Here is a 288,358-nt window from a genome sequence, read left to right on the forward strand (position 1 = left end):
CGTGCACATCAGTAAACCTGACAAATGGACAGGAAGAGTCCATGGCAGGTCCAAATTCACAGCCATTAGACCTGCTGTTCAATATGGCCAAACAGCCTTGCTCAAAAGGAAGGAAAAATAAATGCTTGCTGGACTTGTGTAAGAGCGATGAACCACCAGGTGATATATATGACAGGGTTCATCGTCACAGCTCGTTACATCTGTGTATGTACGGGTTGCCCAAGACACACAAAAGTCACGTTCCTTTCTCCCTATCTTATCCATGGTTGGTTCTGTACTACATCAATTGGCCAAATAGTTGGATGAATTGTTACAACGAGTTTTGACCAAGTTTTCCACATACATGGTGAAGGACTCCTTCACATTTGCGAAGGCCATTCGGGACTTGCATATCGATAGCAATGCTGTGTCCATGTGCTCATTGCTAGCCTATTCACCAATGTTCCACTTAAGGAAGCCATAGGTATTTGCTCTGCAGCACGACATCATGACAATCTAGACCCGCCACCATTGCGTGAATCAGTATTCATTGAACTTATGAACTCGGCAACTCGTGCAGTTGGGTTCAGTTTTAATGACACCACATATGCCCAAATAGATGGTGTTGCCATGGGGTCCCCTCCAGGCCCAGCTGCCACAAACATCTTATTGGGTTCTATGAGAAGTGTGTCTTCGATGGAATGACACCGAACCTCCTACCTCTCGCATATTTCCCATATGTGGGTGATAGATTTCCTGTACTTAAATCCACAGCTGCATGTAGCAATTCCTTTATATGCCTTAATGGGCATCCTGCAGGATATTGGCTAGCCTGATCAGATCATTTTGCACTGTATATCATGCAAACTCATGAACTGGCCTAAGGCCATCACTTTCGGCCCTGAAAAATGCCCAATCTACCTCAGATTACCCTGGCAGGGCAAGGTATCTCAAAAATTTGAGAAACAGGTGAAGTTAGCTGTGCCACACTGCACTATGCAGTAGCAACACGAGTTGTATTCGCCACTAGCAAGATGCTGCCCTCAAGCCAAAAATACATTCTGCCTATCACACAAATTAGTTTGAGTAATATGGTATATGAATTTCAGTGCCAGAATGATACTCGGTACGTAGGCCATACACCCCAAAAACTGGCAGATCGTATCAAACAGCATGTCCCAGCCTCTGTTCGCATTGGGCAGGTTACAGACCAACCAGCCCGCGCTTGCAAAATTCAAAACACAGTGCCCAATATTAGATGTAATTCCGTGATTGGGCAATATTTGCTAAATAATCCTCACTGTGCTAATTACATTGATAACCATTTTAAGATCGTCAGTCAGGCTGGCAGTGCGGCATATTTACATGTACTAGAAGCTACATAAATTAACACACAAAACATGTGCACACATTGCACCCGTTTCAACTAACAAAATAAGTAACAACCATTGGCTGACTCATTCCTCAGGGCAATGCCTTGACAAATCAGGGTCAAGCTGCCTGGTTTAAATTTCAAACAATGCTTGGCAGCTGTCAGTCACCATCAACTGGTGCATTCTCCATAGCAACACACTTTCCAATTAGCACACTCTTCACATACAGTATAAATTGCTGTTTTCCCCTTATATTGGTATTCTTGAAGTGCCCTGATGAGTGCAAGACAAAAAGCATAGACATGTCCCTTTCTTCAGCCATTCTCAAAAATTCTTACCTTATATTATCTGAAAAACAGCTAAAAGAGGGTGAACATCCTGAACTTTAATTATTGTAAGATTTTCAGCTCATAGGCCAAACAAAATTATGGAAAAGATACTTTGGGAGAAGAGCATGGATTGCAATGTGACTTAGAAGCATGGAAAAATTATGGTGCAGAAAGAGGCCATTCATCTCATTGTGTCTGCGCTGGTCAAAAAAAACAGAAAAAAATTTGAAGCCACGAACATGTTTTTTAAACATAGGAATGATTTACATGCACAAAAGTGATTGAAAATAATTTAATGTTCCTATAATATGTTGGATGACAGCCAAACAGTTTATATGTGGCACACAAACTGGACACTGAGCTGAAATATTTAGCCAGGTGAGCAAGTGTCAAGTTGCTCAATTTAATTTTTAACTTCTTGTTCAGCAAACTTTTAATTACAATTTTTACACCTTAATTTTCAAAGTGCATAAACATGGTGACCCAGAGAAGGAATTACAGAAAGAGCGCCCAACCATCACTCATTCTAAGACGGTGTTATCAATATGGAAGAACTTGTTTTGCCTGCATAAAATAATTTCTGGGGAGGAGAGAGAAACTCACCACTTAAAATTATTTCCAGGGTAATAGTTGAAATTAGGCATAGATTAAGATGCCAGTATAAAGTATCAAAATCACTCAAATGTTCCAAATTAAACTGAAAACTTTACAGCTTGGCTTCTTGAAGAAAAATGTAATGCTTTTCAACTCTACATGAAATGTGAATTTATAGTAATTAAAGCCCCAGAAAAATATCACAAAAAGGGACTACACTCTGCTGTGACTAGCTGATCTTCTGCAGTATATATTCGCCCTTTATCACAACAGCAAGCACTGCGGTATTAGTTGTCATGTTATAAAAATTATAATTTTCTTGCTTTAAAAAATATTAATGATTAGGTAGTCATTTTCAAGCTGGCATAACAAGAAAACTAAATGGAAATGCATTCCTATATATTGCCCAAAACTGTACGATCATTTTTAAATATATATATAGCACTTGTAGATTTCAAGGCAGTTACAGTTACTCTGATGGACTCTTGGCCAGGATCAGAGGATAAGTTTAAACATTAAATGGAAAACTGATCATGCAGTTATGCAATTCATGATGGATTGGTAGACAGGTTGCTAACTGACAATTCCAGCATGCAACACAGAGCAAAATTTATATAATGGCAACAGCCTCAGGAGCAGCACATCACTCTTACACATAATTACTTTCAATTGTCGCCAAATTGATAAAATAACCACAGCTTTGAACTTTTTACAGAAACTTTCAAAAAAGCAAACTATAGCTACTACATTTGCTTTGTAATAACTATTTACTACAGCACTTTCACAAACATTAACTGGCAAATAAGTGACAGTAACCCCAAAAACAGTATGAACTTTTCACTTAATTGATCAAATATTCTAATCATTATCTATGGACCAACGTTGCAATGTTATCAGCACATGGGAATATTTAAGCAATCCAGCAATTTTGTTCACAGGTAGTTTCTTTTAAAGGATCTATGTATATAGCTTTCTGTCAATGCAGCTCTTAGTTAACATCATTCTAATTAACTTCCTTATCCCAGGCTTGTGAGCAATCCATCAGAAATAAAAACCTGTATTGCTATAGCTGGAAAATGTTTACCTTTCAAGCAACAAATATACCTGTCAAAACAATTTGCAACAAGACTCGTCCTCATTTGTCCTTTGCTTAAAGGCTTTTAAGATGTGTTAATAGTTCCTAGACTTTTAAAGCTATTCAACAATTGTCAAAGAATACAATTTGGATCCACTCTCCAAAGTTCGTCTCCAAAGAACAGGGTCCCACAGGGTCGATCATCAATTTCCATCATGTCATACTAATCTCTGAGGTGATCCATCAGGCAACAGATGGTCCAACACTTTTAAATGTTTATGATGCACTATGTGCTTGCTCAGGCCTGCACTGATATTGCCAATGGGAGTAAGCTCCTGATTAACTGTTAGACGAGGGACTATACAGTGTATACTAATCCTGATGTGTGGAATCCCTTTTTCCACAAGAATACTGAAATAGAACAAAAATTCTCTTAAGAAAACTAACTTACTCATTAAACCACTTGTCCCAATGCTTTCAGGACTGGTGTCAACATTTGTACTTGGAGAAAAGAATTGACATTAACCCAAGAAGAACACCATTCTCTTTTGTTTAACAATAGGCCAAAAGGTTTTGGCGAGTGCCATGTCACAACTGTTGAATTCTCTGATTATGACACAGATGTCAAGATACCACAAGAAAGAAGTTGCATTTATACAGCTTCTTTCACAACTTCAGGCTATCTTAAAGCACTTTACAGTCTATGGAGTTCCTTTAAATTGAAAGTGGCAATGGATTTGTGAACAGCAATATCCCCAAAAAGATTAATGAGATAAATAACCAGATAACTTCTTTTAGTGATGATGTCTGAAGGGTCAATGTTGGCCAGAAAAATCAGAAGAAATTCCTATTTCTCAGAATAGAGCCACAGAATACTTTATATCCACTGAAAAGAACAGACAGGACTCTGGTTTATTGTTTGATCTAAAACAAAGGCTGGGCAAGGGTCATCGCCCCACCCTCTTCTCTATCTTAGCTACTGTAAGAAGTTATTTTACATTCAATCACAAATGCACAGGGCTCTTAACGTTTCTGGAGTGTTCTATTTATTATTTTTGAATGACACAAGCACTGCAACTCAACTCCTGAAAACCACCTACTGGGAACAAGGCTTGCTGGATTCAGTCAATTAGGTGTTGGCTGAAAAACATCGGCAAACTATTTCTGTTTATTCTACACACTGAACACAAACTCATTCGCCACCCATAATGCTCCTAATTACTAGGCTCTGATGATCTTATCACATACAAACTGACCATAGCATTATTTTAAATCCCTTTCCTAAAAAATAACGTCCTATGTAAAGGACTGCCAGCCAACCAGTGGGCTTCGCATTGATAGAACTAAATCCCAAACACGAACATGTTGATCTCTAACTCAAATCTGTGACTAACTAGTTCTAAGTCAGATATGGTCAACTGTCTTAGCTTTTCGGCTATGAGCATGCAATGCTATTTTCTATTACCAATGCTGCCGTGTGCTCATACGAAAGCAAAATAGTGACTCAAACTCTGAAATAAAAACAGAAAATGCTAGAGATGCTCAACAGGTCAGGCAACATCTGTGGAAAGAGAAAAACAGAGTAACGTAATACTTCAGGTTGATGACCTTTCATTAGAATTTTCTGCTTTTACATCTCATAGTCAACTTTATAAGCCTTCACAGAGGCATAAAAATAGATGGAGATATAAAAATGCGGATAGAAACTAGGGTAACTAAAAGCTGGATCAACTATGGCGAGAGATTGCAAGACTCTTATGGTATCTAAGGTTCCTGGTACATGAATCGTAAATAGTGTGCAGGTGCAGAAAGTAATTAGGAAGGCAAATGGGATGTTGTCGTTTATTGCAAGGAGAATGGAATATAAAAGTAGGGAAGTTTTGCTATTGTTACACAGGGTTGGTGAGACCATATCTGGAGTAGTATACAAAATTTTGGTCTCCTTACTTAAGAAAAGATGAAATTGCATAAGCAGTTCAGAAAAGGTTTACTTGACTGTTTCTGGGGTGAAGGGGTGAAGAAATACAGTAACTCATTTGGTATATGGACAGAGCTACACAAAATCTTACACTGGAGCGCTCATATGGCACCAGCTTCAAATACACATTTGACTATACAAGACAATTGCATGCACAGTTCAGAGAACCCCTTCTCATCAACCCAGTCTCAGAAAACAAGCAGCTGATTTACTGCTGTGCAATCTTAACATGCATACGTAACTGCAATGGGCAATTTTATAAAACTGGTTTCATACTGTAGTCTACCAAAACACATTGAGTATCAATCAGCTGGAGTATGGCCATTTGTACTTCAGGTTTGTAATTAAAGAAAAGTGTGCTGTAATACAGTATAAGCTAAAACTATTCAACGGATAAGGATTTATAACATGTTCTGTTTGTACAGACCTAAAATGCTCCTAGTAACTTAATACCGAAGTTTCTATTTTGGTTAAGTACACTAATTGTGCATTTATACTGCAGTTATTGATTCTATTAAGACAGTGGCTCATTTATACTGCCTGCTGCAAACAACAAAACCCGTGGCCAAAAGAAAGCTCAGGATGTGTTTGCCCAGCTGGTGCAATTTACATGTTTAGACAGCACAGATCCAAGTGTCTGCACTCTCTAAACATTTAAGTCAACTACGGAACAGTTTTAAAAAGGTACCAGCTGCACTTGTTCTAATTCAGATCTGACACTGCACTGACATTATATGCTAGAAATGTCAACCAGTTCAAGGCTGTCCCCCCTAGAATCCAGAGTGGTGTTGGATCACAACTCTGGAATCATACTACAACTTCAATGTCATTGCAAAACAGTACATGCTTTGCAGTAATGCTGAAGTGACAGCATAAATGCATCAGTCACACTATGATCTCATTGACGAAAACTGTTCCTACCACGCTGTGCAACACTAGTGGTTTATTTCACAGTAAACTGACACTCCTGGTCATTTATCCCCACCATGTTGATGGTACATTATATTTAAATAGTACAAACTGGTAAGATGCAAGTTGAGCACTGAACAGAAAGCACTTCTTCATACAACAACATATTTATTGCTCCTTTAATGTAATGAAGCAACACAAGGTGCTTCACAGCAGCGTTATAAAGCCAAGTCTCAAGAGGAAGTATTAGATATAAAAACAAAAAGTGCTAGAAATACTCAGGTCTGGCAACATTTGTGGAGAGAGAAACAAACATTTTAAGTCGAATATGACTTCTTCTGAACCAAAGGTGCACCAGAACTGCTGAGTATTTCTAGCACCTTCTGTTTATATTTCAGATTTGCAACATCCACAGTATTTTGCTTCTATAGAAGGAAATATTAGGTCAGATGACCAAAAGCTTGGTCTAAGAGGTAGGTTTTAAAAAGTGTCTTAAAGGAAAGCGAAATAGAGAGGTGTGGGGAGGGAATTCCAGAGCTGGGACACAGGCAACTGAAGGCACAGCTACCAGTAGTGGAGAAATTATAACTGGGAATGCACAAGAAGCCAGAATTAGAGGAGCATAGATATCTCGGAGGGTTGTGGGGGTGGATGAGGTTACAAAGATAGAGAGGGGCAAAGCAATAGAGGGATTTGAAGACAAGGATGAGAATTTTAAAATTAAGATGCTGCTTGGCCAGGAGCCAATTAAGTTCAGCAAGAACAGGGGTGATCAAGGTATGGAACACGCTGCACGTTAAGATTAGACAGCTGGGTTTTGGATGACCTCAAGTTTGCCAGGTGGGAGGGCAAGAATGTGGGAGCCCATCCAGGAGTGTGTTGGAATAGTCAAGCTTAGAGATTACGAAGACATGGATGAAGGTTTCAACAGCAGATGAGCTGAGACAGAGGCGAAGTCGAGCAATGTCATGGAAGTGGAAAAAGGCAATCTTAGAGATGGCACAAATACTAGGATGAAAGCTCATCTCAGGATCAAATGTGACACTTAGTTTGCAAACAAACTGGCTTAGTCTCAGGCTGTTGCCAGGGAGAGGGGTGGAATTGACAGTTAGAGAATGGAGTTTGGAGCAAAGATTGAAAACAACGGCTTCAGTCTTCCCAATATTTAACTGGAGGAAATTTATGATCATCCGGTACTGGATGTTGGATAAGCAGTCTGATAATTTGGCAATAGCGGTGCAGCTGGGTGTGAAAACAAATGCCTTCAGATGATGTTACCAAGGGGCAGCATGCAGATGAGAAATAGGAAGCAAAATAGCCCTGTGGACACCAATGGTAACTGAACTCCTCTTGCTAATGACCAGCAAAGAGATTGCATCTTAATGTGTAACAATACCAATTGACATCTGAGATTAATCTGAAGTTACTTGGCAGCAGAACTGATTTGTAGTCACAGAAGGCATCCTTTGGTTTGGGAGGGCAAAAGTGACTTCAGCACCCCAATGTTAGAGAAAGAGAAAATGGCCTCAGCACTCCACGGCAAGGAAAAGGAAAACAATCAGCCATCCTTCCAGCCAGCAGCTGTTAGCAGTGAGTGCAAGTGTCAATGTCGATGGAGAACCGTTAGCTATGATCTCAATCTTTGACTCGGTGGTAGCACTTGAGTCGCAAAGTTATGGTTTAAAAATCCATTTAAACGATTTGAAAGTATTTTCCAGGTTGACACTTCAATTCAGTTGCACTGAAGAAGTGCTGCGCAGTTAAAGGTGCAAGAATATATTTTCCTCTATTCTAGGGACTAAGATCAATGATGTTTGGAGTGTGCTCCCAAGTTCTGGTAATTCAGCATACACCAGGGCCTGAACCCATGACTCCTTGTCTGTATGGCTCAGTACTATGCTACACACTGAATTTATTGGGTCACTGAGGGAATATGAACTCTACATTCCTTTACAGTGCAATGAGACATGTTTGAGCTGTGGAAAATGCCCTTACAGATGGAACTCAAAAAGGATTTAAATTTAGGAAGTACAAGTAACCCTCAACTGTCTATCTTTGTTTATCGTACCAACCATTTTCCAGATAACCCTGTTGCTTTGCAAGACCACTGTTGGACTCTGTGATCTCTATCTCTACTTCCAGCGATGTGGATGCCAGAAGCTTCCAAAAAGAAAAAAACTCTGGTCAAGGAATTCAGACGATCACATGTCTTTGTAAGCTGGTTGCCGGTATCTCAGTTCTCGGTCACTTATTCAGAAATCATACTTTGGTATTTTGAAATACATGGCATGTATGGGTCATACACCGGTCGATACATGACAGCGTAGAACTAAAGATATGTAATAACTAGCTCTTTGTCAATTCTTGCTGCCCTACAGTTGATACATTTTTTTAAACAGCTGCTTCAATACATCACAAAATTACCAACTGTGCAACTTTCCAAACTTGAAATTGGGAGAAAAAAATGAACATAATTTAAAAGCAGCCCCCTCCCCAATTCACATAAGCAATGCCAGTTAATAAATGTAGTGAAATATCCTTGTATGAGCTGCCATTGTTGAATTGCTGCTGACAGATCCTTTGAAAAATCCAACAACGTCTCTTTCTTCCCACTCCCTCAATCTAATTTTCAGCTCTCAAGCTGCTGATACACAGATGCAAAGTTCAACAAACACTGTTTTTTTTGGGGGGGGGGATATTCATCTTGTGCATTTGGGTGATAACCAAAAAGCTGATCAACTATCTGCCCTTATATAAAAAAAATGATTTTTATTTCCATTGAAAGCAATGACTCCAGTATATTATTCAAGTCACCATGCTTTATATGTCAACATAAGAGTGTTTGCAGACTAATCAACTGTGGAAAACATCACTGCCAAGCTCAATCCTGCCCTCCCCTACATTCATGTGCAGACTTTCTGCAGGGCCACTGAACAAAATCAGAAGAACAAAGTCTGATTTTTCTTTTTCCCAGCCCAGGGTTACTGGATATACAAGCATAAACAAATCATAAGGTCATTTTGTAGGATTACTTTTTAACATCTATACTTAAAAACTGGTATATTTAGTTTCTCAAACAAATCTTCTGTACAATTTTAAAATGACAGGAATACCTTTAATACTATGTTTTTTTTTTTAAAAGCTGAAGCTCCGGTGCATCATAAACTGTATCACCTCAAATCGAATTCCGAAAGTGAGGCGAGAGCAACTGCCTTTACACCAAAACAGCGTTTGACTGTGGCATAAAGGAGGCCTTGGAAAATGAAGTCAATGGAATTTGGGGAATAACTCTCTTGGCTGAAGTCATACTTCACAGAAAGAAAAATGGCTGTAGTTGTTCGGGCCAATCATCTCACCCCATGACATCACTGCAGGAGTTCCTTGGGGTACTGTCCTAGGCCAACTACCTTCAGATGATTCATCAATGACCATCCCTCCTTCATAAGGTCAGAAGTGGACACGTTTGGTGATCATTGCACAGCATTCATTTCCATTTGCAATTCCTCAAATAATGACACAGTCTCCTGCGTGGAACAAGACCTGGACAACATTCAAGTTTGGGCTAAGTGGCAAGTAAATTCATGCTAAACAAGTGCCAGTTAATGACCATCTCCAAAAGAGGGGGTCGGACCACCTCTGCTTGACATTCTGCGACATTACCATGATTAAATCTCCAACCATCAAAATCCTGGGGATCACCATTGACCAGAAACTTCACTGGATCCGCCACAAATACTGTGGCCAGAAGAACAGGTCAGAAGTTGGGTATTCTGCATTAAGTGATGCACCTCCAGGCTCCCCAGAACCTGTCCACCATCTAAAAGGCACATGTAGAAATGTGAGGGAATACTCTCCCCTTGCCTCGATGAGAGCAGCTCGAACACAAGAAACTTGTCACTGCCGAGGATAAACAACCCCATCCACCAACACCTCTCCACCAACCACACACTAACTGCAGTGTGCAACATCTGCAAGTGGCCCTGCAGCAATTCGCAAAGGCTTCTTCGACAGTGCTTTCTAAGCCTGCGACCTCTATTACCTAGAAGGACACGGAAAGCAGGTGCACGGAAACACACCCATCTTTGAGCTCCCCTCCAAGTCACACACCATCATGACTTGGAAATATATAATCATTCCTTCACTGTCGCTGGGTCAAAATCCTGGAAATCCCTCCATCACCACCCAGAGCAGTGTCATTCAAGAAGGCAGCTCGCCACCATCTTCTATAGGTTAAATCAGGATGAGCAAAGTAAATGCTGGCTCACAGTAAGGCTCACATCCCATGAATGAACGAAAAAATCTTACTCAAGTCCACAGTAATACTTAGCAAAATCTTATCTACTTTCTGATATTTAATGACAAAAACAGATGCCCTTTGAAAATGTGGGTTTATATTCATGATACAAGCTTGCATTGTGATTAAGCGAAATTGCTCACTTTCTGAATTTTTTTTCCAGTGTTAGTGTGCACCCTGAATTGATCACAATAAAAAAAGGCCCTTTTCATTGCAACTTCAGCTATTTTATTTGTCAGAACAGGGAAGCTCAAATAAAAATTAAAGCAACCGCTAAAATGAATTTACTTTTATAAAATTAAATGCGTTGCATTTATATAGATTTTTCAACTGTGATTTTCTATAGATGATTCAGCAGCTTCTATACACTGCCTGATTTTATTACATAAGTGCATCAATTCGAAACTGTTTCTAAACACATAATTACACCAACAATCCACAGAAAATGTAGACGATTCCTTTTGCTTCATAGAAGGCAAGGTTTCTGAGCTGTGATGAAACAGGGGTGAACACTGATTGCCTGAAGTGACTGATTCAGAAACACAAGATGGGCATCCCATAGGATTGTGAAAATATCATAAATATATTACTTGAACAAATCAGTTTTCATTAAGACAAAAATTTTTACATATACTTTATTGGATGTGATTAAAGGACATGGTTGTAATACTAAAGCTTGTTTCAAAAAAAGCTTCCCTATGGCCATGTAGGCAACTGCAACAGAAAAGGCGAAAAGAAATAAACCAGGAGAGACCACCAAGCATTGACCAAGGCGCAAGCAATGACAGCAGCACATCATGTTCAATCGACCCTGCAAAGTCCTCCTTACTAACATATGGGGTCTGGACCAAAACTGGACCAGCCGTATAAATAATGCGGCTACAAGAGCAGGACAGAGACTGGGAATTCTGCTGCAAGTAACTCACCTCCTGACTCTTCAAAGCTTGTTCACCATCTACAAGGCACAAGTCAGGAATGTAACAGAATACTCTCCACTTGCCTGGACGGGTGCAGCTCCCACAATACTCAAAGCACAACATCATCCAGGACAAAGCTGTCCGCACCTCATTCACCATTTTAAACATTCATTCCCCCCACCACTGATGCACAATGGCATCAGTGTGTGCCATTTACAAGATGCACTGCAGCAATTCGCCAAGGATCCTTTGACAGCACTTTCCAAACCTGCAACCTCTAACTCCTAGGAGAACAAGGTAGATGCATGTGAACACCACCACCTGCAAGTTCCCCTCCAAGACATGCACCATCCTGACTTGGAACTATATCATCATTCCTTCACTGTTGCTGGGTTATTTTTCGCAAGGGCAATTGGGAATGGGAAACAAATACTGGCCTTACCAGTTACACACACATCCCATGAAAGAATACTATAATGTAGACACTGAAAATTCAAAAATAAATTTCCACCCATTCAGCTGCATTCATTGATTTCAGCTAGGTGAATGGTGGGATTCCACACAGGCCCATTTCCCCGAGCGAACACAGTATCAACAAAACAAAAATCATTCAGGGCTCACGTTCCAGCTTGCTATCCATGGTGGAAAGAGTGCAATGTATGGGCATTGAGGGCAGTATCCATCTTGGTCGTGATGTTCCAGCATTTGAGTAACAAATAAATGTGCACTTTCTAGGCCAACAATACACTATTCGGATCCCAGCAAGTGTGAAACTGTACCACAGTATAAATTAGATGCAGAGTATTCCAGAAAGAGGTGAGGGTGAGCAGGGGGAAGAAAGGTCAAACACAGCGATTAGCACCTTAAACTTTTGAGAGGGTAACAGCACTGCATTTGGTCTCACTAAACCGTTCAGACTTGAAAGGTCTCAGGTCCGACTGCTAGTCTGTGCTGCGTTAGCTGATTCTAGTTTAGACAGAGTAGTTAGAACTGGCTTCCAAGGCTCCAAGCCAAGTTATTATTAAAAATAGAGAGGTCACTCGACTGTCATACAGTAAATCTTGCTCAAAAAAACACATGCATGGACATTGGTTAAAGAGCAGAAAAAACTGGGCTGAGTTGCGATACATCCCACATGATTGATCCAGGAGGGCTTTCAGAACCAATATTCAAATATGACTGCTGATGATGCCCGAGGGCTGCTAACACCCATGTAAACACATCAGAACAAGAGGAAGCTTTCAGGAAAGGAGGGAATTCAGTAAATTTCAGTGTAATATATGTTGAAACTAATAACAGACCAAGGCCACAAAGTTAGTAGAAAACGAGCGTAGGAAATTCTACCCGAATTCTCCCCTTCTTCTGTCAAAAACAAAAATTTAAGTTTATAATTAATAGTTAGTATCAGCTGTCACTCAATTGTCAGAACTCTTACCTCTGAGTTAGAAGGCTGTGGGTTCAAGTCCCACCCTAGGACCTGAGCTCAAAAATTAAGGCTGACACTTCAGTGCAAGAATTGAGGGAGTGCTGCCCTGTTGGAAGCTACTAAGTGCATCCTTTGACATGATTAACCACATCTTCCTTCTCTAACACTTCTTTCCTGTCGTCCAGCTGGGCAGGACTGCTCTCACTTGCTTCCATGTAATTATAATCAGAGTATCACATGGAATGGCTTTTTATCCTGCTCCTGCACCATCACCTCTAGTGGCCCCGAAGGATCTATCCTTGGCATCCACTTATTTTTCATCTACATGCTGGTCATCGGCAACATCATCCAAAATCATAGCATTAGTTTGCATACGTATACTGACAACACTCAGCTCTTTCTCGCAACCACCTCTCTCAACTCCTCCACTGTTGCTAAATTATGAGACTGCTTATCCGACATCAAGTCCTGGATATGCAGAAATTTGCTCCAATTAAATAGAGAAAATTGAAACCGCTTTTTTCACTCCAAACTCTGTTCCCTAGGTACCGATTCCATCCCTCACCCTGAAAGTAGTTTGAGATTAAGCCAGTCTGTTCACAACCTTGGTGTCATATTTGACCCAGAAAAGCTCTGGCGATCACTTATTCACACCAGCACTAAGACGACCAATTTCCACCTCCGTAACATCGCTGAATTTGACCCATCTCAGCTCATCTGCTGCTGAAACCCTCATCCATGGCTTTGTTACTTCAAGACTTGACTATTTCAACACACTCCTAGTGTTCTCCCACATTATACCCTTCGTAAACTTGAAATCATCAAAACTCTGCTGCCTATGTCTTAACTCGTACCAAGCCCTGTTCACCAATCATCCTATGCTCACTGGCCTACAATTGGTACTGGTCAAACAACAACTTGATTTTAAAATTCGCATCCTTGTTTTTCAAATCCCCCTCCATGGGCTTTCCCCTCATATATTTGTAATCTCCTCCAGCTCCACAATTCTCCAAGATGTCTGCGCTCATCTAATGCTGGTCCCTTGAGCATCTCGATTTTAATCGCTACACCAATGGTGGACATGCCTTCAGTTACCTAGGCCTTAAATCTGGAATACCCTACCTACACCTCTCTAGCTCACTTTCTTCCTTTAAGACACTCCTTAAAACTTTCTTCTATCACCAAGTTTATGTTCATCTGACCTAATATTGCCTTGTGAGGCTTGCCGTCATACTTCGTCTTATAATTCTCCTGTGAAGCATCTTTGGGCATTTCATTACTTTAAAATTACTATATAATTACAAGTCGTTGCTGTTGTTCCCGTGTCTAAACTTTACTACTTCTCTACAGTCTAGTTGCACCTACTCTTTTTCTCTAACAAACCGTCCAACTCAATCTTGTTACATGCTCCTTTTTTTGGGCTTCAAAATCACCATCATGGTTATCAAGGAGGAAAATAACTTAAAATTTAATCTTCAGTAAATATCAAAGTCAAACTTCAAGTAGTATTTGTGCGACAAATCTTTGATTTTTTTGGGGGGGGGAGGGGTGTGACAGTATTGAATTGGGAAAATTAGTTCACCCTCATTCTTTCAATGTGATATTTCATTCGCAAACTATAATCTATACCTTAAATTGAACTCAGCAACTGCATTCCTCCTCAGCTAAAGCAGATACCACAACTACTCAAAACATAACACTTGCTTATTTATTCATCAATCTGCGCTGAATCACAAACTTCTCCAAATATCTATACTGAGTGTTGATACCCTGATCAAGTACTAAAAATATCCTCATCCCTACTTACTATCTTGACAATTCTACATATGCTGAACAAGTCAATCAGTTCAAGCTTTGCAGCACTGGACACACAGTGGCTCCAATGATATCTTGACAGCAATGCAGAACAAAGCCCAAAAGACAAGGCCCCAGGCTTGAATTCTGCTCTGTTCTGAGTTAACTGATCTCAGTCCAGGCAAATGTGTTACAGCTGGTATCAATGCCTCTGGGGTCAAGAGAGGGAAAAGGTCAGTCAGTCTCATTGGAATGGAACTCGAGGTACACACGCCTCACCTTTCAATTAGGCATTTTACAGCCTTCTGGACTCAACATCCAGTTCAACAATTTCATATCATAACTAGTGCTCTCTTCTTCAGACACCATTATCCAATTTGTCATTTAAATTACTCCTGCCTTCCATCCTATCACAGGCCTTTCCTCCTGTTCTTTCCTTCCTTCTGCTCCACCCTTTGCCTGTCCTCTGTACTTGCTATAAACCTCATTGCTTATTTTTTACCCCAGTTATGATGAAATGCCACAGATCTGAAATGTTAACTCTTTCTCTCTCGATGGGTGCAGCCAGACCTGAACATTTCCAGCAATTTTTGTTCGTTTCAGATTTCTAGCAGCCACAGAATTTCACCTTGAAATTAGAGCTAAGCTGATTGAGTGGTCAGGAAGAAATTCTTCAATCAAAAGATAATGAAAAGCTGGAACTCTCTCTCTCAAAAGGCTATGGAAGCTAGGTGAATTGAAAACAAAAATCTCAAGCTCAGTTTTGAATTCGTGTAAGGGTACTAAGGGATATGAAACCAAGCAAGCAAATGGAGTTACCATACAAATGAGCCATGACCTATAAAAATGGTGGAGCAGGCTCAAGAGGCTGAATGGTCGACTCCTTTTCTTTTGCTCTTCAGCTATGCTTTCAGTTGAAGAGAGGAGGGCAGAAAAGCAGGAGAAAAAGTTCTACAGCGTATCTTACTGTACTTAGATAATGTACTACACTGTATCATCATGTCATCTACAATGGTGCTTTTCATTTGTTCAGCAGGACATCATGATTGTTATTACCAGATGATTTCAGCATAAACAATACTGCAGGGAATACCACCAGCTGGGAACAGGTGTTGCCTGTGAGCTTTCTTTGGTCTCACTGGACAGGTAAGAGCCTACAACAGCTTTGTATTTGTACTAGTCATTTGTATTTAGTTATTTGCTTGTTACTATCATTAAACTCCACAGCTGACAAAAATTTGGAATGAAGAATTTGAAAAATATCAATCCCCTTTTGTCAGTCGCAAGAAAAAACAGCAAACATGGCTCACATTTCTGCCTCTCAATGCGTTAGAAATAGTAATAATCCACACAAGCTTTATCAGTTGAAGATAAATGGAAATAAATATGTGCACACTATGTTGATCAATAACAAAGCATTAGCACATACTTCCATCACAGCTCTAAATATTTCTGCAATGCTATTACAATGAAAGCTGTTTACAGAAAAAATAAAACAAAAGCTGTCATGATAATTACATCACAAGACTTCCAACAATTAGGTCGATGTCTTCCCACATTACAATGATCCTGGAGGAGGGTACATCACGTTCAGACCAAATCTAAATTAAGCTGCTCTCATCAGTTCACATGCTACAGTTAAATTTAGATCTGTGATTAGTTCAGAGCAGATCCATATTAATCGTTTAAACAGATTGTGGGGAATAGTGGCTGTGTACACGAGTAATTCTGACCAATGTTAAATAAACATACATTTCCAGACTGAGACCAGTTGACCAGATATATCACAAATCATTAAGCAATTTGGCATGAAGCCACAGAACACAATCACTCAAATGGAGACTTGAAAGAGCTTTGACAAGATACTGAGGTTGCCGACACCAGTATGATGCCAACAGAATGGAAACAAAATTTAACAGAATGGAGTTTAAAAAAAACGGACATGCAACAGGGTTGGCAAGACACTCAACCAAATCTACAACGAGCCATTTCTGTCAAAATCAAAACTGCCCTCACAAACTGTATGTTTAGCAAAAGGCATACAAGAAGTTGCCTACATTTTCTTCGTCCCCACCCCCTCAACCCTACAGCATGACCTTGCTCCATCCAACTTGTTACTTTCTCCATCTCTATACCAGAAGCTTAAACCCTCAATCCTTTCAGTATTTGTTTACTTTGTATCTATTTCCTTTCCTGCTCCAACAGTGCCAGTGTGTCTACTCAACGTACCTTAAAAAGCAGAATTCTCCGTTAAGACGCTCCACTTTTCTACATCTCTCCAACTCTAAAAGCCTTGGCAAAATCAACTTTGACCACGTCACCTGTTATCTCAAGCAACTCTTCTTCAAACTTTTGCAATGTCCAGTTCCATGTCAGTCACCATAAAACATGCAAGTTGTTCTTCTATAGTTCTAACTCCAGTGCAGGTTTTAAAGGGCGACCGTGGTTTAAAAAATACATTTGTTTATAACTGAGTTCTAGCACACAAAATTATTAATTTTCTCTTCAAGGAACTGAGGCCTGCTTCTCTTCTGCCAATTGTGTATTTTAAAAAAAGGTAAAAACTTTTAAACAACATTAATTGGTTATAATAAAAGCACTTGCATCTTTGGAAATTTCTCAAAAAATGTTACTGCCTATACTGCAATTCAAGGATCATTCGGGTAGTCACTCTGTTAAAATGTTTTACCCACAGAAACCTAAACTAATCTCATCCTATCATTTCATGAGTCAGTCCAAACAAGATACACATTGTTGCATGCACTCTAATTTAATCATTTATGCCCTGTTTCTACAGAAGACTGACATTATTGTGATAACAGGACAGACAATGGAATCTAATTTTCAGCTGGGCAACGGACATTATTGGCTGAGAAATTTAATCCGATAGCTGGGGTTCACTTGTACCACTTCCTGTTCAACTGCGAGTTCAGCTTCTTTCAGAATAATATGCTGTCGTCATTTTGAATGAGCACTGGCTTGGACTCTTGGTAACCATTCCAATGTTCAATTAGAATGTCTCACTGCAAAACTAAACTGCTTCACATACCCTATGTATCATTTTACCTAAATACGTATGACAATTTGGATTCTTTAGAACAAAATTAAGTATTGAAATAACTATTCTTTTTTAAACAATGGTTTTATACAAAAGCAACAGTTGAACATTAAGTGTTTGAAAAATTGCAGTATATGCAGCATAGGTCAATATTTATGATAAATTATGCAATTTCGCCATAACACAAATAGCTACAATTTCACTGTATTAACACACTGACCACAACAAAGTACAATTCACTGTATTAACAGTCATTCTGCTGATATTCAAAAAGACATGCCATCTTTATAAACTGTGCATGCAACAGTTACAAACAATTTTGGACGCAATGTTAGTTTACACACATGAACTTGAACAGCAGGCTCTAACCAAGGACTGGAATTTACACAAACTAACTACACGAGGGTGTTACCACAGCACAAATTGTTGTGATGACCTGGACCAGAAGTCCACTATTTAAATCCCTGAGAGGATATTTCAGTTATAAACTACAACGAAGATAGCTGTCGTCAACAGGATGCTCGTTTGCAAGCTAAAATGTAGAACAACTGAATTTGTTTAAAAGCTCTGGTGGCTTTCGTTTCATTCAAAGAACAATGTACTGAGAATAAACACGTCCAGATACACGAAGATGAAAGCAGCCACGTATTTGTTTTTATGAGTAAATTGTGGAATAGTGAATGTCTGGATGAAAACGCACACGCGACAAAAGTCGAAGTTGGAAAAATAATTTACATAGGATCAGAAGCTTACTCCCGACAGCGTTATTTTAAACCATTTTAGTAAATAGCAAATAACATTTAAAAGTGTAAAAGTCAAAACTCCCTGCGAACGTCAACAGTTTATCCAAAGCTTGGAACAAAAACACAAAAAAAATTCAGCCAATTTATATTCCTCGACTTACGTTCCAACATTTTTGCTTTACAAAAATAAAGACAAATCGCCGATTAACAAGAAGCCGAGTTGCAGGACTTCCCACGAAATCTACCAGATTAGGCATAAACAGGGTGTGGCTAAAATTGCAGGGTGATTTATGGGGATCTGTTTACTGTGAATATTTTTTTTTGAAAACCGAAATCATCCTTGAGCACAAAACGTCAAAAGGGGTGGCAAATCTATGGAGTTTTTAAAAAAGTGCTAAGAAGCGACTTCTGCCGGCAAAGATCATTAAAAGTGAAATGAAGCCCCTTAAACTTAATAATGTCTCCCCCCCCCTCCACCGCTAAGAGTGTTTACAACAGTGTCACATGGACCCGGACATGACTACAGCCATTCTTACTCGCTAAGAGGATTATTTAAACCCTTTTAAAACACAAAATAAAACTCAGTAAGAACAATATAAAGCGTTTTACTTGACTAAGTCAGGGGAGGGGAGGAGGGGGGGGTGCTACTTTGGCCGAGATCGCGAAAAAGAAGAACGAGCAGCTTTTATTTTCTCTTATTTCCGATAAGGAAGTGATTCTACAGAGAGAGAAAAAAAAATGTTGGTCCAAAAAAGATCGTCGTCGGCAATAAAAGCAGAGAGTCCGCTCCCCTTTCCTTATTTAAAAAAAAAACCACAGGTGGGGATGGAGAAGGGGGGGAGGGGGGGGGAGGGGGGGGGGGAGCCGAGGCGTTTTGCCAAAAAAAAAGATTTAAAAAATTTTTTTTTTTTTTTAAAAATAAAAATAAAAAAAAGTGGCGCCAAAAAGTCTTACTTTCTCCAGCGCTGTCGCCAAAGCCGAATATTGTTTCACCCCCCCCCCCCCCAGTTTAAAAAAAAGAAAAAGCGACTCTTCGACATTTTGAGTGTGTGTGTGTGTGTGGAGGAGTTTTTTCCTCTCGCTTGTTTGTAAATTGGGTGGGAGCCGGGAGTTGGGACGGGAGGAGGCCGAGAGGTTGGAACACTTTAATCAGCCTGGGGGGGACACGGGGAGGAGGAGGAGGAGGGGGTCAAAAGAGAGAGAGAGGGAGAATTTTCTCTCTTCTTCTCTCGATCTTTCTAACTAGGCCCGAATTGCGAATTTTAAAAACAAACCCGGGCCCCGGGCCCCGGGCCCCGGCCTCCATTTTGCTGAAATCTCTCTCCCACAAACAGGCCCTCGGAAAAAAAACACACACACCACCCAGGGGAGAAACACACCAACACCCCCCCCCCCCTTACAAAATACACATACCGCAACTTTACCCCCTCCCTCCCTCCCTCTTCCAGAACATTCTTCACGTTTTGCCCCCCGAGAGAAAAAAAAATCTCTTCCTTACCTTTTTTTTATATATAAATTATTTTTTTGCCCTCTCTCCACAACTGTTGTATTCCGGTTTTTCCCCCTCCCCCTCTCGATATTTTATTAATATCCACGGTTCGGGAAGCTGAGGCTGATTTTCTTTTTTTTCCAAATTTTTTTTTTCCCCCCCCCTCCCCCTTCTCTCACTCACTCACTCACTCACAAGCCCTCACCGGATAAAGTGCTTGGTTTTTTTTTTATTTTTAATTTTTTTTTCTCTCTCTCTGGCAAACGGCAGTTTATGTCGTTGCGCTCACTCCGACTGAAGGTGAAGCTGCCATCTGGCGGACAAAGGGCAAGCGGAGTGGGGGGAGGGGGAGGGGGGAGGCGCTGCGCCCTCTATCGGGCAACGCCGGGCCTTCCGGCTAGCGGGCTCCCCCTGTCGGCCGGCGGCTGCCGGTGGCGCCGCGTGTTCTCTCCTCACCCGGTATCCGCACCCCCCTCCCCCCTCAATCGACAGCCCACCCCGTCACAACCAATCCAGCGCTCCCCTCCCCCCCACCCCACCCCAACAACCCCCCTGCCGGTCGGAGGTCGCCACTGCTCCCGTCGACACAATTCCTTCTCGGCATCGAACTGCGCGACGACAACTGCGCAGAGAGACCCGGAAACAGGCTCCATCTGCAGAAAGAACGTGTATTGTTTCGTACGTCCTCACCATTGTGTCGGTGTTGCTCCATGTCAGTGTTGCTTCACGTGTTTTCGTAATGTGTCAACTAGCGTCAGCTTCAGTTGTAATTTTGCTAAAAGTATTATGCATTCACTAAAGAAATATACGTACGCATATTAAATAATTTGATAACGTTGCATTGAAAAGCCTAATCCCATCCGTAATAAGGTGCCCAGGGACATCTTCTGTTGGGAATTAACGGGGGGGGGGGGAAAAAAACACTGCAGTGAAATGACGCTTAAAAATTGTTAAATTTCCCAACTTCTTCCAGTTATTACGAAAGATCTGGGTTTTTTTCTCCCCACGGCTGCTACATAACGTGTTGGGTATTTCCAGCATTTTCTGTTTATCATTGACAATGAACTCCAGGAGGAGCTTGCAAACAGTTCAAGTTAACGAATAACACTCAGTCCACCCTCCACAACACGGAATGATATGGCTGATTTATTTTTCCAAATTACTGGAATAGTAATACCAAAGAAGATATTTCTAGAACTTGGCAGAAAAAGAAAGCTCATGACAGTCACAAAACGTTTGATACTGTAGAAAGCCTAGAGGAGTGTAGAAAGTACAGGGGTGAAATAAAAATGGAAATTAGGAAAGCAAAGAGAGGATACGAAAAAATATCGGAAGGTAAAATCAAAGAAAATCCTAAGATGTTTTACCAGTACATTAAGAGCAAGAGAATAACTAAGGAAAAGATAGGGCTAGGGTTAACTAAGGAAAAGGTAGGGCCTATCAGAGATGTACATGGTAACTTGTAGATTGATGCAGAAGATGTGGGCAGGGTTCTCAATGAGTACTTTGTCCCTGTCTTCACTAAGGAGATGGATAATGCAGACATTCTAGTTGAGGAGGAGTGTGAAATATTAGATACAATAAGCATAGTGAGAGAGGAAGTACTGAGGTACTGGCATCCTTGAAGGTGGACAAATCACCAGGGCCAAATGGATTGTATCCCAGGCTGTTGAAGGAAGCCAGGGAGGAGATAGCGGATGCTCTGAGGATCATTTTCCAATCCTCACTAGATACAGGCAAAGTCCCAAAGATTTGGAGGTCTGCGAATTTTACACCATTATTTAAAAAGGGTGTGAGGGGGATAGGTCAGAAAATTGTAGGCCGGTCAGTCTGACTTCGGTGATGGGCAAATTATTGGAATCAATTCAGATATGCTGGCATTTAGAAAGGCTCGGATTGATCAGGGATGGTCAGCATGGTTTTGTTAGGGGAAGATTGTGTCTTATTAATCTAATAGAATTGTTTGAGGAAGTAACAAGGAGGATTGATGAGGGTAGTGTAGTGGATGTTGTCTACATGGATTTCAGTAAGGCATTTGAGAAGATCCCACATAGCAGACTGGTCAGACAGTGAGACCCCATGGGATACAGAGGAAGGTGGCAGTTTGGATCCAAAATTGGCTCAGTGACAGGAAACAAAGGGTAATGGTCGTTGGGTGTTGCTGCCAATGGAAAACGGTTTCCAGTGGTGTCCTACAGGGCTCCGTGTTAAATGTGGGAGGCATGATTGGGAAATTTGCAGATGACGCAAAAATTGGCCGTGTAGTTAGTAGTGAAGAGGATAGCTGTCAACTCCAGAATGATATCAATGGTTTGGTTGAGTGGGCGGAGAAGTGGCAAATAGAAGTCAACCTAGAGGTAATGCATTTTCAGAGGGCAAACAAAGCAAGGGAATGCTCAATAAATGGGAAGCTATTGAAAGGGGTTGAGGAAGTGAGAGAACTTGGAGTGCAAGTCCACACTTGAAGGAGGCAGGACAGGTGGACAAGGTGATCAAGAAAGCATATGCAATGCTTTGCCTTATTGGGTGAGGTATAGAATACAAAAGCAGGGTTGTAATGATAGAACTGTATAAATGCTGGTTAGGCCACAGCTGGAATTTTGTGCACTGTTCTGGTCACCACATTACAGGAAGGACATAATTGCTCTGGAGAGAGTTCAGAGATTTACAAGAATACTGTCAGGTCTTGAAAATTGCAGCTATAAGGAGAGATTGGATAGGCTAGGGGTTGTTTTCCTTAGAACAGAGGATGCTAAGGGGTGACCTAATTGAGGTGTACAAAATTATGAGGGGCCTAAATAGGGTAGACAGGAAATACTTGTTTCCCCTAGCTGAGGGGTCAATTACCAGGAGGCATAGATTTAAGGTGATTGGTAGAAGGATTAGAGGGGACATGAGGAAAAACGTTTTCACCAAGAGAGTGGTGAGCGTCTGGAATTCACTGCCTAAGTTAACGGTTGAGGTTGAAATGCTCAACTCATTTACAAGGTACCTGGATCTACATCTGAAGTGCTGTAACCTGCAAGCTATGAACCAGGCATTGGAAAGTGGGATTAAAATGAGTTGATAGTTTCTTTTTTCCCTTTTTGGCCAGTGGAGACATGATGGGCTGAATGGCCTCTTTCTGCACTGTAACTTTTCTATGGTTCTATAGTGTCATCTGCAAACTTAGAAATTGTGTTTATCATTCCAAAGTCTAAATTGTTAATATAAATCCCCATGGTATTACCATCACTAAATTCCCCACCATCAACAACTGAGCTAGCACAATTGACCAGAAACAATTGGACCAGCTGTCTAAATACTTTGGCTGCAAGAGCAGATCAGAAGCTGGGAATTCTGCAGCTAGTATTCTCACCTTCTCACTTCCCAAAGCCTGTCAGACATCTACAAGACACATGTTAGGAATGTGATGAGATATTTCCCACTTGCCTGGATCAGTGTAATGCCAACAACACTTAAGAATGTCGACACCAACCAGGGCAAAGCAGCCCACTTGATTGGCAGCCCATCCATTATCTCAAGCTTTTTAGTCCCTCCACTACTGGTGTCCTGTATCTTCAGTGTGTACCGTTCTCCATATACACTGCACCAACTCGCCAAGGCTTCTTTGACTGCAGCTTCCAAACCTGTGACTCCTACCTCTGGAAGAACAAAGGCAGTAAGTGCTTCGGAACACCAAGACCGACAAGTTCCCCTCCATCCTGGTTTGTAACTATATAATTGTTCCTTTATGGTTGCTGGGTCAAAATCCTGGAACTCTCCGCCTAACAGCATTGTGGGAGTATCATCACCAAGTGGACTGCAGCAGTTTAAGAAGGTAGCTAATCACTTCAAGGGCAATTAGGGATGGACAATAAATGCTGGCCTTGTCAACAACACCCAATGAATTTTTTAAATTGTGAACAACAGTGATCCCTGCACTTCTCCTTGTGGATCCCATTTCCGATCTTCTGTCACTCTGAATAACTATCCAAACTCTTTGCTTTGTGTCTTTTCAGCCAACAAACTATTCATTTTTACACTTGTCCTCTTACTCTGCATGCTCTGACTGTATACATTTATCTATTAGGTGATGAGTTTGCAAAGGCCTTTTGAAAAACTAAATATATTACATCTACGACATTACTCTTACCTACTCCCTCTGTTACTTCTTCAAAGAATTCAATGAGGTTTGTCAAGAAAGACTTTTCCTTTTGAAATCCAAATTGTCTATTCACTATAATATTTTTGGTGCTAGATTATTTTTATTTTCTCCTTTATTAAGGATTCCATTATTTTTCCTACTACTGATGTCAAGCTGACTAACCTTAGCGTGAAGAATCCGTTTTTGAAAAATCTGAAGGACATTGAATTTTGGACATTCTCCCTCCTGAGTTATTTTTAAAAGTCTGCGAGATTAATTCGGTGCTGTGAAAATGCAATTCTTCAAGAAATCATAGGTCAAGATAGATGTCCAGTGGGGAACTCCTGGAGAGGAAAGAGATACTTTGTATATTTACGTTTACAAAACTGCTGTTGCCAAGCTAAAGACTCTTGCTGATTGGTTAAAAACACCTGGCCTAAGAGAAGTATTCTTTGAACATTTTAGACTTTCAGTCAGAGATGCAGGCTACAAGAAAAAGACTCTTTCCCTCTCTCTGCCCCACCTTTGTGTTCAACCTTCGTCAGAAATATCTCATCTGTTTTATTTTGAAAGTCTGCAAAGTTGTGATAAGTAAGAGTCATCAAGGACCGTTTCACCAAAAAAGCTGCCTGAAAGAACTTCCAGATCTATTGTGACAAGAATTCTGTTAGATCAACAGCATCGAGATCTCTTCGAATTTTACCTTTTTAAAAGAAATGTTCCCATACTCCAGTCTCTTCAGGGGACTGTGTTTGTTTTGTCCTGTTTTGTCTTTGTGTGTGAGTGTATGGGGGTTTGAATATCTTTTTTAAAAGGGGAAAATCGTTACACATCTCACCTACAACTTGTATGTTAACCAGTTTATTAGCTTGGTTTTTTAAAAAGTAGTCAACAAAGGATGCTACCCTGATTGCCTTTGAATGTCCCCATCTGGAAACTGATGAAAAAGCTATATTGTTCAGATTAGTTTGACTGTGATATCTTCCGTAGTCAAATAGCCTAGAGGCTTTGTCTTTGTTACAATCTTTGTTACAAACTTTTCTTGTTACATTTTCACTTGTATTTTCTTCTGTTTATTCACAGGGAGCCAAGAGACAAAATACATGTCATATTATCTGAAAATAGTGTATCCAGCCTCTGTGACGTGTACCAGTACAGCTCAGCAATTTTACTTATGGCTCAGCTGATAAAGCTGGTAATAATGTGAGGCAATCGGACAACATGTTATGTTAAATGCAATTTTTGTGTTGATTTACTGGTCTTAGCTGGTTGGCAGCAGGGATGCTACAATTGGTCTCTATCCTGGACTGGGCAGAATATAAGCCACGTAAAGAATGCACACTTCAGTGAAGTATCAAAGGTTGTTAGTGTGCATGGAATCATATTTAAGCAGGCGCCGACACCAACATTAAGCTGAGAAAATTGGCAAAACTCATTTTCCATCTGGGGAGAGGAGGTGATATTTGCCTATAGAAACTCCCTTTATGCTGTTAGCTTGCACACAGGAGTGTTTGAAGAATCCCAAATAGTGACAGAACTGTAATGCTTTCATTATTATCTCACAAGGGACACTTGAAGCAGAGTGGAGCGAGACGCAGCTACTCTATTGCAGCTGGATTCCACACCCCAGGTAGAATGTAATACAATACATTAATGCACTTTAACCTCTTTCTACAAGATACCTGGAAGAGGAGTAACAGTTACTTCATTGCATATCATTTCCGCAATTAATAGAAAAATTAAACATTTCACAGAAGTCTACTCAGAAATTTGAGAAAAAAACTTCTTTAAAGTAACTATAGCCAAAAGGAAGTTCAGACTTTTCTACCTCAGTTGCATTCCAAGAATAAAAAATCAGAATGAATGCTACTTCTTTAAAGACGTATTCAACATAAATAGGACAGGGAATGATGTCATGGCATTGTTTATGTGTTTTCCTATTGTCCGTGATCAAAGTAATTTTATGCATGAGGTTAGCGTGTATTCTTAGCCTCTGATTGCTGTGTCCCAATTTAAATATTTTCCAGCAGCAAGCTTTTGTGAATTAAAAAAAGAGGATTATTTATTATCACATACTTGCCCCGGAGATTTAAACGTGACGTCTCACACACTCTATCATACACGCAAAGATTAGATACAGATGAAGAAAAAAAAATACAGTTACTATCTGGTACAATTTCAATCTCTAATGTAGCTGATCCATAATTTATTAGATGAATTGATGCTTTAGCTGGACCGGTGGTATTGTAAAGCAAAGAATCCTCAGTAAGCTGCAAGGACCTTGTAGTTGAATTGCCAGGAGGTTTGCTCTTAGCTAAACTTGAAGGTGGAACAGGTTAGAGAAGAATTCTTCTTCCATTTTCAAGATACAGTGTTTTACCTTGGCTGCATAGGTGGCTAGCAGCTGGTTCAATGGCTTTTCAGATGGTGTCTCTCATGGTGTTTCCGATCTGAACAGTTTTTTTAATTCTTTCACGGGATGTGGCCATTGCTGGCTAGGCCAGCATTTATTGCCGATCCCTAATTGCTCTTGAGAAGGCTACCTTCTTGAACCGCCACAGTCCATGTGATGTAGGTACACCCATAGTGCTATTAGGGAGGGAGTTCCAGGATTTTGACCCAGCGACAGTGAAGGGACAGCGATATAGTTCCATGTCAGGATGGTGCGTGGCTTGGAGGGAACTTGCAGGTGGTCATGTTCCCATGCATCTGCTGCCCTTGCCCTTCCCGGTGGTAGAGGTTGCAGGTTTGGAAGGTGCTGTCAAAGGAACCTTGGTGAGATGTTGTTATTTTTGAAAGAACATGTAGCCAGCCTAGCTGTCTTAATCACGTGACCAGTTATGAATCCAAAATCCTTCTTCCAGTAAAGGTAGTGGGTTGGGCTGATACACATTCTGTATTGCAGCCTTTCACACGTTAAGAGTTTTGAGACAGCCATGGTTTTGTAATTGAATGACCCATTCAATTTATATTACCCTTTTGAATGTCCTCTGGAAAAATACATTCAGTCAACAACAGTCTGGACAGTCCCTATGTCCTCTGGAGACAGGGGAGTGTTTCAGTCCACAAGACAATCAGGTGATTCTCAGGTGACCGCTTTTTTGCAGCCTTGTGTTTAATGTCTTTTTAAGATATAATTTTAAAATTTCGTAATATCCTCATGCCTGTACTGGGGATGACAGTGAGAATGTGGCTCGGAGTGCAACAGAGGATGTTAACTGATTTGTTAAACTTTACAAGAAGAAACATACCCGCAAAATTAGTTTTTAGACAGGGTCACATTATGAAATTCATATGCTGAGCATTTAAAGCCTTCTTACACATGGTTAATTTTATTTTGCAACTTTTCTTCTACTGAAGCAATCACACTTGCTTGGGTACAACTTCATGAGCACCATGTGGAACCTCTCTAAAGTGGCCACCTATAATACATGAATGTGATGAGTGAGTAATGACAGGTTAAACAAAATGTAGACCATCGGTGCTCAGCATAACCTGGTTCTCACCAGATGCTGATGCACACACATTTTCTCCTCTCTCAGCCATAGTTACTGCCTGAGCCTTTTTAATGTATGGCTCAGTAGGTCATCAGGTGATGTGTTTAACCATTTAGCCAATTGGGCAATTCCATATTTGCCATCCTAGGACACTGTTGCATTCTGAGATCTCCTTTTTATAAAAACAAATGAACAGCTGTTGGCACAATTGTTCTCAGCACCCTTCCTTACAAAAGAGAGAGGGGAAATTTCCATGTTTCCTGCATCGTGATCATTGTCCACTGGCACTCACTGAAAATGCAAATTTGTGGATGTGAGACAGCATAGGATTCAACTACACTGTACACAATGGATGTATGCAGAACGAAACTAAGAGCATAGCCTTTTTTTTCTCAATATAGCAATAAAACTGTCAACATTTTAGAAAATTGGATGAAGAATCTGCATCAGTGTATCCAGGATAATGTTGAAAATATGAAAATCCAAGATAAAACAATCATACACAGGTACATACAGATAGATATCTTTGTAAAATGAATCTTCAACATGACACTACCAATTATCAATACAAGGATATTTTAAAATCATTCAGAAAATTGAATAGCAGAGCAGGCTCGAGGGACCGAATAACCTACTCCTGCTCCTTGTTCGTATGTTTAGGATAACCCAATGATGCAGTGAGCTTATCCAGTGAGAAACTGGTCTGTTCGAGTTAGCTGTTCTCAGTGAGTTACAGTAGGGATCTGAAGATGGCCACAGTGCCCTTGGTTAGAGAGTTCCACTGCTTGATTACCATCCTGTAATTTCTGTTGGAAAGCACCCCTGTTGGATGTAGGATGAAAACATGATTGGGCTCAATTATAATACCCTACAGATAAGAATAGCTGTTCAGCAACCACTTTCGAGCCCACAGATGAATAGCAACTTGTTCAGTGTCCCAGAGAGTAACCAGCCAGTCAAGAGAGGGAGGGAGGGAAGAACTTGGCCGACATACATAAAATTAGCACAGCTATTTGTAGTTTACATTCTTTTAAAGGTTTAAGACTTATAATTCTTCATATGAGGTCAGTCAATAATGAAATTTACTTTTTAATGTTAATGACTTTTAAAAATACCATATGAAAAAATGACACTTTAACAGTTCTACATGACAGCCAAAAAAACTCTTTTTGCAATAAAAAGGTTAAGTTGGTGTTGCTTATGGTTTCTAGGTGCCAGAATATTCATGCATTTAACGGTTATGAATGGTTGCTTCCTTGCAGTTGAACCAGACAGTATAGACAGACTCCTTACCTGTTTGAGAAGGCTACATTATAAATTATTGACAAGGAAAGCATATGACAAGGCAGGGGTCAGCATTGTTGTAGAATGAATCAGAGTTCATGATTAATAGCCTAGCGTTCTTATACAGAATGCATTTTGGAAGGAAGAATAAGAAATATATGCTAAATGGTAAGACTTCAAAATGAGGAGAAAAGCAAAGAGATTTGAGGATTACAGATGAACAAATCTTTAAGTGGAAGGACACGTTGATAAAGCTATTAAACGTATGGAATCATCAGTTTTATAGACAAGAACGTAAGAATACAAAGCAGAAATAATTCTAAACCTATAGAAATCATTAGTTATGTCACATTTAGAGTGTTGTGTTTAACTTTGAATGCCAACTTTAGAAAGAATGCGAAGACTACCGACAAGTAGAGATTGCAGAAGATATTTGCTAAGATGATAACAGGGGTTAATGGCTTTACTTGTGAGGAAAGACTCGAAAAGCTTGGGCTGAATTTTGCACATTACAAATAAGAGGAAACCTGATAGAGATGTTCAAAATTATGAGGGTTTTAGATTGTATAAACAGAGAATATCTATTTTCACGAGTCAGTGAGTCAGTAACAGAGGGTTTAAAGGTAAGATGATTAAAGGGATTTTTTTTTTAAACAGAGGGTAGTCAGGATGTGTCGTGCCCCTTCTGAAACAGTGAAAGCAGAAACCATATGCCTTGCAAAAGGAAAATGGAGAAATGTTTAGAAAAAAATTAAAAGAGGATGGAAAAGGACAGGGGCATGGAATGAAGTGGACAGCTGTTTCATAGAACCAGCGAAGTTATGACGCGCCAAAAAGCATCCAACTGTGCTGTAAAATCTTATGATAAAAGTAAGAAAAAATGTGATGAAAATACATGTAAACATTTAAACTCTAATGGAAGCGCTTCTAAAGAGGGGACTTCAAATTTGCTTTAAAACAATAAAACTAACACCAGGTGTTCATTGCTTCAGCAATTCTGTTGCGGTTGAAGTGATCCTAATAGAGTTTTCTGCTTCATTGCAGCTTCAGCAACTTAACGTTTTGTGTAACTTGAACTCTTGGGTACGTGTATGTTTATCAAAGCTGTTCAAAGTCCCAAGTGACATTTCAGCATGTTTTGACATGCAGACACATACACAGTACACAGTCACTGATTGTCAAAAACTGACTGGCAACATGAAGTTACTCAATTCAGAAGAAATCACTGATATCGGAGCAAGATTAACAGAGTAAAAATAAACTTCAACTCATTGTCTTCACTATCATGAGAACAGAGTGGTGCCTCCAAAGACAAGAGATAAATTCATCAGATTCAAGCTTGCGCCAAGAGATGTTCAGTATAATTCAGCTGCATCTTGTCACCGGTCACAGAGTGATACAAAGTAAAATTTATAATTAATATTCATTTGGGGCTGGGGTTATAATTGAACAAAATGAAATCAAACAGCAAAAATTCTGACAGTGCCCTCAATAACACTCAATTCAAATATTCAAAATCTTTCATTGCACCTTAATTGTATTGCCCTGGTTTCACTTCAAACGTGCAGACCTCATGGTATTGTTCATGATAGGCTGAGGATATGCATTTTTACAATAAAAGGGCATTATCAGAGATATGCGGTGTAAAGGGACATAGAAAACTCTTTAGAAACATGTTATAAGATATTACATAACACATTTTAAAACATCTATTTTGCACTGTCTTTATGTTGGGGGGCTGGTTAGCTCAGCTGGCTATCTGGTTAGAATGTGATGCGGATTAACGCCAACTGTTTTTTTTTGTAAAAATATACTTTATTCATAAAATATCTTCAATCACATTCAAAACCATTTCAAAAACAACATTACAAGGGTACAATCCAGGTTAAACTTTTACAAAATGTATCACCAGGTGCATCAGTACAAACAATATTACAATCATTTACAGCCTTTCATTTTGATCTGTACAGCCCGAGGGGCTCTTAAACAGTTCCCAGTCTCTCGGTGCGCTGTGGTAGAAAGGTCTTAGACAGCGACCCTTCCCCATTGCGCCCTTGCAGCAGCTGCCCCAAGCTTTAGTGCGTCCCTCAGCACGTAGTCCTGGACTTTGGATTGTGCCAGTCCGCAACAATCGGTCGGGGACAACTCTTTGCGCTGGAAGACCAACAAGTTTCGGGCAGACCAAAGCGCGTCTTTCACCGAGTTGATGATCCTCCAGCTGCAGTTGATGTTTGTCTCGGTGTGTGTCCCTGGGAACAGCCCGTAGAGCACAGAGTCCTGTGTCACAGAACTGCTCGGGATGAACCTCGACAGCAACCACTGCATCTCTCTCCAGACTTTCTTTGCAAAGGCACAATCCACAAGGAGGTGAACAACGGTCTCTTCCCCACCACAGCCACCTCGAGGGCAACGTGCAGAGGGGGTGAGCCTCCTGGCGTGTAGGAAGGATCTGACGGGGAGGGCCTTTCTCACCACCAGCCAAGCTACGTCTTGGTGCTTGTTGGAAAGTTCTGGCGATGAGGCATTCTGCCAAATGACTTTGACAGTCTGCTCGGGGAACCATCCCACAGGGTCCACCCTCTCCTTTTCCCTCAGGGCCTCTAGGACGTTACGTGCTGACCACTGCCTGATGGACTTGTGGTCAAAGGTGTTTTTCCGCATAAATTTTTCCACCAGGGACAGGTGGTACGGCACGGTCCAACTACTTGGAGCGTTCCGCGGCAGCGTGGCCAGACCCATCCTTCGCAACACCGGGGACAGGTAGAACCTCAGCACGTAGTGACACTTGGTGTTTGCGTACTGAGGGTCTACGCACCGCTTGATGCAGCCACACACAAAGGTGGCCATCAGTATGAGGGCGACGTTGGGCACGTTTTTTCCCCCTTTATCTAGAGGCTTGTACATCGCGTCCCTGCGGACACGATCCATTTTCGACCTCCAGATAAAGCGGAAGATGGCTCGAGTGATCGCCATCGCGCAGGAGTCTGGAATGGGCCAGACCTGCGCCACGTACAGCAACAGCGAGAGTACCTCACACCTGATGACCAGGTTCTTACCCACAATGGAGAGGGAGCGTCGCTCCCACATGCCCAGTTTCCTTTTCACCATAGCCACTCGCTCCTTCCAGTTTCTAACGCATGCCCCGGTCCCTCCGAACCATATCCCCAGCACCTTCAGGCCGTCAGCCCTGACAGTGAAGGGGACAAAGGATCAGTCAGCCCAGTTCCCAAAGAACATGGCCTCGCTCTTCCCACGATTTACCTTGGCTCCCGAGGCCAGTTCGAACTGGTCGCAGATGTGCATCAGTCTGCGCACCGACAGCGGATCCGAGCAGAAGACGGCGACGTCGTCCATGTACAGGGAGGCTTTTACCTGAGTGCCTCCACTGCCTGGGATCGTCACTCCTCTTATGCCCGGATCCTTCCTGATGGACTCGGCAAAGGGTTCTATGCAGCACACGAAAAGGACAGGCAAGAGAGGACAGCCCTGCCTGACTCCAGATTTAATCGGAAAGCTATCTGTTTCCCACCCATTGATTGAGACTGCGCTACTGATGTTAGTGTAGAGCAGTTGGATCCAATTTCGAATTCCCTCCCCAAACCCCGCTTTCAATCCCCATAACAACTATGGTAATTCATGGAGGCTCTGCTTCCTCATTTTGCCCCATGCTGCGGAGTGGCGCACCTCAAGCTACAAGTAGCCAAAATACCTCTCAAATGGAGAGAGATGTCTATGGTCCCTTGGGACTATGGCTAGATACATGTTGGTGCATGCCTCTTTTATTTTTCCTATACTTGCCGTTCTCTTCTTTTTTCCTATTGTTTTCCTTGTGTATGGCATGTTTTCCTTTGCATTTTATCCAAGCCTGTGTATTTTCCAATTGGCTTGCTAATGGTGTCCCTTGTTCCCTGGTCAGCATCTTTCTGTTGGAAATTCTTGCGTTTTGAGTTGGACCAATTTGATTTCAGTTGATTTGCCATGTTGGAGTCATACACTATTCCGATTATTCTCTTCTTCCTTTCTCCATCCTTTCCTTGTCTTTCTCTATGCCAACCTTTGCCTGCTGTTTGATGTTGATGCTGACTTGTTCCCATCCACGTTCCCTCAGGGTTTCATCTCATATCCTCACTTGTTTGCTTCCCCAAACCTCTTGCATTTCACTGTTCCTTTGTGTTCTTACTCTGTACTTTTAATTTCATTATTTTCATTCCTGCTTCCTCATAATATTTATGTGGCTGTGTAAGCGATGCACTATTTGTTCCTCATTTACAGAAATTAGTTGATTGATGTATAGATGAAGAACATTAATTGCCTGATTTTCAAGTTTAAAAAAGAAGTTTCAATGCAACACAGGTATGGGCAAACCTATTCATTTACTGCCCATAAATATTTGGCCTGGTTCTCATTCTAAAGATTTTTGTGGGATTCCAAACTTATTAATCTACGTAGAAATCTAAAGTGCTTACAAATCCCTTCCTGGCAGGTCATGGTCTTAAGATTTTCTTAAATGGTTGAAGTACAAAGTAGATTGACGCACAGCCAGGGACAATTCTGTTTTAAAACAGTATCTTTCATGAATGACTTCTGCGTTCTTTTGGATCAGGCATTCAGGTTATAAAATACCCAATGGCACTTTCAGAGCTAAGAGCTTCCTCAAACATACTGAACTCTACCAGCACCAAGAATAATCATCCAGTCATTTGCTGTTTGTAGGTTATTGCTGTGAACATTACTGTAGGTTGTTGCTGTGAACATTTCTGCCATTTTCATCAAAATTACTATTTTTATATCAAATGTAGTTATTTATTGATTCTAAAACACTTTTGGTGGAGTAAGAATAAGTTGGTAATCCTGGGATCTGGATTGCACAAAGAATAAAACCAGACAGGCCACCCAGCATTGGTTTAGGCACGAGTATGAGAAAGGCACACCCTCCAAAGTCCTCTCACGAACATCTAGGCACCTGTGCCAAAATTGGGAGTTACCCCACAGACTAGTCAAGCAACTGCCTGACATTGTCATACTCACAAAATCATACCTTACAGCCAATGTCTGTTCTAGACTCTTCCATCATCACCTCTGACAATGTCCTGTGCCACCAGTGGAACAGATGCACCAGAAAGTGGGGTGGGGGGGGGGGGGGGGGGGGCGCGGGTGGGTGGTGCACAGTGATAAACAGTCAGGAGGGAGTAGCTCTGGGAGTCCTCAATATTGGCTCGAGATCCCATGCAGTCTCAAGACATCATGCCAAACATGGGCAAGAAAACGTGCTGCTGATTTAACACTTACAGCCCTCCCTCAGCTGATAAACATAAGAAATAGGAGCAGTAGACCATTCAACCCCTTGAGCCTGCACCGCCATTCATTAAGATCATGGCTGATTTGTTTTTGTTTTGAATTCCACATACCCGTCTACCTCCAATAACCTTTGATTCCCTTGCCTAAAAAGAATCTATCGACCTCCATCTTAAAAATATTCAATGATCCCACATCCACCGCCTTCGGAGGCAGAGTGTTCGAAAGTTGCACAAACCTCAAAAAAGTTTCTAATTTCTGTCCTATAAAGATGACCCCTAATTTTAAAAAAGTGCTCCATAGTTTTGGACTCACCCACAACAGGAACCATCCTTTCAACGTCCAACTTGTCAAGGTCGTTCAGGATCTTGTATACTTCAATCAAATCACCCCTCACTCTTCTAACTCCAGTGGAAACAAGGCCAGTCTGTTCAACCTTTCCTCATAAGACAACCTGCTCATTCCAGGTATCAATCTAGCAAACCTCCTCTAAACCACCTCCAATGCATTTACATCCTTCCTTAAATAAGAAGTCCAAAACTGCACACACTATTTGAGATGTGGTCTCACCAATACTCTGTATAACTGAAACATAACATCCTTATTCTCATGTTCAATTCCTCTTGTAATAAAGGATAGCATTCCAATAGCCTTAATTACTTGCTGTACCTGCCTCCTAACTTTTTGTGACTCATGCACTTGAACATCTGGATTCCTCTGCACCTCGGAATTCTGGAGGTGTTCTCCATTTAAGTAATGCTCTGCTCTTTCATTCTTCCTGCCAAAGTGAACAACTTTACATTTTCCCACATTATACTCCATCTGCCAGATTTTTGCCCACTCACCCAACCTATGTATCCATCTGCAACCTCATGTCCTCTTCACAACATACTTTCCTACCTATCTTTGTCTCATCTACAAATTTAGCTATCATGCCTTCACTCCCCTTCTACCTCATCTCTACTATCTGGTCCAATCCCCATATTCCTTGATTCTCTGAGATCACAAATTGATCTCATTCTTGAATATATTGAATGATGGAACATCCACAACCCTCTGGGGGTAGACAATTCCAAAGATTCACAACCCTCTGGCAGAAAGTATTTCTCCTCATTTCAGTGCTAAATGATTGACCCCTTATCCTGTATTCTAGATGCCCCTATCATGGAAAATGATTTCTCACTGTCTATCCTGTCAAGCCCCTTCATAATTTTTTTTTTATTCGTTCACGGGATGTGGGCTTTGCTGGCTGGGCCAGCATTTATTGCCCACCTCTAGTTGCCCTTGAGAAGGTGGCAGTGGGCTGCCTTCTTGAACCACTGCAGTCCATGTGGTGTAGGTACACCGACAGTGCTGTTAGGAAGGGATTTTGACCCGGAGACAGTAAAGGGCTGGCGATATATTTCCAAGTCAGGATGGTGAGTGACTTGGAGGGGAACTTCCAGGTGGTAATGCTTCCATCTATCTGCTGCCCTTCTCTTTTTAGATGGTAGTAGTCATAGGTTTGGAAGGTGCTGTTGAAGGAGGCTTGGTGAATTCCTGCAGTGCACCTTGTAGATGGTACACATTACTGCTACTATGTGTTGACAGTGGAGGGAGAGAATATTTGTGGATGTGGTGCCAATCAAGCAGGCTGCTTTGTCCTGGATGGTGTCAAGCTTCTTCAGTGTTGTGAGAGCTGCACTCATCCAGGCAAGTGGGGAGAATTCCATCACACTCCTGCTCTGTGCCTTACAGTTGGTGGATAGGCTTTGGGAAATCAGGAGTTAAGTTACACGTCGCACCATTCCAAGCCTCTGACCTGTTTTTGTAGCCACCATATTTATATGGATAGTCCAGTTCAGTTTCTGGTCAATGGTAACCCGCAGGGTGTTGATAGTGAGGAATTCAGTGGTGGTAATGCCATTGAAGATCAAGGGGTTAGATTCTCTCTTATTGGAGATGGTGATTGCCTGGCACTCATGTGGCACAAATGTTACTTGCCACTTGGCAGCCCAAGCCTGGATATTGTCCAGGTTCTGCTGCATTTGGACATGGACTGCTTCAGTATCTGAAAAGCCATGAATGGTGCTGAACATTGTGCAATCATCAGTGAACATCCGCACTTCTGACTTTATAATGGAAGGAATGTCATGGATGAAACAGGTGAAGATGGTTGGGCTGAGGATAACGTATATATATATCAATGAGATCTTTGTTATTCTAAATCCAGATATTAACATTACAATTTACTCAGCCTCTCATCATGGGTTCGTGGGATGAGAGTGTTGTCTTATCTAGCAAACTCTCGCTCAGGTACTGACAAGGCAAGTATGTATTCATTTAGATGTGGAGACTAAAACTGCACAGTACTCCAGGTATGACCGCAGTGAAGCCATCCACAATTGTAACAAGGCCTTCTTATTCTTCTACTACAATCCCCCTGCCTTCCCAATTGCTTGCTGCACCTGCATATGAAGAAATGTGTTCCTTGCATGTGGACACCCAAACCTCTCTGAACATTAACATGTAACAGTATTACACATTTTTTAAAAAATGGCTATTCTTACTATCAAGACTATTATTACTAGACTCTGTTCACTATATTGTATACTACCTTATTACCCAGTTAACCTGTCTATATTTCTTGACAGTCTTTGTGTCCTCCTCATAGCTTACATTCCCACCTAACTTGGTACTGTCAGTAAACTTAGATACAATATTCTTGGTCTCTTCACCTAAATCATTTACATAGATTCTAAATAGCTATTACTCCAGCACTGATCCTGTGGCAATCCACTAGTTACAGCCTGGCAACTTAAATATGCCCAATTTTTTTCCTATTCTCTGCTTAATGTGTCACCAATCCTCCATCCATGAAAATCTATCAACCCGAACTCCAAGAGCACTTATCTTGCATATGACCCTTTTGTATAGCACCTTATTGAATGCCTTTTGGAAATCCAAGTATACTACATCTACTGGTTCCCTTTTGTTTACCCTAGTTACTTTCTCAAAAAAATTTGTCAGACACCATTTCATTTTGTTAAACGTGTTGCTAGGATTTTCCAAGTGCATTATTAAGACTTGCGCAATTATAACTTCGAGCATTTTCCTAAAAACTTATGTCAAATTAACTGGCTTCTAGCTCCTGGTTTTCTCTCTCCCTTCGTTTTGAAATAGTGGAGTTAAATTTGCTAATTTCCAATCCACTAGCACCAGTCTAGAATCTGATTATTTTGAAAGAACAAAACCAGCGTAGTCCCTAACTCTGCAGTGACTTCTTTTCGATCCCTTGGATGTAAGGCATCGGATCCTGGACATTTGCCAGCATTTGGTCCCTTAAGTTTATACAATACTCTCTGCACTGAAATGGATTACCTTCAGTTCCTTACTTATTAGCTCCTTGGTCACCCTGTATTTCTAGGATATAATTTGTCTTCCACAACGAATGTAGAAAATATTTTCCCAAAGTCTCTGCCACTTCATTATAATTTCTCTTCTCTCTGCTTCTCAGGGACCGACCTATAATCTAGCTTCTCTCCTTTTTATATACACTTGTAAAAGCTCTTACAATCTGATTTTATATTCCTGGCTAGTTTACTTACATTTCTTCCCTTGTCAACTTTTTGATGGCCCTTTGCTGGTTTTTGAAACACTCCCAATCTTCAGGCTTAGCAAGAACATAAGAAATAAGAGTACACCATCTGACCAGGTGCACCTGCTCTGCCATTCATTAAGATCATGGCCAATCTGATTGTGACCTCAATATAGAAGGAGAATAAAACTTTATCTCTATCTTCAGTGGAAGACCCCTTATTCTGAAACAGTGTCCCTAATTCGAGATTTCCTCATGAAGGAAACATCCTCTCAGCATGTAACCTGTCAAGCCCGTTCAGAATTTTTTGACTTTCGATAGGGTCATCTCTCATTCTTCTGAACTCCAATGATTATAGACTGAAATAAAAGCAAAAAACTGCGTGGCAGCATCTGTGGAGAGGAACAGTTAACGTTTCGAGTCCGTATGACTCTTCAACAGAACTAAATTTCACCTCTTTTCTATTTTTACTTAGTTCTGTTGAAGAGTCATATGGACTCGAAACGTTAACTGTGTTCCTCTCTGCAGATGCTGCCAGACCTGCTGAGTTTTTCCAGGTATTTTTATTATAGACTGAACCTGCTCAACCTTTCCTCAAAAGACAACCCCATCGTCCCAAGAATTAACCCAGTGAACCTGCTCTGAACTGCCCCAATAAAAGTATATCCTTCCCTAACTACTAAAACCAAAAGCATAGGTGGTACTCCAGCTGCGGTCTCACCGTGCCCTGTACATTTCTAACATGATTCCTCATACTAAATTTTTGAGATTCATTTATAGCAGACCCATATTCCTCTAATGCAGCATTTTTAGTCTTTCTCCATTCAAGCAATATTCCTCTTTTCTATTCTTCATACCAAAGTGGACAACCTCACATTTCCCCACACCCTCTATCTGCAAAATTTTGCAAACTTACTTAACTGTATCTCTTTGCAAGCTCTTTGTCTCTCCTCACAATGCTTTCCTACCTATCTTTGTATTGTCAGCACATTTGGCCACCATACCCTCTGTCCCTTCATCCAAGTCATTGACTTAAATTGTAACTAACAGACTACAAAACTAATTCTGGCACTCCACTAGTTCTAGTTTGCCAAACTGAAAATGACCCTATTTATGCTTGGTTTCCTGTTGGTTTGCCAATCTTCAATCCATGGTCGTATATTACCCCAATAACATAAGCTTTTATGTTGTGTAGTAAACTTTTGTGGCACCTCATAATTTGGAAATTAAATACATTACATCCACTCCTTCCCCCTTATTGACCCTACATGTTATACCTTCCAAGTTGTCAAAGCATGTTGACGCTCCTAGGTTTTATGATGATTTTCTAGGTCCTGCTACTACTTCCTTAATAATGGATTCTAGCATTATTTCTAATCAAAGATGTTAGGCTAACTGGCTTATTTCCTATTGCTCATCTCCCTCCTTTCTTGGATAGTGGAATTACACTTATAGTTTTCCAATCTGCTGGGACCTTTCCAGAACCCAGGCAATTTTGGAAGATTACAACCAATGCATCCACTCTCTGCAGCTACTTCTTTTAAGACTCAAGAATGCGTGCCATCAGGTAAAGGGGACTTGGCAGCCTTTAGTTATAATAGTTTTAGTAAAGTTAGCCAGTCTTATTGCAAAGCATGTTCATGGGAAAGCTTTAGAAGCATCCATGTTACCTTCAGATATACAATCTGGTGATAATGAAAACTGCTCTATCAGTGCATAGGAGTCAGGGCCAGAAACTGACAGGCAAAAGTTTAGAAATTTAAAGAATAGACAGAACCAGACTAATACCGATACCATGGAACTGAGGAAGGATTAGTGTTCTTGAACATAAAGTAATGCTGAAGCACTCACTCAAAAATAATTGGAAATGGTTTGTGCTGAGTGGGAAGATGAGAAACAAAAAGTAAAATGACAAAAACGATATCCTGACTGATCAATGTGATCTTAACTAAGTTCTTAAAGTTGCTAAATAGCTGGTGTAAAACCTGCATCACCAGGATAACTGAAAATTTAAATCAAGGCAACAAACTTAAAGTTGAAAATAATCCTGCATTTAAACAAGAGGATGACAATTCAGCTGTACGGCTAGTCAAGGCTCTTTACAGATTTGGACCTTAAAAGACCTGCAGCCAAGAGGAGTTCAGGAGTTTGTGTCTTTGAACTTCCTGTTCAGGTTGTGTTAAAAGGTCAGCACCCTCATGACTTTGCAGTGTATGGTGTTAACGAAGAGTAAAGGAACTGTTGAACTCCAGAAGGAGTGTCAAGAATCAATGTTTTTCTTGAAAAAGTTGACCAGGCCAAATCAAGTGTACAATTTTCTAATTCCGTACACAGAAATGCTGTAAAACCTACTAAAAGAGAAAGGAGTTTTGCCACGATGAATGAGGGAAAGTGAAGCCGCAACAAGTAAAATGAACTCTGTTCAGAATAAAATTGGAAGCCAAGAACTCATGAATTGAACGAAGTCCTAAATGTTACAGGAGATTTGTAACATTATTAGGCTTAATCCATCACACCCAAACACAAACCATTTAATGGTGTCTTCAGCTGCTTCATCAATGACCTTCCCTCCATCATCAATGACCTTCCCTCCATCAGATGATCAGAATTGGGAATGTTCACCGATGATAGCACAATATTCAGCACCATTCACAACTCCTCAGATCCTGAAGCAGTCCATGTCCATATGCAGCAAGATCTGGACAACATTCATGCTTCAGCTAATTGGGTGACGTAAATGTTAGTTGCCAAGTGCTAAGCAATGACCATGTCCAACAAGAGATAATCTAACCATCTCTCCTTGATATTCAATGGCACTACCAGCACTGAAGCCCCCACTGTCAACATTCTGGGGTTACTACTGACCAGAAACTTGAACTGGACCAGACATATGAATACTGTGGCTACAAAAGCAGGTCAAAGGCTGGTAATTCTGCACAGTAACTCACCTCTTGACTCCTCAAAGCCTGTCCATTTACAAGGCACAAGTCAGCAGTGTGATGGAATACTTTCCACTTACCTGGATGAGTACAGCTCCAACACTGAAGAAGCTTGATACCATCTCGGTCAAAGCAGCCCGCTTGATTGGCACCTCATTGAACCCCAACATTCACTCCCTCCACCACCACCAAACAGTGGCAGCAGTGTGTACCGTCAACAAGATGCACTTCAGAGAAGGAAACTGCGGTGCTGAGCTGGTTTGTCTACATGGGACTCCAGAGCAATGTGGTTGACATTTAATAGTCCTTGAAAATGGCCAAGTTGTGTCAAATTGCAAATTCAAAATTAATAAAACCAGCTGAACCACAGTATGGACCAAGGCATCAGAACCTAAGTCAATCCTGCAAAGTCTTCCTCATTTAAATTTGGGGATTTGCACCAAAATTGGGAGCTGTCCCACAGGCTATTATAACAACGTTCTGATTGCCATACTCACCAAATCTTACCTTACAGCCAACATCCCCGACTCCTCAATCATCATCCCTGGGGATGTCCTGCTCTATAAAAAGGGAGGGAGTGAAGTCTCATGGCATGGATAAAGTATGGCTAAGGAAACCTCCTGTCGATTACCATCTATTACCCGTCCTCAGCTGATAAATCAGTGCTCCTCCATGTTGAACACTACCTTCAGTGCTTCTTCCAAATAACATGGGCACAGAACGTATTCTGGGTGGGGGACTAAAATGTCCATCACCAAGTTGGATCAGCAGCATCACTCCTGACTAAACCCCAAAAGAGATATCTGCCAGACTGGGCCTGTGGCAAGTAGCAAGGGAACCAACCAGCGGCAAAAAATCTACCTGATTTAATCTTCTCCAATCTCCCAGTCACAGGTGCATCTGACCATGACAGTATTGATAGGAACAACCTCTGTCCTTGTGGAAACCAAGGACACCCTCCATTATGTTGTGTGGTACTGCCACCATGGTGATTCAGATCAGATCAAGCAGGTCAAAACTAAGCATCCTCGAGGTGATGTGGGCCAAAAGCAACAGAATCATACTTAACCACAACCTGTAATCTCATTTCCCATGTATCTCTTAGTCTACCACGACCAACAGGTCAGGCAATCAACCCCTGGTTCAAATCAAGAATGTAGGAGAGCATACCAGGAGCAGTATCTGGTGTAACGAAAAATGAGGTTCCAATATTTTGAAGCTACTACATAAAACTACAAAAACAGCAAAAGCATCATGTGATAAACAGAGGGAAGTGATCAGACAACCAACAGATCAGATGAAAATTAATTTTTATTACAAATTATTCCTCAGCCTTGCAAAATTATAAATAAAAGCATAGATTCAAGCTATTTTACTCTCCAACTGAAAAATTGAATCAAGATCCAAGTGATATTTAAAAAGGTAAAGGGTTAAAGTACATGTTAAGAATAGTTGTATTCATTTGGTCCTGTATGAGCACATTTTCAAAGTTTCAGATAAATACTACAAGTACACAACTGACCTAGAATATGTTGAATCCATGTACATGATCTAGCAGCTAGTCACAGGTTTCACTTTTAAATCTGGTGAACTTCCAACTAAAAGGAAGTTTCTACATGTTCGTTTGTTTTGCGCATGTCAGTCAACAATTAAAAACTATCCGTCAGCTTAAAACAAATTAAGAAATAATGCATTCCACGATGATTCCCTTAAAGGCCGAATATTGTGAGCAGTCTGCTCATCTATGGTGGATCATAGTTTACCAGATTACTGGTGAAACTCAGATCACAGCAGTGCAGCCATCATTTTGAAGTACATGATCTTGAGTCAGAATAGATACTTGGTTATACAATCCAATGTTAAAACTCAACATTCAATCTTCACATGATGTTACGATAGGCCACCAGTTGACCAGTGCATGGCTTCTTTCATTTGTTAACCTTTTAATTTAAATCCTCGGTGTATACTTAATTGGGACTTCCAACTACAATTTACTCAAGCAGCACATTTTAATCCTGCATTATCATAAATCAAAAATTGCAAGTACAGTACCTTTTTTTTTAAACTCCATGATTCCTTTGCCATCTGCTTCCTACAATACAGCCTCTTTTGGTTGTGCAAATGAGACCATTTTGAAAAGTAGACTAATCCACAACCAGAGTTATATTTATTTGACAGATTTCCAAATTCAACGCCATACTATACCAGTTTTCTACCCCACCCTCCTGGAAATAGAGTATGCAATCATCTGACAATATACCCAAAAAAGGATTGAAAATTCACCAAAAAAAAAATCAACACTAACCACAATTTCAATCCTGCCAGTTTCTTAAAGTGCCATACTAAAATGCTGTGAATTCAATGCAATTCATTATATTAGGAGTCTGAAATTATCACTTTATACCATAAGTTAGAAATTAAAATTGAACGCTTCAACTGAAACAGTCCTCCATGTTCGAGGATGCTGTTACAAAAGTTGCCCAAGAGACAGTGGGTACTCTGTTCAGTAGCATTAAGACCTTGCGTTTTAAGGCAATTTAAGATTTGTAAAAGATTACACAAAAATCCTGCCAAATGATCAACAGGTTCTGTTGAAACATAATGGCCTTATCAAATAGTTTATCATAATTCATTTTAATTTGTACACTACATTGCTTAGTTCATTAAGTGTTCAGTGTTGCTAGTTAATTGGCACACTATTAAAGTTACTACACAATTATTTGAAAAAGTCACTGCACAATAAAGTTTAAACAGGAAACAAGTTGCAATCATATTCATTTAATTCACAATACAAGTTAATAAAATCTTTATTTACTGCAAAACTGAGGCAACAAATTCTGATGAATTTTACTTCAGTAATTAAGACATGTATATTCTAACTCTCTCATGAATTTGGGAACAGCATATAGGACATTTCTGCACAGCAGAACATTCTTTACATGTGGCTATATGACCACAGGGTACAAAGGCAATGCAAACATCTCGATCCCAGCAAATTTTGCAACACTTCTCTTCCTTGAGTTTTTTCAACTGCTCTTCCAGGTTTGTATCTATGAAGAGATAGATTTATTTAAAGGGAGACTGTCGAAACAGGTTTCGAAGTTAAACTTAACATATATATGTTTCTAACAACAAACGATTTAACAAGTCAAATTTGCAACTTGAATGCCAACACTATATTCAAAGAGTAAGGAATTCTTGGTTTAAAAACACACTGAAACAAGCTTATTGTACAACAGTTAAATAGCCATAATATATTTCTATTTAAAGGTCATCAAACATTGCAGATTATGGCAATAGACAAGACTGCCCATGAAACATCTAAAAATGCTTCACTCATTTGAATCATGGAGCTGATGTGCTACATTAAGGAAAAAGGAAATCCCAAACTTAAAGTTGTGAATTTTGTGCTCATCTTAATCAAGGGGCATGGCTACTAGGGAATGCAATTCATTCCAGGCATTTAGCAACAGCAAATAATCTTACTCCAGATCATGTGTTGTAGGTAATAAAACAGAAAATGCTGGAAATGCTCATCAGGTCAGGCAGTACCTGTGGAGAGAATTAACAACACTGATAAAGGGTCATCGACCTGAAACATTAACTGTCTTTCCACAGATGCTGCCTAACCGAGTATTTCCAGCACTTTTGTTTTGCAATTCCAGCATCTGCAGTGTGCTGGAAAAGGTCAGCAGGTCTGGCAGCATCTGTGGAGAGAGAAACAGAGTTAACATTGAGCCCAATATGACTTCTTTGGAACTCAAGTAGTCATATTGAGTTGAAACGTAAACTCTGTTTCTCTCTCCACAGATGCTGCCAGATGTGCTGACTTTATCCAGCACTTTGTTTCTTCAATATTTTGCTATTGTATTTATGTACCATAGGGATGTCCATGTTTTCCCTTATTGGGCTGAGAGGGTATTCTGGGATTACAAGTAGTTAAAATCCATCTTCCTATTGAACACACGTCTCAGTTATTAACAGTTATGATCTTGGATGTTACAATTTAAGATTAAGACCAATGAAGCAACAGTACAAAAGGCATTTTCAAACCTCAGAGCAACAAAATTCACAGCAGAACAAAATTAGTGAATAAGCCCAAATAAAATACCACTTCGTCTAATCAGGGTTAGACTGTCAGAGCTCAGGAACCTTGCAGACTATTGTCCGCACATTGGACACAGCTGATATCTAGCATGGTCAGATGCGAGGAACTCATGCTCTATTCTTCAACAATCTACCAGGGAATAAATATCTCCCACTCCACTGATAACTTAGTTATATTCCAGTCATGTAGCATACGAGCAAAGTTGAATGCAAGATAGTTTGAGACTAAGAATTCAAATTTGAATTTGAATTTGAATTGAGACTGCTCAAAACACAAGGCAAACAGAAAGTGTACATTGAGAAAGAGAAAATTTCAGTCACATCAGTTTGCAGCCAGTTTTGGAGATGTCCTGAATACAAGAACAATCTTAATCTACTACATTACCCAGTCCCTGCAAGCATATCTATTTTACAATTTTCAGCATTAAGAGAAAGGAATAGGTTATGCTGATAGGGTTAGAAGAGTGGAAGAAACCTGCTATGGAGCACGAACGCCACATGTCCCAGTTGAAATGAACAGCCCTTTTCTCTGCTGTACATTATCTTTAGTTCATGTAGGTTCAAAGAAATAGTATTTCCTGTTAAAGTAATGGAACACTTGCTAGAACTTTGATGTGAGAGGAGAGGCAAGGGATAGCACTGGTACAATTACCTTCCTTCTGGTCCTCATGTTCCTGATCCTGTGTTTCTCTCTCAGCCGCCAGAAGATCCGTAACCAGCATTTCAACAGAGCTGTAGGTATCATGTGCCGAATTGAGTTTCTTTTTCACTAGTTCCATTATTAGCAAGCTGTCAAATCCCATCTCAAGAGCACCCTGAACTACTGGGGTTTGCATAAGTGAGCTTTCTGAAAATATCAATATATAAGACATGAAGAGAGTGATGAAATATCAATCACAATCAGGAGAAAAGGAATTAAACATTAACAGGATAATCATGTTACACAAAGATGATGGTAAAAAATCAATGCTAATACATAATGGTTCAATGGATGGTCAATACCTGCACGACATTTCACAAAACTTTAATGTTAGCAAAAGACTAACCAGAGTCTGATAGATGTGCAGAAAGACCATTTTGAGGGAAGGCTTCAGTCTGAAACAAAATATATTGTGGATAAACAGTTCACAAGGTTAATTTTCAAACTCAAAATAGTTACTTATGCATTCAAACATCAGAACTTTTAACATTCGGTGGTAAGCACCAAGCATGTTGATGCCCTCGTTAGAAATCAAACAAAAAGAACATGCTACCCATGGCAAAAAGTGTCCTGCCAATTTTCAGCCCTCTTAACACAAATGAAACTGTAAGTTAAAGGTTAAACACACACAAATATCTAAACTCCCAGTGTTCCTATCAACTCAAGCTGGAACCTGCCAAAAATCTAATCAGGCAAAGTTCTGCAATACTGCTTTGGACAGAAATTCTCTACAATATTGACACGTATAACACATTGGGAATTGGCAAGTAACTGTCAGATTTCCACTGAAATAAAAACCTGGAAAATATATCTGCACAGTGATTTAGCTGAGTGGCATCTCACAAAGTGACATACGTGGTTAAGTTTGTCACATTGTTCGTGTCTATTTAAGACCAACTTCCTTAATTTAACATTCCATTCAGTTAAATGTTTTTGAGAAGTTCCAAATGATGTTCAAAGAAAGCTAGAGGTTAAGAAAAAGTTACATTTAAGAGTCTTGTATTCATAGAGCACTTTGACTGTAGGACATCTCAAAGCACTTTATACTTCACAAGTACTTAATTAACAGTAGTCACTGTTTTCTTGTAGGAAACAGAAGCCAATTTGCACACAGCAAAATCCTGCAGTCATGCGATCATGACCAGAATCTGTTTTTTTGGTATTGGTTAAAGGATAAATATTGGCCTTAATGCCAAAGGTAGCCCCTCTACTCTTTCTTCAAAGAGTGCCATACGTTTTTTTAAAATATGAACATCCACTGGAGGCAGAAGGGGCCACAGTTTAACACCATCTGAAAAAATGGTACCTTAGAACTGGTCTGAACTGTCAGCCTAGATTATGTGCTTAAGTCTTTGGGGCAGGACTTCAACCCACGATCTTGTGGCTCAACTGGTTATAAACAGTTGCCTCCAAGTTGGTTAGGTCCAAGCAGTATATTACAAAAAAGGCGATTAATACCATAAGCTTAAAAAGTAAAGCATTAATAAAAGAAAGAAGAGCAATGGCAGTCCCTTCAGCCTGCTTCACCATTCCTTGAGATCCTGGCTGATCTTTGCCCTCAATTCCACTTTTCCACCCAATCCTCATACCCGTTGATTCCTCTTAAGTCCAAAAATCCATCAATATCAGGCTTGGAAGCTCTCAATGACAAAGTATCTAGAATGCTCTGGAGAAGAGTGTTTCAAAGATCCACCACACTCGAGGGAAGAAATTTCTCATCTCTGTTCTAAAATGATCAACCCCTTATCCTGATAATGTGCTCTCACTACAGATTCCCCAGCCAAGAGAAACAACCTTTCACCATCTACCCCATCAAGCCCCTTTAGAATCTTGTCTGTTTCAATTAGATCACCTCTCATTCTTCCAAACTCAAGAGTTTAGGCCCAATCAACTGAACTGCTCATCACAGGACAAGCTTCTCATCCCAGAAATCATGCTAGTGAACCTTGCCTATACCACCTTGAAGGCAACTATATCCTTCCTCCAACAAGGAAACCAACACTCTGCTCAACATTCCAAACATGGTCTCGCCAAAATGCTGTACAATTGGAGCAAGACTTCCTTACTCTTGTACTCCAGCTGCCTTATGATAAAGGCAAGCACGCTATTTGACTTATTAATGCTTGCTGTACCTACATATTGTGCTTTTTGTACCAGGACACCAAAACTTCTCTGAATAGCAACATTTAAAAGTTTGACCGTTCAAAAAAAAATGTTTTTTTCTTTCCAAAGTAAATAATCTCCTAGCTCTCCACATTATACTCCAACTGCCACTTTAGTGCCCATTCACTTAAACTGTCCAAAGTCCTTTGCAGCCTGCATTCTTCTCTCAGCTTACTGTCCCACCTAGTTTTGTACCGTCAGCAAACTTAGATACATTCTGTCAATACCTTCATCTAAGTCACAAAATGGACAGTTTCTCTGAAAATCCACTAGTGGTGTGCTGAATATAGTTATAGCCAAGACATTATAATATACTTAAATTAATGATAGGCATATGACTTAAAATGCTCTTTACTGACATTGTTTTGGAGTTGATGCCCAATCAAAGCTTCACTGCCTCAATTAGTGCTATAACATGGAAAATGGTGTAGGCCTCAAGCTTGTTCTGCCATTCAATTAGCCATGGCTGATCTCTATGTTAACTCCATTTAACCACTTTGGTTTCATATCCCTCAATACCTTTTCTGAACACAAGTCCAGAAGATAGCCTCAAGTTTAATTACTGGCTCGAAAAACCTCAGCTACTCAGACTCAAGGAACACAATCTACTTACTTTAGAGCAGCAAAGACCTGATAGAAGTCTATAAAATATTTCAAGGGCTGGTTAGCATTCCTATTGATTATTCTGGTTCAACAGATCAGAGAGGACCAGAGGTTGAATTACACAAAATCGGGAACAAACTAGATGTTAGGTAGTGATTCTTTTCCCAGAGAGTAGGGAGCCCCTAGAAACAAACATTGTCAGCTGTTGTGGTGGGCGGTGACTTTCTAAAGGTTTTCAAGAGGGAGCTGAGCTGGTTCTTGACTGGGTCAGAGATCACATCAAATAGAAGGCAAGCGCCTTTACAGATGAAATTTGATCCATTTTATAGTTTCGGCTGGCTTTCATCATCTTAAGGAGTTGGTGAGAACTCTTCCAACAGTATTTTGCCCTTCCAGATTACATAGCTGCAAGGGGAGCAAAGAAGTATTTATTCATGATGATCCAGTCATCATGATGTGGGGTAGACTGGGGGGACCAGCTGTTTTCCTGTCAGTCAGTTTCATATGGTCATCTCCAACTAAGGCAACAGATTGGTTGGAGTTTGTAGCCAGCGGCGAGGCAAAGGCACTAGCCGCCGATCTCAGATTAAGCCTCAATGAGAGATGTAGTGACTTCTCTGGTGAGAATTTAATCTCTATCTGACTGCAGCATCCTTTACTGGCATTTCCAATATGGAGTTGGAATGATGTCACCAAGCTGTTGAAATAGCCAATCACATTAAAGGATTCTCACCGACAACCAGGAAACTAAAAAGTAGTAAAATGCATAACCACTTTTTTTTCTTTTACATGGAGCAAATTAAAAATTGGGACATACACACAAGGTAAAGGTGAAGGATAAATATTGTGAAAAAATATTTAAGCTTATTTTAAAAAGCCATCAGTTAACACCATTCCATGACAAGAAATTATTTTTTCAGGGCCAGTTTGGTTCAAATTATATTAATCACCATCATCAAAAATCCAACACCACCAGATTGAACAAGGTGCAACTTTTTAAAAGGGTGTTTTACAACAAGGTGGGAGTGGGTAAATTGAAATTCTCGCTGATTTCAACGACTGTCGGCTCTGCGAGTTGGGGAGATCACAGCGCAGGCTATGGTGGAGCACAGTGTTAAACCACAAATTCAGGGTTTCCATGTTAATCTGCCCACGCCCGACACCCTGACAATTTCAGCTTGCAGAGGTGTAATGGAGAACATTGAACTAACCACTCCAGAGCCTCAGCAAAATCCAAACCATTAATTCATTCATGCTGAGTTTTCAGTTATATTGGTCATTACCAGAGGACAAGTGATGGAGAGCGTTTCATCTATGTTCTTCCAACCCATAATATGGTTTGCCATGTAACACAGCAATTAATCTGGTCAAGATCTTGCAGAAGTAGCCCATTATGTACATGGCTGATTCATATATCCTGAGACCTGCATGGTGATTATACGTTCAATATTTGAATAATTACAATAAACAAACTAAGAATTTTACTAAATCACTAGATTCCAGTGACACCTTGTTTCACTTGAGTAAAACAAAAACATTTCAAAAGTAGAACTTACAGTAGAACTGGATTGTAATTTCCTCAACTGAACATCACTGACAAAGTCATGGCCTCTCTGTTGATTCAGGAACCCACACCTATTTGGACACAGCAGTTATTTTGAAGGCATTTCAGCAACGCATTTATGTTTCAACTGAATTCAGAAGAGTTAGATTGGAAGCATCAAATCATCTTCAGTTTTTTTTTGAAGCTGAAATAATGGCCCAAATCTTCCCATCGGGATTGAAACCCCTATTTCCAACCCTGATCAGATCCCACCTCCAAAAAGAAACCCACTCACCTTCCTCAGATTTTTCTGGGCAATCTTCCGATGGAGGATCCTTCCAAGCTGACTCAGTGCAAGAAATCTTGAAGACACCAGCGAAGGGAGCCTACACATAAGTCACGCTCCCTTTTCACGGAACTAGCTACCGTATTACGGCAAGTAGAGTTTAAAATGTCCAAAGCTTCTTTGAAAAGCCATGGAGAGAAAGTATGGGTAAGAGTGAGTAGGTACGGTAAGTAGATAGGGTCAGGTCAGGGGGTGCTGAAGGGGTCAGCTGTATAGTTATGCAGGAGGTAGACTAGGACTTTTCGGTCTAGCATTCCCTGGGTAGCTATCCAGGTAAGCAATTTGGAACCCTAAGGCTCCAACTCACTCAAGAGCTGGAGACTTTTTTTTTGAGGGTCCTGGAGAGCAGAGGGAATTGCCCATTAGAAGTTCAAACTTCCCAGGCAATTTCCATGGAGTTACTGTATTGGGACTTCTGAGGGTCCCATAATGCATCTGGGAAATACATCTGGTCTCTGATGACAAGACCGGAAGATCTGAGCCAATGTCCCTTTAGGCCGAGAAATTGTACCCTGACTGCAAACTCAAATAGATGTGACTAACTCACTGAGAACGTTGTGTACAATTTTCTGCTCTTGACAAAGTGCCACAAGAGGGAAAACAATTTCCATCCAAAGAAATTTGCACACAAAGTGCAAATTTCCACTTCAAATCTGGTGGGACTGCAGACCACTTGCCTCATGGCTGCACATTATCTGGTTTGCAAAGCCAAAGGGCTAAGACAATAGTAAAAAAATAGGAACAGGAGTAGGTAACTAATCCCCATGAACACTAAACCAATCGAAAACGGCAAAAATTCAGTCGCATATCACTTATGCAGATAGTTGAAAATATTGATATTTTACCCTGGAAACCATTTTGCATGCTGCTCCCAGGCTTCATCACTCGATTCCCAATTTCTCAGGCCTCCATCACAGTGAAAACACTTTACGTTGTCTTCATCACCTGAAATTTTAAGTCAAATGTAGCATTTTTCATATTCACTGAAACAACCAGTATATGTTGCACAATATAAGTCCTCTGAATATAAAAGGCTTTTATAAAACTCAATGTTTTTTCATACCATGCATTTCTCATGAATGCAATTGAGGCACACTCCTCTGGAGCAAGTACACAAGGTTTGTGTTATTTGGCCATACAGACCAGCATGAGACAAGTTTACTGCTCGATCTGTAGGCCACATGATCAACTGACCACAAGTACTGCACTGGAGGGTTGCTGATAGCCCGGGAATTGAAAAAAACAGTAACTGCCTTGATAAAAACGAGTTGTGCAAGTCAAAAAAAAAACCTCTCACCTTTGAAGCAGTGGGAGGAAGGGAAATTTTCCTGCAAACTAATCTAATCATTAAGCAGAGTCAAATTTATCCAAATGTGGGAACGAGAGAAGTCAATGACATTGTAGGTTTTCCCCTCAAGCAAAATTTCAGAAGAGTACACGCTATCACTTGACAGAATCTTGACTGATACTCTAAACTTGGGCAATTGTAGGAGCAATTCAATTAAGTTATAAACAAAAAAAAAATCATTTGTCTTTATTACCTCCTTAGCTTATTCATACCAATATTCAGCCCAGTTAACAGTCAAGATAAAAAAGTGTAACCACAAGCTATTGATGGACACTGTCCAAATTCAATCTTTCAAACAAGGACTAGCGATCTGTTTCACGAGCTTTGGATATTCCCTCATGATTCTTGATGATAGACAAAATACTCTGCTTTTAAACACCATCTAATCATTTTGCATAAGGAAATCTTGAATAAGAAATTGGCTGAGTGACAGGAAACAGGACAGATAGTAGTGACAAATGGTTTTTCCCCCAGATTGGAGGATGGTTTGTAGTGGAGTTCCCCAGGGGTCAGGTTAGGACCCTTGCTCTTCCTGATATATATTCATGACCTAGACTGTGGTGATCAAGGTGACATGATTCATTTTGGCAGGAAGAATATGAAGAGAGTATAAAATAATGGGAGAAACTCTCAAGGAGGTGCAGAAACAAAGGGTCCTCAGTGTATATGTACATAAGTCATTGAAGATGGCAGGACATGTTGAGAGAACAGTTAATAAAGCACATAGTATCTTAGACTTTATTAATAAGGGCATTGAGTACAAGAGTAAGGAGATCATGTTGAACTTGTATAAGAGACGAATTAGGCTTCATCTGGAGTACTACATCCAGTTCTAGGCGCCAGACTAGAGGAAGGATGTGAAGGCATTGGAGACAGTATAGAGGAGATTCACAAGACTGATTACAGGAATGAAGAGCTGTAGCTATGAGGAAAGATTGGAGAGGTTGGGACTAGTTTCCTTGGAGAAATGAAGGCCGAGAGGAGACATGATAAGAGGTATTCAAGATCCTGAGGGGTATGGACAGGGTAAATAGTGAGAAACTGTTCCCACTCAAGGGAGCATCAAGAGCTAGAGGGCACAGATTCAAGATGATTGGCGAAAAGAGTAACGGTAATTTTTCCCCAAGGGGGTGGTGGAGACAGGTTTCATCGAGGTATTGAAAAGAGAATTGGATTGCTATCTGAAAAAGAATGTGCAAGGTTACAGGGATAAGGCAGGGGAATGGGACTAGGTAGAATTCTCTTTCAGAGAGCAAATGCAGACTCAATAGGCCGAATGGCCTCCTCCTGCACTGTAAAGATGCTGCGATTGCAAATACTTGGCAATTAGCTGCATGCAGTTTGTAAAAATGAACAATTGTAGGGGTAATGCATTCACGTGCTTCATTCAGGATCATCTGTAGACAATATTTGAAAAGGGTATTGGAGGTAATTTGGCAGAAGGCAAAGATGACACTTCAGTGAATGGGCAACAAGGTGGCAGATGCAGTTTAAGTGGGGGGAAAGTGTGAAGTTATTCACATTGGTTGTAAGAACAGAAAAGCAGAATTTTTTTTATTAAAAAGACATGAAACTTGTAGATGTTGATTTCAGAGTATTCATACCTGGAACACAAAAGTTAGCATGCAAGTACAGCAGGCAATTAAGTAGGCAAGTGGCATGTCGGCCTTCATTGCAAGGGCTTGGAGTATAATCAAGAAGTGTTGCTACAATCGAACAGCACTTTGATGAGACCACACGTGGAGTACCGTGAACAGATTTGGTCTACATGTTTAAGGGAGCATCTACGTTTATTGAAGGCAGTACAGCAAAGGTTCACTAGATTGGTCCCTGGGATGAGGGGGTTGTCTTAGGATGATAGGCTTCGTAAATTGGGTCTATATTCTAATGTTTAGAAAAAATGAGAAGGTGATCTCATTGAAACATATAAGTTTATGAAGAAACTTGACAGGGTAGATACTGAGATGTTGTTGCCCCTGGCTAGAGAATTAGAACACAGGGGTATAGTCTCAGGATAAGGGGCATATTATTTAGGACTGAGTGAAGAAATTTCTCATAGCCTCAAAGGGTTGTGAACCTTTGGAATTCTCTATCCCAGAGGGTTGTCTCTCTCAGCAAATCAAAGGGATATGGTGAGCGGACAGGAAAGTGGAGTTAAGGCTGATGATCACCCATGATCATATTGAACGGTGGAGCAAGCTTAAAGGGCTTTATGGTCTACTCCTGTTATTTCTCATGTTCTAACAAAACAAATGTTTACCTCTTAAATTTATCTTGCCAAGTTTGCAAACTGAAACCCGTGATGGCCAACTAAATGCACAGCAACACAGGCTCCAGATAGTAAACTATGATTGGATTAAATCAACTGCTAGCTGGGCATCTACAATTTATCTTGGCATCTCTGACCTCAGGAAGAACTTTATCAAAAGCCAAGGTTTCCACTCAATGACCCAACTGTTTCATTTACATAACTCAAAAGTAGGAAATCTGCCATTCATAACCAACCTGGCCTCCATGTGCCAATGAGGTGGGGGTGAGAGGGTGATGCAGTTTCTTTCCATAATAGTTAGCCATAATATTGGACCAAATCTTCCAGTTGTACCCTGGAGGAAGATGCCCTGGGGGACCCCTCTGAAGTCCCAGTGCAAGCATTTTGATGGAATTGCCAAAGTTTCAACTTCCGTTGGGCAATTATCCTGCTTCTGGAACCCTCAAACTCCGATTTCAAGTCTGAGATTTCGGGTGGTTCTGACTTATTAGCAGAATAGTTACTCAGGAAAAGTTAGAAAGATTAAAACTAATTCAAACTCCTAGGTAGCTATACCCCTGACCTCCACCCTACCCCCCCACCATCCAACCCCCTCACCCACTTAGCTTCTCTCTACAACTTGACAAAGTGGCTTTAGGACAATTACCGGTATGCAGCAGCTAGTGCTGTAAAAAAGAAAAAAGGGGCGTTGCTTGGTTTCCCTCAACTGTCCTACACTACGAAGGAAGGACTCTAGGAGCAGGTATCTTCCACTTTTCTCAGAGGGCCTGGTTCAGATGTCTGGGTGAGAAATGTGGAGCTCCAGTGCAAGCTAAGTAAATAGGAGTTAAGTCCCAATCCGACATTGACTGCCACTCCTCTGAAGATTCGGCCCACTATTTATTTACATTTGAATATTTTTAATGTAATTAGCATTTTTGTAACAAATAATTTTGTTCAGTAATTATTTTCCTTTATTCATTAAGGAAAATACCTATTTACATCACTGTATATCTATTTATGTAGAATGGTGATCTACTTCAAAAGAATTTTAAAAGCTTAAACTCAAACAGATTCAAATTTCTCCAAATATGCTTGAGAATTTTGAAACATGAATAGACCATGGAATGAGATCATGGCTGACTTTGCTCCATAATCTGTCAATATCTTTTGTTAATAAAAAGCATCAATTCCAGATTTAAAATTAATAGCTGGCCTAGCATCAACATATGTCCATGGTGGAGTGTTACAAACTTCTACTACCCTTTACGTGTAGAACTATTCTTAATTTCATTCCAGAGGGACCTGGCTCTCTTGCTTTAAGTCTATGCCCCGCCCCGGTCTTGGTACCACGAACCAGCAAAAATAGTTTCTATTTATCCCATCATTTTGCCTTCACATTTTAAAACTTGGATAAAATCTTATTACATTCTAAATTCCAAGCAATGCAACTCTAATTTGTGTAATTTCTCCTTGTAATTTAACATCAACTCCAGGTATCATTCCAGGGAATCTACAGTGCTCCCTCCAAGGCCAATATATTCTTCCGAAGGGTTGGTATTCAGAGCTGCTCACAGTATAGTAGTAAGATGCATTCTTATAAGAGCTTTGTATAGCTGTAGCATAAATTTCTAGCCCTTTGTCTTATAGTCCACTAGGTATAAAGGCCAACACTGCATTAGTCTTATTGATGATTTTCTATACCCGTTCATGACGGCAACACCAATTAAAGAGACAGTGGAAACCCCAGGCAACTGAGATTGAAAAGGGGGTGGCAGCAGTTTACACCAGACAGAGAAACTCAGTCAGCATAGAGCTAGTAGCAGAATCAGAGCTTAATAATTTACCTATGCACCATGAGCATAGTATCCTTTATATTGTAAATGTGTTTGTTTACCCAAGGGCAAAGCCAAGAGCAGCATGGGGAAAAAAATTGCAAACTGACATTAGAGTACAAAGGGCAACGGGGTAAGTTTCAGGTTAACATTTAATCTACCTATAACAAAATATATCAACCAGAAATCCGTACTGATGAAACAAAGATTTCAATTAAATAAATGAAACAAGGTTAGATATGGACGGTAGCGCTGGCAGTGCGTTGCAATTGCAGCATTCGGAGTTTGCAAGAGTACTGTGATCCAAGACAAACATCTGTAATAAACGTCTGCATCTGAGCAAGTTCAGTTCAGAGTTGTTGAGCTGGAGACAAAGGTGCAGGTATTTCTAGGCATCAAGACAGGGAAGGAGTTACCTGGACGATTTGATCCAGGAGGCAGTCCCATCCCTTGGGTTAGAAATCGTAAATGTCATGTTATGATCCCCGTAGAGACTGATAACTTTAAAAATGTATATGAGCTCCCAGTGACCAACTTAAAAGGAATCATAAAAGTCTCAGAACTTAAAATCTTGTATGGGGAGGCGGTGGTATAGTGGTCTTGTCACCGGACTAGTAATCCAGAGGACCCAGGGTGATGCACAGGTTTGAATCCCACCACAGCAGATGGTGAAATTTAAATCCAATAAAAATCTGGAATTAAAAGTCTGATAATGACCACAAAACCATTGCCGATTGTCATAATATCTGCCGTCCATGTGGCTCTAGACCCACATCAATCCAGCTGACTTCTAAAAATGCCCTCTGAATGAGGACAATAAACACCCATAAATGAATAAGCAAAATTAAAAGACTAAAATCAACATTGACTAAACATTAGTCAACAATTAACACCAAATACAAAAGAAGAACATCTCCGCACACTTGAAAACCCCATGCCACATTTAAACTTTGCACCACACTCTCCGCAGAACTGCGATCTTTACAGGAAACAATCCAAGGTTACTCCCAGCTTTCAACGGGCTCACCACAACTCAACAAAACGGGGAGAAGTGTCCAGTGGCCATCTTTGAGAAATTCCGAACTTCTCCCCCGCCAGGATTAATCCACAGATTCTGTCTCTTGGACCAGAGAACGTCTTCACACCTACAATCCCTCTGGAAGCCAACCAAGAAAAAAAAACAACCTTCTTCCCTCTGCACGGCTGCTGTCCTCATCTCTCTCTCTACAGGACACACTTTCTCCCCATCTGTCTGTGTCCAGGGTTTTGAAAATCAGACCACCTGGGAGTCTCCAAGTACGCATAAAGCAAGAACAGCTGCCTCCCACTGTGTGTTCAGGTGTGAAATGTGGCATGCGTGTTTCATTAAGTCTCAACCTGGGCTCCCAGTGCCCATAACAACCATCTGTTTTACCATTTATTAAAAGAGACAGTCCAAAATATAACCATCTTATAAAACTTCACATTCATAACAGTCTGATTAGTGATCAGGGACAAGAGGATGTGACTGCAGGTGAGGCACACAAGGGGATCCAGGTACAGCACGGGCAGTGTCTCATCCAACATGTTTGAGGTTTTGCTATCTGTGTGGATGAGGATAAAGTCTACACATTGGCTCAGCAAACTATCCAAAACACCTTGGTACAAAAGGTTGGAGATTGGTGGGGGTGGTCAGGTGGCAGGAAGTAAAAAGCAATACAGTAGTAGTAGGAGGCAATACAGTCAGAGGGACAGGTACAGTTGCAATGCGATGATTCCGAAGTTTGCATTGCTTGTCAGGGTTCAGGACATCACATGACTGCAAAGAACTGAGGAGGATCCAGCTATTATAGTCCACATTGGGATCAAAAACATTGGGAAGAACAAGCTCACCTGAACTGAGATGGAATCAGGGTCCTAGCAGCAATAATGAGAGGAGCAGCCACAAGGACCCAAAAGCTGGTATGGGGAGTGGTTCAGTGCAAATTGTTTAGATAATGATTTGAAAACAAATGAAAGGGAAGTATGTGGACAAACCAGAGATTGCGCTTTAGGTAACAGTACAGGTAAAAAGGGAAAACAAAAAGATGCGAAGTAATTAAACCAGGAGAGAAAAATAAGAAAAGCATGTAAAGTATTGGAGCAGAAGCAGAGATTAATGTGTGGCCCAAATAAGCATTCTTTTATAAATGCACACAGTATAAAGGAAAAAACTGAATGAATTGCAGGTGTAAATTCAACAGAGGATATGACATAGCAGCCATTACTGAGACACAGCTGCAAGGCTGCCAAAATTGGGAATTAAATATACCAGGTGAGAAGGTCTACAAGAAAGGTACAGAAAATGATAGAGGGGAGGAGTAGCCTTCGTGCTTAAGAACAAATTCAATTCAACATTAAGTGGATACGAGAGACAAGCAGACAGCGGATACACTTGATGGATAGAATGAAGAAACTGAAAAAGATTTAAGACTGTAGCACAGGTTGTGTATCTGCGCCTTGGTAATAGCTATAAATGGTAGATTGTATACATGCAGCAATTAGACAAGCATGCAGCAAAGACAGAGATTTTAACGGGGTGAGCAGACAAGCCTGTCAGAAAGCTGAAATTCTTCACTATGTCTGGGATAGTTTTCTGCAGCATTATGTCCGAGAACCAATGAGGGGACTGCCATAGAATTATTAATGATTAATGATCAAATTTCGTTAAATGTTCACACAGTTAAGCTGTTAACTAATTGCAATCATAATACCAAGGCTCCAACACTGATCCCTGTGGGATCCCACTAGGTCACATCCTGTCAATTAGAGTACCTGTCCATTCTCCCCACTCCATTTCCGACAGCTCAGCTTATTTCTGAAGTAGGCCAATAACTTGTCTTCATTCCATGAGCCTCAACATGAGCTAACAGTTTCTTATGTTGAACTCTATCAAGTGCCTTCTGGAAGTCCATATAAATAGCATCCATAGACATTTCCCTGGCTTCAGTCATCTCCTCAAAATGAAAAAAAATCAGGTTCACCAATCTACCCCGACTCTCCCTGATCACTTGAAAATAAGGTATTATCACCCTATCCTTAACTATAAATTGCAGAAATATCCCGTTAACAAATGTTAGACTAACAAGTCTATAATTCCCTGGTTCCCATCTCTCACCTTGCTTCAATAGCAGAGTGACATGTGCAATTTTCCAATTTAAGCAATGGTTCCTGAATCAAGAGAACTTTGGAACATTATAGTTACGGCATCTACTACTTCCTTCAAAGCTCTGGAATGGAAAACATCTTGTCCTGGAGATTTATCATTCCAGTCCCATTATTTTCTTCATTACTGTTATTTTGCTAACTTAGGCGAAACGCCATTTCCAATTCAATATTAGTTTCCTTGGGATGCTTGGCCTGTTAACCTCTTCCTCAATGACAAACATTAACACGAAAGTTATTATTCAACATGTTTTCCATTTCTACACTTTCACTGATGAAGTGCAATGGCTATTTTTAACTGCAAGAAACAGAATCAAAATAATTGTTTTATTCAGCTCATGCATCCGAACTATACTTACTACTTTGAATTTTCAAGAAATTTACAATACCTGTGCTGTAAAACCCAGCTCCTGCTAGGTCAGCAGTATTCAATGGAAAACGTTCTGGGCATTTGAAGGTCTGAAGCCGTGATTCAAATGTTTGCTTGTCTGGGTGTTTGGGTAGATCAAAAAGGTTTGCTTTTGGTTCACCATTTAATGGCTGGTTAACATATTTTCTGCTGCAATTTGGATCAATTGGTATATTTCCAACAGAGTGTCCCGAAACAAAAGCACACATAGGAAAATGCCTCTTGTGCTCAGACATTGCTCGATCTCCAGGTTCCCAATTTTTCATTAACCCAGCACAACAAAAGCACTGTACATGATCATCTTTGCATAAATAATAAAGCCCTGCTTTAGCAAGCTCTCTTGGTGTTACAATGCCATAACTAGGCCAGGTAGTGAAGGTTTTGAGTCTGGCTTCTTCACCACACATCGCAGGATTCTTGGGTCGTAGATGGGACATGTCTTCAATACTTCTACTTTTCACAGGATCGCTAAGAAGTTGGTTATGATATTGGCAATCACCATTCAAGTCACTGCAAGGGCCATTTTCTGAAGGGTGATGATTAGCTGCTTCCTCAGAGTTTGAGGGGTCATGAAACATGACTGGAAAGCTAGAGTTCATTTGTTCATTCATGCATGTACGGTTAATAAATGGACAAGCTGGGAATAGCTGCCTGTGTTTTCTTATAGCAGAATCTCCATGCTGCCAGTTTTCTACTACGCCACCACAGCTAAAACATCTAACTTGGTCTTTGATACCAGTATAAAAGAAACCTGCTCTGGCCAATGTTGCGTCAGACACTGGGACATCAGATGGAAAGTCGATAAATGTTCCAAGTCTATAGAGTTCATTTGAGAGATCTTGTTTACAATCGGTTGTAATATCCATATTGGAGGAGAACAAAATATCCTGATTGTGCGTTTATGGAGCTACAGATTCTTGGTTCTTAATCTTCTCTTGGGATTCAGATGTCTTTCCAATATAATGATATGAACAGCCAACTTCTTTTTGTTGAAATTCCACTGTGTGCACCTATCAAAGAACAAGGTGTTCATCATTACTAATCATTTCTTCCTGATTCAGTCTGATGCAACTTCAGAACAAAACTCATTAAAATGGGCATCAGCATTAATTTCAATCAATAAATATACATGTTGCAGTCAGTTAAAAATACTGTCCAATGACGAGATATTTGTAGGAAACATTTTGAAAAAAAATCACCAATTTCTCCCAATGCTCACTTCAGAATGATTTAATTATATCCCTTTTACACACAAACTATAAAATAAACAGCAACTGAAAGGTACAAACAAATAACAAATCCAACGTGTAAAAGGGGAAGTCACAAAAAAATTTGACGGGTTAGAATGGGGAATTCCCTTCCTCAAAGGGTTGATGGAGAATTGAAAACAGAACTGGAAAGCTGCTTCAATGATAAATTATTCAAGTGTAGGAAAAGAAAGTAGCAGTGTGGGTGATTCAAATGGGGAAAAGACTGGCATAAACTTGATGGGCTGAAGTTTTTAAAAAATTTCAGAAGAAATTTTATTGGTCATCTTTACCTTTGTAGATAAAAAGCATCTCTGATGCCCATCTTGTAACTGCTGTAAATCTCCATGCAACAGCTACCTACCAGAGAATATCTGGCCTGGACAATGTTTGGCCTTTCACTTCAATCGTGCACATTGTTTCTAAAGCCAGCAGAATTATACTGAGTTCCTCAATTGCGGGCCTGCAAATTGCATTTATATGGGGTACTTAATACTCATACACAAGGAGTTGAATCACATACAGTACATAGCTACGAGTTACTTTCAACAGGACAAAGTATTTTCATTCAATTGTCAACCATTTCACTAAATCATTGTAAAGAAAGTCGAGCAGGGCTTCCCAAACAGTGGATCACGATACAACATTTTGGGCTCATAAGCTCAGAGGCAGCAGGCTGCCACAGAGCTCAGGCTGATTTCTGATAGCCGCGAGTCCCCTTTAAATGCTTGCCTTTTTTTTTGTTGGTGGGCATGGCCCAATGGACTGCTCTGAGGCCCGACTGGTGCTGCGAAGAAAGCTAGTGAAAAGGTAGATGTTCACTGATATTTGAATTGGATGAACATTTGGAGAAGGAATTTACAATTTTTGAAGCTGCCCTCAGGAATTGCAAGGAGTATCTGCCAAAAAGACAATCACCGACTACGTGCCATCTTTCGCCTGAAACCTTGATATAAACACTGAGCCTGAAGATTTTTTCTGAGGGAAGGCAATAGTGTACAATATTTGCAAACTAACCAGATATTACTGAAGATAAAAACTAGGCAATCTGACGAGAAGGAGCACATCTTGCCCAGTGCCATACCATTGTGGGAAAGTAGTGAGCTCTCAATATCCTGGGTGTTCTTTCTTTTATTTGGAAAAAACGTGAGCTGTGTTTTATCTCTAAGCCGACAGCAGTGCTGAAGAAAAGATTTGGCAGCAATTGACTGCTGGTTACATTCTGGACTAAAACAGAATTGGCACAAGAACTGAAAGCAATTTTTTAAAATTCAGATTGGTGGAAATGACATCAAATGATGGATTACAGCCCACAAGGTTTCGGGACTTTTTCCACTACAGCCGAGATGGCTGATGATGATGACCAAGGTCTTCCACATTCAGGGCCACAGTGGCATAAATCATTTGCTCCTCTGATCAATGAGTCAGTTGCAGGCGGGCAGAAACTTATTAAAAAGGGGAAGTCACAAAAAAATTTGACGGGTTAGAATGGGGAATTCCCTTCCTCAAAGGGTTGATGGAGAATTGAAAACAGAACTGAAATAATTTATCATTGAAGCAGCTTTCAAGTGTAGGAAAAGAAAGTAGCAGCGTGGGTGATTCAAATGGGGAAAAGACTGGCATAAACTTGATGGGCTAAAAAGCAGAACGAGGCATTTACATAGACTGTAACAGCACAACAGTCCCAAGTTACTTGAGGTTAGCATGTGGGAAACAGACAGCCAAGAAAGACTAGAAGATGGGGCACAACAAAGTTAAGCAATGAGATTTTTTTTTTTTTGCAGGTTTTTACTGAAGGCAACGGTGCAAGGCTTAGAGAAGCAAGCTCCTTCTACTGTGCAAGGAGTGGAAAGCCTGAAAGCCAAAAACTTAAGGAAGCAGTTGAGCGTAGAAAATAAAAAGGAGCCTTAGCCCACTCGGTGATCCAAAGAATAGAAGCCCAGAATAGAAGAGGCCCAGAGCTGGATATGGTGAAACCAAACAATGTTAGATCAGCTGGTTGTGCACCAAGTAAACAATTGCACCCACTGGAGCTGAGGTTGTGAAATTCGGGGCTATCCTCAGCAAATGACAGAGCTAGAGATCAATTATCCTTCTCAGCTAACAAAACAAGGGTATTAAAATTAGGCGGGATGGAGAGATTAAGCTGTCAGACACATGGCACAAGAGGGGTCAGTAACCAGGGATTTGAGAAATGAGATGGCAGTATGTGATTACTGAATATAACATTTCTCTACTTCTGCCCTCATCACAGTCACATTACTTAATTTTCTTTTTTTTTGTGAGATTCACCATTCTTGGTACAGTTAAAAAAAAAGGATGGGACTTGTAATGATGACATCTACTAGAATTTAAAAGCACAACACAAATACAAAAACCAATTAAAAGTGCAGGAAACTTAGATTGCCCTTCACTGTTATCATAATTTTTCCATTGTTTTTTCTCTATCCAAATGGTCACTTGGTAAAAAGTGCACTCAGGAGGTATTTGACAGTTTCTTACAAGAAGCTCCATCGGAAAAATTCAAGAGCATGGTATGAAAAATTGCAACAGTAGGTTCGCAGGTAAGATACAGAAATCAGATAACAGGATGTTGGTCACCTGCAAGAGGTGGGTGCCATACCAAGGGTTAAGTATTACGTCCAATTTGACTCCAATATATATGTGGACTTAACATAAACCTACTTTTGTCTTGAGCAAATATTGGTTATTAACAGGGAGAGACTGTAAAATACTCCAAGACAGACAAGTTAGCAAAATGGCATAAGTATGTGAAGAGTAAATTAATACATTTTGGGAGAATTGAAAAAAAAACAGGAGCAATCACTGAAAGTGCAAATGCAAGTAGATAAAGCCAAACAAACGCAATAGAATTTTGACTTTAAGAACAAGAGAAATAAATGAACTCATTCAAAACATTGCACACTATTTTAACTGACATAATTAGTTTTGGAATGCAAAAATTTTGAAATGATATGAAAAACACAGAGCATTCAGCATACATACACTGATATCATACACTGATACATAGATACAAAAGCAAAATACTGCAGATGAAAATGTCCTTGTCCTAAAACTAACTCTGTTGCTCTTCACAGATACTGCTCGTCCTGCTGCATTTTTGCAGAATTTTGTTTTTATTTCACTAGGACGCCAGGCATAGGAAGCTACAGTTATCAGAAGCTTGTGGAAGATATAATTTTCATGTTATTGGAGTTTATTGAAGAGTAATAGTGGGGTGTGTGGGGGGGCGGTGGGAATTTAATTGAAGGCAGCTGGTCTGAAGGCTTTGATGTAACAGAAAATAAGCTAGGTTTGAAATGTTAAGTAGGTAAACATAGGTGTAAAGGGAACATTTGCTTTTTGAATAAACCAGACTAGCTTGAATTCAAAGGAGGGGGTGAAATGTTAGGGAGAAGTTAAGAAACAGTGTGTTTATTTTTCCCAAAGATTACTGGTAAAATTGGTACCATGATAGATTATCAGAAAAATAAAGTCCAGAAAGATAAAATCCAAAAACATAGGGAATTTGCACTCAAAGGGGAAAATGTGTATAAAGGAGCAAAGGTTGTGTGATCGGCAGGCATTCTAAGATCTAACAAGTGTGAAAAGCCTCCAGCATTTAAGCCTCGAGTGGCTGTCTACGAGGAACTGAAGCTGAGAAAAACTCACTTTCAATTCAACTGATCAGGGTATTGTGTTATTTAGTGTTATTAAAAACCTATATCTCTCACTGTTGCCTTAACAGAGGTGTAACTGGGGTTTCGACATAGTATATAGATCTACAAATTACTACTAAGTAGAAATTGCAAATTGTTGTGGCAGCTCCTTCAAGTTTCCCTCTGGGATTTGGGCAGCTCGGCATTTACCATCCACCTACCATAACACGAAGTACCAGAATTTTTCACTTTACAATAGAAAATGCCAAAATGATATTTCATTACAGTCAATTGAAATTGTGAAGCATTTTGATAGCGGATTTGTTCTGGTTAGTCAATAATGATAAAAATAGAGTGCTGGAAAAATGATTCACGATGGATCATCTATTCGCTATCACTGAATAAGGAGAAGGGTTGGATGAAGCTTCTTCACAACAGTGGTATGGAATACTTCACAGGAAATCTGAGGTAGGGGCCTTCTTCAAAATTATATCAGGTGAATACTGGAAGCAGAAGCAATTTCAAGATATCATGGCAGTGGTGATTCGTTTTCAACTACCTGCATTGGAAAACTCTAATAAGTAACGCTTCTGAACCTCAGCAATAACAAATTAAATTAAGTGTAATCTATACATACACGTTCATCAAATTGTAAGACCGCAAAGTCTTCAGAAGAAGAAATTCCCACCAAAAATGAATAAGAAGTTCACAAAGATAAAAAAAAATCCAACTAAATATCCATCTTTCATCATCTACAACAAATATTGATCAGATTCTGGAAAGCTGCAACTTTGATGTCAAAGTGACATTTTAGTTACAATGTGACAACAGCAACATGCACCCATTTACCTTGGCATGGCTGGTCAATAAACGGGAGGGGCGGAAAAAAAAACTGGGAAATAAAATGACCTCAAAACAGGTTTGGTCGGAAAATGAACCATGTACTGTTGATAATACCTGAAGCGCAAGTTGGACATTCCTTTGCAGCGCCTAACTGCCCCGTTTAACAATCCTGCAACAATCTCAAATCACCAAAAGTAACAAAGTACATACAACGTTGCCTAACCCATTCACCATTCTAGTCAGGAACGTCCTCCTTCCATCACTTTAAGTGTGGAAATATTTAAGTGAGGCGTGACGCGCTCGGTCCAATCCTGATTTCGAGGAGTTTCTGTCTGTAATCGGGTAAATCCGACCCCAGTGACGATATAATATCCGAGGAATTACCAACGTCATTGGAGAAAAAGAGTTTTACCTCAACCTTAACCTTTCTGTGCATTAAAATCAGGAACTCACAGCTGGTGCCGGGAAGGGCCCACAAGACCCAGACCCCGTGGGCTCAAACTCAACAGAAGCGAACCGGCTTGACCAGTTCTCCACGCCCAGAGCTCGGCAACTTGCGACTGCGTCACACATCAACGGAACGAGAAAAAAAAACCTCAATGGCCGCCCCCCCAAAAAAACCCCCTTGTCAATCATCGGGAGGAGGGCAGGGATTGGCTGCGCGCAGGGTTGTCGCCCTTTGGATTGGTTGAACTGGAGCCGAACGCGCGCGTTCCCAGCTCATGATGCTGCGTTCCTGGGGCTGGCGCATGCGTCCTCCGCAGTTTTTCAGAATGGATACCCGTACTTGGCTTTGGTGCTGGGGTGAAAGGAGATTGCATTTTGATACGGCGTCCTTTCACCTTTCTCGGGATGTTTCAATGCCCTTCATACCATATGAATTACCCTTGAAGAGCAGTTATTGGCACAAAATCGAATCAATAAATAACAATGATTGAAAGATTAATTTTATCCAGGACTCATTTGCAGCCCCGTTCTAATATAAGACTAAAGCTGATAACTCAAAAACTCAGCGGATCTGGCAGACTCCCCTGAGAGAAAAACAGAGTTAAAGTTTTAGGTTTATGACCAGGCATCTCAGAGTCCTGGCCAAAATTAATCTTTCAATCAACAGCAACCAAAATAGGTCAATCAGCTGGTTGCTATTTGCGGATTCAATGATGTGCCTTTGCTTCTAATACTAGACTGGAACCTTTAACCTTCCACTGAACTACCATAAGAGAGCAAAAGCAAAATCCAGCAAATGCTGGAAATCTGAAAATGTTATGGGTTTGATTTTCCAGGCAGGGTTCTCTTTAGAAACATCGAACTTTATTTACAGGCTGTGGCAGCAATTACATGCTTCTATTGAGCTCCACAACTTGAAATAGAACTCCCACTCACAGGTTCCCCGTACTTAGAGCTGATTCCCATTCACACTGTCACGTGATATTATACAACACCATAAGTCTTAAAGCTACTGTCACTACATTCCTTAAAGCTACAATTACTACATTCATCCTCCTTTAAATTTTTTGTACAGTTTGTATTTACAAGGACATCTGCCTTCATGACTTTACAAATATACACACAGGTTATGGAATTATAAGTTCAGTCTCTCAGGTGGTTTCCTGATCTAGGTGGAACGTTGTAATAAACAGATATAATGATAATCCCCTTCACTTGGATAGCTTCGCCAGTGTAAGTTTTCAATTTGACTGAAGTCTGCTCCAAATTCAATTGTTGAGTGCCCTTGTTTAAATATTTGAAGGTGTGCTCTCCCAGTACAGTGGTTGAAGCACCAGTGTCCACTTCCATCATTTACCTGCAGAGTAACAGTGATTTGCTCTGACTTCCCTACTTTTACATTAAATAGGGAGTAAATATCAGAATTGCTGGTTTCTGGTTCTTCCACATTATGTACTTCGATTAACTTAGTTTGCTGCCTGGGAGTCTGTCTCAATCTTGCTTTACAATGCTTCAGTATGTGCCCTCTTTTATAGCAAAAACAGCACTTCATCTTTTTAAAATGGCATGTTTCAGGAATGTGATTGATTCCACATCAATAACAATTCATTTTCAGATTTGCTGCTGAGCTGTTTCCTGTATTTATTTTAAATTTTCGGGTAGTGGGGACTGTCTCCCACTTCGCGGCGGAATCCCGACTTTTCGCACCACACCCAGCTGTCCATTCCCACCTCAACTGGAAAACGGTGCCATTTTGTGCACCTTGTATAGCCTGCGCGTCCTGTTCAGCACTTTCCATCATGAGCACTAATTCCAATGCTTTTTTAAAATCAAGGTTTACTTCAGCTGATAATCGTTGTTGAATGACGTCATTTTGCACCGCAGACTAAACAATCGCTGATCATATCACTTAGGGTCTCCCTGAAATCACAGTGTTCAGTCAGTTGTTTCAATTTTGCCACATATGTAGCAATGGTGTCCTACAGAGTTCTAATTCTCGAATTAAACCTGAACCTCTGCGTGGTGATTGAGGGTTGGGTTGAAAGTGCCCCTTATCGAGGTCTACCAATTCACTGAAGGTCTTCGAATCAGGGTGTTCGGGGCTGTCAAACTTCAGATTCAATTATAGGTTTTACTCCCACAAACACTTAGGAGAATTGCTCACCTCTTTTCCTTCCCCGTTATTTGGTTTGCCTGAAAATAGAACCCGAGGCATTCTATATATTGACACCAATCCTCTGTGGATGGTTTGAAGGGGTCAATCCTGCCAAAATGCGACATATCTGGTGAGTATATCTTCCTTTTCTTCTGTTTAAACAAGATACTCACAGTCGCTAGGTGAGGGACAACGCCAGACCCGATTTATCCTCATTGCCAGTTTGTTATGGACTTGATTTTCCAGACAGGTTTCTCATTAGAAACATCGAACTTTATTTACAGACTGCAGCAGCAGTTACATGCTTCCATCGAGTTCCACAACTTGAAGTAGAACTCCCACTCAAAGGTTCCCCATACTGAGAGGTGATTCTTTCACACGGTCAAGTGATATTATACAACACAATAAGTCTTAAAGCTACAATTACTACATTCATCCTCCTTTAAGTTTTTTGTACAGTTTGTATTTACAAGAACATCTGCCTTCATGACATTACAAATATGTACACGGGTCATGGAATTATAAGTTCAGTCTCTCAGGTGGTTTCCTGATCTGGGTAGAATGTCGTAACTCCACGTCTTTCAAATCTCTTACAGGATCCACGTTATCTGGAACCGCAGCAACATCAGGTACCTCTTTAGGCACAGGCAGTTCAGTGTTATCTACACTGACAGAGAGATGAAAAAAGAACAGAAAGGAAGGTCTTTCATAGGGTGGAAGACGGCAGAGGTTAAATGACAAAAGAGTTGGTGGTGTAAGACCAAAGGGATTGATAATGGGACAAGTAAAGAAACAAGAGGTGTGTTTCGAGGAAGTGTTAATGGCTATGTGAGGAACAGCTACCATCCAAAAGCAAAAGGGAAAAACGAGGCAAAAAAAAATGGAAACAATGATGGGGGTGGGGGGTGGAGGGTGGAGTGGGGGGTGTGGGGTGGCAGGGGCAGGGCAGAAAAGTACAGGCTGATATTGTTGGACTCAATGTTGACTCCAGAAGACTGTAGAGCAGGGGTTCCCAAACTGTCGGGTGTGTCAGGGGGTGTACTCCATGGGTTCCCACTGGGGTCGCAGGACAAGCAATTTGGGTTGAGAGCACCAAGGCAGCATTGGTGTCTGTGGAGTTGAGACACTGGTGAGACAGTCCTGGGAGCAGCTCCATGGCCTTTTGATACGCGCCCGCAAGTTTATATTTCTATCCGCGATTCGAATTGCGCTTCCTAAGAGAATTTTCTTTGAAGCCCCATCTATGCCTGCAAAACGATCGTTGAAAAAGCCATCGCTGTCTAGCTAAGCTCCTGCTCTGACAGCTATCCCTCCTTTCTGCTCTGACAGCTCTCCACACTGCTCTCCCCCACCCAATTCCAGGGTCACAGCAATTTTCAAGGGTAAAAATTAGGTCACACTGCAAAACATTTGGGAAGCACTGCTCGAGAGTGCCGAATTGAAAGATGAGGTTCTGTCCCTTGAGCATACGTTGAGCTTCACTGGAACACTGCAGGAGACCAAGGGCAGTGTAGCCAATATGAGAGAAAGGTGGAGAATTAAAATGGCAGGCAATCGGAAACTTGGAACTGGAGGTTTTCCAGAATGCTGATACCCAATCTCCAATCTAGTGCAGACCGCATTGTGAGCACCAAATACAGTAAAGTAGATTGAAAGAAGTACAAGCAAATCGCTGTTTGGACTGCAAGGAGGAATTAGGGCCTTGGACAGTCAGGTCAGAGGAGGTAAATGGGCAGGTGTTTCATCTCCTGCACTTGCATTGAAAGGTACCATGGGAAGGGTTTTGGGGGTGACTGAGGAGTGGACCAGGATATCACTGAGTGAACTTTGGAATGTTGAAAGGAAACCTGTTTGGTGGTGGTGTCACATTGGAAGTGACAGAAATGATGGAGGATGATCCATTGAACATGGAGGCTGGTGGGTGGAAGATGAGGACGACAAGGGGATCCCCATAATAGTTCTGTTAGGAAAGGAAGGAATGAAAGCAGATGGGCAGGAAATAGCAGACACTGCAGAGGGCCCTGTCGTCTATGGTGGGGGGAATCCTCAGTTGTGGAAAAAGAAGACATATTGAAATCTTTGGTATGGAAGGTTGCACTATCAGAATAGGTGTGATGAAGCTGGAGAAGTTGGAAGAATGGAATCGAGTCCTTATAGGAAGCAGGGTTTGCACGAGTGTAATTAAGTTAGTTTTGGGAATCAGTGGGCTTATAATGAATATTGGTTGATTGTTTATCCCAAAAATGGAGACAGAGAAGTTGAAGTAGGGAAGGGAAGAGCTCGTGATGGACTATGTGAAGGTGAAACAAGGGTGGAAATTGGAAGGAAGGTTGATGAAATTTTCCAGTTCAGTGTGAAAGCAGGAAACAGCACCGATAAAGTCATCATTGTACCGGTAAAAGAGGTGATGGAGGAAGATTGTGTGGGACTGGAACAAGAAATGTTCCACATATCCCACAAAAAAGGCAGGATTAACTCAGACCCATGTGGGTACCTATATCAACACCTTTTATTTGGAGGAAGTGAATGGATTTAAAAGAGAAGTTAGTCAATGTGAGAACAAGTTCCAGCCAGTTCGCTGCTCCCAATGCGGTTTCCTCTACGTTGGAGAGACCAAACGCAGACTGGATGACCGCTTTGTGGAACACCTTCGGTCTGTCCGCAAGCATGACCCAGACCTCCCTGTCACTTGCCATTTCAACACTCCACCCTGCTCTCATGCCCACATGTCCGTCCTTGGCCTGCTGCAATGTTCCAGTGAAGCTCAACTCAAACTGGAGGAACAGCACCTCATCTTCCGACTAGGCACTTTACAGCCTTCCAGACTGAATATTGAGTTCAACAATTTTAGATCATGAAATCTCTCCTCCATCCCCACCCCCTTTCCGATCCCCCTTTTTTCCAATAATTTAGATATATTTTTCTTTTCCCACCTATTTCCATTATTTTTAAATGTATTTCCATCCATTGTTTTATCTCTACCTTTTAGCCTATTTCGATCCCTTCTCCCCACCCCACCCCCACTAGGGCTATCTGTACCTTGCTCGTCCTGCTTTCTACCCTTAATGTCACCTATTAGCACATTCCTTAGATAATATCATCACCTTCAACACCTCTTTGTCCTTTTGTCTATGACATCTTTTGGTTATCTCCACCTATCACTGGCCCTCTATCCAGCTCTACCTGTCCCACCCCCGCCCCCCCCTTAAACCGGCTTATATTTCACCTCTTTTCTATTTTTCCTTAGTTCTGTTGAAGAGTCATACGGACTCGAAACGTTAACTGTGCTCCTATCCGCAGATGCTGCCAGACCTGCAGAGTTTTTCCAGGTATTTTTATTTTTGTTGTAGTGGAAGGGGATGGTTGTGCTTCTATTCAGGGAAAAAGAGAAGAGCCCTCAGACTGTCCAGGTGGAAGAGGGAGGTACAGAGAGATTGAACGTCCATGGCGGAGAGGGACAGGAAATTGGAAACTGCCATAGCGATGGAGGACATTGAAAGTGTCACAGATGTAGGTGGGACGAGACTGGACAAGCAGAGAAAAATAGAGTCAAGATAGGAAGAAATCAGTTCAGTGGGACAGATCAAATGTGTTGGTACTGTTCAAAAGAGAGGTTGAAAGTGGGCAATTTGATGACTGAGGAATGACCAGAGATTTATGACAAAGTTAATTGCTCAAAGCTTCCAGTCTCTGGATTGTTGGAGACCAGACGTATGGCCCAAGATGCACATCAGGACACCACGGACGTCCTGATGCACTGACTTTCAAGACAATTACCTGGGGTGTTTGAACTTCTGATGGGGCAATTACCCTGCTTCCTGGGACTTTCGCTGAGTTACATTCGGAGACTTCAGACAGTTCCGAGATAACTACTTGGACAGTTATCCAAAAAATGTAAGACAGAAAAATCCTAGTCTAACTCCTAGGGAGCTACAGAGTGACCCCCCCAGTCACTCACACTGACCCTTCCAACTCCTCCCTTGACCCCTGACTACCACCCCCGACCCACTGATTACACCCTCTGACCCCCATGACTACTACCTCCTAAACTGACTACACTCTGACCTGACCCGACTATCCCATCCGACCAGAGCTGAATACTCATTGATCCCCTGACCACCACCCCGACCCCCAATCAAACCCCTGAGCCGAACTGATTGCCACTCCTGACTTGATTGCCCTCCTGACTAGACCTGACTAATCTCCAACACCTGACTACCCTGCACCTGACCTGACCAGCCCAAAATAAGCCATTTGGCCCAAAAGATCTACGTCAGTGTTCATGCTTGACATGATCCTCCTCCCACACTTTTGGGCAGAAGAGCATGACATGGTCAAGTAATGTTAGGCATTTGTTTTACAGATGTCTTGGGGAAAACCCAACTGGAAAGACAGGTCCGCATCTTCCATGAAGCGGCAATCACCAATGGATTGCCACTCCGACCGTACTTTTCTGTGCCTTTACGTAGCTACGCATTTGTGGTTGGGTCTCCAGAGCCCAGATTCTCCAGAAATGTGGAGCGAATAGTCCACTGGAGAATTCTATTGCAGCAGAATAGCGTTGGGGGGAAGACTGGAAATGCCTCCTTTTTACAGCATTAGTTACCTAGATGAATGAGTGAATGGGTAGGGTGGTAGGGTGGACAGGGTGGACTGGGTAGCATGGCAGGTGAGTAGGTGTGTGAGGTAGGTAGGTGGGTCGGAGGGTAATCGGGTTGAGTTGGGAGGGGTAGTCAGGTCGGGGGAGAGTGAGGTCTGGTCAGGAGTAGTCAGGTGGTGGGGGGGCGTTAACCTGGTCGGAGGGGTAGTCAGATCGGGTTGGGCACTCAGGTGGTCGTCAGGGGGTCAGGTGGGGGTAGGCAGGGCGGGTCGGTCAGGGGGATAGTTGGGGGATCAGCGAGGGTTGTCGGGAGGTCAGTGTGAGCGATCGGGAGGTCAGTGTGAGCGATTGGGAGGTCAGTTCAGTAGTTACCCAGGGGTTAGACTAGGATTTTTCTGTCTAACATTTCCTGGATAACTATCTAGGTAAGTACATCAGAACTGTCCGAAGTCTCTGACTCTAACTTAGAGTCAGAGACATTCGCAGGTCACGAAGAGCAGGGGAATTGCCCATTGGACGTTTAAATTTCCCAGGTAATTGCCTCAGAGGTCAGTGCGCTGGGACTTCTGCAAGGTCCTGACACACATTTGGGTCATAATACATTTTTTAACAATCTGGAGACTGGAACATCTGGGCCACAGTGTCCACATTTCACTCAGCTTTGCTAAGAGTGAAAAACAATTATTAACAGATCAAGTACCCAAATCATGACCTCAAAAATTTCTACTTACATGACAAACAGGGAGGCAGCAGCGTAGTGGTAATATCATTACATTAGCAATTTAGAGGCCCAGGCTAAAGTTCCTGCCACCAAGGTAGCTGGTGGAATTTAAATTCAATAATAAGTGTGGAATCAGTAATAGTGACCAATAAACAATTGTCATAAAAACCCACCTGGTTCACTAGAGTGAAGAAAATCTTCTGTCCCTACCTGGTCTGGCCTACATGTGACTCCAGACCCCAGACCAACAACAATGTGGTTGATTCTTAACTGGTCTCTAAAATGGCTTTGCATGCCATTCAGTTGTATCAGACTGATACATCAAAGTTGTTAAGGAATGATCCTGGAGGGATCACCCAGCATTGACCTAGGCATTGGAAACAACAATGGCACCTTCAGCCCAGTTGATCCACGAAGTCCTCCTTATTAGCTTGTGGGAGCCTGTGCCAAAATTGGGAAATCTGTCCCTGTCATGATCTGCTGATATTACTACCAAACAAGTCAGATCCCTGGGTGGAACCTGGCTTGACAGATCCTAACTTATATTTTTTTTTGTTTAGAAACGTGGAGGGCGGCTACTGAACAGAGTCACAGGAGTCTGCTGATGAACTTTTATCAAAAGAATAAAACATTTATTAAACAAGAAAAAGATTAACTATATCACACTACTCCTTCACCTGTAGCCACACCTTTACAAATATCTACAGATTCATAAGGGTAACACTACTTATAATATCTACCTTATACGCTAATGTTCACATTAGAGTCCATGTAAACCAAAAGGCAAACTGTGGTCGGATACACCACACTCCAAGATCAAGTGACAGATGCCACCTGAAGCAGATGCTATGGATCACTCATCAACTCCCCAGACGCTTGTCACACTGTGAGCTAACTGGTCTCACGGAAACTCTGTCTTTTACATGAGGGTTTCCAAACTCCACTCTTGAAGAAGTCGCCTTGGAATGTTCTCCCAAATGACACTTTCTCTTGGGTGTCTTCAATAAGGAACCACCTCCAAGGTTTTGATCTCTCCTTGCGATGTTCCTCTCCCCTGGATTGCCATGTGTATTCAAGCTGTGCCAACAGAACACCACTGCTTCACAGGCTCATAGCAAGGAGCCACTAACCTTTGACTGTCTCCTCAAAGCTTCTGGCTTCTCGAAAGCCCACTTTGTTCCAATTCTGTTCCCTGCAGCTCTGTCTCTTTAATTCAGAGCCATTTCCTCTGCTCCTCACTCTTAACTTCACTTAACAGGACCTTTTCCAGATTCCTGTTCTTTTCCTTTGACTAGAAGGACCCCCTTTCTGTTCCACTCCCTGGTTTTGGGACCTTTCTTCTTTGTTCTGACACCTTTCTGCCTTAATCCTGGGGCATCCACATACCAACTGAACTAAAACTGCTTTCTGCTTCTCCCTGTCTCTCTGTGGGTCTCTCTCCCTGGATCCCTGTTGCTAGGCAACAGCACAGTTTTTTTGCTATCATGCATTTGTTTAACTTCCCTAAACTACTAATTCCCTTGGTAACACAGCTCTTCACTTCAAGAGTTGTAAAACCTAATTAAAAATGCAGGTATACAAACAGGGCCTCAGACTTGCCAGCTCCAACTCACAAAGAAAAACTCGAAATGAAACTAGACCCAGGGTTCACCTTTTTGATACACAAAAATTTTACAAAATAAACTTCAAGCTATAGCTTTTCCAAACACTCATAAATACAAATTTAAATGACTTAAAACTATCGCTAGTTCCTGACAGTCCCACAGACTAGTCAATCAACAGCCTGACATAATCATGCTCACCGAAACATACCTTACAGTGTCCCAGACCCCTCCATCACCATCACCACCAAAGGTGGTTGTACAGTGGTATACAATTGGGAGGGAGTTGCTTTTGGAGTCCTTGACATCGACTCCAGGCTCATGGCATCAGGTCAAACATGGGCAAGGAAAACTCCTGCTGATTCCCTCCACTAGCACCCTGCTCAGCTGATGAATTGGTACTCCTCCATGTTGACCACCAATTGGAAAAGCCCAGATGGTGACAAGAACACGGAATGTACCCAGGGTGGGAGACTTCAATATCCATCACCAAGAGTGGCTCGGTAGCACTATTTCTGATGGAGTTAGCCGAGTCCTAAAGGACATAGCTGTAAGACTAGATCTGCGGCAGGTGGTAAGGGAACCAACAAGAGGGAAAAACATACTTGACCTCGTCTCACCAATCTACGTATCTCAGATGCATCTGCTCATGACAGTATCAGGAGTGACCACTGCACAGTCTTTGTGGAGACGAAGTTGCGTCTTCACTTTGAGGACGCCAACAGAACACCATCGTGTTGTGTGGCACTATCACTGTACTAAATGGGATAGATTTAGAACAGATCTAGTAACTCAAAACTGGGCACCCATGAAACTCTGTGGTCATCACCAGCATCAGGTTGTATTCAACTACAACCTGTAACCTCATGGCAGGGCATATCCCCCACTCTACAATTACCATCAAGTCGGGGGAATCAACCCTGGTTCAATGAAGAGTGCGGGTGGGTGTGCCAGGAGCAGCGCCAGGCATACCTGAAAATGAGGTGTCAACCTGGTGAAGCGACAATATAGGACTACTTGCATACCAAACAGCATGTGATAGACAGTGCTTAGCAATCCCGCAACCAATAGATCAGATCAAAGCTCTACAGTCCTGCCGCATCCAGTCAGGAATGGTGGCGGACAATTAAAAAACTAACAGGAGCAAGAGGCTCGACAAACAACCCCATCCTAAATGATGGGGGAGCCCACGACATCTGTGCAAAAGAGAAGGCTGAAGCATTTTCAACCATCTTCAGCCAGAAGTGCCTTATAGATGATCTATCTCAGCCTCCTCGTAAGGTCACCAGCCTCTGCCAGTCTTCAGCCAATTCGATTCACTCCATGTGATATCAAGAAATGGCTGAAGGCACTGGATATTGTAAAGGCCCTGACAACATCCCATCAATAGTACTGAAGACTTGTGCTCCAAAACTAGCCGCACCTCTAGCCAAGCTGTTCCAGTACAGCTACAACATGGTCATCTACTCAGCAACGTGGACAATTGCCCATGTATGTTCTGTCCACAAAAAGCAGGACAAATCCACTCCTGGCCAATTACCGTCCCATCAGTCTACTCTCGATCATCAGCAAAATGACGGAAGGTGTCGTCAATAGTGCCATCAAGCAGCACTTATTTAGCAATAGCCTGCTCACTGATGCTCAGTTTGGGTTCCACCAGGACCACTCAGCTCCTGACATCATTACAGTCTTGGTCCAAACATGGACAAAAGAGCTGAACTCAAAAGTTGAGGTGTGAGTGACTGTCCTTGACATCAAGGTAACATTTGACTGAGTGTGGCATCAAGGATCACTTGCATTTTTTGTTTTCATTTCACCTTTAAAAGACCTTGATAACCTCATCTCTTACCGATAACAGGAGTTGGGGAAATAAAGTAACTTCCTTGAGCAATTAGCCTGATTCACATTAGAATGTGCCTACTTAATTCTTTCCCCACAGAGATTGCCCTTGAAATGGTATTAAAAGTGCAGTTAAATATGGATTCATTTTCTCAGCCTTGCAGGATTCCAAAAGGCTCTCCTCTCAGCAAAACCAGGAGAAATGGAAAAGATACTGTAGTCTTGCTGCTGTCTGAGGTTGCAGCTGTAATTAAGTATATTCCTGTTTCTTCATCACATGACTTGCTCCCACACTCCAGCCATCAGTTGGCCAACACATCCCATCCTTGTCTTCCTACGCCAACTGGAACGCAACAAGACTCAATACCCAATTGGATGATACTTGACTGTCAGGCAGCCAGCCTTTTTTGCTCATTTTCAATATTTTTATACTTGGCAAAGAGAAATGTTCAAAGAAAATGACCAAAAAAACCCAATCTTTTTTAATGTTCCGATGATGTTTCCCCAGGGTTGCACACAGCAGTGTCCTGGAGATTTATCTTCAATTCCCGAAGACTCCAGGCCAATCCTGGAGGGTTGGCAACCCTGTTGCAGGCCTGTGTAAAGCCAGTGGACAGGAACATCCAAAACTCAAAACACTGTCAACTCCTCCACCAACAATTGGCTTGCCCTCAGCCTCCCAGCATGCAGCGGCAGCATTGACCTGTGACCCCGCTGCTCACCGGGCGATACATCCGGGCTATTAGTGCAGAATGGTGTGCAGCTAAGATGGCGGTGATGGTGTTCCATGGCGACTGGTTGAAGAATTGGGAGAAAGGGGGCAAATCTGAATTGTAAGTTGGGCGCATAAAAAAAACTCCCCGAGCCCGCACTCGGTGTCGAATATTTCTGTTTTAGAGCAGACAGAGTGTAGAAGCCGATCGGGCCGCGAAAGCAAACCGCGGAGCTCCCTGTGTGTGAGCTTTGTGTAATTTTACATAATGTAAAAACGTGGTGGCGTTTAGTTCGGCGGCGGCCTAATTTTTTAATCTAGAAAAGGCTTCACAACAAACTTGACCTTTTCTTGTCCCAAATGCGAGAATATTGTGGCCCTGTATAACAGCTTGATCATAAGCTGTTTCTTTTTTTGCTTGAAAAGTAACCAGACAACTGTATGCTTTTAGATAGTAAATAGGCTTCTAATCTCAAGATTTATTTCACTTAAAATGTTAATTATGTTTTTTTTTGTCAGTCACAGCTAAGTAATGGAGTCTAAATAAAAGTAACAAGACTATGTCTTCTATAATTCACCTCATGACCAACTCATCAAGGAAAAGTAATGATTACTGTTAAATTATTTTGCAGCAGATCCCATATAATACAAAGTAATATTGTGGCTATATTAAAGGTTTTGTTTCTGATCTTTAAAGGATTATTCAGGTTAATTTGGAAACTAAGGATGGAGAGATGAAACAATGCACTGGCCTAACCTGTTTTATTGTGCTGTGGACTTCTTGATCAAAATTATTAGTTAAGTTAATTTTAAACCTAAAGGTGCACTTATGCTAAAATTTAGTATCATGCAAAGTGATTTTGGCTTCATCCAATCCTACATAATGTAAATGGGGTAGTGGAGCCCAAACTGACTTCAAAGTAATGCGGAGCAAGACTTCTTCCTCCAGAAAGTTGTGATCTGTTTTTGCTGGGTTTTCCAGCATTTTATGTTTTTAGATCTGTTTTGCTGCATTGTCAGGCTGGGCCTGACTTGGAATTCTGTTTGTGATTACACTAACTGCACTATTGTAGCAAAGCAACAGCCCATTTATATCCAAATCCTGGTTATAGTGTAAATGGTATACTTTCAAGCATCTCAATCTGTCTATTTTGTAGTTGAACAATTATGATTGGTCTTATTTATAAAATCTCTGATTAGAAATATTAAAATACTGTACTTTGTCAAATGATAAACTGAAGCACATGTATTGTGAAATTTCAAAGAAAATGCCATAGAAGAGAGTCTTTGAACTAATTGTTATCAAAAGTTAGTGTTTCAACTTAATCTGATGACAAGTATAAAGTTTACAATATAGTATTAGTAGCATCTTTATAACCTTGTAAGTTTCTGTATAAGTATTATTGAAAACCTCAAGTTTGGAATGGTATAAAATCGAATTCTATTATGACCATTTTCTCTGCACAATAAAGAATCAAAATACACTAAGTTTTCCACAAGAAAGCTGATGCTTTGGTTTCAGTAACAACACCACCAGCTTATGTCATGCCTTTAATGTAACGAAAAGTTCCAAGGTGTTTCACAAGAGCGTTATGAAACAGTATGACAGAGCCACATAAGGCGATATTAGGTCAGAAGACCAAAAGCTTAGTCAAACAGGTAGGTTTTAAGAGCAGTTTAAAGGGTACAAACTGTCCAGCTCGAGAATGCGCAAGACGTCAGAATTAGTGGAGTTCCTTCATAATCTTCATGTTTCATTGAGATCACTTCTCTCTTCTAAACTTCAGAGAATATAGACCCAATTTACGTAGCCTGTCAGTTTTTTTTTGTTTGTTCATGGGATGTGGGCGGCGTCGCTGGCTAGGCCAGCATTTATTGCCCACCGGTGCAGGGAGGGAATTCCAGATGTTGGAGCTTAGACAACTGAAGGCACAGCCACCAATGGTGGAACAATTATAATTGGGAATGTTCAAGTGTTATGACCAAGCAGTTGGTAAAGCTGAATTATTTAAAAAATCCGAGGGAAACTTTAAACAACTGTCATAACCTGTAATTTTAAGTGTTATGTTTGAGATGCAACTGAATTCAGGAATCAGACCGCCAGTTCTCAAGAGGTTTTATATTAAGCTAAATGAAATGTTTTATTAATTTACACAAGTTAAATATATACACTAAGATAAAAGCAAAATACTGCGGATGCTGGAAATCTGAAACAAAAACAAAAATTGCTGGAAAAACTCAGCAGGTCTGACAGCATCTGTGGAGAGGAAGACAGAGTTAACACTTTGAGTACGTATGACTCTTCATCAGAACTGGTGAAGTTCTGATGAAGAGTCATACGGACTCGAAACGTTAACTCTGTCTTCTTCTCCACAGATGCTGTCAGACCTGCTGAGCTTTTCCAGCAATTTTTGTTTTTGTGTTAAATATATACACAGCTACAAATTACTACGATCATAACTTTTGACAAAGTCCCAAACTAATCTCCATTAAGGCAATAGCAACCCATAGACTTAACCAGACACCAGGCAAAGCATTTTAACCGTACAAATTCAAAATGAGGTTCTTTCCACTTTTGTTTCTGTGTAGACAATTGGAGGCTTACAGCTGCTTTTGATCTCACATTGCCTCTGCTCTGCACACAAAATGGTTGTCTTGTTGTGCCTAGCACAACAATGTAAATGTAAATTCTCATTATATCACCAGCCACTTTGAACTCCACCTTAAAACCCCTTTCACAGTACCAATTTTATTAGTAATATAAACATATTGCTTGGCCTCTGCTAGCTAGGTGCTAGAATTCACTCCACTTCTTGAATGCTCAATTCAAAAAATGCAAATGCACTCTACCTCTCTGTTTACATCTCAAAACTGGTACACATCAAAGCACTCAGATTAGCTGGCTTTAATCCAATTAAGACACACCCACAGACTAAACCTCTATTTTAAAAGAAAAATATTTTCCAATAATATATACATTAATAACTTAATGACAGCAAGACACCAGAATTAGAGGAGTGCAGATATCTCGCAGTGTTGTCAGGTTGGAGGAGATTACACTGATAGGGAGGAGTAAGGCCATGGAGGGTTTTGAAGGCAAAGTTGACAGTTTTAAATCAAAATGTTGCTTGACCTAGGGGAATGGGATTTGCAGCGCGTTAAGCAGAGCTTTGGATGACCTCAAGTTTATGGAGTGTAGAATGTGGGAGACCAGCCAGGAGTGTGTTGGGATAGTTAAGTTTAGAGATAATAAAGTCATGGATGAAGGTTTCAGCAAAGACGAGCTGAGACAGGGCGAAGTCAAGTGATGTAATAGGTAGAAATAGATGGTCAGAGAGATGGCATGAATACAAGGTTGGAAACTCATCTCAGGATCAAATGTGACATTGCATTTGGTTCTTGGAAAGATGGGAATGGATTTGGGAGGTGACAGCATGTTCAAGCACTTTGGACAGGAAAGAAAGGTTGGAGATGGGATGGTAGTTTGCAAGGGCGGAGGGGTCGAGGTATGGTTTTTTTTTTGAGGGAAGGGTGATGACAGCAGATTTAAAGCAGGCTTAGGCACCACCTGAAGAGTGAGGACCATTCACAATATCGGCTAACACAGGGACCTGAAAGGGAGGTTGGGTAATCAGCTTAGTGGGAATAGGATCAAGGGAGCAGGAGGTGGGTCTCATGGACAAGAAGAGTTCAGAGAGGGCATGAGGGGAGTTAGGAGAGAAATTAGAATGAGATGAGAGTTCAGGACAACGGCGAGGAGGAGCATTAAAGGACGTTTGGCCATGATTGAGAGCACTGTTAAGAATATAAGATTTTGGCCTTTTCCAAAATAAGGCTGTCATGATATATATACTTGCTATCAATTGCAATTTCCTGTAGTAGTTATTTTGATTATGTAACAAGGAAAGAACCTTTTTCATTGTTAGATATACCTTTATACAATCATAAAATTTAACAATACAGGAGGAGGTCATTGAGTCTGCTATACCTTCTCTTTGAACGAGCAGTCCAATTTAGTCTCTCACCCCAGCTTTTCTCCATAACCCTGCAAGTTAGTGCTTTTCAACTATACAGGGGGTATGTCCAAATTTTAAAGCTCTTATGGAATCCACTTCCTCCACTCTTTCAGGTCGTGCATTCCAAGTCATAACAACCCTCCATGTGGGGGGAAAAAAATCTTCTAATTTCCCTTCTAGTTCTGTTGCCAATTATTTTAAATCTGTGACCTTTGGTTACCAAGTCACTTGGCAGAGAAAACAGTTTCTTGCTATGTACTCTTTCAAAAACTCATTCCCATTAGGCCCCTGTTAACATTCTCTGTTTCAAGACTATGTAGTAGAGTGGTTATGTTACTGGAGTAGTAATTTAAGTGCCTGGACTGATTCAAATACCACCATGGTAGCTGGACAGTTTATAGTCAATTAATTAAATAAATCTAGAATTAAAAAGCAAATATCAAGAAGGGTGACTATAAAACTAGTGGTGGTTATATAAAAAACACCTGGTTCACTAATGTTATTTAGGGAAGAAAATCTGCTGTCTTTACCTGGCCTGACCTATGCATGCTTTCAGACCCACAGCAATGTAGTTGATTCTGAAATAAGAAATTAGGAACATAAGAAATCGGAACAGGAATAGACTGCACAGCCCATTGAACCTGCTCCCCTATTGAGTATGATCATGGCTGAAATTTGGCTTCCACTTCTCTTTCCTGCCCACTCTTCATATCCCTTGATTCCCTGTGAGACCAAAAATCTGTCTATATTCAACAATGGAGCATCCACAGCCTTCTGAATTGCAAAGATTTGCAGCCTTTTCAGTGAAGAAATTTCTCCTCTTCTCAGACCTCCAGTATCTACCCTGTCAAGGAAGTTATGAAGTTCCTTCATAATCTTGCATGTTTCATTTGAGATCATTTCTCATTCTTCTAAACTTGAGAGAATATAGACGCAATTTCAGCCTTTCAGTTTTTTTTATTTGTTCATGGGATGTAAGCATCACTGGCTAAGCCGGCATTTATTGCCCATCCCTAATTGCCCTTATTCAGAGTCAATCACATTGCTGTGGTTCTGGAGTCACATGTAGGCCAGACCAGGTCAGGTAAGGACTGCAGATTTCCTTCCCTAAAGGACATTAGTGAGCCAGATGGGTTTTGATGACAATCGGCAATGGTTTCGTGGTCATCATCAGACTTTTAATTCCAGATTTTTATTGAATTCAAATTTCACCATCTGCCATGGTGAAATTTGAACCAGGTCCCCAGAGCATTACCCTGGGTCTCTGGAATACCAGCCCAGTGACAATACCACTCTGCCACCACCTCCCCATGTCATCATAAGACAATCCTCTCATCTCAGGGACTAATCTAGTGAACGTTTGCTGTACTGCCTCCAATGCAATGTCGTCTTGCCAAAGTCCATAATTGTAGCTTGGCCAGCTATTTGTTTGTACTCAATAGTTGGCTCATGACCACCTTCTCAGTCAGTTTTGGATGGGCAATTGATGCTCCCCTAGCCAGAGGCACTCTCATCCTATGAATGAATAAATAAAAAATATTCCAGTTTCTCCAATCTCTCCACATGACTGACGCCCCTCATTCCTGGGAAGTTTTCTTTGTACCCTCTGTCGTCTAAATGCTGAAATGAGTAAACTCAGTTAATTGGATGATTTCTTATAAACAGGCATAAGAGTTTTAAATTTGATTAATCATATTTTCATTCAATGTATTAAAGTTGTCAAATCTAGTTGGGTAAATATTTGTGCTTCACTGGACTGATTTCTATGTTGGAGTTGATTGTACATTTTAGCTGGAAAAACAGCAAATCCTTTAAGTACTTTCCCTTCTTCACAGTGCAGACATTAAGGGAGTCTGATTAACCAATTTTCCAAGAGTAGGATTACAATTAACACTGCATGAGAATATGTGTACTTGTTTTTAAAAATATCACCAAGATTTAAATATTTCTGTTTGATGCTGAGCTTTAATAATGGAGAGTCCTTTGCTTGAGCGCTTTAATTCAGAACATAACATTTGTGAGACTATTGAAGTACTGGAGCCATCAGTTAGTTATCAATTTTGCAGGTTCTTCATATCTGCATTTAATTACAAATTAGCATGGTTTATGTTATCGATGGATTATCAACTAATCCAAATCTTGATGATTGTCTGTGTATGGCTTAATTTCAATTCAAGTATCAGCTTGCCTTATGGTACCAAAATTATTACAAGAAGTAGTTGTCCTCTGTTGGATTTGCTACAGCTTTTTGGTGATACTTTTGAGTAACGTGAGGAAACAGAAATGATGTCCCTTAAAGGGGGAAGCAAATGCAATGTGTTGAGTACTTTTTACCCCAGGTGCTCATTTTTCAAAATAGGGAACAAAATAGTTTCTTTTTCAATTTAGCCCCAGTGAAACCACACTTTCTGCTGGGTACTTTTGAGTCCTGAGCCTATTATCTGTTTTCTGAGACGCTGCTGATCAGTGCAGCAGCTTTGGGATATATGACGTGAAGGGAGGCCTGGTTTTGCGTGCTATATTAAGTCAATTAATATAACAAAAATTGGTTACAGCTTTATCTTACTGAAATATATGAGTAGTGTGTGTGAGAAATAATCTTTTATGCAAGTGTAATTTTTTTCCTCGATTTGTCAACCCCCCCCCCCCACCACCACCACCACCACCACCACCACCAAACCAGAACATGAATGATTGAATACTGACCACCCTGTACTTGCGTCCACATTTAAAAGTCATTTTTGTTACCTTATGTTACTCAAAAGTGCAACAGAGAAACTGGCAAATTCAATAGAAGAGAACTTGTTCATTTAATTCTTGTTCCATAAGGCAAGCTGATACTTGAATTGAAATTGATTCCTCTCAGCCTGAAAAGATTCAATCTGCTTCCAGTCAGCAAGATTAGGATTGGAGGATAATCCATTGATATTATACATGTTGCTTTTTGTTTTTCTTTTTAAAAAAAACCTTAATATATTCTCCAGGATTGAATTGCTTTACTGGTTTATTTAGTGGCAGCAATCAGCCAGGATGTGATGTTTAGCCTGCTGGAAACAGTCTTACAAAGAATGCCAGAAAAATAACTTGAAACTTCCATGACCTTTGGTACAATTTATTAAAATAAACAATTGCTCAGTCCTCACCTGAAATTCATATTGTGCTACTACTACTGTGATAGCAAATTTTCATTCTCAACCTTGAGAAGCTCTATCTCCTTAAGTTTGCATTTTCCTCTAATTATTCAGCAGTAATAGATTTCTGGCCAAAATCCGAAAGAAAATAGAAACAGGGAGTACCGATATGTGATGAGACATAGTGTAGGAGGGAGAGCTTCAGATTCTTGGGGTGTTGGGACCAGATCTGGGGCTGATGGCAACCATTTGAAAGGGACAGATTGTACCTGAACAAGGTTGGAGTGTCCTTGCAGGGAGTTTTGGAGGGTTTTAACTAAGTTGATAGGGGGATGGGCACCAGCATGTACAAGTAGGAAAAAGGAATAAGGTACATAAAATGAGAGTGTTGGACAGGACTAGGAAAGGGAGTAGTTCCATATTAGATAGGAGCGGGCGAAGATGACTGCAAGCAAGACAGGTTTATAATGCATCAGTGTAAATGCACAATATGTCATGATTAAGGTTGGTGAGCTACAAGTACAAATAGCCATGTGGGAATATGATGTTGTGGCAAGAATGGAAATATTGCTTAAAAATGCTGAGGACTGAGCACTTAATATCCAAGGATGTAAAGTGTTCAGAAAAGAAAGGAAAAAGGGATTTGGGGTGACAGTGCTGATCAGAGAAGACATTGTAGTGTTTGAAAGAGGAAATGTCCTGGCAAGGACCGAATCCATTTGTTTGGATTTCAGAGGCAAAAAAAGTGTGATCACACTACTGAGGGTACTCTGTGGCCCCCAAATTGTGTGAGAGAGAGAGATTGGTAAAGAAGCAAATCTGCAGGGAAATCAAACAGATGTGGAAGAACTGTAGAATGGTGATATTGATATGATTACCCAAATATTGATTGGGATAGTGTTTAAGAGTAAGGGGGAGGGAGGAATTTCTGAAATGTGTTCAGGACAACTTCTTTGATCAGTATATTCTTGGTCCAACTAGAAAACAGGCATTGTGGGATATAGTACTGGGGAATGAGGTGGGCCAAATGCACCAAGTGTTCGTGGGGAAGCACTTGGGTGAGATTGAGCATCACATCATAAGGTTTACACTAGTAATGCAGAAGGGCAAGGAACAATCTAAAATAGAATGTCTAAATTGGAAGGGGGCTTATATCAATAAGATGAGAAGGGATCTAGCCAAGGTAAAATGGAACCAAAGATTGACAGGAAAAACAATAACAGAACAATGGGTGATCTTTAAGGAGAAGGTGCTTCAGATACAGCCTATGTACATTCCAACAAGGGCGAAAGGTAGGGGAACCAAAACCAGAGTTTCTTGAGCAATAAGGGTGTTAGAGAATATGATGAAACAAAAAGAGGTGCATGTCACGTGAATTCTTCAAGTGAGTATTAGGTCAAATACAGAAGGTTGAGAGGGGAAGTGAAGAGGAAAATAGGACTGACAAAGACAGAATATGAGAATAGAATAGCAGTTGACAGAAAAGGGATCCCAAAAGTCAGGTACCGGCATGTAGTTGGAAGTGGATTGGGCCTTATGAGGGACAAAAAGTTTGATATATGCCTTGAGTCACCAGACAAGGCTAGGATACTTAATGTGTACTTTGTATCAGTGTTTCCTGAGGAATCTGACAAAATATTAGTCGAAGTGGAGATGGTAGAGGTCATGGATGGGGTGAAAATTAAGGGGTAGGGGGTTAGCTATGCTTAAAGTGGACAAATCTCTCGGCCTAGATGGCTTGCACCCCAGGTGGCTTAAGGAAATGAGGGTGGAGATGGAGGAAGGGCTTGGCATAACCTACAAAACTTCCCTCGATATTGCTGGGTTTGAGGTGGTGGGGTGGTGCCAGAAGATTGGTGACTGGCAAATTACACCTTTATTCAAAGAAGGGTGTAAGTGCAGCCCAGGCAACTATAGCGTAGTTAGTTTAACATCAGTGGTGAATAAGGTTTTAGAACCAATAATCCTGACTTGGAGAGGTTTAAACTATTAAAAATAGTCAGCAGGATTTGTAAAAGGCAGATTGTACTTGATTAATTTAATTGAATTGTTGATGAAGCAACAGAATGTTGATGAATGTTGTCTATATGGATTTAAAGAAAGTGTCTGACAAAGTACCACTTAGAAGGCTAGTTATCAAAATTGTATCTCATGGAATAGCAGGGTCAATATCAACTTTGATTTAAAAAAAATTGTTTAAGGACAGCGAGCTGTCATAGTAAATGGTTGTTTTTCAGACTGGAGGATGGTATACAGTTGTGCTCCCAAGGGTCTGCTCAGACCACTGCTTTTTTGACATAAATGCCTTGGACCGGATTTTGAAATGCAGAGTAAAATTTCAAAATTCTCCAATGGTAACAAACTTGGAGGAGTGGCAAACAGGATGATGCTAATCAATTGCAACAGGACAAAGGCAAGTAGAATGGGCAAACAAGTGGCAGATGGAATTTAGTCCAGAGAAACGTGAGGTGCTGTATTTTAGCGCGTGGGATAGGGAAAGGCAAAATAGATTTAATGACGCAGCCCTATAGAATGTGCAGGCACAGAGGGACATTGGGATGCAATTGCAGTGAGATCTTTGAAGGTGGCAGGACATATTGAGAGAGTAGTTGGCAATGTATATGGGATCTTGGGCTTCATAAATAGAGGTTTTGAGTACAAAAGGAGGGAAGTTATACTGAACCTTGAAAAACTCGAGGACACAGCTAGAGTCTTGTGTCCAGTTCTGATCACCACACTTTAGGAAGGAAGGGCCCTTAAGAGGATGCAAAAGAGGTTTACCAGAATGGTTCCAGAAATGAGGGATTTTAGCTATCAGGTTAATTTGAATAAGCTGGTGGTGTTCTCTTGGAAATTGAGGGGAAAGTTGATAGGTTTAGATAAGGTGGACAAGGAAAAACTTCCCATTAGCTGATGGTACAAGGACTAGGAGACACAGATTTAAGATTTTGGGCAAGAGGTGCAGGGGGAATGTGAGGAATAACTTTTTTATGCAGCGAGTGGTCATGACCTAGAACTTGCTGCCCAGGAGGATGATGGAAGCGGAGATAGTCAATGATTTCAAATGGAAAGTGGATGGGTACTTGAAGGAAATAAACTTGCAGGCCTATGGGAATAGATTAGGAGAATGGGACTGACTGCTTTGCTCCATGGAGAGTGAGCATAGATTTGATTGGCTGAATGGCCTCCTGTGTCATAGATGACTATATATATATGTATATATATTTCTGTATATAATATTAACTGTGCACTCGATGATATTATCTTAAAGTTAAAATTGTTTTAGATATTATTTGAAATAGAGATGAACAAAATAGAAGCAAAGATAACTTTTTCAAATCTTGAAATTTGAAGCCATGTGTTTCTTGTTCTTGCATTGAAGCCTTGAATCTAAAAACTTGCCACTCTACAGTTTAAGCCTGATATTGTAGCTAAATATTACCGCTAAGCCTGTAAAACCAATCTTTTACAAAGTTACATGATTGACTATCCTCACTTAAGTGTTGTCCATATTGTCCTTTAGGTCGTCGTTATCTGGTAGATTTAATATTGATTGCTGTTAGTTTGCAATTTGCGTGAAGAACTGGGTGGGCACCTTAGCTGTTGTATAATTGTACAACACGCATATCAAGTTAACCCCAAGCTATCTAGTCAACTGCAAAACTTTGATTGTTTTGATACACCACCCATGATATGGCAGAGTGCTCAATGTATAACTGCTGGATTTTGTTTTCATAATTGGACAGAGGCAGTGCTTGGGTAGGGAGTATGGGCACTTGGGCAAGTGGTGAAATCAACATTTTCATTGGAAAATCTGTACCTTGACTCGATCACTTCACTAATTTTGAACGAATATGTGAGGTGGACTAATTGAACCATTTCATCTGTCGAAAGAAATAAACTCCATTGCCTTTCCAACTGCTAACATGCGTCTCACTTTCTCTTGTCAGGTTTAAATCTTGTCAAAACAATCATCTTCCTATAGCTAGCAAAAGTATTCATTACCACAGCTACTGGATGCACGTATAAAAGCTGAGGGTTTGCAACATCAAATATCTAGCTGAGTTTACACTTTTTCAGAATTTAACATTTTATGTGAGAGATACATTTGAGAAGATCTCAGGTAAAAGCTGGGTACAATATGAAAACCTTGGCTTTTGGACACAATTGCTATTGTTTCATCAACAATTTGGAATGTAAATACCACTTTAAGAGGACGTAAATACCTGTTTCTCCATTTTTTCAGTGCAATGCAGTTTTCCGTTTGATAAATGGCTTGCAATAGAGATTTACTCAAATTACTTAGTTGGGTGTTGGAGTTTGCTCAAAACTTTGTGCTTTGAGGCTGAGTTCTTCAACTGCGTGCCTACTTTTGATTCTTTTAAATATGCCTTCAAAGATTATTCCTGTAGGTATCAAACACTTCCAATTTTTTATTCCGAGCAAACAATGGAGCATTGACAGCTAGATTTACAAACGTTCTCTTTCCTCTTTTCAACTATGCAAGACTGATGGGACACAGACCCACAGTGGAAGTAACTGCAGGATAAATGTTCTTGCACAGGCTGACTTTACTTTCCTCAGAGAGAGAGAGTCATTTGATGGGCTGAAGCTCATGACAGATGACCCAGTGGATGTACCTTTCCTATGCAAAATGATGGCTTGTGTTATCATATCTGAAAACAAATTATGATTATTTTAAAAAATCATCTGTTGCTGTCATCTGTTTTTTTTAAGATGGGTGAGAGTTTTGTCATGTTAATCAGTGTGTTGCTTTCAACTTGATATTCTGTTGAAGTCAGTTTTGCTTTCTTTCCAGGATTGTATGTAACCATAAGCTCAATAACAATTGATTAAGTTTAGCAATTGAAAAGCACATTAGTTCTCATTGGTTCTCCAATGTGTTGATCTAAATGCCTTTTCCTAGTGCTTTGGCATTTGCAGTGGTTTAGTACAGTCTACACTCTGCCTATTACAAACAATGGAAAGAACATGCTGTTTGATTTGATTAGCCAATTGTTGGGATGTATAACCTATGAACCTGGCATCTCTCTGGCACTGAAATTCATATGCCATGTTGCTCAATTGTGTGGTAGGAAGAGCGTATTTTTGGACTGATAGCAGCATCATGCTGGCGGAAAATGCTGCTGGTGGAAAATGCTACTCGTGTGGCCACTGCATTGTAGCAGCGTGAAATACCTTGCTTAACCCGTTGTTCAAATTTTTGAAATACAGTGGGATCTTTGGACCTTTGACCAATTTGCGAGTTTGTGCAATACACATCGCACAATGATCTGATCAAAATAGCCATTGTCCCACAAAATAGCTTTGATGCACTATATCTGCATCAAGCTTGCAAGGTGAGCAAATGGCTATGGCCCGACATACAAGATTGCTGATAAGGCCAATCTCATAGCACATGGAACTATATGAACCCCAACATGTATAATGACCAGTGAAGGTGGCTCATTCATGCTTGTTAGAAGTGACATCCATTCATACGTGGAGACGACTTCTCTACAAACAAAAGGAATGTGTTCAAGCCATGCACCTTTTCTGAATTACCTGGGAGCTTGGGGAACTTCTTGTTCCCCATTGCTTTCTCCATGGCAATGCTTTGGCCAATCAGCACCCTTTGATCTTATAGTATAAATTGTTGCGATTGTTTGAAATTTGGCATTCTTGCGTGTGTCCTAATGAGTGCAAGAAGAAATGCTTTGGCAACGTGTCTTTTCAGCAATATTCAAGTTCTGCACGACAAAGCGACTGCTAATCACTTCGGTTGGATTCTACCCAATGTTTTTATAGTCTGCGGATCTAAGTCACTTCTTTGAGTCCTGATGCTAGATATTTTCTCAAGTTCAGTTTTATTGGCCACTCCCGTTAACAGAACTTGCATCCACCATGATCTGAAGTGTATGGTTATGGACCAGTACTTAATGGGAATTTGAGATTTTGAATTTATAAAAAGGAAATCTGGAAATAAAAATCTGGTACCAGTCTTGGTGACCATGGATTGGTGTAAAAACCTAATTGCTTCATTAATGGCCCTTTTTAGGATAGGAAACCTGTTAGCATATATGTGACTCCAGTCCTACATCACCGTAGTTGAGGTTTCAACATCAAGTAAGCCACTTAGTTGTATCAAACTTCAAGAAGTCGCATGACACCAGGTCAAACATGGACAAGGAAACTTCCTGCTTATGACCATGCACTGTCCCCCCCCCCCCCCAAGCTGATGAATCAGTACTCCTCCATGTTGAACACCACTTGGAGGAAGCACTGAAGGTGGCAAGGGCACAGAATATACTCTGGATGGGATACTTCAGTGTCCATCACCAGGAGTGCTTCTGCACTACCACAGACCGAGCTGGCCGATCTCTAAAAGACATAGCTGCTAGACTGGTTCTGCAGCAGGTGGTGAGGGAGCCAACAAGAGGCAAAAAGATACTTGACCTCATCCTCACCAATCTGCCTGCTGCAGACACATCTGTCCATGACAGTATTGGTTGGATTGACTATCGCACAGTCATTATGGAGACGAAGTCCCATCTTCACATTGAGGATACCGCCCGTTGTGTTGTGTAGCACTACCACTCTGCTAAAAGGGATAGATTTTGAACAGATCGAGCAACTCTCAAGACTGGGCATCCATGAGGCACTGTGCCATCAGCAGCAGCAGAATTGTACCCAACCACAATCTTTAACCTCATGGCCTGGCATATTTCCCACTGTACCATTATCATCAAGCCAGGGGATCAACCCTGGTTCAATGAAGAGTGCAGAAAGGCATGCCAGGAGCAGCAGCAGGCATACCTAAGAATGAGGCGTCAACCTGATGAAGCTGCAACATAGGACTACCTGTGGGCCAAACAGCAAGCAAGTGATAGACAGAACTAAGTGATTCCACAACCAATGGATCTGATCTAAGCTCTGCAGCCCTGCCACACCCAGTCGTGAATGGTGGTGGACAATTAACTCACTGGAGAAGGAGGCTGCACAAATATCCCCATCATCAATGATTAAGGACCCCAGCATCACAGTTATCAGTCTTCAGCCAATTCAATTCACGCCAAGTGATGTCAAGAAACGGCTGAAGGCACTGGATGCTGCAAAGATGATGGGCCCTGCCAATATTCCAGCAAAAGTACTCAAGGCTTGTGTTCCAGAATTTCCGGTGCCCCTAGCCAGCTGTTCCAGTACAGCTGCTACACTGGCATCTACCCAGCAATGTGGAAAATTGCCCAGGTATGTCCTGTACACACAAAGCAGGACAAATCCAACCCAGCCAATTACCACCCTGTCAACCTACTCTTGATCATCACTAAAGTGATGGAAGGTGTCATCAACAGTGCTGTCAAACGGCAGTTGCTTAGCAATAACCTGCTCACTGATGCTCAGTTTGTGTTCCGCCAGGGCCACTCAGCTCCTGACCTCGTCACAGTCTTGGTTAAAATATGAACAAAAGAGCTGAACTCCAGAGAGTGACTGCCCTTGACATCAAAGCAGCATTTGACCAAGTGTGGCATTAAGGAGTCCTAACAAAACTGGAGTCAATGGGAAACGGGGAAAACTCTCTGCTGGTTGGAGTCGTATCTAGCACAAGGGAAGATGGTTGTGGTTGTTGGAGGTCAATCATCTCCGTTCCAGAACATAATTGCGGGAATTCCTCAGGGTAGTCCCCTCGGCCCAACCATCTTCAGCTGCTTCTTTAATGACTTTCCTTCCGTTATACGGTCAGAAGTGGGAATGTCGGCTGATGATTGCACAATGCTCAACACCATTCTCGACACCTCAGATACTGAAGCAGTCCATGTCCGAATGCAGGAAGACGTGGACAATATCCAGATTTGGGCTGACAAGTGGCAAGTAACATTTGCACCACACAAGTGCCAGCAATGACCATCTCCAACAAGAGAGAATCTAGCTACCGCCCATTGACATTCAAAGGCATTACCATTACTAAATCCCCCACTACTGACATCCTGGGGGGGGTGGTTTACCATTGACCAGAAGTTGAACTGGACTAGCCATATAAGTACTGTGGCGACAAAAGCAGGTCAGAGGCTTGGAATCGTACGACGAGTATCTCACCATCTGACTCCTCAAAGCCTGTCCACCACCTACAAGGCACAAGTCAGGAGTGTGAGGGAGTACTCCCCACTTGCCTGGATGAGTGCAGCTCTAACAACACTTAAGAAGCCGACACCATCCAGGACAAAGCAGCCTGCTTGATTGGCACTGCTTCCACAAATATATACTCCATTCTTCCTACCAAAGTGCATGACCTCACACTTCCCCACGTTGTATTCCATCTGCCACTTCTTTGCCCATTCTCCTAACCTGTCCAAATCCTTCTGCAGCCTCCCCGCCTCCTCAATACTACCTGTCCCTCCACCTATCTTTGTATCATCTGCAAACTTAGCCAGGATGCCCTCAGTTCCTTCATCTAGATCATTAATGTATAAAGTGAAAAGTTGTGGTCCCAACACTGACCCCTGCGGAACTCCACTAGTCACCAGCTGCCATCCTGAGAGGGACCCCCCTTATCCCCACTCTCTGCCTCCTCTCAGACAGCCAATCTTCTATCCATGCTAGTACCTTGCCTTTAACACCATGGGCTCTTATATTACTAAGCAGCCTCCTGTGCGGCACCTTGTCAAAGGGCTTCTGGAAGTCCAAGTAGATAACATCCATTGGTTCTCCTTTGTTTAACCTACTCGTTACCTCCTCAAAGAATTCTAATAGATTTGTTCAGGCATGACCTCCCCTTGATGAAACAATGCTGACTTTGCCCTATTTTACCATGCACTTCCAAGTATTCTGAAATCTCATCCTTAATAATGGACTCTAAAATCTTACCAGCGACCGAGGTCAGGCTAACTGGACTGTAATTTTCCGTCTTTTGCCTTAATCCCTTCTTAAACAGGGGGGTTACATTAGCGTTTTTCCGGTCCTGTGGGACCCTCCCTGACTCGAGTGGTTCCTGAAAGATCACCACTAACGCCTCCACTATCTCTTCAGCTATCTCCTTCAGAACTCTGAGGTTTAATCCATCTGGTCCAGGTGATTTATCCACCTTCAGACCTTTCAGTTTTCGTAGCACCTTCTCCTTGATAATGGCCACCATACTCACCTCTGCCCCCCGACTCTCTTGAACTTTGGGGATGTTACTCGTGTCTTCCACCGTGAAGACTGACGCAAAGTACCTATTCAGTTCCTCCGCCATTTCTTTGTTCCCCACTACTACTCCAGCGTCATTTTCCAGTGGCCCAATGTCCACTTTTGCCTCTCTCTTACCCTTTATATATCTAAAAAAAACTCTTGCAATCTTCTTTTCTATCGCTGGCTAGTTTACCCTCATACTTAATCTTCTCCCTCTCTTTTTTTTAGCTGTCCTCTGTTGGTCTTTGTAGGCTTCCCAATCCCCTGGTTTCCCACTGCTCTTCGCCGCATTGTATGCTTTCTCTTTAGCTTTTATGCTGTCCCTGACTTCCCTTGTCAGCCATGGTTGCCTCGTCCTCCCTTTAGTATGCTTCTTCTTCCTAGGGATGAATTTTTGCTGTGTCTCCCAAATTACTCCCAGAAACTCATGCCATTGCTGTTCCACTGTCTTTCCTGCTAGGCTCATCTTCCAGTCAATTCTGGCCAGCTCTTCCCTCATGCCTCTGTAGTTGCCTTTATTCAACTGTAATACCGTTACATCTGATTCCAGCTTTTTCCTCTCAAATTGCAGGGTAAATTCTATCATATTATGGTCACTTCCTCCTAAGGGTTCCTTCACCTTAAGTTCCCTTATCAAATCTGCCTCATTACACATCACTAAATCTAGAATTGCCTGTTCCCTAGTGGGCTCCACCACAAGCTGCTCCAAAAAGCCATCTCATAGACATTCCACAAATTCCTTTTCTTGGGATCCACTACCAACCTGATTTTCCCAGTCTACCTGCATATTGAAATCCCCCATGATCACTGTAACCTTGCCTTTCTTAGATGCCGTTTCTATCTCCTGGTGTATCTTGTGCCCCACATCCTGACTACTGTTCGGAGGCCTGTATATAACTCCCATTATGGTTTTTTCACCTTTGCGGTTCCTCAACTCTACCCACACGGATTCTACATCATCTGACCCTACGTCATTTCTTGCTATCGATTTAATTTCATTTCTTACTAACAAAGCAACCCCACCCCCTCTGCCAACCTGTCTATCTTTTCGATAGGATGTATATCCTTGGATATTTAGCTCCCAGTCCTGATCCCCTTGCAGCCATGTCTCCGTGATGCCCACCACATCATACCTGCCAATTTCAATCTGTGCCACAAGCTCATTTACCTTATTTTGTTTACTGCGCGCACTCAGATACAACACCTTCAGTCCTGTATTTCCCGTCCCCTTTCTCATTGTCGTCTCTTTATCTGATGTGCTTGAAGTTAGATTCCTAGCCCTTTCCAAACACTCTGTCCTATTTTGTGTTCTGGGGACTTTAATAGCCTCTCCTGGGCTCTTCTTTCTTTTCAGTTTTTTCATAATTTTCCATGAAGTTGAATCTACCCCCCCCCCGCCCCCAGTTTCTAGTTTAAAGTCCTGTTGACCACCCTATTTACCCTTTTTGCTAGAACATTGGTCCCAGATTGGTTCAGGTGGAGACCGTCCCAACGGTGCAGATCCCTCCTGTTCCAATACTGATGCCAGTGCCTCACAAAATGGAACCCCTCTTTCCCACACCACTCCTTTAGCCACGTGTTTACTTCCCTTATTCTCGTGTCCCTATGCCAATTTGCACGTAGCTTGGGTAGTAATCCGGAGATTATAACCCTTGAGGACCTGTTCTTTAATTTAGTTTCTAGTTCCTGATAATCCCCAAATAGGTCCTCTTTCCTAGTCTTACCTATGTTATTTGTCCCGAAGTGGACCACAACAACTAGATCCTCCCCCTCCCTCTCCAATATCCTTTCAAGCCGGTCAGAGATGTCCCTCACCCTGGCACCGGGACTCTCGATCCTGCTTACAAAGGATGCTATCAATTCCCCTAATTATAGAATCCCCTACAACTACCACTTGTCTTTTTGCTGCCCTCTCTTGAATGGCCTCCTGTGCCACGGTGCCGTGGTCAGCTGGCTCATCCTCCCTATAGCCCTGTTCCTCATCCACACAGGGAGCAAGTACCTCGTACCTGTTGGACAAGGTCAAGAGCTGAGGCTCCTCTGTTCCTGAACACAGGATCCCTCTACCTGCCTCACTTGCAGTCACACCCTGCTGACCCTGACCACTGACCGAACTTGAGGTACTTAATGTACCAGGTGTGACCGCCTCCTTAAACAAAGCGTCCAGGTAACTCTCCCCCTCCCGGATGTGCCGCAGCGTCCGGAGCTTGGACTCCAGCTCATCAATTCTGAGCCGGAGTTCCTCCAGCAACCAACACTTGCTGCAGATGTGGTCACTGTGGCTCGCAATGGGAGCTGCCAGCTCCCACATCATACAGCTACAGGAAGCAAGGGAGCAAGGTACAGAAGACACTAGACAGGGTTTGTGACAGGTATTGCAAGAACCAACCATATAAGTATTGCCTCATCTCCTGCTTGTCAAATCTGCCAGATTCACCAGTCATTATTATTGATGGGAGTGACTACTGCATCGTTCTCATGGTGACTGTCTGCACACTGAGGCCACCTCCATTCTGTTGTGTGATACCATCATCATGCCAACTAGCATAGATTGCAAACCAACCTAGAGAGTGAGACCTGGGCATCCATGAGATATAGTGGCAGCAGCACAATTATATGCTACCACAACCTAACCTCATGCACTTCACTTCTCCATCACCAACACTAGGTAAAAGAGCAGTGTTGAGCAGCATGTCTCAAGCTGTACCAGATGTATCTGAAAATGAGGTGTCAAACCTGGTAAAACTGCAAAACATCAAAGCAGCATGCTTTAGACAAAGCTAAGAAATCCTGCAACCAGTAGATTGGGACAAGGCTCTACAACCTTGCCATATCTAGCCGTGAATGATGGTCTGTAAATTAGCAATTTGTGGCAGGAGCAGGTTCCCCGAACATCCCATCTTGAGTAATGGCACAGCCCACTATATAAGTGTTGAAAACCAGGCTGAACTGTTAATATCCTCAGACTTAAATACAGAGTGGGATGATCCCCACCAGCACAGATGCCCAGCTTTAGCCAGCTTGGAAAACTCCATGTCATGTGAAGGGAGTTGTGGTTATGTCACTGGGCTAGTAATCCAGAGGCCCAGGGTTCAAATCCCACCATGGCAGAGAGTGGAACTTAAATCCAATTAATAAATTTGGAATGAAAAGCTAATCAGTAATCGTGACAACGAAACCATAGTCGATTTTTGTAAAAACCCATCTGGTTCACTGTCCTTGTCTGGCCTACATGTGACTACAGACCCACAGCAATATGGTAGACTCCTAAATGCATCTGAAATGGCCTCGCAAGTCATTCCAAACAGCTACAAATTCAGAAAAAAAATGAAATTGGATGGATCAAATGGCATTGACCTTGGGACCGGATTTGATAACAGCCCTGTTGACCCTGTGAAGTCCTCCTCGCTAACATCTGGGGGCTTGTGCAAAAGTTGGGAGAGCTATTCTACCGCCTGACATTATCTGTAAGGTATGATTGAGTGAGTATGACAATGTCCCAGGTACCAGCATCATGTCCTGTCCCACCGGTAGAACAGACCCACCGGAGATGACGGCACAGTGGTGTATAAATCAGGAGGGAGTGCCCTGGGAGTGCTCAACGTTGACTCCTGTCTTCATGAAGTCCCATGACATCAAGTCCACACATGGTCAAGGAAACCTACTGCTAATTATCACCTGTTGTGCACACACACACACACACACACACACCCTCGCCCCAAGCTGATAAATCAGTGCTCCTTGATGTTGAACACCAATTGGAAGAAGCACTGAGGGTGGCAAGGGCACAGAACGTATTCTGGGTGGGGACTTTCAATGCCCATAACCAAGATGAACTCAGTACTGTCACTGCTGACTGAGCTGGCTGAGTCCTAATGGTCGTAACCGCTAGACTGGGTCTGTGACAAATGGTGAGGGAGCCAACGAGGGAAAAACCTCTTGACTTTATCTCACAAATCTACTTGTCGCAGATTCATCTGTCCGTAATAGTATTGGTAGGAGTGACCACCACAGAGTCCTTGTGGGAGCGAAGTCCTGTCTTCACATTGAAGATATTCTCTATCATGTTGTGTGGCACTACCACCGTGCATAATGGGACAGATTTAGAACAGATCCAGCAACTCAGCTGGGCATGGTGAGGCGCTGTGGGCCATCAGCAATGGCAGAATTATATACAACCACCATCTGTAACCTCATGGCCTGGCATATCCTGCACTCTACAATTAGCATCATGCTGGATGATCAACCCTGGTTCAATGAAGAGTGCAGGAGGGCATGCCAGGAGTAGCAACAGGCATACCTAAAAATGAGATGTCAACATGATGAACCTGCAACACAGGATTGCTTGCATGTCAAACAGCAGAAGCAGCATGCAATAGGTAGAGCTAAGCGATTCCACAATCAAATGATCAGATCTGAGCTCGGCAGTCCTGCCACGTAGAGTTGTGAATAGTGGTGAATAATTCAACAACTAATTGCAGGAGGAGGCTCCACAAATATTCCCATCCTCAATGATGGTCGAGCCCAGCACGTCAATGCAAAATTGAAGGCTGAAGCATTTGCAACCAGCTTCAGCCAGAAGCGCTGAGTGAATGATGCATCTCCATCCAGCCTCTTCCTGAAGTTCCAAATATTAGAGACGCCAGCCTTCAGCCAATTCTGTTCATGCCACGTCATGTCAAGAAATGGCTGAAGGCAGTGGATACTGCAAAGGCTATGGGCCCTAACAACATTCCAGCATTCGTATCAAAGACCTGTGCTCCAGAACTAGCCATGTCCCTGGCCAAGATGTTTCAGCACAGTTAGAACATTGGCAACTACCTGGCAATGGGGAAAATTGTCCAGGTATGCCCTATTCACAAGAAGCAGGACAAATCCAAGCCATCATTTTAGCACCCAATCTGTCTACTGTTGATCATATATGAAGTGATGGAAGGTCGACACAGCGATCGTGGCACTTGAACAACGATAACCTGCTCCCTGATGCTCAGTCTGGATGCTTGGTTTGGGTTCCGCCAGGGCCACTTGGCTCCTGATCTCATCACAGCCTTGGTCCAAACATGGACAAAAGAGCTGAACTTGAGGTGCGATGAGAGTGACTGCCCTTGAGATCAAAGCAGCATTCGACTGAGTGTGGCATCAAGGAGCCTTCGCAAAACTAGTCAGTGAGAAGCAGGGAGAAAACTCTGCACTGGTTGGAGTCATACTGAACACAAAGGAAGATGGTTGTGATTGGAGATCAGTCATCTCAGCCCCAGTGCATCACTGCAGGAGTTCCTCAGAGGAGTGACCTGGGCCCAACTATCTCCAGCTGCTTCACCAATGAGCTTCCCTCCATCATAAGGTCAGAAGTATGGATGTTCGCTGATAATTACATAATGTTCACCATTCACGACTCCTCAGATACTGAAGCAGTCCATTTTAAAGTGCAACAAGACCTGGACAAGCATACTGGCTTGGACTGATCTGTGATATGTAACATTCGTGCCACACAAGTACCAGGCAATGGCCATCTTCAAAAATAGAGAATCTAACTATCTCCCCTTGACATTCAGTGGCGTTACCATCACTGAATCCCCCATTATGAACATTCTGCGGATTACCATTAACCAGAAGCTGAACTGACTAATATAAATACTCTGGCTACAAGAGCAGGTCAGAGGCTAGGAATATTGCGACGAGTAACGCACCACCTCACTCCCCAAAACCTGTCCACCATCTACAAAGCACAAGTCAGGAGTGTGATGGAAAACTCTACACTTGCCTGGATGAGTGCAGCTCCAACAACACTCAAGAAGCTTCACACCATCTCGGCCAGACCAAACAGCCAGCTTGATTGGCAACCCACCCACTACCTTCAACATCCACTCCCTCCACTAATGATGCACAGTGGTAACAGTGTGTACCATGTTAAAGATGCACTGCAACAACTCATCAAGGCTCCTTCAGCAGGAACATCTAAACCCATGACTTCCACTACCTAGAAGGACAAGGGCAGCAGGTGCATGGGAACACCACCTGGTAGTGAAGCCATACATCATCCAGTCTTGGAACGATATTGCCGTTCCTTCACTGTCGCTAGGTAAAAATCCTTGAACTCCCTTCCTAACAGCATTGTGGGGGTACGTACACACATGGATTGCAATGGTTCAAGAAGACAACTCGCCATCACCTTCTCGAGGCCATTTAGGGATGGGCAATAAATGCTGACCTAGCCAATGACAGCCGCAGCCTGAGTGAATAAATTAAAACAAAAACCAAGAAGTGGCTTAGCGCCCTGGTTGAAACAGAGATGATGTAACCCAACAACATCTTAACTACAGTGCTGAAGACATGCACCAGAACTAATACACCTTTAGTCAAGCTGTTCCAATACATCACAGTACTGGTATCTACCTGACTTTGGAACCTTATCCAGGTTATGTCCTGTCCTGAAAAAGCAGAACATATACAAACCAGCCAATTACTGTCCCATCATTCTACTTCCAATCGTCAGTAATGTGATGGAAGGCGCCATTAACAGTGCTATGAATAGCACTTATTCGCCAATGCTGTTTGTGTTTTAGAATTATAGAATAGTTACAGCACAGGAGGTCGTCATTCGGCCTGTCGTGTCCTTGCCTGCTGTCTGCAAGAGCAAATCATTTAGTACCACTCTCCTTCAGTACTTCTAATGTGTATTGCTCCTTCTCCCTTTCCATGCTAACTTAAAGCTTCTAATACTTAAAAGATTATGATCAGTCTTCCCTGAATATTCCCTTACTGGCACTTGATCTACTTGACCCACCTCATTCCCCAGAACCCGATTACTTTGCTGCAGACCTCATTACATTTTTGATCCAAACAAAGACAAAAGCTGAATTCTAGAAGTGAGGTGCGAGTGACTGCCCTTGACATTAAGTCAGCATCTGCCTGAATGTGGCACCAAGGAGTCCGAATAAAACTGAAGTCAGTCGGGATCAGGGAGAAAATTCTTCAGTGGTTGAAGTTTTAAATGTCACAAAGGAAGGTTAAGGTCAAGGGAGATCTCAGCAACTGGACATCACTGCAGGTATTCCTCAGGGCATTTAGACCTAGATATCCTCAGTGACCTCGTCTCCATCATCGAGTCTCAAGATGATTACAGTGTTCAGTTCCATTTGCAGTTCTTCAGATAATGCAGCAGTCTATCTCCATATGCAGCAAGACCTGCACAAGGCCCAGGCTTGAGCTGATCGGCAAATAACCTTCGCACCACACACATCAAGTAATAACCATCTCCAATAAGAGGAAATGTAACAATCTCACCTTGACATGTGGTTACATTACGATCACCTAGTCCCCTGCCATCAATATCCTGGGAGTCACCATTGACCAGGAGCAGAACTGGACCAGTTACATAAAAGCTCTTGCTACTATAGCAGGTCAGAGACTGGGTATTCTGTAGAGGGTGATCACCTTCTGACTGCCCAAAGTCCCTCCAGCACTTGAAAGCCACAAGTCAAAAATGTGATGTAATATTCTGCACTTGTTTGACGAGTGCAGCTACAGCAATGCTAAAGAAGCTCAACATGGTGCAGGGCAAAGCAGTCCGCTTGATCAGCACTTATCCATCAAAATATGCCTTTACTTCCACCACTATTGGTGTGCTGTGGCTGGATTGTATATTGACAGAATTCACTGCAGCAAATTATCAAGGCTTCATCATCAAGGCAGAAGGGCAGAGGTAGCAACTGCATGGGAACATCATCACTTCAAGTCACACACTATTCTTCGGACAAAAATTGCCATTCCTTCATTTTTGCTTAGTCAAAATCCTGAACTCTACTTAACAGCATTATGGGAGTGCATTCACCATTGATTGTGGTGTTTCAAGAAGATGTTCTACCACCATACCGAGAGTGGGTAATAAAATGCTGGCCTTGCGAATGAGACCTAGGTCTTGAGAGTTTTATTTTAAATGACCCAATATTCAGGCAAACAATAAGGAGTCCCAAAAATCCATTGTTTTGTCTTGTGTCATGTGTTCACAGTTCAAAGAGCAGTCTGAATATACCATGCATATCAGGGTAAGAGTTTGGTTCTGCATTAGCATACAGTATAAAAAAAGCTTTCTGTTCCAGATGCATTAAAAAAAGAAAGACCTGTCTCACACTCTGTGAATTTTTTAAATAGAAATTCACGACAAAGTCCATGAAACACTGCAGTTTAAGAATTCAGCTAGCTTTAGTTCTGGTTGAGCATATTTTTCTGCTGGTTGGATAAAAGCCATTCACCTGACATCCAAGAAGTGTGCTTCACAGGGGTTCCATCCAGCTCGCTTTAAAGTTGAAATATATACCATTTCAGAATGACTAATTTTATTTACGATTAGAGGCATAATAAATCTTCCAGTGGCACGTGCTGCTCACCATGTAAATGTGATTTATTTGGCTACTTAATCCAATAGTCCTTAGGCTTCCCATATTGCACGTTCTCTTAACAATTCGCGTCTTTTGAAACCTGCAGCCAACTGTTTGGCTTTTCCTGTGGAAAAGTATACCTGTCTAACTCATGGGTCAGTACGCCCTTCTATTCAGTTTCGGGCAATAAAAAAATTGACATGCAGAAAAATCCGTTTTGCCTTAATTCTGACTTCAGTTTTTTCTCGCCGGCCTGAATATTCTGGGAAGCAGCGCTCGCCATCAGATTGTCACTCCAACCGTAGCTTGAGGTAGGTGGGTCGGGTGGCAGGTAGGTGAGTTGGGGGTTTGTTGGTCTTGGGGGGTAGTCGGATGGTTGGGGGTGGGGGGGGGGAGTTGGGGGGGTGTCGTTAGTGTGGTCGGGAAGGGTAGTTGGGTCGGGGGCTAGCCAGAGCTTTGGAGGAGTGAACGGAGGTCCGAGTGGATTTGGGGGGAAAGTGTGAGTGACTTATGTTTGGGTGGGGGTCAGTTCTGTCGTTACCCAGGAGCTGACTAGGATTTTTATGTCTCAAATTTCCTTGGTAACTGTCCAGGTAAGTAAGCCAGAACTGTTCCCAGTCTCCAACTCTAACTCGGTGTCGGAGATGTTCATGGAGTGTCCTGGGGAGCAGTGGAGTTGCCCATTGGAAATCCAAATTTCCCGGGTAATTCCTGCGGAAATCCTGATGCACATCCTGGGTTGTACATCTGGCTTCCGATATCCGGAAGATCTGGACCGTTATGTTTGTTATTGAATGTAAACTTACTACTGCCAGCTGATTTATTCAAAACCATTGATGTGTTCGTCAGTTCATTTAATCTGTTGACATCATCTTTCAAAAACATTAGCTCTCAAAGCGAAATGATATTTCACAGTTCTTGTTCTTCAGTCTGTAATATTGTGTTTCAAGGTTGCTTTCATTTGGAGTTGCGTGCAATTCATCAGGCTCTTGCATTGTAAACTTGATGTCTGGAAATGCAGGCTGGTCACATTCCATTTTTTTCCTTGCAGTGTTTTCCACTATTGAGAAGAGTCTAATACGTACACTCTAGTGTCTTCTTGACTTTATTTTTGAGAGAGAGACAAATGCACATGGGCTTGGGATGAAGTGGCTCACGTTGTTTCTGTAAAGAATTTCTTGACTGATTTTTCTCTGGTTAAAAATCCATCTCTGTATCTATAGCCTAGCCTTGCAATTGAGTCCAGTTTTCTTTCATTATGAACATTTCCAGTGATGTGAAAAATAAGGAATTTCCTGGTGACCGTAATTGCAGTGTTTAGAGTATAAATCTGCTCCTCTACCTGTGTAGTTGTTAGCAAAAGGCTCATCATAGCAAAATCAAATTGAGATGCGTTTTCTTTGGTTTGGAGTATTAGGGACCCACTCTGCCATTTTGAGAGGGGTAATAGTAACATGATTCTTATCAAAAGAAGTTTTTAAAATTGTTTGCTGAACCAAGATGGTACTCAGGCCTGTTCTGTGTTATTTTGTTAAAAGTGCTCATCAAGTCATTAATGGAAGGAATACATTAGTATTGGTTTCAATTTGGTTGCACTAATAATTATGAGTAAGAATCCAACTCATGGAACAATATATGTAAAGTAAGCAGCCATATTATTGTAAATGAAAATATATATTTTTTAAAACCATAATGATATTGCATTTAGAAATATATGAAATTGTGATTATCCAGTTTTTGACTGTTGGCCAATTCTTTTAAAATTTCTGACATCTTTTTTATTTTACAGTGTACAATTATGCCGCAGTCTTAATGAAAATCGAGGTTACAATGACGTAACATTTAAAGGTAAGATTTCCTTCAGTTTAAATGGATATTGAGAAGATGAGCTTTGTTAACAGGCTGACCTGAATCATTATTTGAACTACAATTATTTGGCGACTGGATTGCTATACAGAGAACTGACGTGGACTTGATGGGCTGAATGACCTCCCTTTGTGCCAGTTATGACTCTATGACCTTAGGGGTTTTGCTCAAAATGTTGTCCCTCCCACGTGGAGCTCTTAGAATTCAATAGCACAAGACTAGGATCAATCTTCCAAGTTGAATAAGGAGCAGCAATAAGAATCTGAGGCCCTGAGTATCTTAAGAATTCTGAACTCCATTGGTTGACTCATTCAATTGTCCCTTCCGATATAGGTTTGAAGGCCAGTCCTTGTTTCCATCCTTCAATCCACTGAAAGGAAAATTGTTACCCTGGTGCTGGTATTTTCCTGTTTAGTTCTAACATTGACAAAAACATGACCACTTCAAATAGCTGCACTGCAAAGAATTATTTTGATGCTTTTGTGTTTACTTATTTTTATTGTAATTATCTGGTTTAACACTTGCCTGTTTTATCCATGTGATTTGATAGTTATCTTGGTAATGAGTTAGTTTACTGGCTGACATTGCAATGTTGACTTTGATTATATAAAGGACTTGGGGGGAATTATTTCTGGATCTCTGGCACCACTTTTGTTCTGTAATATTTGGTAATGGAAATGTGTTCCTTTTAGCAACTAAAATGATCGATTTCAAGACTGAATGTTGCTGTCAAAAACAGGATGGTGTGAATTTTCACAAGGTTTCATTCAATTGCTGTTATTCTAATTGTTTGTGTAAAGAATGTAGGAAAATTATTTTCTTTCCCCCTGTTATTGAGGCATTAACATCAAGAATTTACCTGTTTTTTTTTTCCTTTGTTGCTGCAGTGTGTGCAATATGCAAAGGGTAAAGGCCCAAAAAATAATATTTTGGGGCACTTTTTAATATAAAGGAAGAACATGCATTTATTTTAACACCTTTCATAACCTTGGAGTCCAAAAGCACTTCACAGCCAATGAAATATTTTTGAAGTGTTATCGCTGTTGTAACATAGGAAACCCATCAATTTTATTAAAACTTTTGGACGTGCAATGCTAAGGAGGATAGCTGATGCATCTTTGGTGATGTTAGCAAGAGAGAAATCTTCTTTCCCTCCAAGCCAAATTTGTTTCCACTGGAGTTTAGAAAATTGAGGGGTGACTTGATTGAAGTACATAGGACCCTGAACGGTCTTGACAAGGTGGACGTGGGAAGGATGTTTCCTCTTGTGGGTGAGTCCAGAACTAGGGGCATTGTTTTAAAATTAGGGGTCGCCCTTTTAGGACAGAGATGAGGAGAAATTTTTTCTCTATGGCGGCGGGGTCATTGAATGTTTTTAAGAAGGAGATAGATATATTTTTGTTGGGCAAGAGATTATTAGGGGTAGATGGGAATGTGGAATTCGAAGTGCAAACAGGTCAGCCATGACCTGTTTGAATGGCGAAGCAGGCTCAGGGGGCTAAATAGCCTACTTCTCCTATTTCATATGTCCATATAAAAGCAAAATACTGTGGATGCTGAAAATCTGAAACAAAAATTGTTAGCTCAACGCAAACGGGAGGAACAGCACCTCACCTTCCAACTAGACAGTCTACAGCCTTCCGGACTTAACATTGAGTTCGACAACTTCAGATCATGAACTCTCTCCTCCATTCCCACCCCCTTTCTGATCCCCCCTTTTCCAATAATTTATATTTTTAAAATATATTTTTCTTTTCCCACCTATTTTTAAATCTATCGTTTATCTCCACCTTTTAGCCCATTTCGATCCCTTCCCCCCACCAGGGCCATCTGCCACTTGTTTGTCTTGCTTTCTACCCTTAATGTCACCATTAGCACATTCCTTAGATAATACCACCACCGTCAGCACCCCTTTGTCTTTTTGTCTACGACATCTTTGGCAACCTCTTCTTTGCCTCCACCTATCACTGGCCCTCTGACCAGCTCTACCTGTTCCACCCCCTCTACCAGCTTATATTTCACCTCATTTCTATATTTCTTTAGTTCTGATGAAGAGTCATACAGACTCGAAACGTTAACTGTGTTCCTCTCCGCAGATGCTGTCAGACCTGCTGAGTTTTTCCGGGTGTTTTTGTTTTTGTTTCATATGTCCATATGTTTGTTCGTATGCAAGTTCCCGCTCAGAAACACTGCCCTCCTCCCAATCTGGTCCATGTTCATGGATGTTTGCTCAAACTCGACTGATAATGTATAGCCTTTGAATTTTGCTCAACTCTGAACTGAGCTTCAAACCCCAAACCATCTGATATTTTAATAGTTTCCTCTTGGCCCCTTGAGTTACACGCTCTTTAAATTCTATTTCTGTGAGAAAACTGTAGGCTGATGCCATCTCTGATTCCATTCCTCCTCAAAAATTCTTGTATGCAAATCCATTTCCCTTCTCCTACCTCTGCAAATGTTAAAAATTGTTTATATTTTTGTGCAAGGCTGCTTTCTTTTGGTTTTCAAATAGTTGTGAATCCCATTTGTGATTTTTTTTTCTCTTTTCTCTACCTGAATGGTTTATTATTAGAGTAGGATGTATTATGTCCTCATATTGTGAGTGGCGCCTTACCACTAAGCAATTGCAGAGACTCCATTGTTGAGGTGAAAAGTTCAATATGTCGGAAATTGGAATAATGGCATGAGTTCTAATTCATGCTGGATATTCAAGCACCAATTCTATGCGCAATCAGGATGGCCATAATAATAAAAAAGTCAAATTTCCATGGATATTTTCATTTTTGTCATTTATAACATCTGCGAAAGAGCCATGAAAACCCTGGGGAAATTATTTTTTGCAATTTTCTGGAGCCACCACTGTTCCACTTGGAATTTTTAGGGCATGATAAGGAGAACTCTTGTGGAACTTTAACCTCACTTCTACTCTGGAGGATTAAGCTGCCCACAACTTTGATGCTGCAAACCTGGTTGCTCTTATTAATTGATTCTTAGGATATGGGTATTGCTGGCAAGGCACAATTTAGTTCCCATCTCTCTTTGGTATTAAGCTGATGGTGGTGTGGGGCTCCCTTGAACCACTGCGGTCCATGTGTCGCTGTTAGTCTCGCAATGCTGTTAAAGGGGCTCCAGGATTTTGATGCAGCCATGATGAAAGAATGGCAATTATATATTCCTGTCAGGATGGGTTGCAACCTGGAGAGCATGATGTTCACATGCACCTGCTGACATTGTCTTTCCAAGTGGTGAAGGTCACGAGTTTGGGAGTTCTTTGTGCGATACATTTGTAATTTGTTGCAGTACTTCCTGTAGATAATGCAGACTGCAACTAGTGGAACAGCATGTTCTGGCACCAGCCAGAGAGCAGGCTATACTAGACCTGGTATTGTGCAATGAGATAGGATTAATTAATGACTCCATAATGAAGGCGCCCCTAGGTAGCAGCGATCATAATATGACTGAATTTTACATTCAGTTTGAGGGAGAGAAGAGTGATTCCAAGACTAATATTTTAAACTTAAATAAGGGCAATTATGAGGTCATGAAGGTACAGCTAGCTAAAGTGAATTGGCAAATTAGATTAAGGGTAGGTCAATAGTTTTGCAGTGGCAGACACTTAAGAGGATATTTCAGAATACACAGAATAGATACAGTCCAACGAGGAAAAAATATTCCAAGGGGAGGACCCACCATCCATGGTTAACTAAAAAAAAATTAAAGATAGTATCAAACTTAAAGAAAAAGCATTGTAAAGATGGGTGACAGGTCAGAGGATTGGACAGAACATAAAAAACAACAACGAATGACCATAAGATCTATAAGGAAGGAAAAGTTAGAGTACAAGAGAAAGTTAGCGAGAAATATAAAGACAGATAGTAATAGTTTCTATAGATATTTTAAAAAGAAAAGCGTTAACCAAGTGAGCATTGGTCCTATAGAAACTGTGTCTGGGGAATTAATAATGGAAAAGAAGGAGATGGCAGATGAATTGAAAGGGTATTTTGCACAATCTTCACAAGAGAAGAAACAAGTACCACCCCAGAAATAGCTGTAAATCAGGAAATGGAAGGGAGGGAGAAACTTGGGAAAATTGCAGTCACGAGGGAAGTGGTACTAAGAAAATTGTTGGAGCTGTGGGCTGACAAGTCCCTGGGCCCTGATGGGCTTCATCCTATGGCCTTAAAAGAAGTGGCTAGTGAGATAATTGATGTCTTTGTTTTAATTTTCCAAAATTCCTGAGATTCAGGGAAGGTTCCATTAGATTGGAAAATAGCGCATATAACTCCTTTATTCAAAAAGGGAGGGAGACAGAAAGCAGGAAACCTCAGGCCAGTTAGCTTAACACCTAAGGGAAAATGTAAGAAGCGATTATTACAGACGTTATAGCAGTGCACTTGGAAAAATTCAGAGTAATCAGGCAGAGTCAACATGGTTTTCTGAAAGGGAAATTGTTTACCCAATTTAATGGAGTTCTTTGAAGAAGTAACATCTGATGTGGATAAAGGGGAAACCGCTGGATGTACTGTATTTAGATTTCCAGAAGGCATTTGATAAGGTGCCACATCAAAGGTTATTGCGAAAAATAAAAGCGCAGTAAAGGGGTAACGTATTGGCATGGATAGAAGATTGGCTAGCTAACAGGAAACAGAGTTGGCATAATGGGTCATTTTCTAGTTGGAAGATCTAACGAGTGGTGTGCAGAGGGATCAGTAGCTGCGGCCTTAACTTACAGTTTATATAAGTGACTTGGATTAAGGGACCGAAGGCATGGTTGCTAAATTTGCTGATGACACAAAGATGGGTACGATAGTAAAATGTGAATAGGACACAAAGAAGCTGCAAAGGGATATACATAGGTTAAGTGAGTAGGCAAAGACCTGGCAAATGGAGTGTCATGTGGGAAAATGTGAAATTGTACATTTTGGCAGGAAGAATAAGAAACAAGCATATTATCGAAGTGGTGAGAGGTGGCAGAGCTCTGAGATGCAGAGGGATCCAGGGGTCCTAGTGCATGAATCGCAAAAGGCTCGTATGCAGTTACAGCAAGTAATTAGGAAAGGTAGTAGAATGTTATTGTTTATTGTGTGGGGAATTGAATTAGAAGTGTAGGGGGGGGTTAAGCTTCAGTTACACAGGGCATTGGTAAGACCATATCTGGAATATTGTGTATAGTATTGGTCTCCTTATTTAAGGAAGGATGTAAATGTGTTGGAAGCAGTTCAGAGAAGGTTTACAAAACTAATACCTGGATTGGCTGGGTTGTCTTATGAGGAAAGGTTGGACAGACGAGGCTTGTATCTGCTGGAGTTAAGAACAGTAAGAGACGACTTGATTGAAACATATAAGATCCTGAGGGGTCTTGACAGGGTTGATGTGGAGAGGGTGTTTCCTCTTGTGGGAGAATATAATACTCGGAGCCACTGTTTAAAAATAAGCGGTCACCCATTTGGGACAGAAATGAGGAGAAATTTTTTCTTAGAGTGTAGTGAGTCTTTGGAGCTTTCTTTCTCAAAAGGTGGTGGAAGCAGAGTCTTTGGATAGTTTTAAGGCAGAGTTAGATAGATTCTTAATAAGGTGAAAGGTTTTTTGGGGTTGGCAGGAATGTGGAGTTGAGGTTACAATCGGATCAGCCGTGATCTCATTGAATGGCAGAGCAGGCTCGAAGGGCCTAGTGGCCGACTCCTGCTCTTAATTTATAAGTTCGTATGTTACGCTGGTGGTGGAGTGTGTATTCCATCATACTCCAGGCTTGCGCCTCTTAATTGGTGGAGAGATTTTGCAGAGTCAGAAGGTGAGCTACACATTTCAGAATACCCATGCCCTGACCTGCTGTTTCAGCACATTGGTCATGTGAGTTTCTTGACATTGGTGACCTGCACGCCACACCTCTTCCCACCCACCTCCACAGTGAGAATGGGGGGATTTGGCAACAGAAATGCAATTGATGTCAGAAGGAAGTGGTTAAGCGCTCTCTTGTGGGGAATGGCCATTCCATGGGCACTTGTGTGATGCAACTGTCATTTGAAACAATGCCAGAATGTTGTGGAAATATTGCTGCATAGAGGTATGGATTGCTTTATGACCTGTTGAATTGCAAATGGAGTTCAAAACTCTGCAAACACACCACTCTGACATTATGATGGAGGGAAGGTGATCGATCAAACAGTTTAACCTTTTTGGGCCTAAAATGCTGCCCTGACAAACCCCTGCATCGATGTTCTGAAGCTGAGATGATTGGATACAAGTCCCCTTCTCTGCAGTGTCCCACAACTCACTCTGTGCAGAATGACCGAGACACGCAATGGCACATATGATCAACGACTGTTTATGTGGTAATTTTTAAAAACAAGTCAAGATATTGTGAGGGGACTAAGACGTCCCACTGTATATTTTTATAAAATATGTTTAGATATCCTCAGCTATTTCTAAAATTTTACAAAGACCATGAAAAATTGCTGAATCTATGTCTTTCTGTGACCCTCGAATAAAAGAGGCTACCTGGCAATATCGGGGGAAACTCGTACATAGTTGTCTCTGTGAAGCCACTAACAACCCCCTGTGGGCTGCACAGGCCAAATTCAAAGAAAGCTCTTCCAAAGGCCACCTGCATTTCATAAACTAGGTTGGCCAACAGGAATCTACCTATTCGTGTGCTGAGACGAAGGGTCCCATAACCTTCCCTTCAATTTGTAATAGTTGAGTCATTTAACAATCTCTGGGAACCAGACGAGGGATACACATCCTTTGTCAAAGACAGTGTCGCGAGGTGGGAGTCATGTGACATGGGCCTCTGGCTTGTGGAACTAGTAATGTTGCCTTGCTGAACTGCAAAGCTCAGCCTACTGCTTACTATCTAACTGGTAGCTTCACAGAAAACGAGCTTTGCCCAAGTTGAACACCTGGCCCCCATCTACACTGCTTCTGCTAGAAATTCTGTACCATCACCTACGAGTCTGATTCATCTCTGCATGCCTATCTCATTGTGTGAAGTCAACACCACTGGAAAAGTGATTTATACACCATCAGTTTTGCAGCCCACTGACCTCTGAAGAAATAACTCATTGGACTTGGATTCTGGACTCTCAAACCCACGTGAAACAATATTTCTTTTCTATGTGGTCTCTGCACTGTAAATCTTTCTTTTACCTATTCCCTCTTTTTACTGTCTGAGAATGGAGGCCATGTTGCCACCCTGCTTTCACGTTTTGAATATGTGCAAATAAACTAACCCTTTGAGTTCAACCTGTCTTGAGTTTGCTGTGGTGTTATTAATAGAAAATTAGATTATACCAAAACCGAGGGGTTGGGAAATACGCCACTGTTTATAAAGAAGGAGACAAATCAAAAACGTCTTTCCGTTCACGGACGAGGAGAAATTAGTGGTGTTTAAATTAACCCCCGTTGCTGTCTGTAACAATATATCTTGTACTGGAGCAATACTGGTTCAGAAGCTCGGCAAGAAGGATCTTTGTAGATGGGTTTAGCTTTGGCCAATACGTTTCACTAAAAAGAATGTACTGGTGAAGTATTTGAAGTAAATTTTTACACACTCTTACTGGCTTGTCTTTGTATGTTATACAGTGATTAGAGAAAAGAGCATATTTTTAATCTTTATATTGAAGGCACCCTAGGCGTTGCTTTCGTGCTTTACAATTGTTTTGCAAGGTTGGCTATCTGTCAAGGGTGGCAGAGTGGTTTCATTGCAATCACTGTAACATTGGGTGTTAACTGAAGATGTTCTAATGATGAACTGAGCTTTTTTTAGTTTCTAATCTTATTAATCCTGTGTTAACACAAAAGGGGAGAACTTTTTTAGTCATTGAAATTTGATTCAAAATTTCAGAACAGATTTAAAATCTTTGTTTTTGATTGTTGACAGCTCATTTCTTTGATTTCCTGTTTTTTGTACAATATTGTTTGATATTGAAGTTTTAATGCCCCTTTACTGACATTGATTTAATTTAATTGTGAAACAGATATCCAACAAGCTTTATACGAGTTGGCGTGGCATGTTATAAAAGGCAATCTAAAACAGGAACAAGCTGCCAGTGCTCTCACTGATGTAATGGTAAGTGATTCACTGTTGAAAAAGTTGTTTTATGCATGCACAGCAATTGAGTGCACCATTGCTATATTCTTTGCCTGAGCTTATATTTAAATTTTGTAGCGGGTTTAGATCTGTGTATGAAAGGGAAACATCACTCAAGGGGAAGTACTTACAATCTGAAGATAGCACCTACTTCATATTTTTTGAAAATATGTTGGTTCCTGAAAGGAATTATTCTAGTCTTAGCCTATCATAAAGCAGTCTCGTGGAAGTTTCTCACTTTACTTTTGACTGTCTTGACAACGGACAGGCCAAAGTTGCCCTTCATAATCTAGATTGGCAATGTCACTGAAATCTGTAGATGGACCCATCAGGTGTCCAAGTTAAGTGCAGCCTTTTCAGTTGTATTAAAAATAGTAGGTCTTGGAAGAGATTGCTGACCACAAAATGATACAGTTCCCCAGAGGTGGACAGACAGTTATAATGTATTAAATTTGTTGTGCTTGTCGGGCACTCTTACTTTATTTGTGCATCACCTCAGTGACATGTAGTCTGTCCTGCAACCACCTACCAGTACCACAAGATGGAGCTTTATAAGCTGCAGAACCTGAAGCAATCATTCCTAAATCTGCATCAGCACTATTTATACAGCCTCACAACTCCAGGACATGGCCAACATTGTTCTTTCAAGAACAGTGAGTTTGCAACAACTACTCAGGCTTTATTCCCTTATTTCAGTTTCTCTTTTATTAAATGACTTGTGAAACTTTTAAATTTTCCTGAGATTAATTGATTAGTTGTGTTGACAATTCATGCCACCTTCCTTGTCCTCGAACTCAAAGGATTTGTTTCCACCTTCCCAGAGTTCTTGTGGCCTCTGCCTTCTGAAATGCTTGTCTTGCCATGATTGCCTTCACTGTCCTAACTCTCTCTCTGGTACTGATTTTATAGGCTGTTATTACCATGTCTGCCTACTTGCTGCTGCACACTTTTATCATAAGACAAAGCTTCAGAAACTTTAGACCCCCCTTGCATCATCGGTCATGCACCCTGAGGAAATTTTGCTTTTTCCTCCTGCAAACAATGCAATGACCGATACACAGGTACTTCTCATGTGTCCCTTCCGTAAAGGAATTTAAGTAAGCTCCAAACTTTCATACCATATATCCTTAATTATTATTAGTGAGCACCACCTATTTAACTTCCAAAAATAGAGTAAAGTAAATGAAACTCTGATTTTTTAAAATTAAGATAAACTAACAGTACATTTAAGGATCAAACTTTCTCACTTTTGAAAAGTTGCACTGTTGCAGCTGTTACCAGAAGGTGTCCTCCAGTATCCATGCAATCATGAGTTGGCTGGTTATGTAACCCATTTTTTAAATCTAAGAATAGGCTGTGATGTCACACTTATACATAAATCTTTAGCTTCATACAGTATCCACTACTTTGCCTCTGATTTGAATTAAAGCCTTGATGAAATGTTTATAAGCAATAGTTTTCTGCTGTCACTTAGCATTTTAATGTTCTCCATGCAAAAACAACTTTGTTTAGAATTGTCATAGTTTTTCAATCACCATTGGAAATAATTGGTTTCTTCTCAACCAGTGCTGATTTATTACTATTCTAGTTAATTAATTACGTGCGCAATCTTAGAAGTTGAAGCAAACCTGAACAATTGATGTGCAATTGTGATAAATAGCTTGCAAATAGAAGATCAAAATTTTCTGATCAATTTCAATCTCAAAATTTTCTTTATTGTAGTTTAGATCAGTAAAAATCCAATTTATTTCTCCTTTCAAAAGAACAGACTTTTCTCTACCCTGTTAATCCTAATTGAGGGTGTCACCATATTATCTAGTGTGTGCTAAGTTTGCACGCAACCTGTGTAATGCAATTGGCGATGTATGAACAACCCAGGACCCAATTTTCAGAGCAGAACTTTGCAACAATTTCATTTGAATTCTTTGATGTTGCTCACAGGCTGTAATGGTTTTTCCCTATTTCAGTGGCAGAAATTTCCAGCATTGTCCGAGTTAAAAGAATTTTCGATGTGAGCATGTAGTTTTGCTGCCAGCCACTGACCCATAGAATTGAGATTGTTGTGAATTTGCACCTTCGTGAATATGTACTGGATCTTACAGTATGGAATTATAGAGAGTCTTACTTTGTGATGGGATTAGACTTACATCATTGGCTTTATGAAATACAAAATCACAAGCTCCAAACCCTGAATAAATTTGAATGCTTAGATTTGTCCCTTTTCCCACCTTTCACTATTTAATGATCCACTGCTTAATTATACAATACAAGTTTTTTGGTTATTTTCTTCAAGTTTAATATTCAAAAACAAAAGCAGGGTTTTTACTTTCTCCAAATTTACAGTTGCATTGTGGTTTTGAGTTTTGTTTCCAAACATAATTGTTCCAGAAATCCATGTTTCTATACTGGCAGTAAAAAAAAAAACTGGCTACCAAGGCCCTTGAGCCTTTATTTATTTCGAAGCAAGACTCCGTACTTGTATACTATCTATTTGATACCCTTGAGTAAAGTAGGCAAAACTGATTTAGTTTATTTGGAATGGAAGCTTGGATAAGAATTTGCACGTTGAATGCTGTAAATTACATTGGGAACTTGTTTGTTCTGAATTCATGAAATTTAGTGAGCAGTTCATTGTTCTAAGAAATTTCTTATTGCCAAGACGGGCATCAATGTTTCACATGCCACCCAGACCAGTTAGTTGTGAAAGAAAGAACATTATTAATTCTGGTATTTACCTAAAATATTTGTTTTCCAAATGCATTAGATGAATACCATAGAAAACACTGACAAAGTTTTCTCTCTACTTCAAACTGAAATAGAACCAAGAGTCATGCGGTTAAACTAACAAAAGGCAGACTTAGAATTTAAATCAGGAAGTTCTTTTGCAAAGAGTCGTCAACATGAAATAGAATGCCAAACAGGATGGAGGAAGTGAAAACCCTGCAATTTTGAAAGAATCAATTGGATGTTGCATTGAGTGAATTCAGGGGATGGCTGGATTGAGATGGGTTGAATAGCCTTGCTTATTCATAATTATATCGTGATCCTGTTGTGTATATTTAGTGTGACTAAGGACATGGGTAGCAGAGTTTTGGAGGGTTGTGCATGGGGTGCCAGCTAGATGTGCATTGGAAAGGTCAAACTTAGAGGTAACAAGCCATGAATCAAGTTTCAGTAGATGAGCTGAATCGGGGGCAGAGGTTGAAAGAGGTGCTCTTGGTGATGATGTGGGTGTATGGTTGGAAGCTCATCACAGTGTCAAATCTGACACCAAGATTGTGAGCAGTCTGGCTCAATCCCAGACAGTAAACAGGGAGCGAGAGAGAGATGTAGTCAGTGTTTTTTTTGTTATAACATCTCTCACCTGGGAATTTTGAGCATCTCTGTCATTTTCGTTCAGTAAATTCTAGTAAGACAAATGTGTTGCTGTTTCTAAAAAAAAACTGGGATAAATTGGGATGGTGCCCTACCTTCCCCTCCACCCTTCATCCCTAGAAAAATAAATACTTTTCTACAGAAAAGCTAACATCAATGTTAATGGGTTGTTTTTCCATTTGAATTTGCAGGAACTTCGGGATGACATGTCATCCATCCTGGCTGATGTTTTCTGTGTTCTAGGTGAGAAAGAAAAATGTTGTTTGCAAAAATTAATGAATGTTAATTTCGTACAATTTTATTGTGAGGTCATAAGATTAATGACAAGTGTTAATTTCAGATATCGAAACAAGTTGCATGGAAGAAAAAAGTAAACGAGATCATTTTACTCAACTGGTTTTAGCATGTTTGGTGAGTATCCTTAGTCTATATTGAAAAATTTTAAGCTTTGGAAGTTTTACTCAAGTTTCTAACAAGTTTATCTGCATTGCATGCAGACCTGGCACATAATTCTTGCCATCTCACAGTATTTAGATCACCAGAATGCAAGGCCACCCAGATAACTTAGTTAGTAGGTATAATTCAGTGACATGTTTTATATCTTATATTTACCTACAAGGATATTTGACATTTTTACCAAGTCCTGATAGATGAAGATTTTGAGGTGCATTCCTCCTGGCCGGTGGAAAATGCTTGAGAAGCACCCAAATGTGAACTTCGTTTTATTCATTCATGGGATGTGGGCTTCACTGGCTGGGCCAGCATTTATTGCCCATCCCTAGTTGCTCTTGAGAAGGTGGTGGTGTGATGCCGCCTTGGACTGCTGCAGTCCATGTGGGGTAGGCACACCCACAGTGTGCCTACCCCACATGGGTACAAATCCTGGAAGGGAGTTCCAGGATTTTGACGCAGCGACAGTGAAGCAATGGCAATATATTTCCAAGTCAGGATTGATGAGTGGCTTGGAGGGGAGCTTCCAGGTGGTGGTGTTCCCATGTTTCTGCTGCTCTTGTCCTTCCAGATGGTAGAAGTTGTGGGTTTGGGAGGTGCTGTCTAAGGATGCTTGGTGAGTTCCTGCAGTGCATCTTGTAGATGGTGCACGCTGTGTTGGTGATGGAGGGAGTGAATGTTTGTGGAAGGGGTGTCAATTAAGAGGGTTGCTTTGACCTGGATGACGTCAAGCTTCTTGAGTGTTGTTGGAGCTTCACTCAGCCAGGCAAGTGGAGAGTATTCCATCAACACTCCTGACTTGTGCCTTTTTAGATGGTGGACAGACTTTGGTGAGTTAGGAGGTGAGTGACTCGCCATAGGATTCCTAGCCCCTGATCTGCTCTTGTAGCCACAGTATTTATATGGCTAGTCCAGTTCAGTTTCTGGTCAATGGAACCCCCAGCACGTTGATAGTGGGGGATTCAGCGATGCCATTGAATGTCATGGGGAGACAACTAGAAGCTCTCTTGTTGGAGATGGTCATTGCCTGGCACTTGTGTGGTGCAAATGTTACTTGCCACTTGTCAGCCCAAGGCTGGATATTGTCCAGGTCTTGTTGCATTTGGACGTGAACTGCTTCAATATCTGAGGGGTTGCGAATGGTACTGAACATTGTGCAATCATCAGTGGACATCCCCACTTCTGACCTTATGATGGAAAGAAGGTCACTTATGAAGCAGCTGAAAATGGTTGAGCCGAGGGCATTACCCTGACGAACTTCTTCAGTGATGTCCAGGAACTGAGATGACTGACCTCCAACAACCACAACCATTTTGCTTTGTGCTAAGTATGACTCCAACCAGCGAAGAATTTTCCCCCTCATTCCCATTGCCTCCAGTTTTGCATGGGCGCCTTGATGCTACACTGGGTCAAATGCTGCCTTGATGTCAAGGGCAATGTTATGACCACAGCTGATGTTCGTTGCTGCATAGTCCAAATCCCAGAGGGAAACTTGGCTTACGGGCCAGAACCTTTTATTTTTGTATTCTAATAATGAGAAGACGACGTACCAATCTCAGCGATAAGAGGTCCAGTAACATTTTTGCGTTTTTAAAAATTAAAAGTAAAGGACTTATTTACATAAAAAAGAAAACTTAAACACACAAGATTACAGTTACAAATTAAGGTTAGTCTTACAAAACATTCCCCCAAAGTTCTCTACTTGGTCAAACCCTCAAGCAAACATTTTCCAGGCACTACTCCCTTACAGATACTTAAATATGGAATCCAGTAATATCTCACAAGGCAGAATGCTGTAGCTTCAATAAAGGTGTACCACATGACCTGTACCCTCATCCCCTTTGCTGTGGAATTCACTTCAGAATAAAACTGATCGCTGCAGCCCAAGACTTCTCAACAGCTCAAACAGCTCCAGCTTGACGGCTCAGCAGCTATCCAGCTCAATAGCTAAACAGCTATCCACAGTAACTCTAATATACCTTTTTCCCCTTTCATCTCAGTCCCATTGTTCGCATACCCCTTTGAAACTCAAACCCTTCCAAATTTAAGATCTTTCATGTTTTTATCTTGTTTTTCCTTTTGTGGTAGTGTAAATATAATATCCCTGTTACTATTTACCTATGGATTCCTGCAAGATACAAACATCTTCCTTATTACTTCTGATTCCCCTTTGAAATTCAAACAACCACTCAACTTATCTAAAATGTTAATGTTAGATCTAACCTATTTACTTGTGCCTGAGACTTAACACCTTTAACCTTTTCATGTTTCCAAACACCCAGACACTCTGACCCCAATCAGCTCTGCCCAGCTTAATTAAATCACACACACATTAGACATCCAGCCGCCTTTACAGAATTACACAATATTCGCCAAAATATTTTTTAAAAATCCATTCTCAGGCAGTCAAACTCACCTCAATTCTGGAGTTCAGCTTTTTTGTCCATGTTTGAACCAAGGCTTTGATGAGGTCAGGAGCTGAGTGTCACTGAGCAGGTTATAGCTAAGCAAGTGCCGCTTGATAGCACAGTTGAATGACCCCTTCCATCACTTAACTGATGGAGAGAAAACTAATGGGGTGGTAATTGGCCAGGTTGGATTTGTCCTGCTTTTTGTGTACAGGACATACCTGGGCAATTTTCCTCATAGCTGGGTAGAAGCCAGTGTTGTAGCTGTATTGGAACAGCTTGGCCAGTTGAATCCTGGCTGGCTGTACAGTCAAATATAGTATTTTTTTAGGTGCATCAGTTGCTAATTCTTCCCATCAACAAGTTGAGGAAAAGTCCAAGGCATGGGAAAGGTTAACTGTTAATTGTATAAATTAAAGTTAAGAGGTCACAGGCGAGGGACATTCATTGGATAATGATTTGTGCACATATGAAGAGACACCCGAGTCAGTTGTAGTTGGTGAGGAACACTTATGCCTTCGAGTCAGAAGGTTGAGATCGAATCCCACTGCAGAACTTCAACACCACTTTGAGTGTACCATGCCTTTAAAAGAAAAGAGACACTCTTCGGCAGCTACGTCTGTGCCCAGGTGTTCCTGGAGAGAGAGCACGGGGTGCCCGCCAGTACGCTTGATGCCTTCCGAGACTGGTGGACGCTGCAGGGCCTGGAGTGCATCATCAGGCCCAGGAATAGCAGATTAATTTGAGTTGCTGAGTTTCTTTTCAAAGTTTTGTTTTTGTTACAGTGCCTCTTCAAGGGCTACTAATTTGTCAATTTGTTTATTGGTTTATGGGTCATTAAAAAGAGAAACACTCAGTGCCCCTTTAAGGGGCTGTCAACCTGTTAATTTATTTGTTAGTTAGTTTATTTATCTGGTTTTGATCAGAAGCATAACGAGACACTTATTGACATTGGTGGGCTGTAGAGTTCCTCCTCCTCCTCGAGGTACTGTGTCCTAAGAGGGCATTGGAGACCATGTACTTGACCAATGATCATTGGATTGATCCATGGTTATGCTTAGCAAAGTACTGCAATGGCTTGCCATTGCCTTCTGCACTATGGCTGACCCAGAAACTCTCCTGCTTTTACTGCCTGTCATCAAATGGAAGAATTTACAGGTTGATAATCAACCTGTATGCCTACATAGTGAATCCATCTTCCATGGCCATCAAGTTCTGAAGTGAGGCTTGAGTTGTAGAGTTAGGAGCTTTATATTTGTAATTTCCTGCTTTGTGAATAAATCTAAACTGAGTAAAGATTGATTTCTGGTCTCCTACACCGACTGGCTATAAGAAGTTTAACAAACCATACTGAGAGTTTTGAAAAGAACCCCACGGTTGGTGGGCAGAACAATTGGAGTGAATAAGCAACAAAATATAGTCACCAATTTTGCCACTGAATTTGAACGATGAGGAGCTATGTCACAGAAGACTGATAACTATGGGAGGGGTTAGGGTACAATGTGCCTGACAGAAAGCACTTCGATGGTTGCAACATATTATCCAACAGCTTAATTTGTGGCGAGCAAGTCCAAACTGGAATGCAGTATTTTGGAATTCCGCAGTGCAAGGGCAGATAAGTGTAAAATGGATGTGTATACTACCTGGATAGAGCTGACAAATTTGACGATTAGCTTAAACCTGAAATGACCTTTCTCAGCAGTTCTCAGTGGATGAATTTTGTACACGAGTGACAGTTGAAGATGACGCTGAAGTAAGTCATCTAAATATAATGTCATAGAATGATTAGAACACAGATTACAACCCATCACGTACATGCCGACTCTCTGCAAGAGCAGCTCAGTTTGTTCCAGTCGCGTGTCTTTATCCTGCAGTCCTGAAATTTTTTTCTCTTCAACTAATTTTCCAATTCCCTTGTGAAAGCAAGGGTTGAATCTGCTTCCACATTTTCAGGCAGTGTATTCCAGATCCTAACCACTCCCTGCATTAAAAAAAATCCTGTTGTCGCCTTAATAACCTTAAATTGATGCCCCCTGGTTCTTAGTGAGAACAGATTTCCCAGTCTACTTTCTTAAGAGCCCTCATGATTTTGAAACCCTCTATCAAATCTCCTCTCACCTTTTCTTCTCTAGCAAGAACAACCTGGCTTTGCCAATCTAACCTCTGAACCGAATTCTTCATCCTTGGACCAACTCTTGTCAATATATTCTGCACCTTCTCCAATGACCCCACATACCTCCCAAATGTGGTGCCCAGAATAGGACACAGCATTTCAGCCAAGGCCAAAACAGATTCTGAGAAGCTAAACGTTTTGGATGTTAGTGAGTTCACGAGGGGCATTTGCCTTTTACAAGTGAAATGTGGACGATATTGTCTGTGTGGCATTTGGTTGAAGATGTTATTTCATGGAGTACTACGACAAGATTCACTGGTTTATAAGTTAATGATGCAACTGGCAGGCCAAATCAGTGAATCCACAGATCCCAACAATCGACCAGTAATGTTTCTTAAATTCTTTAGAATTCACCAATATTTAACTCAAAGGGCTACTTATTTAAATTTGAATGTATTGGAGTTATGTGGCTGACATACAAGATTTAGGGGTACAGTGGTATTTAGAGTTCACATTACCAGTTCTGACATTTAGTCCTACCAGTCCTACCATGTTCATTTGTCTCTATGTTAGAAGAATAGAATTCTAATTGTATGCTTAACCAGTTAATGTCAGCTGAGCAGTTTTGGAATTTACTTCATTGCCTGTGTTCACTGTCCTGGTCACTGACTAGTGATTCTGGTTACAAAATGTTTATTGGGTGGGAACAGGATTGGGCTCAACTATGTTGATTGCCTTGTGGTATATCATGTTGACACACACCATCATGACTCAAATATGAATAATGGCAACTTTGGTGAGTTGCTCATAAGAGACTGGTACCTGTAGAACGATATACTGGTGAAGAGAAAATCACGAAGGGTGGAGACAAATAAGCCAAACTAAGTACCCTTTCTTTGTCTATGAGAATTGTGATTTTACACTCACTTCCTTAAAAGTTTTGGTAGTTGGGTGCATTTTTATAGCAGCAGGTTTATAGCATTTGCTCCTTTTTCACACAAACCAAAACAAAAACTATTGACTGAAACAGTTTCAATTATAGCAAGCTCTGTTTGCGACAAATTCAAAGCTCAGTACTGCCTCCATCAGCCTGGCTTTCCCTACCAACTAAAGTTCGGTAAGGAATAGCTCATACTAATTTAGTGGACCAAACACAATCTCTCCCTGCATCACAATGTTATGTTTGAAAACCTGGAGTAAGATCCTCTGCTTTTGGAAGGACAGCAGTGTCCCTTTAACTAGTTGACTCATCTGTGTAAGACTCTCTCACTCGACTTCTTCAAAACATAAAAAGCATATAAGTTAACATATTAGATTTCTTCAGTTAGTGTATAATAGAAGGATAAAAAGTAATGCAAATGTTGCCTTCCAGTTTTTGTGTAAGAAGAAATTTAGGTCACTTTATAGTTTTGAATGGCAGAGGAGAAATTAACTTACCTGGTTATTTTATTAATTAATGTAAAATTGCAAAAATAAATTCTAAATATTTCTTAATTCCTGGTGAATTTTCTTTCTTAATCCTGAATTTGACATTAAGCCCTCAGATTGGGGGACACAGCATCAGAAGTAGTGGCAACAGAATTTAAGTCCGTTCTTTCAGGTCACAACTTATCACTGAACCCATCATGCAAGAAAGTGTATGTTAAAGACCTCCCCACGTTTGAGAATAACATTTTAAAAAATAGTAGGCCAAATCTTCTTGCCTCCGGACCGTGGGAGACCGGGCATACAACTGAAGATGCATGCCAGCACCCTGTGGAAGTCCTGATGTGCAGACCTATGTGGGAATTGCCCAAGAAATTTAAACTTCAACGGGCACTTCCCCTGCTCCCCGGGACCCTGTTTGAAAGTCTCTGATTCTGAGCTCAAGTTGGAGACTTTGGACAGTTCCACAGTCCGCTTACCTGGATAGGATAGATTAAAACCTGGACTAGCGTCTGGGTGTAACATAACAAATCACACACCCTATCAGACTGGACCAGACTCAACTACCCCTAACTACCTTTTGCCCATCAACCCATTCACCATGTGCTCACCTCACCCATGTACTCACTTCAACTACCCCCTTCTCATTCATTCACTAACAGACTGGAACTTTAAGCTTACTATACAACAGCTGGTGCTGTAATAATTTCCCCCCCACTCTGCTCCACTCTGACTGAGTTCCCTGAGGGACACTGCACTGCACATTTTCTTGACAGCCAGGATTGGAAGAACCCAACAGAAACGCGTTGCAGCATCTGGTCAGGTGAATCTTCGAGCGCAGGAGCAATCTGCTCAGATTTGCTGCTGCTCAGATGATTCAAGCCAATTTTGCTCTGCTTTTGAGATGGAAGTTTTCTATTTTCCTTCCACAAAGTGTGCATGAAAAATAAAGAGCAGAGTTTTTCAGCCTGATGGCAGTGTGATCTGGTCTGTGCAGTGAGGGAAAGTCCTTGAAACTGACATCAAGTTGGGATTAAATGCAAGTGGAGAACCTGCTTGGATCTAGTTGGTAAGGAATTAAGCGGTTGATGTTTTATGCCGCAAGTGGTTGGGATCTCGAATGCATGACCTGAGAGTGTAGTGCAGGCAGACAGAATTGGGGCTTTCAAAAAGAAAAGGATCTGGAGAGAGAAAATTTGTAGAACTGCAGGAAAAGGGCAGGGGAGTGGGGACTAGCTGAGGTGCTCCCGCAGAGAGCTGGCAAGGTCAGCACAGCTGGCTGTAAACATTCTATGAAGGGAACAATCAATGGTTCAGACTTTGCGGAAAAAATAATGGTACGTGAGCAATGCATGCTGTTAATGTGAAAATCATCCAACAACTTGTGGCGAGGAAGAGATACCTATGTGATACGGATTGCTGTAAGTTTGTGGCCAATTTGTGCTGCACCACCATTAGTTCCCCAAATAGTTTCCCAGAGACAGCATCTCGCCCTTAATCTTATCATGATTTTCAAGATACTGCTGCGTTTGTGCATTAATTGTCCATTAAACTCAATTCCTAAAATTACTTTCTGTAGTAATAGGATAAATACCCTTTTAATTGCATGGTTACTTTTCCTGACTGCCCATCAACCTTTCTTGCCCAGAAAGTGAACAGTTATATAAGTATGGAGGTTCATTCCTTCACATAGTGAATTGTTAGAGATTTTAAAAGTGCCATTTTTTCCTTTTCCTTTCTGTCTATTTCTCTCTCTCTCTCTCAATCTAAACCTAATTTTCCTTCTATCTCATTTGACATTGAATTTGCACTCCTCAGCCTTTCCTGTTTATTTCTCAGTCCTTAAATCTCATTGGTTACGGCGATACACTGGTTCTATCATTCACCAAGGTCTCAGATGCCCTGCTGCCTTCAGAATGTAATATAGAAATACAGAAAATAGGAGCAGGAGTAGGCCATTTGGCCTTTCGAGCCTACTCTGCCATTCATCATGATCATGGCTGATCATCCAACTCAATAGCCTGCTCCCGCTTTCTCCCCATATCCTTTGATCCCTTTTGCCCCATGAGCTATATCTAACCCCTTCTTGAAAACGTACAATGTTTTGTCCTCAACCACTTTCTGTGGTCGCAAATTCCAGAGGCTCACCACTCTCTGGGTGAAGAAATTTTTCCTCATCTCATTCCTAAATGGTCTACCCCATATCCTCAGACTGTGACCCCTGGTTCTGGACTCCCCCACCATCGCGATCACCCTTCCTGCATCTACCCTGTCTAGTCCTGTTAGAATTTTATAGGTTTCTATGAGATCCCCCCTCATTCTTCTGAACTCCAGTGAATATAATTGAGTCGGTTGGACTCAATCTCTCCTCATATGTCAGCCCTGCCATCCCAGGAATCAGTCTGGTAAACCTTCACTGCACAATATTCCAGGTGTGGTCTCACCAAGGCCCTGTATAATTGCAGCAAGACATCCCTGCTCCTGTAATCGAATCCTCTCGCTATGAAGGCCAACATACCATTTGCCTTCTTTACCGCCTGCTGCACCTGCATGCTTACCTTCAGCGACTGGTCTACGAGGACACCCAGGTCTCATTGCACATTCCCCTCTCTCAATTTATAGCCATTCAGATAATAATCTGCCTTCCTGTTTTTGCTACCCAAGTGGATATCCTCTCATTTATCCACGTTATACTGCATCTGCCATGCATTTGCCCACTCACTTAGCTTGTCCAAATCACACTGAAGCATCTCTGCATCCTCCTCAGCTCACCCTCCCACCCAGCTTTGTGTCACCTGCAAATTTGGAGATATTACATTTAGTTCCCTCATCTAAATTATTAATGTATATTGTGAATAGCTGGGACCCCAGCGCCGATTCCTGCGGCACCCCACTAATCACTGCCTGCCATTTGGAAAAAGACCCGTTTATTCCTACTCCTTGTTTCCTGTCCGCCAACCAGCTTTTTATCCATCTCAATACACTACACCCAATCCCATACACTTTAATTTTACATGCTAATCTCTTATGTGGGACTTTGTCAAAAACTTTCTGAACGTCCAAATAAACCACATCCACTGGCTCCTCCTCATCAACTCTACTAGTTACATCCTCCAAAAATTCCAGTAGATTTGTCAAACATGATTTCCCTTTTGTAAAGCCATTCTGCCACTGTTTTCCAAGTGCTCAGCTATTAAATCTTTTATAATGGACTCTAGAATTTTCCCCACTACCGACGTCAGGTTGACTGGTCTATAATCCCCTGTTTTCTCTCCACCTCCCTTTTCAAATAGCGGGGTTACATTAGCTACCCTCCAATCTGTAGGAACTGTTCCAGACCTTATAGAATCTCGGAAGATGACCACCAATGCACCCACTATTTCCAGGGCCACTTGCTTAAGTGCTCTGGGATATAAATTATCAGGCCCTGGGGATTTATTGGCCTTCAATCCCATCAATTTCCCCAACACCATTTCCCTTCTAATACTGATTTCTTTCTGATCCTCCCACTCACTAAACCCTGTGTCCCCCAACATTTCTGGTATGTTATTTGTGTCTTCCTTTGTGAATACAGAACCAAAGTATGTATTTAGTTGGCCAGCCATTTCTTTGTTTCCCATTAAAAATTCCCCTGTTTCTGACTGTAAGGGACCGACATTTGTCTTCATCAATCTTCCTCTTCACATATCAATTAAAAACTGACTGTAAAAGTTTCTATGTTCCCCACAAGTTTACCCTCGTACTCTCTTTCCCCTTCTTAATCAATCCCTTGTCCCTCCTTTGTTAAATTCCAAACTGCCCCATTCCTCAGGTCTGTTATTTTTTCTGGCCAATTTGTATGTCTCTTCCTTGGATCTAATACTATCTCTAATTTCCCTTGGAAGCCATGGTTTGGCCACCTTTCCTAATTTAATTTGGCGTCAGACAGGAATAAACAATTGTTGCAGTTCACTCATGCGCTCTTTGAATGTTTGCCATTGCCTGTCCACCGTCATCCCTTTAAGTTGCGTTTCCCAATCCATCATAGCCAACTCGCGCCACATACCATCATAGTTTCCTTTATTAAGATTCAGGACTCTAGTCTCAGAGTCAACTATGTCACTCTCCATCTTGATGAAGAATTCTATCATATTATGGTCGCTCATCCCCAAGGGGCTTCGCACAACTAGATTACCAATTATTCCCTTCTCATTACACAATACCCAGTCTAGGCTGGTTTGTTCTCTAGTTGGTTCCTCAACGTATTGCTCCAGAAAACCATCCCGTATATACTCCAGGAATTCCCCCTCTATACGGTATTGTTACTAATTTGATCTGCCCAATCTATATGCAGATTAAAGCCACCCATAATTACAGATGTTCCTTTATTGCACGCGTCTCTAATTTCCTGTTTAATATCATTCCCAACATCACCACTATGGTTTGGGTGTCTATATACAACCCCTACTAACGTTTTTTGCCCCTTAGTGTTTCTCAGCTCTACCACACAGATTCCATATTGTCGGACCTAATATCTTTCCTCACTATTGCGTTAATTTCCTCTAACCAGCAATGCAACTCCAATGCCTTTTCCTTTTTGTCTGTCCTTTCTAAATACTGAATACCCCTGGATGTTCAGTTCCCATCCCTGGTCACCCTGCAGCCATGTCTCTGTAATCCCGACTCTATCATACCTGTTTACATCTATTTGCATGGTTAATTCATCCAGTTTATTGTGAATGCTCCTCGCGTTAAGGCACAAAGCCTTAAGGCTTGTCTTTTTAACATTACTTGTCCCGTTCCCACTATTTTTCGCTGAGGCCCTGTTTGATTCTTGCCCTTGATTTCTCTGCCCATCACTTTTCTTGTTCCCCTTTCTGTCTTTTGTTCTTGTCCTTGATTTCCCCCTCCTCTGACTCCTTGCATAGGTTCCCATCCTCCTGCCATTTTAGTTTAAACCCTCCCCAACCAGTCTAGCAAATACTCCCCCTAGGACATCAGTCCCAGTCCTGCCCAGGTGTAACCTGTCCAGTTTGTACTGGTCCCACCTCCCCCAGAACCGGTCCCAATGTCCCAGGAATCTGAAACCCTCACCCTCACGCCATCTCTTCGGCCACATATTCATCCAATATATCCTAGTTCTACTCTGACTAGCACGTGGCACTTGTAGTAATCCTGAGATCACTACCTTTAAGGTCCTGCTTTTCAACTTACTTCCTAACTCCCTATATTCTGCTTTTAGCACCTCATCCCTTTTATTACCTATGTCGTTTGTACCAATGTGTACCATGACCACTGGCTGTTCACCCTCCCCCTTCAGAATGTCCTGTAGCCGCTCTAAGACATCCTTGACCCAAGCACCAGGGAGGCAACATACCATCCTGGAGTCTCATTTGCGAAATGACTATCTATTCCCCTTACAATTGAACCCCCTATAACTATTGCATTCCCACACTTTTTACACCTCCCCTGTGCAGCAGAGCCAACTGTGGTGCAATGAATTTGGCTTTTGTTGCTTTCCCGAGAGGCCATTCCCCTCAACAGTATCCAAAGTGGTATATCTGTTTTTCAGGGAAATAGCCACAGGAGATTCCTGCACTGCCTGCCTAGTCCTCTTGCTCTGCCTGGTGGTCATCCATTCCTTTCCTGCCTGTGGACTCTTCGCCTGCGGTGTGACCACCTCTCTATACGTGCTATCCACGATATTCTCCGCCTTGTGGATGCTCCACAGTGTTCCCAGCCGCCACTCCAGCTCTGAAACCCAGGCTTCCAGGAGCTGCAGCTGGAGACACTTCCCGCACACATGCTGGCCCCGGGCACTGGAAGTGTTCCTGGCTTCCCACATAGAGTAGGAGGAGCACACCATGCCTTTGAGCTCTCCTGCCATGACTTACCCCATTAAATTAAACTAAACCTTTTGGAAGATACTTAATATCAAACAATATCAATTACTCTAGGGCCCTTCTTCCCTGCTCCTCGTTGTTACAGAATATAGCCCTTACAAATGATGAACCACAAAATAAGACCTTAAAAACTATAAGCGATAAAAATAGTAAATACTTACCTGACCGTACTCACGGGTCACCTAGTTCCCTCCTCACCGAACTCCAAAGCAGCACTCGAGTGCAGACTTTGATGCTGACTGCAGGACACTCTTCCCAGACTGCTTCACAGCGATGCTGACTGCAGGACACTCTTGTCACTATCAGTTTCCGTTTAAGGCAAAACATTCTTGAATCGAAGCTACAGAAACAATTTGAGAGATGTCCCAACTCCAGCAAATACTGGGCTGATGCATCTGCAAGGCTTTTCTCTGTCAGTTGGAAAATAAACCCAGTTAGCTACAACAGTAAGAATCCACTAGGGGGTGAAATTGCTCTGTGAATGTTTTGTGCTCGTTTCTGATTAATGTAGAATCACACCTGAATTTGGAGAGAAGGCCCTTTCACAGTAATTGGCATTACAGTAAACAAATTGCAATACTGATCATTACAGATGTCTGATTTAACTGTCAACTTGATTGATAAAAATGCTTTTTAATATGAAGAATTAGTTGTGAAGCAACACTCCACTCAAAGCTCTCATGTTTTTATCTGAAATCAGTGGGGGTATTTTTGCTTGCATAAGTGAACAGTTTGCAAAGGGGGAAGCCCCAAACAGAATACCTCTCAGTTTTGAGGATTCTTTGCAGTTTTCTGAAATAGATGCAGGAATGCCTTTCAGGGATACAGTTATGGATCTCCTGTGATGTTGCTCTTTGAATTGGAGGGCACAGTGTTCTCTGGGAAACTGATTAGTAGCAGAGTACGTGAAATTGTGTTCTCCTTGCACAGCATCTTATGGCATAGGTGGGTTGTGGGAGATACTATTCAATGGAGAGAAGTGTGAGTTAATGTATTTTGGAATGAAAACAAAATGAAAGTCTTCACTTGCTGTAAAGACATTAAACAGGGAAATATAGAGGTTGAAATGGAAAAGCCACTGCAGGTAGATAAAGTAATAAGGAAGAATGGCATTTTGTAAATAGATGCACCACGTACAAGAGATTAGAAGTAGTACATTTGTATTGAGACAGTGATTAGGTTGAAGTTAGTGCAATTTGCACATCTGTAATAGGAAATATGTTAAAAGCTTTGGAAAACATGGAAGAGAAACCGTAACTACGAAGATAAATTTGACATACTGAGACTCATGACTTCATGACTCCTTTATTCAAGACAGAAAGCAGGAAACTATAGGCCGGTTAGCTTAATATCTGTTGCAGGGAAATTGCTGGAATCTATTATTAAGGAGGTTAGAGTGGAGAAAAGCTCAATGCAATCAGGCAGAGTCGACATGGGTTTGCGAGAGGGAAATCATGTTTGACTAATTTATTGGAGTTCTTTGAGGAAGTAACAAGCAATGTGGATATATTGCACTTGGATTTCCAGAAGGCATTTGACAAGGTGCCACATCAAAGGTTATTATGCAAAATAAGAGCTCATGGTATAGGGAGTGACATATTAGCATGGATAGAGGATTGGTTAGTTAACAGGAAACAGAGCAGGGATAAATGGATTATTTTCGGGCTGGCAAGACGTGATGAGTGGACTGCCACAGGGATTAGTGCTGGGGCCTCAACTATTTATAATTTATATCAATGACTTGGATGAAGAGACCGAATGTATGGTTGCTAAATTTTCTGATGGCACAAAAGTAGGTAAGAAAGTAAGTTGTGAAGAGGACATGAGCCTGCAAAGGGACATAGACAGGTTAAGTGAGTGGGCAAAAATCTGGCAGATGGAGTATTATGTGGGGAAATGTGAGCTTGTCCACTTTGACAGGAAGAATAGAAAAGCAGTAAACTATGTAAATGGAGGAAGATTGCACAGCTCCGAGGTACAGAGGAATCTGGGTGCTCTGGTACATGAATCACAAAAAGTTAGTATGCAGGTACAGCAAGTGATTAGGAAGGCAAATGGGACGTTGGCATTTATTGCAAGAGGAATGGAATATATAAGTAGCAATATTTTGCTATAGTTGTACAGGGCATTGGTGAGACCACATCTAGAGTACTGTTTGCAGTTTCCATCATCTTATTTAAGAAAGAATATAAATACATTAGAAGTAGTTCAGAGAAGGTTCACTCAACTGATACCTGGGATGGACGTGTTATCTTATAAGCAAAGGTTGGATTGACTGCGTCTGTATCCATGAGAGTTCAGAAGATTGTAAGGTGATCTTATTGAAACGTAAACAGCTTGAGGGTACGAGACAAGGTGGATGCTGAAAGGATGTTTTCCCTAATGGGAGAGACTAAAACTAGGGGATGCAATTTAAAAATAATGGGTCTCCCATTTTAAGGTGGAGATGAAAAAAATTTTTTTCTGAGGGCTGTGAATCTTTGGAACTCTCTTCCCCAGAGAGTGATGGAGGCAGGGTTATTAAATATTTAAAAGCAGAGGTAGATGGATTCTTGACTAACAAGTGAGTTAAATGTTATTGGGGGTAAATGGAATGTGGAGTTGAGGCCACAATCAGATCAGCCATGGTCTTATTGAATGGCAAAGCAGGCTCGAGGCCTACTCCTGCTCCGAAGTCGTATGTATGAATTGAATATTTTAATATTGTCATCAGGATTTGGCACTAGGTCATTAACCATTAATTTTATAGAAATAGAATATACTGCAGCAGAGTATATGTAAGGCAGAGATTGTTGCATCATTTAAGAGAACAACAGACGCACATTTGAAGCACCCCAGGGCATTGGGGTGGGGGTGGGGTGCGTGGGTGGAGTACGTTGTTTTAGTTTTTGGATTGATCTGTCCAGCACAGACAAGATGGACTGAATAGCCATCCATATAATGCATGTTTTAAATAATGTGGGACTGTTAACAGTTCTTTGGAATTCAGATTGGGATTTAGCAGGAATTAGAAATTTTGGTTTATGGTTATATTGGCATATGGAGTACTGTGAAAATGTTTCCTGGCTTTATCCATCCTGCTTGTTACATCCTCAAAGAACTCTAATAAATTTGTCAAGCATGATTTCCCTTAAAAAAAACCATGTTGACTCTGCCTGATTGTATTATGATTTTTAAAATGTCCTGATTCTATTTCTTTAATGGACTCTAGCATTTTTCCCGATGACAGGTGTTAGACTAACTGGCCTATAGTTTTCTGCTTTCTGTCTCCCTCCTTGAATAGTGGTGTTACATTTGTGGTTTTGCAATTCACAGGGACCTTTCCAGAGTCTAGGCAACTTTGAAAGATTACAACCAATGCATCCACTATTTCTGCAGTAATTTCCTTGAAGACCATAGGATGCAAGCCTACAGGTCGAGGGGACTTGCCTGGCTTAAGTCCCATTAGTTTTCCTCGTACTCCTTGTCTAGTGATTGTGATTGTTTTACGTTTCTCCCTCCCTTTAACCCCTTGCTTTTCTACAATTTTTAGGATGCTTTTTGTGTCTTCTACAAATGCTTGTTCAAAGTCTCTACCCTTGTTTCCCATTATTAATTCCCCAGTCTCTCCCTTTAAGGGATCAATGCTCACTGTTGCAGCTATTTTCCTTTTTATATACCTGTAGAAGCTTTTACTGTCTGTTTTTATATTTCTTGCTAGTTTTCTCTCGTACATCAGTTTCTCCCTTGTTTAGTTGTTCTTTGCTGGTTTCTAAAATTTTCACAATCTTCTGGCCTATCAGTTTTATCATTGCAGTATTGTACATCTTTTCTTTCAATTTGATATCATCCCTAGCTTCCTTAGTTAGCTGCATTCTTGTAGAATCTTTCTTTGTCAATGAAATATATTTTTTCTGAGTGAAATGAAATATGCTCTTAAATGTCTGCCATTGCTTCTGTCTTCAAAGCCTTGTAATTGCCTTTATTTAAGTTTAAGACACTAGTTATAGTCCCAAATTTCTCACCTTCAAACTGAATGTTATGATCACCCTTACCTACAGAATCTTTTAACTATGAGGTCATTATTTAATCCTGCCTCAGTACACATTACCAGGTCTAAAATAGCCTGTTCCCTACTTGGTTTCAGAATGTGTTGTTCTAAGAAACTGCTCCAAATACATTCTATGAACTTATCCTCAAGCTACCTTTGACAATTTGATTCGTCCAATCTATATGAAGATTAAAATCCACCATGATTATTGTGGTATCTTTCTTATGAGCCCCTAATATTTCTCGTTTTATACTCAGTATGTTTATACAGTGTAGCAACTGTCAGGGGGCCTATAAGTGAATGACTTCTTTCCATTGATATTTCTTATCTCCACCCAAATTGATTTTACATCTTGATCTTCTGAGTCAAGATCATTTCTCAGCACTGTGCTGACCTCATCCTTGATTAACACAGCTATCCCGCCTTCTTTTCCTTCCTTCCTGTCTTTCTGAAATGTCCAGGTGCCTTTGCAACCATGGGCAGAATTTTCTGCCTACCAGGCGGGGGGGGCCCGACCCAATCTGTGGCGGGCAGGGAGCCGATCCCCGCCAGGGAAGCGGGCCCCACCGCCATTTTAAGTGGGCAGGCCAATTAAGGCCTGCCCAGCATCATCCCGCGTCATTTTGCACATTGGCGAGCGGGCCCCGCCCCCTGCTCTCCAACGATAAAATTCAGTCCCATGCCTCTGTAATGGCTATCAGATCATACTCATTTATTTCTGTTTGTAATATCAATTCATCCATTTCGTTTCAAATGCTGCGTGCGCCCAGATAAAGAGCTTTTAATTATGACTTTTTCCCACACTGACCTTATTTCCTGGTGCACTCTTATGTTTGCGCGCTCTGTCCCTTCCTGTCACGCTCTGGTTATCATTACCCACATCGCTACCCTGCATTATTGCCTCCTTTCTCTTTAACTTTCCAAATACCCCTCACTTGAACTCTTCCGGCGTCCCCCCCATAAAATGATGATGCACGGCCCATAAATCACAGGATGGCTAGCTGACAGTTTGAGTCAGTCTAGAATTAGATTAGGTGAGTGTGCTGATGGTCAAACGTTAGTGCAGGTATGTCTGGAGGAAGAGGGAGAAAATCTCACTTCCCACCCCCTGGCTTTGCATCTTTAAATTTTTCTTTAAACTCGCAGCTTTGTCATATAGCTGTCTCAAGTATTCATTCTCTCACTTGTGCTCATCAACTCAACTGTCATGGAGTATTTTTTTAACTTGTATTTTCTATGTTAGCTTGCACTCTGGAACAAACTGTTAAATTAGTCATGCAGTAGTGATAAATAAATAGTTGAAGTGCCAGAAGAAAAATTTATTTCAATGTTCTTTGCAGTTTTTGGTTTCAGATACAGTTCTCAAGGAACGACTGGATCCAGAGACATTGGAATCTCTTGGACTTGTAAAGCAATCGCAGCAGTTCAACCAGAAATCTGTTAAAATCAAAACAAAACTATTGTAAGTCGTCATTTTTTTTCCCTATGTGGTTGGAAAAACGATAACTGCGATTATAGTGATGGACATATTGCTATTACTCAACGTTCAGGAGGTTCTAATTTATTCTCATTCCATATCATTTCAGGGTGGGGTCCTTGTCCAGAAAGCGTTCAAATAAATGTGTGTAATTCGATCATTAGATCTGAAGTAACTTTTTAAATGAGAGAAGTTAGTTAAATTGAGCCTTAATGCACCATGAAAATTTCTAAAATAAGACAAGAGCAACTCTGGAGTAGGTGTTCCATTTATGATTGGTTAGGCCTTTTAATAGAAAGGTCTAAATTAAAGGGAAATTGTTTGTTTTCAATTCTTAATTGGGGCTTTTAAACCAGCTGTTAAGCTGCCCTGTTACTGTAGTCGAGAGGCTTAATTTTTAGGTTATTCTATTTGGAAACATTCACAAGAATTTGTATTAAATTTAGGAAATAAACAAAGTTGAAAATCTTTTGCACTTTGAGCAGAAATCTGAACAAGTTTAAGAGTTGGTAATTTGAAATGTTAACGTTTAAATGACTGAACATTTAAGCTTATAGTTTTAAAAATGTTTCAGTGGTTGAATGCAACTTCTCCATCATGGAGAGTTGACGCTTAATGTGGATCATCGAGTTGCATTTTTCAACCAATACATTTTCCTGTTACCTAGTTAAGAAGTTGAAATGTAGAAATTTCAAATTTAGTTTTATATTGTAAGCGTGTCTCCCAATTGTACAGTGACAGGGTCCACTCATTTAATCTATCACTGTCCCTTTGTAACTTTATACTCCCGTCTATAATACTTACTATGGACAATACTGTACAAGCTGGGTCAGAAACAGAGTAAATTAATGAGCATATTCTGTGCTATTCAGATTACTCATTTGGTAATTATAAACCAGAAGGGCTTCTGGTTCAATTACTTAATCTGTGTCAAGTAATTTGATCTCAGCTGGGGTAGCAGTAGGGATGCTAAAATTGGCTTTGATGCCCCTGGGCCATGTCCCTGTTTCTGATCATAATTCAGTAACTTCTGCAGGATGATGTGTATGAAGATGCCATTGCTAATGGAAGTACAAGGATGTGTTTTTTTAATTATCTAAGTGTGAACTGATCAGTCCAGTTGGCTCTGAAACTGTATTCTCCAACTTGGTTGCCATGCCCTCGCTGATACTGACTCTCTTCACTTGGCACTATCTCTTCACACAGTTAATTCTCCAAAAACTGGTTTACTTTATTTTTCATTTGCTGACCCCCCTTCCTCTGCTAGTCACCATCACCAAGTGATTCTCTGACCCTTATTCTGCTCCCCTAATTCCATTCTGTATCGTTGGCTCTCACATCACACATCTATTGTCTTTTTTTGTCCTTAGATTATAGTGGACAAGGTAAACATTCAATGCTGGGTTGGTTTTCGTAACATTAACTGCTCCATTGCCTTGCACCTCACCACCATCAGTTCCTCCCCACCCTCCATCACCTGTGATCCCGTTCATCCTTTCCTTCTCCAACCTCTGAATCTTCATTCAAACCCCCAGCTAGTCACTTAGCCTTGCCATGTAAGTCCTCCCTCATGACATATCAACTCTCCTCATTAAGTCAGTCAGACTCCCTCTCCTCCTCCTCTTTCTTCCCTCCTACCCATTCCGTCAGTCTGTTTCTATCCCCTGAACCATCCCAACCAAGAATCTTTCCAGATGCTGCTCTTTGTGAACAATCTAACCGCTTTAGCTGTATACTCCTTCCTCCCTTAAGCTAACACACCCCAATCAGTCTGACCCTAAAACCCCATTCGTTATCTCTTTCTCCCCACCGCCGACCTCTGTGCTTGTGCCCCCTCTCTTGACAGCCACATAACTACAATCTTTATTGCACCCCCCCTGGAATCCTCCATCTGTGTCTGTCTTGGCTCTGTGTAGCCTGGAGGCTTGCAACTTCAGCATTCTGTCCCAGCAGCATAGCATTGCACCCCCATGCCTACTCACTAGCTTGCAACTAAATTGAAAATTGGCTGGCACAGTCAAATGACCGTTTTTTAAAAATTGCTTATTATGCTATAAATATAATCTTACATAGCATTCTATTTGTAGTGCTATAATTTTTTTTAAAGTTAAGAAATCAGTTTCTTAGTACCAATGAATAAGAAGGATGTAATTTGAGGTTTGCAAGGCTCAGGACAGGAAGGTCTAACATTTGATTGGTGAGAGCCTGAAGCTTATGGAGACAGTTGGAACAAAGTAAGTAGAATAAATATAAAAATGAACAAAATATAAATTTAATTTAAAAACTTAACTAATAGCACCTACAGAAATGAAACTGGGAGACTAACCTTGCAGGACTCATGGTGCCACTTAATGTTTGAAGACCTTATAGGTAATTATAATGGTAAGTATCAATCATTGAGGAATATGTGACTCTGAACATAGGTACAGTAGTGTGTACAACCACATCTCATCGATGTAGGTAAATTATGTTTGTATAGTATATAAAATATGTACAAGATGAAGACTGATTAGATCAAATAGTATGCCAGCACTCATTCTTGACTCAAGTATGAGACCTGTTAGTTATCGGTTACTGAGAGCAATTGGCATGCATCCAATTGTATTGCTGCAAGATTTCATGTAGGAGAAAGAAAGATGGCAAAAAAGACACAACTTACATATTGAATTGCCCAAAATGTTGGGTTGTCAGAGAACCCACAACAGGTTTGTTAAATTCGATATTCATTACACATTTGAAACTGCATCTTTAATTATTAAATAGTGAACAATATCAGTATTTGCTGAACCATTTCAATTTGTTTATAATTGCTATTGATGCAAATATGATTTGAAGCACTCTGTTGGAGTGCATCAATTTGTATAACTGGTTTATAACGTCAATGTGCCGCATAATGTTTTTGATTTTGGCTGACTGTTTGGACATAGTAGGTGAAGATAAAACATTTTTTTGTGGCATGTGAGGAAAAAAAACGGTCATTCAGGCTGTTGCTGTATAATATTCAATAGCTGGTTGGAGAGATTGTGTCCAAGGCTCACACCTTTAACTTGATTGAGATTTGTGTGTATGCATGTATCTGAGCAGAACTCAAGATTAAGAAGAAATGCAAGTATGTGATCATGTATGGAATTTTGTAATAACTTATTCACATACTTTCTTTCTTAGTTATAAGCAGCAGAAGTTTAATTTGTTAAGAGAAGAAAATGAAGGTTATGGAAAGCTTTTTACTGAGCTGGGCCAAGACTTAACCGGAAATCTCACAAGTGACCTAATACTAGAAAACATCAAATCACTTATAGGTAATGTAGCACAACTGAAAGAGACCTCAGAAATAGATCATTAAATGTGAACATGAATTTATGTCTCTTTTGTTGTATGGATTATGCTTGTCTTTGTTCCCCCTATTTAGGATATTGATGCATCAGTGTATTTAGGACCAAAAGTTTGGGATTTTTGATTGAGAACATTGATTATCCCCCATTAGTCCCCTCTATAATAACTGATAATGGAGGATCAACCGTGTAATCTACCAGAGAGTTGTTTGTTTTGGTTATAACTGTTTTAAAAATATTTTTAAAATTAATATAATAAAGCCTGCCTTTATCATTAAAATTATATAATTTTACCTCTTATTTTGTGACCATAAATGATGCTTAAGTAGTGATGACATCCCCTTTGAGGCCTAGATTTTGCTTCGCTAATAGAATAGTTCTGGCCCTGCAAATAATATGCCCATCAAATAACAAGAATCAAGGCACTTGTTAAGCTGAAAAACATTTTTATCTGAGTTTATTTGCTTTTGCTTTTGGTTTTCAGTTTTGTAATTGCCCTCAAGATAATCTAGTAGTTTCTTTTTTGAGGAACTAAATTTTTCCCGATTTTTATCATATCCATTTCAAAGTAAAATGCACTCGATATTCAGATGTAGCAGTATTACAAAACTTCAACTGAACTAATTAGATTTTCCTGGTTTTTTTTTAGGTTGCTTTAATCTGGATCCAAACCGGGTTTTGGATATTATCCTAGAAGTTTATGAATGTAGGCCAGAACACGATGACTTTTTTGTACCTTTGATAGAATCTTACATGTACATGTGTGAACTGCAGACTCTTTGTCATATTTTGGGCTTCAAATTTAAATTTTATCAGGTACTGTAGAAACATATTCCTTTTTTTTAAAAAGCGTTTAAGTTCATTTGCTTAAATGTTCTGTAATAGTGGTATGTGAGTGAGTTAATTGATGGCTCCCAAGCATTAGCATTGAATAGTGATTAACTCTATACTGACGGTGAGCCTTGTTTGTGAATGTTTCAACTTGAAATTATTTATTGTGCATAATTTATTTTATATTTTATGGCCATTTATGTTTTTAAAAAAGTTGATTTGATGTTGACTGGAGGTACTTATTGTTTTGATGGTATATTCTCTCACCTCCCTCCTGCACTGTAGAACTGCTCAGCTGATGCCTTTTAGTTCTAGACTGTGGGAAAAGGTGTTGAGAAGACAGCCTCTCAAAACTGAGGTAAGTACCTGCATTCAACGATATAAAAATGTCTAACTGAAAGGTTGTATAACATATAACTGAACTTTTGTTTTGTTACATTGCTTAGCACTTTTCCCTTTGGTTAGAGTAGATATGTTTTTCCTTTAAGACGACTATACGTAATATCACCAGAATTTAATTGTTTACTTTGTCATTAGTTGCACAGTTATATGCCTTAGTTCGGCCATGATGTGAGAAATTATTGCTGTTTTCTTGTTTGTTTCTTAAATCAGTTTGTTTAAAAAAATGTTCATGAAGTTCCAATGTCTCACTCTCGCGATTGAAACCATGCATTTAATAATGATAAGCACCTTCCAAATGCGTGACCTCTAGCACTTAGAATAACAAGGGCTGCAGATTCATGGGAACACAACCGTCCGCAAGTTCCCTTCCAAGTCACAGATCATCCTGACTTGGAACTATATCGCTGTTTCTTCATTGTCACTAGGTCAAAATCCTGGAACACCCTTCCTAGCAACACTATGGGTGTTTGTACAACGCATGGCTGCAGCGGTTCAAGAAGGCAGCACACCACCTTCTCTTGGGCAATTAGGGATGGACAATAAATGCTGGCCTAGCCAGCGATGCCCACATCCCATGAACAAATAAAAAAACATGTGATATTACCTGGCTTTCTGGCTACTTTTCCTTTTTATTAATTGATCTTGTGCATGTCAAGAAAAGTGAACTGAACCAAAAATAGTCATCTGCAGTGTTCTGAATGAATGTGAAATTGCAGTTTACAATTTGACTCTGTGATCTAAAACTAGACTTTTATATTATTGCTTAAGCTTTTAAATTAATGTGGAAATTTAATTTAAGATGAGTTGAATAAATGTTTTGAATTTTATTGTCAACTTTAATGAAGAATCAAAGTACTGTGAACAAGCAAGTTTTTCCTGCTTAGTCAAGCTTTTTTTTAAATTTAAGGAACCAAATGGAGAGACGCCATCTTCACTTTATCGGGTAGCTGCGATACTACTACAAAACAACTTGATAGAACTTGATGATCTTTATGTGCATGTAAGTGAACTAATTATTGAGAATGTCATGAATTTTTATCAATTTTCTAAAATCCAAGTTGGAGTAGAGTTTTATTTTGTGCCCAACTTGACATCAAGAATTCTTGTTTTCACTTGAACTACAAAAAATAATAGTCAGATGTGTGATAATGAGTTGAAATGTCATGTATTGGTGTCCCAGTATTGTAACAGCAAGACGGGTAACAATGCTACATTAAAAACCCCTTAAGGATACAAATACTTGAGGCACCTTTATGGGCCTTGAGTCTTCACACCAAACACATGGAGGTGCAACTTCACTCAATAATGAGGATAATCTCTGGAATTCTGAGATCAGTTCTAGTTAAGTGATTACCAGCCCTCTCAAATGTCACCCCTCCCTCCATTTGACGAAACGCAGCAACACGCAGAGAAATAACTCATCAGCAGTACCTTGAACCTCCCCATCCATAGACACCTTCAAGAACCCCCAACTTGCCACATGGCACTAGGAAATGCCCTCTGGGCATGAATTGAACATCTCCAACTCCATTACGCTGATGAAACCTGGAGGGAAACTTGGGCAGAAAATACACTCCCAAATAAACGCATTGTCTCCAACCCAACATCTCAACAACCAGGTTTTAATTTTCCCTGGGGCATACGGACAAACCTGCAATAGAATGCGGACTGGACATGGCCGATGTGGCTGCCTGATATACAAGTAGCACTTTAAAACTGTTGTAAGATGTGTGTTGTTTACTAGGTCTCATGGAGAGATTCTGAGTCTTGTATAGTTTAACATGAAGTGTTTATTAACTTGTAGTTACTATATAGATATATACAGTGTAAGGTCCAAGCTCAGAGCTGTTTTCATGCTTGCATCTACACACTTCTCTGTCCAGTCCAAGATTGCCCCTCTCGACTCGGGTCATGCGTTCCTTTATATCACAGTGCGGGCAGAACTATATCCAGTCGCGTTAACCCTTTCTATGCCAGACCTTTATACAACAAAGACCTTGCCTGTCTGTGACTGCAGAAATCCTGACCAAACTTTCTTAGCATTTCTTCACAGACTAAGATTTTTTGCGAGGCGGTATTTTTCTTCTCACCGGTTACAGGCCCGCTGGTGGCTAGTCAGGCCTGTCCATGACTGTCAGATTCTCCCACAGCGGGGGCAAGTGAAGGTGCAGCTGCTGCTGTGGGCAATTGGATCTATCCCTCCGCTCCGTTTCTCTTTCATGCTGCCTCTTCGCTGATTCTCAAAGGTGTCTGTCGCGCTCCTGATGTGGCATCTCCAGGCATAACAGATCTATGGCCTGCATTTCCTACTGACGATTGTTGATGTGGCACACAGTGTGATTTATTCAGGGAGTCTTTGAGACCTTTGCGTGGGGGCCCTGTCTTGCATTTACCAGTGGTCAGCTCTCCATTCAACACGACCTTGAGCAGGCGATTGTCGTCTACCCAAATCATGGAGCATATAATAACACCTTGCCCCTGACTTAGTTTGAGGGCCACATCCTGGAGTTACATTTGCTCTCCAGCAGGGTAATGGACTGGTTAGGGAACTTGACATTAAAAATGTGTTGACAGCTTCTGCTCCTATAGCTTCACGAAAGAAGAAGAAAATGGGATTAAAGTTGCTGATGACCAAAATGTAATTGATACTGCATTGCTTCCTTTAAGAATAATCCCAGATGTTGATAGTTTTGCCATCATAGGAAGTTTTATAATCTTAACTTAATGATTTTGACATCACTTGTAGGGAGTTCCTTGGCAGATTCAAAATCAATTAACATGGATAAAAGAGCTGAATTCAAGAGGAGAGCTGAGAGTGACTGTCCTTAACATCAAGGCAGCCTTTGACCAAGTGTGGCATTAAATAGCCCCAGCCAACTTGAAGTCAATAGGCTGGAGCCATACCTAGCACAAAAGGAAGATACTTGGTTATTGGAGGCCAATCATCTTACCCTCAGGACATTGCTGCAGGAGTTTCTCAGGGTCATAGCTGAGGCCCAATCATCTTCAGCTGCTTCATCAATGACCTTCCTTCTATCATAAGGTCAGAAGTGGGAACGTTTGCTGATGATTGTACAGTGTTCAGTACTATTTGCATACTCGTCACACTGAAGAAGTCCATGTCTGCATACAGCAAGACCTGGGCAACCTTCTGGCTTGAGCTGTGTCAGGCAATGACTGTACCCAAAAAGAGCAAATCTGAGCATCTCCTGTTGATGTTCAATGGCACTACTGTTGCTGCATACCCCACCATCAACATCTCGGGGATTATTATTGAGCAGAAACCTACCTGAACTGGCCATATAAACACTGTGTCTATCAGAGCAGGTCAGAGGCTGGGAATTCTGCGGCAAACTTATCTCCTGACTTCCCAAAGCCTAACTACCACGTACAAGGCACAAGTCAGGAGTATGTTTGAATGCTGTCCACTTGCTTGTATGAATGCAGCACCATCAACACTCAAGAAGCTGGATGTCATCCAGGACAAAGCAGCCCAATTGATTGGAAACCCATCCATGCTTGAAACATTGACTGATTCCACCACTGGTGCACAGAGGCAGCAGTGTGTACCATATACAAGAAGCATTGCGACAACTTGCAAAGCCTCCTTTGACTGCACCTTCCAAACCTGTGGCCTCCAGCAGCTGGAAGAACAAGAGCAACAGCTGCATGCAAACACCACCACCTGCAAGTTTCTCACCAAACCACACATAATCTTGCCTTGGAACTACAGCGCTGCTCCTTCACTTGTCACCAGACTAAAATTCTGGAACTCCCTAATAGCACTGTGGATGTACCTACACCACATGGATTGCAGTGGCTCAAGAAGATGGCTCACCATCACTTTCTTAAGGGCATTGAGGGATGGGCAAGAAATTCTGGCCTTTCCATGAATGAATATTTTTTTAAAAAGCTGCCAGCCACGCCATTTCATCCCATCCAAGCAGCATATCCTTCGATTCCTTTCTCATGTTTAACTAGACTTTTTCCCTGAACTGCATCAATTATTAGTTGCATTAAAATTTCTCAGCAATCATTCAACAGCCTTGACTTTCTTCCCTCACCTCTGAAGGTGCTTGGATGTTTCCCATTGGTTCTGCCACTTGAATTTCCTTTCGCCCAACTAACTGACGTAACCCTTCCCGTTTATTCATCATACTGTTCATATTGTGGGTGAGATACAGTTTCAAAGATATATAGAACAATGAACTTTACATATTAAAAAGAGAGAAATATCTATAAAGGAGAATGAAAGGATATGTGAAAAAGTACATCTAATATCTAACAGGAGTTTGTGAAACAGCCTTCAAGAAACCTTCAGCCGTTTATGCATAAGTGTACAATGTAAATTAACTATGGTTGGAGAAATACCATTTGGAATTCCACTGTCAAGTGGGCACTATTAACTTGCTGTGTTTGTTTAAAATGTAAAATCTATTTTGGACTGTTGCCTTAAAGGGAGTATGTAACTGGGGGTCAGGTTATTTAGGAATTTTAGCAGTTATTATAGTAGTAAGTAATTGTAGCCTTATAGGTGCTTGAAATTTTTTCTTTTGTTAATAAATATTTTCATTTAATTTTTAAAATCTCTAAATGTCTTGGACTTATTACTTCTGAATTCAGTGCACACATCATCTCATAAATACAAATTTGCAAGACCATTGTGATAGTGCAACCAAGTTTCCCTTGTGGATTTGGTCCGCTTGGCACACGTCATCTGCCACATCATAAACACTTGATATCATGTGGAGTGAATCAGTTGGCTCAACTACTTCCTAAGTGAGTGATGCTGAGGCCAACACCTTTCCCTCCACCTCCACCCCCCAACAATATCATTTAATTTGATGGATTGAAACTGGGATTTTGATCTGTGAGACTCACTGGAAAAATTGACTTTGAGCCACACAAGAGCCCAAAGAAATGAGGTGACAAAAACTGCCTTTAAGGTTTCTTTTGAAATGATAGTAATATGTTGTAAAGAAAGGTACAATGGAACACCTCGGGTTACAGTTTTCAAATAATGGCATGTGGCAAGTTTTGCACAGGGTAAAATATTTTCATAGGGATTTTGACATTCAGCATTCATTTTATTTCTCATGCACTTACAATAGGTTTAGTTGTGGTTCACTATTCCTGAAGGGAGAAATCTATTTTAGTGACTTGTATTGAGTTCTCCCAGACAAGTGAGCTTTTACGATAAAGAATCATTGATAACAATAAAAAGGAATACTTCCGTGTTTATAACATCATGACCACAGGATGTCCCAAAGCGTTTTACAACCAATGAGATACTCTTCAAGTGTAATTACTGTTGTAATGTAGGAAACATGGCGGCTAATTTGCACGCAGCAATCTCCCACAAACAGCAATGTGACAACCTGTTTTACAATTGATTGAACATCAGGGATAACTGCCCTACTCTTTGAAATAGTACCATAGAATGTCTTTACATTCACTTGAGAGGGCAGATGGGGCCCCAGTTTTATGTCTTCCATATCCAAAAGGAGAATGCAGCACTCCATCAGTACTGCACTGGAGCATCAGCCTTGATTTGAACTTTTTTAGGTTTCCTTGCTTGTGAATATTTCACAAAATTGATGCATAGCTTTTACATTACAGTAGACATTAAAGTTGTGCTAGCAGCAATTGCACATGTTTGTATAAGCACTTTGAAATGTTGCTATTAATAGATAAATTAGTCATTTGAACTTTATTTTAATGACATAAATGTCTTAAGATTTAATAATGCTTTAGATTTAGTATTTAGTCCAATGTATTAAGTAATACGTACATGTGAAGAAATTTGTGGCGGTGTGGAAATGACTTGATTGAGATTGATCATTTTAATCCAATTTCTTACTTCAGAATTGTTATTTGTGTTAACCATATCCACCTTCTCATTATACCAGTGTCATTTACCTTTTTTAACCAAGTAGAAAATTTTACGTAGACCTTGAAGTGATCTATTTAGGAATTGATTGAATTTTACTGTATAATATGTAAGGGACGCAACTTCAAATCTTTCTGGTCTGTATATGTGCTTAGAATTATTTTCATATATCTGGCAAAAAGAGAATGAGAATGGAATGGCATAAAAGCAAGCCCAAAAATCATCATCTGGCATGTGAATTGTAACAAGGTACTAAGGTGGAGTGGGTTCTATTAGGTACAAAGAGGGTGATAAATGTTTAGAGGTACAGGGCAAGATGAGAATACTTAATAAGTACTTTGTATTTATGTCTAACAGGGAAGAGAATTCTAACAAAATATCGGTTGGTAACAGTAATGAATGAGGTGAAAATTGATAGGAAGAATATACTGGAAAGACTTGCTATGCTTAGAGTGGATCAGTTGCTCAATCTGGATGGCTTGCATCCCAGGTTGCTAAGGAAATGGGAGTGGAAATAGAATAAGGGCATGCCATAATCTTGCCCAGATACAGGTGAGGTGCCAGAGGTTTGAAGAGTAGCAAATGTGAGAGCCTTATGAAAGAAGGGGTGGAAGGTACAATCTTAGTAACTACAGGCTGGTCAGCTCATCATCAGTGGTGGGTAAAGTTTTAGAAACGATTGGGGGGAAATGAAATCAGCAGGCACTTGGGGAGGTTTGAGTTAATTAAGGATAGTCAGCGCAGATTTGTAAAAGGCAGATCATGCTTGACTCATCTAATTACATTTTTTGATGAAGTAACAGAGAAGGTTGAACGGAAAACAATGGACTTTTTCTATATGGGTTTTAAAGTAGCCTTTGATGAAGTACCACATAAAAGTCTGGTTAACAAAATTGATGCTTGTGGAATAGGAGGGTCACCATCAGCTTGGATAAAAAATTGGCTTATGGACAGGAAACAGTGAATCTATAAAATATAGGAGTACCAAGTGAAATTTCAAAATTTGACAATGATTCCTAACTTGGAGGTGTGGCTGATGGTGAAAATGATGCCTTTTGACTGCAATAGTAGGTAGGCTAATAGAAAGGGCAGGCAGGCGGCAGATGGAATTTAATACAGAGAAGTGTGAGTTGATGCATTTTGGCAGAAGGAATAGGGAGTGGCAAAATAGACTCAATAGCTTGATACTGATATTCCAGCTCTAAAAAGAGCACAGGGACGGAGGGACATGGATCCTTGAATGTGGCAGGATGTACTTGAGAGAGCAGTTCGCAAAACGTACAGGACCTTGGACTTCATGAATAGAGACATTGGGTACAAAAGTAGGAATGTTCGAATAGAATCATAAAAGTTTTACAGCACAGAAGGAGGCCACTTGACCTATCATGTCTGCATTGGCTGAAAAATGAGCCACCCGGCCTAATCCCACTTTCCAGCATTTGGCCTGTAGCCCTTCAGATTATAGCACTTCAGGTGCACATCCCAGGCATCTTTTAAATGATATGAAGTTTTCTACCTTCAGCATCCTTTTCAGGCAGAGAGTTCCATTCCTGAACCACGCTCTAGGTGAAAAATCTTTCCCTCATCTCCCCTCTAATCCTTCTACCAGTCCCTCTAAATCCAAGCCCCTAGGCACTGAGCTCTCTGCTAAGGTAAATAGACCCTTCTATCCACTCTATCTGGGCCCCTCAATTTTATAGATCTCAACTAAATCTCCCCTCCATCCCTGCTCCAAGGAGAACAGCCCCAGCCTATCCAAACTCTCCTCATAGCTGCAATTTTCCAGTCCTGTCAACATTCACGTAAACCTCCTCTGTACCCTCTCTAGTGCAATTATACCCTTTTCAAGAATGAGGTGACCAGAACTGCACACTGCACTCAAGTTGTGGCCTGACTAATGTTTTATATAGTTTCCAGAGGTTTATGGATTTGGGCAAAAGGTGAGGGGAAATGTGAGGAAAAACTTTTTTATGCATGAGGATGGTGGAAGCAGAGATGATGAATGATTTCAAAAAGCAAATGGATTGGCACTTGCAGGGCTTCAGGGTTAGAATGGGAGAATGGACTGACTGGATTGCTGTGCAGTGAGGCGGAATGGACTCAAAGTCTGAATCTTCCAGTTCTGACTCCAGTTTAAATCCAGCGATGAACAGAATTGGGAGGCCAAGTAGCGATCATAATTCCAGCGAAGCTGTGTCCCCTTTCTTGTCATGAACTGAAGATAGACCCCTTCAAGTCTTGACTTCTGTTACTTGACTTAGTGTTTTTAAATGGACCTGTCACAGCCTCTAACACTGCACAGCCTTCCCCCACCAATGTTGCGCATCGCCCCCTGTGCCAGCCATTAGACAGTGCTCACCCCCCTCCTTCACCTTCATCTTCTGACATTTTTCATACCTCCTCCTTCCCCACAATTGCTCATCCCCATAGCCCCCTGACATGGTTGAACTCTGCTTAGCACCTGACAACGGTCACCAACCCCCCCACCTATAAAAGTGTTCGCCCTCCCTCACCTCATGACATTGTACAACCCCTGACACTGCTCCCCTCTCTCTCGGGCATCCGACAGTGCTCACCCTCCCCCACTTCACCTCCAACATTGTCAGGGGGTGAGGGGAAGTGAACAATGCTCATTCACACCCCCTCTCTCCCCAACACTCCCGACATTGCTGACTCTCCCAACATTTAGCTGGACAGGAGCTAGGGATTCCAGAAGACGATTTGGGAGAGATGGGTGAACATTGTGGTAGTAGGGGAGGTGTGAGTATGATCAGGAAAGGTGGTGAGTATTGTCGAGGGAGGTGAACACTGTCGGAGGGCGGTTGTCGGTGAACATTGTCTGTGGGGGTGGTAGGGGTATTGAACATTGTTGCGATGCTGGGTTGGGCGAGAGTTGCCAGGAGGGCAACATGATCTTGTAAACATAAAGTAAGCACAAAATTGGAAGGGAAAAGTGAAAAGCCTAGGTCTTTAAAATGTTATAAGTTTTCTTATCTGTTACATTATTAGGACTTTATATTTACATTATTTTATGGAATCATTGTACCTTTGTGGAATGTATTTTTCATGCAATTTTCTCTCTTCCTTTTGAGCTGATAACTCATTTTGAGTTACAATTTTACTGGCAAGTGCTGGCGCATAGATTTCATGTTCAATTTGCCATTGTTGTAGTAATAAGTGTTGGAAAATTATTTTACTGTAATGGGCATTGCCAATTCAGACCTTAACTCTCAGCATTCACACTTGTGCTTTCTGAAGTCCTTATGGAATTGTGAACAGGAACCCTTGCTAATTTTGGGCCACTTGATTGGGCCATGGGTGCTGAATTCTATTTATCGTGCCCCAAATGCTGCATGAATGGGATCATCTAATTACACGCAGATGTGGAATTCCACTAGGACCTTCTATCCTATATGACTTGGTGGTACACCAGGTGCTCATTTTGACTGCCACCATTATTAGCAATTCAGCTCAACAACTGTAATTTTGATTGTCTTTTTTTGCTCTTCCAGCTCCTTCCGTTGGATGCCAACATTCTAGAACACCACAAGCGTGAAATAGTTGAAGCTAAGCAAATTGCACGGAAGCTTACTTTGGTAGTACTCTCTGCAGATAAGCCAGATGAAAAAGAGAAGGAAAAAGAGAAAGAGGAAGAAAAGAATGAAAAAGTGAGTTGAAATTATAATTTAATCATACACTAAGGTAATTAGTTGTCCACCCTTGTTATTTGACCTGCTCTCATCTCTCGTGGTTTTTCCAATGCAAATGTGAAGTAGTCAAGTACTCAGCATGGCTCCAAATGTTTGGTCCAAAGTGATGATTGATCACCTAAAAGCAAAATGGCGTAGTCAGAGTTCATGCATTCAAAAACTTTATCATTTATCTTCTCAGAATGTTCACTTTTGAGTACTTGATTTAATTCAGGTTATTGGATATTCATTGATATTCAATAAAGCACAGTAAAGCTATTAATTTTGATTTGCAAGGTGATTTTAATGACCCAACAACTTGTCACTCAGTGTTACGCAGTTGGTTCAAGTTTATTTTGTGTACAGCATTTTTGATTGAGAATTCAGGATATAATGGAAATAAATGTTGATAAGATCATTTAATTCAGCACAGAGCAGGATTATGCATGTTGCTTTCTGTTAGCTGTTAAGTAGATGATAGTGGCTGAATGAGAAACCTGCCCTCATTTTGCTCTCCTTCCACTTGATTGGGCAATATGCGACACCTCTGCATGCTATATTACTGAAATCAAGAGTTTGGTAGATTAAAGCTTCAGCTAGTGTCCCTTATCTCTGACATTGCTGCATTAGTGCTTCAGTTTGAGGGAACAGTGCACCTGGTCTTGAAATAAAATAATTTTAAGTATCCTGCAAGATTTGTAAGTAAAATGTAGAAGATGAAACCGTGAAATCCTTAATTTACTCCACTTGAGAACCTTCATAACTTGATCAGTGGTTGGTTATTTTTTTCCTTGTTCGTAAGCAAATCTCAACTGTAATTGCGGTTTGATCGGTTTGCATGATTCTTCCCTTGGTATTAAATTGAAACGATTAATACCTTTCAGCCTCCTGATAATCAGAAGCTTGGATTATTAGAAGCTCTTCTAAAGATTGGTGATTGGTATCATGCACAGTGCATCATGGATCAAATACCACCTTTCTATGCCACCTCGCACAAATCTATAGCACTTGCTCTCTGCCAGTTGATTCATGTCATCACAGAACCCTTATATAGAAGGTAAAGGCATTTTATGGTTCTCATTAAGCGCAATTTATTCTGGAGTTGTATTTACTTACTGTGCTGTTTTAATGAGCTTTTTAAAAAAAAGGAAGGATGTTTTGTTGAAAAAAAATCCTGTCATTGTCCACAATTCTGAAAGCACTGTGTAAGGCTTGGGGAAAATTTCACAAATGCTGGCTGCCCTTTAGCAACTTTTCCAAGTGCCCTGTTCTTATGTGTGAGATGAGACAGAGTTGGTGGATTGTTAGGCCACAGGAGCAGCACAGTAAGTTTGCATAGGCAATTGTAACATAAATACACATAAGAGCTTTTATAGAAATAAGAATCAAATATATAACTTCTGCATTCCTGGTTCATTTTATTTCATGATCTGTAACATCACTTTACTTCTCTCCTTGTGTAATGACACAGGAAAACAACTGGTAACATGCAATTTTTGAACCGCGGGCAAAGCAATATTAAAAAAATGCCTTTTCTTTACTTCCTATCTAAGCGATGCTGTAACCTCTTGGCTTGTTGCAACAAATGCAGTTATTTTCTCCGACCATTTTACCCATTGCATCTGTCATATCCATCTGTTATAGAGAAAAGCTTAGATCATCTAAGTGATCTCTCATGGGTACATTTTCTTCACCCTGCCAGTCCTGGCTCTAGTCAGCACTTAAGTGGTTGCAAAACCTCTCAGCATTCTTTTTTTAAAGCAGTGATTAATTGATTAATTCTGGCTCAACCCTGCCCTTGCATTCTGGGCCCCAATCCTACGAAACTGTTGAGCATCCAACTTCTTTTATTGATCCCCGTGACTGTTGTCATTATAAATGGTTTCTTCTCCTTGGGTACTGTCGCCCTCAATTTGAAAACCATTGCTGTCACTCCCTACATCAAAAACCCACCCTGTATTTCTCTGATTTTGCAAGCAACAGCTTTATCTCCAACCTCCCTTTCTTCTCCAAAGCCTCCAATACGCTATGCCCTCCTAAATGTATGACCTTTTTTCCTGCACTTCCATGTTTTTGTCATTTTTTTTTGTTCCGGGTTTTGGTCATTTTTTTTCCTGATCTCTTCTCTTTTGACTTGGCTGCAGAAAACTCTGAGGGTAAACACTGATGCTGTATGACAGGTTACAATCAGAGGTTCTAACTAGAGCTAATTCAGGGGTGCATTGAAGAAATTGAAACATAGAAGTGCAGGAAGGAAGGTCATCCATTTTTATTTAATTATGCTTTTCTGAAGCGCCTTGACGTTTTTCCATATAAGGATTATAAGCCTCTTATATACTACTTTGTGCATTTAGATATAGCTGTAAATAATAGCCCTACTATAGTTAAGAAATACATTAACAGCTCTATATAAATGCAAGTTGTTGTTAATGCTGATGATTTAACCTAAATTTAATGCATTAAAAGAACATAGTGTTAAATAATTTTAGCATGGTCATGTTATGTTGTTGAATGATGGAGCCCCCAAAGGCATTTGTCTGATAACGTGTAAGGAAAATAGGAACGTGGAAGCGTGGGAGCAGGATTAAGCCATTCCGCCCCTCGAGCCTGCTCCGCCATTGGATGAGGTCATGGCTGATCTTCCGCTTTAATGCAATTTTCCTACACTATCCCCATAACCCTTGATATCTTTAATATCCAGAAATCTGTCAATCTCTGCCTTGAATATACTCAATGACTGAGCCGCTACAGCCTGCTGGGGTAACGAATTCCAAAGATTTACACCCACTGACTAAAGAAATTCCCTCTCATCTCAGCCCTAAGTGGCCTACTTCTTATTCTAAGACTGTGCCCCCTGGTTCTCGACTCCCCCCAACCCCAGCTAGGTGAAATACCTTCCTGCATCTACCCTGCGGAGCCCGGTACAAATTTTGTACACTTCAGTGATATCATCTCATTCTTGGAAACTCCAGAGAATACAGGCCCAGTCTCCTCAATCTCCCCTCAATAGAACAATCCCGCCATCCCAGGAATCAGTCTGGTGAACCTTCGTTGCACTCCCTCTACGGCAAATATATCCTTCTTGAGGGATGGAGACTAAAACTGTACACAATACTCCAGGTGTGGTCTCACCAAGGCACTATACAACTGCAGCAATACTTCCTTACTCCTGTACTCAAATCCTCTTGCAAACAAGGCTAAAATATCATTTTCCTTCTTAATTGCTTGTTGAACCTGCATGTTCGTTTTCAGAGATTCTTTAAATGCTAGCCGTTGCCTGTCTACTGTCATAACTTTTAATGTAGTTTCCCTATCTACCACAGCCAGCTTGCACATAAATTGTAGTTTCCTTTGTTGAGATTTAGATCCTAGTTTTGGACTGAACTATATCACTTTCAAACTTGATGTAAAATTCTATCATATTATGGTCACTCTTCTCTTAAGGCTCCTTTCTCACAGGATTATGAATTATCCTTTCTCATTGTACAACACTAGATCTAAAATAGCCCATTTTCTAGTTGGTCCCTCAACATACTGTTTGAGAAAACCATCTTGTATACATTCCAGGAATTCGCCCTCCATAGCATTAGCACTGATGTAGATTGAAGTCCCCCATTATTACTGTATTACCCTTGTTACATGCACTTCCAATTTCCTGATTTATACCGTGCTACATTACCACTACTATTTGGTGGCCTATAAACAGCTCCAAGCAGTGTTTGCTGCTCCTTGCTATTTGTTAGTTCCACCCATTCCACATCTTGATCTTCTGATCTAAGATCATCTTTCATGAATGTGCTGATCCCATCCTTTATTAACAGTGCTACCCCACTTCCTCTTCCTTTTTGTCTATCCTTCCGAAATGTCAAATATGCTTGAACATTTAGTTCCCAACCTTGGTCGCCTTGCAGCCACATCTCTGTAATGGCAAGTAGATCATATGTTTACTTCTATTTGTGCCACCTTTTTGTCTACCTTATTGCGAATGTTGCGTGCATTCAGGTAGAGTGTCTTTAACTCTTGCCTTTTTATTATTTTCGCAACCTCTAGCCTTATCTGCTGGCACATGCTCAAGTTTGTGTGCTCTGTCTCTTCCTGCCACACCATGACCACTACTTCCCTTATTGTTACGTTGCTTTCTTGCCGCCTCCTCTCTCTCTAATTTATCATATCATCCTAAACATGATCCCTCACCCACACTATTTAGGTTGAAGCTCTTTTCCTGCCCTAGTATTAAATGTGGAGTCTTTATAAATGCTGCTACAGATGATTGTTTTTTTTTTTGTTCCCCAGACAAACCTGTCTCGAATTGGCAGGTAAATAAACTCATCATCGGACCTCCAGCCTCAGCCACCCCAATTTTGTTTTGCTCTTCCTTCTCTTCATCGCATAGACTCATGAGATTATCTTTCGTCTGACCAAGTTCCATAGATTTCTGATAAACTCTGATGTGTTGTCCATTGCATGGTACAACACACCTACCATTGTAGTGTATTTTCTGACGCGACATAAGCAATGTCGTGCAAAATGTACATTTACCTTTGACAGCAGTCAGTGAATGCAGGCAAAATTTATGGTACTAAAATAAGCATTAACTTTGAAAATGAATAAATTTTAATAACTCTTTAGAGCTGACTGCAAACCATTTATTGGACTTTCATAAACCTCTCGTATCCACAGGTGCCAATGTCTTGCATTTGTGTAAATAATAGCCTTAAATTTGCTAGGAAATACAGCAGATGGCTAAAAGCTGTCTCAAAATTCTAATTAAACCTGGATGGAATATCGCCCTGAATCAACATCCAGGCATTAGCAGAGGAAGGTACAATTCTTAATTAAAATCTGTTTCGTAAAGAATGTGCAGAAAAAATTGTAACTACTGACTGTAAACTATTTTCATATTGGCATTGGAGTGGTGCCAACCATTGAGTCTTTTTGAGAAGTAGGAAGAGAAAAAATAATTTAAGTTCAAAGGATTTAAGAAGTCCTCAAAATCAAAATGGGCAGGTCTGATTTACTGTAGAAGCTTAATGTGAAGCTTGACATTGGAAAATGTTCCCCTGAACTAGCTGATAGGCGGTGGCGTAGCGGTTTTGTCACTGGACTGGTAATCCAGAGACCCAGGGTAATTCTCTGGCGACCCTGGCTCGAATTCCACCACGTGAGATGGTGGAATTTGAATTCAATAAGAATCTGGTATTAAAAGTCTAATGATGATCATGAAATCATTGTCACAAAAACAAAAAATGCTGGAAAAACTCAGGCCTGACAGCATCTGTAGAGAGAAAGACAGAGTTAACGTTTCGAGTCCGCATGACTCTTCTTCAGAGCTAAAGGGAAGTAGAAATGTGGTGAAATGTATATTGTTTAAGGGGGCGGAACAGGTGAAGCTGGATAGAAGGCTAGCGATAGGTGGAGGCTAAGGAGAGATTGTGAAAGATGTCATAAACAAAAGGTCAAAGGGTTGTTAATAGTGGTGGTACTGGCTAAGGGAGACATTAAGAGTGGAAAGCAGAATGTGATAATGGCAGGACCAGGGTAAACACTCTGGAAAGTGACAGATGGTCCTAGTGGGGGTGGGGTGGGGGGAGGGGACGGCGGTGGGAAAAAAGATCGAAAAGGCTAAAAGCTGGGGATAAAACAATGAATAAAAATGGAAATTAGTTTAAACAATAATAATGGAAATAAGTGAGTAAAAATAAATAAATGAAAATTAAAAGATAAGTTTAAAAAAAAGGGGGATCAAAAAGGGGTGGAGATGGAGGAGAGTTTTCATGGTCTGAAGTTGTTGAACTCCGTGTTAAGTCCGGAAGGCTCTGAAGTGCCTAATCGGAAGATGAGGTGCAGTTCCTCCAGTTTGCACTGGGCTTCACTGGAACATTGCAGCAGGCCAAGGATGGACATGTGGGCATGAGAGCAGGATGGTGTGTTGAAATGGCAAGCGACAAGAAGGTCTCGATCATGCCTGCAGACAGACCGAAGGTGTTCTGCAAAGCGGTCACCCAGTCTGCGTTTGGCCTCTCCAATGTAGAGGAGACCGCATTGGGAGCAGCAAATGGGGTAGACCAAATTGAAGGTGGTGCAAGTGAAGTGCTGCTTCACCTGAAAGGAATGTTTGGGTCCTTAGATGGTGAGGAGGGGGAGTTAAAGGGGCAGGTGTTGCACTTTCTGCGATTGCATGGGAAGGTACCATGGGAGGGGATTGAGGTGTTGGAGGTGATGTCGGAGTAGATCAGGGTGTCCCAGAGGGAACGGTCCTACGGAATGCTGACAGCAGGGGGTGAAGGGAAGATGTGCTTGGTGGTGGCATCACGCTGGAGTTGGTGGAAATGGCAGAGGATGATCCTTTGAATGCGGAGGCTGGTGGGATGAAAAGTGAGGACCGGGGGATCCAATCATGGTTCTGGGAGGGAGAGGAAGGTGTGAGGGCGGAGGCGCAGAAGATGGGTCGGACACAGTTGAGGGCCTTGTCAACCACCGTGGGTGGGAAACCTCGGTTAAGGAAGAAGGAAGACGTGAGAAGCACTGCTTTGCAAAGTGTATCATCAGAACAGATGCGATGGATGCGAAGGAACTGAGAGAATGGGATGGAGTTCTTACAGGAAGCAGGGTGTGAGGAGCTGTAGTAAAGCAGCTGTGGGAGTCGGTGGGTTTGTAATGAACAGTCTATCACCAGAAATTGAGACGGAGAGGTCAAGGAGGGGAAGGAAAGTGTCGGAGATGGACCATGTGACAGCGATGGAGGGGTGGAAATTGGAAACAAAATTGATAAATTTTTCCAAGTCCAGATGAGAGCATGAAGTGGCACCGAAACATTCATTGACGCACCGAAAAAAGAGTTGTGAGTGGGGGTCTGAGTAGGACTGGAACAAGGAATGTTCCACATACCCCATAAAGAGACAGGCATAACTGGGGCCCATCTGGGTACCCTTAGCCACACCTTTTTTGCCTTTATGAAATCATTGTTGATTGTCATAAAAAACAATCTGGTTCAGTCATGTCCTTTAGGGAAGGAAATCTACTGTCCTCACCTGATCTGGCTACATTTGACTCCAGACCCACAGCAATGTAGTTGACTTTATAAATCCCCCTGAAATGGCCCAGCAAGCCACTGAGTTGTATCAAACCGCTACAAAGTCAATAAAAAGGAATTAAACCAGATGGACCACCCGGCATCAACCTAGGCACCGGATGTGACTACGGCAAACCCAGCCCTGTCGACCCTGCAAAGCTCTCCTTAGTAAAATCTGGGAGCTTGTACCAAAATTGGGAGAGCTGTCTCACAGATTAGTTAAGCAACAGCCTGACATAACCATACTCACGGAATCATACCTTACAGATCATGTCCCTGACACCACCATCACCATCTCTGAGTACGTCCTGTCCCACCAGCAGGACAGATGCAGCAGAGGTGGCAGCACAACGGTATACAGTCGAGAGGGAGTTGCCCTGGGAGTCCTCAACATTGGCTCCGGATCCTATGAAGTCTTCTGGCATCGGGTCAGACATATGCAAGAAAATCTTCTGCTGATTACCACGTACTGCCCACCACCCCCCCCCACCCCCCAGCGATGAATCAGTATTCCTCCATATTGAGCACCACTTGGAGGAAGCACTGAGGGTGGCAAGGGCACAGAATGTATCCTGCTGGGGTACTCCAATGTCCATCACCAAGAGTGGTTCGGTAGCACCACCACAGACTGAGCTGGCCGAGTCCTAAAGGACATAGCTGCTAGACTGGAACTGTGGCAGGTGGTGAGGGATAAACATAATTGATCTCATCTTCACCAACCTGCCCGGCACAGATGCATCTGTCCATGACAGTATCGGTGGGAGTGACCACCGCACAGTTGTTCTGGAGACGAAGTGCCATCTTCACACTAAGGATACCCTCCAAGGTGTGTGACACTATCACTGTGCTCAATGGGATACATTTCAAATAGACCTAGCAGCTCAAGACTGGACAACCATGAGGCGCTGTGGGCCATCTGCAGCAGCAAAATTATCCTCCACCACAATCTGTAACTTCATGGCCTGGCATATCCCCCACTCTACCATTACCACCAAACCAGGGGATCAACCCTGGTTCAATGAAGAGTGCAGCAGGCATACCTAAAAATGAGGGGTCGACCTGCTGAAGCTACAAAACAAGACTACTTGTGTGCCAAGTAGCATTAGCAGCAAGTGATAGACAGAGCCAAGCGATTCCACAACCAACCGATCAGATCTAAGCTCTGCAGTCCTGTCACATACAGTTGTGAATGGTGGCAGCCAATTAAACAACTCACTGGAGGAGGAGGCTCCACAGATATCCCTGTCGTCAATGATAGAGTAGCCTGGCACATCAGTGCAAAAGATAAGGCTGAAGCATTCACAGCAATCTACAGCTGGAAGTGCAGAGTGGATAATCCGTCGGCCTCCTCTAGAGGCCCCCAGCATCACAGTTGCCAGCCCTCAACAATTCGATTCACTCCATGTGATATCAAGAAATGGCTGAAGGCACTGGATTCTGCAAAGGCTATGGGCCCTGACAGTATTCCAACACTAGTACTAAAGACTCATCGCTCCAGAACTTGCTGCGCCCCTAGCCAAGCTGTTCCAGCTACAACACTGACATCTACCTGGCAATTTGAAAAATTGCCTGGCTATGTCCTGTAGAAGAAGCAGGGCAAATTACCAGGCTAACTACATCACAGAAAACCTAAGTTTCTTAACCTTTTCTTGACCAACTGCTTTTCAGGGGGCTCTTACACATTTTTGGAGCTAAGTTCTATTGCTCCTAAAAACAAGGGATCACAATGCACGAATAACCAATGCTTCTCAAATGCAGTGCCGGAAGTGTGCATGCATTATGTCTCAAGCAGGTAGTGACTGGAAGAGATCCTGACCTGGGAATCATTGAAGAATAGCACAACATGGGAGAGAGCTGGCTCCAGGGCTTCCTGACGCTGCATTGGTGACCTTGCTGGAGCAGTTACAAAGGAAAAAAGTTGTCATCCCTCTGCAGGCGCCCTGGAGGCCCTCTAGATGCACAATGAGAAGGCAGCAAGGAGTTAATGCTAGGAGTCAAGTCCGAGGACCTAGATGTAGTGCTGCAAAAATTCAATGAACTCACATGAGACAGATTCAAAATAATTGGTGAAAGAAGTAATAGCGAAGTGAGGAAATTTTTTTTTCACCCAGAGGGTGGTTGGAGTCTGAAACAAACTTCCCGAGAGGGTGGTGAAGGCAGGTTCGTTTGAGGCATTCAAAAGGGAATTGGATTGCTATGTGAAAAGAGAGAATGTGCACTGGGATAAGGCAGGGGAGTGGGACTAGGTAGTGCTGTTTCAGAGAACCAGTGCAGATTCGATGGACCGAATGGCCTCTTGCACTATGAAGATTCTGTGAAATCCAACTGGCCAATTACTGCCCCATCAGTCTACTCTCCATCAGTAAAATGACAGAAGGGGCCATCAACAGTGCTCTCAAGGGGCACTTGCTGAGCAATAACCTGCTCACTGATGCTCATTTTGGGCTCTGCCAAGGCCACTCCGCTTCTGACCTCATTGCAGTCTTGGTTCAAACATGGACAAAAGAGTTGAACTCCAGAGGTGAGGTGAGAGTGACTGCCCTTGACATCAAGGCAGCATTTGACCGAGTTTGGCATCAAGGAGCCCTAGCAAAACTAGAGTCAATGGGAATCAGGGGAAAACTCTCCGCTGGTTGGAGTCATACCTAGCACAAAGGAAGACAGTTGTGGTTGTTGGAGGTCAATCATCTCAGTTCCTGCAGGAGTTCCTCAGGGTAGTGTCCTAGGCCCAACCATCTTCAGCTGCTTCATCAATGACCATCCTTTCATTATAAGGTCAGAAGTGGGGATGTTCGCTGATGATTGCACAATGTTCACCATTTGTGACCCCACCGATACTGAAGCAATATCCAGGTATGGGCTGACAAGTGTCAGGCAATGACCATCGCCAAGAGAGAATCTAACTATCGCCCCTTGATGTTCATTGACATTCCCATCACTGAATCCCCCACTGTGAACATTCTGCGGGTTACCATTGACCAGAAGCTGAACTGGACGAGCCATATAAATACTGTGGCTACAAGAGCAAGTCAGAGGCTAGGAATCCTGTAACGCGTAACTCACCTCCTGACTCCCCAAAGCCTGTCCACCATCTACAAGGCACAAGTCATGAGTTTGATGGTCTACTCTCTGCTTGCCTAGATGAGTGCAGCTCCAACAACACTCAAGAAGCTTGCCACCATCCAGGAAAAAGCAGCCTGCTTGATTGGCACCTCTTCCACAAATGTTCGCTCTCTCCATCACCGATGAACAGTGGCAGCAGTGTGTACCATCCACAAGATGCACTACAGAAACTCACCAAGCCTCCTTAGGCAGCACCTACCAAACCCATCACCACTACCATCTAGAAGGACAAGGGCAGCAGTTACGTGGGAGCACCACCACCTTGAAGTTTCCTTCCAAGCCACTTGCCAATCCTGACTTGGAAATATATCGCCATTCCTTCACTGTTGCTGGGTCAAAATCCTGGAACTCCGTTCCTAATAGCACTGTGGGAGTACATACACCACAGGGACTCCAGCGGTTCAAGAAGACAGCTCACCACCACCTTCTCAAGGGTAAGTAGAGATGGGCAATAAATAAATTCTGGCCTAGCCAGCAACGCCCACATCCCGTAAATGAATAATAAAAAAAAATTGTTGAAATGTTGAAAACCTTTACTGATGCATCTTTTGAAGAAGAATTAAATCATTTGATATTTGTTTAACAGAATTCTTACAACTTGAGTGGAGAGGATTGTAAAAACTACAGTTCTATAAGTAATATTTGAAATTTTGGAGGAAAACCTAAGGAATTAGCCGTGGAAATTTTTTTTCTTGGAACTGTAGAATATTATAGCACAAAAACTAGTTTGCGCTGGTAGCTTTTAACCCCACATTAGCCAGAAATCTAATATCATTCTTCTGTTTGCTCCCAATTATCTTTTGGTATTCTGCTATTTCAGGCAATTATCTAATTTTCTTTAAAATAATTTATGGACTCTACTTCAACAAGAATTATTCCAATGAAACTTGGATACATCAAATCAGATTATTCACTGAACACTTTGATTTGATTGGTGTCAGCTGCATTTTGATATTTACACAAGTTCATAAAAGTGTTCTTACCTTTCTGTAGATTTTGTTAATGTCAAGCATTTTATCTGTTCTGAGCTTTTTCAATCAACTTGGCTTATATTTATACAAAATCTTCATATTTTATTTGCAGAGTTGGTGTACCAAAGGGTGCCAAGGGAGCTGTCATTCCATCGCTTAGAAATGAAAGGGCTCCAAAGCCAATCGAAACATTTGAAGACTTAAGAAAAGAAGTCTTTAGCATGCTGTGCTACCTTGGCCCTCACCTATGGCATGACCCTATCTTGTTTGCCAAAGTGGTTCGTATAGGAAAGGCATTTATGAAAGAGGTTGGTGTGAGCTTTATTCAAATTCTAGGTGGCTTGTATATTTTCTGTATGTCATTGTTCTAAAACTGTTGCAGTTTTATATCTGCTTTAATGCTCTTTAAATCTAGAGGAGTGACATTTTTGCAATTTGGCTAGAAACTCTTAATTTTTCATCAGGGCATTTGAGTCTCTTGTGGTGATTGATAAGGAACTAATGACAGCATGAGGGAAATCTTTTTCACAGAATGAGTGATTAGGATCTGGAATGCACTGCATGAGTGTATGGTAGAAGCAAATTCAATCATGGCTTTGAAAAGGCAATTGGATTAGCACCTGAATAGAGAAAATTTGCAGGGTGGACAAGTGGGACTAGCTGAATTGCTCTTGCAAAGAGCTGGCACAGACATAATGAACTGAATGACCCCTATATGACTCTCTTTTAAAGAAAAGGCAAGCAATATTGGGCAAGGTTGCTTGGGTTTATTAATGATGGAGGTGATGATGAGAACATATACACATGCTCGTAAACTAAACCGAAAGAAAAGAAAAAAAGTCCAGCCATTAAGGAACTATTAATGTAAATGCTATATAAAAATATTTAGGGGGGGATGGTGGCAGTGTGTGTGGAATACTTAGAAATAAAATTTAGGGTTGAAACAAAGATGTTTAAAAAGCAAAATAAGAATGAAAGGTCACAGAGACCAGTTCAGTGCATCAGTAAATGGTGCCCCGATTGCTGTGAGTGTGAAATGTGAAGACTAGCTATTTGAAAAACACTAAACCTTAAAACTACTGTCAGGTTTACTGAAGCTAATACCTTCCTGGCTGGTTTTCTAACGATTCAGCTCACACACCATCACGCCCAACAGCAAATAGTTTTATTACGTCATGGTACTCAAATGTCAAGTTCAGTTTATTGCTTCATATTTATTCAGTTTTGGCCTATTAAACACGAAACAAGAGTGAACCGTTTGAATTAACAATAAATAGTAAAGAGTAATCACTGCAAAGCACAGGTCATTCAGCTGTCTGCAAGTTTAATTCGGTTGTACCTTGTCAAAACATTAATTAGGTGTGCAAGATAAATTGCAATTCAGTTTAAATTTAGGATAAAATAGTTTGCTGTTTATGAAGGATTGAAGCATATAGTCTATTTGTAGACTAACCATTTTAGGTGACTCCCTAAGTTTATTCAGTTTGACTTGTCATACGTTAAATGATGAGTGCAGGAAAGATGTTTTGAGTTTTCTGTCAACACGGATTTTTTTTTGCGTGAAGATAGACCAACAGCTGCACAGAATTTTCACTCCTGAACATATCAACTTTTAACAATATTTGTTTTTAGATGCTATACCCATTCTTTGGAGTCTGTGTTATTGTTTAATTGTGTTTTTGTAGATAATGCAACTCTATTTTGCTCCAAGTCCTACTTTCTGGGGCATAAATAAATCCCCATAAGCACTGGTTGCTTATCATCAATTATGCTATACCACAGGTTACATCAGAATTGTGCATTGCTAGCTGATTTTAACTACCTTTCTGTCATTAATGCAGTTTAAGTATTTTCATTAAAATTATGCCTGGTCTTAAATACTCTCATTTGAAAATGTTTGATTTATGGCAAATCTAATAAGTGAAATTACATTAATAAGATCAAGTGTATACATAGAGAAAGTTGTTGGTTTTCTGATGCTGACTGTTAGTTGTCAACGTCGCAATGACACTCAATCACAGCAAAACTTGGTGCTGCTTCTTGTTTTGTTCTGAATGTATTGGTTACTGCATATTTGGTGTTTCAAAGATCACGACTAAAATAGTACTGAGGATTCTGAGAAGATTTAGTGTTGGAAAAATCAGTGAAGAAATGTACATCTAAATCTTTATTCATAAAAGGAAAAGTTAATTAAAACAACAAGCTTGAACCTATTGTATTTACTATTAGTATGCAAGTCTGTTGTGTTTCTGACTTGACCTGCAAAGTAAATAATTGGGTTGTCGTGGCGACTTTGACTGACCAAGTCACTTTTTAAATTGTTGCTTAAGTAATGGAGTTAACACACTTTATTGTGCATTTGCAGCATGCATCAGATGGAGGTAAACCAGATGACAAGGAAAAAATGGTAAGTTCCCATAATTCATTGGAGATCAGATTACTAGATATTTCTTGCTAATGCATTGCCTGTGAATGTGTGCATATTTATTAAATATATTAAACATATTAAACTAGGTTTCTTTGGACAACAGTTAAGTCAGAGCATTTTACTTTCCCACTTAAACCAATTTTTGTGTAACTTCAATAGTTTGGACAATACTACATCAAGCTTAACTGGTCTTGGAAATTTTGTTATTGGTAGTGCAGTCATAGCCTAGTGGTGCAGCAAAAATATGAAATTGCTAAGAATACAGTAGTAGTATGGTGTGGGCTATATATTTTGCTAAATGGGCTATGTTGGGCTATATGGGACACTGATAAACTAACTTGGTGAGCTCAGGTTGGACTGCTGGGTTAGAAAATGTTAATGAAAAAGAAGAAAAGGTTTCATTTATATAGTACCTTACCTGATTTCAGGGTGTCAAAAATGCTTTAAAGCCAATGAAGTACTTTTGAAGTGTAGCCACCATTGTAATGTAGAAAACATGGCAGCCAATTTCACAATCAGCAATGAGATCAATGACTGGATAATTAATTTTAGTGATGTTGGTTGAGAAATAAATATTGGCCTGGACACTGCAAAATTCCCTTTCTCTTCTTTGAAAACCACTATGGGACCTTTTATGTCCACCTGATGTCTCATTCAGAAGACAGCATCTCCACCAGAATAGCAGTCCCTCAGTATTGCATTGGAACTGCTGGCCTAGATTGGTTGCAACAAAAACTCAGTTTTTAATCATAGTTTTTGTTACATGAGACCCTGATATATTCGATGAAACAAGTGACAAGATAATTTTTATAACTAGTTTATATTGTGATATTTAAATTGTTAAAATTAGACTAAAATATTAAAACTTTTGGATGAAATTCCTTAGTCTGTTACTTTTATCCAGGCTTGAATTTGTTTTAAACAAACTAGTTAATGACTAGATGTCCCCTGAAAATAACAGATGGAAGGCATTTTATATGAATATAAATATTATTTAATGTTTTCAAATCTTCAGTGTAATTTCTTGGTTCAAATCACTCAGTTTAACCTTAAGCAGTGCAAGATGACAAGCATTCTAAATGTAGTTTGAGCATAACCTTTCCTGACCTGTACTTCAATCTTTTTGCTAAAACTTCACAGTCCACTGTCACTGTATCTTGGAAAGTGAATATAGAATGGTGTCAAATGATAGAATGTTGCACAGAGCAAAGTTATTAAGTTTAATTTTAGTCCTAACATTTATATGCCTCTTGACTACATCCTTAGAATAAGCATTTAACCTGACCTAGAAATAAAGTAGATATTCAAAGGCAAATGCGAGTATGTCTCGAGCACACAGTAGTAATTTTGCTGTGTTATGGCATATTTGTTACATTGAATTATTTACATAATGTAAAAAAAATTATTGCATATGAATACTTATCAAATTCAAGGTATTTTAGTTGTGAAGACCTTTATGATAATTGTGAGTTGCTGGTTCACATCTCCCTCATTGGAAGAATGAACTGCTTCCAGTAAATATTCTGAAGTGCTCAGATTGTTGTTAAGGAACATTGTGAAATATCACATTGTTTCAAGATTTGACTCCCTATTAAATTTTTCTGATGCCACTGACTCATATCTCTTACTTCAATTTAGTGGCATCTTACATCATTATAAAGGGTTTAAACATCGCTTGCTGAAATGTTCAGTTTTGCTTATTCACTGTTGAAAATGTCATTTGATGTTAATTGACAGATTGGCTGTGGGCTATGTTATCTATTGAAGTGAATAATGCATGAACTTGATCTTAAATAAACTATTCTTGAGCATTTACTGTATAACTGTTCTTTAACTCTACAGGAGTCACTCGTGAGTTGTTTCCTCAGTATTGCAGATCAGGTGTTGCTGCCTTCCCTTACTTTAATGGACTCCAATGCATGTATGTCAGAAGAGCTTTGGGGAATGTTGAAAACATTCCCGTACCAGCATAGGTGAATATCTTAGAGGAACGTTCAAATATATTGGTTTATTCCTGTGTCGTTACATTGTGGCTTAACGCTTAAATATATTGTTTTAAGGTATCGTTTGTATGGACAGTGGAAAAATGACACTTACAGTAGCCATCCTCTGCTGGTTAAAGTCAAAGCTCAGACAATTGACAGGGCCAAGTATATTATGAAGTAAGTTTTATTATTTTTTTTATATTCAAATAAGTGAGCTGGAGCAAAGCTCATTACAGAATGTCCTAGTACTTTCATATGCTAGTGATGAGAAAAGTTAATACTTTTTTCCCCTTGAAAACTTGGTCATTTTAAATTCATGGATTATTGTAAAACCCTTCATGGGAACAGATGATGGATTTTTCTTTCTGACGTGTTAGTTACCAGACTATTGGGATTAAGCTACCCTGCTTCATTGCTTTGTGACAAGATTATTAAAACTATGATTAAAATAGTTGGATTTTCCCCTCCACATTTAAGAGTGGCAAGCAGTCCTCTTTTGAAATTTATTTTTGACTTGAAATACCAATGGTGTTCTGTTTGTAAGAGAATGGTATCTTGGTTGAACAGTTTTACCATGATCAGTCTGTCAATAGCATAAATCAGGCCTCATCTGTTCAGGTGGGCATAAAAATCCCAAGGCACTAATCGACTAAAATCGGTGGAGTTCTCCTGGGATCCCAGAAAACGTTTATTCTTCATCCAACATGACAGAAACAGATTAAATGGCTGTCTTAAATGATTATCTAATTGTTGCATGTGGGGCAATGCTGCATGAAAATTTGTCTCTTTGTGTGCCTACATAACAGTGCTAACAATTTAAAAATGGATCATTGTCTTTATGATTTTCTGGGAACACCCAAGACTGTGTATACATTTCTTCCTCTTCCGCCTCTGGTTTAATGTGTCAAAATTTATGAATGAGTTGAAAGAATTTTAAGAATTTAATTATTTTTCCTTGTTTTGCAATCGTTACTAACAGATCTTTATAGAGTAGCAATAGTAATTATGGTTCAGGTTTTATTACAGTTTAGTATAATGCTAAAACTAAAACGAGCCTTTCACAAAGTGTTGAGAAATGTAATCTTTCAGCGGAATTTTTTTCCAACTATTCTGTGTAATAGCAAGTAAACAGTTTAAAGCAGAGGAAATGAAAAGTGATAGTCATATGAACTATTGCTGTCATATAACATGGTTACTGAAATAGAAATGAAGCTCCATGAACATGAAATATAAATTGTACACTGGTAACAGTAAAAGTATTGGCTTGCTGTATGGGAAATTAAAAATACTATTTAACTACATTAATCAGGTTGTGATATAACTAATTTACTGCATTGTTGTACAGAGATGTGAAATTGCAACAATAAACTGACATTTTATGATTCAAGTTACAATTTCCACCTCCTAACTGCTGTTTGACTTGATATTTCAAATGAACGTTTGCAATATTATTTAAAAGGAATGTATGAAATAATTTTCGGAAGGCAGTGGGGGCCAAAATTCTCGCCTGGAGTGCAGGATGCATTGACAGGGTCAGTGAGATTTTTGAAACAGAATCTGGTTTTATTTTTCTAGACAGCCATTTTTATATCATTGTATTGGGCCTAGTAAGCTCCAGGGCAACTCTGAATTCATGGGTTGCACTTTTATACATTGTACCAGAATAAGGCCTTGAGGGAGTTTAATTAAGTTTTTGGTGGTACTTATTCCTCTTTCCCATCAGAGCTGAAGACTTTCTTTTTTGGGCCTCAGGGGAGACCTTCGGCTATGTGGTGGTAGGAGACTTGTAAGGGCAGATCAGGATGAGAGAAGATGCTTATGCTGAAGCACTTCTGCAGCTGGCCTGTCCTGGACATGCAGATGACCCCACCTACAAAACTGTGAATGCATTCAATGAGTTTGAGCTAGGGTAGACAATGTTTGTGCTCTATTCTACTTCTGCTGGATGAGTGAGTCAGTGTCTCTGGTATCCACTGGTCATTTTAGCTGGCCAAATGTATTGAATCAGTGATACAGTAATGCTCTGATTTTTGGATCATATGGCTGTGTCTTTGGCATGTGGTATGGGTCAAATTTGTCTTTGTTCAAGATGCTTTAGATTTACAAGATTTTGTAATCTGAGAATTTATAAGAATAGAAAAAAGCCATTAGGCCCTACCCAGTGTCAGAAATAAACCTTTTTTTTCCGGAAATTTGACTTTAAGGATGCACCTTTTGACGGTAATGTGTAACACTGAGATGTTTTACATGAGCATTGAAGAAAAATTGGATTTATAGTCATATTTAAGATTGATTTCTACATTTACTTGCATTCTGTAGTTATGGTATATACTAGTTAATGACGATTGCCGGTTAGTGTTGATAATTAACACCAAAATTAACTACCAAACAAACAAATGTGCTTTCTTAACAAGTTTGCTATTAACTTTGTCTTTCTCCCTTTTTATTTAGCCGGTAGCCAATGCTGCAAACTGCTGTTTCCATGATGTGGAAGTTCTTACTTAATTGAAGTGTGATTTGTTTTGCTGACTTTTAACATAAATTCACAATATATTGATATACTTTCAAGCTTGAAATGTAAAAATAATACCAAAACCATCTTTTCATTTTCCGCTGTTCTCTTTTCCAGGCGACTGACTAAGGAAAATGTAAAGCCTTCTGGAAGACAAATTGGAAAGCTGAGTCACAGTAATCCAACAATTTTGTTCGATTATGTACGTGTTGTTTTGTGATCACTTATGTACTAATGAAAATTACATCTTTCCAGATGAAAGTGTAATAGTTCTTCTTGGGTGTACTTTAAATTAGATAACTCTGGAATCTGGATTTGAATGTTGGCTATATCTAAGGGATAAAAGAATCCCCCTCACTGCTGGCTATAAGCATCATGTTTGGACAGACTCAGTCCAATTCCTAATGTTTCAGGCATTATGGAAAGATCTTTGCCCTGCATCTGTCTGAATTGAGAGTTCATTCTAGCACAGGTTTGACTTGTCCATCATATCCTGCACATAAGTCACTGATGCTGCAAATATTTTAACATTTAATTTTAAACAGGACAAGTTTTTAAAAAAGCTGGTAAATGCACCAAATTGTTTTACACAATTAAATACTATACATTCACTAAGTTCCACTCTGCTCATCAGGTAGCTATGCTTTTTAATGTACAAACTTAACTTGAAGAATGGCAATCACAAGGCTGAAAATTATTCCTTCATTCCTTCAAATTCAGTTCCAAAATCTATCAGAAATTAATTAAATGAGCAGTGAGTTTTGAGCATTGACGCAAACAATCTACATTTAATTCACTTTAAGGCGTTCGCCTTGAGTTGTGAAAGGCAAAATATAAATGGAAGGGTAACTTTTTCTTGTATTTGTGTTCAACAAAGTTCAACAATGAGTTGTATACTTCTGCATCCATTCTTTAATTCATTGTCTTTTACTATACTTGACATGAAATTAATTTTAATGCATCTATTTCTTTTAATTTAAGAGCCATATCCAATGAATTGAAGCCTCTTTGTTTCTTATGTCACTAGTGTGCAAGTAAACAGTATACAGAATTTTAATGCATAATAGGTCTTCTTGTAATGGCCAACCACTCTTGTTTCAGTAATCATATCGATTGCCTGTCTTTTACACCTGTTTCTTAATAGATTTTATCACAGATTCAGAAATATGACAACCTAATTACTCCTGTTGTGGATTCTTTGAAATACCTCACTTCTTTGAACTATGATGTCTTGGCTTGTATCCTTTTTTAAATAAGTGGTTTATTTATATTGATTTAACATAGTCGGGGATAACATGATGTTCCATTCACTGGATTCATTTGTCAATTAGTAAAAAAATAATGCACTGTAGTTAAGAACTACTCAGAAATTATTTTACATTTGAATTCTTCCTGGTAATTGTGAAAAGCACTGTTTATTTTAGCTGACCTTAATAGAGCTCCTTTAGTATTTCTGCAATGTATTTAAAATGCATTTGGTATTGGATTTTTGGAGCATGTTTTAAACGGGCAGGATTTATGGGATCGTGATTCTTTCTCGCTGTGCTCTACAATGTGCAGTATCAGAGCTATCTTATTTTCCAGTCTCCCCAACACCTATCTGATTTGTGTAGTCAAGCATGCCTGTGGACAAAGGTATACCTGAGCACCTCTTAAAAATTGTCTTTTGGTGTAATGTCTCTAAAATGCGAAATATCAACCCTGTATGATGCTATTTTAGTTTCATTTGAAACAAGCAATGTTGGGAAGAATGAGGCAGACATTTTTGGTAAAACTGCTTTCCACATGGAAAGAAATCATGTTCTCACTTGATTGTGCTGGTGATATAAACTGTAGGAGTCATTACTGTGTACCATAAAGTGCCGCTATAGCAAACAAATGGGGAGTGTGGTTTTAACATGAGCCAAGAGGTGATCTGCAACTGTTTCAGCTTAGCAAATCATCTTGCAGGGACCTTTAATATCCCTTAACTGATCCACGGGCAAGTGTCTTTTTCCTCAAAATAAATCCCTCAAAACAGAACTCAAGATATTCAGAGGCTCAATTACGTGAAGGTATTTAAGTGGGGTGGGGGAGGAAGGGTGGGTTCAAATTCAGATAAATTGGATTTTTTTTTAAAGTTGGTGAAAATATTTTAGGGCTATGTAGTGGGATTGATGAGGTGTAATATAATGTGTAGAACTTTGATGGAATGTAACTGGTAAGAAAAATTTATGTAATGTGGTTGGATAATGGATATTCACTAATTAAAAAGAAAAGGTAGAATTTTAAACACTTAGGCAATAATTAAAAACCCCGCAACCATTTGACACTGACAATATAAATGAGACCCCCAGCAGGCATGCTGCCACAAAAATTATAAAGGTGCACAACTGTCCTTGGATTAATTTTGGTAGCATGTTGTGCAGAAAAATTGAAATAATGGGTGGAATTTTCCCATTTCGCGTGCGGCCGGCTCTGGCAGGTGGGAGCGGAGGAGAATCCAGTGGGAGTTAAAAAATCGAAAACCCGCCGTCATAAAAACTGGTCGCAATTCTCCTGACGATGTTTTCATGGTGAGTTGGTTATCTCGCCAACTAGTGGCACAAAAGCCATTTGTATTCGTTAGCATGTCATGAATGCTCATTAAAACAGCTGCTTGCCGGAATCTTGCCACGCTTTCCAATCTTTCCGCCACGCCAGCAGGAAATTATGTTGGCGTCAAACCCAATTTGAAAAGGGGTGACGTGCACAATTCCGATCTCAGTTTGCTGGTAACTTTGAGGTGAGTGGAACATACCTGCCAATGCACTGCGCCAGACTTGTTGCGATGATCGCCACTCTGCTAGGGCTGTCGGGTTGGTCCGCTCCTTCTCTTTGCATTCATTGTCCTGAGGAACACCACTGTGCTGTGGTAATCATGCAGGCCTCCACTTTCAGAGAGTAGCACCTCATTCGGGGGGTGGGCTATGAGGCGAGGGGTCAGGCTGACGAACATGAGGGGGTCAACAGTGAGGGAAGGCTGTGGAATGGCAGTTAGGGGAGAGGGCGAACATGAGGGAGGGCCTTTCTGGGATCGCCCTCTAACCTCTTATTGCCGCCAGAGTGAGCAGCTCTCTGCTCAGAAAGAAAGAAAGGAGGAAGACCCCCTTGCGATGAAAACCACTTAAAGTCAAAAGCTTCATTTGCACTGTTAAAGGGCTGCTCAGAACTCAGTTGCTACACATCACAGTCGCTGCATCTCAAATGTAACACAAGAATGTAGAATTTGGGAATGCTGGCAATAGTGAAGGAGGCACAGCTGTATCATATATGGCATTCCATCAATAAAAGCCTGTCACTTGTTTACTAAATGTGCCACTCCTAATGGGACAAAGGACATCCACTCATTGACCATGAGCAACTGATTGGTCATTAATATGCCGCATCAAAGATTGGAGCATAGAGCAAGGTTGGGTCAATCATCTCACTTAAACTTTAGCATCCCACACAGGGCTCAAAATGTTACGTATCTGCAATGCCATCTTGGTCACTTTGATGTGTGTACTAGTGTCTCAGGGACAAGGCAACACCAGTCACCATGCAAGTAGGGCAGGAAAAGCTGTAGACCCTTACAGTCTCCAAACGTGTCATCCTCTGAGCTTTGCTTTTTTGTCCCTTGAATCATTAATGTTTCAATGTTTCCTTTCAGAGAGAAGGCAAAAGCAGATATGGATCCAGGGCTCAATGCTGTCTTTGTCACGGTCCTATTGCAGTGGAAGAGGTGAAGGAGGGAGAGGCAACTCCGTGCGCAGCTTCAGCAGGAGGGACAGGGCCAAGTGGAGCCAGAGCATGAACAAGATGAGAAACCCAGACCTAGGGTTTATCGAGCCTCCTATTCACAAATGAGCGAGAGGCAATGCCGTGCACGTCTGCGCTTGCCCGAGACCTGATACATCACATATGCCACTTTCTTCGTGAAGACCTGATGCCACATGTAGCTGGAAGGTATCTCCTGCCAGTGGCTTTGAAGGTGACCGCTGCACTCAATTTCTTAGCCTTGGTTCTTTCCAAGAATCATCAGGGAACCTGTGCGGCATCTCTCAGTCCGCAACACATCGATGCATAAAAGAAGTCACAGATGCCCTTTACATGAAGGCCCATCATTATGTCAAGTTTGCTCTGGACGAAGATCGCCAGGCTACAAGGTTCACTGGCTTCACCGCCAGCTGAGGCTTCCCTTGAGTGCAATAGATTGCAACAATGCGGCTATATGGGCTCCATTGCAGCAGGCCCTAATGTTTATAAACCGCAAGGACTGTTATTCCATCAATGTGCAACTGGTGTGTGATCACTGGAAGCACTTACAACAGCATATTTGCGTACTGTATCCTGGGAGTTGCCATGACTCCTACATCCTGAGTCACTCCCAGGTGCCTGAGATTTTCGATCGTCTGCAGGGATGGCTGCTTGGGGATATGGGGTACCCACTGAAGCGCTGGCTGATGACACTGGTGCGTTGCCCTTAGAGTCGTTCTGAAGAGAGGTACAATGCTGCTCACAGGACCACATGATCCTTTATAGAGCAGACCATAGGGCTTCTGAAGGTGTGTTTCAGATGCTTGCACCGCTCGGGTGGCTCACTCCAAAACACTTCTGACAGGGTTTCCCGCATCATCGCAGTTTGTTACACCCTTCACAATCTGGCTATGCAAAGAGATGACTCCCCCTGCCAGAGGATTACCTGGAGGAGGATGAAAGCTTATCAGAGGATGAAGATCCAGAGGTCCAGGAACCTCAGGAGGCTGCTGAAGGTCAGTATCAGCGCGATCACGCCATGGAGGAAGGGAGACGTGACCGTGATACATTAATCGTTGACAGATTCCAGGAAGAGTAAAGTCATGGCCACATCTCTCCGGGCCCTCAAAGCCATTTTCTTTCAACTCGGGATGTCCACCCACTTGCAGCGAGAATGAGTCCCGCATTCACACTTGCCTCGTGAATCTTTGCCAGGCCATGATCTTTGCTTTGGCCCTGTGAGTTAGCTCACTCTGAGAACTGAGAGCCCACTTCGGAGCAAGATTGATGCAAGAGACGACTTGAAGCCTTTGCCACCATCTAATGCAAACACTGCTGTGACTAAGATATGGACATGTCTGGGGACCTCCTCTTCCTGTGGACATGCTTGGGGATCTCCTCCTCCTGTGCGTGTCTTTTCTTCTGCCACTACCACTAAGGAGAAGCACATGCCGCTAGATTATCAATGCTGATAAACTACTCTCACTCAATGGTGTTCTTTGAGGAAGAAGGGTGAGAAACACTGACATCTCACACAGGATGCAGATACCAGTTCAACTGAGGCAATGTTAATCTCACAGTGGGGCACTATCACGGAGTAGGAGGAAGGCTAAATCTCGAAATAAGAGGACTCCAAAGTACAAAATCACAAAGCTTTCAGTTGACAGGAACATTCACACAACCATCAAATGTACTAACAAAAGTGCAATTTAATTACATGTCTAACACACCCGTGACCCAGAAGTGACATCGATTTTTCTAAACTTTCCTAACACCAGCGCTACGCTTGAGTGCAGCCCCAACATCCACAGCAGAGGTGGAGGCAGCCTCCTGATTGCTACGTCCTGATGTCTGTGTTGACCTTGGTGGATGTCCGATGGTGGCCCGTGGCCTGGAGGACCCCAGCCTGATAAGGGTCACCTGCTCGAGCAGAAGCGCCTTTGGCGGCCTGAGAAGCTAGAGTGGATGAGCTCTCGGGCAGAGGGGGCTGTGAGCAGCTGCACACTGTTGGGAGTATCCTGAGAGAAGGCCCTGGGGTGTCGGGCTGACGCTCATCCTCCCTTTGGGTGCCTGAGGGCCCTGCCCTGACTCCTGCAGGAGATGGTGTGCCCAGAGGGAGGTCAAGGTGCCTCGTTGCCATGTTGCCTACGTCCTGATGGTGCCCACCAGGATGTGTGCCCATGGAGCACAAGGCCGAGCTCAAATTCAACAAGACCTGCTGGACCAAGGTCTCTGTGGTGGATGCCAGTCTTCTCATGGTGAACCCGAGGTGCTTGAATGCTGGAGCCGTGACATCAGACAGAATGCGAACGGACTCCTCCATTGTTTGCTCTGGTCCACTGAGTGACTGTGGAATCTCTGCGATGTTCCGCCGCCTGTCATTCCATCTCCAGCATATCTTCCAGAGGATCATCATCTGGCTCAGAGCGAGTGGCTAGTCTCCAGCAGCTGTCCCTGCCTCCAGCTGCTGCAAGGACGTGTCACTGAGGTGTTCCCCAGAAAGTGAACCTGAGCCTAATCTACATCTGTGCCCCACCAACGTGTGTGTGTGTCTCAGCTGGTGGAGGGTGCATGTTAGTGCCGTGATGGTTCTTCTGGAGCTTCATCCTTGGGCACACACAGGTGTTGCTGGAATGGCTTGGGGATCTCGATGTGCTTGTGCCGAGAAAATAGAAAAGAGAGATTCAGTTAATGAGCATGAGCTACATAAGACTGCACGTGACCTACTGCGAATGTCAGGATTTGATGAGGTGATGGAGCTGTGACCCATACTAGGTTGGTTGGAGAGGCCAATATCTCCTTTCCGACAGGAGCGATCCCTGTTGCCCCCACCAGCTCAGCTGCAGCCTCCTCAAATTCGGAGGGTGAGGAGGTCAGACGTCCCTCCCCGGTCTGTGCTCTCTTGCGCCTGTTGTGTGTCATCTTGGCCTGCATGAAGAAGAAAGAGAGGTATGTGATGAGAAGGGATGAAGCAGAGGTTGGATGAGATGCATCTTTCGTTTGTGGCGAACCCTCCCCAGAAAGGCCAGAGGCTGGAGTGTGAGCAACATGATTTTTGGGATGGTGGTGATGTGAAAGTCTGTGAGAGAATGAGTGTTGATATGTGTCCCCTGCTAATTTGCGTGAAACCCCTGAAGAGAGTAGCCGTTTAAGTGCATAATGCCATGATAGTTTGATTTTGGAGGATGTTGAAGGATGACTTACCCTGGCAGAATGGATGAGATCATTCATCCTTTTCCAGTACTGCGTGACACTTCGGGCGTGGGTGTCAGCCGCGCTGACCTGCTCCGCTACGGTGTCCCAGGCCTGAGGTGAGGCTGCTGTGCTTCCTGCAGCCACCTGTGGGGTACAGCACGTGCCATTGTTCCTGCACCCCTCTGACCAAGGCCAGGTGGGTGAAGCGGGATGCAGACTTTGTCCTGATGCTCTTGGCCTCTCTCTTATGGGTTGCAGGCATCTCTGGTGGGCTGGAGAGATTGAGATTGTGTGTTAGACTGGTATTTAAACATGGGGCCTGGACCTTATAACCCGCCAGATAATGGTAGGTGGACGCATCAGCTCCTGACCCACCAGGTGATTCAGAGTGAAATGCGCCTCTGTATGATTAATGAGGCTCCACGCACAGAATTGGGCATGAGTTGCTGCCATTACGGACACCGGGCTGGGCACTGCCGAAACTGGCTGTCACTGCACATAGTTTCGTTTTGGGACAATTCCACCCAGTGTTTTGATAACCCATCATTGCTTTTCAACACTGAAACCTAGAGTATTTCCACAGTTTTAGACCTTTTTCTGTTTGTGATATTGTGTAAAACATAGAAAATAGTTATTTTATTTATATTTGAAATTGGAGTAGTTTTCTGTTTTGTATATTTGTTTCAAATATAGCAAGCTTAAAATTACTGAACTTAATGGAAAAATATAAAACCAAAATATATGACTTCACATCCGCCTTCATCCAAGAGAATGAGGATGAAGTTATGGAACTCAGGGAGACAGACTGCGAGGCTCTTGAGCAAATTGATATAGGGAGTGACAAGGTAGTGGAGGTGTTGGCAGGCTTAAAAGTGGACAAATCTCCAGGTCTGGATGATTTGTGTCCCAGACTGCTGAGGGAGGCAAGGGAGGAGATCGCAGGGGCTCTGACCCAAATTTTTAACTCCTCTCTGGCCATGGGGGAGGTGCCAGAGGACTGGCGAACAACTAATGTGGTTCCACTATTTAAGAAGGGTTGTAGAGATAAGCCAGGGAACTACAGACCAGTGAGTCTCACGTCAGTGGTAGGGAAACTATTGGAGAAAATTCTGAAGGAGAGAATCTATCTTCACTTGGAGAGGCAAGGTTTGATCAGGGATAGTCAGCATGGCTTTGTCAGAGGGAGGTCATGCTGAACAAATTTGATTGAATTTTTTGAGGAGGTGACCAGATGTGTAGATGAGGGTAGTGCAGTTGATGTAGTTTATATGGATTTCAGCAAAGCCTTTGACAAGGGCCCACATTGGAGACTTATAAAGAAGGCAAATGCACATGGGATACAGGGTAATTTGATAAGGTGGATTCAAAATTGGCTTAGTTGTAGTTGACAGAGGGTGGTGACAGAAGGCTGCTTTAGTGACTGGAAGCCTTTGTCCAGTGGTGTACCACAGGGATCTGCTTGGTCCCCTATTATTTGTCATTTATATAAATGGCATAGATGACTATGTGGGGAGTAGGATTAGTAAGTTTGCGGGTGACACAAAGATTGGCCGGGTGGTTAACAGTGAGATTGGGTGTCTTGGGCTACAGGAAGATATAGACGGGATGGTCAAATGGGCAGATAAGTGGCAGATGGAATTTAACCCTGAAAAGTGTGAGGTGATACACTTTGGAAGGAGTAATTTGAAAAGGAAGTATTCAATGAACGGCATGACACTAGGAAGTTCTGAGGAACAAAAGGACCTTGGCATGTGTGTCCATAAATCTCTGAAGACGGAGGGGTATGTTAGTGGGGTGATGAAAAAGGCATATGGGACACTTGCCTTTATAAATCGAAGCATAGATTACAAAAGTAGGGAGATCATGTTGGAGTTGTATAGAACCTTGGTGAGGCCACAGCTGGAGTATTGTGTGCAGTTCCGGTCGCCACATTATAGGAAGGATGTGATTGCACTGGAGGGGGTGCAGAGGAGATTCACCAGAATGTTGCCTGGGATGAATTATTTAAGTTATGAAGAGAGGTTGGATAGACTTGGGTTGTTTTCATTGGAACAGAGAGGACTGAGGAGTGACCTGATCGAGGTGTACAAGATAACGAGGGGCATGGACAGGGTGGATAGGGAGCAGCTGTTCCCCTTAGTTGAAGGGCCAGTCACAAGGGGACATAAGTTCAAGGTGAGAGGCAGGAGGTTTAGGGGGATGTGAGGAAAAACTTTTTTTTTTACCTGGAGGGTGGTGACGGTCTGGAATGCACTGTCTGGGAGGGTGGTGTAGGTGGTTTGCCTCACATCCTTTAAAAAGTACCTGGATGAGCACTTGGCACGTCATAACATTCAAGGCTATGGGCCAAGTGCTGGTAAATGGAATTAGGTCGGTCAGGTGTTTCTCGTGTTGGTGCAGACTTGATGGACTGAAGGGCCTCTTCTGCACTGTGATTCTGTGATGACCAAAAATATCATTTTGCCACACATTAAGATAGAATGTAAAATGTTGGGTTTTTGGGTTTAAAGATGAGTAATTGCTTTGAGCTCGGCGATTTCAATATTGCATGCAGTTGCCTAAAATGTTTTGTTAGGATCTATAAGTTAATGCTTCATTTCAAGTTTATAGTTTTCTTTTAACTTCTGAAAAGATTGCATCATTGAAGCTCTGGCTAACCCTGAGAAAGAGAGGATGAAGCATGATGACACCACCATCTCAACCTGGTTGCAGAGTCAGTGGAATTTTTTTCAGTTTTGTTGCTACTTTGCAGTAGTTTTAATCATTTGCATTTTATTTTTAATAATATCTTTGTCGAGAATTCAATAAACTTGAGGAATTAAATTATAAAAATGCTACAAGTAATGACTCATCTTAAAATGAAAGAAGACAGATTTTTAGTGGAGAGTCCCTACCTTCTAGCGTAAGTAAGGAAAGATTGGGTCGAATAGGCCTGTATTCACTGGAGTTTAGAAGATGATAGGGGATCTTATTGAAACACGTGAAATTCTGACAGGGCAGAACAGACTGGATGCAAGGATGATGTTTCCTCTGCCTGGGGGGTGGGCTGGGTGCGCAGTGGTCGAGAACAAGGGGCCACAGTCTCAGGATACATGGGGTAGATCATTTAGGACTGAGATGAGAAATTTATTCACGCAGAGGGTGGTGAAACTGGAATTCTCTACCCAAGTCACTGAATATATTTAAGAAGGAAATAGATTTCTAGACCCTAAAGACAACAAGGGGCATGGGGAGAGAGCAGGAGCATGGCATTGAGATAGAGGATCAGCCATGACCATGTTCAGAGCAGGCCCGAAGGGCCAAATTATCTACTACTCCTGTTTGTGATGTTTCTTTGTAAATTCTGACTTAGGACAGTTCACTGTTAGTACACGTGGTTATGTTTCCAGCACTTTGTTTATTCAAACTTCCAAGATTCACTGGTTTTATTAATTTAAAGAATTTTTTTTGTATTAATATACTAAGACCTCAATTGTTTTTTGAAGTGGTATGATGATATTAATTAATCTCTCGGAACAGGTCTGGCGAGTTTTTGTGGTGCGATTTTCAGAAAATATCCCATAGAACTTACTGGTCTTCTGCAGTATGTTGCAAACCAACTAAAGGCTGGGAAAAGGTACAATTATTGTCTGCGCAGGAAACAGGGCTTTTAATTTGCAGTTTGGGTATCATTCAACAAGTATAATTTCTGAGCAAACCAACATCCACAAACTGTGTGCTTTACTCTGTTATTTGTATATGCAAGTTTTAGTTTTGCTTTAAATAAAAGGAAAGCTACAAGTGGTTTAATTAAAATACATCTTGTCAATTTTTGTTGCTACTATTTTTTGCCAGATACCAATTTCAGCTGAAACCTATGGTTCTGAGCCTCTGCTAAATACTGACCTACAGCTTATCAGCTGCCTTGTGTGTATCTGGCTAGATAACTGTCCTGATTTTTTTGATTTTTTGGGCATTCCACTTGGAATCAAATTTGAGGTTAGGAAGCTGAGACACACACCTGCATCCTCAATCGTGCCTGAATCTTCATTTGTAATTTTAACCTTTTCTGGCATTGAATGAATTACCATCATGTTGGAGCAAACACTTTTGAAGCTTAAATTAATCTTCAATAGTAAATATTCAGTCCCGTAAATGTTTTAATGATCTGTGGACTGCAAAAAAAACTTCTGTTCTTCTTGATGTCATTGTGTCATGACACAGCAGTTGGTAAAGGCTGAGTTATTTAAAATCTCAGAAGGCAACTTTAAACAACTGTCATAATCTTTGTTTTCAATTGGTATGTTTGAGATGCAACTCTGAATTCAGAAATGAAACCACCAAGCCTCCAGAGGTTTTTTATATAAATTAAGCTAAACATTTATTAATTTTACAAGGTATTAAACACTTAGACATCTACAAATTTCTACCATAATAACTGTTAAACAAATCCCCAAATTAATCACTCCTAAAATCTTCACCAAGGCAACAATAGCCCATAAACTTTAAACAACACCAGGTAAAGCACATTTTATCTTAGGAATTCAAAATGAGGTTCCTTTCAATTGTTTCCTTTGCAAACAGTTGGAGGCTTACAGGTTCTTAGATATCACATGCCTCTGACTTCCACACACAAACTCCTCTCAGGTTATACCTAGCTATCCCTTTGATTGTAAATTCTCATTGTATCACCAGGCCCTTTGAACTCCACCTCTTCTAACAATCAAACCCCTTTCATAACACCAATTTTATTAGTGATATAAACGTATTGCCTGGTGTCTCCTAGCTAGGTGCAAGATTTCACCCCCAATCTTTGAATGGCTTATTCAACAAAATGCAAATGCACTGTAAACTTACTGTTTACACCTCAAAACTACTATACATCAAAGCACCCAGACTGGCTGGCTTTAATCCAATTGTCTCACACACACACACACACCCACAGAAACAAACCTGCAAGTCCAATTTAAAATAATTTCTAATTACATTATATACATTAATATCTCTTCATGACACATTGCTATTTTCTGTTCAACTTATTCTTTTAATTTTTTCAACATAGTTTTGATTTGCTGATCCTAAAAGAAGTGGTGCAGAAGATGGCTGGTATTGAAATTACAGAGGAAATGACAACAGAGCAGTTGGAAGCCATGACTGGTGGAGAGCAATTAAAAGCTGAGGCAAGGCAGTTTTACATTCTAAAACATTTGTAAAAGGTTATGTAGAGCAACTGACCTAACATTGAAAAATTTGCTATGAAGAAACTGCTGTAACTTTGGTTATAGGAAAAAATAATCTCCTGAGATATGTAGATTGCAGTATGTTCTGCTCTGCATTGAAATAAATGGAAAGCGTAAATTTGAAGTTTCTGAAACATAATGAAAGAACACTCCGGGTGTTTGCAGTTAGTGTTTCTATCAGTGCTTTTTTATTATTATTCATTTATGGGATGTGTGCATCGCTGGCTGGGCCAGCATTTATTGCCCATCCTTAATTGCCCTTGGGAAGATAGTGGTGAGCTGCCTTCTTGAACTGCTGCAGTCCATGTGGTGTAGGTGCACCCACAGTGATGTTAGGGAGAGTGTTCCAGGATTTTGACCCAGCGACAGTGAAAATCTCTCACGTCTAACCAGGTTGCAAAAAATTGTATAAATGTTGGGTGGTTTGTGACATTTGCCAATTTAACTTGCATTTTTGTTGGCTTAAACAGCAGTAGCATCAGGCAACATCTTCATTTTTTATGGTTGTTGCCTTGAGTAGAATTAAGTTGTACGTAGTAGGTTATCAAGTTGGTCCAAAGTACATGGTAGTTGTCATTTTCCAGTTGGTACCATGTGAAAACCATAACTTCTATTGTCAAGGCAAATTTCTGTTATTGTTATGGATTGGATAGAGAAGAGAAAATTGTTTATTATGTGGGCAGAGGTCAAGTATTCCTATTATTGCCTTGTATTCTATTTTGTTATTGGGTGCCAATGTTGAGATTAGCTATTAAACTTGAGGTTTTGATTTGGTTGAAATCCCTTCTGTAACTTTTGGAGGTGGTAAATTCTTCATATTAAAATTTGAAACTGCTAAATTCTAATTACCAATGGTATTTTTTCAAATCAATACTTGTTAAAAATTTTGATGCAGGGGTGTGAAAAACTTGTGTATCATGGTAAAATATTTTTGCTTCGGTTTTCAGGGTGGCTACTTTGGACAGATTAGGAACACGAAGAAGTCATCCCAGCGGCTAAAAGATGCACTGCTAGACCATGACCTGGCCCTTCCCCTTTGTCTCCTTATGGCTCAGCAGAGAAATGGTGTTATTTTCCAGGAGGGGGGTGAGAAGCACCTCAAATTAGTTGGAAAATTGTACGATCAGGTAAGCATTATAAATATACAATGAATGAATTTAATAATCCATATAACAGTTTTTGTAAGCAGTGGGATTATAAGATTGACAATTATTTAGGAATTCTCAATCAGATTTGTTGGTTCATATTTGAGAGGCACTGTGTATTTTCTAAACGAAGCAGCCTGATTGATGAGCACCACATTCACTTGTTTAAATGTCAACCCCTTCCACCACCAGCATGCTGTGATTATTGTGTGTACTATCGAGAGAATGCACTGCAGCAACTCGTCAAGGCTTCTTTTGCAGCACCTTCCAATCTCTACCGCTTATATGGACAAGGGGTGTATGGGAACATCACCTCCATCACTTTGAAATCACTTTTGTCATGGTCGTGAAGAAAAGTAAAGGATACTGTGTTCTAGTATTAATCTATAGATTTTCTTTTCATTTTATTTCTCCCTTTTCAGCCTGAGCAGTGCGTTTTACAACTGTGCTTGTGTGACAAGTTTTAACACTGTCAAATTAATATTGTTCATACTTTCAAGCATTATATTAGTCCACTCGGATTTATGAAGCAATGTACAAAATGCTTGGAAATCCAATTTTCACTCCAATCTAAATACACTCTACTTGCTTTTGCAGTGCCATGATACCCTGGTGCAGTTTGGAGGATTTTTAGCTTCAAACTTAAGTACAGAAGACTACATCAAACGAGTGCCTTCAATTGATGTTCTTTGTAATCAGTTTCACACACCTCATGATGCTGCATTTTTCTTGTCACGTCCTATGTATGCACACCACATTTCGGTAAGTGCAGTGCTGTATTTGGCAGCTACTTTCCAGTTGATGTGCAAGGTTGCTATGTTGGTGATACTTTTTCCCTTTTGTATCTTTTCTGTAAGAAGGGCAATCTATCAGTACACGTCACATGAAATGGGACTTTAAACATTGGCTGGCTCTGAGCCAAGTTTAAAATGTCTGCAATCCAACTCTGTTTCTAAGAAGAAGTCAGTTTGGTTTGGTTTCTAAATTGATGATTGAGCTATTTAGTAGCATCAGAAGAATGATGCTCAGGTGGGAGAACCCTTCTTATTAATTTTTTCCTTTTGCATTGTGCTGCCCATTTGGGCTTGTTAAGGCCCAATCTGGGCAGGGTCCCACATTATATGGATTCTCTGCGAACAAAACTCAGAACCTCAGTCTAAGAAAATTCAGCTCTTGGCTGTTTCATAATGTATCGTTCTATTGGCAGAGGGAATGCAGCATGGGTACTGAGAGCTGCAAATGAAGAAAGTAAAATTACCAAAACATTGGTGCACTTGAGGCAATCCTGAACTTTGTTCAGTACCAACTGCGTTTTCTTAATTCTTGCTGCTAAAGGAATTATGCTTGCAATCTGTCACTTTTCACTGCAAGGCACACAATTTATCTTGTTGAAATGTGGGGAAAAATGCCAAGAACTAAGTAGAGGGCTAGATCAATAGTTTGCCTTTTCTTTAATACTTGCTATTTTAAATTGATTTTATTTAGTTTAGCTTGATGTCACTGGACAAAGCATACACATTCCCACTTGTGTTCCAAATTATCTCTGAGCTTTTTACTTCTTATTTAATGGTTTTAGCACTTGAACTCAGTTAATTTTATAGTTGGTCTTGGGAATTCTGCCACTTTGGGTAGATACAGTATTTTATTTTGGTTCTAAGCAGTGATCCTGAAGCAGAAATAGTAATGGATGTTGTCAAATGTCAGGAAAGGCACCACTGCTGTTAACATTTCACAGTCGGTGTTTATTTCTGTACCTGTAATGAAAAAGGGCCACTGGGTTCACACATTACACACTGGTTGATTTCAACTCTGTTCAAGACTTCGATTCCTGGGAGATGGAAAAACGGAGATTTGACTCCAATTTGGGAATCCTCTGCAAACTCATTAACTATCGTTCAAACCCCAGGAGATCCCAGATACACTGATTATTTTAGGAACATAGGAACAGGAGTTGGCCATTCAGGACATTAAGCCTGCTCTGCCATTCAATTAGATCATGGCATTTACCTCAGTGCCATTCAATTAGATCATGGCATTTACCTCAGTGCCATTCAATTAGATCATGGCATTTACCTCAATGCCACTTCCCCGCACTATCTCCGTACCCCTTGATGTCATTATTGTCATTATTTTCCAAAATAATTCACTCCCACTTTCCATAAAATATGATTACCTCATTTTTGAGTATTTTCATTAATTCACAGGATGTGGGTGTCGCTGGCTAGGCCAGCATTTATTGCCCATCCCTAAGTGCCCTTGAGAAATTGAGTGGCTTGCTAGGCCATTTGAGAGAGGGCTTTTTAAAAGTCAACCACATGACTGTGGATCCAAAATCACATGTAGGCCAGACCAGGTAAGGACAGCAGATTTCCTTCTCTAAGGGACATTAGTGAACCAGATTTTTCTTAATGGCAATCAACAATGATTTCATGGTCATCATTAGACTTTTATTTCCAGACTTTTTATTGAATGCAAATTCCACCATCTGCCAGGTCCCCAGAGCATTACCCCAGATCTCTGGATTACGAGTCTAGTTACAACACCACAATGCCACTGTCTCCCCTTAAAGGAGTGGAAGCAAACAGTCTTAAGTACATTGCTCCAGAAATCTGCTTCAAGTGTTGATTACCTTCTGGGAAACAATAAAACTTAAGTATCCAAACTCACTTCCTGCTTCCTTTGACTTTGTATGGATGGCTCCAAGTTTGACCTCACCCCATCATCTCAAACATGCAAGCAGCTTGCTTGACCTCCATGTCTTTAATTATTCTTACTAACTGGGTCAGATCTCCTCCACATCCCCTTCCAGTCAAGTACAGGCCTTCACCATCAACTCATCTTTCATGCTTTAATGATCTCAGATAGAAAATTGCCCTTCCTCTGAGTAACTGCTCTGTTTATAACTCGTAAAAATATTTTTTAGGTGCCAGTTAGTGATAAATTCCAATTTTAACCACTAGTTTCTTGTCATCACACCTTGTTTTTGCCTTCAAATAAATGGATAAGATTTACTTTTCCTTTAATCCTTTATTTAAAGTTTTCCTATTGTTTAGAACATTGCAGTCATCTGCATCTAGTTCTATTTCGTACTTAGCTGCTGCTGTATCCTTTTTAAAAAAAAATACTGTGCCAGCTTAGTACTCCTAAACTTGCTATAACTGCGTCTTTTAAATTTTGCAGTAGGGTGGCCTGAATTTCCAAGGAGTTTCCTCCTGACCCTCGAGGTGACTGATCAGTTGTGTCTCAAATAAAAAAACAAGAACCTCTTTACATTTTTATTAACTACTTACTCATTCCTATTACTTAGGACTGAACATCCTTCTCAAGTACTCAGAAGAATCGTCATTGTTCTTGCGAGAAGAGATTGTGCATCTGTGACATCAGCATCCTTGCACTAGTGGGGAGAGAAGGTTTCTGGGGTGGGGAGAGAGGTCCATTTCAGACTGTAATGGATTTTGTGTCTAAATTGTGGCTACACACTATGGGCAGGATTTTCCGATCATTGGGTGGGCCCAGGAGAGGCCGGGAAACGGTCCACTGCCTGTGATTTCATGCTGGCTGGCCAATTAACCGCCAGCCAGCGTGAAAGGTGCATTGAGAAACTCGGCACTGCCGGGGTGGGGGCAGGAGGAGTGCAAGTGCTCGAGCTTGCGCATGTGTGGGGGAGCATGCACTGAAAGCTCCCTGAAGGCGCAGAGCTGTCTCGGGGAGCTGAAGAATTCTAGAAACAAAAATAAAGATTTTAAGAATGAGAGCAACATGCCCCCACATATGACTTAGTTACATGAACAGGGACTTATTAAAAATTATGTTTAAATTTTTTACTTTTTTATATTACTGTTGGAAACCTCATCCTGCCCATGGATGAGATTTCGTAAAAAAAATCGAAAGGCTGCCTCACCAATTCGCCCCACCACCAACCAGAAGGTTGGACGGGCAGCGAAAAATAGGTTTCAATTAATTGATTAAGGGCCTTAATAGTCCTCTTAATTTTCTGCGAGCATGCTGCCGACTCTCTCACGCACGTGCCTGCCGACCAAAATATCGCACGAGTGCATGATGACAACAGGATGCTTGCCCAATGTCATCGCGCGCTATTTCCCGCCTGATCAGGTTGGGTGCGTGCCTGCCTGCAGGACGTAAAATCCTACTCTGTGACTACCTTTGGACCTGGAGAAGCAAATTTGTAATATCTACTATCTTGAAAAGACATTGATTTTGGTGAGATTCCTTCGTCATTTTCAGGTATATTATTATCCTTCTCTTTGTGGATGGAAACTGATCTGGAGATGGCTTTGTGAGGTTTCTCAGGCATGCAATCCTTCTGTAATCTAGAGCCCTCTTAGCAAAGTTGTCTGTTTTTAGTCTTGGGTATTATTTGTTTTTTCCGTGTTAATTATTTGGTATGCTTAGTAAGTTTAATAGTCTTACCGCCTGCTACAAAGTTAAATATTTATGTTTAACATAGAGAATTTATATCTGTGGTAGGTAGGCTGCATTATTTCCCCAAGTGATCCTTTGTTATATGTGCAGTTCACTCAGTTTTGCACTGATTTTAACTTACACGTGTGACTTGAATCTCATGCACATGCTGGTAAGTTTCTTCAAAGCTGATTGCAAAGTATGTAATTTCCAGGGAAAAAAGCTCCCTCCTTTGTATCTTCTTTTGAAGAACGCATTCCCTTCAGAAACTGGTCCCTGCTCTCGAGCCTCAATGTTTTAAGAAAATTACCTGTAATCCTGGATTGATCTAGACACCTACAGATGAAGGCACATGAGTTGTCTAATGATCCAGAGGAATCCCTCCCTACAGGAACCAGCAGAATATGGCCTACTTCTGCTGTGTCTCAATCACCTCATGACAGGCATTGGCCACTGGGGGTACAGGCAAACAAATTCTGTTGATTGTGACTGCTGGAGAGGCATCCCAAATGACGAAACAGCTCATAGAATGTCCTCTACTACCAGAGCCATGCAGCCATGAAGATCTGATTTTCTTCAACTTTCCAGCCATAGCTTGCCTGGAACAGTGGTGAGGGAAGGGGAAGTGACATGAGAAGAACTGGGTTGTCCTGTTTTTTGTGTCACAAGAAAAAGCAAATTTTTACCTCTGTGGCTGGAAAAGGTCAAATGCATTTATTGATATTTGATATTCTGCCTTTGGAACAAAATAACATTCTGGTAGGCATTTTTGGATTTAGACCTAGAGGAGGTGGTGTCAAAATATGCTGATTTTGGCAAAATAGGAATGTAGTTATTTCTTAAGATCAAAGAAAGCTGCAGAGGAATATTCAAAAGATGGGGGATTGGGCTAAATGGCAAATGCACTTCAGTGTCATTTAGTCTGAGGTGATTCACTTTGATTAGAAAGAAATAATAGTAATTAGATTCTGAATGTAAGTAGACTTGTTGCTGTGGAAGAACAGAGGGACTTGTGTATGCTTTTTCACAGGACATCAAAGGCAGCACCCCTGGGTTTTGTCACAAGGTATACCACAGAAAAGCTGAGAGATAACAATGTGATTTATATAAAGCTTTATGACCACAGTTGGAGTACTATATGCAGAATTGGGTTCAACACCAAAAGAAAGATATTGAGGGCATAGAGATGGTGCAATGAAGAATCAAAAGGATGCTGCCTGGAATGAGGAAATACAAATAAGAAAAAAGATTTGAAATGCTGCATTTTTTTTGTTGGAACAGTGCTAATCACAGAATGGTGTAATAGAAATGCTTAAAATTCTAAAAGGCTGTGACGGAATAAATAGGACCTAACTGTTTCAAGAACAACAACTTGCATTTACATAGCACCTTTCACATAGTAAAATATCCCAAGTTGCTTCACTGGATTGTAATTTACAAAAATGGAAACTAAGCCAGAGAAAGATATTAAGACAGGTGATCAAGTACTTGAAAAAGAGAAAAACATTTCATGAACACTGGATGTCTCGAAGCACTTTACAAGCAATGAAGTACTTTTGAAGCGTATTTGTCATTTAAGAAATGCAGCAGCCAATTTGTGCACAGCAATGTGATAGTGATGGAATAATATGTTTCATTTGCAATGTTGATTGAGCAATATATATTGGCCAGGACATCAGGGCTAACTTGTCTGCGCTTCGTCTGCATTGGAGTGTCAGCGGTGATTTTTGTGCTCTTGGTCAAAGAGTAGGTTTTAAGCAGTATCATAAAGGAGGCATGAGAAATGGTTAGACAAAGAGGTTTGATGGTGAAAATTTTGGAATTTAGAAACTAGATGGCTGAAGGCATGGTGGAGTAAAAGAAGTTTTGGGGGTGGGTGTGGGGTACAGAAGAGGTCGGAGGGCTGGAGGGAGTTGAGGAGGGGTGAAACCATGGATGAACTTGCAAACAAAGATGAAAATTTTAAAGTTGAGGTGTTGGTGGAGTTTATGCCAGAAAGAAGAACGGTGATGATGAGCACTTGGTGAGAGATGGAAATGCCAGGGAATCATTGGGATAGTTGAGTCTGGAGATGACCAAGGCATAAATGAGGGTTTCAGCAACAAATGGCTGAGGAAGGGGTGGAGATGGGTCGTATTTCGGTGATGGAAGTTGGCGGCCTTTGTTACGGAGAGCATATGGGGTTGAAAGCACAGCTCCAAGTCACCTACAATGAGCTTATGAATGACTTGATTCAGCTTGAGAATGCGGCCAGGTAGAGAAGAGAACTGGTGGCTAGCGAACTGAATTTGTGGTGGGGCAGATGACAATGATTTTGGTTTTGGTTTTTCCAATAATTAATTGGAAAATTTGGCTCATCCAAGACTAGATTTTGGAGAAGCAGTTTTGACAGCACGGGTAGTTAGAGTGGTTGAGAGAGAGAGAGATAGTGGCATGGTAGGGTTGGCTATGGTCATGTACTTGTGGAACCTGACTGTGTCTGGATGAAATAAAAACAAAAATAGTTGGAAAAGCTCAGCAGGTCTGGCAGCATCTGTGGAGAGGAAGACAGAGTTAACGTTTTGAGTCCGTATGACTCTTCATCAGAACTAAAGAAAAATAGAAAATGAGGTGAAATATAATTGTTTGAGGGGGGTGGGACAGGTGGAGCTTGATCGAGGGCCAGTGATAGGTGGAGGCAAAGAAGAGATTGCAAAAGATATCATAGACAAAAGGACAAAGGGGTGTTGACGATGGTGATATTAGCTAAAGGATGTGCTAATGGTGACATTAAGGGTAGAAAGCAGGACGAGCAAGTGACAGATGGCCTGGCTGGGGTAGGGGGAAGGGATCAAAATGGGCTAAAAGGTGGAGATAAAACACTGGATAGAAATAAATTTAAAAATAATAATGGAAACAGGTGGGAACAGAAAAATATATATTTCAAATATATATATATAAATTATTAGAAAAAAGGGGATCGGAAAGGGGGTGGGGATGGAGGAGAGAGTTCATGTTCTGACGTTGTTGAACTCAATGTTAAGTGCGGAAGGCTGTAAAGTGCCTAATCGGACGATGAGGTGCTGTTCCTCCAGTTTGCGTTGAGCTTCACTGGAACATTGCAGCAGGCCAAGGACAGACGTCTGCATGAGAGCAGGGTGGTGTGTCGAAATGGCAAGCGACGGGGAGGTCTGGGCCATGCTTGTGGACAGACCGAAGGCGTTCCTCAAAACAGTCACCCAGTCTGCGTTTGGCCTCTCCAATGTAGAGGAGACCGCATTGGGAGCAGCGACTGCAGTAGGTTAAATTGAGGGAAGTGCAAGTGAAGTGCTGCTTCACTTGAAAGGAGTGTCTGGGCCCTTGGGTGGTGAGGAGGGGGGAAGTAAAGAGGCATGTGTTGCAACTTCTGCGGTTGCATGGGAAGGTACCTTGGGAGGGAGTTGAGGTGTAGGGGGTGATGGAGGAGTGGGCCGGGGTGTCCCGGAGGGAACGGTCCCTACGGAATGCCGACGGGGGGGGTGAAGGGAAGATGTGTTTGGTGGTGACATCATGCTGGAGTTGGTGGAAATGGTGGAGGATGATCCTTTGAATGCGGAGGCTGGTGGGGTGATAAGTGAGGACAAGGGGGACCCTATCATGTTTCTGGGAGGGAGAAGGTGTGAGGGCGGATGTGCGGGAGATGGGCCGGACACGGTTGAGGGCCCTGTCAACCACAGTGGGTGGAAAACCTCGGTTAATGAAGAAGGAAGACATGTCAGAAGAACTGTTTTGGAAAGTGGCATCATCAGAACAGATTGCATGGAGGCGAAGGAACTGAGAGAGTGGGATGGAGTCCTTACAGGAAGCAGGGTGTGAGAGGTAGCTGTGGGAGTCGGTAGGCTTGTAATGAATATTGGTGGACAGTCTATCACCAGAAATTGAGACAGGTCAAGGAAGGGAAGGGAAGCGTTAGTGGTGGACCATGTGAAAATGATGGAGGGATAGAAATTGGAAGCAAAATTAATAAATGTTTCCAGGTCCAGACGAGAGCATGAAGCAGCACCGAAGCAGTCATCGATGTACCGGAGAAAGGGTTTTGGGAGCGGGCCTGAGTAGGACTGGAACAAGGAATGTTCCACATACCGCATAAAGAGACAGGCATAACTGGGGCCCATGTGGGTACCCATAGCCACACCTTTTATTTGGAGGAAGTGAGAGGAGTTTAAGGAGAAATTGTTCTGTGAGAGAACAAGTTCAGCCAGACGGAGGAGAGTGGTCGTGCGTGGGGATTGTTCTGGCCTCTGTGTCTGGATGATGTTGCTGAGGGAAGACATGTGTGTGGAATAATAAGATGGGGGCGAAGGATAGATCCTTGTGGGGAGGGGGCTGAGGGGTGTTCCATTCGCAGTGTGCAAAGAGAAGCCAGTTCCAGTGTTTCTCTGGCTACCAATGATGAGTTTTTTAAAAATTTGTTCATGGGATATGAGCATCAGTGGGAAGGCAAGTATTTGTTGCTCATCCCTAATTGCCCTTGAGAAGGTGGCTGAGAGTTGCTTTTGTGAAGTGTTGTCAGGAAGGCAGTTCCAGGTTTTTGACCTAGCAGCAGTGAAGGAACGGCAATATAGTGTGTGGTTTGGAGAGAAGCTTGTAGGTGGTGATGTTCCCATGTGCCTGCTGCCCTTGACCTTGGTGGTAAAGATCATGAATTTGGAAGGTGCTGTTGAAGGAGGCTCGGCAAGTTGCTCCAGTGCAATTTTTAGATGGTACTCATTGCTACCACTGTGCATTGGTGGTGGAGGGAGTGAATGTTTAAGGTGGTGGATGGGGTGTCAATTAAGCGGACTGTTTTGTTCTGGATGGTGTGGAGCTGCACTCATGAAGGGAAGTGAAGAATATTCCTTGTGATGATGAAGACAGGTTTTGAGGAATCGGGAATGAGTTACTTGCCGCAGAACTCCCAGCCTCCGAACCACTGTTGTAGCCACGGTATTTATATGGCTGGTTCAGTCAAGTTTCTTGTCAATGGCAACCCCCTCCAGGTTGTTAATGGTGGGGGATTCAGCGATGGTAATGCCATGAATATTAGGGAAGTTGGTTAGATTCTCTTCTCTTCTTGGAGATGTCATTTCCTGGCACTTGTGTGGCAGGAATGTTACTTGTCATTTAACAGCCCAAGCCTGAATGCTGTTCAGGCCTTGTTGTACATGAGAATGAAACCAGTTGAGGGGCAGTAACACACATCTGGACAATTGAGGAGAGATAGTGGAGGATAATGATATGGTCAACCATATCAAAAGCTGCAGACAGACAGAGAAGGATGAGGAGGGCTAGTCACAGGTTATATTCACAAAGAATGTCAATTTTGTTGCTGCATCAGGGATGGAAACTGGTTGGAAAGGATTAAACATGGAGTTGAGGGCCTGATGACCATGGATTTGGGCGGGCGATGGCACATTCAAGTATTTTGAAGAGGAAATGGAGATTTTAAATGGGACAATAGTTTTCAAAGGGCATTGGAATTGAGGCTTGTTTATTTTTGCAGAGGACGAAGAGGTGAAGTCAGATTTGAAAGGGGTCAAGACGATATCTGAGAGATGGTGCCAGTTGCAATATCAACTAGCACAGAGGCGAGGAAAGGAATTTAGATTGTCAGCAATTTAATAAGAATAGGATTGAGAGAGCAGGGGATAGGTCTCATGGGCAAGATGAGCATAGCCTCCAGGGCAGGAGAGGAGTTAGAAGAGAAAGCAGAGAAAGGTGCGAGTTCAGTTGATGGCAGGGTGGAACATTGAGAGAAACCTGGCTTGACGGGTTAGGGGAAAGAAGGGATGTGGCAGGGGCAGCTGAATGGATGGTCTCCGTCTTGTTTACACAAGTCCACAATCTGCTCACATTTCCAGTAATTATCAGAGTTAGTCCCATCAGAGGAGTCATAGAGGCATAATTAAATGTAAGAGATTTAGAATTTATTACACAGGGAATTACAAGGCTATGGAAATCGTCTTCAGAATTAGTGTTTGCAACAACAATTCTGTCAACATTCAGGCTTAGATTTGAGAGAAGGATGAAGGAAAAGATGAAAGAATATGGAAACAGGTGGTTAAATGTGGTTTCTTGTGTGGAAGCTAAATTGCCATCTGATTGGGTTAAATGACCTATTTTGTGTGGTAACATTCGCACTCCTTGGGTGGGTGAAAGGAGAACAAATAATTTAAGTATACATCACTTTGCTTGCCTTCAAACATTTTAGGATCCTTGCTGTTTGAAACAATTTGGAATTGAATTTTGTCTTTGTACAAATGAACATTAACTCCAAGGAAATAGTCAATTCTAAATAAAAGATTCAGAAAACTGATTTTTCACAAGTATCTGAACTTTGAGTAAATTAAGCAAATTGCAAAGAATTTTTGAGCAATAATTTAGAAAAACTGTATAAAACAAAAGGTTATTAAGAACTGCAATTATTGACTAAAGAATCAGCCACATTTAAGTGAGGGTTGAAAATAAAACTTTAAAAAGCCAGGGATTAATTACAGACAAGTAGCTACTGGGGCCATCTGAGCTCATTCATCTAGATGAAGATCCATACCATACCTTGATTACATTGTCTCATGATTTTGAATTAATTTTTGAAATTTGCTACCTTTACCCTATCGAGAAGATCATCAGTTGGTGTTGATCATTGCTAGTGTGAAGAAGTTCTTGTACCATCAGCCCAGTGATATCCTTTCATAAATTTTAGTCTGTGCTCCTTTGTTTTGGTGTATTTGCTTACTTTTAAATTATGCAATGAATTAACTTTATAGCAATACATTACATAATTCAAAAGGTTTTTGTCTCATCTGTCTCAGTGTAAGGGCTGAAGATCCTAAGTTTCTTGCTATTTCAATGCTTTGATACTGGGGACCAAGCGTGTGTTTGCTCTCCGTAATTGTCTCTATAATGTGAATTTGTTGGCTCAGATTGTGTGGCCAGCAGTGAAGTGGAGACGTTCACTGCTGACTGCATGAAGAAGAATGACCCTCCCTTGGTTGGAGGCTGCAGTGGGAACGTGTTGTCCTGCCTGCAGCAGGGTCCAGTGGCAACGTCAGTGCGGAGGTCCACCAGCGAGGCATACTGCTGGTAAAGCCACACCTTTTGACATGATGAGCTGAAAACACTCTTCGAGGTCTGTGTTCAGCTCAATTACAGATAAGTGTTTCTTTGGAATTTCTTATTTGGTGGCAATGTAGCTGTGCATAAATTTTAATTACAGCTCCTCCCTCATCCCAGGTACACAGGTCACGACTGGGACCTCAAGATCCGGGCTATTAAATGTATAAGGAAGCAGCAGAGAATACAAGTAGATAGCTCTAGTAGGGTACAAGTGCAGTGGACCAAGGTGTTTCTTTTTGTAGCAAAATTATATCTGAGTACTCAAGTGTTTACAAAATATAAGTATGTTTGCTTGTTTCTTTCTAGTCCAAATATGATGAACTGAAGAAAGCTGAAAAGGGGAACAAACAGCAACAAAAAGTTCACAAATATATCAATGCATGTGAATTAGTAATGGCACCTGTCCACGATGCTGTGGTTTCACTTCACCCTCCCAAAGTATGGGACGACATCAGCCCTCAGTTCTATGCCACATTTTGGTCTCTCTCTATGTATGACCTCGCTGTCCCCAGTACAAGTTATGACCGAGAAGTGAACAAATTGAAGGTCCAGATGAAAGCAATCGATGACAATCAGGAAATGGTAAGAATCCAGAAATTAAACTAGTGGTTTCAGTTGGATTGGTTACATTTGTTTTCAATGTTTTGTTAACTGCCTTAAAAGCAGTTCATGGTCAAATGTCAGTAATTTTTGTTGTAACATTTTTATCAAAGTGCTTGATTAAATGTTGAGAACACCAATTACAATTGATTATTGTGATTACTGACTTGCTTAAGGATTTGACGAGCACATCACTAAAACAATTTAATTTCTTGGGATTACAGTTTCAATTAAAGAAATTCATGAAGCCTAATATTGCATGTATTCAAGTGAATGCAAAAATCTTTGGTGTATAGTTAAACATTCTGAAACTCTGATGTTGAATTTAAATAAGTGAAAACTATTTTTAAGTGTTCAGTTTCAACTTTTATCCGTTGCAGGGCTGCATTAACAGCTTTATAATTTGATTTTCTTCAGCCACTAAATAAGAAAAAGAAGGAAAAAGAACGGTGCACAGCTTTACAAGATAAACTCCAGGAAGAAGAAAAGAAGCAATTAGAGCATGCTCACAGAGTATTACAGAGATTAAAGCTGGAAAAGGACAACTGGCTACTCGCAAGTGAGTAGCAACAGGAGTTTAAAAAGTTTAACATTTTTGAGAAATGGAGAATTAAACAAAATTAGGTACCGAAATGGTTAACATAGTGCATCTAAATAGCTAGTGCTGTATACCTTTTAATAGATTTGGCACAGAATCATGCTCGTGATTCTCACTTGGAGCTCCCAGTCCCAATACTGTGGATCTCAAGCCCACCTCCCACCGTTCGGTTACAAAGCCGCATTTATCGATATGGACTGGGTCGGGCAATGTTAGAGGTGGAAATAGATGGTCTTAGTAATGGTATGGATAGCTGGTTGGATGCTCATCTTGGGGGATCAGATATAAAATCGAAGTTTGAGAGCAGTTTGGTCTTCCCTATATTTAATTGGAGGAAATTTTTGCTTATCCAGTAGTGCATGTTGGGCATGCAGTCTGATAATTTCGAGGGAATGGGGGGGGGGGGGGAGTTGAGAGAGGTGGTGGTGAGGTAGAGCTGGGTATCAAGAGCGTACATGTGGAAAACTGATGTATTTTCAGATGATGTGGCTGCATGTAGATGAGAAATAGGAGGGGTTATTGTTAATCAACAACAACTTGTATTTATCGCACCTTTAATATAAAAAAGCACCCCAATGCACTTCACAGGGGCATTATAAAGCAAATTATGACACTGAGCAACATAAGGAGATAATAGAACAGATGCCCAAAAGCATGGTCAAAGTGGTAAGTTTTAGCTCTTGCCTCATAAAGGAGGAAAACGAGGTAGAGGCGTGGAGAGGAACCAGGTGATTCTCTGGTTGCAATTAGATGGACAACAATGAAACCAGATGAATGTAGGCCCAGTCAGTTGGATGACAATGGAGAGGTGTTGGAGGAGGATGGTGTGATCAACCATGACAAAGTCTGCAGACTGATTGAGGATGAAGAGGGATAGTTTACCTTTGTCACAGTCATTTATGATGCCTTTTGTTACTTTTAAGGCATTTGATTTTGAAACTCTCAACCTTGTTTTCAAATTCTTCCATGGTCTTGTCCCTCCCTATCTCTGTAATCTCTTCCAGCCCCAGAACTCTCCAATATCTGTGTTCCTCTAAATCTGGCCTCATGAACATCCCTGATATTAATTTCTCCACCATTAGTGGCCATGCCTTCAACTGCCCACAGGCCCTGAGCTTTGGAATTCCACCCCCTCAGCCTCTCTGTATACCTTGCTTTCCACCTTCAGGCACTCTTAAAACTTATCTCTTTGATCAAGATTTTGGCCATCTGCCCCAATGTCTCCTGATGTGGCTTATTGTAAAGTTTTGTTTTACAATGCTGCTGTGAAGTGCTTGGGATGCTTTATTGCATTAAAGGCATTATATAAACAAGTTGTAGCTGACACATGATTAACATTGCCAAAATGTAATTAGTGTCTCTTCTGTGTATTTTGTTCAGATTTTAAGAATTTTTCACCACCAAATCTCTCTCCTGCTTTCTTCCAGCCATAAGCCAGTTCTTATTCATTTCTGTAATAATGTGTCTCTTTGCTCTTTTGCTTCTTCATACATGTAAGTCTGGAGAGTTTGGGCCAGGTTTTGAATACCAAAGCGAATAGCTCAAGTTGGGAAATTTCCTGACTTGCCAGACCTGCTTCAGTGAAAAGTGCCCTGATATGTGCAATTTCACTCCAAGGGTGCGGCAGCTGGATAGATTTGGGTCTGCTGACCCTGGAAGCAGAACATAGGTGGCCACGGGGGCGGTGGTTAGAAGGGTTGTCTTGGTTCTCAGGGTCTTCCTTCCAGTTGTTTTACAAGCTGTTAGACTACTTGGCCCTCACACCTCACATTCCCCATCCCACCCCCAACAATGACCCTGCATTGCCCCATTGCCAACTCAGTACCACACTTGCTCTCACGCGCTCTCGCATGCTCTCATGCTCACTCTCTTGAGCAGGAATCACTGTGGGAATGATAGCTGATTTTGCCACACCTTTTCCAGTTTAGAGATGTTCAGGCCACAGCTGAAATCTTAATATGGACTTGAAATTCACTTGACTTGTGGGTGCTGTTGCATATTGGGCTATTCAGAGACTCCATTAAAGAATAAGACATTAAAAGCATTGGCAAAAAATTATATTTCTCTCATGTTGGTGGAAATCTTTGATTGCATAAGTGTCATTGTTTTCGTTCATAGAACACCTATTTAATTATATTTGTGTTTTGTTTTCCCTCAGAATCTACCAAAAATGAGACCATCACAAAATTCCTCCAACTGTGCATCTTCCCAAGATGCATTTTCTCAGCCATAGATGCAGTTTACTGTGCTAAGTTTGTGGAATTAGTTCATCAGCTGAAGACACCTAACTTTTCTACACTTCTATGTTATGATCGGGTAAAAAAAATATTTTTATATATTTTTTTAATAAGTGTAGTTTTGATGCTTGTTAATTTTAATGTACAATTTTGTGTGTTTAGGTCTTTTCTGACATTATTTACACTGTCGCAAGCTGCACAGAAAATGAGGCCAGTCGCTATGGCAGGTTTCTCTGCAGCATGTTGGAGACGGTGACCAGATGGCACAGTGACAGAACTATATATGATAAGGTAACCTTTTAATGTTGTTTTGGACACAGTTTATTTCTTGTAACACTTCTGTCAAATTATTTTAACGCTTATTGAATGAGGAGTTTTCAGTATGATCAGCTGCCCTTTTTTCTGATCTTTTAAGCTCTTTCAGTTCTTTTAAGCTCTTTCTGTTTTTGCCTTAGGAATGTGGCAATTACCCAGGGTTTCTCACAATTTTACGAGCAAGTGGATTTGATGGCGGTAACAAGGCTGACCAGTTAGACTATGAAAATTTCAGACACGTTGTACATAAATGGCATTATAAATTGACCAAGGTAAGTTTTGTTGCCTCTTTTTCAATGTTCCATTAGAACTAATAAAAATCTATGCCAGTGCTTTCTTAGCCTGGCCTGGGTGTAGACTGGGAGGGGGTGGTGAAAGGGTGGAGTATAGACTGAAATAGGGAACGCTATACTGATATTCTATGGTTTTCTTTCCAAGGTATGCATTGGTATACCATAAAATTTGTTGTTTTTCTTCCTGTCAATTTAATGTACAAATCTAAAATAGGGATATTAATTCATTTAACTTATTGAAAATCTTTTAACATTTTTATCTGAAGACAGTTCTGGGGAGTCAGTTGCATTTCTACATGCGAGCATACGAATTAGGTGCAGGAGTAGACCTTGTAGGTATTTTTTTTTAATAAGTTATCTTGAATTCAAGTTAATGACCCAGATTTTACAGTTGTAATCATGGTGAAACTTGCAGCGTTCATTGTCATTACTCTTTGAAACTGACAGCAACTTCTGCCATCTGTACATGTGTAGTTAAACACTGAAATCCAGGAGTTGCTGTCAGTGTTTCTGTTGTCCTCCTTGGAAGTCCTGGCCGATGGAATTCAATTAAAAATCGCTAAATTGACATGAGCTTCCACTTTTTATGTTGTTATTCTCACCTTGGAAAAGTTAGGTCTTGTTGAATGAGGTGTAACTGTTTTTACTGGCATCATAATTCTTTGGCCCTGAAAAATAAATGTTATATTTGTAGAATATCAGACTTTAATAAACTTCCATAGATTTTCCATAGAAATAGTTTGATAGTTCAACTTCTATTGTGATCCCATATGTACATCCCGATCTTGAGTTTACTTTCTGTAAAATTATAAAGCGAGTGATAAAGCCTGCATGTTATTTCTTGATTAGCTACCTGAGGATTTTTCAATGTGATTGACTGCTTAGCCTGCTCGATGGCATCACCATTGCCGGATGTCAGAGATCCCCTATAGATGGCAGGAGAACAAAATTAATGTCAGGAAAGATGAAGTCTATGCTACAGAGCTCACTCAATCTTTGTGGGCAATTTTTTAGTTTAGTGGCGAGGCTCACATTCAGCTGTGGCTCAGTTCATAGCACCCTCGCCTTTGAATCAGAGGGTTGTGGGTTCATGTCCCACTCCCAGAAAACCAAGAACTGTGATTGTACTCGAAAGAAGTTGCAATCTGTGACTGTTGGTAACTCAAAAGAGTTTTCACTGACCACAAAGTCTGGGTATGTTAATGGAATAGTTGTGATCAACCTTTAGTAATTTTGGATGCAGTCTGCAGGATGCGAGGACTGTTGAGGTCAAATTCAATTCAGATGTTGGGATGCTTGTCCTTACATCGGGGTTATTCAATAGCCTGAATAAATTCCTGGTAAAATTGGTTCTGATCAGGATTGTCAACTCACTTAACAAGCAAATGGATGTTATCTTGGGAAGATAGTATGGTTGGTTTTTGCAAATATGTGATCAAGAGAACTGGTGAACTTCCCTCATCCACATTTTAGGAATTAGTCATTTTTTAAGAGGGGACTTTGCCACAGTGATTTGTACCTGAATGGTTTTTTCCTCTTTCAACATCTCCAGTTCACTTAATTGCTATATAACGATTAATTATATGTCTTGGTTTCTTGGTTGGGCTTATGCATTTCAACACCACTGTGACTTGAGAGTCAGTATCAGATGTCTAACACCACAGGTAGATTGCACACATACTAATTTGAGCTTTTAAACTTGTGCCTACGAGTGCAGCTTATTAAATAACGCATTCTAAATGCTTATCGTTGCATACTAAACAAATATTTCTTTCTTTATGATATTAGTGGCAGGATTTCTGGCAAAATATATATTAAATTTGATGTTGTGGATTGCTTTCTTCTAAAGATCTAGGCCATTCTTTGTGTATGTAAATATTAATGTGTGTGTGATTGACTGAAGAATGTTTTATTACAGAATTATGCTGGGAAATTTTAATGTTTGAAGTGATGAGTGTGAACAAAAAATTGCTAGAATTAACATTTAGATCTTCATAAATTCAACTAATCCATAGCTTTTCTTGCCTGATTCATTATTACTACAAAGAACGAGACATTTGTTCAATTCTGTTTAATTAGATTGAAGAAATTGAGGTTCAGTGTGTCATCTTTTTTTTAAATATAATGTAGGGCATTATATAACTGAGATATACAGAACAGAGAGACTCCCATTTGATTTCTTGTCTGTGCATAATGTTTCTCAGCTGACTGATGCTTCACAGTCATAGTTGACTCATCAGATATCTACTCATGAATGTATATCCAGAGTGTGGTTTGAGATCTCGAGCTGGAACTCTACATTTTCTGTTTCTTAGCCTTGGAGTGGTATGCATGTTTGCAATACGTTTACTACCTTAGCTGAAATAAGCAAATTCAATCTAACTGGGAATTTAGACTGGGAGGTTCACAGCCTTTCACCTGACTACCTATCACATTGGTAAACCAGTAATGGAATTAGTAATCAATTGCAAGATTCCTAGGAGTTAAGGCCATCTTCATGTGCCTTACTCATTGGCTATTAACCCTATTTAATTAAAGTTATATATTATGACCTTTAACTGACCTTTTCTATTGGCTGGATTGGGATGGCGGGGAGGTTGTGTGTTGCACATGGCCATGCAGATTATTCAACAAAAGTTGACCCTGGATGTATAGGTAAATGTATTAAAATACTGCATATAATCTAGGCCGATTGTAGAAGTTTGTGGCCTAATTATTGCATTTTCTTTCAGGCATCTGTGCACTGCCTTGAAACTGGCGAGTATGTACATATCCGGAACATATTGATCGTGTTGACTAAAGTCCTCCCTTGGTATCCTAAAGTGCTGAATCTAGGTCAAGCATTGGAGCGAAGAGTGCATAAAATTTGCCAAGAAGAAAAGGAGAAAAGACCCGATCTCTATGCTCTGGCTATGGGGTAACAAAGTGAAATCAAATGAGTGTGATTTAATACAAAGTAGTTGAATGGAATATCTGTTTCATGTTTTAGTGACTAGATTTATGCTGGAATAATGGCCCAAAAATTGTTAAAATAACAGCGAGGCTAGTGGTGCTCGCTGTTGTTTATGTGCAACTGCTGCAGCAACTTTAGGTTAGGTAAAGTGTGCAGTTAAATCCAGAAATCAGCAAATTGCTGTCAGAATTGTGCCCTTCCTCCGTTATATTGTGAAAGTGGCCTCTTACTATCTGGGTCTTCATTCAAGTGTATTAAGTGGCACCAAGTTCCTTTACTTACACTGCAGATACAAAGTAAATTTGTTGTTGAAAGTTTTGTCATTTTAAATCTAACACTGCTAATGAATTTTATGTCACTGAGAACTAACTATTAGAAATGTGGAGTCTCATTCCTTTTAAGTTTTAATTGTTGGTGATTTTTTTCATGCAAAATTTTCAAATTATATTTTTGTTTATCTCTCTCTTTATCCAAACTATCTTTCTCTCTGTTTATTCTTTCTTCTGTACGTGATTTAACTTTGCATTTATGCAGCCTAATTTACACCTACTCCATCTTTGAAAGATTCTGAAATTAACAGTTCAGTCTTTATTGGTGAAAACAATACCCAGTTGTTTTCCCTGTTCACTCTCTAATCCCGGATGCCCTGTAGAGTGCAAAATGCATCTTCCAGCAACTTGCATCACAAAATACCTAAACATTAAACTGGCATGGGCGAGTCTAACTAACATCCGGTGCTGCTTGTTGGCCTGTCACAGCAATTTTGGGGCCATTATCTTTATTGAGTTTTTTAAAGCTGTAATTTGAAATGAAGACCCTCGGCTTCACAGTTCTTGATTTAAAAAAAAAATTGCAAACACCTATTGCACATGCAGCATGAATTTTTTCAACTTTTTCTCAACAAGGCAATATGAAGTAGGTAAAAGCAACTTTACTTATTTTGAAAAGCTATTTGGAATAATTTCCATGAAGTTTGAGAGCCACTGAGTAAATAAATGTACTCAGATTAATGGTTATTGAATTTCTGACTGAGACTATACAGCACAATTAAACAAGCAATATGGATTTGAAATAAAATGTTTAAATATGGAACGGCTGCTTAAAATTGGGGAGCCAAGTCAAATTACTGCAGGGATTGCATTTGACGGGGTGGGGGTGGTGATGCATTTTTGTAAATTTCCCCTTCGTATTCTAGGTACAGAAAGCTCCATTTAAAAATAACATTTGAAATCTGTTAATTTGACATTTACCAGGGATTGAATATGCAACCCATTTTTCATACTTCAATAATTCTCCTGCTGGGAGAAGAGATCTAGATTATCAATGTTATGGCACAGATGATGGTAAATGCTGAGTTGTTCAAATCCCAAAGAGAAATTTGAAACAAATGCCACAACTTATTTTGCAATTTGTTTAAATTTCGAGATGCGTGCCTTGAATTCAGTAGTAATATGACCACCAAGTTTTATAGGTTTTTCCAATACTAGATGAAACATTCATTAACAAGAAAAATGATTTTTAAGCACATACATATGTTTACAAATTGCTACTATACTAATTTCTAAATCCCCTACTTAATCTAACTCCCAGTTACACTTTTGTTAAGGTAACAGTAAGACTCATGGGTTTTAAAAGACCCAGGCAAGGTGACACACAATACCCTGACTCAGTCGAATTCAAAGTGAGTTTTCTTAACTTCAGTTCTGTGAAGACAGCAGCTTGAGGCATAGATGCTGAAGGCTTTTCACACTTGTTAGATCTTAAAAATGCCTACCCTTACACACAACCTTCACTCTTTTATACATATTTTCCACTTTGAATGCAAATTCCCATTTTTTCCCTCTGTCTTTGGAGTTTATCTTTCCAATAATAAAAATCTCTCATAGCACTAAATTTTACCAGTAATCTTTGGGGAAAATAAACACACACTTTCTAAACTTCGCCTGGCCAGGTGACACATTTCAATCCCTCTTTTGAAAACAATCCAGTCTGGTTTATTTAAAAATGCAAATGTTCCCTTGAGCCCTGTGTTTCTAAACTTCCCCCATGTTTACACCAAAGCCTTCAGACCAGCTGCCTTTAATGCAATTAAGCCTCTCACTCACTCTCACTCTCTCACACTCTCTCTCTCTCTCTCTCTCACACACACACACACACACACACACACTACTGTTTTACAATAAATTCCAATAACCTTATGAGAATTATTGTATCTTCTTGACATCAATGTAAAGATGGGGATCCATGTGCATGGAGCTGTTCTCCTGCAATCCAAATTCAAAAGGACTGCAAAAGTCTGTCGTTGCTCTTTCTTATTTCGTCTTTTAATCTTTTCAACTTTCATAGTATCATGTATGATGCACCTCGGCCTTTAGTTTTGGTGGTTAAAAAGTAATTACTGACTTGATTACCAAGAGGCTACAGCTGCATTTTAATGCATTTGTTTTCAATTCTTGTGAGAGCTATGTTTTATATTTTTCATGAAATTTTAGACTGTGAGGCGAGATTTTTGAGGTTTAGACTAAGCATAACTGCAATGGCGAGCAGTAACTGTGATGCAGAGAAAACTGAGAACTCAACAGTAAAGGATTACATTTATATAGTGTCTTTTATAACTTTAAATGTCCCAAAGCACTTCACAGCCAATAAAGAAATTTTTAAAGTGTAGGCACTGTTGTAGTCTCGGGAAATGTGCCGACTTACCTGAATGTAAGCACCGTAACAGCGAGGGTTGTTGATGTTTGAATTGGTGCAGTGCTGAATGAGCAGCTTCCAAAATTTCTGTTAGTGACATGTCTAGAATGCTCCTTGGTGTTATGGGTAACAGAACTGCTTGGCACTCGGGCATGCAAACCAGATGGGTCCTTTTGTTTGTTTGCAGGTTAATGTTGAAATAGCAAATCTCAGCTCTGCTGCAGTTGAGGTGCAAGGAGAAAATTCAGTCTGGCTTGATGCACTAAGTGTAATGGAATTCATGATTATATAGTCTGGTATCACCTAAACTCAAATGCAAAAGATGATCACTTGAGTGAGTTACTGGAAGTCTGCTGCAATTGTTTGATCTGTATCCTAGTATATTAGTAGCTTCAGGAAAGGAAATGGGAGAAAATTATTTGGAAAAAAATTCTATGTACGGTATGTTTATCACTAGGTGGCCCTGTTATTCCACACAAAGGGGTAATATATTTTGAATGTGTACTACTTCAGTGAGTGACAGAAAATGGGTCTATATAATGGCATCTTGCCAAAAGGTTGTGACCATAAGCATTTTCAGTATGCTTCAAATGTCTTTTTTGATTAATTGATTCCCAATCAAATGGCTTATATAGTTTTGATTTTTGTGTTAGTTCTCCTTGAGCAATCCTACATTTCTTGGTTTTAATTCTTAGCAGTATTTAACTTTGGGTAGTTAATGCAAGATCACTGCAGTTTGTTTTCCAGAAGCCTAAGTGGTCATTTTCCTTTTGTGCACAGTGACCTGACCTGAGCTATTCCATCTTGGAGAATTTTGCATTAGCACCTGGTCTTTATTCAGTTGTATAATGAGCTAAGTCCTGAGGTGCAATTGAAAGTACAAGAAGTTGAGAACAAATGCTGCAAATTATACATTTTGGAATTTCAAACAACACAGAACATTTAGGTCCTTTTATTAATAACATGAATTTTACATAACTTTTAGCACATATGATTGTAAAATCTTACCAGAAAAGAATCCTGTTTGTGACTTGGTCAAACTCAGCTACTTTTGAGAATTTTGGTGAGATGGGCAACATGAGTTGAATCGGTCAGAGGAGCCAAACTCTCAGCAATATATGTTATGAATGTGAGCACAAACATCAGTGGGGCAGCTGCATCACAGAGCCTCTGGGAATTCTGGAAAAGTTGAAAGCTGTTCCATTCACATTCAAAAAGAGCTATGTTTGGGTATCAGATACAATTCCTTGAAGTGCTGTGAGAGACTCCACATTGTGGATAAAATTTATCAAGTCTCAAATTATGTTTTTATTTTAGAGAAAACAAAATTGAATAGTTGCTAGTTTGTTTGTCCATTGATAGATGTCTTCCAAGATTTTTTTTCTCTGCTTGTTTAACACTCTGTGCGACTTGCAGCTACTCTGGCCAGTTGAAAAGTAGGAAACCATACATGGTTCCTGAAAACGAATTCCACCACAAGGATCCCCCAGCAAGAAGTGCAACACCTGCAACAGTTCAGAATGGACCAGGCACAGTCACACAAGCTGCTGCAGCAACTACCAATGCAGCTAAAGCAGAAGAAGGCACAAATGAGGAGACAGGTATTAACAATTGCTTGAGTGTTTATACCAATCAAAGTTCAGCATAGGAGATCACCTTTTCTCAGTGCTTCATCAGATTCATAGTTCAGGAATTCAGCAAATGAAAAATTTATTTATGGGATAAGGAAGACCAAAAGCTCCATGCTGAATTCTTCTTCTGTTTCGAGTTTGTTGATCTCAGCAACTGGCATACTATGTTTGGTCTTGATGCTTATAAATTATTGAAGGGAAAGATCAAGACAGGCTTTTGACCATCATCCAGCAACGCTTTCTTAAAAAGGTGCATGTTTATGGATGTTGGGTGAGAGTTCACTGTGAGGCCTACCATGATTAAGTAGCTTGGCAATACTCACTCTTAAGGTGCATAATGCAAAATGTTGCTTACAAAAGTTTTTTGGGACAGTTAAAGATCACAACCAAATTTAATGCTGTCTTCATGAGGAAAATGGAGAGGAAGTAACAGTAATTCATTTTCAAATTGAGTTGAGCCATAATTTCTTTGTGCATATCTTGTATTCCTAATATGAAGTGAAGGCAGGCAAAGGAGTTAGGTGACAGATTAGCCATAATCTCATTGAATGGTCAAACAGGCTGGAGGGGGTGAAATGGTCTTCTCCTATATTGATTCAGATCTTAAACTTAAACTGCAAACTAATGATGCTAGAATTTGAGCTCCCCCACTGAGGCTGCAAATGGAAGTGGGCAGGCATGAAATTACGTGCCGCCAGACAGCATGTTGATGCCCATCCTATCCCCAACCCGTTTTCCCAGTGGCGGGATGGGGAAGAGGTTGTGGACAGGGTGGTGGCAGAGCTACGCCCCTACATGGTAGCCAATTAAGCTAATTAATGGCCACTTGAAGCCAATTGAAGAAGGCTGACTAGGATTTCCTGGAGGCAGCGGGGGCCAGTTCAGCTGCCTGGAGGCATCCTCCCAGTGGCTGACGCCCACCCTGCTTGTCTGGATTCAGCAGCAGATGCAAGGCACCTTGTGGAAGGGCTCTGGCCCCCACCCCCGCAATTGTGGCTCAGTTGCTGAGGCTATTTTTTAAAATTTTAATTTTAAAGTTGGAGAGGGTGTGCCTCCATTTTGAAGCACCCTCTGCCTCACATACCTGCCATGGCATCCTGCTGCTACTTTCAAGTTAAAAGACCTCTGGCTCCCCAGCTTTGAAAACCCATCCACTCCTTAACTGGACAGCAAGCCTGCCCTCTGGCCATTAATTGGCCGCTCCAGAGAAAATAACATCGAATGACTGTTTCCCACACAGTGTAGGCTTCTGACCCACATTTGAGCCTATCAGAGGGGCTCAGAAGCCCACAGAGAAAATGCAGCCCATGGTCTCTCACTTGTTATAATTAGTAATCTTGTCTTCATCATATTGCTTGAGCACAATTAAATTAGCATTTCCATGTTGTAAGGTATTGCTGTTTACTCATTTATATAAAAAGACATCTATTTTAATAGATAATTGAATCATTAGAATGATGACATTTATCGTGACATTTAAACCCAGAAGCATAGCTACGAGTGTTGCAAGCTAGGGGAACCTACTTCTGATAGTAATATATTTATTTCAGGAATTTGGTTAAAATTCAAAGCCCAGATTGGTCTCAGCAAAAAATTTGGATCTACTTATTTTTGTTCAAGTCCAGATCATTTCTGTGAATAGAGAGCAAAAGTGGTCTCAACCTTTTAGGATTCCCAGAACATCCCATTAGTTGGTCGTTTTTGGGCTAATGCAAATGCATGCGGAGTTTTTCTTCATGTAACATGATATTGACTTAAAGTCATGATTAATTAGATATTGATATGTAGTATATTTGTTTGATTTTTCACCTTTTCTTAAAAATTCTTGGTATTCTTGGAAAAAACTTGCAAAAAACTCACCTTGAATGTAATGAACTAAAATATGTTTTCTGTTCTTTTAACAGATAAATTGAAGGAGAAATCTCAGAGTGCCATTAAAGTTACTAACAAAGCTGCTAATGCAACACCTAAAGTCACAGCCAGTAATGGAAGCAGTGCTGTAAATAGGTAACAGTTTGGCTTTATGCTAAATACTTATTTGCATGTTGTCTTATCACTTTGAAATTTCAAAGTGCTCCATGTGATGAATTACTTTTGAAGTAAGGGGTCCATTATTTAGGACAGAGGAAGAGAGAAATTCCTTTATTCAGAGGTTTGTAAACTTTGAAATTCACTACACAGGTTCATGGATGCGCCATCATTGAATATGTTCAAGGCTGGGATAGATACATTTTTAATCTCAAGGAACCAAGGGAGTAGAGCGGGGGGGTAGTGGAGTTGAGGCAGAAGGTCAGTGATGATATTAAATACCTGGGGAGGCTTGAGGAGCCATATGGTCTACTCTTATTTTTTATGTTCTTATGAAGTGCAATGGCAATTACACAAATATGGCAACCATTCTTTTTGTGACAACTGTTAATGGCCATGAAATGGAATACCAGTGGATTCTGCGCTTGGACAGCACTTGCTAAACAATCCTCATTGTGCTGAGAATTACACTGACAACCAATTTGAGATTACCAGTTCGGCTCGCAGTATGGCTCAGTTACGTGTACTAGAAGCTACATATGTTCACACATACAGGGCCCTATCCTTTGCAAACAGAGCATGTCCATGCATTCTGCCTTTTTCAACTAAACTGGGGGACAGCCATTCCCTGGTTCATTCCCCATGGCAATGCCGTAACCAATCAAAGTTGACCTGCCTGGTTTGAATTTAAACAAAAATTTGGCATTTAACTGTTCCCTGATGCGTTCCCCATAGCAATGTCTCTACCAATCAGATTCCACTTGCCAACCAATCACTACTCTCTTCCCATGCAGTATAAATTGTTGTTCCCTTTAGAATCGGCATTTTTGTGAATCTGTCCTGGTGAGTGCAAGATGAAAAGCTTCAACAGCATGCCACTTTATACAGTAATACCAGTTAACTTCTTTTTATATGGTATTGACTAAGGAAGGACTGCTGGCCAGAATGCCTGTAGGACTCTGTTCTTCAAATAGCACCATTATATCTTTAATATCCACCTAAACTAATCAATGGGATTTCTCTATTATTGAGGCATCTATCATCCTGTATGAATGAGAATCTCTCAGTGCTGTTTGAAGTATTAGCCTAGAATAAACTGAGTCCTGCCCTTGGTTTGGGACTCAAACTGCAGACAAGAATGGTGGAAATTTAAATTAAAAATAAATCTCTTGATAATGAATACTTCACAGACATTTGGATATTTTTATCCACTCACAGGATTTAGCCATGACTTATTGCCCATCTGTAATTGCATGTGACTCAGTTTGTAGCACATTGCTCACTGAATCACAAGTTTTTGGGTTCAAGACCCTTGAGCACAAAATCAAGACTGACACTCCAGTGCAGAACTGAGGTAGTATTGCACCAGCGGGGCTTTCTTTTGGATGAAAGGTTAAACCAAGACCTCATCTGACTGCTTGGGTGGAGGCAAAAGATCCCATGGCACTACTTTGAAGTAGAGCAGGAGTGTTACCCCCAGTATCATAGAGTCATAGAGGTCTACAGCACAGAAAAAGGACCTTCGGCCCATCTAGCTTGCGCTGGCCAAACAAGCACCTAACTATTCTAATCCCATTTTCCAACACTAGGCCCATAGCCTTGTATGCCATGGCATCGCAAGTGCACATCCAAATACTTCTTACATGTTATGAGAGTATCTGCCTTTACCACCCTTTCAGGCAGTGAGTTCCAGATTCCCACGACCCTCTGGGTGAAAAACTTCTTCCTCACATCCCCTCTAAACCTCCTGCCCCTTACCTTAAATCTATGCCCCCTGGTTATTGATCCCCCCACCAAGGGGAAAAGTTCCTTCCTATCTACCCTATCTATGCCCCTCATAATTTAATACACCTCAATCATGTTCCCCCTCAATCTCCTGTGCTCCAGGGAAAATAACCCCAGCCTACCCAATCTCTCCTCATAACTAAAACTCTCCAGCCCAGGCGACATCCTGGTAAATCTCCTCTGCACTCTCTCTAGTGCAATCACATCCTTCCTATAATGATATTCCAGAACTGCACGCAATACTCTAGCTGTGGCCTAACTAGTGTTTTATACAGTTCCAGCATAACCTCCTTGCTCTTATATTCAGTGCCTCGGCTAATAAAGGCAAGTATCCCATATGCCTTCATAACCACATTATCTACCTGTCCCGCTACCTTTAGGGACATGCACACCAAGGCCCCTCTGATCCTTGGTGCTTCCCAGGGTCCTACCATTCATCGTGTATTCCCGTGCCTTGTTTGTCCTGCCCAAGCGCATCACCTCACGCTTATCCGGATTGAATTCCATTTGCCACTGATCAGCCCATCTGACCAGCCTGTTTATATCCTCCTGTAATCTAAGGCTATCCTCCTCACTATTTACCACCTAACCAATTTTCACGTCATCTGCTAACTTACTGATCAACCCATCTACATTCAAGTCTAAATCATTTATATATACCACAAACAGCAAGGGACCCAACACTGAACCCTGTAGAACCCCGCTGGACGCAGGCATCCAGTCACAAAAACACCCCTCGACCATCACCCTCTGCTTCCTGCCACTCAGCCAATTCCTTTGCTTCCTGCCACTCAGCCAATTCTGGATCCAATTTGCCAAATTGCCTTGGATCCCTTGGGCTCTTAACTTCGTTAAGTCTCCCATGAGAGACCTTATCAAAAGCCTTGCTGAAGTCCAAGTAGACTTCGTTAAATGCATTGCCCTCATCTACACACCTGGTCACCTCGTCAAAAAATTCAATCAAATTGGTCAGACATGACCTTCCCTTAACAAAACCATGCTGACTGTTCTTGATTAATCCCTGCCTCTCCCAAGTGTAGATTAATTCTGTCCCTCAGAATTGCTCCCAATAGTTTCCCCACCACTGAGGTTAGACTGACTGGCCTGTAGTTCCCTGGTTTATCCATTCTTCCCTTTTTGAATAACACCGATCCTTGCCAATATTTATTCCTTGATCAATATCTCAAAAAACAGATCATCCTCCCGTATTACATTGCTTTTTATGTGGGAGCTTTCTGTGTGCATATTGGCTGCCACATTTCCTACATTACAACGTTGACTGTACTTCAAAGGTACTTCATTGTAAAGCCCTTTGAGATGTCCAGTGGTCGTAAAAAGTGCCATATAAATGCAGGTCTTTACCTTGTCAAAGAAAGAAAGAAATGATGAACTGTCATCTTGAATATAACTGAGTGGCCTGCTGGGCCATTTCTGATGGCAGTTAAGAGCTGACCACATTGTGACTGTAGAGACACATATAGGCCAGATCAAGTAAGGATTGCAGATTTTCTTCCTGAAGGACAGTAGCGAACCAGGTGGGTTTTTATGACAATCCAGTGGTTTTGTGGACATGACTGATTACTAGCTTTTAATTCCATATTTATTTTAATTAATTGAATTGAAATTCCCCAGCTGCTATGATGAGACCTGGGATCTGGCCTCTTGTCTCTGCATCATTAGTACAAGCCTTTGGATAACCAGTCCAATAATGTGACTGCAATATTATGGCGTATCTCCTTTGTGGTTTAGGTAATTCTACAGATAGTCTACCTTTGTTGAATAAGTTTCAATTTTTTTTGTAAGGACTTGATTGACTTGATGACAGAATTTTTATCTAAATATAGGTTACTGCCGGAAAATTCAGTGGAATGTGAGAAACTTACAATTCGAATCAAAATATCAGTTGACAATGCTGAGTGGGGTCACAAAAATCGATACAGTTGTCTTACCAAATGATTACTTTTTCATGATGTAGGAAAATGATAATTTTTTTCTGGATTTGCATTTTTAAAAGAATAAGTACTTCAATAAATCCTAATTTTTTAATAATGTGCGTTGCTGTCTGTGGAGAGTAACTCATGGGGAAGGTGTTGGAATCGATCATTAAAGAGGTTATAGCTAGGCACTTGGAGAAACTCAGGTAATCGGGAACAATCAGCATGGTTTTGTGAAAAGGAAATCGTGCTTAACCAATTTATTGGAGTTCTTTGGAGGGGTAACATGCATTGTGGATAAAGAGGAGCCTGTAGATGTGTTGTACTTGGATTTCCAGAAGGAATTTGATAAGGTGCCACATCAAAGATTGTTGCGGAAAATAATAGCTCATGGTGTAGGGGATAACATCATAACATGGATAGAAGATTGGCTGGCTGGCAGAAAACAGGGAGGATGATATAATAGCATAAATAGGTCATTTCCTGATTGGCAGAATGTGACGAGTGGAGTCCTGCAAGGATCTCAACTTTTTATAATTTATATCAATGACTTATGTGAGGGGAGCCAAGGCAGGTAGCTAAATTTGCAGATGACACAAAGATAGGCAAGAAAATATGTTGAAGAGGATATAAGGAGATTGCAGATGGATATAGATGGGTTGAGTGAGTGGGCAAAAATCTGGCAGATGGAATATAATGTAGGAAAATGTGAAGTTGTTCACTTTTGTAGGCTGAATAAAAAAGCAAAGCGCTATTTAAATGGAGAACGGCTGCAGAATTCCAAGATGCAGAGGGATATAGGTGTTCTCGTGCTTGCATCGCAAAAAGTTAGGATGCAGGTACAGCAAGTAATTAAGAAGGCTAATGGAATGCTATCCTTTATTATGAGAGGAATTGAACATACAAGTAAGGATAAAAGCAAAATACTGCGGATGTGGGAAATACGGGCTCAAAATGTTAACTATGTATCTCCACAGATGCTGTCAGACCTGCTGAGTTTTTACAGCATTTTCTGCTTTTATTATAAAAGCAAGGATGTTATGCTTCAGTTATACAGGACATTGGTGAGACTACATCTCGAATATTGTGTGCAGTTTTGGTCTCATTTAAGGAAGGATGTAAATGTGTTGGAGATGGTTCAAAAGAGGTTTACTAGATTGATACCTGGAATGAGAGGGTTGTCTTATGAGGAAAGGTTGGGTAGACTGGCCTTATTTCCACTGGAGTTTAGAAGAGTGAGGGGTGACTTGATTGAAGTTTTTAAGATCATGAATAGTCTTGCCAAGGTGGACATGGAAAGGATGTTTCCTCTTGTGGGTGAGTTCAGGACTCGGGGACACTGTTTTAAAATTAGGGATTGCCCTTTGAAGACAGAGATTAGGAGGAATTTTTTCTCTGAGGGTTGTGCGACTTTAGAACTCTTCTGCCCCCGAAGGTGGTGGAGGTGAGGTCATTGAATATTTTTAAGGCAGAGGTAGATAGATTCTTGTTAGGCAAGGAAATCAAAGGTTATCAGAGGTAGATGGGAATGTGGAATTCGAAACATGAACAGATCAGCCATGATCTTATTGAAGGGCAAAGCAGGCTTGAGGAGCCAAATGGCTGCCTTCTACTCCTATTTCGTACGCTCGTATCTAACATGTCAACCAATCAATATTATTTCAAACTGAATTTTGCTAAAAGAATCTGAACCATCCGCTACTTGCACACTGTGTTAAACTGCAAATCAAATGCACAATTTGATGATGAACTTTATATCCTTTTCCAGCAACAAAGTAACGAAAGAAAAAGAAGAGAAAGAGAAAAGTGGGAAAGAAAAAGACAAGGAGAAGAAAGAGAAGACGACTCCAGCTGTCCCTCCAGAGGCGAAAGCAACAGCTAAAGATGCAAAGGAGAAATCAAAAGAAGAACGAACAAACAAAGATGAAAAAGTACGGGAGACCAAGGAAAAAACACCAAAAGCTGACAAAGATAAAGAGAAAGAAAAAATCAGGAAGGAAGAGAAGACTGCAAAGGATGATAAATCCAGGTTGACGTCCAGTTGTGCAGAAGCAAAATCACACTCGGAAAAGGAGAAAGAAAAGGAACCGTCTAAGGAGAGAGATGCACTCAAGGATGCCAAATCCAAAGAAAGCCACTCAGGCACTAAAGGAGAAAAATCAGCTGCTGCTGGGTCCTTGAAGTCCCCAGTTCCACGATCAGAATCTTCAGAATCTGATAGGGGTGAGTTAATAAGTTACTGCGTTCTACTCTTTTTGTAAGTTTTTTTAAGAACTTGTACAGGTAAACAGGATTAATTTAGTACTGATCAAGCAGCAAAGTATCTCCAGTACTTAATTTGTAACGACTTTTTTTTTATGACTTGCTGCAGGCTTTTGGTTGTAGATCAAACAATATTCAAAGGATTCAGCTAAAGTGAGATATTTCACTTGTTGAATTGTACCAATGCTTTTAAGAAGCTTTTCGTACTTGTATTTGATGTTATAGAAAAAATTGCAAAAGCTTTAGAAGCAAAAATCGTCAGTCAGTGGAAGACTAAATACCTTTTGCTGAAAACCTGTTTTTGAGTTGTTTGAAACATGAAAATGTAATACCAGCAGTAACAAGGGCAGATAAGTCAGACACACTTCATCCATGAGATGATGCATTCTAGTTCAATAAACCTGTACCATGGAAGGAGAACATGCTTTTAATGTCCCAGAGCGATTCACAGCAAATTAAGTACTTTCAAACTGAGTACTGTTATACTATAGTCAAACATGGCAACCTGACTTTGCTGTGTAACAGAGGCAAACCTGGCAAGCAGATGATAGAAAAATTGCACCAGCAGGAATAAAATAATATTGATAAGATTATCTGTGTTTAGAGTTGTTGGGTGAGGGATCAGTGTCAGCCAAAGGTCTGGCAGAAAACCGCTGCGCTTTGAATTGTGTCACATGATGCTTTACATCCACTAGAAAAGGCAGGCAGGGCCTCTAGTTCAATATATCACCTGAAACACAGTGCCTCTGACAATGCAGCACCTCTGACAATGCAGCACCTCTCAGATCTTCACCCAAAACTACTGAGTCAGTCTCCATGATGTCAAAATTCTCTGGAGCGGGAATTGAACCCGTGAACATCTGAGTCAAAGCCTACAACTAAGTCATAGCTGACATCAAAGCTAAAGCTAACTCCTGGGTGAGGCACAAAGAAAGAGAAGAAAACTGGGAAGTTGCTCCTCAATTACACAGGGCAATCAAACCGCTAGGAAGCTATGATGGCCTATGACATGTCATTTAGATATTTATATATATCCCCCTACTCCTCTCCTCAATGTGGCACAGTGTCACTTTCACCCAGTAACATCCCTTCTAAAAAGTTTATCGTCCATTTATACTTAACACATCTGCCAGAAGCCCAGTCCAGTGAGTGAAGTGTCTCAGATGATTTAGTATCCAATCTAATTAGCTGTCTGCATGTTTTTTAGGCACATTGTCTAGCTCTACTTTCACTGTCCGCTTTCTTATTTCACTGTATGCACTCCTTTTCTATGATTATAAATAGCTCCCCATAGCTTGCATTTCTCCAAAGTCAATAACTAAAACTCTAAACCTATTCACACATGTACAAACATCACCCATTATATCGCTGACTCACTGACAGGCAAGGTCTAATGAGCCTTAACTTTGGAAACTCCTATCACAGCACCAACTACAGGCATTACAGTTACTATGATGGATTTCCTCATAGGAGTAACCTTCACATGAACGTTTTTGTGCAAGTGTATGAATTTTAATCAATCTAATATATAATGAAGTACACACCAGATACAAATAATATAAATTTTAACAAATTGAAAAGTTAATTGGGCATTTGATCAAATAGTTATAAATATAGGCTGTTTATTTGAATTTTTTTCAGTCGCCTTTCATCGGTTGAATAATTGGATAGGGAAACTAATCACGAAATAAACAAGAATTTCTTGAGGATGCTTTTAAAATCTTTCAACATAGCCCTCTTTTTGCTCTTGCTGCAAAGGCTGTGAAAGTTTAATCATGCCTATTGTATTTGAAAATTGCACAGAATAAATTTTTGCTTAATGAATTAAAATGTAGAGTCTACAACTAAACATGACGTGACTTGGGTCTTTCAGTTCTCTTCTTTCAGAACTTTTTTCAAAAAAAATTAATTTAAGCCTGCAGGTACTGACTTTACTATGTTAATTCAGTGAACTTTCTAATGACCTTGTCAAATTTCTGAGGCACCCAACGTTTTCATAGTTTTCTCGTCCCTGTTATATTTCACATATGTAGCAAATATCTGTAGGTTCTGTATCTTGTTTATAGGCAATAATTTGTATTGGTACTAAATATAATGCATTTGGAATATAGCGGAAGAGAATTGTGTAAAGAGTAATTAGTTAAATAATTTTTCTTTTCATATTTGCAATGTGTCACAATCAGCAACTAGAATGTGCAATACTACTTCTGTTCCAGAACAAAAACGGCGCAAGCTTGATTCCCACTCTTCGCCATCACATTCCGCTACAGTAAAGGTTAGTATAGCCTAAGGAAGGCACCGTCAATATTAGGCTGTCCTGTTTGGAATACCGGTTTTCTGGAAATATTCGTCTTCCTTCAAGTGATACAAGGTGCACAATGGAGCCTCTGGAGGTTTCTTTTAAATAGAAAATGCGTTCGTTTTCTTTATTGGACTTTTTGTAAGCAAATTTTATATAAAAAAGCTTCAAGGACCTAGCGAAAATTATAAATAGTAAGAGGAAAATGCAAGAGATTTTTCTCCGAAGTGCCTCAAATTATATTAAGTGGTCAGTTTTTGGAGTGCAATAATGCTTCAAGCAAAATAGCTTCAAAGAGGAGTCGCAAAAAAGGTGTCAGCGCTGAGAGTGAAGAGTGTTTCAGCACTGAAGAATGTTGAAGGTGTTCAGAATTACCGCATACCTCTGGATTCATCAGGCCGGCTGATGAGCATACTACCAATTCGTACCTTCTAGGAAGGAAGTAATGGAGGGGATTCCATTAAAGTCTTTAATATCTCCTTGGTGCTCAGATCTCCTGTAGTTGTGTAAATTCTATCAGCATGCAGCTGTTGTTAGTATCTTCCCTTCATGGGTTTGTTTTCCCTTGGGGGTGCCAGCCTTTTGAATCCTGCCTTAGGAAAAAGCAGATATGGCAGCAAAGCCCGCCTTCCAGCCAAGAGGGCCCATGGCATTCTACGCAGCACGAAACGTGGGTGTATCCTAATAGAAGAATCAGGGCAGATGCTTCCTTGCACCGTTTGCTGTATTTATTTTAATGTAGATGAACCCCCACGAATCCTTGAGTTTGCAGTGGGTTGAAACTTCGAGCTGTAAGTTCCAATTCCTGGATGCAGTGCACTGGAAGGGAGGTTAAAGAGCCCATTGTGGTTTGTTCAGCTGCACCTATTTACAAAATTAACATATTTTGCATTGAAGTTAATTGTTCACTTAGTATACTTACACGGGAAACAGTATTCTATAACATCAGATTTAAAGACATAGTTAACTTATTTGATATTTAATTGTGTATATTTGTTTCTAGTAAAATTTTATATTAAATATTGTAATCATGCATTTCAGGGAGTTTTATTCCGTAATTGGTTTGTAAATTGATGTAAATTAGCAAGATTGTTAATATATACAGTACAGTTGTGAACAACTAAAGCATCAGATGCAGATTTAAATAAGTGAGTTTGAGAAGCCATTTCTATCATAGTAAGCTGTTTCCCGAAACACAGATTTAAAATGCCTTATTGTCAAGCTTTCTATCTTGTCCAGTAAGCATTAACAGTTCCTAAAGCCTAGTTCCTAAAGGTGTAACTGCATGTCAGCAGCAAGACATTAGAATGGTCGTCAACTTGCATCCCAAAGTCCTCTGGTATCTGAGAAGCGCTGCAGCTCATCTGTCATCTCCATTCATTCCTACAGGATGGTCTCGGCGATCACAAGGAATCATCAGCAAAGGTTTGACACTTGAGCCTTATTTTGACAAAACTTTTATAGGTGAACTTTTGTGAGAAACACAGCATTTGTAATCCTTTTATTGGCTGTAATTTTCAAAATTTTATCACTGCTGCTTAGTTTATAAATATGCAGTAGGATTTTTTCCTGGCAGTTGCCCCATTTTGGCCCAATTATGTGTTCTTTGTGTATTTACTTTCTGTTGCTTTTTGAAGTATTATCTGCTCCTGTTAAAAATGAGCCCTGGTCGCCTAATGGCCAAATGGCTAAAGGTGTTGTTTTTAAGCATTGTGCACAGAGCAGGAACTTGAAAGTTGCATGGTTCTTAGTCTGATAGTATTCAGCTCCAGGTGGGCTCAGCTTTGGGAAAAGAAAACAAATCGGCAACATTTTGAGTCCTGATTGCTATCCAGCGATGTCTGCACCTACTTGAATGTCACACGAGGGTAGGTTCAGGCTTGACTGTGGTGCCCTTCACAGTTGAATTGCCTACCAGTGCGATTTGCTTAGATTCACTTATGAAGAATAACCAGTGGGTGAGATACTGGGAGGGTGAGGTATCAGCAGATAGGGAAAGATTGCTATTGGCACCAGTTAACCTGGATGTCATAAGAAACCAGCCCCGTCAACACTGAAAGGGAGGAAACTCGGGGTGTATCGATGATAGAGGCACTGAGCAAAGCAATCATAGACTAATGAAAGTTCTCACTTAATTAGCTGACTGTTTTATTCATTAAAATTGAGCCTCAGTCTTTGTGGTTTTGTGCTATAGCAATATTTCGAAATAGCTAAAATAATCTGAATAATCCATATATTGAAAGGAAATAGTGGACTTTTATAATGTTTTTTATGAAGTTTTGGGGAAATACTCAAAAAAAAACCTTTTGAATGATGGCCCTTTTGCTGAAATCTTATTAACTAGACAAGTGTACAAGTACCCTTACAAAGTGCAAGATTAACTTTATAATTGTGATTGTAAATCCTGTGATACAGTGCACTTTCAATTGGTATTCATACTGCTTAAAATATATGGATAAGCTAAGACAACTGTCAAATTGGTCTTGTATAATCTGTTTTTGTTAATGAAGTACACTTGCTTGTTAGCTTGGTTTGACATTTAAAGCACACGTGAGCCTTTGTAAATGAAGTCCATCGTTCCAACAGCAACTGTCCTTCAGTGGGTTGTTAAAAAAGGCTTCACATGATTAGTAAGTCAGTAGAGGTTACATTGTTTAATTTGAATGAAATTTAACTATTCTGGTTGACCTAAATGTTCTTCTCTGTACTGCTAACACATCTTTTATACGCCTTTTTAGTTTCCCAAATTTAGTGACTATTATTATACATTCTTGTGTACCATTCATTTTCTTAGTCTGTTAGCTGGGACACAATTGTCAAATCAGATTGATGATTTTCTTGAAAACCTCAAGGTAATTTTTCTCCCCTCATCTGGCTACTTGAAGCATCTGGATCATAAGACAAGTTAAAGTCTCCTATAAACCAACCGTTCTCACCTGTTTCTGTTTATTTTGTCAGAAGATACACTATATAAAATATTTTCCCTTGTATCACATATCTCACTAACCATTTTTGTTTCGCAGCAAAGTGACTTGGAAGAAATTTGCTGTGATTTTCCGTTGTCTGAAATTTTTTGGCCAACGCGGAAATAGTCTTAAGACAGTGCTGGATGATTCTTTCCCAGGTCATGCCAGGATTCATCTCCTGGAAAAAACCTTAGATGACTTTAGGATGCATCTCTCTGACTAGAGACAATCTCCTTCCCAAATTCAGCTATGGTAGCTCGCAAAAGCAAAGCAACTTCTTCTGTCTGCTGACCACACAAAATTGCTGTCCATCTGTGATATTCATTGATTTATAGGGAAGGCTGTAACCTGATCTCAAAAGTTGCTTCTTCTGCCCTCTTGCCCATGGCAACATGAAACACATGGGCTGAATTTTGCCGTCGGTGAGCAGACGTGTAAAATGACACGGGATGACGGGGGGAAGCCCCGACGTCATCCCACCCCATTTCAATTTTCAGGAAGGCAGGGGCACAGCAAAATCAGCTGTGTGCCCGCCGACCTGTCAATGGCCAATTGAGGCCATTGACAGAATCATTAAAACAATTAAAGGACCTACCCGTCCAACCTTAAGGTTGGGGGGCAGGCCAGAAGCCCTGGCGGGCAATAGAAAAAACTTGAAACCTCATCCACTGGTGGGATGAGGTTTCATGTAGGGTTTTAAACAGTTTAATAAAGTTTTAGTGTAATTTATGAACATGTCCCATCTCATGTGACATTGTCTCATGAGGGGGACATGTTAAGGATTTTTTTTCTTTCTATTTTTAATGTTTTTAAAAGTGTCAGCAATCTCCCTGAGGCAGCACTTAGCCTCAGGAAGTTGTGCGCTCTTTCGTGCGCATGCGCAAAAGAGCGCACACTCGCTTTTGAGGAATCCTTCCCCCTCCCCCCCCCGCCTGCACAGGGAGCGCACAGTGCTTCCCGGCGGACGTCACGCTGGGTGGGCTTTGGCCCGTCCACGTAAAATGGCGGTAGGGCCCGCTTCTCCGGCGGGTATCAGCTCCCCGCCCGCCGGAGATTGGATTGGGCCTGCCCACCCGGCAGGCAGAAAATTCTGCCCATTAACTTTGTATCAAGGTAGAAATGCTAATTAGTCATTCTTGACCTCCACTCCCTTTCATCTTAGAAATAAGTGGACAGTTTACTCCACAACTGTTTACACCCTGGTACCTTCAACGCCTTTCTGCAACTTTGGGAGACTCGTAATTCACTAATTGTAAATTGAGACTAATGCCAGTGCCTCCAGCCACAAAGACCTTGTACCTCCTTCTCAGTAAAACGATCTAAGCCTTCCTTTGATCTCTAACAATCAAACCACCAGGTTTACTAGGTGAAATGACCCCCTCCATGAAGCGAAAATTTAAAGACTTAAAACACAAAAACCTTGTGAACTTCATAATTGTGACATTTTATGGTACTCAATTTATGCCTTGTTCGGTGCATTATTTTTCATGTTTTATTCAGGTAATTTTATCCATAAACCCTCCAGCTTCTCTCTGGTATCCTTTACAAGGAATGGTTGTGCAGTGTGAGCAGCATTTGTACCCATGATTGCAATCAACACAGCTTTTTGTTTGTTTAGCTGTTATATTTGTGGACTTATAATTAGCTTAGGTGTTTTTATGAAACCTTTGGATAGAATACAAGAGAAGAAAATTGGCGCAATTCACATATATCAATTTAAATTGGTGCCATGTTGCCCATTTTTCTCTTTGTTGTGTTTCCATTACAAGGAAAGGGATAAAATGCTACATTAAAATTTGACTCTCTCTTCAAGGTGTTATGAGTGTGTTTAAGACCAATGTGCAATTTTGAAAACCTTTGAGGAGCGTCGTACTATAAATTTGTGTAGCTGGTCTGCTGGTTGTTCATAGAATGTATTGGGACTGGAGGAATTGAAATTTACAGTGATTGAGGTATGATTCAGTTTGAAACAAAACTCTTTAATTTCTTAAAAATGCAACGATGCGCAGTGTATTTTATGCATAGTTTTTGAATGATGCTTAAAATGAGTGGGCACTAAGAAATCTTTTCTCGATCATTGAGTTTCAAGATTATTTTCACAAAAGTTGTTATTTTTGACAGTTCACCATTCACTATTGAATCCTGTGGGACAATTCCAGTTCTATTGTAATGTTTTCTAGTACAGCACTCAGCAATTATTAAACCAAACAGTGAACTTGGAAGATCAAGAAAATAAGTTTGTGAATGATATACAATGTCTGTTTCTGAATTATGTTGAGCCCCTTATCAGTTCTTCACTCCACCCTGTTTCTGCAATGTAGTATGCATTACTAAATTGCTGATCATTGCTTATTCATAATTGTAGTAGGCTTATTGATTGGTTGCAAAACTTTTTTTGTGAATTGATCAGGAAAATGCCTTAATTGGGGGGTAAAAACACTTAATTGGACTCTGTTTGAGTCAGTGATGATAATGATATTCATACCAGTTGCAAATGTTGAACTCACCTGCTGAAATTGTCTGTACCCAGCACAGCCCCAGTGACTTGCCTTCTGCAAGAAGCACTTTGCATTTATTTGCTGCTGGATTTGAATTTTTTAAAAATTCCCCTGGCTTAGTGCTTTTCCCATGTTGGTAGGGAGCATTGCTATCAACAAATCCGTCAGCACCACAAAACTCATGACATCAAACCTCATGGAAATGTAGACAATACTATAGACAATACAAATATGAATAAAGCATCGTCTGCCAAAAAAGAAGTGTGTGTGATGAGAGAACTGGAATGCAGTACAGAATGGTTCATTTTTGTCAAGTAAACTGTGAAGCAATTAAATTTCTACTCTACCAGGATTTCTTTAATAGTGCATAATTCTAAATTATAATGGCTGCAGTGATGGATGGTAGTCCTACGGACTTAAATTAAGCAAAAGGAGCAGGAGTAGGCCACGTGACTGTGTCTGCCCTACCTTTCAATGAGGTTAAGACTGACCTGATTTTGGCTTCACTTCCATTTTCTTGCCTGTTCCCCATAATCTTTGACTTCACTATGGTTCAAAAATCTCAGCCTTGAATATATTCATAGAATTAGCCTCCGCAGCTCTCTAAGTTAGAGTATTCCAAAGATTCTTAACCCTCTGAGAAAAGAACAAGCTCCTCATTTCTGTCTTAAGTGGATGACTCCTTATTCTGAAACTGAGCCTCCTAGTTCCAGATTCCCATGAAGGAAAACCTCCTTTCAGCATCTACCCTGTCAAGCCCCCTCAGAATCTTATATGTTTCAGGAAGATCACCTCTTATCCTAGTACACGCCAATGTATATAAGCTCAACCTTTCCTCATAACACATAAAACATACAATGTCCAGGACAGAACCAGCCTTTAGGTTTAACTGGTCCATACCTATGTTTATGCTCCTTTTCCTCCTCCCATTCTTCCAACAACATAATTTTGTATTCTTTTCTTCATGTCTATAGCTTTTCATTAAATACAGCAGTGCTATTTACTTCAGCTACTTCATAATATGATGAGTTTCACACTCTGGATCAGAAAGTTCTTTCTGAATTCCCTTTTGGATTTATTAGTGAATATTTTGTGTTTCTGGTCCCTGTTTTTGGACTCCACAAATGGAAATATTTTCTGTACATCTATCCTATCATAATTTAATAAACCTCTATAATTCTTTTCTGGAGAAAAGAGCCATAGCCTTTCAGTGTTCCCTGATGGGTATGACCTCTTAGTTCAAGTGAGAAGAGAAACATTCTCTGCCTTAATATCCCAAAGGAAAATTCTGTACAAATGCATCCTGATTTCCAAAAGCAAAAGAGCAGAACTTCAAAAATGTTATGGATCTTTACATTCTCAAAGCCTACTTGACAAAATTGATCACTTGTACGATCTTAACACTGTCACTCTTGCTGAACTCTGCCCAAAGTATCCATGTACTTTTGAATGTTGGATGCCAAAGATAACTTCAAATGTGTCTTCATTTATGACCTGTACTCTGACCCTTAAGACCTTTGGCTGCATGCAACACCCTGGCAATGTTTGTAGTTGACCATGTTTTACAGTTGACAAATTTGAATATTGACTGAAAACCTTTAATACTTAATCATGCTAAGTCTTTCCCTCTTAGCCTTTACCAAAGGACATTAAAGTCAATTGCTGTTGCTTTGCCCAAACTTACCTGATCCAAATATTTTTGCAGTGCATTTTACCTTAGACATCTGAGCATGCAGCTTGCATTTTCTTAATCAAGTAATATCTTTCAAGTTGCTTATTATAAGTATGAGCATCTGGAAATAAAGAACAGACCACTGTAGAACTCTTATCAGTCACTGCTAGGCAACTTTTTTCCCCATTCAATCCATAGGCAAAATACTAAACAATATGTGGAATCAACAGAGGAATGGAATTGTGATAGCTCCTTTGTGGAACCAGCACAGGCACAATGGGAAAATGCTTCTTTTCTATTGAAATTTTTGATTGTGTATTCTGTTGCTAAGTCAGATTTGATATATTTTGCTAATATTCTATGAATTCCATGAATTTTAACCTCCTCTCGAAGCTTACATATGCCACTTTATTGGATGCCTTTTAAAATACAAGTAAGTTGTGTACATTAAGTAACCCTCTTCCACTCTCACAGTTGCCTGTTGAAAGTTTGATAGCACCTTTTATGTAAATCCTTCATTAGAGCTGTTGGGCTAATTCGCTCATTACTTTCTCTTTAATATGGGGAGATTATTTACTATCTTACTAAGTTATTACTCCAGAATTTATAGAATTCCATATTTTTTTTTAATAAAGCTCCTTCCTATTTCTTTCCTTCCTCATTTCCGTGATGATTATAGGTTTATCCATTTTGACCGGGTGCCTTACAGACATTTACTACTAAGCTTCTTGGTAACATAATGTCTGCTTCTTGATTCTTGAGCCAAAAGTGCTGTGCACCTGTAATTTGACCACGGCCATCACTTGTTAGAACCTGATGTGAAGAAAGTATTTCAACACCCTTGTTATTTTCTGTTGCTATTATAATTCTGTTGAATTGCAACTTATATCTGAATTTATTGTTATTAACTGCTGAATTTTTGTTCATCTGTATTTTTATTGCTTTGTATGCATCTTTCTGTACTTTCAAAAAGGTGCTTTACATAGTGCATATTATAGATACTAACATGACCTGTAGGAAAAATCTTCAGTCAATACTCAGTGCACCTATCTTAGTACAATATGGGATGACAATTTGTTATAAGCAATAGCTTATTGAAGGGTTGTAATAGTAATGTGGACTTCAGTTTATTAGTTTATCACAACCCCATGATAAGTTGTACTTTCAATCACAGTCCCACCTGTGCTTTACGTTATTGATGGAGAATGATTTTATTCACATTTAAAATATTTTGCTTGTGGCAGCGAGTGTCATCTTGGACAATGAAGACTTAGACTGTGTAATTTGAATTGCAGGACTGGGTATTATCTTATTTAATGTTTCACATACCACCATGTAAGTGTATAAAATTTTAGTGCTTTTTACATAAGCAGTTTTCAAAACAGCTGTTTTCTACTTAAACAGTTTATTTTGCTACTTTGAAAGCTTCTTAGTTGGATGTAAAACAGAGACTCGTGCATGAAATAAATAGTTCAGTATTCTTGTCTATCTTCTCAGCATGCCAAGTAATAGTCCTTTCATCTAATTGGTTTAAATTATATAATGGTGCAACTTGATTTTGTTAACACTTTTTTTAACATGCTTACACTGAGAGTAAATATCCTGACCAGACTATTAAAATTATGGAACTTATAAAATTATGTACTGCATATCAGTGCCCTGTTATCCCCTTCAAAATTTTCCTTCAGTTTAACACCTTATTCTGCTTCTCCCAAAGGCAGTAACTCGAGTTTAGTGTAATGTCACAGGCCCTATCTCACTCTAGTCACCACTCTTCATTTGTAAGCCACAGAAATGTGGCATCCTATTCACAGCCAGTGTAAGGCTGTCCCTTCCTAAGATTTGCATGTATGTACTTGCAACTGAAGAATAAATCTAGCGAAGCTTTTTCCTCCTGAAGCCTGAGTGTGCAGTAGCCAATCCTGCACCCCGACTGCAATGAAACCAGCTAGTTCATATTGGTTAATTCAGTGCAGACTAATGAAAACATAGGTCTCCAGTCTGTATGGCTTTGTACTGCGTACGGTATGCTTGTCCTGATAGTTTTTTGTTTATGTATCTTTTTAAAAAGCTGCTATTCAGTCAATTCAAGTTGGCCTATTGGTATGATCAATATACAAGTGTAGTTATTAACCATAATTTTATTTAAGAATCAATATCTTAATATATCTGGAAAATTAAACGTGTACATGATTACATTGTATAGACATCTTTTGAAAAAAAGTTGACTTGGTACATGCCAACATCTGAATATTTTTCTTAATTTAGCTTTTATTTTGCATTCCATAGGTAAGTTTATAAATACATCAACTGGGAAATTCAGAGTAATTTACAAGTCCATCTAAGAAATTTTCACATCATTCTATATTTGCCTCTTGTGTTGCTAACACACACTTTCATGCCATCAGTATATACTATTGCAATTGAAGAACCAGCAAGCTTACGAAAGACAATATCACTTTTTTTTAAACTAAGATGTTTGAAGGGTTGGCGTTTTAGAAAAAACACTTGACAGTTTCTCCTCTTAAGCATTGTGCAGGTTGCTTGGGTGACTTTCACTTCTGACAGTTTCACTGATGGGATCTGCTGAAACATCCTGGCAACTCAGTGAGATCGTTTAAGTAGATAATTGCCACATTGTAGTCATAGTTCTTTTCAAAAGGCGTCGGCAATGGATTCAAATTTCAGGTTATCCGTAAGTATGACAGTTACTGATGCTGCACTTGGGTTTTGAGCTTTTTTCAGCTAATTGTTCTAAGGAATGTGTTATGGTGTTTATTTGAAAAAGGAGCAGCACTGTTTCTACTGTTTCATTGTAAAGTTAAAAGAAACCTGTTATTAGCTTTGTTGGTTTAGCAAAAATGACAATTCCTCATTAGATCTCCCAGAAAAGTAAAAAAACTCTCAACAACCAACTTTTCTTTCTCTTTGTATTCTATCTCTTGTTGCTCTTTGCTTTTTTCTTTCTCTTTCCTTTGGTTTTCTTTTTATATTCTCCATTTTTTTCCCTCTCAACTGACTTTCACTACCACTCTCCCTTTATCACCCCATCTCTTTCTTTTGCCCCTCAAGCCTCCAGCTTGCATGAAAAATAACTATATCTGAAATGGAACTGCAAATTTTATTTACCCTATGCTTTTCTATGCTCTGTATTAGAGCTGCTGGAATCCACAGAAAGGTTTCACAACATCTTTGAATGAAATTATCTGTTATAGCCACCCATAATTTGAAGGCGGCTGCTTTCCTGATGACTTGAACCAGCAGAAAAATTAAACCAGGGTTCAGGCTCTAGGGGTTGTCAATCAAATCAGTACTCTGGTAGTGCTGTTGCTGTTGAGATGGGCGTGCTGGGAGCTTTCACCTTGAATCAGCTCACATACATTAGCCTTTTCAAGATAGATCCAGCACCTATTATTTTGCCCTGTAACTTTAGCAACGACCTTTGAATGAGAAGTAATGATTGTGGGTGTCTTCTGTTCAAACTGGCTCAGGAGCCTTTATTTTCTGCTGTTATATCCAAGTGTTGAGCTCTAACTTTTCTATACTCCTATAATACATAATGGACCACATTTTGATATAGGGCAGTTGTGAGACTTGCCTCTACATACTAAAACTCAAAATATTTTACCCACAAAGTTGCTCAATAACTGCGCTGTTAGGGGGAATGGCATCTTGAGGTTATTTTTATTCTTTCACGGGATGTGCGCATCACTGGCTGGGCAGCATTTATTGCCCATCCTTAATTGCCCTTGAGTGAACAGGCAACCAAGAACCAGTTAACCATAAGGTTTAACGATTGGGAAATAAATAGCAGAAGGACTGAGAAGGAGGGTGGATTAAAGGGGTTGAGTTCAATGTCTAATCAGGCAAAGAAAGGCAAGAAGAGGCAAATGAAAAATAAAATAAGAACATAATTTACATTTGACATTTCTTTAAATTTTACTGATTTCAAAAACCTAAATAATATTCAATTTTTGGTGCCGGAGAGCCTAATTGGCAGTCATTAACACATTATATTGTTAAAAGGAGACTTATCTTTGTAATTGCTATCTGGAAACGTCTGCAGCAGATTTAGTTCGTATCCAATGTGCAAATATAGCAGCTACATGCCATTCAGTGCATGTTGGGCAGGCAACGAGATGCCATTTTCACAAAGATAATGATATAGCAGTCAGCCTGACACAGACAGCAACTTTTGGATATTAGATTTTAACTGCGCATCTGTTCCTCACCCGACTTTGCTGTCTAATTTATGTATAAATGATGTCAATTGCAGGAGCCTCTTCCTTTCTTGACAAAATTCTGGCTGAATGCTAGCTACAATATGGAATACAAGTAATTCGAATTGAATCCTCTCAGCTGTTGCCTGGGATCTTGACATCTGGTTGCAAAGGATGGGTGTCAGCTTTATATAGGTGACCTTAAGTGTAAATTTCACTGTTACAGAAGTAAACACATTTCTTCCTGTTGGTCTAAGATTAAGGCTTTTATTCACTCCCTAGCTTAAACTTCAACAGAGTGCTAAGGTAACCTAAATGTCTAAGCAAGGTTTTTCTTTAACAAAGATTGGTTGGAGGGACAAGTGATTTGGGAGAGTTAATCATCTTGCCCTTAAATTTATTTTCTGATTTTTAATCTATATGATTCCCGATTTGAGGAATATGCTTTTGTATTTCAAATACAGGCCAATTGCCATTTGCATTTATAACAGCACCTTTTGTCGTAGAGAAACATCTTCTACAGAAGCAGAAACATTTTGCAAAAATAATTTAAAAAAAACACAATGATGATGGGTTTCAATGGCGAGGGAACAGAAAAGATAGCTTTTAAATGAAAGGTGTGTACCTGTTTGACTTAATTAGCGGTACAGTTACCACTGAAGTCGTAGATTATAGATTCCATCCCCAATTCCATGATCTGGATATAAAATCTAAATTGGCGCTTCAGTGTAGTGATGAATTATTGAAGGTGCCAACTTTCGGTTGAGATGTTAAATGAGCCTTTATCTGTTTGCTCAGTATCTACCTAAAATAATTCTTTAAATTATACAAAGAGTGGGAAGTTTTCTCAGTGCCACAACCAAACTTCCTGCCTCAACCAGAGCCATCAAAAACAGTTTTAACAGTTTTTTAATCCTTTTTTACTCTCAGCTTGGCTATTCCAATGATCTTTTGGCTGACCCCCTCATCTTCCAACTTCCATAAATTTGAGCTCAACCAAAATTCTGCTGCTCTTATCCTAAATAACAGCATGTCCTTGTCACCCATGACCTATATTGGCTCCCATTCCAACAATGTCGTGCATTTTCTCATTAACAGCAATGTGATAATGACCAGATAATCTTTTTGTGATGTTGATTGAGGGATAAAGGTTGGCTAGGACAATGAAGAGTCATTTTAAACTCAAAACGTTAACTGTGTTTCTCTTCAGATGCTGTCAGACCTGCTGAGTTTTTACAGCACTTTGTTTTTATTCCAGATCTCCAGCATCCACAGTATTTGGCATTTAAGTACCTTTTACATCTCTTAAGATAGATCTTGTTTCATTTGATATAGCATACTAAATTCCTCATTGTTTCTTAAGATGGTATGTTGTTTTCCAGTTCATGTTACTTTTATAATCATATATATATTGTTGTGTTAAAATTCAGCTTCAATTACAAAGCATCAGGAAATAGTGATTTATGAGCTTTCCAAATGAAATAGGCTGACAGTGTAAGTTCCAGTGTATTGACTGAAGGATCAAGAAAAATGAGTAAAATAAAGTTTGTGTTCTCCTTATGCAAGGACAGAATTAGGCTGGTTAAAGACCTGAATTCTCTTGTATTCAACTTTTTCACTTGGTATCCTCATCAATATTTTACATTGGTGCAAAATGTTTTAGCATACTGGACCTGTCACAGAATAACATTTTCATATTTTTGCATTATAAATTTAAAATTGGAAACCACTTGGTATGTAAACCCTAGAAAAATTGTGCCTTCTAAGTGAAATTATCCTTTTTTATGTTTGTTTTGGTGTTTAGGTACAACAATCTCTTGGTATGCAGTACAAAAGGGATAAAGGCACAAGGGCCAAATTCTTGTTTTAATGAAATGTAGCTTGTTTATTTCATCAGCTGCTGTTCACCTTGAGCTTTGATGTTTAGACACTTACTTATGGAGTTGTTGCCCTATCTGCCAAAGGCATCACGATGTACTATTAACCCATGATAACTATAAGATTTCATTTTCAGTTCCCTGTCTGCACTGCATTTCATGAATTTAAGCAGGGCTCAACAGTTGAGCTTACATCTTCCTTCCCTCCCTTACCATCCCCTCAGGCTAAGAAAGGGAAAATCAGGCAGTATTCTTGGTATAGAAGATTGGGTCTGGCTCAGCTGTGATGGCTTTCATGATGAGATATCCTGCCAACACTGTCTGAACTCTCAAAGAATGACCATCTGGGCAAAGTACATATTTCTTAAGTGTGGGCAGTTACTAATGCTTTATGGGTTAATTTGTGCTGTAGTTTATTACTTGTAAACAAATGTAGAATATATTGTGTAATAGTGTGTAATAATATAAATGGAGTATTGTGGCCTGCATTGATGCACTTACATTTGCTATGAATATATAAGTCCTTAAAAAATAGCTATAGTTATTCAGCATTTTATCATTTGGAATTTACCAAGGACATTGCAGTTCATTATTTTGTGAAAAACCAATGCGATCCCCAGAACACCTAAAAATTATTTGAATGCCATATAATAAAAATGAAATTTGGCTTTGGTTACCTGATGCCACTCGTCCTGGAAATTAAATATTGTGTTTCTCTCTCTCTTTCCCCCCGCCCCAACCCTTTTTATGAATATTTAATCAGAAATTTCCTGAGACAATTTTTGAGTGATCTTTATAATAACCTATTGTATAAACCACTTCTGGGAGATTGTGTTTGTACTAAATACTGCTTGGATGTGGGGACAAATATATGATAAATATTGAAAAAAACATGCTAATTGGTGGGATCTGATATGAAACTTGATGCTAAAATAGGTCTCAATGTCAGTCCTTTGGAATTTCTAGGGATTTGGTTGTGGCTGTAAAACGTTGGGACAATATTGTGCCTCTGTCTGGCAGCTTAATAAGTTGCTTTGATTTAAGATCCAAAGTGAAGCTTTTTTTCCAACTGATTGATGCTGAGCTACCAATTGTAATTTCATTATTAATTTATTTTTGCACTTCAATCATTAAGATGAATTCCTTTTATTCACTCCTCCATTTGTTTAAGACTTTTGGATGTAGACCTGAATGGAATTTCTCTTGTATATGAATGTGTGTTTATGATCTAAAGTCAGCTAACAAGCAAATGTATTCTGCATTGAAATTGTGTCAGTATAAAAGTGTGTTTCATTTGACCTTAATGGAATGCCATTTAGTTCAGTTGAGACATTGTGATCATAAGTATGCATTACATCATTTTCAACAGCACCATAGCCCGCATCACACCAACCATAGTACAGGCACACAGTCAAAGAGCAAAGAAAGGGAGGTGGAGAAGAAAGAGGTGGAAAAGTTGAGGGATCGATCAAGAGAGAGGGAAAAGAAAGAAGATAAAGAAAGAAAAGATCGCAAAAGGGTAAGAGAGAAAAGAATGGAAATAAAGCAGATGTGAGATGGATCTGATTCGCATTTTGCAGCTTGTAGGTTTCTGCTGCCAGTAGCAACTCTGTTAGTGTGAATCTGTTATATTAGTAATTACATTGAGATGATACCAGTTGTGATGAGCGTTTTTCTTCCTACTTCTGCTTTTTGACTTTTCTTAGGCTGTACTTAGTATTTGCAGAAGCTTGTGTATTAATAGATGCACATATTGTGTGTTTATTTTGATTGATCCATCAGCTGGAGTTGTTTAAATTATCTGACATCTGCAAATATACTAAAGATTGGGATTTCCTCTTGAAGATCCTCCTTTCATTATTCTTGATTAGAAATATGTCTTTTCTTCCCAGGATCATTCAAACAGTGATCGAGAGAATATACAAGAATCAAAAAGGCGTAAAGATGAAAATGGGACAGGTAGGTGTTAATATCTAACTTTATGTTGCTGTTCAAATTCTGAACACAATTTAACAGATCCAAGGTGTCTGAATGATACAGCTGCGGAGTGAGTACAACAAACTACCGATTGGCTTCAACATAGAAATATGACCCAGAGTGCTGAACAGTGAAATGAAAATGGACACTGAACTTACACAGGAGAATTAGGAGATGTGACCAAAGGCATGATCTAATAAGTTTTCAAAAAACCTTTAAATAGAGAAAAAGAAATGGTTCAGAAAAGAAGTATCAGAATGTATGCTGAAGCAACTGAAAGCTCTGCCACTGATATTAGATTGAACAAGAGGGTGTTACAGTTGATTGCTTGTTCCAGCTCCCTTCCTGGGAGTTTAAAGAAGAAGCTCATCTATCAAGGTTCTTTTTTAAAAGGTTCATCTGTTAAAATTAGAGTTTGCTTTGGCTTTCTGTCCTTTATCATCCCTCCCAAATCAAAAATTAAATTTCCAGTCGTGCGAGGTGAGTTTGAATAGTGATTCCAAAGACACCATTAAGAAAATGGCTGGGAAGATTTATTTTGTGATAAGAAGGATCTAAACTCAGACAGATCAAGCATCCTGGATTAATGACATCAGCTGATATGTCACCCATTCCCATCAACTCCTACACGCAGGTCTTGAATGGCTGGCAATTACGAATATTGACAGGCTAGTTTGCTTAAGACTCATATGGGGATCGTGCTCTAATTTAGAACTCCCTGTTCCTTTAAATGGGCCAAGCTTTTTGACATAAGCATCCTTGCAAAAATTCTTGGCTGGCTTTATCTTGTATATATGTGCAGAGCAACAAATGTTAGAGTTTAAACATATTTAATGAATTGGACCTTTTTGGAGGATTTTTAAGGTGGAGTCAAAGAGAATGGTAGAGTGATTTATCAAGAGTATTTCGCAGTGTAAGGACAAGCTAGTTGAAGAATCAGCCACTAATGGTAAAGCACTATGAGAGAGCTATATTCAATATCCTAGCGTCAAAAAATGCAAGTAACAATGCAGTACTGGAGTAGGTTGCATGGATGTGACAGAGCAAGTCCATGAATGGATTTGCAAATTAAAGATATGGTTTTAAAATTTGGGTGCAAGGTGTTGGAGAGCTAGTTGTAGGTCAGAGAAAGCGCAAGTATGTGGAACTTGGTATTGGACAGAGTGCAAGTAGTGAACTATTGGTTGAGTTGTGATTTGTATCTCTGTCAATGCACTATTGGTCCTTGTTGACCACATGATTAACTGCATGCAATAGTCAGCTCAATTCAGCTAATATCTTGGTCTGTGCCTGTGGTGAGGAGAGATGGCTCCTGTGTGTCTCTAATGTTAATATTTAGTTGGCCATTATAAATGAATAAACTGAAATGAATAAATTTCATCTTTAAATGGTGTACTTCTTGAATCGTAGTTAAATTATAAACTTGTTTTATCGTTTAGTCATAGTAACATGAAATTTATGTATAAAGTAGCACCAGGCTACAACTCCCTCTTTTTTTTTATTGGCCTAAGCTCCATTGGTCTCTGCCAATCATGCCAAACACTCGTGTGTTGTAGCAGATCTTTCCTGGTCCCATTACCCAAATCTAACCCAGTCTGTTATATTGCCACTTTTTGCTTTTTTGTCAATTTTGTATTTACTACAAAGAGAAATGAGGATTGAATATTTATTCAACAGGTGGCTCTGGAAAAAGGAGTAAAAGTGCAAGTCCAGCAGATTCCCCGCGCTCGAACGAGAAGGAAAAAGAGAAAAATAAGAGTTCAAAATCTGGCTCTGGTAAAGACAGGGATAAAAATGATTCCATCAAATTAGAAAAAATAGAAAAAAGTTCAACAACAAGCAAAAAGGTATAGTTTTGAAGATATAAATGTATATATCCTTGATAATTGATCATAGAGTAGAATTAAAAATGGAATTCAGATATGTGACAAATTTGCAAGGCCTTTTGGAAGCAGGACATCAGGTTTTGATCCAATATTGTCATTTTTTTTTCAGAATAAACTTTAGTGTATGCGTCTAATTTATTTATACTGTGGACACTTTACTAAAAATGTGTGTTTTGACAAGAGCCTTCAAAGTTAAGAAATTTCAAGTAAGATGTTAAAAATTTCTGGGACACTTGAATTTTATTGTCAGTATGATGTGATTGGCTTGGAACATTGACAGAATTAGCAACTTATAGGGGGATCTCCTCTCTCCTTTATTGGTAAAGTTTAAAGATAACTGAAGTAAAAAGAGAAAATATTGAAAACATATCGTAGACCCATGGGTATCTAAATAAACAGATGAGTGTTTTAGGGAGATGCCCTTCTTCAGTTCTGGCAAAGAATTGAAGATCATCTTTGTGAGCTTGTGACTCTGAATGTTGCACCTAGGCCTCTGACTGCATGCTTAGATTGTTTCAGGTTACCTGTAAAACCTACTGCATATTGCCGCTTGGGGGGGAATAGATAGAGTGGACAGGATAAAATTGTTTCCCTTGATGGAGAATTCTAGAACCAGGGACATAGATTCAAGATAAGTGGCAGAAGGTGTAGGGAGGGACATGAGGAAGAACTTTTTTACGCAGAGGGTAGTGGGTGTCTGGAATTCGCTGCCAAGTTGGTGACAGAGGCAGAAACTTTAAACTCTTTTAAAAAGTACCTGGATCTGCACCTAAAGTGCTGTAAGCTGCAAGGTGCAGGAAGGTGGGATTAGAAAGGGCACCTGGGTGTCCTCGGGCTGGCATGGACAAGATGGGCCGAATGGGCCTCCTTCTGTGCTGTAACCTTTCTATGGTTCTATGGAAAAAAAATGAGAGCTGGTGCACAATAGTGGATCACTTCAGTCACTTTTCTACCTGAGCTTATGTTGCATACATATTATGTGAGCTAGGAACATGCCTGTAATAGATAATAGTAGTCCAATTTATGGCACCTATCAACCTATAAAGCTTAGTTGTATTAATTTCTCAACGAATGAGTCTGTCAAGCTGATTGGCTTTTAGCGTTATCATGGATCAAATAGATATTGGGAAAGGGGGTGAAACTGGAACCCATTTTGAATGGTGTGAACTTTTTTCCCAGATCCTCCTTGTGTCTGTGTATGTTCCAGCTCTGCTTGTTCTGCCCAATTAAGTGTTCCAGCTTAATTCACCCACTCGAATTTTTCTCTGCCGACTGTGCAACCATTCACCAAGCCCAAGATGTAGAATTGGGATGGTACTTCATACTGAAAGGGCAGCTTTATTCCACTGTCATATTGGCAAGTCACCTAATTTTCTAGGCATTGCTTCTTGCATTTTTAAAGAATTGTCATTGAGCTAGAGAAAAAAAATCTAGAGAAAGTAGGTTCTGTTTTACTTTTCTATCATCGTACGGTGAAGTGCTGGCTTGGAGTGAACAGAGCTGGAACGTTGCAAATTCTAGTTGGAATCGTGTGGCAGTACTGAATAGAAGGGATAAAGTGAAACAGTAACTAGGAACTCCTGGAGGCCTTAGAAGCAAGGCGGAATAGAGGTGCTTGAGTACATGAGCAAAATATGAAAGAAGTGTAGGCCTGCAAACATTAAAATGCCCAGATTGTATTGTTGGATGTGTTTGTGTACAGAAAACATTTTTGCCTGTGGTGATATGTTTTGTTTCTGCCTTAGGAACTCAAATTTGTGTTATCTACATCTGTTCAACATGTCTAAAGTTTGTAATACATTTTATTTTCTTAATTGTTATGTCTTACAGGAATCTAGACATGATAAAGGAGAGAAGAAAGAAAAGCGCGAGGGCGGAGGACTGAAAGAAGACAAAAAACAATATCCTTTTTATTGATCCGGTGGCAATTGAAATATACACATTTCTAACCGAAAATTAGATTTATGAAAATTTGTGTAATATTAGAATGCTTTTTAAATATTGTCTGCCATATAAAAACTCTAAAATTAAAAACATGTTCCAAAATGTAGATATCTTGTATAAATTTGAATTGTCAATTTGCTGAAAGGGTCAATCATGTCCCCTGGTCTGATTTAACCAATTTATGGCCCTTGTACTGGTTCCAAAACAGCATCTGTTTCAGAATGAGATTCTGTATTAGAAATTCCACAGCACAAGTGATGCATATTTGCTATTTTTCTTAACAATCATACTCATAAATCATCAGAAAAACATAGATAATGAAGAATGACACAACTAATGGTAAGATTCTGATTTGATTTAAGTCTGAAATCAATTATAAACTATCTCCTCTTATTTTAACACATATCTAGGAATGCAATTCTGTTGGTATCACTCTGTTATTTCTCAATTGCTTTTCCCTCTCCTGAAGGCACACACACTTTGGTGAAGGCAGCGTTGGGTCAATGTGCTAAATAGTGACAACAGGAATTTGGTGAGCAGGGGTAGAAGTGCAGAGGGAGAAGGAAATGTGAAGTAATTTAAACTAAGGGGCACCGGTAAATATGTCAATAATCATGATTCATTATATCTAAGGGGATAAGAGAGAGACAGACAGAGAGAGAGATGCCAACAAAAAAGGGATCCAAATTGTATGAAATAAAAATTTGGTATACATCAATAATTGAGTAACAATTCGAAGTAAGGCAACACTAAACTGAAAACATATACATTAGTCGATAGGCTTTTGAGCAAAATAGAAGGTATCGGAGACCCGCGCCTGCAATTCCTGTGCTATGTGAGAACTTCAGGGTGCTTCATGTGTCTTTGATAACCATGTGTGCAGGAAGTCCCTCCAGTTGCTTAAACTCAAGCTCAGGGTTTCTGAGCATGATTGACTGGAATCTTTTGCAGAGAATACAGGTGGCTGAAAGTTTCCTGGGGTGCACTTTCCAGAAGGTGGTCACCCTGCAGAGCCCAAGAGGATAATAAGTTGATGGCTATCTAACGGGTTAGGAAGAGGCAGGCAGTGCCACTAGAAGTGTGCCATACTCAAACTGTGCTGAATAATGATGAGTGTGCGGGTGTTGTTCCTAGCTCTTCCACAGCACCATAGGGCAAATGACTACGCAGGGTCACAGCAAATGTGTAGAAATACAGTGACTATGGGGGATTGACAGGGTTTTCTGTACTGGTGATACAAGTTTGGCATGCTGTGTTGCCGCCTCCTTAGTGCTGCCGCCTCCTTAATGCCAGGGTTAAGGACATCACTGAACGGGTGCAGAATATTTTGTGCTGGAAAGGAGAATAGCCATAAGTCATGGGCCATGTTGAAACCAATGATGTAGTTCGGAAAGGGTTGAGGTTCAGTGCAACAGTCTTCCATAGGCATATAAATAACAAAACAGTCGTAAGAGGGAGGGTTGAGGCTGATTAAGGCCTGAGAACGAGAGCTCAGAATGGAGCCAGAGGGCATGATTGAGGTACTAAATAAGTACTTTGCGTCTGTCTTTACCATGGAGGAAGATGCCAAAATCATAGTGATTAAGGAGGTAGTTGAGCTACTGGATGAGCTAAAAATAGGATAAAGGAGGTGTTAGAGAGGTTGGCTGCGCTTAAAAGTTGAGACGTCACCAGGACCGGATGGGATGTAACTGAGAATGCTGAGGAAAATGAGGTTGAAAATGGCTAAGGTACAGTCCATAATCTTCCAATACTCAAATAAGAGGGTGGTGGCAGAGGACTGAGAACTTGTTCCAGAAAAGGTGTAAGGATAAACCCAGCAACTACAGACCAGTTTAACGTTGGTGGTAGGAAAGCTTTTAAAAGTGATAATCCGGGCCACAAATTAACAGTTGCTTGGACTGTGTAGATTAATTAAGGAAAGCCAGCATGGATTTGTTAAAGTCAAATCATGTCTAACTAGTTTCAGTTTTTTGATGTGGTAACAGTAAGTGTTGATAAGGGTAATATGGTTTATGTGGTGTCTATGGACTTCCAAAAGGCATTTGATAAATTGCCACATCATAGGCTTGCCAGCAAAGTTGAGGCCCACAGAATAAAAGGAACAGTGGCAACATAGATACCAAGTTAGCTGAGTGACAGGAAAGAGAGTTATTTTTTGGACTGGAGGACTGTGTACAGTGGGTTTCCCCAGAGGTCAGTGCTAGAACCGCTGGTTTTGATGATCTATATTAATGACCTAGACTTGGGTGTGCAGAGCATAATTTCAAAACTTGGGAAGCATTGTGAACCATGAGGAGAACAGTGATAGACTTAAAAAGGATATGGAGAGACAGGTGAAATGGGGGGACCAGTGGCAAATGAAATTTGATGCAGAGAAATGTGAAGAGAAACATTTGGTCAGTAGACTGAGGAGAAACAGTATAAAGTAAAAGGTACAATTGTAAAGTGGATGCAGGAGCCAGTAAGTTATGAACCTTTATGAAATACTGGCTTAGCCTAAACTGGATTATTGTGTCCAATTTTAGACACCGTCCTTTAGGAAGGCTTTAGAGGGCATGCAGAAAAGATTTCTGAAAATGGTTCACGAGGATGAGGGATTTGAGTTACTTGGAGAAGCTGAGGTTGTTTTGAGAGAAGATTGAGAGCAGTTTCAATAGGTGCTCAAAATCATTAGTCTAGTCGGAGTGGATGGAGTGAAATTGTTCCCAATGGTGAAGGGTCGAGAATTCGAGGACACTAATTTAAGGTGATTAACATAATAATCCCAAAGTGACATGAGAGAGAACTTTTTAAAGCAGCGAGTGGTTAGGATCTGGAATGCACAGCCTGAGAATATGATGGAGGCAGATTCAATCGTGGCTTTTAAAGGTTAATTGGATAAGCACCTGAAGTGAGAGAGTTTTACCTGCCAGCCGCAATGGTGGATTTTTGTGCCATATCGTCCCCTTCCTGCCTCAAATTATGCAGTCAGGGGAAACACGCCAGATTGCTGGAAGGCGGCCTCCAATTTGCCCGCCGTGCATTTACCTCGCTGCTTCCTCACACTGGGGGCTATATTTAAACTTGGCCATGTGCACAGTTCTCAGTGCTTGCAGCCCAGGACTGCTCCGGTGAAGACGTGGCCCCAAAAGCCAGGAAGAATGTAGCCCCCAATTCAGTGATGCATCCCTGGGGCGCCTTGTGGATGTGCGGAGGTCCACCGCAATGTCCTCTACCCCCAGTTTGTCCGCAGGAGGCCCATCAGTCTCAGCACTCCAGCTTAGGTGGCAGAGGTGGTCAGTGCCAATGCTGCACATGAGGTCAGCCATCCAGTGCAGAAAAAAGATGAATGATCTCATCCGTGCTGCAGGGTAAGTCAACCATCGCATCAATCTCGACTCACCCACCCACAAGCCCCTCATACATTCACTGGCACCTCACTGCCAGCTCAAGGGACTTCACCGCTCATCCCTTCTCTCACACACCCTCACATCTCCATCTGACCTCATCTCCTCTGGAGCTAGCCGCCTCATCCTGACCATGGCTCCACTCAGCACACACGCAGGCCTGGCATCCTTCTCAATTGGCCTGGCAGGCACCTTGCTCACACTCCAGCTGTTTTTATGCAGGACAAGACCGTGCACAATCAACAGAGGTCCCAGACCGGGGTGGTGTGCCAGACATAAGGTCCTCGCTCCATTCAAGAGTCGCACGTTGGAGCTGGCCAGAGAGCAGGTGGACCGTTCCTGCCGTGACGGTGAGGTCAGTGGCAAACACCCACAAGAGGATCATGCACCACATCATCCCCCTCTCAACACTACTGAGTCAACTGCTCTGTGTTCAGCGTAGTTTCCAAGCACTAATCATCTACACTTTCTCTCCTAGGCACATTTGCCATGTCACCCTTAGGCAACCTTGACCCAGATCTCAATGCTGAAAGCACCTCAGATGAGTACCCTGAGGGCAGCACCATTGAAGACCTGTCATGGCGCTCACCCACAACCTCCACCAGCACAGTGAGACACACCTTGGTGGGATCTAGATGTATAGCAGCCTCAGGATCACAATCTGGTGAGCACCGCACACAATCTGTTCCACTGCACGTGGAGGCAGGGACATCGTTGGTCGCCGGCATTCGGAGGACTGCGGGAGGCAAGGAATCTGCTGAGTCCGAGTCAGATGATGACCCTCTAGACTCTGTCCTCAATCAGTTGGTGGAACTGCAAAGACAATCACAGGAACATCAGGAAGGGATGTCTGGTGCATTCCTTAGATTGCAAGGGATGATGGAGGAGTCCGTCTGCCTTCAGTCCAAGGTGATAGCATCGGTATGCTGATGCACCGAGGTTAACATTGGCAGGATGGCGGCTGCCATGGAGACCTTGGTCCAGGACATTGGTCCTGCAGTGCTGCACGGGCTGAACTCCATCGCTGATGCCATTGTTGGCCTCCAACAGTGTTAACGTGAGGGGGATGTGGGGTAGCTCGATCTCACTCCAGCTTCCTTTTCTCAAGGAGTCATCCAGGGGCCATCGGTCAAACATAGGGAGGAGTATCAGCAGCTCGACACCCCAGGGCCTTCCACCTAGGTGACTCCGGGAGTGTCAGGCTGATCCAAATCCCCATCACCTCCAGCTCCACTGGCCGAGGAGGGTGCACCAAGCCCACAGCAGGACATCCAAAGTAGGCCGGGATCCTCCAGGTCTTGGCCCTCCAGAGGACGCACGCTGGTCATCACAGGCAGGGCACAGCAGTCAACAAGCTACTTCCACCTCTGCTGTGGATGTCGGGGGAGAACCAAGACGTAGCAGCAGGGTTAGGAAGGTTAAGAAGATGTTGTTGCACAGCCTGGGCAAGGGTGGTAATCACTTGTACTTAATGTTCACTATTGCGAATAAACTCCCAAGAATTTTTCCTTGTCTATTGCTCCTTGTTATGATGAGCGATGTTCCTTTCACTCAGATATGAAACCTTGGTTCCTGCACAAGATAAAGACAGATGTCTCAGTCCAGGGCCTCTTCCCGGTGCAGTGTGTAACCTTCAGAGCAAAGTGATGGTCTGCTTCACACTCTGGACACATCAGTGATGCCTGCACCTCGATGGTGCTTGTCATTGCTGCCGTAATGTCGTGGGCAGAGTTCAGTCATTCTCTGTGTGCTCTCAGCATCTTTGAGGTGGGGCTGGCTCCCCCATCTCCTCAGCATCTGTGTCTGGTGGTGGTGTAGTCCTGAAGGGGACAGGTGCTGAAGGCTGACAAAGGATCAGGTGTGTCTAAAGTTTCATGGCTGTGTCTCCATGATATGACCCTGATCACAGGGCACAAGCGAGCTGCCCTTAGCTAGACAGAAGTCAGACATTGACAGAGGCAGTATGAAGACCTGTGGAGTCTCCTCATTGCATGTCGTCATTATCCCCCTGGGACCTTGTGACTATTAGGGCCTCCGCTGCGTCTCCATGACATGGGCCTGAGCACTGAGGGTATGTGCGCTGCCATCAGTTACACAGGAGTCAGACGTTCACAGATGCTAGGTGAGGATGTCAGGACTGTCCTCACTGCATCTCGTCATCATCCTCCATGAGTCTTGCGGTTATGAGGGCCTCCCGAGCACGTCTGCCTGGTCTGGCCAGTGCAATGGCCTCATCACCGGCATCCTTGCCTTCTAGCACCTTATCACTGTCATCATCTTCAACATCCTCCTCATCAGAGGAAATGTTCAGTTTTTGTCGTCTCCTCAGCCAGGCCCTCCCCCAATTGCAGCGCCAGGTTGTGTCGTGCACACATGTGACGATGATGCCTATCCCTCTCTGGGAACTACTGCAGTGCTCCAGTGGACCTGTTGAGGCGGCAGGACCTAATTTTCAAGATGCCTATCATCTGCTCCATCGAAGCGACATGAGCCCTGTTATACCATCGCTCTGTGGCTGCTGCATGGGTTCCATCAACCACGCCCTCTGTGGGTAGCCTTTGTCCCTGAGGAGCCAACCCTGCAGCCTCTGTGAACCCTGGAAGATGTCAGGGATTTGACAATTCTGCCTGTTGTCTTATACACCTTTCTTGGATCCAAGTAAACCTTGGGTCAACTCAGAAACATGTAAGAAGTTCCCTAAGTTTTACCAAGGAAGCGCAATTGACCCTAGAAAGGATTGATTATATTCCAAAAAAAGTACCTTTTCCATTAGAGTCTTTAGGGCCTGCCCTTCTCATTGGAGAGGCATAGTGCTACTCTGATTCGCACTAGCAGTTTGGTGGATGCCGCTGATGTGCCAACTCCAGCCAATCAAGTGACCATGTCGTTCCTGGATTTTGTCATCTTTTGAATCTGCTTGTGAGGATGAATAAGTTCCACTCTACTTTGCCGCCACCAGTGCTGCAGCTCTTCAGAATTTTAGGGTCCGACAACTTTCATTTACTTGATGAATTTAAAATAAAACATCCCATAATGTTTCCCGGGTAACAGTCGAGCACACGCAGGAATAAAAGAGAAAGTGACGATGTTGGAGGTAGTTCTAAATTACACTTTTGAAGATGGTGTAGGCTACTCTTACCACCTGAGTTCAGAGGTTTACTCTGATACCAATGATCCAAAACACAAGACTTCACCCAAAACAACTGCACTTTATTATTTAATTTCTATTACAGTTTAATAATACTTATACGAGTGACTAATCACATCGTGTTTTTAGTAGCTTGGTTTTCCCAAGAAACAGACAGGATCGGGTGGTCGATCCGCCCTTGTCCGTTCTCTGTTCAGATAGTTAACCAGGCTATCCCCCTTCCTTGTCCGGGTGCAGTGATGGCCTCGAGCTTAACGAACACCATGCCTAAATAGGCCTCTGCTTACTGCCCTGTCATGTGCACACTTTCTGATTGGCCTCTCTCTGATAGCGACTGTCCGTGATTGGCTCCCTACTCTGATAGCGACGGTCCATGATTGCCTCATTTTCAGCCCCTCCCTCCCTCGAGCAGGAAGGTCCTGACTCCTGACAATAAGTTTGGCCAATCTCCTCCTGGATCTGGTTGCTTCAGCAGCTCCCCCATTTGTCCCCAGGGTTCCACCAAGCAACCATCAGCGTAAGGCTGATTACAAACTGCCGAATTTCTACTTAATGATATTCTAACCAAACAGCAATCATCATTTGCATTACATTAAGACATTACCTTTTGACCGTACTTTGCGTTTTAAGCAAATGACTTTACTCAATATTTATAATCAAAAAGGTCACAAACTGGGGAAAAGAAGCAATTGTTGCCTGGCCTTTAACCATTTGTTGCCTGGCCTTTAATAAGTCTCCTTCCTAACATTAGCACAGAAGCATGAACACTGCATTAAGATTCTCTGTTAACTCATTTGCGGAAGTTAGCCTATGTTCGCCTTATAAATAATGTTAAATATTAGTAGTAGGCTTAGTTTTTCCCTGTATCCATGAAAAGCTTCCACAATGTAATGACCCTTTTATTATATTCGAAATACAGCAGCTGCCCACAATGGTATGATGCACAGCAAAGTAGATGGATTTAGGGAGAGACTTTCAGAATGTGAGGGCAAGATGCTTGATAGTTCTGCCATCAGCAAAGCCAAGAAGGGAGAAACACAGACCTGAATTAGAAGAAGGGAAGCAAGCTCAGTGCAAGATTGGAAAGTGTTGCAGAAGTCGGATAGAACAAGCCTGTTGTAGATGAGGCCAAGAGTTTTGCAATGGTATGTATGAGAAGCTGGGGTACAAGGAACCAGTGGAGCTTCCCAAGGAAAGTGATAGATGAGTTCAGTTTTCTGTAAGGTGGAATGTAAGGGCTGAAGGTGTGTGTGGTCTGAATTTGGCGTTTGGAGATGGAAATAGGTAGCCTTTTCTTTAAGGCCTTGCAATAATGAAATTTCACTGTTTGCTGGAAGTAATTGAGTAAAGTTTGTTGCAATAGAAAAGCTTGCCTACTCTTGTTATGGCCACATCTAAAATTGCAGATCAGGAGTGGCTTACCATTTCCAGAGAGAACAGGCAGGCAGTCACCCGATTGCGAAGGTGTGAGCAAGAGTATCATGAGTTGACTGCCTCTCCAATTCTCCCTTTGCCCCTGTGAAGAAGCACTTTGCCTCTACCTAGTTTTTCTCTGCTGGTTCAGTTGAGACCGGCTTCTCGCTGTATGGCGAATTGAACGTGAACCCATGGTTTGCAGCACTGACATACAGGCACGCGTTTGAATTCCAACCCATTAAAAGTGCTGACACACCAAATTCTAATATTGTGCAAAAGTCTGCATTTGTGGTGTCTTTTTGTTTTCTAAAATGTCATTTACTTTTTCTTGAACATTTTACAGGTTTTTTTCCCCCCCACTTTGGATTACAAGCTGCTGCCATGGATTTACTTGTGCTACTGAATTTTGGACACATGGACTTCATTTGTAAGGATGGCAAATCAAGACAGAGGACCTAACCGAAGCCTATTAAAACATTTTGTTGAATTCCTTTCACTCCATTTCTGTTGGCCATCGTTTAAAAGTTGAGTTGTGTTGTCTTTTAACTTGATGTTTTGTCTGTATGCATGTCATTTTCAGTATAATACTAGCAAGTGGTTTGCTCTTAAATATAAGCACAATGTGCTGTACGCAGCAAAACCACAGAGTACATTTTGTAGTCACTTTGAGAACAGATTGGAGTCTGCTGCAACCTTCTGTCTTCAGCTTTACGGCAATGAAAATATTTGTATATTATGTATACACTAGTATAGTGATTGTGTGTAATTAAAATCAGCCGTTGTTTAATTTACTGATTAAAACTATCCCGTGCAGCATCTTGTGTTTATTCCATGATTTTAAAACAAATTGCAAGAATTGTCCTTTAAAAGATGAAATTAGGTTTAAATTGTACAACTACAGGAGATTTCTATTTCCATGAATACCTATGTTTGGTCATAAATTTTCAAGATTGCATTTGAATTTTTTATCTGCTGTATTCTACCAGTGTAATCTTTTTCTAAATAAATGGATAGTTTTCTCAGTCGGTCATTTGTTGTAGTGGGGGTTTTGTTCATTTTTTTGGTACTGTGCATTTTGAATTTGCAGTTACTACTTCTAATCTTGGCACATTCAGCGAACATGGACATAAAATAAAAACTATCCTGACTGCTTTGAAGTTGCAACTTTAAAAAAACAAGTTTAGGCATACTGTCAAAATATTTGAAATAATCAGAATGTCAGCTTTATGTCTAGACCTGAAAGCACTTTGTATTTTTGTTTTCTAAAGGCTCCTGGCTGCCAATAAGAATCTGTGTCGGTATAAAAAAGCCTTCAACCGATAGACAGGGCTAAGCGATTCCACAACCTAATCTAAACTCTGCAGTCCTGCCACATCCAGTCGTGACTGGTGGTGGACAATTAAACAACTAACGGAGGAGGAGGCTCCCTAAATATCCCCATCCTCAATGATGGCAGAGCCTAACACATCAGTGCAAAAGATGAGGCTGAATCATTTATAGCTACCTTCAGCCAGAAGTACCGAATGGATGATCCATCTCGGCCTCCTCCTGAGGTCCCCAGCATCACAGATGCCAGTATTCAGCCAATTCGATTCACTCTACATGATTTAAGAAACGGCTGAAGGTACTGGATACTGCAAAGGCTATGGATCCTGACAACATTCTGGCAATAGTACTAAAGGCTTGTACTCCAGGACTAGCCATGTCCCTAGCCAAGCTGTTGCAGTACAACTACAATACTTGCATCTACCCGGTAAGGTAGAAAATTGCCCAGGTATGTCCTGTCCACAAAAAGCAGGACAAATCCAATCCGACCAGTACTGCCTCATCAATCTACTCTCAATCATCAGCAAAGTGATGAAACGTGTGTTGACAGTGCTATCAAGCAGCACATAGACAGCAATAAACTGCTCACTGATGCTCAGTTTGGGTTCAGCCAGGGCCACTCAGCCCCTGATCTCATTATAGCCCAGATCCAAACAGCTGAATTCAAGAGGCAAGGTGAGAGTGACTGCCCTTCATATCAAAGCAGCGTTTGACTGAGTGTGGCATCATGGAGCCCTAGCAAAACTGAAGTCCATGGGAATCAAGGGGAAAAGTTCCCCTGGCTGGAGTCATACCTACCACGAAGGAAGATGGTGGTAGTTGTTTGAGGGTCAATCATCTCAGTCCCAGGACATTACAAGGGTTCCTCAGGGTTGTGTCCTAGGCTTAACCATCTTTAGTTGCTTCATCAATGACCTCTCCATCATAAGATCAGAGATGGAGATGGTCGCTGATGATTGCATAATGTTCAACATCACTCACAACGCCTCAGATAGTGAAGCAGTCCGTGTCCATATGTAGCATTTCCTGGACAGCATTCAGGCTTGGGCTGCTAAGTGGCATATAACATTCGCACCATGCATGTGCCAGAGATAGTTTAAGTTATATTTGTATTTGTGGGTTTTTAGGAATGAGTTTTAGTTTGATAAGTTTGATTTGTATTTGTGTGTTAAGAAAAGGTCAAGTTGAGTTTTGGGGGAAAAGGTGAAACTTGGGATTTAGTTTCATTTTTGAGGGAAACAGTAGGTCTGAAGCTTTGTTGTATACCTGCATTTCCAATGAGTTTTATGACTCTTGAAGCTAAAGTTAAGCAAACACAAGTAGAAAACAAACTGCTGTTGCCTAGGAACAGGTGTGCAGAGGCAGAGTGTGTGCACATGCACAAAAACTAAAGAAACAGCAGTTTTGAGTTCAGTTGGAAGAAGATGCCAGGAGAGGCAAGCATGGAAAGGGTCAGATAGCAGGTTCCAAACTAAAAAAGAAAGCCCCCAAAATCCATGGAGTGACACTGGAGAAAGCCCCAAGGAAACCTTCTAGTCAAAGGAAGGACAGGAACCTGGAGAAGGTCCTGTTCTGCAGAGGTGAAAGTAAAGAGCAAAGAGGAAGGCTTTAAGCTTGAAAGAAACAGATTTAAAGTGAGAGGCCAGATGGTCCAAAGAGACAACTGAAGATCTGTAACTCTGCTATGGACATGTGAAGCAGTGGTGTACTGTTGATGGTTGTGTCTTGTGTGGAAGAAAGCTTGAATGCATATAGTGACCTAGGGGAAAGGAATATCAGAAGGAGAGTTCGAAACCCTGGAAGTGAACCCTTATGGAAGGCGGCTGAGAGAAAGCGTCAATTTGTGAGAAGATTCCAAAGCGTGTTCTCTGAGAGTGGAGATCGGAAACCCTCGTTTGAAAGACAGAGTTCAATGAGATCAGTTGGCTCACAGTGTGATACGCATCTGGGGGGGAGTTGAGGAGAGATCCATTGCATCTGTTTGGGGTGGCATCTGTCACTTGATTTCGGAGTGTGCCTGGCCACAGTTCACCTAGTAGCTTACATGGGACTGTGCTCTTACTGTGAACATTAGAGTATAAGATAATTTTTGTAATGTGTGCTATCCTTACAAATCTGTATATATCTGTGAAGGTATAGTTGTGGGTGAAGGAGTATTGTAATATTCATTTCTTGTTAAATAAATGTTTTATTATTTTGTTAAAAGTTCATCAGCTGACTTCTGTGACTGTTCAGTAGCCGTTCTCCACGTATCTAAACAAATAAATTAAAAGTTAGGATCCGTCAAGCTGGGTTCCACTCTGGGTTCGGGCTTGTCCAGTGGTAACATCAGCTGGGATCATAATTTGCACTGAGTGTAAGGTTGTTTGACGCTTAGAATATACCTAAAGAAAGCTTATGTAGCTCCTTTTGGCAGCTTTTATAATATAAAAACATGTTTCAACATGTTCAACAAAAACATTATCATGGGCTTAATTCCAATTAGGTACCAGTGCTTTTATCAGTGCAGGCCCATCATTTTGGATCAGTTTTCTGTTTTCTCAGTGTTGCTTATGTTGAACCAACAGTAAGATTTGAAATAATGTATGTTATATTAGATATTCAAGTTTTAGATGTCAGGTTCTTATCCCTGAAGGACATCAGTGAATCAGTTGGATTTCATCAACAGTCTGCAAGCTGCTGTGATGATCATCTGGTGGTAGGCTAATGATCACCAGGTTTTACAATCTACCATGGTGGGATTTGAACTTGCAACCTCTGGCAAATAACATAACCACAAAAAAAAATTGGGATGGACCATATGATCAGCTGAAAGTGAATGGCACCAGCCAATCATTACATTTGCACTTGTCGATCGACTTTGTGGACTGTTGCACTGGAATTTCAAGTCAGCCAACCATCTGAAAAGCGCAGCTCCATCTACAGAGCATCTGGGACCTGTGTGAAAAGAGCAAGCAAACTGTCTCCTACAGAATCATGGAATGGTTACAGCACAGAAGGAGGCCATTTGCCCTTTTGAAAGTGACTTGAATCTGTCTTTACCACCCTTTCAGGCAGGCCCTTCCAGATTATAACCATTCATGCATGTTACCTTTGGTTCTTTTACCAGTCACCTTAAATCTCTACCCTCTGGTTCGAGACCCTTCTGCCAATGCTTACAGTTTTTCTTTAAATAGACCTCATGATTTTGAACACCTATCAAATCTCCAAATTTCTCTGCTCTAAAGAGAATAACACCAGCTTCTCCAGTCTATTCATATAACTGGAGTCTCTCATTTCCTGGAACCACACATCAATTTTTTGTGCACCCTCTCCAAAGCCTTCACATCGTTCTTGAAGTGCAGTGCCCAGAATTCGCACAATACTCCAGTTATGGCTGAGCTAGTGTTTTATAAAGCTTCATTATAACTTCCTTGCTTTTGAATCTTATGCTTCTATCTATAAAGCCCAGGACCCTGTTTGCTTTTTTAACCACTTTCTCTCCCTACTCTTAACACCTTCAACAATTTGTGCACATGTATCCCCAGCTCTGTCTGTTCTTGCACACCCCCTTAGAATTGTACCCTTTACTTTATATTGCCTCTCCTTTTTCCTATCAAAATATATCACTTTGCTCTTCTCTGCATTGAATTTCATCAGCCATGTGTCTGCCCATTCGGCCTGCGTACCTTTGAAGTCTATTGCTATCTTCACAATTCTCAATACTTCCAAGTTTTGTGTCATCTGTAAATTTGGAAAGTGTGTCCTGCACAACCAAGTCTAGGTCATTAATATAGATCAAGAAAAGCAGTAGTCCTAATACCGACCCCCGTGAACAGCTCCCCCCCCCCCGCCCCCCACCACCGTGTATACCCTCCTCCAGTCTGAAAAACCAACAATTTACCAACGCTCTTTCCTTTAGCCAATTTCATATTGATGCTGCCACTGCCCCTTTATCATCTTTCTTCAATCATTGTCACCTTGCCTGGCCTTTAAATAACCAATCCTGTTGTCTCTATTGCCTATTGTTATTTCCCCTTGGAGTTCAGAGACTAGCTATGTAAACTGATGGTTGTGAAATATTTTACAGGTTTTACTTCTATTTGATTAAGCACTTTGCATTTTTAAATTTTCCAACTTTTGCTCTTAACATTCTTTTTCTGCTCTTTAAGAACAACTTCAACCCTCTGAATTAGGAATGGGCAAAGCATGATCTTGTGCAACTTGAACCCATTTACAGCACAAGAATATTAGTGACTTGTCAAGAAGATTTCTTCTGTCCCATGGATGTCTTCCAGTGTGTTATTTAAGTGGACACGCGTGACAGCAGCTCTGGCTGCCAGATATCAAATTGTTCTGCAAATTCCTTTCTATTTTACTCCTTAGACCGCTGCCATAATAGCTTAACTAATGCAGAAGAATACCATGATGGGAAATATAAGGTAAACTAGTAAATGCATATCTACCAACTGCAAAAATAAAGTTCGTTTTGTAACATATTATTTCTGCTTATGGGACTTTGCTGTGCACAAATTAACTCGTGTTTCCCTACATAGAAAAATTAATTTATTGTTTATGCTGTGCTTTGAGACACTGGGCACTATATTATACATAAAAGCAAAAAACTGCAGAAGTTGGAAATCCAAAACAAAAACAAAAATACCTGGAAAAACTCAGCAGGTCTGGCAGCATCTGCGGATAGGAGCACAGTTAACGTTTCGAGTCCAAATGACCCTTCAACAGAACTAAGTAAAAATAGAAGACAGGTGAAATATAAGCTGGTTTAAGGGGGTGGGTGGGACAAGAAGAGCTGGATAGAGGGCCAGTGATAGGTGGAGATAACCAAAAGATGTCACAGACAAAAGGATAAAGAGGTGTTGAAGGTGGTGATATTATCTAAAGGAATGTGCTAATTAAGGGTAGAAAGCAGGATGAGCAAGGTACAGATAGCCCTAGTGTGGGTGGGGTGGGGGGAAGGGATTGAAATAGGCTAAAAGGTAGAGATAAAACATGGATAAATGGATGGAAATACACTTAAAAATAATGGAAGTAGGTGGGAAAAGAAAAATCTATATAAATTATTGGAAAAAACAAAAAGGAGGGGGAAAATCGGAAAAGGGGTGGGGATGGAGGAGAGAGTTCATGGTCTAAAATTGTTGAACTCAATATTCAGTCTGGAAGGCTGTAAAGTGCCTAGTCGGAAGATGAGGTGCTGTTCCTCCAGTTTGCGTTGAGCTTCACTGGAACAATGCAGCAAGCCAAGGACGGACATGTGGGCATGAGAGCAGGGTGGAGTGTTGAAATGGCAAGCGACAGGGAGGTCTGGGTAATACCTGCGGACAGACTGAAGGTGTTCTGCAAAGCGGTCACCCAGTCTGCGTTTGGTCTCTCCAATGTAGAGGAAACCGCATTGGGAGCAACGAATGCAGTAGACTAAGTTGAGAGAAGTGCAAGTGAAATGCTGCTTCACTTGAAAGGAGTGTTTGGGCCCTTGGACGGTGAGGAGAGGGGAAGTAAAGGGGCAGGGGTTACACCTTCTGCGGTTGCATGGGAAGGTGCCGTGGGAGGGGGTTGAGGTGTAGGGGGTGATGGAGGAGTGGACCAGGGTGTACCGGAGGGAACGATCCCTGTGGAATGCCGCCAAGTGGGGTGAAGGGAAGATGTATTTGGTGGTGGCATCATGCTGGAGTTGGTGGAAATGGCGGAGGATGATCCTTTGAATGCGGAGGCTGGTGGGGTGATAAGTGAGGACAAGGAGGACCCTATCATATATCTGGGAGTGAGAAGAAGGTGTGAGGGCGGATGCGCGGGAGATGGGCCGGACATGGTTGAGGGTCCTGTCAACCACCGTGGGGTGGAAAACCTTGGTTAAGGAAGAAGGAGGACATGTCAGAGGAACTGTTTTTGAAAGTGGCATCATTAGAACAGATGCGATGGAGGCGAAGGAATTAAGAGAATGGGATGGAGTCCTTACAGGAAGTGGGGTGTGAGGAGCTGTAGTCGAGGTAGCTGTGGGAGTCGGTAGGCGTGTAATGGATATTGGTGGACAGTCTATCACCAGAAATTGAGACAGAGAGGTCAAGGAAGGGAAGGGAAGTGTCAGAGATGGACCATATGAAAATGATGGAGGGGTGAAAATTGGAAGCAAAATTAATAAATTTTTCCAGGTCCAGACGAGAGCATGAAGCAGCACCGAAGTAATCATCAATGCACTGGAGAAAGAGTTGCGGGAGGGGGCCGGAGTAGGACTGGAACAAGGAGTGTTCCACATATCCCATAAAGAGAAAGGCATAGCTGGGGCCCATGTGGGTACCCATAGCCACACCTTTTATTTGGAGGAAGTGAGAGGAGTTTAAGGAGAAATTGTTGAGTGTGAGAACAAGTTCAGCCAGACAGAGAAGAGTAGTGGTGGATGGGGATTGTTCGGGCCTCTGTTCGAGGAAGAAGTGGAGAGCCATCAGACCATCCTGGTGGGGGATGGAGGTGTAGAGGAATTGGACGTCCATGGTGGAGAGGAGGCGGTTGGGGCCAGGGAACTGGAAATTGTTGATATGATGTAGGTTGTCAGAGGAATCACGGATGTAGGTGGGAAGGGACTGGACAAGGGGAGAGAGAATGGAGTCAAGATAGCAAGAAATGAGTTCCGTGGGGCAGGAACAGGCTGACACAATCAGTCTGCCGGGACAGTCCCCTTTGTGGATTTTGGGTAGGAGGTAGAAACGGGCCGTCCGAGGTTGGGAGACTATCAGGTTGGAAGCTGTGGAAGGAAGATCTCCAGAGGAGATGAGGTCAGTAACAGTCCTGGAAACAATGGCTTGATGTTCAGTGGTGGTGTCATGATCCAAGGAGAGGTAGGAGGAAGTGTCTCCGAGTTGACGCTCAGCCTCTGTGAGGTAGAGGTCAGTGCGCCAGACAACAACAGCACCACCCTTGTCAGCGGGTTTGATGACAATGTCAGGGTTGGACCTGAGAGAACGGAGTGCAGCAAGTTCAGAGAGAGACAGGTTAGAGTGGGTGAGAGGAGCAGAGAAATTGAGACGACTAATGTCACGCCGACAGTTCTCAGTGAAATATTATACAAGTTGATTCTAATCATGTAACTTTGTTGCTTTGTGCATGCTCTCTCCCACCCCCGCTTTCTTTTGCCCTACGTTTGGTGCCTGTACATTCAATGGCCCTGTCACCTTGAATTCACTCCTTAAGACCCCCTACTTTAATTCTTACAGCTTGCTGCTTTGCCAAACTTTTAGTTACCCTTCCTAATAGCTTTTTTGGCTTGGTGTCCTTTTTGGTTGTAACTGTGAAGCACTCTGGGATATTTCCTTTTTAAAACAGGCCATACAAAAGAAGTTGCAGTAAATATTGAAAATTAAAATTACTCACTTGAAAACAAGATGGTTGCCAAGTTGTCCAAGGGTCAGAAATTTGTGGTCGAAAGAATGGAATTATGACATTTACACAGGGAACTTCAGTGTTAAATGTAAAGGAATGGATTGTGACAACAGAAAGTAAAGTTTTGTATTTACTCACTCACTCACTGTAATTGAATATCACAGAAACATCACTTCTGACATGTGCATCCTTTCCAAACACTTGAGCATCTTTTCTCAATCACTCTATGGGTAATTGAGACTCTTCTGTCTTGCAACTGCAATTTCAGACGCTGCATAGTGCCCTAAATGTCCTCAAAAAGTAATTAATAGGTTCCTATTTCAGAAGAGAATAGAATATGTATTTCATGCTGAGAAAGCATTTATAACTGAAAGCTCAAGATTAAGCATATTGTCTATATTTTCAATGGTTTAAATGATAACAGATTGTCTTGATATTGATGGCAATTACAATGAGATATGTCATCCATGGAAGATATTTGCGTTTTAATTGGAAGGTCACATGTTTCCCTTACTGTATTTCATCTGAGTATTGAGGAGGTTGTGGAGTACATTGTGATTCAAAGTCACAAATGGCCGTGGCTTTCAGCCCTTTTCATAATTCACGAGTTCTAATCATAAATATCTCAGTTAAAACTACTATGTGCAGGGGCTATAGTTTTCACTTTAAAACATCTTAGATTTTAAAATGTTTTATTATGAACTGTGTTAAGAGCTATCAAAACAAGTGGAATGTATATTGTGCTGATTTATTACAAAGGAGGTGATAGTAGTATCTCTGCTATTAGTTCATTTTGATGATGAAGTTGAGATCCAAGCAAATATTAATGTTGAACATATTCCATAACATGGTTGAATATCATTACATTAAGGATATGAAACTTCATATTACCATCATGGTTTTGAAAGAATGCACTTGGTCAAGAATTCAGGAGAAAAATGTTATGCAAATAGCGAGCTTGTACAAGAATTGTGTACTCTCCATCAAGTAACAAGGTGACAGAGGTGAACATTTATGCACAAAATATTTTTGCATTCAGGGAAGTGTCTTTGATTTTCAGGAAATGGAGGTCACCTATATTTTATCTATTGCCATCTACTATTTTCAGCCTTTTCTGTTTCATTTCAAATTTCCAACTTCCACAGTATTTTGCTTTGTCAGTTGGGGGTAACTTCCAGAAGCATGGAATGTTTTGCTATCTTGACAATCAGCTTGAGTGAACTAAGTAGCACATTGTTACTTTCTATATCATAGATTCTACTTTGATTTCAGATGTACATCCCATCGTCTGCCACTTTGTATTTCTTGCAGTATTTTTGGTATCCCCATTTGTGGGCATCTATTACAGCTTAGGTTTTTCCCAAATACAATTAGCTTGGGCTCATAACTAAATGCAGCTCCAGAAGCAGAACAAGTTCAGCAACCTTTTATGTGGCAGGTAAGAATTAACATAGCAAGCTTTAACTCTTAACTTCCAAATAAAATATATAGCTTAAAAGGGAATATTTGGGGTGTCCACTGCGTTCTCCTGCCTCTTCCATGTAGCAGAAGATTAAGTTCTATCAAACCAATATCTGCAGAAGAAGCTACTTTGGCAGATTTATTTACAGGCTGCATGATAGATACACAAAAGCAGTAAGACATGGCAAGATCCTTAAAGCATGTCTTGGGACATGTTTTTGCAAAGTCAGTTAAGCAATCGAAATTTTCAATGAAACATCTCTTAATGGACCTACAAATATAATGTGTAGATGGACAATACAAATTCCAATTGATCTGCAATGGTTGAATTTCCTACCGGAGCAACAAAGGTTCTGATTTATGCTTTGGAACATTTCTCATGTAAAGCCCTTTTCCTTAACAGATTGCATACTGTGTCAGGTAAAGCATTAATGCCTGGAGTTATTGAACAGGACAGTGCAAGTAAATTAACATGTGGCTGCCTTGAATTATGGATGCTGCTCTCTGATGAATTAACCTTACTGGCTCAGCATTCAGAGAATTCAGAATTGTCTACTGAATTGTCCATCAACCAACATAAACCTACATTTCAGACAAGTTGTTTCAGCTAAACAACAGCTTTTTTTACTTACTGATTTCTAAGCACAGGTACCCAATTTAGGATAGATTTTTCCCATTCAATATGCTGATCGGGTCCAAATGCATGCAACCTGTAGCGCATTGGAACGTTTAACCACATTAAAAGCGTTATATAAGTGCACATTTTTATTGCATTGGTCTCCACAGTCATAGAACAATGCAGTTCTCCAACAGCCAATACTGAAGTCTTTAAAGTCACCTTTTATATTAATTGACCATATTTTAGAAATACAGAAACTTCAAACTAGAATTGATTCATTCCATTGCATACCACTTCCTTCAAGGTATGTGTACAAATTTAGAAATAAATTTTACCAATGTGTTTTCATCCATTTAATTAGTTGGAGAGGCATTTGTTATTTCTTTCATTCCTTGTATTTTTTGTCACTGCATTATCTTGTAATTTCCCATCAAAAATAGAAGTAAAAATGACCACTAGTGGAGATTTGCTTAAAGTTTACTAATAGACCTTTATACTTATTCCAGGCAAAATATCTTGAAACAGTTAATTAGCTGCTTTTCTCAGTTGTATTAGGAATATGAAAAATGCCCAAAGCCAACTGGGAACCAGGCTTCAACGGGAATTGAAACTGGTCCAGTTGATCTGGATCCAGTAGGCCAAGTAATCTGGTCCCTGTCGGCCAGTGGAACTCATTCCAGTTGGTGAGTAATTTTATCTCTTTGATTAAAAAATATCAGTAACTCATTGAATTAGATCAATCACCATAGTCCAGATTTTCTGAAGGGGGATGTGGGAAGGCAGTAAACTCAGAGGAGAAAGAACAGGGAGAAGTGAGGTGAAGATTAAAAACACAGAGGATGAAAAGTTGCTCAGTGCAGAGACAGAGGGAAGCATGTAGAGAAGATATCCTGGGTGAGAAATTTGGAGTGATATTTGGATGAGTGGTACAGAACAAAGATTTTAAATGTGAGGCATGAAGGGTGGAACAAAGTGATTAGGAGATGTTGCCGGAGGAGTAGGGAGATAGACCAAGGTGTGATTTAAAAATTAGGGCTAAAGTATCGCTGCCATGGTTTAAGTGTGGCAAATAGTGGAAGGAAAACAAGGTGAGGAGGAAGTTGTGTCATCAGCCCTCGACCACGTCTCTGTCAACACCCATAACATCATAGTGATTGTTCATATTAAGCTCATGGGTGGCAAGGGTTTTTTTTAGCAAGTGAATGAATTTTCAGGAGGCAGATGTGGAGAGGAGCAGTGATTGCTGATCCATTGGTAGAGTTCTTGGAGTTGGAGCTGAGAACTATGGGCAGAATCTTCTACTCTCACTGGTGGTGAGCTTGGAGTTGAGAAGGGCATGTTCTTAGGGAGGGTGGTGGTGTACCAGAACCCTGCCATCTTCCAACCTCCACCAGAATTAAGTTCTGGGTAGGAAAGGCCCATGGTTGACCTTCCCACCCCGATGCCAATTGAGGCCCTAAAGTGGCCAATTAATGAACATTTAAAAGCCTCATCCCTCCTTCAGTAGGTGAGATTTCTGCCCTGGGTTTTGACTTCAGGGCAAGGCCTGCTCCTGGCTCGCCACTGCCTGATTGGCATGTGGTTCGGCAGCGGGCCTTCCCAAACAGAGGCAGCAGGGGCTTCTCACGGGTTCTCCAGCCGGCAGGTGAGACCCCTGATGCCTCAACAAGATTCCACCCTATGAAAGTGATGGGAGGTAGGTTGGCGAGGTTACCCCCCTAGAGGCATGTCGGTCAGGAAAGGAGTGGAAAAAATAGGATGAGGCAATTTGTTTTCTGCCCATTAGAAGGCACGCTGAGAGCTTTGACAGAGAATCATTTGCAAATTCTGAAATTATGCCCTGTATACCCAAGTCCAGATCATTAATATATATTAAAGGGAGCAGTGGCGCTAAAACGGAACCCTGTGGTCATACTGTTGTAAACTTCCATCCACTTTGAAAAACAAACTTTTTCTGCTTTCTGTCTCTGAAGCAATTTTGTGTCCAGGCAACCATTACCTTTTAATCTCGTAAACTTCAATTTTGCTGACAATTCTGTTGTGTAGTATTATATTAAATGCCTTTTGAATGTCCATATGCAAGGCATTAACCCTATTTGTCTAATGCATCCTCTCTGTTAAATCATGACGATAGTCAAATAATATTTTTCTTTAACTAATCCTTGCTGGTTTTTATTTATTAATTCATACTTTTCTAAGTGTCAATTGATCTTCACGTGGTTTATTGGCCCAAAGTTTCCTGATGTTAAGCTGATTGGCCTGTAATTGCTGTGTTTTTGAACAGGGGTGTAACATTTGCAATCTGTCATTCCCTTGTCACCACTACTTATCCAAGGAGGTTTGGAAGATTATGGCCAGAGCCTCCAAAGGTTCTATCTGAAGGATGCTGTCTCTTACAATGCAGCAGTCACTCAACATCACACTGGAGTGCCAGCCGAGATATTATGTTCACGTCTATTAATTTTTCCTGTTGCTATTGATGTGGATAATTTAGAAACAATAGACTCTTATGATGTCATACAGTCCGAGTGCTATGATGTCATGGAGACTATTAAATAACTGTCGAGCCTTAATAGCAAAAATAGTTTTGTTTGAGATGGCAGCAATCTCAATGCTTAAGGATCTGCAAATGAAATTACTGGAAAAGAAAGATAGGGAGCATGAGTAGCAAGAAGAGTGTTGTAAATTATGAAGATGAACAATGTCTCCAGTACCTGCTAGGTATGGTATACACATATCCTACGGCATTGGAGCAGCAATGAACAAAGTCAGGACTACAGAATCAAAAGAGTTCTTATAGATCGGAAGGGGTCAAAATCCAACTGGACCCAAGTCTTGCATCCAGTTCTGGTCGCTGAGAAACAATGGAAAAATTCAGGTGCTGGAGACGGCAGCAGAGAAGATATAAGATTAGAGGAACCTGGACCAAATGGCAAGGCTGGTGTGGCTAAACAGGCCCAGCTAGCAGCTGCCAAGAAGATGGTGAGAGAGAGGTGCAAGATGAAGTGAGGAAGCAAGGATGGCAGTGTCAGAAGAAGATGGTCAGTCAGTGATATCTCAGGCCGCAGCTCAGAGATATAAACTGCCTGACCATTTTCTCTCTTCAACCCCTGAAACCTCTCCAATCCCCAGTGCTCACTATACCCTTCTATTCCTTCCTTTCTCCCTCATCTGCTTATTTAGCTGGCCCTTTAACGTATTTGTGTTTTTCAGTCTCAACTCTTCCTTATGGTTGCTCGTTTTGCATTCTCTCCGCTCTCTGCATAAAGGAATTTCTTCTAAATTCACTATCAGATTTATTGCTGGCTCTGTTAGATTGATGCTCCTTTTGTTTTGCTTTGTTTTTTTTTGTTGCATGGAGCACTTGTCACTGGGGCGAAGGCATCGCAGAATGTCAAGAGAGGCACAGAGAGAAGTTGTAGGAAAATTTAAGGGGGAGTCAAGTTTGGAATGGTGGTATGAGAGCAGGAAAGATGATGAATGTTGAAGAATTGGGTTTGTGATGGCAGATTGAGTACATGTCATTATGCTAAACCTGTATAAAGCTCTGGTTAGGCCAATACTATAGTATTGCTCACTGCACTTTAGGGAGGATGTGAAGGTCCTTGAGATGGCACAGATGAAATTTACCAGAATGGTTCCATGGATGGGGTTTTTAGCAGTAAATTTAGTTTGGAGAAGCTGGTGCTGTTCTCCTTAGAGCAAAGGAGACTGAGGTGGGATTTGATAGAAGTGTACAAGATTATGACAAGTTTGGATAAGGTAAACAAGGAAACACTGTTCCCATTCGCTGATTTAAAATTTTGGGCAAGAGATGTCGGGAGAATGTGAGGGGAATAACATTTTTATGCAGTGAGTGGTAATGGAATTCACTGCCCATGGTGATAGTGGAAGCAGAGAAGGACAACGATTTCAAAAGGAACTAAAACAAAAAGTACTGGAAAAGCTCAGCAGGCCTGACAGCATCTGTGGAGAGAAAGACAGAGTTAACGTTTTGAGTCTGTATGACTTCTTCAGAGCTGAGGAAACAGAGCAAAAGGAAATTGGATGGGCACTTGAAGGAAATAAACTTGTAGGGCCTCGTGGAGAGCTGGCATAGATTGGGTGGGCCAAATGGCTGCCTCCTGAATGACTCTAGGAGATAACCTTAGGTTAGAGAAAAGCACGGAGACATGATAGCAAGAAGGGGAAAAGGGGAGAAGGAAGAGAAGAAGGGATATAGAAGCACTGGGCTCAGGTTCAGAGTGGCAGCCAAAATGCACATGTATGGGACTGGGGTAAAGCTAAGCTAGTTAAGTGACAAAGCTATAAATTAGATGAAGATAGCTAAGATATATACATGGGGTATAGAGAGGAGCTAATGCACGGATTAAAAAAACTAGGTGAATAGTCAAAGGTACATGATGTTGATTGAGAAGGTATACAAAGCAATAACCTGAACTATCTGAACTATGAGAGTATGTACTTGTAGAACAAAGATTTCTGCAGATAAGATCAGTGATAGATAATACAGTGGAATTCATGTTAAATCAACTCTGGTACAAACACCGACAACATTTCAGCCATTGCTGTTTACTGTGTGAAACAGCTTGCTTAGTATTAACTCTCATTTGAACAATCATATTGGTAATCAATAATATATCTACAATTGTTATGAACTATAACCATATTCTATTTCTTTTAAATGAATGCCAGAACTGACCTAGGACTAGAATCCCCATTAAACTCTCAGATTTTTATACACCAGAGTTTTATTTATTTCAAACTCTGGCTAATAAATTCCATGCTCATAAATTAATATGAGGACCTGTGTCTCAAAGCTTTTATTAATCCATGGGAAAATGAGATTGGTTAGCTTTAGTCAAGTCACGAAACTAAAAGTTTTAAACAAAACTGCCCTCAAATTCAACTCTTATATGAAAACCCCAATTGGTTGAGCTAACTGAATCAGATATCTGAATCAGACTGGTTTAGGCAGATAAATTTTACAATTTAAACTGAAAAAAACCATTGTCATAATGTGCAGAGGGGTTGCTGTATTGTTTTTGATTGGTGTGCTACTCCTGTGATTGGATGTGAATTGAATGCAATGATTCTTTTTATCAGTAATGTTGAGCTTCATTCTGACCTGCATTCAAAAAGTGCAAACTGCTGAAATCATAGAATTGGTGCCATTTAATCAGCAGATGGGATTTACAAAATCAACATTTTGAGACCGTTTCTTTCCACTGATGTTTGTAATGTAATCTTACTTTTTTTCCAGTGGGTGGGGTGGGGTAATATTATTTTCTCTATGCCCGAGGGCCAGTTCCTGTTATTGTCTACAGATAAAATAAGTGTTTTACTTCTGTGAGGTGCCAGAGCCCCAGGAACTGGCAAAACAAAATCTATTCAATCTGTAGCTGGTAGACATTCCTGGCAGCATTCTATTCCTCAATATTTGGTTTTATTATTTATTTGCAGAAATTTACTTAATTTAAATTTACTTTAAAATGTAATACCTTCCAATTATTATGCACCAGTGTGGCGCTGCAGTAAGGTTGACAAAGCCCCAAGGAAGGAGAGCTATGTTGATCACTGAACTATTTATTACTGATTTAGCCAGGTAAATTTTGCAATTTAAACAGAAACATTTTGTCGGCATAATATGGTGTGGGAGCTGGGGGCGGGGGCAAGTATTGTTGTATTTCATTTGATTACTGTACTAGACCTGAGGTTAGATGTGATTTGGGTACAAAGATTCATTTTACCAGTAATATGAACTTATTTAAATATTGACTTTTGAGTTGTGGAATAATGTGATGCGTTTCACTTTCATAAGGTATATGTGTCAAAATCATCCTCTTGCCCTTTAGAAGCTATAATATCTTTCAACGAGCCCTCATATCATTTTTGTTCTTTCCCAGATGATGAAAAGCTGAAAGAATAATAAATGAAACAATGTTATCATGTATCTTCCTTTCATTGTGTTTGTTTCATACTTATTTCTATACAAATTGACATGCCTGGATTCCATTTATTAATATATGCTTTCTCCTCTGGTTTTGGAAAACTTACTATAAAACTCTCCTTTGAGCATTTTGTTTTGGGAATGTTATGTTAGTGCTAGGACTGCAATAATATCCATTTTGGGCACTTAGTCTCAGCATTCAGTAGTGAAAATTCAGGCATTCAGTTGGATGGAGCCAGTGTTGTATATTTTATATCTGAGCTATGCAGAGGTAATACTAGTTTCTATCTGTGTAACAGGTTTTCATCTCAGTGCTTAAAAATGTCTGTTCCATGCTTACAGGTCAAGCTTCCAGCAACTTCTACAGTTTGTTTACTTTTCCTCTGAGTCCACACCCAGGCTTAAGTAATCAAGCACAATTAGCATCAATATTACATTGGCTTTGCCCAACAATGTGCTTCAACTCTAACTTCAGAACAGCACCTTCCCTAGTACCAGTGTAGCAGTTATCCATCTCCCACACAGATTTCTGCATGGATATTGTTCGATAGAAAAGTAGTATCAATGGCTGTACGCTATTTCTCCTTGGCTTCTGCATTAGGTACAATAGGAAACTGGAGAAACTCTGCAGAAATTCTATCCAAGAATAATTAACTGAGGCTGGCAACTTAATGCCATTTTAGGAAGGTTTTGCTATCGGCTTATGATGTGACCTAGCGAATTTCATAAAGCACCCTTTCAAGCAGCAAGAGAAAGATAATTTAAATTTTATCAGTTTGAGCTGTAATTAAACCCAAATAGTGTCTAACCTATTGCACCAACAAGCCCTGCAATTGCCAATCATCTTAAAGTCTCTTGCTCTGTTCATATTGCTCACTATGTGCGCATACATTTAGATAAGTATTCATCGCAGCTAGATTATCAGAATGCTGATGAGGCTGTGACCAAAAGGGTAATCTTGCCCCTCATTCAGGTACCCTGGAAAGCTAAAGAAATCATGACCAACATCACGATCCTTGTAGATCCAAGGCTATGCAGGCTTCTGTGAAATCAGCCTCTTCAGCAATGTGCACAGTTGTCAAGAGTAGCTGTCAGAAATTGAATTCCCACTGTGCTGGAGCAAATGCCTGTGGGACACATGGCACCCAGAAGGGATGAAGAACTAAGATCATGCAAAATACCAGACATTTTGATACTCCTTCCTGGAAATCCACTCGATGTAAGTATTGGACAACTTTCTTGTTTGACTTCCCCTTGTTACCCTAAACAATAGATGACACACACACGTTGTAACAATGCAGGATCATGTTTTTTATTGAGGCATTGATCTCTGTATGAATGCTTCTATACAGTGATTCATTCACACTTATTATAATTTTTACTGTTGATTGCTATATTTCATGCATACCATCAATAAGTCGTAGTGGAACAACATATATATAAATATATGACAAACATGAACTTAGCAAAATCTCTCAATCTCTTTCAACCATCTTGTTACAATGTTTACATTTTCCCTCAAACTCAGTTCCATTCCCTATAAGTACAAGTGACCAAACTCATATATTACAGACCATCACAGACATGGCTGAACAGCTACATTTAATCTGTGGAGATACCTTACTCTTAAAATGCCATTAACAATAAATGCGTTACAACCCTATGCTCAGTGGAAAAAATATTTTAACTCATTGTGTGCTGATCCCACAGGGTGCCCAGGACATTGAGTTGCTCGGGCGGTGTAGACACTCATTCCCACATCAAGGTTCTCTCAAACAGACACATAATGGCCAGGATTTCTCATATGGCAGGGTTTCCCTTCCTGCCATCTGAGTTGTTGGCGAATGCGTCCTGCCGATACTTCGAGCGTTAATTGATTGGAGATGGGACTTGTGCCCCTTCCTTGGCAGGAAGCCTGCCTGAGAGAGCTGCCGGCCAATCTGATTGGCTGGCAGCTCTCTAGTCCCAGCAGCGCCAGAAGCTGCAGTGGACAGGACTGGGACTGCAAGCAATTGCCAGAGCTTAAGCCCCTCAAGTCCAGTACCAGGTAAGCGTTGGGGGGGTGGGAGCCTCAGGACGGAGAGGGGAGGCGAGGTTTGGGGGTTTGGCCGGGGGTTGGGGGACTGGGGGATGGTGTGAGGGAGCATCCACAGGGGCCAGGCCTTGAGGGTGTGGGGCACCTGATGTTGAAGGGAGGGACCCTCCCTCTTCCCACCAGAGGCATGAGCAGGGTCACTTTCCAGGTTTCCCCCCTGTCTCTGAGCTCCTCCTGCCAGCTTGAAAATTGAGGTTGGGAGGGAAATGACCCTGAAGTGATTATTCATTGGCTACTTAAGGGTCTCATTTGGGCCAGCCAGCCTAGGCCTCCGCCAATCCCACTGTAAAATTGCAGAGAAGTCGGGGCTGGTGGGAGCCTGGTGGGAATGCCATCCTACAAACCAGTCGGAGGAGGAATGTAAAATTCTGCCCAATGCCTCCCCCAAGAAAGTCAGAGTGGATTGTTAAACTAACAACCCACTTGTAGTGCTCCACAAAGTTCCAGTGTACAAATCCTATGTCACATAACCATAGTTGTATATTCCTTGATATGTCCCTGGCCTAACCAAACTGCAGGAGCTGATGTCAAGTTATACTGATCACCAAACAGTATATTGTTCCCAATAGTTTCACTTTGCACTAACTATTACAATATGCCAATGTATATCTTGGTAAGTGACAAACTGCATAATAAAATTATATGTAGGTACTTCTCTTTTCAGGGCAATTAATTTACTAATTCATTTAATTTACTTTTTTATAGGAAATTTCATGAAACAAAAATAAAACCAGAAATATAACTACCCCACTTCATTATATTTGAATTTTCATATATGTAGTCCGAGGCTAAGGCACTATGCATTGGTATATAAATAAATTCCTAAAGACTGGCTAAACTAATAAAATGGGCATTAATAGCAAATTTATTTTAAAAAAAATAAAGGAGTGATTACATTCAGTTTTAATATTTTTCTTGCTGTAGTATATCTCAATGAGATGCGAAGGGACAATGCAGTAGAATTTGATCCTGAAAGCAAAATAACAGGAAAACACAGTATCATGGGGCAATCATCAGTCTGCCCGATTTAACAGTCATAAAGTGGAACAGCCAGCAAGGGACTTCTGGTACAATAAAAAAGAGGATAATAGTTAGTACAATCTTTTGAAATAGAGTGACTGCAGAGAAGACTCAGGAGGCATTTCACATTTCTAATATGCCACACTTATGTGCTTTATCCTGCCCAGCTGGCAACTCTTTTATGCTTTGACTGGCATTGATCATTCAAAGCTAGTCATGTCTGTGAATGTGGACAGTAAACCTTTGCACAGCAAGTTACTGGCAGATAATACTGGGGCCTTGATTTCTATTGTTGCAATGTGATGACTGTGAAACCTGGCTCAGAAATAGAAGCTTTCAACTGAAACAGTAGTTTATTAAAAGGAGAGGGAGAAGCTGCACTGAAGGTGGAAATCCAAATAAGATGGTCAAGCACTCTGAAAAGTTAATTGCATTAGCTTCTGCTTTTGTTCAAAGCTTCATTGTGCAACTAACGCTGTAACCTGAGTAAAGAATGAATTGTTAAATGATTCCAAGCTTATGAATTTTATTAATCCCCTAACTCCCTTCAAGAAGATTGTTAGAAAGAAAAGCTTGCGTTTATAAAGCACTATAATCACTGTTTCAGAAATGTTTCAACTCACTTTGGATAGTGACCAGTCTCAGAAAAACACCAATACCAAGGAAATGAATGACCAACTGATCTGTTTCTGGTAGTATTGGGTGAAGGAGGGTGTTGCTTATGAAATTGAAACAATTCCTTTGTCGATTCCTTTGTTGGGGGAAGGCAGTGGCTTAGTGGTATTGTCACTGGACTCGTAATCCAGAGACCCAGGGTTATGCTCTGGGGACCCAAGTTCAAATCCCACCACGGCAATAAAAATATGGAATTAAAAGTCTAATAATGACGATTGTCAATTTTAATGCCATTCAGGGAACTAAACCTATATGTAACTGGCCTATATGTGACTCCAGATTTACAGTAATGTGGCTGACACTCAATTGTATCAAACTGCTAAAAAGTCAATAAAAAGGAATGAAATCGGATGGACCACGTCGACATCGACCTATGACAACAGTATAAACCCAGCCCTGTCGACACTGCAAAGCCCTCCTTAATAACATCTGGGGGCTTGTGTCAAAATTGGGAGAGCTGTCTCACAGATTAATTAAGCAACAGCCTGACATAGCCTCACGGAAATCATACCTTATAGATCATGTTCCCAGATACCATCATCACCATCCCTGGGTATGTTCTGTCCCACCAGCAGGACAGGCCCAGCAGATGTGGTGGCATAGTGGTATACAGTCAGGAGGGAGTTGCCCTGGGAGCTCTCAACATTGACTCCGGACCCCATGAAGCCTCATGTTATCAGGTCAAACATGCAAACATGGGCAAGGAAACCTCCTGCTGATTACCACGTACTGCCCCCAACCTGCCCCCTGCACCACCCCCCCCCCCCCCCCCCCCACCCTCAGCTGATGAACCAGTACTCCGCCACGTTGAATACCGCTTGGAGGACGCACTGAGGGTAGCAATGGTGCAGAATGTACTCTGGGTGGGGGCCTTCAATGTGGCTTGGTAGCACTACTACAGACCGAATTGGCCAAGTCCTAAAAGACCTAGCTGCCAGACTGGGTCTGTACCAGGTGGTGAGGGAACCAAGACGGAAAAACATGTTTGACCTCATCCCTGCCAACCTGCCTGCCACAGATGCATCTGTCCATGACAGTATCGGTAGGAGTGACCACTGCACAGTCCTTGTGGAGACAAAGCCCTGTCTTCACATTGAGGGCACCCTCCATCGTGTTGTGTGGCATGACCACCGTGCTAAATGGGATAGGTTTCGAACAGGTCTCACAACTCAAAACTGGGCATCCATTAGGCACTGTGGGCTATCAGCAGCAGCAGAATTGTACTCGAACACAATCTGTAATCTCATGGCCCAGCATATCCCCCACTCTACCATTACCATCAAACAAGGAGATCAACCCTGGTTCAATGAAGAGTGTAGGAGGGCATGCCAGGAGCAGCACCAGGCGAAGCTACAACACAGGACGACTTGCGCGCCAAACGGCATAAGCAGTAAGTGATAGACAGAGCTAAGTGATTCCACAATTAATGGATCAGATCTAAACTCTGCAGTCCTGCCACATCCAGTCGTGTATGGTGGTGAACAATTAAACAACTCACTGGAGGAGGTGCCTCCACAAATATCCCCATTGATGAAAGAGCCCAGCACATCAGTGCAAAAGATAAGGCTAAAGCATTCGCAACAATCTTCAGCCAGAAGTGCCGAGTGGATGATCCATCTCGGCCTCCTCCTGAGGTCCCCAGCATCACAGATGCCAGTCTTCAACCAATTCGATTCACTCCATGTGATATCAAGAAACAGCTGAAGGCACCGGATACTGCAAAGGCTATGGGCCCTGACAATATTCCGGCGATAGTACTGAAGACTTGTGCTCCAGAACTTGCCATGCCCCTAACCAAGCTGTTCCAGTACAGCTACAACACAGGCATCTACCTGGCTATGTGGAAAATTGGCCAGGTATGTCCTGTACACAAAAAGCAGGACAATTCCATCCAGCCAGTTACCGCCCCATCAGTCTACTCTTGATCATCAGTAAAGTGATGGAAGGGGTCATCAACAGTGCTATCAAGTGGCACTTGCTTAGCAATAACCTGCTCGCTGATGCCCAGTTTGGATTCCGCCAGGTTCACTCGGCTTCTGACCTCATTACAGCCTTGGTTCAAACATGGACAAAAGAGCTGAACTCCAGAGGTGAGGTGAGAGTGACTGCCCTTGACATCAAGGCCGCATTTGACTGAGTGTAGCATCAAGGAGCCCTAGCCAAACTGGAGCCAATGGGAATCGGGGAAAACTCTCTGCTGGTTAGAGTCATACCTAGCACAAAGGAAGATGGTTGTGGTTGTTGGAGGTCAGTCATCTCAGTTCCAGGACATCATTGCAGGAGTTCCTCAGGATAGTGTCCTCGGCCCAACCATCTTCAGCTGCTTCATCAATGACCTTCCTTCTATCGGAAGGTCAGAAGTGGGGATGTTCGCTGATGATTGCACAAAGTTCAGCACCATTCACGACTCTTCAGATTGAAGCAGTCCATGTCCAAATGCAGCAAGACCTGGACAATATCCAGGCCTGGGCTGACAAGTGGCAAGTAACATTCAAGCCACACAAGTGCCAGGCAATGACCATCTCCAACAAGAGAGAATCTAGCTGTCACCCCTTGACATTCAATGGTGTTACCATCACTGAATCCCCCACTATTAACATCCTGGAGGTTACCATTGAACAGAAACTGAACTGGACTAGCCATATAAACACTGTAGCTACAAGACCAGGTCAGAGGCTAGGAATCCTGCGGCAAGTAACTCACCTGCTGACTCCCCAAAGCCTGTCCACCATCTACAAAGCACAAGTCAGGACTGTGATGGAATGCTCCCCACTTGCTTGGATGAGTGCAGCTCCCACAACATTCAAGAAGCTTGACACCGTCCAGGGCAAAGCAGCCCATTTGATTGGCGCCCCTTCCACAAACATTCACTCCCAGCATTGTGTACCATCTACAAGGTACACTGCATAAACTCGCCAAGGTTCCTTAGGCAGCACCTTCCAAACCCACCACCACTACCATCTAGAAGGACAAGGACAGCAGATACATGGGAACACCACCACCTGGAATTTCTCCTCTAAGTCATTCACCATCCTGACTTGGAAATATATCGCCGTTCCTTCACTGTCGCTGGGTCAAAATCCTGGAACTCTCTCCCTAACAGCACTGTGGGTGTACCTACACCACATGGGCTGCAGCGGTTCAAGAAGGCAGCTCACCACCACCTTCTCAAGGGCAATTAGGGATGGGCAATAAATGCTGGCCCAGCCAGCGATGTCCACATCCCATAAATGAATTTTTAAAAAATCTATTAATATTGCTATATAGAGCCAGGTTTTTGTGATCCAGTTCAGGCTAGAATGGAGGTGGCAGCCTAAAAAAGATGCCAGTTATGTCTTGCGGCCAGCTGACCTGCCTCTGAACTCACCTGCACTCCTTAACAGGCCAATTAAACTAGTTAGGGGCTTGTTCAAAGCTTGTCTCTGCTAATGTTTTGAATTTTCCCAGGGGCAGCCAGCGTTTTGGAGTTGTTTGTCTCAGAGCAGCTCAAGGCAGGTGAGACCAGGGGCAAGATATGTGGTGAGCAAACTTTAAAAGGTACCTGCTCCTGCTTTCCATAGGTTAAAAGGCCTAGCCCTCTGAAGCTATTCCCATCACAGGTCAGGGGAGAAGCCAGCATTAAGAAATTGAGGCCATTGGAGATGAGGAATAGTAGACTACACAGGAAGGGCAGAGGGCCAGGCTTCAGGAGACCAGAGGAGAGGGATGAGGGCACAGAGAGCATAGGATCTACAGGCAGAGGCAAAGATACCTGTAGCTGACTAAGAATCAATGCCGAAGGAGACTGCTACTCTTCAGGCAGATGGTCACAGACACCTGTGCCCTTGTCAGTGTGGACCTCTAAGGCATTTCACAGGTGGTTGCACAGCGGTGTACCACCCAGTAGATGGATGACCTCCACTGAGTCTTGACAACATACCAGATTCATAACTGTTGGGCCATTGCAGACTCAGAGGACACTGGGTCCAGTGCCTGGACTGGCCAGGTGGTGAGATGCCATACCCTGCTACAAGGGTCTTGTTCATTGTGGTAGTCTGCTGCACTCTCCATAACATGGTTCTCCAGTGAGGTCTGCATCTTGAGGACGGTGAAGACCTGAAAGGGGACAGCTTATTGTGGAAGGAGCAGGAGGTGAGAGATGAGGGGCAATTGGAGGCAGAGGGAGATGACACTGAACATGGGTGCTAACCTATCGGTTTCCCTGTGCCATTCTGTCCTGTGATTCAGTAACAGGCTTTGTCACAAATTCTCTCCCTCAGAACAAACAGCAGCTTCATGTGATGGTTGCCTTGGGTGTCTCAACCCACCTCAATTCTTGCCCCCAACAGTTTTAACTTGACGGAAAACCTGTTTCTATATCAATTAAGGTCTCATCCCTGCAAAATCTGAGCTTCAGTCAGTTTCCCACTCGACGTGGGTTTCTGACACAAAAACAGAGCTGGCTTCTGTTTCCCATCCCCATGGCGAAAATCTGGTCCTTAAAGTCCACTTAAACAACCAGATAGGGCCTTGTTTTTTTTTAGGTGTTGAACAGCAATATGTCTAACAATGCATCATAAACTGCCTTGTAGGCAGCCTGAAAACCTTAAACTCTTGGCTATAGTGTTTCCCAATGGCTCAGCTAATTAAAAGATGAGGTTCTGAGCCACATAGAGTAGGAAAATCCAATGTTTCTCCCCATATTTGTTACCTCATTTATTTTAGCTCAGACAGCATTAAGGGCTACAATTGGCCTTAGAACCCAACATAATGGAGGAGATATTAGCTAGCTCAGTATTAGCTGAACATGTGCATATATGGACATCAGAAGAGTGTGGTTAGGCTTAGATGTAGTTAGTGTGCACTACATTCAAGCAGCTTGCCAACATTAACTATCTGCTATTTGGGTAGGTTGTTGGAGGCCCGGTTGCTGCCCACGCAACATTGGCTCTGGCAATGAGTCCAACTTCAGAATAGGCAGAAGTAGAAAAATATAAAGGTAAAAGAAAGGCTCTTGACTGAGAGCAAATTCAACTTCCAGCCCTGGCTGATATTCACACTCCAAATTTACTTGCAATATGAGGTGAGGTAAGATAATCTTCCTTTTTGTTGCCCATATTGGAAAAGGCAGTGCGGCCATTCCTTCAGGTCTTAGGTTTGATTGACTGATGATGAAAAGTTATTGAAAACCTTCATAACATTAATAATTAATGCTTGCAAATCACTAGCTTATAATCAAAAGGTAAAAATTGATTTTCATTATATAACAGATATATTCATAATTTAGCATCCATTTTGCAATTTCTCACTTCTGAATATTGCACCTGAAATTCATACATGGAGTCATAGGCCCATTTATGGCACAGGAGGAGGCCGTTCGGGCCATCAAGTCCATGCCAGCTCTCTGAACAATCCAGTTATTCCCATACCCCCATTCGATGCCCGTAGCCTGACAGGTTTATTTAATTCAAGTGCTCATCCAATTTCTTTTTGTAATTATTGCTTGTGGGCAGTGAGCTCCAGGTCATTACCACTCACTGCATAAAAAAACCCTTCTTCATGTCCCCTCTGCATATCTTGCCCAAAACCTTAAATCTGTGTCCTCTAGTCCTTGTTCCATCAGCTAATGTGAACCCTTGTCTACCTTATCCAAACTTGTCATAATCTTGTATACCTCTATCAAATCTATTTTGCTCCAATGAGAACAACTCCAGCTTCTCCCACCTAACCTTGTACCTAAAATCCCCCAGCCTGGGAATTTCTAGTTCAAAACCTAACAGACGGCAAGCCTAGTTTGGAATGGGAGTAGTCAAACAATTAGGCCAGTTAATTTTTTTTTTCATATTATTCAAATATACTTGTTGGTAAAATGTAATTGTAAAGGTGTCCACTAGAGTTTGACTATCCTGCTCTCCAGAGGGAGAACATGGATGCAGGACTAACCGAAGTGAAAGAAAAATTGGAGGGAGATTGAAAAATAGTTTTTAAAAAAGCTTATTCAACTTTTCATAGAAACAATTTCTCTCATTATGAGTTTATTGTACAAAAACATTAATTGGGACCAACATAAGATTTTTCTCCCTCATGTAAAATCAAGTCAACCTTTGCATCAACCATACTATGAATCACTATATGCAGCCAATTACTATATGCAGAATAGTTAGAAAATAATGTAGCATATGTGCTTTTTGCTGATAATGGTGCTGGCAAGACATTATATTGAAGGACACTCTTTTGGTTCCTGTAATGTGTTGGTGAATAATAGGCAATCAGCTGATTGTATAATGAGGTTCTTAACAGGGAGAAAATGTGTTCTATATTGAATTTTGTGGCAGTAAACAAAGCTATTATAATAAAAGAGAGAAATGGTACAACATTGGAACACTGTAAATAATTTTAAGCTTATAGCAGCTATTCAATTTGCTAATAATTTAATCACAATGTCAGTACATCCCATTCTGTTTCAACAGAATGCCACAGGGATGGTATTGGCCTATATGAAATAGCTCTCTTAACTTTACTCTCAGTAATTTTGCACAGATTTTCAATAACAAATTCACAAACTAGACAAAATCCTGTAGGATATAACATTTTAATGTGATCATTAGTAATAAAAAAGGCAAAAGCAACATTCAAAAATATACTAAATAATAATTAGAAGGGTGCTGCCCTTGCTATCAATGGAATCCCAGGTTTCCTTAAATATTATAAAGAAACCTACTGATGAAATATTCAATAACTAGTTAAAGGATTAATTCAGGTATCTAGGTTGCACACACTGGCCTGAATTTTTCCCTCATCAGGCACACGCGATGGGCGGGCCAGGGAGCGATTGGGAAGCGGATTCCTGATCGCAATTTCACGCTTGTTGGCCAATTAATGGTCAGCCTGCGTGAAATGCATTTTAAAAGCTCAGCGCTCCTGGGGTCGGGGCGGGAAGAGGGCGGGCGACAACGTCATCGTGAGTGCTGGTGAGCGCTTCCACTGAGCTCCCTGAAGGCAGACAGCTGCCTCAGGGAGCTGCAGACCTGCAAATAATAAAATAAAGCACAAAAAAAGCTGCAAAAAAATGTCCATGCAGCACAATCAAGCACCTGAAAGCAAACCTCGTAAAAATGCTGTCCCTAGATATTTCTTTTTATTTTATTTCCTGATGGAGATCTCACCCCGCCCTTGGATGAGGTTTCATCAAAAATATAAAGGCCGATTGGCCCATCCGCCAGCCGTAAGGTTGGACGGGCAATGAAAAATCGCTGACAATTGCGCTGTTAGTGGACATAATTGCCCGCTTAATTGTCCGTGGGTGTGCTTCCAACTGTCGCGCGTGCCCCCCGAGCAAAATATCGCACGAGTGTGCAATGACATCAGTACGCTCACCTGACATCATCTCGCGGGTCGGGCGTGTAAAATTCTGCCCACTGACTCATTCATGCTTTTTCGAAACTTGCTCATATAAACCCCTTGAGCAAAATGATTTATTTTCCATTTTCAAAGTCAATTGATGTAAATTGAAGTAAGTAAGATAAGCAGTTTAATAACTTTTAAAATTCTTCAGTGCCAAAGTCTACGAGATTCAATGTTAAAAATCACTTTATATACTCATATATTTTTATTGACACTAAAAAAAACTGAATTAGTTAGCATGTCAATTGGTTTGATTTCAAATGTCACAATTATTTTAGAAAAGAAGATTGTATATTTGAACAACGTAAGAAAATAAAATATTAATATCATGTATAAAATATTGAAAGATATATTTATTGCTTCTAGCCTAACACCTATGTGGCTAATGATGAAATTATACTGCCAGTTTTGTGCTAGTTGTCCGGTGCATCAAAAATGGCAACCTAACTCCAGAATCAGGTCCTGATGTCACGCTAGAATGGAACAATGTGAAAGCCATTCCGAGAGTTTAGGACTATCTGAACAGCACCAATATCTCTTGAAAGACTAAAACAAAAGCAGAATTACCTGGAAAAACTCAGCAGGTCTGGCAGCATCGGCGGAGAAGAAAAGAGTTGACGTTTCGAGTCCTCATGACCCTTCAACAACTGTTGAAGGGTCATGAGGACTCGAAACGTCAACTCTTTTCTTCTCCGCCGATGCTGCCAGACCTGCTGAGTTTTTCCAGGTAATTCTGTTTTTGTTTTGGATTTCCAGCATCCGCAGTTTTTTGTTTTTATCTCTTGAAAGACTGTGGCTTCTCACAGTAAAAATCCAAGAGGGGTCAAAAAGGCTGGTAGGGTCACAAGTCAGGAGCGTTCCATTAAACAAAGCAGCTTAGCAGGTGCTTCAATGAATGATGATCCTTTTTGGAAATGCAAGCCATCATCCAGTCAAGAGCAAGGATAGAGCAGCCTGGATAGAGATGGCTGGAAGAGTGAATCTGCACTCTTCTCCTGGGGGGATCCAAGGAAGAAATTTGTCAATCTCAGAAAGTTTGCCCAACAAGTATGCTCATTTGTTGTTTAAATGCATGTTTCCTAACTATGCATTTTAACAGCCATTCACTGCCAGTTTAGTGGAGGATCACAGGGGAGAATGCAAAGCAGTTCTGGTAAACATTCCTGTAATTTTCAAAAGTGCAATTATGTCCATGCTTTACTAAGGCACTGTATTTTGCTGCCATGGACCTCACAGATGCCTCTTCCCCAGCAGTCTTTTGAGTGCCGGGGAGCTCACCTGAACCTGCCTCCTCCTGCTGTGGGCATGTATCCATGTTGTGACCACCAGATTGTGAACCCGAGCCTGCTCTAGATCTAGGTCCCACTGAGGTGTGTGTCTCTGCGCTGGTGAATGGTGTGGGTAAGCGTTGTGACGGGTCTTCAGGCTGCTTATTTCCAGCTCTTCAATGGAGGAGGTGTCCTCTTGGCTGGAGGTGAGGATATGTATGGAGCTGAGGGGCTGGCTGGCTGAGGGTGTCGGTAGTTTGGCAGAGCCCCTTGTGAACCAAAGTAGAGATAATTAATGCATGGTGGCAGAGTCAGAAGCAGGAGAGAGCACTCACAGTTGCAATGAGAGAGGGATGATGTGGTGCAGGATCCTCACATGGGTGTCTACCGCTGACCTCACCTTTGCCGCAGGCATCATCAACGTTCTCACCAGTTAGCGGGTTGGCACACTCCTCAAAGTGAGTGAGGGGCTAATGTTGGCCACTCTTCCCCGGTCTGGGACCTCGCCCTGTTGTTGTGAACCAGCTTTTCCTGTGTGAAAACAGATGGAGAGAGTGTGAGCAGGACGCATGGCACTGTGTTGAATGTTTGTGTGGTGAGCAGAGCCATAGATGGGATGAGGACGCGAGCTCCAGAGGATATGAGCCTAATGGAGATGTGAGGGTGTGTCTGAGAGTTAGTGGTGCTGTCCCTTGGGGTGTGCGATCCCCGTGGATGTGTGATGGATTTGTGAGTGTGTGAGTTAAGAGTGATGAGGCGGTTGACTTACCCTGGCAGAATGGATGAGAGCATTTATCCTCTTCCTGAGCTGGATGACTGACCACTGCTGCCACTGCCTCCCAGGCTGGGTTGGTGACTCTGGTGGACTTCCTGCGGCCAGAACAGGGGTAGAGGACATTGCAGCAGCCTTCCATTGCATCCAGCAGGTGCCCCAGAGTGGCGTCACTAAATTTGGGGTCCAGCATCACCTTTGCTTTTGGGGCAATCTGTCACCTGGAACAGTCCTGGTCTGAAGACATGAAGTAGGCTACGCTCTGCTGCACTTTAAATATGGCGCCTGGAGCGAGGGAGCGCTGAGGTCACAGTGTGGCAGGCAAATCCGAGCCCCCCACCGCCCCCCCAACTCCACCAGCGATCCAGTGTGTTTCCCAAGAATGCAATATTAATGAGGTGGGACATGTCAGGAAGAGGTCGATACAGCGTGAAAATCCGCCATTGCGGCCAGCAGGTGAAACGTCTTTTTTCACATCCGCTACGGCACTTAGTGCAAATTTGGGACGATTCCAACCTGAATTTTCAATGATATATGGAAGCAGGCCTGGAGGCGGGTGGGGTGAAATCAAGAGGTAAATTCCATCTGTTGGGTCCATGGCACGTTTCCACTGCCAGAGGATTATGCAGGATTTGGTGCGACAGCAAGAATGGTTGTCCACCTGAGGGTTTAATTAAGGGCACTCTCCTGACGCTGACTGGATTTTCCAGCCAGAGCATGGGCGTACTGTTGTGCCAGGAGGCCATCCGTACAACCATGGCAGTCTGTCAGTGGCAGCTCAAATAAACATCAAAGCCGGAGGCTCCATTCAATGTGGAAGGCGCTGGTCCAAACCCCAGTTGCAAGCACAGACTGCCTGTTACTGCGTGTGTGTGGCGGGCTTTCTCCCTCCTTTCAGATACATCTAATCTTTTTGGCCCCCTCCTTTACCTCTTTTTTTCTTGCAGCGACCGGGAATGAAGACACTGCCTCACCTCCCTACATACTTCAGCAGAGCCCACCTCTGATGATGGAGCTGCAGATGTATAACTGCTGCACGGCCTCCAATTGACCCTCCAGACTCCAGAGACTTAACTGATCTCCCTCTGGGTCCCAGCTCTGGCATTTGTGGATTCCCAAACTACCTTTCATCGCGACGCCAGGGGATCGGGACCGAGGAATGCAAATGCTGCCCATTTTCTCTCATGTTTCCTATTCTATTTGTTTGTCGGAGAAGGCCACTCATAACAGATGCAGCACACCTCCGGTCAGGGTAACCTTCTCTCAGACATGTGATGCCTGTAGGTTTTAAAAGGGTGTTTTGATAAATTAGACTCGATTTAATTTAGCTGTGCATGGCCTAATTACTGGAACCCAAATTGCCCTTTTAAAATGTTTGAGTTTGACAGAGGTATAATCATCAGGCAAAAAAAAAAATCAGATGGGAGGAGACGTGATCAATTAAAGAGAGAAGACATGTCAAGAGCACAAGGTAGCAATAAGAGAAGTGATAATTGCTGAAAAAAGAAACTTGGCTCAGCTTTTCGTCTTGCACTTATCAGGATGCTCACAAGAATACCAATATAAGGGGAAAAACAACAATTTATACTGTTATGAAGAGAGTGCTGATTGGTTGGCAAGTTACATTGCCATGGAGAATGCACCACTGACAGTGACTGACAGTTAACTGCCAAGCATTGAAATTTAAACCAGGCAGCTTGACCCTTATTGGTCAAGGCATTGCCCTGAGGAATGAGTCACCAAATGGATGTCACTTATTTTGTTTAGCTGAAACAGTTGCAATGTATGCATATGTTTTTCCTGTCTGCAGAGAACAGGGCCCTGTGCATTAATATATGTAGCTTCTAGTACACGCAAGTGCGCCACACTGTGAGCCCAACTGACAATCTTAAATTGGTTGTCAGCGTAATTCTTAGCACATTGATGTTGTCCAATCGCAGAATCACATCTAACGTTGGACATTGTGTTTTGAATTTTTGCAAGCACGGGCTGGTACCTTGCCCATTGTGAACAGTGGCTGGGACATGCTGTTTGATATGTTAGCCTTTGGGATGTACCTAGCATCACATTGACACTGAAATTGATGTACCACATTACACATTTGTGTGACAGGCAGAATGTCTTTTTGGCTTGATAATCAGTGATAATCCAAGCATGGCAGGAAGGGACAGAGTGTACAAACTCCAGAGTATGCCAGCCAGATAAGGCCAGAGATTGCAAAAATGTTAAAAAGACAGAATTGAAGGACTTGTATCTGAATGTATGTAGCATTTGTAACAAAAGAGATGAATTGACAGCTCAAATAGAGATAAATATGCATGATCTAATAGCCAGTACAGAGATATGGCTGCAAGATGATAAAGGCTGGGACCTGAATATTCAAGGGTACATGGCATTTTGGAAGGATCGGAGGCTAGGAAAAGGTGGAGGGTAGCTCTGTTAATTAAGGATGACAGTACAATAGAGAGAGATGACCTTAGTTCAAAAATCAAAATTTAGAATCAGTTTCGGTCGAGATATGAAATAGTAAAGGTAGGAAGTCACTTGTGGGTGTAGTTTATAGGCTTTCTTGCAGTCACCATACTGGAAGACTGAGTATACAGGAAGAAATAATGAGGGCTTGTGAGAAAGGTATGGGAATAATCATGGGAGGTTTTAACCTACATATAGATTGGGTGAATCAGATTGGCAACGATATCCTGGAAAATGAGTTCATAGAGTGTTTTGGGGATAATTTCTTAGAGCAGCACATGCAAGAGCCAAACAGAGAGCAGGCTTTTCTATATTTGGTAATGCACAACGACACAGGATTAATTAATGACCTTAGTAAAGGACCCCTGGATAGCAGTGATCATAACATGATTGCATTTTGCATTCAGTTCGAGGGGGAGAAGGATGGGTCTGAGACTAATATTCAGAACTTAAATAAGGGCAGTTATGAGGGTATGAAGACAGAGCTGTCTCAAGTGAACTGGGAAATTAGGTTAAGAGATAATCAGTAGAGATGCAGTGGCAGACATTTAAGGAGATATTTTGTAACAATCAGCAAAGATACATTCCAGTGAGAAAGAAAGGCTCTAAGGGAAGGACACATCATCTGTGGCTAACTAAGAAACTTAAAGGTAGTGTAAAATTAAACAAAAAAGCATATAATTCCACAAAGATTAGTGGCAGGTTAGGAGATTGGACAGAATATAAAAAACAGTAAACAATAGCTAAAAATTAAGGAGAGAGTAATTAGAGTATGAGAGAAAGCTAGCTAGAAATATAAAAAGATAGTAGTAGTTTCTATAGATATTTAAAAAGGAAAAGAGTAAGTAAAGTGAACTTTGGTCCTCTACAGAGTGAGGCTGGGAAATGAATAATGGAAAATAAGCAATAGTAGGTCAATTGACCAGATAATTTTCATCCGTCTTCACTGTAAACGATACAAATAACATCCAAGAAACTTAAAACAATTACAATCACCAGGGGAAGGGTACTGAGAAAATTATTAGACTTGAAGCTGGCACGTTTCCAGGTCCTGATGGGCTTTATTCGAGGGTCTTAAAAGAAGTAGTGGCCGAGATAGTAAATGCATTGTTTTTAATTTTCCAAGATTTCCTAGATTTTGGAAAGGTCCCATCAGATTGGAAAATATCTAATGTAACTCCTCTATTCAAGATAGGAGGGAGACAGAAAGTAGGAAACTACAGGCCAGTTTGCTTAACCTCTATCATAGGGAAAATGCTGAAATCTATTATGAAGGAGGTTATAAAGGAGTACTTTGAAAATCTCAATAAATCAGGCAGAGTCAATATGCTTCTGTGAAAGGAAAATCACGTTTGACTAATTTATTGGAGATCTTTGAGGAAGTAACAAGTAACGTGGATAAAGGGGAACCTGTGGATGTGTTGTACTTAGATTTCCAGAAGGCATTTGACAAGGTGCCATATTAAAGGATATAACACAAAATTAGAGCTCATGGTGTAGAGGGGAAACATATTAGCATAGGTAGAGCATTAGCTAATAGGAAACAAAGTAGGCATAAATGGATCATTTTTGGGTTGGTCAGGTGTGATGAGTGGAGTGCCACAGGGATCAGTGCTGGGCCCTCAACTATTTACAATCTATATTAATGACTTGGATAGCAGGATCAAACGTATGGTTGCTAAATTTGCTGACAACTCAAAGATAGGTAGGAAAATAAGTTGTGAAGAGGACGTAAGGAGCCTGCAAAGGGACATAGACAGGTTAAGTGAGTGGGCAAAAATTTGGCAGATGGAGAATAATGTAGGAAAATGTGAACTTGTCTACTTTGGCAGGAAGAATAAAACAGCAGCATATTATTTAAATGGAGGGGGATTGCAGAGCTCTGAGGTACAGGGGGATCTCGGTGCCCTGATATATGAATCACAAAAAGTTAGTATGCAGGTGCAGCAAATGATTAGGAGGGCAAATGGGATGTTGTTGTTTATTTCAAGGGGAATGGAATATAAAAGTAGGGATGTTTTGCTATAGTTGTATAGGGCATTGGTGAGGCCACATCTAGAGTACTGTGTAAGTTTGGGTCTCCTTATTTAAGAAAGGACGTAATTGCATTGGAAGCAGTTCAGAGAAGGTTCACTCAACTGATTCCTGGAATAAGGGGGGTTATCCTATGAAGAAAGGTTGGACAGTTTGGGCCTGTATCCATTGGAGTCTAGAAGAATGGGAAATGATCTTATTGAAACATATAAGACCCTGAGGGGACTTGACAGGGTGGATACTGAAAGGATGTTTCCCCTTGTGGGAAAGACTGGCACTAAGGGACAAGGTTTAAAAATAAGAGGTCTCCCATTTAAGTTAGAGATGAGGAGAATTTTTTTCTTTCAGAGGGTCATGAGTCTGGAACTCAGAGAATGGTGGAGGCAGTGTCATTGAATATTTTAAAGGCTGAATTAGCTAGATTCTTGATTGACAAGTGAGTTAAAAGGAATAGGGGTAGACAGGAAAGTGGAGTTGAGGCCACAATCATATCAGCCATTATCTTATTGAATGGTGGAGCAGGCCCAAGGGGCTGAATGGCCTACTCTTGCTCCTAATTTATATGTTCCTATGAATGTGTGTTTGGGAGGAGTTTTTGGGCAGCTTTATTCAGAATATAGTCATACTCCAGGGGAAAACACAGGCTCAGGAAAGGACTGATAGGAAGCTAGGTAGTGGGGATTTAGGAGAAGTAAAGAATGAAATCCCGCAAACACTGGCCCTGTCCAACAGGTACCATGTGGTCACTATTATCCTCCTGTGAGGATAAGGTGAAGGGCTATAGGGAAGACAGCCACAGTGCAGACCAAGACACCATGGCTCTGGAAGGCTGTCTGGATGGAGGGGTGAGTGGGTAGAAGGAAGAGCAGAATAGAAATGTGGTAGTAAAAAGGGACTCTATAATTAGTGGAGATATAGTGCCTTCTGCTTTCAAGAGCGAGAATCCCAAAGGGTGTTTTGCCTACCCTGTGCCAGGGTAAGGGATATCTCATGGCGGCTGGAGAGGAACTTGGAAAGGGAGAAGGTAAATCCAGTTGTTGTCGTTAATTGCATGAGTTAAAGTTGTGTCTATATATTCACTTTGTGAATAAATCTGAAACTGAGTAAAGATTGACTTCTGATATCCTTCACCAACTGGCTGTAAGATGTTTAACATGGCAGCAGAGAATGGTTGACTGAAGGTGAAGATTGGAAACTAAGAAGTTCTTTTTAAAACTGATGATCACAATCTGAGTAGCTATTGTGAAGAATGGCTGAAAACAAAATGTAAATTGTATGGTTACCTGCCAATGTTCTCAGAGCCTGAACATTATGATCATGGAAGAATGAAGTGGATATGTGGACACAGGTTATGCCCCTACCAATGAGGAAACAATGTATGGCCATCATAACTTCCAAACTTCCAAACAGAAGTAAAATAAGAAGCAAAGTATTCTGAGAGCTGGAAGGCAATCAGTTGAACACTGCGGAAGGGTTGGCTTTTCTATTAGGTTTCATGGATGAAATTTATCAGATAGATGATCGACTGGATGCCTACAAGGCACGGTCAGACTTTGATAGATTTCAAAAGACAAACAGTCATTCCATGGAGGAGTATTTCATGAACTTTACCAGACTGTAGATAAGATTGTAAAACTTCAATGTAGATATTCCTTGTTTAGTGCTCACATTTAAGCTATTGGATTGTGCTAAGGTGGCACATATGGACAGACTCCTGGTCTTAACTGGGATTTGGTTCTCGGAAAAGGACTCACTTTTGGAGCAAATGTCTGTTGTCTTGAAAAAAATCCTGGGAAAACAACCGTTTCCAGCAGTCTCGATGGCACAGGTGGTACCTTGAGCAGTGTCACAAACAATGGACGATTCAATGATTGTGGTTTTCAAGAATTGTCCATATACTGGATGCAGATGTCAGTACAAAGGAGGAGTTATAGACAGAAGGAATGAGGATGGAAATACTTCCAGTGGATCTGGATGCTACAGCAGATGATGGGATTGGAGAAGGAATTCAGGGCAACAGTTACAGGTGCTTCAAGTGTGGCAGAAAATATCATTGTGGGATGAACTGCCCAAAACAGCAAAGCGGGGTTCTGGAAGTGATGTTTGAAGTGAGCAGTGTGGTTATGAATACCACAGCTGAAAGTCCTTTCAGGAATAGGCTCTGTGAAAGGAATCGCGTGAACGATGAAATGCATCATGAAATCTTAGCAGATCAACAAAACTGCAGGTTGATAATTGCAGTGGTATGGACTACTCATGCAAAGAATTTGTTTCAGATGGTTGAATGGGATAGTCTGTATCAACTGATCTGTGGGAGGAATCCCAAATTACCTTCTGTACTGGGCAATGGTCCCCTTGCCCGAGAGGGGACTATGATTAGTTCCATTTTTTCTGCATATTTGAATGCTTTATATACAACTAGAAGGCCTTTCATCGAGGCTGAGGTCTCGGAAAAAATTTGGAGAACTCTAATGTATCATCTAAGACTGTCTGAGATAGACTTTAATCCTGGGGATATGGTGTAGTACAAAAGAAAAGGCCATAAGGATTGGAAAGGTCCTGGTAAGGGAATGGAGCGTGATGGTAAGACAGTAGTAATTCAACATGGCAATCAAACTATTAAGGTTCATTTCTCATAGTTAATAAGGATTGATTACAAACTCTCAGAACCTGAGCAGCTGATAGAGGTGATGAGGCATCCACTACCTCAAATACTCATCTGTTTTGTGATGACAGTCCTGAGAAACAGAATACAATAGATCAGGGGCTGAATGGTAGTAGGCTAAGTGACCATGATACACAGGACAGGGCTATCACATCCAAAGGCCAATTAACTAAAGTGTGGCCTTGGGTAACATATGTTACAGCAGGCTCCAGTGAATGGAGAGATGCAACTATTGTGGGATGTGCAGGAAAAGCTGTTGGCAAGTTTAAATATTGGTTAAATGTTCAAGATGATGGCCAAGAAGTGAAGTCCATGGACTGGCAGAATGGGGTTAAAGAATGGAAAGTGAGAAAGCGCATTGCAAGTGCTAATAGTGGGTCTGAGACTGAGGCTTATGTTAGAAAATTATCACGTCCTGCAGAAAGAATCTCTAACCTTGTGAGTGAGAGGTCTTACAGCATGGTCCCAAAAGACATCCAAGTGCAAGTGGAGGCAACCACTTGAATAGATTGCAAATGAAAGGAGGGCTACAGTACAGTCTCAGCTTAGGACTAGAAGCCGAAGTCATCATGTTCTTAAAATTCTTTTTATTCTTTTATGGGATGTGGGCATCACTGGCAAGGCCAGCACTTGTTGCCCATCCCTAATTGCCCTTGAACTGAACGGCTTGCTAAGCCATTTCAGTGGCTGTTAGAAGTCAACCACATTGGAAGTTACATGTAGGCCAGACCAGGTAAGGACAGCAGATTTCCTTCCCTAAAGGGCATTAGAGAACCAGATGGGTTTTTAGAACAATCAATGATAGTTTCATGGTCACCATTACTGAGACGAGCTTTCAATTGCAGATTTTTATTACTTGAACCCGTGTTCCCAAAGCATTAGCCTGGGTCTCTGGATTGCTAATACTATGACATTACCATTATGCCACAATATCCCCCTTCACATGATCGTTAAGTTTTGGTGGCTGCCAATAAACTGATAAAGTAAACCAATAAGAGAGGCAAAACAAAAGGAATTCGATAGTTGGAAGGAACTTGGTTCATTCACAGAGGGGCAGCCAGCCTTGTTACATTGATGGATTTGTACGGAAAAAGTCCTTGCAGATGGGACTTATAAGCCTAAAGCATGGCTAATTGCTCAGGGTTTTGAAGAGCAACTGGGCAATACAGATGTTAGACTGGGCTCTCCCACTGAAAGAGCAGTAATTCTGAAAGTCTTTTTAGCTCTTTTGGCCAAATATTTATGGGAATGGTGGTAGTCAATACTGAGGAGGATTGCAACAACCTACTGGAGGACATTAATAAACTCGCAGAATGGACAAATAATTGTCAAATGAAGTTGAACACAGATAAATGTGAGGTAGTACATTTTGCTAGGAAGAATAGAGAGGCCACTTATTATTTGGGAGGTACAAGTTGAGGTGGGGTAGAGGAACAAAAGGATCTCGAAGTACAAATATATCAATCATTAAAAGTTGCGCCACAGGTTAGCAAAGCCATTAAAAAAAATAGCAAACCAAGCACTATGTTTTCTTTTCAGAAGGATAGAATTGAAAAGTAGCTAAGTTATGCTAAACAAGTATTGAACCTTGGTGAGAACACCTGTCCAGTTCTGGTCACCATATTATAAAGAGGATATAGAGGCACAGGAGAGGGTGCAGAGAAGATTTACAAAAATCCTACCAGAAATGTGTGTGTATATATGGTGACTAGGAAATGGGTAGAAGACTCACCATCATTCAAACATGCATGAGCATGCTGCTTATGTGGAACTGCCAAACCATTGTGAACAATTTCTCAGGGCGACTGAATTTCTCCATTGCCTTCCAAATGTATGTACTGGTGCCCTGAATGATAGGAGTATCTGCGAGGTGAACTCCTGTCCCCGCCATTCCAACAGACCCATGATCAGTGGGATGGCTGGCTTAATATAACAGATATCAGATTCTCAGAGATAGAAGCATGCAGCCTGGCCAACATGGTTAGAAACCATGATTCACGCTGTGCTCCATTCGGTCCTGTATTGCTTCCAATGCTGCAATCTGTGCTTCTGCAGAGATGTTGGCATTGACTGGCCCTGGCCAATTCTTAGCTGATAATCTGTTGCAATATCCAGTGAAGTTGCCACAGCTCCATTGATTGCTGCAATGAAGAGAAACCTTCTGGGATGTTGCCACAAAGGAGAGACACACCCATCCTTAGAGATAGACTTTAGATTTTGCATGCAAGTATGATGTTACTTTAATATTCGACTTTTCAGGGAATGGGTCTACCATATGTTGTCAATGTTATTTGTATCATGCTGAAGTGCTGAAAATTCATTATGCAACCATCATGTAATTTAAATCATGTGTGTTGCCTTTAGTATAGATCTGATATACTGATCTTGAGTATCACAGGTGCTTCCCCAGCTGTATCCCTAAAACCATGGTGCCTGCTAATTTGGGTCACCTGCATCGGATGCAGATCAATGCTATATTTAAACAGCGTTCCATTATTGGCCTATATAATTTCTGGCAACGTGCAGCCAGATTATTAAATGTGCTCAGGCGATCTGTTGAATCTTCTGGGCACTTTATAAACAGTCTTTAAAATACTTTGAACAGGTAAATGCTCCTGACTGTGCGCTTAAAGCATTAAAAATTTACCAGCCAGAAGCAGAGCGCTGACACACACGCATTGATCCCTGTCCTAACAGACTAACAGTGTTTCACAGGGAGGTACCGTAACTAGTGAATTAGCAGCTGTACTTCACACTTCACAGCTACTGATCTTAAACCTGTGGTGCAATATAACTGCAGCTTAAAATTGGTATGCATTATATTCCAATTAAATTGTAAATGTCAGCTTCCGGCCACCTTGGACAATTTATAAAAAGGTATTGCCAGCTAGCTTCACTTGAATGGTCCAAGTCAATTAGTGCATGTCCTGTCTGCCTACTGTGAAAAGTGTCAAATCCTTAGAATCTATTATTATATCATGTTCAAATTACACAGAGGGAAGGTGCTTTCTGGATATCCATGTTTGCTTGCAGTAATAATTTCGTAGCTGGATTTTTAATGGCAATTTTCACCTCTATTTTACCCTTATAAATTATTTTTGTTGTGATTGTTAGAAGATATTTTATGTTCATAGTCTACTACTCTTAGAAATTAGCTATATAGAAAACCAGCTTAAAATAGGTAAAGAAATAGGTTAGTGTTTTAAGTTTCATTTTACTGGAAACTGCTTAAAGTTTTGTTTTGTTTCTCTGGAAACAAATCTGTGGAATAATTATTCTTAGGTGATGATAGCTGTAGCTAGCCTGAAAAGGGGCCATGGTTTGCAGTAGTGGGTGAGCAACTGATTAGATCCTTAAAACATACTACAATGCTGTGTTAAGATTTTCAGCTAACCTTGCTTAATTAAGATGCTTGCTGAAATGTGAAAATGAATTAGTGTGTCGAAGTAGAATAGCAGCTATCTGAGTGAACAACACATTGGCTCAATAGCCTGATAAGAAATAACTGCCCAGCTGAATGACCATTATGGACAGCTTGTTAACAGACCTTGTGAATTGATAATAGAACAGATGCAAATAATAAAACTTCAAGTTAGCTTTGAAGGCCAGAGGTGAAATGTTTCTTGGGAGGATGAAGATTATTAGGGAGAACAACATAAAATGAAAATAGGCGATAAGGAAAAGATGATGAAAAGGATGAAAAACATGTATGAAGGCTTAAGAAGCTGATGGTAGGTGGATGATCTTAAAAGCGGGCTTTTACCTCATGGTTTAGACAAATAACTTAACATTTTGTTAGGGGCCTTGTATAAAGAAACTGTTTATGGAACCATAAGACCTTGTCATTAATGCATCCAGGTGTTGTCCACTAAGAAAAAGTATAAAGTAAAAGATTTTGGGAGGCTTCAGTGCAGTAGGTGCTGGAGAGAAACTCCTAAGGATAGATTCATGATGATACTTTTGCATAGTTTGAGAAGTTGTGAAGACATGAGGCACCAAAATTAAAAGAAAAAGAAGAAAGAAAGAGCTGTTCATGCATGTCATCTCAGCATTGATCCAGGTCGGGCTGCATACTCCTTGTCATGGTCATATGTTTTTGCTGTATAATTGAAGAGCTATACCCCATTTTATACTCTGACCAAATTCAACATACTCAGCAGATTGGCTGCAATCAATCCTGATTGATTAGATTACAGATAACAACAATAAATTGTGCTTAAATAAAATATCAACAAATTGGAAAGATGAAAAAACTAACACTATGTGCACATTGCGTTAAACACTGTGGCCTGGAGTTTCCATCGGGTTTGTGCTGTTTTTCAGCCCAAAGCAGGTTAAACTAGTGCAAAGGGCAGAGGAATTTCAAGTGCAAATTATGTCCAGTGCAAGTAGAGTTTCCATGTTTTTTGTGCTGGTTTAAAAGCATCTCACTAGCAGCAGGCTCCACCCTCAAAACTAGCCATACCCTCCAAGACAAATTAACCTCCAAAGATGTTTTCACTATTTGTGACTATTTGTGGGCCTTTGAGGGAGTTCTTAAAATCATCATTTTGTTCTTAGATGCAAGGGCACTAATAGGCACATTTTAAAAACTTTTTTCTAGAAATTTGCTAAGAAACTGACTACAGTACACAAATGTAGCTAGTGAGTGGTCTGCTAGTTTTTAAAAAAGTAACTAAAAAGTAAGTAGGGAGGTCATGTTGGAGTTGTATAGAACCTTGGTGAGGCCACAGCTGGAGTAGTGTGTGCAGTTCTGGTCGCCACATTATAGGAAGGATGTGATTGCACTGGAGGGGGTGCAGAGGAGATTCACCAGGATGTTGCCTGGGATGAAACATTTAAGTTATGAAGAGAGGTTGGGTTGTTTTCATTGGAGCAGAGAAGACTGAGGGGCGACCTGATCGAGGTGTACAAGATTATGAGGGGCACGGACAGGGTGGATAGGGAGCAGCTGTTCTCCTTAGTTGAAGGGTCAGTCACAAGGGGACATAAGTTCAAGGAGGTTTAGGGGGGATGTGAGGAAAACCTTTTTTACCCAGAGGGTGTGATGGTCTGGAATGCGCTGCCTGGGAGGGTGGTGGAGGCGGATTGCCTCACATCCTTTAAAAAGTACCTGGATGAGCACCTGGCACGTCATAACATTCAAGGCTATGGACCAAGTGCTGGTAAATGGGGTTAGGTAGGTAGCTAGGTCAGGTATTTCTCACGTGTCAGTGCAGACTTGATGGGCCGAAGGGCTTCTTCTGCACTGTGTGATTCTGTGATTCTGTAAGCTAAAAGCAGGCCACCTACTCCTCTGCCCTCCCTGTAAGGATGCAACAACAGTCACTAGCAAACCAGGATCTCAACATAACACCTCCAAAAACATTTCAGAGTATTTCCAGATACTTTGCCATAGAAGTTCTTCAAAATTACATTACCAGCAAATTAGATGTCTGGCCCTCAAGAAACACTAGTCTAGGGCCCAACTTGCAACCCAGCACATGTTCTTGGCAGAGTGATATGCAAATTTGTTGCCCAGACCTGTGAGGTCTAAATTAGGCAATCTGGCATCACATCAGCCAGCTGGGCTGATAGGCTGGTAGATCATGCTGGGGATACCCATGCAGGTGCCCTACTCAAGGGCACACCATGCCGTAAGTGGCTGGCAGTACAGCATTGGTCACCAAAAGTGTGCTAGGCTGGAGGCTATACTGTGGAGATGAAATTCATACACAGTAATATATATAAGGGAGCTAAGTGACTTGGGCAATGACTAAATCAGGGATGGAAGTGAACTGGGACATCAGGAATATCATTCAATTTCTGATCCACTGGATACTTACAATATCTTATTCATTTTCTTGCAAGATTTTCAAAGCTGAGTTTTTTTCCCCGCAAGAATCTTGTGATATTATGGTAACACAAACCCCAATGAGATTTTACCAGAACACTTTGTGCTAATCTCAAGACTGTCTTGTTCTTCAGGCTGCTCAGAGCTATCATCCTGAGCTGCTCACTCCAGCTATTCTGTTTCCTTTTCTGGGAATTTTCCTAATGCAGCACTAGGTAACTCTGCATCTCTATTGAGCTCAGAGCTTAGGTTGTCTACCACTCAGGGATCTTTCCTATGCTTTCTTTCTTGCATCCAAGGTACTCTTCAGGTACTAGTTCTTGCACCCAATTTTCTCTCCTTGCTTGCTGATCATGTGCCTGTTTGGCTGCATCTTTAAAACTCTACTACTTCCACATATTTATTCTGCCTCTCTCTTAGCCATAACCAAACTGTCAGTCCAGATCCTGCTCTAGCTCACTACAAGTTGCTATCCCAGGTGCTTGCTGTCTAGTGCCGAACCTCAGGCTCAGCTTCTTGCCTCTCTCTCTGGTTTCTGCTCTCTTACACTTAGCTTTGTCTTTCAGTTTCCTTGGACTCTTTCTTGCACTGTTGTTTTGATTGCATATTTCTGAACGCTCTCCTGCCTTTCCTAAATACTAATTTCTTCAGCTTTCCCTGCTGCCCTCTTTTCCTCATACTCATTTTCCCATTTTCTGTTTCTTTCATTTGCTTTACATATTCTAAAGATATACAACAACTGGTCACATTCCTGTGCGGCAGACTACCGAACTCTACAATCTTCCCATCTGTTGGCTTTTTCTCTTGTCACCTTACCTCATGGCAATTTACACATTCACCCACTGAGTACTTGGAACTATTGTTATAACTTATCAAGCTGGGGGAGAAATCAAAAGGAACCCATTTGGTTAAAATCCCATTTATATTAAGGAACTCCTTCCAATATGGTATGATTGCCTGTGTTCCAAAGGCATACTGTTTATACATGCAGTAGATCTGGAGGCTGGTGTCATTTTGGAGCATTTGCATGAGTGTAACATTAGCAAGTGTTCAGTTTGCATTTGTGATGTTATAATTCTGGTCACAAAGCTAAACGAATGTTAGGGAAAGTAATGGGAAAATGGCATCATTGACCTGTGTGAAAGTTATGTTCAACTTACATTTGCCACCAGCTTTAATTTGCTCTCCCACCTCCAAGCATGAAACAAAACAACATTATGTGCCTCTGCGGGTATGAATTAATTGCAGTGCTGCACCGAAAGGCAGCATGACCTTTATAAATGGGATATCAGAGACAGTTTTTTGTCATCTTTTTGTTTGCTCTGTTCAGCTTTCTTCGATGAGTGGATTTAAAAAAAATCCAATGTTATAGTTGCTAAATATTTCATGTTATGAAAATCTCTGATCACTTCAGCTGATTTTGTTACTATTTATTATATATAGAGCTTGCTATAATAATCTTCATGATTAAAAAATACACTTTTAAAAAAATTGAAAATATTGTATACTTTCATATATTTTCCTCGCAAATTTGTGTAGGTTTTCCCTTATTGTAAACCAGTCAGCAGCACAGCAGGCAGAAATGACAAGCGCCTTTATGAAAAGCAAGCTAGATTTTCAGCTTAGTATGTCAACATGAGCACTCATTGTTTGTTACAATCTCTGTTCATCCTTTGGTTCTAATTTAATACCCAATCTTTATTTTACCATCAGCTCCTGATTGCCTGAGGGTAACATAATTGTTTCCAAACAATTTGAGCTGTGTTCATATGAACTTATTTGTGTGACATTTGCAAGATCGTATTTTTCAAAGTTCAAGCTTTATTTTACGACCGCGCCTTGTGAGAGCGAATGGTACATAAATGTATTTATAGGGAGAAGCTCTAAGTTTGCAAAAATCTTTCATACTAAAATTACTGCTTTGCCAGTTCATTTTTACAAATGCACTTCTTAATGATCTCTGCACATTAAAAAAATGCTTGTCATCACTTGCTGGACTCATAAAAATCCTTCATCTGCTTGTTGGTTGCATGACATGAAACAATAGTTTTATATATATATATATAGTTCATAAAATTTAGGCTGTTAATAGTCAAGGCACATAAAAACAATAGGGATAAAAATTGCAGAAATACTTAATATTTATTTCTTTGGGTTGGCCTGTCAAGTGTTAGTAAATGTGTTGTAACATCACCGCTTTGCAGAATATGCATTAAGAAAGGCATTGAAAACATTAGCAAATTGCCATAAAGCAGACCTACTTTGTATGCATTCACCCTGCCAACTTCCTGTTAGAAATTTATGTATCCATAGTTATAATACTGTAATATTTTGGGAGTGGTTAATTACACTGTGACAAGTTTACACAGGTAACTTCCATTGTAACTGTAGGTGTAGGAGTTTGTATGTTGATATGCAAATAAGGATAGAACTAATTACAGTGCTTTTAAGTGGGAGCTGAATTACATCATTATGTCCTGGTTCAATTATCCCTCTCTCTCTATTCCTCTTTCACCTGAATATGACACTGAAGTCTTGACCCTGTGTGCATTTCCATTGGAGTTTGACTCGTGATATGTTAAAAATCTTACAGTTGTGTGCACTTTCTGTCAATTGTTCACATTATAAATTCTGCTGTGTCTAATTATAATGGAAACCACCTATGTAATTTTGTCACACTGCAATTCTACTGTTCCTCCTGCAGCGCCACCATCAGTGAGATAGTGTAATTACACTGTGACAATTTACATACCCACTTCCCATTATAAATGTGAAAATAAAAATTATAATGTAAATCAGGATAGAATGTACACCCCAGAAATCTTATTGGAGCCAAAGCTGAATGCTCTTAGATATCTTCTTTGAGTTGCTTTCTGTTGCATTAGCTCTTCACATGTTCTTTTTCTCTAATGTCTTTTGTGCTTCTTTTTATTGTGTAATGTATAAAATATCTCAGCCAACGAACAATTTCCCATTTTTATTTTAAGCAGGTTATAGTTCATGCCACTGATAGTTCCTCTCTTGATTCCCTCCTCCTCCTTTGCTTTGATTGTATGAAAATGCTCGGTTAACTCTCATTCTTTCAGTTTTCAAGTTTCAAGTGTAGTATGATCAAAACATTAACTTAGCTGTTCTCTCAGATGTTGACTAACCTGCTTTGTGTTTCTAGAATCTTCAGTTTTTATCCCACTCATTCCCTCATGCTTTATTCCAACTCTGAACGGGGCGTCATCAGCCCCTGTCAACCTAAAAGCTCCCTCTAGGCTTCCTGCCTAAAAGGGGTAGATCACCTGAGCAGTCGGTTGGTACAATGTGCTATGTATTGTGTAATCCTCCTACCATCCTAAAACAACATATTCTTTGACCGAGCAATGCCACAGGAAATCCACAGATTATTAAGATCGATGTTTAAAATAGCTAATCTCAGCTTGGACGGCAGTTGGAGCATTACAACCACCAGCACTCCTCCTCCACCCCCGCCCGCCACCATGGCTATGGATAGGGAAAAAAAATCAGATTTGAGATTTGCTCCTCCTGACTGCCATCCAGTGATCTCTGCTAGAAGGTGTGTGTGGGCATCAGGCAAGGACAAAATTGGGCTTTTGGCTATGATGGCTCCCATGAAATAAATAACCTGCAGACATGCAGTTTCTAGACTCACACTTGAAGAATTGACACTTGTGTGAGATACTGGAGAGTTGCCAGAAAAAAAGAAAACTCTGAAATCATTTAAAAAATAACCATATGCAATGATGTGGGCCCTCGAGGTGGCTTATGGTTGGATGAGCTAAGATAGCTGGATGGTCTGCCTCATCTGTGACACATTGATATATTAACAACCTCTTTACTGTTGTTATTTCACTGCGAGATGTAACCCTGCATTGACTATCAAAAATATTGGTTTGCATATTAAAGAATACGCATTAGTGTTGATGCATAAGAATTATTTGCATTCACATTTGCTGTAACTTGCACTGAATTATTCATCCTCTAATGTTAGCATCTTTTATCGGCCTGCTGTTAAATTATGAAGAACTCTGTGACTTGAGGGATAATTATTTTAAATTCTTATTTTCTTTTTAACTTTTTATAGACCGGTTATCACAGATTGGTCGTTTGAGCTATAAACTCAAGCTACTTTTCTATTGTCTGAGACCTATGCTGATGATGCCCACTGCTATGTATGGCTGTAATCCAAAAATGATGTTGGCAGCCTTGGCAAATCTGACATGCCTACATTTGGTAGCAGCCAGCAGCACATGATCTGTGTGTGGGGATTCGCACAGTATGTAAGCAATTTGATTGAGGTTTAGGCTACGTTTGTCATGTACGGTGAGCAGTTTGAGTCCTATGGTTTTTCAAGAAATTTCAGGTTGATAGGCAAGGCCAGCTTTTATTGCTGCCTCCTTGAAATATTGCAGGGGTGACATGGATAGGTTAAGTGACTGGGCAAAGATCTGGCAAAAGGAGTATAATGTGGGCAAATATGAAATCATTCATTTTGGCAGGAAGAAAAAAATAGAAGCCGATCATCTAAATGGTGAGAGATTGCAGAGCTCTGAGATTCAGAGGGATCTGGATGTCCTATTGCATGAATCACTAAAGATTCTTATGCAGGTACAGCAGGTAATTAGGAAAGCTAATAGAATGTTATCATTTATTGTGAGGAGAATTGATTACAAAAGTCGGGAGGTTATGCTTCAGTTGGTACAGGGCATTGGTGAGACCACATCTGGAGTATTGTGTACAGTACTGATCTCCTTATTTAAAGAAAGATGTAAATGCATTAGAAGCAGTTCAGAGAATGTTTATTAGATCAATGCCAGGAATGGCGGGTTGTCTTATGAGGAAAGGCTGGAGAGGTTAGGCTTGTATCCACTAGAATTTAGAAGAGTAAGAGGTGACTTAATTGAAACCTTTAAGATCCTGAGGGCTCTTGACAGGGTGGATGTGGAGAGGATGTTTCGTCTTGTGGGAGAATCTAGAACTAAGGGTCACTGTTTAAAAATAAGGGGTCACTCATTTAAGACAGTGATGAGGAGAATCTTTTTCTCTGAGGGTTGAGTCTTTGGAACACTCTTCCTCAAAAGGCAGTGGAAGCAGAGTCTTTGAATATTTTTAAGGCAGAGATAGATAGATTCTTGTTTAACAAGGAGGTGAAAGGTTATCAGGGGTAGTCAGGAGTGTGGGGTTGAGGTTACATTCAGATCAGCCATGATCTTATTAAATGGTGGAGCAGGCTTGAAGGGCTGCGTGGCCTACTCCTGCCCTAATTCGTATGTTCATATATTTAAAACCCTCTCTACTTCCCTAGTTATGCGGCTTGCAAGGACACTAGCCCCAGCATGGTTCAGGTGTAGACCATCCCAACAGTACAGCCCCCACTTTCCCCAATACTGGTGCCAGTGCCCCACAAACCGGAACCCACTTCTCCCACACCAGTCTTTGAGGCGCGCATTCATTTCTCTAATCTTATTTGACCTATGCCAATTTGCACGTAGCTCAGGTAATAATCAAGAAATTATCACCTTTAAAGTTTTGCTTCTTAATTTGGTGTCAAGCTCCTCAAACTGATTATGCAGAGCCTCCTTCCGCATCCTGCCTATGTCATTGGTACCTATATGGACCACGACCACTAGATCTCCCCTCCCACTGTAAGTTCCTCTCCAGCCCTGAGCAGATGTCCCAAATCCTGCCATTGTCTGCCATTTCAGCCACCACCAGCATGATGCCACCACAAAACACATCCTCCCCTCCCATCTCCTTTCAGTATTGCCTCCGTGAGTCTGGGGTCCACTCCTCAATCATCTCCAGCAACCTCTCTCATTCCCATGGCACTTTCCCATTCAAGCACAGGAGATGCAACACCTGGCTTTTTAACTCCTCTCTTATCACCATCCACAGTGATTTACATGTATTTCTTTCAATTTGTTATATAGTATTCACTGCTTACCCATCCCTGGGCAGGCAACACAGCTGTCTGGCTCTTTGCTACAGAGAACAGTGTCAATCCCCCTCACTATACAGTCCCCTACTACCACTATGTTCCTTTTTGCTTCCCCAACTTGAATGATTTCCTTTACCATGGTGCCGTGGTCAGTTTGCTTATCCACCCTGCAGCCCCCGCTCTCATCCAAACAAGCTGAGAGAACCTCAGGCCTATTGGACAATTGCAGAGGCTCACATTCCTGCACTCCTGCCCTCTGGGTCCCCTTACCTGCCTCACTCGCAGTCACAGCCTCCTGACCCTGGCCATTGTCCCACTCTCTTCACTATGGAAACGGGGCTTGGGAAAAGAACAAAAAGGTGGGTCTGTGATCAGGTGGAAGACAAGAGAGATTAAATGGCTGTGTTGGTGCTGAAGGACCAATGGGAGTGGCAATGGAACAAGTAAATAAACAAAAGAAGCATCTGGGGGAGATGTGAATCATGTCTAGCCATCGCTGATAAGTAGAAATAAGGGAAAAATGAGGCTAAATAGAGGAAACAAAAGGCGGGCGGTGGGGGGGGGAGGGGGGCTGCAGAGATGACAGTCTGAAACTATTGAACTCAATGCTGACTCCAGAAGGCTGTAAAGTGTCGAGTCGGAAGATGAAGTGGCTGTTCCTGGAGCTAATGTTGAACTTCATTGGAACAAAGCAGGAGGCCGAGGACAGAGAGGTCAGCATGAGAGCAAGGATTAAAATGGTAGGAATGCACTCATTATAGGAAGCAGGATTTGAAGAAATGTAAGGACTCTATTCCATTTTCCCAGTTCTCCGTCTCTATCACATTTGTTCTGATTATGCAACCTTCCATACCAGCGCTTCTAATATGTTTTCCTATTTCCTAAACCGAGGCTTCCTCTCCACCATGGTTGACAGGGCCTTTGACTGTGTCTGTCGCGTTTCTTGCGCTTCTGCTCTCACCCCTTG

General features: G+C 41.0%; 3 protein-coding genes and 1 long non-coding RNA gene across 8 annotated transcripts in view; 2 read left to right on the forward strand and 2 right to left on the reverse strand.

Annotated features, from left to right (window-relative positions):
* The window catches only part of stag2b (STAG2 cohesin complex component b), a 164,991-nt gene extending 146,040 nt beyond the window's left edge, over positions 1–18,951 (reverse strand). For 3 of the 5 annotated variants that reach the window (XM_078547460.1, XM_078547459.1, XM_078547458.1), the window contains exon 1: positions 18,631–18,951. The gene's annotated coding sequence lies outside the window, so the exon portion shown is untranslated. The remainder of the gene's footprint in view (positions 1–18,630) is intronic. The other 2 variants (XM_078547461.1, XM_078547462.1) reach the window with 2 other exon arrangements.
* A 1,598-nt stretch (positions 18,952–20,549) lies between these two features.
* LOC144683327 (uncharacterized) lies at positions 20,550–25,853 on the forward strand. The gene is made up of 3 exons (XR_013577236.1): positions 20,550–20,670; positions 24,031–24,134; positions 24,226–25,853. It is a non-coding gene; the product is annotated as an uncharacterized LOC144683327 (long non-coding RNA).
* Positions 25,854–41,971: 16,118 nt separating this feature from the next.
* LOC144683903 (E3 ubiquitin-protein ligase XIAP-like) lies at positions 41,972–60,171 on the reverse strand. The gene is made up of 6 exons (XM_078547455.1): positions 59,142–60,171; positions 50,984–51,083; positions 49,806–49,884; positions 45,830–45,878; positions 45,436–45,630; positions 41,972–43,726 (listed from the first exon to the last, which is right to left on the reverse strand). The coding sequence occupies exons 1-6, from the start codon at positions 60,025–60,027 to the stop codon at positions 43,536–43,538; spliced, it is 1,500 nt and encodes a 499-aa protein (XP_078403581.1). The 5' UTR covers positions 60,028–60,171; the 3' UTR covers positions 41,972–43,535.
* A 16,822-nt stretch (positions 60,172–76,993) lies between these two features.
* On the forward strand, positions 76,994–239,530 carry thoc2 (THO complex 2). The gene is made up of 39 exons (XM_078547456.1): positions 76,994–77,106; positions 103,468–103,526; positions 111,521–111,612; positions 115,200–115,251; positions 115,349–115,419; positions 132,657–132,778; positions 135,959–136,092; positions 136,775–136,941; positions 138,266–138,358; positions 146,761–146,916; positions 147,822–147,994; positions 158,216–158,411; positions 160,469–160,510; positions 162,374–162,504; positions 162,592–162,693; positions 165,146–165,230; positions 166,173–166,266; positions 174,612–174,692; positions 175,499–175,595; positions 177,021–177,138; positions 178,146–178,325; positions 178,941–179,105; positions 190,185–190,460; positions 190,896–191,037; positions 193,235–193,392; positions 193,476–193,604; positions 193,769–193,900; positions 196,654–196,838; positions 200,985–201,169; positions 203,104–203,206; positions 208,715–209,169; positions 211,425–211,483; positions 212,897–212,932; positions 226,110–226,259; positions 226,633–226,699; positions 228,395–228,564; positions 230,434–230,504; positions 230,838–230,886; positions 238,844–239,530. Exons 1-38 carry the CDS (start codon positions 77,042–77,044, stop codon positions 230,863–230,865), a joined length of 4,821 nt encoding a protein of 1,606 aa, XP_078403582.1. The 5' UTR covers positions 76,994–77,041; the 3' UTR covers positions 230,866–230,886; positions 238,844–239,530.
* Positions 239,531–288,358: the final 48,828 nt, after the last annotated feature.

Source organism: Cetorhinus maximus, chromosome 8, assembly GCF_964194155.1.
Source record: "Cetorhinus maximus chromosome 8, sCetMax3.hap1.1, whole genome shotgun sequence".
NCBI lineage: Eukaryota > Metazoa > Chordata > Chondrichthyes > Lamniformes > Cetorhinidae > Cetorhinus > Cetorhinus maximus.

What these genes read in the sequence shown, in the direction of transcription:
- LOC144683903 (XM_078547455.1), bottom strand. Translation starts at nt 60,027, where the DNA reads ATGGATATTACAACCGATTGTAAACAAGATCTCTCAAATGAACTCTAT. An exon ending in CATGCAAAATGGTTTCCAGG is followed by an intron (nt 49,885 to 50,983) that starts GTAAAATATCAA and finishes GTGTCCAAATAG; the next exon opens with GTGTGGGTTCCTGAATCAAC. An exon ending in TGCACATCTATCAGACTCTG is followed by an intron (nt 45,631 to 45,829) that starts GTTAGTCTTTTG and finishes TGATATTTTCAG; the next exon opens with AAAGCTCACTTATGCAAACC.
- thoc2 (XM_078547456.1), top strand. Translation starts at nt 77,042, where the DNA reads ATGGCGGTGATGGTGTTCCATGGCGACTGGTTGAAGAATTGGGAGAAA. An exon ending in GTGCTCTCACTGATGTAATG is followed by an intron (nt 111,613 to 115,199) that starts GTAAGTGATTCA and finishes TTGAATTTGCAG; the next exon opens with GAACTTCGGGATGACATGTC. An exon ending in AAAATCAAAACAAAACTATT is followed by an intron (nt 132,779 to 135,958) that starts GTAAGTCGTCAT and finishes TTTCTTTCTTAG; the next exon opens with TTATAAGCAGCAGAAGTTTA.